The sequence below is a fragment of the Rhinichthys klamathensis genome, unplaced genomic scaffold, assembly GCF_029890125.1.
Source record: "Rhinichthys klamathensis goyatoka isolate OS25496 unplaced genomic scaffold, OSU_Roscu_1.1 h1tg000422l_1, whole genome shotgun sequence".
Classification (NCBI taxonomy): domain Eukaryota; kingdom Metazoa; phylum Chordata; class Actinopteri; order Cypriniformes; family Leuciscidae; genus Rhinichthys; species Rhinichthys klamathensis.
This window is the reverse complement of record NW_026606920.1, coordinates 504,682-762,561: the sequence shown is the minus strand read 5'-3', so window position 1 is coordinate 762,561 and position 257,880 is coordinate 504,682. Positions and strand designations below refer to the sequence as shown.

General features: G+C 37.9%; 14 protein-coding genes and 1 long non-coding RNA gene across 28 annotated transcripts; 9 read left to right on the top strand and 6 right to left on the bottom strand.

Annotated features, from left to right (window-relative positions):
• Window positions 1–6,158: 6,158 nt before the first annotated feature.
• Window positions 6,159–32,724, bottom strand: crtc1a (CREB regulated transcription coactivator 1a). 3 transcript variants are annotated; one of them, XM_056235432.1, is made up of 14 exons: window positions 32,546–32,724; window positions 27,899–28,015; window positions 26,753–26,890; window positions 26,550–26,611; window positions 22,837–22,925; window positions 22,600–22,685; window positions 22,472–22,515; window positions 21,985–22,196; window positions 20,911–21,050; window positions 20,615–20,791; window positions 18,368–18,472; window positions 15,611–15,697; window positions 11,313–11,493; window positions 6,159–6,653 (listed from the first exon to the last, which is right to left on the bottom strand). In XM_056235432.1, exons 1-14 carry the CDS (start codon window positions 32,669–32,671, stop codon window positions 6,502–6,504), a joined length of 1,716 nt encoding a protein of 571 aa, XP_056091407.1. In that variant the 5' UTR covers window positions 32,672–32,724; the 3' UTR covers window positions 6,159–6,501. The 3 variants fall into 3 exon arrangements, with proteins under 3 accessions (XP_056091407.1, XP_056091408.1, XP_056091409.1); XM_056235433.1 differs by having other exon boundaries at window positions 22,600–22,664; XM_056235434.1 differs by lacking the exon at window positions 18,368–18,472 and having other exon boundaries at window positions 32,546–32,723.
• Window positions 32,725–40,710: 7,986 nt separating this feature from the next.
• On the bottom strand, window positions 40,711–42,659 carry LOC130070879 (bone morphogenetic protein 4). The gene is made up of 2 exons (XM_056235440.1): window positions 42,325–42,659; window positions 40,711–41,787 (listed from the first exon to the last, which is right to left on the bottom strand). Exons 1-2 carry the CDS (start codon window positions 42,641–42,643, stop codon window positions 41,039–41,041), a joined length of 1,068 nt encoding a protein of 355 aa, XP_056091415.1. The 5' UTR covers window positions 42,644–42,659; the 3' UTR covers window positions 40,711–41,038.
• A 3,396-nt stretch (window positions 42,660–46,055) lies between these two features.
• On the top strand, window positions 46,056–81,026 carry mast3a (microtubule associated serine/threonine kinase 3a). 3 transcript variants are annotated; one of them, XM_056235407.1, is made up of 27 exons: window positions 46,056–46,211; window positions 52,642–52,673; window positions 57,419–57,495; window positions 57,766–57,835; window positions 59,006–59,081; window positions 61,821–61,975; window positions 62,998–63,073; window positions 63,243–63,452; window positions 65,414–65,515; window positions 65,934–66,066; window positions 67,040–67,104; window positions 68,393–68,478; window positions 71,061–71,269; window positions 71,394–71,532; window positions 71,628–71,760; window positions 72,775–72,940; window positions 73,181–73,282; window positions 73,596–73,718; window positions 73,808–73,911; window positions 74,041–74,216; window positions 75,175–75,299; window positions 75,425–75,622; window positions 75,902–76,128; window positions 78,660–78,782; window positions 78,880–79,016; window positions 79,106–79,284; window positions 79,659–81,026. In XM_056235407.1, the coding sequence occupies exons 1-27, from the start codon at window positions 46,173–46,175 to the stop codon at window positions 80,456–80,458; spliced, it is 4,062 nt and encodes a 1,353-aa protein (XP_056091382.1). In that variant the 5' UTR covers window positions 46,056–46,172; the 3' UTR covers window positions 80,459–81,026. The 3 variants fall into 3 exon arrangements, with proteins under 3 accessions (XP_056091382.1, XP_056091381.1, XP_056091380.1); XM_056235406.1 differs by lacking the exons at window positions 46,056–46,211; window positions 52,642–52,673 and adding an exon at window positions 53,368–53,869 and having other exon boundaries at window positions 75,428–75,622; XM_056235405.1 differs by lacking the exons at window positions 46,056–46,211; window positions 52,642–52,673 and adding an exon at window positions 53,369–53,869.
• Window positions 81,027–82,641: 1,615 nt separating this feature from the next.
• On the top strand, window positions 82,642–125,744 carry pik3r2 (phosphoinositide-3-kinase, regulatory subunit 2 (beta)). 4 transcript variants are annotated; one of them, XM_056235424.1, is made up of 16 exons: window positions 82,642–82,921; window positions 94,703–95,406; window positions 112,428–112,520; window positions 113,088–113,159; window positions 114,061–114,201; window positions 114,373–114,571; window positions 114,675–114,760; window positions 116,322–116,427; window positions 116,521–116,619; window positions 116,778–116,958; window positions 118,069–118,194; window positions 118,280–118,422; window positions 118,551–118,727; window positions 119,292–119,363; window positions 119,930–120,103; window positions 124,718–125,744. In XM_056235424.1, exons 2-16 carry the CDS (start codon window positions 95,088–95,090, stop codon window positions 124,905–124,907), a joined length of 2,178 nt encoding a protein of 725 aa, XP_056091399.1. In that variant the 5' UTR covers window positions 82,642–82,921; window positions 94,703–95,087; the 3' UTR covers window positions 124,908–125,744. The 4 variants fall into 4 exon arrangements, with proteins under 4 accessions (XP_056091399.1, XP_056091400.1, XP_056091401.1 ...); XM_056235425.1 differs by lacking the exon at window positions 82,642–82,921 and adding an exon at window positions 92,816–93,216; XM_056235426.1 differs by lacking the exon at window positions 82,642–82,921 and adding an exon at window positions 92,816–93,283.
• On the bottom strand, window positions 84,960–86,196 carry LOC130070889 (uncharacterized). Its single transcript, XR_008803944.1, has 2 exons — window positions 85,898–86,196; window positions 84,960–85,204 (listed from the first exon to the last, which is right to left on the bottom strand). It is a non-coding gene; the product is annotated as an uncharacterized LOC130070889 (long non-coding RNA).
• Window positions 125,745–131,151: 5,407 nt separating the features above from the next.
• Window positions 131,152–133,192, top strand: ifi30a (IFI30 lysosomal thiol reductase a). The gene is made up of 7 exons (XM_056235519.1): window positions 131,152–131,332; window positions 131,605–131,787; window positions 132,080–132,154; window positions 132,284–132,376; window positions 132,471–132,623; window positions 132,704–132,772; window positions 132,883–133,192. The coding sequence occupies exons 1-7, from the start codon at window positions 131,198–131,200 to the stop codon at window positions 132,946–132,948; spliced, it is 774 nt and encodes a 257-aa protein (XP_056091494.1). The 5' UTR covers window positions 131,152–131,197; the 3' UTR covers window positions 132,949–133,192.
• A 597-nt stretch (window positions 133,193–133,789) lies between these two features.
• mpv17l2 (MPV17 mitochondrial inner membrane protein like 2) lies at window positions 133,790–135,147 on the top strand. Its single transcript, XM_056235518.1, has 5 exons — window positions 133,790–134,091; window positions 134,295–134,456; window positions 134,568–134,644; window positions 134,734–134,860; window positions 135,063–135,147. The coding sequence occupies exons 1-5, from the start codon at window positions 133,902–133,904 to the stop codon at window positions 135,095–135,097; spliced, it is 591 nt and encodes a 196-aa protein (XP_056091493.1). The 5' UTR covers window positions 133,790–133,901; the 3' UTR covers window positions 135,098–135,147.
• Window positions 135,148–136,304: 1,157 nt separating this feature from the next.
• Window positions 136,305–182,826, top strand: pde4ca (phosphodiesterase 4C, cAMP-specific a). Of its 7 annotated transcripts, XM_056235473.1 has the most exons (17): window positions 136,305–136,475; window positions 136,647–136,717; window positions 137,058–137,278; window positions 169,413–169,604; window positions 171,491–171,527; window positions 172,553–172,626; window positions 172,712–172,761; window positions 172,869–172,981; window positions 177,433–177,526; window positions 178,183–178,355; window positions 178,484–178,582; window positions 178,667–178,831; window positions 178,917–179,016; window positions 179,102–179,256; window positions 179,371–179,493; window positions 179,586–179,768; window positions 180,386–182,826. In XM_056235473.1, the coding sequence occupies exons 2-17, from the start codon at window positions 136,676–136,678 to the stop codon at window positions 180,875–180,877; spliced, it is 2,313 nt and encodes a 770-aa protein (XP_056091448.1). In that variant the 5' UTR covers window positions 136,305–136,475; window positions 136,647–136,675; the 3' UTR covers window positions 180,878–182,826. The 7 variants fall into 7 exon arrangements, with proteins under 7 accessions (XP_056091448.1, XP_056091454.1, XP_056091449.1 ...); XM_056235479.1 differs by lacking the exons at window positions 136,305–136,475; window positions 136,647–136,717; window positions 137,058–137,278 and adding exons at window positions 139,235–139,694; window positions 170,834–170,875; XM_056235474.1 differs by lacking the exons at window positions 136,305–136,475; window positions 136,647–136,717; window positions 137,058–137,278 and adding an exon at window positions 139,239–139,694.
• Window positions 182,827–183,551: 725 nt separating this feature from the next.
• On the top strand, window positions 183,552–188,120 carry rab3aa (RAB3A, member RAS oncogene family, a). Its single transcript, XM_056235531.1, has 5 exons — window positions 183,552–183,638; window positions 185,355–185,582; window positions 185,742–185,860; window positions 186,766–186,890; window positions 187,006–188,120. Exons 2-5 carry the CDS (start codon window positions 185,355–185,357, stop codon window positions 187,194–187,196), a joined length of 663 nt encoding a protein of 220 aa, XP_056091506.1. The 5' UTR covers window positions 183,552–183,638; the 3' UTR covers window positions 187,197–188,120.
• Window positions 188,121–189,142: 1,022 nt separating this feature from the next.
• LOC130070924 (zinc finger protein ZIC 1) lies at window positions 189,143–190,611 on the top strand. The gene is made up of 3 exons (XM_056235507.1): window positions 189,143–190,037; window positions 190,147–190,310; window positions 190,537–190,611. Exons 1-3 carry the CDS (start codon window positions 189,434–189,436, stop codon window positions 190,609–190,611), a joined length of 843 nt encoding a protein of 280 aa, XP_056091482.1. The 5' UTR covers window positions 189,143–189,433.
• Window positions 190,612–203,827: 13,216 nt separating this feature from the next.
• agtr1a (angiotensin II receptor, type 1a) lies at window positions 203,828–207,050 on the top strand. The gene is made up of 2 exons (XM_056235462.1): window positions 203,828–204,339; window positions 205,906–207,050. The coding sequence occupies exon 2, from the start codon at window positions 205,955–205,957 to the stop codon at window positions 207,029–207,031; it is 1,077 nt and encodes a 358-aa protein (XP_056091437.1). The 5' UTR covers window positions 203,828–204,339; window positions 205,906–205,954; the 3' UTR covers window positions 207,032–207,050.
• Window positions 207,051–208,260: 1,210 nt separating this feature from the next.
• gyg1a (glycogenin 1a) lies at window positions 208,261–215,153 on the top strand. The gene is made up of 7 exons (XM_056235463.1): window positions 208,261–208,408; window positions 210,239–210,374; window positions 210,531–210,705; window positions 210,786–210,948; window positions 212,538–212,664; window positions 213,292–213,511; window positions 214,910–215,153. The coding sequence occupies exons 1-7, from the start codon at window positions 208,402–208,404 to the stop codon at window positions 215,075–215,077; spliced, it is 996 nt and encodes a 331-aa protein (XP_056091438.1). The 5' UTR covers window positions 208,261–208,401; the 3' UTR covers window positions 215,078–215,153.
• Window positions 215,154–215,966: 813 nt separating this feature from the next.
• On the bottom strand, window positions 215,967–226,731 carry hltf (helicase-like transcription factor). Its single transcript, XM_056235461.1, has 25 exons — window positions 226,642–226,731; window positions 226,326–226,409; window positions 226,004–226,161; window positions 225,304–225,470; window positions 225,053–225,186; window positions 224,837–224,919; window positions 223,905–223,976; window positions 223,616–223,807; window positions 223,462–223,536; window positions 223,266–223,311; window positions 223,020–223,136; window positions 222,648–222,695; window positions 222,448–222,543; window positions 222,265–222,356; window positions 222,035–222,178; window positions 220,612–220,750; window positions 220,368–220,503; window positions 220,108–220,287; window positions 219,915–220,027; window positions 219,551–219,732; window positions 219,344–219,463; window positions 218,562–218,674; window positions 218,272–218,452; window positions 218,041–218,121; window positions 215,967–216,160 (listed from the first exon to the last, which is right to left on the bottom strand). Exons 2-25 carry the CDS (start codon window positions 226,405–226,407, stop codon window positions 216,014–216,016), a joined length of 2,898 nt encoding a protein of 965 aa, XP_056091436.1. The 5' UTR covers window positions 226,408–226,409; window positions 226,642–226,731; the 3' UTR covers window positions 215,967–216,013.
• Window positions 226,732–227,813: 1,082 nt separating this feature from the next.
• nck1a (NCK adaptor protein 1a) lies at window positions 227,814–235,040 on the bottom strand. The gene is made up of 3 exons (XM_056235521.1): window positions 234,971–235,040; window positions 228,424–229,133; window positions 227,814–228,215 (listed from the first exon to the last, which is right to left on the bottom strand). Exons 1-3 carry the CDS (start codon window positions 235,002–235,004, stop codon window positions 228,021–228,023), a joined length of 939 nt encoding a protein of 312 aa, XP_056091496.1. The 5' UTR covers window positions 235,005–235,040; the 3' UTR covers window positions 227,814–228,020.
• A 12,050-nt stretch (window positions 235,041–247,090) lies between these two features.
• slc35g2a (solute carrier family 35 member G2a) lies at window positions 247,091–250,367 on the bottom strand. Its single transcript, XM_056235536.1, has 2 exons — window positions 250,122–250,367; window positions 247,091–248,647 (listed from the first exon to the last, which is right to left on the bottom strand). Exon 2 carries the CDS (start codon window positions 248,615–248,617, stop codon window positions 247,370–247,372), a length of 1,248 nt encoding a protein of 415 aa, XP_056091511.1. The 5' UTR covers window positions 248,618–248,647; window positions 250,122–250,367; the 3' UTR covers window positions 247,091–247,369.
• Window positions 250,368–257,880: the final 7,513 nt, after the last annotated feature.

Here is a 257,880-nt window from a genome sequence, read left to right as displayed (position 1 = left end):
GGGGGTTGGGGGGGAGATAACCCCCCCCCAATATTTATACCATGATCACAAGAAAAATATGGAGAACAATTTTTTTTAACTATATTAAACATTACAACCCCCCCCCAATGTTCAAACCAAATCTACGCCCTTGTATGGAGCACATTCAAATAGTTATAAGAGCAGTCCCAACTGTTCTATGGTCCCAATAGTTTTGAAAACAGAGAGAAACATAGAAATAAATATGCTTTTTTAAACATTTTTATTCAATTCAATAAACAAATATTAATGCAAAGGTACAAAGACTTAAGCTTCCACACAGAAAAATACAGTAAGGACAATGGAATTTAAGCTTGATAACATTTTGTTTTAAATAAGTAGCACACTTACAAAGCCCACAATGTTTCATATTCATTTTTTATTTTGTCTTCTATATTTCATAGAAAACTAATAGGAACATATTTTCCTTTTGTTTTAAAGGGTCAGGTAAACCAAACCACAGAGCTGCAAAGCTATGTTCCTGAAAGCTAATTTTGCATATTTAGTGAGTATAGTTATGTTTTGTTGCAAAAAAACTGGATTAACGTCTGAACTTTGCAGTCAAATGTATGTGCAACATCTGAATGATCATACACTGAAAAAATAGAAATTAGCTGCCTTTGTATAGATATGAACCACCGAGACAGTTCACATTCATTAAATGCACATACTGTAAGAGTATTTTAAAAGTTTTGTTGTGTATACGTTTCAGTTCCACTGGGTTGCATTATCATGTTGTCTCTTTAACACTCTAACAAATGTTTTTTGTACATAAAGAAAGATACAAAACCACTTTGTCAAAAATGATATTTCCAGTTGCAAAAGTTTTAGTAATGCACTAGCAAAGAGTTTCGATATACTTAGAGCTTGATAACTGCAAAAAAGCAGGACATCACATCAAGACTTTCGGGTATTTTAATACTCCGTACCATGCAGCAAAAGTTCACCCAATATAAAGGCTGAAGACATACAGAGTCTCATGTAAATGATTGGCCCTGGGAGAGATTAAACATCAAGGTACATATCTGCTTGATTTTTAAATACGGTTGTCCTAAAGTACCAAAGTACATTTTAACCATTGGTCAACAAAGACAGAGCCTAGCCAGTGAGGACAACTGACAATTACTCAAGAACATCTTCATATTGAAGACATAACAGTAGCAGGCCATAGCCAAAGCATGACTTTAATTTAAAAAGGTACAAACAACAAACTTTGGCTTTTTTTTTTTTTCAATGGCTTGTCAATTATAGAGAAAGAATGCAAGTAAAATATACAAGCAAACCTTCTGCACAATTTATTTTTCTGGCCCTATGAACTGGGCGTTTTGGCAAATGACTGATATGAAAACAAATTTCCTAGAATTAATAATAAAAATTAGGCCTTCGCTTAAAAAAAAAAGTTGCGAAACATTTTTGACTAGATTAAAAATGGCTACAAATCTATTGGCACCCTCATAAAAAGCATTTGCACAATTAAAAAGTACCCTGTAATTGTTTGGGACAAACAGAAACTCTATTTTATATTAAAAGTGTATTTACTGGAGCAAATTAAGGAGAAATCCTTCCTCAAATCATTACTCGGCATATTTCGGTTCCTTCCAAGATATGTTAAACAGGATATCTTCAGATTTCAGATAGAAATTTTGTTTAAATTGTCATTTGTTTACTTTCTTTACTTTGCTTATGATTTATAAGTTAACAAGATGCTCAATGCTGAGAAAAAGAAAAAGATTGCAGTTTTCAAATGCGTACTATGAAGCCCTGCACATGACATGCGGGGTAAAAAATGTATATAATGGCCACAAATTAACAATTCATTCCCACGCCACGACTTACTAACACGTTAGCACGTTTTACTAATTTCTTCCCTCGTTTTAGTTCAATCATACGGAGGGAACAAATTAGTTCAACATGGCAACGATTTACTTTAACTAGTTTTAATTAAAGGGTTAGATACCCCAAAATGAAATTTCTGTCCCTCCCATTGACAGCTACACAACTACCACATTCAAGGTTCAGAACAGTAGTAAAGACATAAAAGTAATCCATGTGACTCCAGTGCTTTGTTTGCACCAAAATACTTTTTTTTTTTTACAGCTTTATTTACAAAATAATATTATCTAAAGCGCGTTGACGGAACTACGTCAGCTCTCGAGTCAACACAACACACATGGTGCTCTCCCTACTGGGATACAGGTCAATATTTTTGTAAATAAAGTGGTAAATTATGATTTTTGCACAAACAAAGCACTCGTGTTGCTTCATAAAATTGAGGTTAAACCACTGCAGTCACATGGATTACTTTAATGTCGTCTTTCCTACCGTTCTGGACCTTGAATGTGGTAGTTGCGTAGCTGTCAATAGAGGGACAGAAAGCTCTCAGATTTCATTAAAAAGATCTAAAGATTTGTGTTCTGAAGACGAACGAAAGTCTTACTAAAATGAGTGAACGAATTAGTAAATCATGCCCATGATTTAGTAAAATGAGAGAATGAATTCTTAATTTGTGGCCACAATACATTTTTGTCTGCATGTTATGTGCTGGGCTCCGTAATATCCTGTAAAACAGTTATCTTATGTTTTTGCGTAAGGAGGACTCTTGTGAAAATATTTTTGATTCAAAGAAATCTGGCCTACAAATCAGATATTTGGAAATCTAGGAACTGAAGTGGATAAAGCAACCACAACAAAGAAATCACAGATCTACAACACACTGAAGCAAACAGACCTTGAGCATGTGAAGACAACTTTTACAGTACTTAAACATCAATTCCCAATGCACACACATACAAAACACAAAATAAAAGGATATCAGCCTGCAACAAATAGTTCTACTGCAAATACTACAAAACAAAGACATAAGAGAATATTATTTCACAAAGCTTCAACAATGTTCAGTGTATAGAGGCTGAAAAGCAAAACTGCGTGTACATTTGCAGCAGGGATTCTTTTATGATTTGGCTAGAAGTGTGAGCACACTTGATAATGAACACAGACCTGTGTATTTAAAACATGAGTTTGACGAAAGTGTGAAACCCCTGAACGGAGGGACAGTATAGTGTCCACTTCAAGCATTTTAAAATGTAAAAACATACAGTTCCATTTAATTCATTTCATTTATTTATATATATATATTTATTTATTTATTTTTACAGACTCCTGATATTTTGCGCTCTACTCTTACATTTTAAAATATAGAAATGTATAAGTGTAGCATTTATGTACATGAAGGCTGTGCATACATTAGATACTGAATAAGTACAATGATGAAGGACCTTTTTTTTCTGCATGCTCTCCTTTCTGGACCAGAAATGTTCTGGATTGGTTCAATTCATGGTAATGATCCACTATGATCCACAGATGAAGCTTTATAAAAGGTAAACTGGTCTACGGTATATTGACACAGAAAGGTAACCTGCCTTCATTTCTTAAATATCGGGGAACTTTCATACTTTCCTAACACTACATAAAAAAGTTGTTTTCTTTTCTTTGCGCTGACCAAGTATAAAATCATAAATAGACAACAGATACTTTTATCCTTTTCAAAAATACTTGTCTTAGAATAGAAGGCAAAATCGGCCAAACAGTGGGGGGGAAATAGACCCAGTGCACTTAACAGTCACTCAGAGGGTAGTGAGAAGAATGGGGGATGAGGGGGGGGTATCGATTAAAGTGCCAAGTAAATGTAGGAAGTGTTCTCATGTAGTACGTTCACAAATGCAGAACACATAGATAGAGATGTAAAATAAAATATCAAAAAGATAAAAGTGCACAGCTTATCAATCACCAATACTTGTGATGGTCAGACATGCAAAATAAAAATAAAACCACTCACAGCTCAATAGCTCTGAGCCTCTGTACAATGCAGCCTCTAGCAAATGAAATGGAGGGGCCACAACAATGCAGAGGGCAACTACCGGTATTAAACACATGGAAAAGTACACAAACATCACAGTAACGAAAATAATGCTAGTGTCAGTAATATGTTTGGTCCTACAAGTGTCAAAATACATTCTGGTTTAAGCAATGCTGTTCTTTTTGATGAGGCAATCAAATAAACCAATATAGCAGTAACTGATTACCTGACACATCCTTCCCGTCAATTATTTTACATCTTGAATACACGAAGCGTGATCCTCATGAAAACAGTTGTCAGAGACAAAGCACATGTAGGTCATGCTTTTTTGTACAGGAAATTTACACAGTGCAATCAGATGCCTTACAAAATGAATCCCTTACGGAGAATCCAAACGTTTTTCATGCATTAACGGCTTCTCTTTTTTACCTTTTTGCTGACAACAGACCAAAAAAAAAAAATCCATGTAGCAAGTAAAATTCAGCTGCACGGACTCAGAACCCACAGATGCTGTAAAAGCTGTACGTCTGTTTGAGCTTTTCTTTAGTATTTTTGTGATCTAGTATGTTTGATTATGCTTTGCATAGATATTAATCCAAATCCGATTATCCCCTTGTACGTAGAAGTTTTACACGGATAACAACATTTCTTAAAATATTTTATAGTATAAAATATTTTACTATATATACTGTATATATATATATATATATATATATATACACACACACACAGTATCTATACTGTAGTATATACAGTATATATATATATATATATATACATACGTTTATATATTCAGCATTTCAATAATTTAAACATTACGATGTTTTCAATTTTGTAAACAAAATTCTCACACTTACAAAAGTGGTTAGAGTATAAAAGTCTGAGGAAAATGAGATAAAGATGAATGTGACAGGATTTAAAAAGAGTAGTAAACCTCCCCTTTTGGGCATTTGACATCACAAGGCTACCAGAAGACGAATGAGAACTTTGCGCCAGAACAACCTCATGAGATACAGCAACTTTTACAGTACCAGAAAACACCTTCAGCAACGGAGAACAAAACGGAAAAAAACTGCATCTTCAGTGTAAGGCAGAATCTGGTTATCACAGTGACTAGTTCTGATACATATATGCAAACGATTGCCATGATCACATACTGTCTTCATGTGTCTTTTCGAGTAAACCGAAGGAACTTACAAGTAATGTTAAAGTTTGCAGCATCATTTTGACTATACCAGTTACCACGGCTGAGCTTATAGGCCATATTGTAACAGTACATACTGTACATTAAAGTATGTTGATTTAAAACACCACCATTTTACTGGCACGAAAAAGTTGAAAGCAGTTATTCACTAGTTACTGCCTTTTGAATCTTTTCAAATCATATGACACAGTTAATTAATCTCTTTGAATCATATATTGCACATTTTAAATGGATAGTTCAACCAAAGATGAAAGTTCTGTCATCATCACCTCATGTCGTTTAAAACCTGTACGACTTTCTTTTTTTGTGGAACACAGAATATATTTTGAATAAAGTCTCTTGAATAAAGTGTGTGAGGCCTTCTCTCTCTCACTCTCTCACTCTCTCACTCTCTCACTCTCTCACTCTCTCACTCTCTCACTCTCTCTCTCTCTCACTCTCTCACTCTCTCACTCTCTCTCTCTCTCTCTCTCTCCATACAAAGTCAATGGGGTCCAAATGTATTGTTTTGGACCTCATTGACTTTTATTGCATGGACAAAAACATTTCTTCAAAATATCATATTTTGCACAGAAAAAGTCATACAGGTTTGGAACAGCATGAGGGTGAGTCAACGATGACAGGATTTTCATTTTTGGGTGAACTATCCCTTTTAAACAGTATCAAATGTGTCCTCCTTTGATATTAGGATTTCCAGTTAGACACTTTTCAACTAGATTAGTTTGATCATCTTGAGCCACATTAGCACTGTTTAAGCTGTACAGCTATCTGAGCACGGTGAGACGAAACTAGACATCTATAAAACATTACAATCATATGTTCAGACTGCACTGAAGTACATTTGTGTTCATGTCTAAAAGCCCTTAAAATGGGGAGGATTAACACTCCTTTTTAACCATTCCTGCTCTTAAAAGCAAGAAACATTTGTGTAGGAAAATAAATCAGATCATGACAAACAATGCTTTTGGTGGTATATGCATGTATAAAAGTGCATAAAATAAATATTTTTAGTAAAAGAAAAAAGGAAAGTAACAGGCATGTACAGTGTGCATCAGGAGGAGGAGGAGGATGAGGAGGAGGAGGAGGAGGAGGGGCTTCTACAGGAAATGAAATGGAAGAACGCATGATTGAACCACGAGGGATCGTATGTAGTGTCACATTCTCTCACATAGAGCTAAAGGAATCCATGATTGCTGAGGTGTGAGTGTATTATCCTAAGAAATGATGGGCTGCTTGCTCAAAAGGTTGAGGCAGCACTGCTTTCCCATTTTTCCCTAGCATGTGGTGGCAACATTCTCAGCAATCTCTTCCCAGAGGATGGGCTTTGAGAAACAGGGTCAAGTGTCCCACAGACATGCTGCTTCTCTCCCTCTTAATCACACCGATCTCAAAGAAGGACAAATGAACATCATATACCTAAAGATTACAGCCTGTCCATCCGGAAAGCGTCTTCTGTTGCGGGGTCGGCCAGAACCATGTCTGGATCGTTGAGCATGTGCAGGCCGTCCAGTGTCAGAGGATCGATTTTCAGCTCATCCAGGGGGAACTGGGAATCTGCGTCAAAGCTCATGTCACCTGTTAGGGAGTTGGACAACTCTTTGGATAGGCTTGGAGGAAATTTTAACTAAAAGATGCTTAATATAATTCAAAGGTTCAACTTTTAGAACAGGGGTCTCCAACACACTACCAGTAGCTCGTGGCCTAATTCGAGGTAGTTAACCAAGACGTACTTTTCATCCAATCAGAGTGAGCTAAAATTGACAGTTGGCCCTCCCCCCTCCAATGCAAATCAAGTATTTATTTGACACATCGGCCGTGAGGTTATTTTTTTATTTATTTAACATGCAGATGCAATTACAACATAACAGAATAACAACCAACAATAGGAAAAAAAATACCGGGACGGCGAAGTTTCAATCAAGCATGTCATCACGCTTACACGGCTACAAGGCAGTATTAGCTACAAAACTTGGTTTGTATCAGGATGAGTAAAGACAGCATTCAAGCAAAAAAAAGTAAAATAAATAAATAAATGTTTTTAAAAAAAAAATTTTTTTTTTACAAATGTTGGCGAAATATGTTTGTGCCTAATTTGCGGCGCTAGTGTAACAGACAAAGGCCAGTGAGAGCTGTGCGTGTAAACCTCACACCCCTAATCTCAAGAGGCATTCTACAGTAGCAACTGACGCTAGAGACTGTGGTCTTTAGCCTCCTTGTTAGAGCGCCCGGGTCCGAGTCCCGCTTAGAGCGGGCAGTTCAAACTGGAGGGGCTAGACTAGCAACAATAAAGGTTTATTATACAGTAACTGGAGCCTCTTGGCTTTCGTATTAAAACCGTATTTGATTATCGTTATCTGAAAACCTTGCAGTAAAAACTGTCCAGCATTAAGCAGAGTTAGACACAGTCTTGCACAGGCACAGCATGGATCGTAGATTTAGTTTTGTGTGAAAACATGACAGAGTGCTGAGAGGAATTACAGTATATGAAAGAATGTATGAATTATATGAATGTATCTCTAAGGGGGAAACCAACTGTCTTCAGAAAAGTTTAGATACCATTTGCTTTTCATCTTCCCTCGGTGTAAAGCCTAATAAAGTAGAGTTTTTACCAGCTGCTTTGTTTACAGAGGTTACCAGGGAAACAGCTCTATTTCTGCTGTTCCATAAGCGCCACCTACTTACATTTTCATTCAGCCTGTCTGACATTTTTTGTTCAGACCACTGTGAAAATCGGACCAATTTCTTTTTACATTTTAGCCAGTAGATAGAAATTAAGCTAATGTGCGTTCTCAAAATCTCAACACTTCAGATAATAGCGCAGCCTATGTTGAATTGTTTGTTTGTGAATTGTTTATAGAGCAGATAAATGCCTATAATTTATCATTTTGACCTTTTCATTAAAATGATTTAAAGGCTGAAATGTGAGGTTTATAATTTTCTAAAAACTTTTTTTGAAACTTTATATGAACATGTAGTACAGGTTAGAACATTACATGTTATGTTGTAAGGCACCCCTATGTTATACGTTTTTATTTGAATGTTTATGCAACCAAAAAGTGTATAGTGCCGTTCATTTTTTTTTTTTGTTAGTCGGTTTTCGGCATAAAACTTGAAATGACTTTAGTGTGTCGTACTAGTACTTTTTAAACGTTTCCAGCACATTTAAAGGGATACTTCAGGATTTAGCATTAAGCTTTGTATTAGTAGAAAACCTGTAGTATTTTCGAATTACCGTGCTTTCCACCCTCATATCCCCCTGAGACGAGAGATTTATGTATTTTTTGTCTGGACAAAAAATATCGGAGGATTTTTTGGCCAGAGGCTAAAGACTACAGCCAGTAGTAGGGGCTGTCCTGCATGTTCTCAACCCGCCCATTAGAGATGCGCGGTTGGCGGTTATAGCCGCGGACTCCGCGGATAAACCGCGGATCGGGCGGATGACGTGACGAAAAAAAATATTTTAATTAAATTCGGGCGGGTGGCGGGCGGTTTCTAGTCTCGCGGCTGTCATCAGCAGCGCCTTGTATCAGCGGATGGCGGGCGGGTGCGGTTTTGAAAATTGGTCAAAAACGTTGGTGCGGATGGATGGCGGACGGATGATGAGTTTTGTGATGCGGTTGCGGATGAAATAATAGCCCATCCGCGCATCTCTACCTCATAGAGGGTGGGATCTCACTCACAGAATGTACACAGTGTCAGACATCTTTTTTTGGAAGGTAAGCTAGCAGGCTCTTGTTCTGTGGAGAAAGCTGAGTAGTAGGGGTTACCATCCTCTTTTTCCCGGACATGTCCGGCCGTCGATGTACGGGATTCAGCTTTTGCTTTCTGCAGTCGCCATTCATTGTTTACATGCACACTTTTTGTTTCAGTCTGACTGAATTCGTTCCGATTGGTGAATCTGAATGTAGTGTTTACATGAACGCTAAACAAGTGATCGGTTGATGTGCGTTTTAACATTGCTAAGAAAATCCCCGCTCCTCCGTGAGAGATACGAGACCGGTGTGTCTCACAGGTGTCGCTCATCAGTAATCACGCCACCGGCCTCGCGCCGGACTCGCGCCATCCTCCCGCGGCCCTCAGCCTTGTCCTGCTCGCCACAGTAAACATAATGAATGGCGACTGTAGAACGCAAAAGCCGAATCCCGGACATTTTGGGCGATCTCGAAACACATTTTCGGGCAGACTCATCACGGAGACTCACTAGTAGCCTAGACTTGTTGTTTAAAGGGTCACTCCACCCATTTCAACATTAATCTTTATTGAAAGTGGGTTATATATGTAGTCGAAATGTAAAAGAAATTTTGAATTTGGTGCCCTCTTGACCGAGAAAAGACAGAAAATAACTTTAGGGCACATTTGTATGTAAGACAACAACTCCCACAATGCACCACGTTGCACAGCTCCGCAAGCCACTCCCACTAATCCAGAACAGCGCAAACATCAGAGAAATCACTCTTCCGTCTACAAGAAGGCTAGCTGCTAAATGAGTTTGAAATTCATTTCACAAAAAATGTCTAGTTAGTTGGCTGTGGCGAGCAGGACGAGGGCGAGGGACGTGAGAGGACGACGCGAGTGATAATGAATGGCACCTCTGCAGCGGTCTCATATCTCTCACGGAGGAGCGGAAGCACAAAAGGAACAGGCCTGATTTTATGTTTTGTTTCTGTTGTGTGTGGCCAGCTGGCTTATACTTTTGTTTTGTATTTGTTTATTTTACTATTAAAATGTTTAAATGTTCGCCGGTTCCAGCCTCCTTCTTCCCACAACAACGAACCCCGTTACATTGGCAAACTCATTAGTGAATTACTCGTTTGTATTTCTTTCTATATGGTGAATTATTGCATGATACCTGGATTTTCAGTCAGGCGAAACTAGGATTGTTCACATCACAACACAAACGTCCGTGTGGTCGTCTGATTCAGAGATTTCGTCTAGGAGAAATTGCGATCGTTGAAATTCTCTGCAGCAGACGGACTCTATCTGTGTCCGTAGCGCACAGCGAGAGCACACGCACCAGCAGCCCGCCTCAGCTCGACCCAGTCCGGGCTCCTCGTTCGCGACAGGCAGCCGCCTCCTGATCCTCCATCAGGCTCAGCTGCTCTTCACTATATTGCGGCTCGTAAAGATAGCCACGAAGAGCGGATTCGAGCAGCAGAATTTCAAAATCCTCTACTTCCATATCATGTTTAGTTTCTTCCGTCATTGTCGTAACTTCCTATCTCCACAGCGCTTGTTAGCTTAGCTTATAAACAAGATGGCTGATATTGCTTTCAGTATCTGCAAGTGAAGTCCCACCCACTGATCTGTGAGTGATAGCTCTGTTAGCGCATTAGGCACAACCCCCTATGGGCGGGTTTGAAAGGGTGGGAATTTGTGCTTGTAGTCTATACAGAAATCCCCCCTTTTTACACTTCCTCCTACAATGACGTCAAATGACGATTTTTGCGTCATTGTAGGAGGAAGTGAAAAAGGTAAATAGTAGATTTCTCTTGTCTCAGGGGAAAATGAAAGAATGTTGCACGACCATTCAATAGTATGACTGGTTGTCTAACAATGGACCTCTTAATGCAAATGGGTGGAGTGACCCTTTAACTACTGCGCTCTGTTACCGGTAGGCGTAGCCTCCTAAGGCAGCGAAGCAAGTGCATTCTGGGAGTTGTTGTCTTTCATCCACATAAGCCAAAAATACATTTTCTGGCTTTTCTCAGTCTAGAAAGCTCCAAATTCAAAAAATAATTTCACATTTCTTCTACATAAATGACCCATTTTAAAGACACATTCATCTTTCCAGAGGTGAAGTATCCCTTTAACAATACCGTGATCACTATGATCGTGATATGGAATTTTTCATACCATTTTATCTCTAGATATGATGCACTATAAAAACCAACAATAGTTATGTGTAGACGACTACAGTATAATATGCGAAGTACTGTGTTCCATAAAGAACTGCATTCTCTGATTCTGTTCTTTTTTCTGACATCAGGTGTATACCAGTTTGGATTGTTGTTAATTTGAGAGTTATGATACATTTAAAAGATTTAAGTATTGTATAACATGAGTAGCTCTCAGCCACTTTAATTTTTAAAAAGTAGCTCTCAAATGAAATAAGGTTGGAGACCCTTGTTTTAGAGGGACCTCTGTGATGCTAGACTTCACGGCAGCATCATCAGCACATGTACAACAAAGGATTATGCAATATTATGCAATCTCTAACAGGGGCAGGTGCAATACCTGTGAGAATGATGTTGGGGATGTTCCCATGGCTGCTGTAGCTTAGCTGCTGCATATCCTGCAGGTTGCCGTGGCACCCAGTGAGGTTGAGCATCGCAGCTTGAGAGTAGTTTAGAGTGGATCCCTCACTGTACAGACTGTTTGAGCTGATGGAATTCTCAATCATGTTGAACTGCTCCAGCTAAGGAATCAAAACAAATTCAATTACTATAAAGTGAAGGTTGGAGACGACAATCAAAGGAAAAAAACATACAGTTCTTCTGTTAAAGAAACACGCCGACTTTTTGGGACTTTAGCTTATTCACCGTATCCCCCAGAGTTAGATAAGTCCATACATACCCTTTTCATCTCTGTGCGTGCTGTAACTCTGTCTGACGCACCCAACGCTAGCCTAGCTTAGCACAAAGACTGGAAGTAAATGGCTCCAGCTAGCATACTGCTCCCAATAAGTGACAAAATAACGCCAACATTTTCCTATTTATATGTTGTGATTTGTATAGTCACAGTGTGTACAAATAACAAGGTCATATGAGACACAGGCATCTTTTAAGCGTATACACATACTGGGAACTATATTCTCAGAAGGCGAAGCACTGCTACTTGGTCTCCTACTACTAAGTCATTTTTCCTCCGCCAGCCACCGGAGCATGATAATCTCCGATGGCTGCCACATGCACTTTGAGCGTGGACGGGGTTCTGCCCGCGTCCAATAGCTCTTGTAGGAAGGAGAGAACCACTGGTATCTCACATGACACAGGTTCAAAACGTTTGTCCAGACACCAGCTGGAAAACACTGACCATTTAGAAGCATACAGGCGCCTGGTAGAAGGGGCCCTGGCTTCATTGATCGTGCTCAGGACCTTCTCAGGAAGGTCCCCGGGTACCCATTGAGGGGCCACACATGGAAAGCCCATAAATCGGGTTGTGGATGCCATATCGTCCCCTCCGCCTGCGTGAGGAGGTCTTTCCTCAACGGAATCGGCCAGGGGACTTCGTCCACCATCTGAACCAGCTCCCGAAACCACGGTCTGGATTTCCAGAGGGGGGCCACCAGGAGGACCGGGCATCCGCTCTCCCTGACCCGCTCGATAACCTGGGGTATCATTGAGACGGGGGGGAAATGCATAAAGGGGACGGTTGGGCCAACGCATCCCTGCTTTTCGAGAAGAACACTGTGCAATGAGTGTTCTTCTTCGAGGCAAAGAGATCGACTTCGGCCTCGCCAAACATTTTCCATATCAGGTGCACCGTCTGAGGGTTCAGGGACCACTCGCTTAGGGGAGTGTTGCCCCGTGACAGCATATCCGCACCCGTGTCGAGGATGCCTGGGATATATGCTGCTCTCAGGGAGCTCAGACTGGTTTGTGCCCAAATATGGAGATCTCTCGCACAGGCTGCCCGACCTGACGCCGCCCTGGCGATTTATGTAAGACACCACAGATGTATTGTCCGTCTGGACTAACACCTGGTGTCCCCTGATGTTTGGCAGAAAAGCTTTGAAGGCCAGACAAACCGCTTTCATTTCCAGGCAGTTGATGTGTAAGCTCTGCTCGACCAGGCTTGCCCTCGTGTAACGCTCCCCAACCTTGGTTAGATGCATCTGTGAAAACCACCTTCCAAGTGGAAGTCACACCCAAACTCACGCCCTCGAGATACCAGTCTTGAGCCAGCCAGGGAATCAGTGTCCGAAGACAACCGTGATTCACCGTGACTAATAGGCTGCCTGACCACCATGAGCGGGCTGGCACACGGCACTTGAGCCAGTGTTGCAGCGGGCGCATGCGCAGTAGTCCCAAGCGGAGCACTGATGATGCGGCTGCCATAAGCCCCAAAAGTCTCTGAAACTTTTTTAGGCGTGAGCGTTCGCCTGCCCTGAAAGAGGCTGCGAGCTGTTGAATAGAGAGCGCGCGCTCTGTTGTGAAGCATGCTCTCATAGTCATAGAGTCGATAACTGTGCCCAGAAAGATCACACTCTGGCTGGGATTCAGTTTGCTCTTGGATAGATTAATTCTGAGACCCAGACACTGCAAATGGTTCAGAATCAAAGACCTGTGGTGTAACAGTTCGGTTCTCGACTGAGCTAGATTCAGCCAATCGTCGAGATAATTCTCCCACCGTATGGCGGAGAACCGGAGATGGCGTCGATGTAGGAGAAAACGAGGCACGCGGGGATGTGGCCGGCGTGGGCTCGTTAATCTCCATCACCTCCGGTTGACGCTGGCTGCGGCGCTTCTTTTTCCCGGGCCGCAGAAGGGCGGGGAAAGGAAGAGCAGGGGAAGCGGCGTCGCAATCTTGGGAGAGAGCGAGCCGCAGCCGCAGCATCGCGACGGGCATGCCCTCACAGTCCGAGCATCCGCCGGCGGAAAGTGCAGCTTGAGCATGGGCGGAACCCAGGCACGCGACGCACTTAGCATGCCCGTCCGCCTCGTGCAGAAGAGAGCCACACGTGGCGCATGAAAAGCGAGGCATTTTGTAACAAACGCTCGCTGTCCTGAAAGCAAAGCAAACAAAGGATATTGCGTTGGTGGCCGGATAGCGACAGGAGAGAAGCGACAGGGGAAGACGGCTTCTGAAGCGAAGGCGAAATCCGCTCAGTGGTGCACACTCTAACTGTAGAGCTGGTTTCGAAGGACTCAGAGACGTGAAGTATGTCGCTGAAGGAGATGAAATCTGCCATAATGGCTAATTTGGGGGCTTTTATGGGCTATGGCCACGCCCCTTGTGGCGGGCTCTGACGTGTATGACGTAATGATAGCTCATTGGCGCACACGTTGGAGCCATTGGATGTGCAGTTGCTGCAGCACAGCCAATGAGTGAGCCAGACACTCACTGTGCTAGCTGTGCAGCAGCAAAATGCGTTTTACATTTTAAGCTTCAGAATTTGAGGAAAAGGAGTTTCCCCACTGCGTATAGCTACGCAATACGAAGTGGATGTTCTCGAAAGGGAACCAGTATAATTTTGTATCATCATTTACGATTGCGGTCTGACAGATGGTGGTTTTCTGTGCACACACACGCAAATTTCTATCCTTATTTTCAGATCAAATTAGACCTTCATAACAGACTGCAAGGAGATCACCTTGCAGCCTGCTTGAGGGTCTCCATCAATGGGCCAAGCCCAGAAGAATTCAATGATAAAAGGGCTTTAGAACTGTTTTTCTCATGAGCGATGTTCAAATTCAGGGTGCAAAGTTTGCCGATATGAATTGTATAATAAAAAAGTAACATCTTTTGATACATATTTTTGATGGTTCAAAATGTACACTCTATATGTTTGACCATTATAAACTATAATTTACTATATGTTGTGTATGTGACTAATGTGCCCTACCATCACCATTTATATCTATGCAACCAATAAATAAATTACTAAAGCACAAAATTGTTTACAGGAGAACAAATTTCTTCATTGATCTAGTTACTTAATTTCCCTCTCAAAATGCACCAGATTTATGCATTTAGATTTCAAATTTACAAAATTTTCTTACAGGGGAGGCATGCCCCCGGAGTCTGAACATGATGCAGATTCAAACAAAAAATGATGCAGGTCGGATTCAAATCTACATCTCTTTTGTGTCTCTTATGTGCCACTACTAAAGAATAGCTCACATGTAAACCCTACACTTGTCATCCTAACCTAAAGCTTTCAGCTGCCCTCTAGTGGCCCGTATATGTAAAGAGCAAGGTACGAATTGTTCCTGGACAGGGTAGTTCTTCACATATTTCTTATATTTCAGATCTTCTCCATTTCTACTCTCCTGAGAGAATGCTTAGATCCTCCAACCAGCTATTATTGATTGTTCCAAAATCTCGACTTAAATCCAAGGGTGACCGCCTGGGCTATCTCAGTTCTTGGTCCAAAGCTCTGGAATTCCTTACCTTTTTCCATTAGATCATTCCCTACACTATCCATATTTAAATCATCTCTAAAAACATTATTTTTCTCAAGCTTATGCTTAATCCAATTACACTTTTAGTTTTAATTGTTTTATTTGCTTGATGTTTTGTATTAAATCTATTCTTTTCTGATGTTTTTCGTCTGATATATTTTATTAGTATTTAAATGTTATTGTATGATGATATTTTGTTATGTCTGTTGTGCAGCACTTTGGTCAGCATTCATGTTGTTTTAAGGTGTTATATAAATAAATTTGACCTTGACAGTGACATATTTAGATGAACAGATAGAACTGTGGTAAAACTTTATATGTACTGTCTTGTATGCGTCTTAAAAAATTCCAAATGGGCTGGAGCAGCTAAAGTACAAAACTTATTTATACTGGACATAGTGGCCTCACCTGCTGAGACAAAGCGCTGGTCTGCCGAGGAGACAGCTGCTGGTCGTAAAAGGCATCACCAAAGACACTTCCCAGAATGGACGAGTGCTAAAAAGAGAACATATTATTATTAAATCACCATCCATGAAAAGGCTAAAGATAATCAATACAGATCACTGACTATCACAAAGGCCTTAAAATAATATTCTCAGCCCATGGACAGGATCAAAATCAATTTAAAAAAAATTGACATTCTGCATCAATTCATGATGCAAGAAAACTGACAACATCAATTCTGTATCACCATGTTACTTTGACGAAGACATTTTGGCTAATTTCAAACACAAAAACATGTTGCACTGTATGGAAATGTAACACCTTGTTAAAGCAACAGATAAGCAAAAAGCTAAACCTAACCCAGTATCTACAAGAAAGAAACAAAGAAAAAAAATCCACACAATCACTACAGTCATATTCTCTATAGTGATTATATTTTTGGAACGGCTTTTAGAGACAAAGGGAAGAAGCTGCACACCATTATTACAAAGTAAAAAGTACAAAATTGAAAAAAAAAAACATGCCACACTGTGGGACCCATCAGAGCAGTCAGTGGCCTCTGGAGCAGTGTTCACTGCCAAAGGCGAAGTAACTAAAAGACTTATATAATTATGTGTGATAAATATGAACTAGCGCAGACAGAGCAGATATACCCTGTTACTACATATTGTATAAAACTCAATGATGCATTTTAGGTCTGGCTAGTAACAACATGCATATAGTACAATATTAATTTATATCAATTAGATTGCAGAGCCATTAAAAATAATAATTATTGATTTATAGAGTAATTTAGTTTTATATTACATTTTTAAATCTTAAAGCTAGTGTAGCCAATTTCAGAGAGGCTAGTAGTAGCAAGTTAGCTTTGAAAGCATAAGATCCCACCCTTCCTTTAGAGCCAAAGCCACACATGAATGCACACAGCAGATTCTGCAAAGCATCACGAGACAGCATTAAATTACCTCATGTCTCAAAGCACATATCATTACAATAATAATGAACGTAAAAAACTTACAGAGCTCCACTTGTACCACCTGACTGCTACAGATTGATTTCGGTATTGACCGTGTTGACATGGAAATGCATAAATCACAGCTCAGTGTAGAATGTCACGGGCTGCCATCTCTTAATTACATGCAATTACGACATGGCGTGAACGCAGCATAAGCTTGTTGTTTTGGTTCTGGAGGAACTGTATACGGTCTCTGCTGTTTGTTTTCGGCACTCGGTGACTGTCTGTCTACAGCTGCGTCCGAAAGCTTAGGTAGCTGACTTGTTGCATCGCTGCCCTATCAGGCAATGACTTTGCAGGCAGTGTTTGTGAATGAATGTACTTCATGAAACAGCTTTAAGCATTATGCTTCAACTCACATGACAAAGAAATTTGTATTTTAGAAGCAAATTCCCAGCCCGCATTCATCCTCTCGAATGGCACTGTTATTGCAGAGCGCAGTTGAAGCGAGAAAACGCACCAGGTTCCGAAACAAACGCTCCAAACGAGCCAGGATTGAAAACGGCCTATGTGGAGTGATCGCCGCTGCTCGCCACCAGTATTCTGGAGGGTTTGGTTATTTAATTATAATTATTTTTTTAAACACGTATTGACAGAGAAGGGGATAATAATATTTTCATAGAATTATTTAATATGTATTTGTTTTAATAACATATTGTTAAACTCCTGAAACGAATAGTGGAAAGTTGGTATTTTTTTTTTTAAAATTGGACCTTCTCAGGTCCACTCGGTAAAAGCACATTTACTAATATCAAGACCCAACCCGTGTCCAGGGCACTCATCAAAGTTTTGGACCCGATCCAGGTCGGGTCTCACCCCGGGTTTTCAGGGTTTTTGAAAAAATGTTGGTCCTGAGACTTCCACAGAAGATATATGTGCATTTAAAAAAAATATTTAGAACATTTTTTTTATTGATTGCTATCAGGATGTGAAAAGAGTTTCAACCAGTATAACAAAAAGTGTTTATGAAAAACATTGCCTACCCTCGCTTTAATGTACGGTAATATTGTATTTTTTTAAACACATTTTTGTTTTTTCACAAAAACAAGGAGAGGTTTGCACTCCATTCTAAAAAAATATTTATTTTTCTAAAAAAAGGCTTTAGGCTGAAACAGTGTTTTTTAATTCTCTTGCTCCAAAATAATAAAAGATTCTTAGAAAAGACATTTTTCCGAGTGAGGCCCTCTTCTTAGATTTTTGGCTGATTGCTCGCAGAGATGCAAAAACCTAATTCTAACAATATCTAGTGGTACGAGATACAGGGGGTTAAAGACCCCTGAATTACCAAGTAAGATACAAAGAACTATACAAAAATCTAATTTCTCATTATTACTCTCTAAATCTGCATTAATTCAAAGCATTAACATTTAAAGCAGTAGCATAAAAATACATTTTAAAGGACAATAATCTTGTGTTAAACTGACACAACCAGCAGTTATGCTCAAAATTCACAATATCAACATGATCCGGTAAAAGGATATGCAACAGCAATGGCACTTTCAATGAAACTGGCCTATATCGCTACTCAGCATGATACACAGAACGACTAAGTGGTGCTCAGACACACAGCGAAGCAGCCAGGATCAGAGAGACTGGGAGACACGACTGGACTAGGACACACAGAGCGGCTAAAGGGACAGGCTCCAGATCGCCTCCAAACAAAACAAACTACAGGGTGGAAGCAGCGGCTGCTGGGTTCGCCTTACTTGAGGCGAGCCCCCCGGTGAGAAGCCTTGATTGGAGACCGGAGAGGTCGGAGACTGATTGGCCGAAGACCCCACCCTACAGCGGTACTGCTGGAGGGAAGCAGCCTATATGGAACAACACCAAGTTAGACCAACGGAGCCCCTATAGGGGACCTGAGACTTTGGCCTGTGGCTCCCAATTTAGTCAGGAAATAATTTACTACAATGTCTCTGTCTGATTATTTGGCCATTTAAACTGTTCAGTCTTTACTTGATCGTACCAGTACTGTCAAGACTGATGATATGTTTAAAACAGAATAAGCTGAGAACTTAAATGAGAAAGAAAGAACACTGCTTGTTGAAATTTATTGTTTACACTACCAGTCAAAAGTATGGACATCTATAATTTAATTGCGTTTTTCTTTTCTTTTTTTTTAACGCCATCTAAAGGCTTATCCCTAAATTCTTTAAGCTTCAGTCCGTAGCTTTTATGGGTTAAAACTTATCCAAAATACATTTTTGAGAAAATACATAAACCAGCCAGTGTTCAAAACTATCTTGCCTTAGCTCAATTCAAAACGGTAAGCTTGTAATAATGTTTTTAGTTCCAGTGGTACTGGTGGTATTTTGCGTCATTACATCACATCTGGACAAAGAAGGAGTCTCGGCTAGTAGGCTATATTGAGTGTGAGGATGTTGGAGGTGGAGATTTATAGCCTTTTCTCACAGCACTTGATATAATTAAACTTATCAATTTGATGGCGGATCCAGAAAGGTTCAAACGACAATCACCAGTGACAACTAGAGATTCACCCGTTGTAAGACTTTGTTAGGACTTCGGAGTGGCTACAGACAAAACTGCAACCGGGCCCATGCGAAAGCAAGGATAGATATCGGAAGGACATTACATGTAGTCACGCAATGCTGACGTTGTTAACATTAACAATTTGAGAACAAAGTAGAATTTGCACGGTTTTACGTGATATGATAAGCGATTTTTAGATTTAATCAGCGCGATTTACTGCAATGTCAGAACCAGAACAAAAGTGGATTTAACAGGGACCATACAGTCAAACATAGTTACAATACAAAGCTTGTAACTGATGCACAGCATATAGAGTTTGTAGCTAATGCTAATTTTCAACTCCTGATGACATTTTGCGGTGAAAATTATTATGTTGGTCATACTTCCAAAAAGAATAATCTGTGATTCTGAATGCCAGTATCCACACCGGCGCGGTGACTGACAGCCGCACACTCTCCTCAAACATTGTGTTCATCAGCGCTGTGCGGTGTCGAGGTAAAACTCACATAAAGTTGATAATTCCACGAATAACTGCAATTGCAGATTTCGAACAGAGATGGCGACAAAGAGTAAAAACTGCGGACTGCAGCTTTAATTAGTTCTATAGATAAATACGTTTGTCTACATGCACTACTGTTCAGAAGTTTGAGGTAGGATTTTTTAAAAATGTTTTTGGGGGAAAAAAAGTCTCATGTTTTAACAAGGCTGCATTTATTTGATAGAAAAAAAAGGTAAAACCGTAATATTGTGAAATACTATTACAATTTACTATAACTGCTTTCTGTTTTATCATATTTTAAAGTGTATTTTATTCCTGTAATGGCAAAGCTGAATTTTCAGCATCATTACTCCAGTCTTCAGTGTCACATGATCCTTCAGAAATCATTCCTATATGCTGATTTGCTGCTCAAGAAACATTTCTTAATATTATCAGTTGAAAACAGCTGCTTTGAAAACTTGTTTCAGGATTATTTGATGAATAGAAAGTTGAAAAAAAAAAGCATTTATTTCAAACAGAAATCTTTTGTAAATCCTAGCTGAATAAATTTCTTTTTTTTTTAAAAACACTTCTGAATGGTAGGGTAATTGTCCTTTTTTTAATGTTATTTTTCTTCATGTTTTTAAATGGCTAAAGATGGACCAGAAGGTATGGAAGTCATATTTCGCAATTGTGACTATATCACAGTTGTGAGAATGAACAGGTTGTGCAGAGGGAAAGGGAGGTGATTTAAAAGAATCAAAAATATTTTTTATATATATATTCTCTATTATTACTGTTTTTTTTTTTTTTTTACATTTGTGTATAATGGTTAGGTATGCCCAAATATTTGACTGGTACTGTATCCATGATTATTTTGAATGTCATTTAGTGCCCTGTATGATCTTATTGACAGACCGTACATACCCAATATCTAGAAATGCACTGCAGCTCCATGGAGGTAAGTGCTGAGATGTGATCTTACCGTGTTAATATCCATGCCCACAGAGGTTTGCGTCTGGCTTCCTGAGACAGGTGGCAGCTGGGTGTTCTGCTGGAGATGAGGAAGTCCACCAGCAGTCTGCGTCTGTGAGGACGGCTGACTGAAGAAAGCATACTGAGCCAACTGCTGCTCAAGCGTCATAGCATCTATCGCCACCTCCTATTTACCATAGGTCCAGATTGAGACAGTCTATTAGCATCTGAGTAAGTAATGTTCCTCCTGTAACACCACCTTAAAGCTGTCCTTCTCAGCAGCTGGAGGTATGAGAGCAGTGTTACCTGTGCTGATAGAGAGAGCGGAGGAGAGAGGGTGGGTGACAGCTGCTGAAGACTCAGATGCTGCTGGGAGTCTGTGTTAAGGATCAGAGGAACTACATTCTCATGGCGGCGCTGAAAGCTCACTGTCGCCGTGGACTGGGCTGAGAAAACATGTCACACATCAAATGCTGAACTAATAGTATCCTAATAATTTTAAATACAAGTTAGAAAATCCATTTATGTAGGATATCATTAAATTGGAAATATTAGACACTTGCAGACACCATTTTTAGTTTTACCCAGAAATAGAGACAAAGGGGCATTAATAGATATTATTTAATGCAATATATCTTGCCCACAAATGTTCAAAAGGTCTCAAGGTTAGTCCTCGTAATCATCATTAAAGAGTATTATAACAGTAACAGCACAGGACATCTTTACACACAGAGTGCATATCCTAATTCATATCCTATTTTATCGAATAGAAATTGCGAGTAAAAACATTTGGTAACACTTTACTTAAAGCCTTAATGTATAAGGTATTCATAATGTAAGATTTAATGCATTATATCTTTTCATAAATAATTGTAACCAAAGTTAAAACGTGTTATAATATTTGCAGATTCCTTGTTACATCTGAAATTGGTTGTTTGTCATATGTTTTAATGCGTTATACTTTAATAAGGTGTATTCAATGAATAGATAAGTATTATAATGTATTATAACTGTGGTTACAATTATTCATGAGACCATAAAATGCATTACAAGGCATAATTAATGCATTAAAAAAATGATACAAAGGCTTTAAGTAAAATGTTACCAAACTTTTTTTTTAAATCCTTACCCAGTAAATTACAATTGCGTGGGAAAAATAGTAAATTCATTGGTTTAAAATGAGTGGGATCCCTGAAAACATTCAGCTACTAAAATTTCTGGAAATGTAAAACTTTTTAAAACTTTAATTAGAGATTCTTTTCAGCTTTGTCATTACAGCAGATGTACCAGAGGAAACCTATTAGCCTAAATGGTGGGGACCTCCGAATACCGGTCAATGGGGAGAACCACTGTCCTAATGCGTATGCTTGTCAGAATCACCTTGGCTGGCAGACGTGAGGCCCATGTGAGTGTTGGACAGGTTGCCAGTGCTGTTGGAGGCACTGAGAGAGGATGAGGAGTCATCAGGGTCCAGAGGTGTGGGGAGAGGAGGGGGAATCTGGATGTTGGTCAGGTCTGGCAGAGAGCCGCCCGTGTTGTGTGCCACTGGGATTAGAGATGAAGTCATTTCCTGATCTGGAGACGGAAATATGCTGGGGAAATGACACGAGGGAAATTAAAACGAACCGGGATAAATCGATACGTCAACAGAAAAAGCCCATTGTACTGATTATGATATGATAAAACAAGGCTGCTGCTATAAAGGGGTAGGTCTGTCTAGATAGCTGTTGGGTTGAATAATAAATGGATAATTGTTTGCTCAAATTAACCTTTGACTCTCCAAACTGAATGGTCCTTCAATATTCACCTATCCTCTACTTGAAACTTTATCAGCTTCAAAAAGAAAATCCAATGAAACCACACTTACTTGATTCCAGGTATTTTGTTTGACTTGTGCCTTGGTGAAGTATTCTATGAAGAAGAAAAAACGGCAAATAATTAGTTGATAAAAGATCACATGAAAATCATAGTAAATAAATCTATTTTAAAATGTACCTTTTTGTGATCCCATATCAGCTTTTGACATTCTTTGTCCATGTCACTTTCAGCTTCCCCTGTTCCTGGCATAGTGAGAAGAAAAACTAGTACATAGAGAGGGATGAAATCATACGCTGAAACAAGTGTGGGGAAAATTCTACAGGATATAGTTCACAGCAACCTTTAACCTGGCATTAGATCATTGATGAGAGCATTTAATAAGATCATAAAATAAAAATAAAATAAAATAAAAACCTTGTTTTGGCTGAAAATCTTGAGACCCTCCTGCAAATGCATCTTGTGGGTTCAAAGTGCTCTGGTGCAGGGCAGAGTCTGAGTTGGTCCTACAGAACAAAGAAATTCAAGAATCACATGATGTAAAAGCCTCCTCTAACTAAAATTACAAGATTATATTGTACCACAACATGCTGATTCAAATGCACAATAGTGGTAGGAAGGTATAAACAAACATTTGATAATTACTAACATTAAATAAGAAAACTACCTTTTAGCAAGATATCTTAGAAAATGTTACCATCACATTTTTAACTGTAAAAAATAAAAAGCAAATATTATGGATGCTCTTTCATTTTAAGAATCTATTAAGGATGATTCATATTTTTATTGCGATATTAGTATCAAAGGCCATATTCATGGTAAAAAATCATAAAACAAATACACAATTTACAATTAATGGGGCTATATGTAAGATTTTTCATGTATTAATCATTTTTTTGTTTTGCCAATGTGTAATTGACTGTATTTATTTAATTGAGGTCATTTTAATTACCTCATCTGTCAACATAATGGCAGTGAATAACTGAGCTTGTGCACTCATATCCACATCTCTATGATCAGATGCTTTCTTAACTGCCGCTTTCAAACCGGCCTTGTATCATAAATGTTTAAAAACTCTGCTCTCTTTTTTTATTTTATATCGCCTGTGCATAAATTCGCTGGCTTCCGCGGCAGATCACACTATAAATAAACGCGTAATCACTTTCTTTAATGTACTTTAATGTTCTAATGTACTTCCGTAAGGCAGCGTGCTGCATGATGCCTTTTTAATCGTTCTTTTGCGCATGCGGGTCAGTTCAGGACCAGGATCGGTTCACATTGGGATCTGATATTGGCCACATTTAAAACAACAATGTGAACAGCTAAACAAAAAAAAAATTGAGATTAAGAAATTAAGCACTAAGGATCGCAGTGTGAATGTAGCCTAAAAGTCGCTCTCAGCAGCGCGTCTGAATGTCCCTTAAAGGTTCTCTAAGCGATCCTGGGTGACGTCACTTCTTGTTGACGTTCGAACTATTGTCAAACAAAACGGAGGCTAGCTAGACCCTCCCTCCTCCTCATCCGCACACTAACCCCCCAAACCACACCCCCAAACCCTTCTTGTCGGTCATTGGCTGGAACAGTTTGTTATGTTTTGGGGAGCGGGTCGCTGCAGTTTGTTTTTGGTGCTGTTTGTGAAGCATGGGCTGTCTACAGAGATCGCGTTTCTTTACAGTGTGTTCAGGGGACAGGCAGCCAGCGAATAGTGAGGAGATGTTTGCTGTATGTGACAAAAAATGTTTTGGCCTAAAAAACACATGACATCGCTTAGAGCACCTTTAACAGTAGGCTATATCGCTGCAAAGGTACTAAGCGAAGAACGAAAAAGAATTTGGGCATGAGTATATCGGGGCCTTGAATCACATTCAATTCCTTGTACGTTATGCCTGCTACAGACTGTGCGATTAACCCATAAGATCATTACAAATCACACTGTAGTACGACATGGATCTAATAAACTTAAGACATGCATGTAGACTGTACGATGATGACACCTATTGAATCGTAGGGAATGACGCAAGTTAGTATAGAAAAATAAAACGTCATCAGCATGCGCTAGTGGTAAACAAATAGAGCAAGATTGGCGGTAAGTAGTTTTAGCGCCATGTCGCGTTGATCAATATGCTATTTCAAGGTGCTCTGATGTTGGGTGACGTCACTTCTTGTTGACGTTCGAAGTATTAATGGCTACAGAGACCGCGTTTTCTTTTACAGTGTGTTCAGGGAACAGGCAGCTAGCGGATAGTGAGGAGATGTTTCCTGTATGTGACAAAAAATGTTTTGGCCTAAAAAACGCGTGGCATCGCTTAGAGCACCTTTCATGTGCCATTTTTATTGGCTAGTCAGTAGACATAGGTCGTAGCAGCAAACACATTGTGAGATGATCATGCTAAATTTCGGACACTGTCAGAAAATTATCGCCGGCTATCTTTGTAGGACCGTGACTTTGTTCGTAAGTCCGTGACAGCGGCCGTTTTTGAACCTCTCTCACTGAACTACATAGCAGGGGCGGACTGGGACCAAAAAGTGGCCCTGGACTTTCTGGCCCACAGCAGCCCACCACATACCAAATCATAACACATTGGTCCAATATATTGCAGAATATTTTTTAACACCACTTACAGCATAAAAATATAACAATACAAAAATAAATGCTATTTAAACATTTATTTTAAGTAACACAACATATATTAGGTCATATTTGGAAAACCAAAGGGAAACAAACAGAAGAACATTAAGACACAACATTATTAATACTATCAAGACAGCATATCAGCTAGTCAGGGGAAGCTAGAGCCATCAGAGGCTGTTGAACTGCTACTCTTCGCGCCAAATGTATAATCTGTTAATTTGAAGCATTTCACAGCATCTACCTCTAATCCTTTTTTTAACCGTCGGCTGAAATTGGTCCTTGTCGGCTTTTTTTCAGCCGATTCGACATGTCGGTGAAAGAGGGAACTCTGATTGGCTGTTCAGCTTAGTGAACGAGTCAGTGCACTGCACGACAATAATAGCAAAACAGCGAGCAAAGAAGTCAAAACAGCACAGATAGAAGGCTGTTCTAATGTTACGTCATATTACCTGGGTGTTCCTTGGCGAATATTTCAATATTAACATGAGCGGAGTGGAATAAAGAAAGTGTTTAGCAGGATTGATATTCAGAACGGTAAGCACGCACTGCTTTGTTTACGCTGTGTATCTGCAGCCGCCAGCGTCGGTTTCTCTTTTTGAATGACGAATATAGACGAATTTATCTGCAGAAATAGACAGTTGTCTCATTTACACTCAGGCGCAGAACGCGCATTCTAGCTAACAGTCGGCTGTAGTTCTCTCGGTGTGTTCAAGTGCAGCTTTTTTCCCCGCGACACAGGCGACGCGGCGATGCGAGGCGACAGTCGGCTTTCATCTGATTCTGCGCTAGTTCATCGGCGTTGGCTTGGTGTGTTTCCAGGACGTGAAAGAGGGCGTGTTTCAAGATACGCAATGGAGTAGACCAAACTTAACAGGGAGGGAGGGCAATACACTCACATGCATGCACACGAAACACACTCCTTGTCGGCCGCGCCCGCGCGATCGATTCCCTCATCCATTTGCGTAGAAAAGACATGTAATAGGCTATTATGATTTCCGTCATTTTTTATATATATATATGTGTACCGGGCCGGCCCACATTGGCCAGCGGCCCACCGGGTAAAGTCCCGGTGCTCCAGATGGCCAGTCCGCCCCTGCCACATAGGACCACCGTTTAGTAGCCACGGCCACAGAAATCGCCACGATTGGTCATCTTTCGTCAGACAGTCCAAAATCCTACAATCTGTACCAGGCATTACATGTGCACGAGTGCGAGCACGGCCAATAATTTAATGGCTGCAGTTCACTTAATGGCCACCGGTGTTGCTGAAAACAAGGGTTTCTGAATTCTAGCCTACATACAGCCCCTTTAAACAACTTAAAAAAATTACAATGTTACAATAACAACTATATAAACTATATCAGAGTTTATTATTTGAGCTATCAAAGAGCGATGAAGAATAATTATTGACATGCAATTTTAACAGCTATCTAGCATATTAGTCCAGCACATACAGTATATACAATCTTTAGCAGACTGTGTGAGTATAAACTCTCACCTCCTCCAGCTGGTATCAGGTGGTGGTGACAGATACACAGAGGCATATGGACAGCTATCAATGTGAGATTCAGCATTAAGGACTTCATAATGCCAGTATAAGTAAATCACAGAAACTTTAAACAACTATGTTTTTGTATGGCACACAGAGCAAAGCAGTGCAATAATTGTGTCTGCATTCATGACTAGACACATCAAGGATATTTGACGGCCATGTTTGTCCACAGAGAGGGGTCTGCGGTGTGGCGACGTGATGCGATTCCTGTCCCGATAGACCCTGTCCACCAACCCATGGTGACGAGTCGTTCTACTTGTGTCTAATACTGAATTCTGAAAAGGAGTCTGATAAAAACCAACAAACATGAAGTAGAGCTGCACGGTTAATCGTTAAATGATCACAATTTTGATTCAAACACCCACACGATCTTATTCCTAAATGACAATGATTTGGCAATGTCTATTAAACCTTTGATAAGTATGATCACAGCGAACATTCAAATCAGAGAGAGAGAGCAGCTGTCATGTATAGGCAGGCAGGGCCTAAAACTAATTTTTTGCCACAGCTGCCAATGGCCAGTGACTAAAGAAACTTTACCTGCCATAAATATTTTTTACCAAACATGAAACATAGATTAATTAATTAGATAATTAATCCTTAAAGTTACAAAAGGTTATTCAGTCAAGAGCAATGAGTGATTGTTCTGTCTTTTGTTGTTTGACTAACATTAAAAAAGACAGACAGCAGCAGGAACATTAGAATGCTGTCACTTTATGAGCTAACACATGGGTCCAATATACCAGGGGTCTTGTCAACCACACAGTATCGTTATTTTTGTGTAATATAGAAATATTAAAATGATCACAGAAGTACTGGGATAAAAGTTTATAGTTTGGATATAAACACTGATGTCTACAGTAGCAATCAAAAAAAAGTAAATCACCTTTTAAAAGTAACTTGATGCTTCAAATAAAGATTAATTACATTGTTACACCAGTCGGTGGTGACAAGTGACTGTTAAAAAATGTATTTGTCATTGAATCATTCTCTCAAGAGATTTGTTCAAAAACACTGAAATTATTCATTCAAAAAAATAAATAAAATAAATAATTTGTTCAAAATAATTAAATAGACTGCAGTAATTAAAATTTTGTCAGGAGCTTTAGTAAATTACATGTTATTTCGTTTAGTTGTCTATTCAGAATTGTGGGAGAATCGTGATCTCTAGTTAAACAAAAAAAATGTGATTCTCAATTTATCAAGAATCATGAAGCTCTATCATGAAGATAACATTTCCGTACACAACTTGTATTCCACACATCTATTCATACTCGATATCACCTGCTCCTTACCTGAAAGGAAAGGTCAATGGTGGCATTTCCAATCTGATTGACATTTGGCAAAGAGCCGCCATAGTACTGTCCTCGGTTCTGACCAAGCTGTAAATACTGGGTCTTCTGTAACTGTAACTGCAAGACAGAAAAACAAACATCCAATCAATAAAACTGTGAGATACTAATTAAAGTAAAACTGCCCTGCTGAAAACACCATTCAAGGTTTCCGGGAGTGATATTTCTTAATTGAAAAAGAGGCTACTTCCAATTATAAGTAAGGACACAAGGAAGGAAACCTTGTAACAATAACCATAACTATATTAGCGTCCACACCAACATACATTAACGTTCTGATTATAAGCGTTTTCTGCAGTTATTTCGCCTTCCGCTTTAAATTAGGAATGCACAATATATCGGCCACCGTATCGGCCGATATATATATGCATTTTTAATGTTATCGTTATCGTCCTCAGGGCATTACAGTGCGACCTTTTCAGTCACATTTGCGACTTTACAGCGTGCGACTGTCAAAAAGTATTTAGGAGTACCAGTGCGACTGACCCAATCAGGCCCGGTGGGGGTGCTAGAGGGAGCACCATCAGGTGAAACTAATAACAGCATATTGGCCAAACAGATTTTACAAACGTGCCAGTGTGTATTTGTGTTTGCACTCTGGAGAGCGTGGAGAGAGAACATGTTTTTGCAGCATTGAGTAATGTAGCCAAATACAGACATATCTGTTGATTTCTTGAACAGAATGGCCAATCAGAGGAGTTTAAGTTAAAGTCCACTCACCGTCCAAAACGCTGGAGTATGTTCAGTACTGAGTTTTGCAAGCTCGCAAATCCTCTCATTGCAAAAAAAGTACAGACACAATGTAAATAAAAGATTCATTGTGTAGTGTAGACAACTTAAAGGGATACTCCACTTTTTTTGGAAATAGGCTCATTTTACAACTCCCCCAGAGTTAAACTGTTGAGTTTTTACCGTTTTTGAATCCATTCAGCCGATCTCCGGTTCTGGCGGTACCACTTTTAGCATAGCTTAGCATACATCATTGGAGTTGACAAGACCATTAGCATTTCTCAAAAAAAAAATGACCAAAGAGTTTTGATATTTTCCCTATTTAAAACTTGACTCTTCTGTAGTTACATCGTGCACTAAGACCGAAAAATGTAAAGTTGCGATTTTCTAGGCTGATATGGCTAGGAACTATACTCTCATTCCTGCGTAATAATCAAGAAACTTCACTGCCGTACCATGAGAGCAGCAGGCGTAATGATATGACGCAGCGCCTGAAAATAGGCCACCTTCCTTCAACACAACGGAACTATTTTTCGAAGTCTTCTGCATTTTACAGCGGGTGAATCTGTTGTCGCTGGTGATTGTCGTTTGAACCTTTCTGGATCCGCCATCAAATTGATAAGTTTAATTATATCAAGTGCTGTGAGAAAAGGCTATAAATCTCCACCTCCAACATCCTCACACGCAATATAGCCTATTAGCCGAGACTCCTTCTTTATGTGTACAGGTGTGACGTAATGACACAAAGGCTGTGTCCGAAATCTCCACTCAAACCACTACTCCCTAACCCCTATGTAGGGGGTAGGGAGTAGAGCACTATATAGTGAGCTCACCAGCATAATAGAAACACCACTTTCGGACACTACTCGATCGTCTCTCGGCGCCGTTGATTACGTCATTACTGTCGCACTATTTAAACGCGCCATCATCTGTCAGCTGGTGCCGAGCCAGCTCTGGGCTAAATAGATTTTTTTTTTAATAAATACATTACATTATATTGAGCTTATTTCTCCAAAATTGTAAAATTAAAAGTAATTTCTGGCCGTTTCTGTTATAATGCGTTACTCCACACATGATTATAACTTATAAACATAAATAAAATTAATACACATATTTCATATATTTTCATTTTCGCGCCACACCGTTTTCTCTTGCCTGTCGACATTAGGAGAAAAAAAAACCAGATCTTCGTTATCAAATATCTTGCTCATAATACTCTTAATAAAACAGCTTTTAGACTCTGTGGAGATGCCACTCAATATTTATCTTTTTTGTTTGTTTGTTCTCGTGATTCAGAAGATTTTGCGGATTAGCAAAAGAAACAGGATTTCTAGACACAGAAAACGACGTGCTGTTCTTGCTACGCTAGCGAGACGTCGTCAAATTGTAAGTTAAAGATGAAGATGATGCTGATAGGTCTTTTACGATCAGCGCAATGCATGATGGTATGTAGGGCTTGGGTTAGTGACCATCGGTTGTACACTTCTTTTCAAAATGCATTCTGGGATACATTGAGTGGACTATATAGGGTATAATAATCATCACTATACATTCGGACAGCACTACAAAATGGCGAGCTCAGCTCACTATATAGTCCACTATATAGTGAGTAGTGGGAGATTTCGGACACAGCCAAAGACATGCTCGAATTTCCCGCAGAAATCCACCAGTACCACTGGAATTAAAAACATTATTACAAGCTTACCGCTTTGAATCGAGCTAAGGCAAGCAGATAATTTTGAACACTGGCTGGTTATGTATTTTCTCAAATTTATTTTGGATAATTTTTAACCCAAAAAAGCTAGGACTGCAGCTTTATTTGATTATAAGGGAAGTTTGTGAGACGAGTGACAGCTTTTTAATGATTATATGGAGTTTCTGATGAAATTCTGATTTTATACAACAATTCAATAAACAAATTTAATATTAAGTGACTTACATTTAAGGAACAGTATTGTCAGATTTTTCTCTATTTCGTCAACGAAAATAGTTCCAAACAAAATCATAGCTGAACCACTGCGCATCGTTTATGAATTAATCTGCGTTTTAAAATGAATCTAGTGAGTCAATGATTCAATGACCCATTCATAAAGACAGTCGCTTGCTTTGTTCCTGAATGAATCAGCCGTTTGAAAGAATCGATTGAATGAATGATTCAGTGACAAAGACAGTGACTTGCCGCCCCCTACTGGCAGTTTTAGATAACTTTTTAAAGTATAATTTCCGTTTAAATCATTTAAAAATTATGTATTCAAAACCTTCTATTTAAAACCTTAATCTCATAACATTGTTATCATGAATTTGAATGCATTCATGCCACTTCTGAGCCTCATTAAATAGTCTGTAAATATACCTACTGTAAACGCCACCTTTTTGTTCTTCTATGCCACCTCTGCAGTGCAAAGATGAATTTTGTTGATACTAATTTAATTTGATTGGTAACTTATTCTTACTGATTGTGTCTTATTATTTTAACTAAATTTTTAAATAGAAATGTATGAATTTGACATAAAAGATGACACATTTAATAAGGTTAGAAAAAGTACCCTTACAAAGGTTAAAAAAAAGCCCCAGCAAGTCATTTTAAGGAGTCGAATATCGCCTCATAATGGGAAGGTTCATTTCTGTCATTGATCAGGAGGTGCTCCTAAATATTTGACCATGGCATGCTCCTAAAAAAAAGGTCAGCGTAGAACCCTGGGCCTGATAAGAAAATTTGGCCAATATATTAAAGCCGATAAATAATGGATTATTTCCTTCAGCTGAGACACTTCAGATGACGGTTTTGAATTGCTTGAAATATGAGTGGAATCACTTTTTTTTTTTTTTTAAAGAGGAAAATACAGTTAAGAGCAACATGTGCAGTGCAAGTCTGTCAAATAGGCTACATAAAATTAGAACTTGTGTGCTTGGGACATGGCTTTTAATGGTGAGACTTTTGTTTTTGTAATCAGACTCTCAAAAATTGTATAAGATTTTATTTAGATTTATTGGCTTTCAAATATAAAGAATTACCGTTTATCGGCCAAAATGTTCATATCGGTGCATCCCTACTTTAAATGCTCAAGCCGAATGGATTCTGATTAGCCGTCAATATTTGTATCGTTCATCGGATGGAAAAAGAGCTGCATTAATACTGTGGCATGCATACATATGTTACCATGCGTATGCTGCAGATTTTATATAATGTTAGAAGCACTTGAATTTAAACAGTAACAAGAGAAACAAACAACAAAAACAAAACAGAAAAACTGTGAGCATAACTTTGAAATGAGTAGTATTTAGTCTTAATCTTGGGTGGGATGTTAGTAAAGCAGTGCAGGCTATGTCTGTGTGATCACAACCCTGTCATCAGTTTGCTGGAGTCCTTATTTTAGCATAAGTGCACTGGCCAATAATGCCGAACTGAGCTAATAGCCTACATTGTTGTTTATTGCTAAATTATTCATTGAGAGCATGTAAACATAAATACAAACATTGAGATTTGAAATTAAAATTTAGATTTAGAACTCTGGATATGGCCTTGATTAAGTTACAGTCCAGCTATAATGGCGAGAGACTATAATGTGGCTGTCAAAACACATGCTCAATCCATTCACACTCATCCACTGCAGATGTGAGCATGACAACTTTTATAAGGCCTCGTCGTGACCGTCTGTTATTATCAAACATCTCAAAAGCGACCATTGGAAGGCAATCCATTAATCAACGCTAGAGACAAACGCGCACTAGAGAGGGGCGTTTGTTATTGTTTACGTCCAGACAGGCGGGTTCCGTGCGTGTCGTATCAACATAAATTCTGCCCCGCACCTCGGGCTGCAAACGAATGCTGCCATAAGAGAAAAAAACAGACACACTTACACGGGCCGCCCGAGTAATACTCAGGTCTTTCATCACCTCCTCGAACGCAGCTGTCTCTTCCGCTTGCTTCTGGTTGTGTAACGCGATCTTCTCGCTGAATTTTCGCGGATTATTCGAGGTCGCCATGTTTCTCTCCTCCTGAGCTCCGCTCTGGTTCAATGAGACGCTGCTGCGTGCGCGCGTCCGTGCGCGTGGGCGTATGAACACGCACATCTGGAGCGCGCGGGTTCTCCTCGTCTGTTCTACAGCCAATATTCGAGGATTATTATTATGTGTGCTGTGAATGAATGAAGATTAGGAATGGGAATAACAACGTGATGCTGATTCTGACTCATTCGGTTCCATAAACGATTCTTTAATACCTTTTAGGAAGAAATATTAGGGAAAAAATCCAGTTAGGCTATGCCCCTATGCACTCAGCAGTCTGACAGTCTGACAGTCTGAAATTATGACATTATTTCCGATTTAAACAGATAGGCTATAACAAATCAAAATATTGCAAATGCGTTTTAGACGTTTATGCAATACAATTATTGAACCTGCCCCAAACTATAAAATAAAACAAACAAAAATGTAGTATAGGCTACCCTATCATATTTCACTCAATTATTTTCGTAAAAATATAGCCACCGAAAATTCGAGTCTTTAATAACACAGACACCCACACATATAAACATTACCTCAAACAACTTTTGTTCATTGATGGATTCATTCCTAACTGTTTTGATTAGCTAAAATAACAGTTTTATAGCCTATGGTCTGTTCGTTCGGGAATCACGCTGGTCGTATGTTTTGATGTAGCAACTGAAACTTATTATTCTGTAAAAAGAACTGGCCCATGGGAGTCGTACGTTCGGGAATCGGACTACATATTCTGATCTGTATTTACTCAGTATAAATTAGACTCTGTTGCTGATTCACTTCAAAGAACCGACTCTTAAGAGCCATTCGTTTGACAATCAGACGGCGCATGGTGGCGTGTGTTAAATTCGTACGAACTGTAGATTCATCAGTGTTGTTGAGAATGAAATCAAATGTCATGAGATCCTTCTGTTCCCATATTTATTTTTAATTTAAATGTTTCTGAATAAGAACAATTCTCGGTTCCCAACTCTAATGAAGGAAAAAAAAACAGGTGTTGTTATGCCAGGTCCACCCAGACGTGTCATTATGCATATTATTATGCAGCCGTCACAGTCAATTTGATCAATGTGAAATGAAACTCATTTGAACTATTTTGTAAAGTAGGCTTCAATTAAACAGACCAATGCAAGCATGTGGAAGGAAGTGTTTTACAGCAGCTGGGGGATTTTTAATAGAGAAACAGAAGTATAGCTGAGATATCAGATGTTGCATAATGCAGTTACATGTCAGTTTCGGTTATGCAGTAGCCAACCAACAACGATTTACTCCATGTTTCACATCAGACAGATATTTTTTATTTTTAAGTGATATTTAAATAAAAATAGAGGCAAAGAAGAGGTCTAATTCTTGCAATCTGAAGGTGGAGTTTTTTGTTTTCTAAAACAGTGAAAACACCATTTAGCTTCTGTTTATCTGTCTAGAGCAAACCTAGCACTGGAAAATCGAGTTTCTTAGTTTATTTTATATCTAGTTTAGGACAAGTAGTTAAACAGAGCTGACTGTTTGACATACTAACACAACATATACTGTAGCCTACTTAAAAAGCAATTTCCATTGAACCCGGAATCATTTTCCATAAATTTTGTGGATTTGAATTAGGGGTTTTCCAGCTTGATAGTCAACATTACTGAGAATGGGTCTCAAAGTAAGCAAAGTGACACAATAAGTGGCTTTTTTTAATCAGTAATTATGTAGTTCTTTCCAAAATAATAATAATAATAATTACACTATTTCATCCTCACAGTTTGCCCACTAAAAAAAATAAACAATCATGCAAACATGTTAGTTTGAAGGCAAATGCATTACTTTTAACACCAGGGGGTGATATAAGCACAAGCGACCAGGACAGTGACCCCAACTTGCTTGTTTCTTTTTTACATTAAGATGGCATTGGTTTTGAAACCACACAGTGTACATGTACATTAGTCTCAGTAAAAGCAAAAAAACTGTTCTAACTGGTCATGCAATGTTAGCATAACCAAGTTCCTCTTTTTCTAGAGGATGTATCAGCGTTGTCCACAACATCTGAGCTACTTTCACATTTTCCATTTTCCATTTTTTTTCTAATGTTGAGCTTCAGTTTGAAGTCCCAGTAAAAACTGTTAGCAAAACTAGTTTTATTATACTAACTGGTCATGCAATGTTAGCATAACTAAGTTCCTCTTTTTCTAGAGGAGGTCTAAAGCATTGAAGGAGCTATTTTCACATTTTCCATTTTTTTTATAACGTTGAGCTTCAGTTTGAAGTCTTGATCTTGTTAACCAACTTTCATTTCTGTATATTCAAACTAGTCACATTCAATGATTCAGGCTAGCCTACATTTATTGGCCAGTCTATACCAGATTGTTATATACATTTGCTTTTATTGCATGATTTAAACTCTATTATTTCTGAAGGCTGTGTGATCAACATTGGATGAAAATAGGCTACAGATTTTATGAACAGTCTGGACACTGGTAAATTTTGAGAGGACATGCTCAGCTATTATTATTTGCATATCATTTATAGCTCCTATTAGCATGAACCCACAAATCTCATTTTCAGAGCAAATAACTGTTTATAGGAAGACAACAGGAAGAATGATTATGTGGGGGTGTGAATTTCCAGGTTGCATGACAACTGCACCGAAAGAGGAACTTTAAGGCTTTTTGCAAAAAGAAACCCCAAACGGCAGCTTGACCATTTCTGCCAGCTGCTGCGATACAGACATAGGATATAAAGTTTCACCTACACAATATGGTAAGGTTATTTCTATGATGAATGTTACATTTGGGTTACATTAGTACAAGGTTCATTTGATTAATTTCAGTGTACATAACTACTTAAAACATTTTCTCTTGCTGTGAAAGACATTGATGTGGATGTTTTCTGCTTTAAATGCTTGAGTGTTTTGCTGTCATTTTAGATAGGGCCTATAATAACATAATTTTTTCGATCGTTTTTTTAGACCATGAATGTAAATAGCAGTTGCCCTGGAAGCAATTCTACAGATGACTGCGGGCTTGACAACAGCCAGTCACTTGGACTTGCTGTTGGTTTGCCTATATTCTTTGTGGCTCTGCTTCTGGCGGGGATAGCAGTGCTTCTCTGGTTTCGACACAGAAAATCAGTTGATATTGAGTTATCTAATAAACTTAAGAGCCAAGATAAAAGCCACGATAGTCATTCCAGAGAGTCTCCGTACAGCAGTGGATATGCCGGAGGACTTCATCCTGCACCGCAGAGCCCAATCTATGAGAACTTTCAGAGTGGACAGTCCAATCTGCACGAATTTCAGAGGAGTGCTGTTCAAAGCGAGGACACACACAGGTAAAGTACAAAAGTCAAATTTGTATGGGCGTGGAAGACACTGTTGTAATGTAGATCATCAGAAATTGGGTGATGAGAAGGCTGCGATAAGTCTTTGAAGTAGTAATGGAATTTCCTGCTAAGTTCTATTTGTCTGTTTTGCAAGATCACAGTGACATCATGAATGTGTGGCAATAGTGGTATAACAGTCATCGAGAGTTAACTTACATTAAAGGAGTTTTTATTTTGCCGCAATATTTATTGGACTATATGTTGGTGCAAATTTTGCAATTCACCTTGTTATAATGTATTTTAATGCTTTATTTGAGGATTTAATTGAGTTTTCAAGAACTGAATTTCACTTTTGCCCCCATTTAGAGCCCATCAAGCATACCTGCAGTGTGATCCACATGATGATGCAATCTACAGCAATGATCCTGCCCTCTTCCATCCAGATCAGGCAGAAATCTTAGAGGATGTTTATATCATGCCAGATGCTTGAAAGTCTGAAGTGTTTTGCTGTCCAATATTAATCCTTAAGTAAAATAATTTGTGCTGGCATGATGTGAAACAATAACATCCTAATTTTCAGATGGTAAAATTAAGGGCTAAACATTCTGCCCAAGAAATAGACTTGACCTGAGCAATGCAAATGCCTTCACAAACATTACATGAGCCAGCCAGTGACTGAACCCAGTGAGACAGCAAAACATAATCATGACCTCATTGATCACACTTTAACAGGTGTCTCTGCCGATTGCAAACAACCCCTGCTGAAAAGACCAGCTCTGACCAGAGTAAATGTTCCATGCTGGTACAGACTGGTTTTTTCTGGTTTGGTGGACCAACATAGCTGAGTTGTTCTAGTTGAGATGCTGGTCCATATGCTGGACTTTTCAGCAAGGGCCTTTTCACATGTGCCTCTGTCATGTTTTTAATGTTTAAAAATGTTTGCTTCCCGAATTTTTTACTACTATTGTTAAAAAGTTTGGGGTCATTAAGAATGTATTACTTTTATTTAGCAAGGATCCATTAAATTGGTCAAAAGTGACAGTAAAGACATTTATAATTGTACAAAATATTTCTATTTCAAATAAATACTGTTGTTTTTTGTTTTTTTAAACTTTCAATTCACCAAAGAATCCTGATAAAAATGTATCACGGTTTCCACAAAAATTTTAAGCAGCATGTTTGATTTCTAAAGGATCGTGTGGCATGGAGCAATGACTGATGAAAATTTTGTGAATAAATTATATGTTTTCACATGAATAAATTATATTTTAGAATACATTTTATTTTACAATATATTTTAAGAGACTTTAAAACAGTAGAAAATCTTACAGAACCTAATCTTTTGAATGGCTAGTGTATGTGCCGTGCATTTCACATGCCTCATATTTCATAAGATTTATTTCTACGATACAAAACTTGTATAGTAATAACTATTCATCTTGACTGTGCCTTATGATTTTTTTGATGTCACTGTGACTCACTGAAATCTTCTCTCTCAGCGATAAGCTAGGAATTAGCTGAGTGTCTTTTCCACTTCCACAACTAAATGAAACGAGTGGAACATTAGACAAGTGGGCGGGTTTATGGCACTAAGAAGCCGTCAGAATGTCACAATCAGAGACAAACAGTTCAGTTTTTGCTTGCCCTAGTCTTGGTGTTGTTCATACACATCTCTCTGAAAAAGTATAAGGTTGCTGCATATCCTGTTGGCAAGTCACTGTTTCCGGATATATTTCTGAGACTCAGATCTCAGATGAGATTAATGTTGACTTTACATACCTTTTAATTAACAGTCAGTTAATGGCCATTGATCGGAGTTTGAACATTACATTGGAGCAGTCCCACTAAACTGCATTCTTTATAGTATAGCTTCAGGGCTCAAAACAGGGCACAAGTATGTGAGAGATTCATTTGCACTATATCTTATATATTTTTTAGATCATGAACATGCCTAAATATTTGGTTTGTGAAGTGCACTTGTCAACTTTTTAAACTTTTCAGTGAGGTAACATTATCTAACCTGTTGACAGAAAAGGTTTTGAGGAAATTGCATGAATGACTTGGTCATTGGTGAATGGTCTTGGTAGCTTTAGTAAGAATGGGTTGGAAAGTAAAAACTAATCATCAATGTCATGTACAGTATGCTATAATTTTCCAATAAAAGTGTTTGAGCTTTCTGTAATTTCCAGCTATTATTGAAAAACGCACCATATACAGTATATCTCACTGGCCACTTTATTAGGTACACATTGCTAGTACTCTTTTGCTTTCAGAACTGCCTTAATTCATAGATTCAACAAGGTGCTTGAAACATTTCTCAGAGATTTTTGTCCATATTGACATGATAGGATCACATGATTGCTGCAGATTTCCCGGCTGCTCATCCATGATGCCAATCTCCTGTTCCACCACATCCCAAAGGACCAGGAGATTCGCATCACCTTTGGCAAAGGTGCTCTATTGGATTGAAATCTGATGACTGTGGAGACCATTTGAGTATAGTGAACTCACTGTCATGTTCAAGAAACCAGTTTGAGATCATTTGAGCTTTGTGACACGGCGCGTTATCCTGCTAGAAGTAGCCATCAGAAGGGTATACTGTGGTAATAAAGAGATGGACATGTTCTGCAATAATCAGGTAGGTTGCGGCGTTTAAACAATGCTCAATTGGTACAAAAGGGCCCAAAGTGTGCCAAGAAAATCTCCCCCACACCATTACACCACCAGCAGCAGTGGATCCATGCTTTCATGTTGTTTACATCAAATTCTGACCCTAAATGTCGCAGCAGAAATCGAAACGCATCAGACCAGGCAACAGTTTTGTCCAATTTTGTCCTCAGTTCTTACAGTAGCTGACAGGAGTGGGACCGGTGGTCTTCTGCTGATGTAGCCCATCTGCTTCAAGGTTCGACGTGTTGTCCGTAAAAAGTGTTTACCGTATTTGAGTTACTGTTGCCTTTCTATCAGCTCGAAACAGTCTGGTCATTCTCCTCTGAGACTCATCAGAGGTCTGGTTTCAGGTATAATTCTTTCAAAGTGATGGTGCTTTATGTAATGTTATTTAGTGTGATATGTGATAAATCCGTTTGACTTTTTTTTTTTTTTTTTGCTATTGTATACAGGCCACCAGGGCATCGCATCCACTCTGGCATCAACAACCACAGACCTGCCTACTGTATATCTTCTCTTTTTCGGACCATTGTCTGTAAACCCTGAGATGGTTGTGCAGGAAAATCCCAGTTTTTGAAATACTCAGACCAGCCGTCTGGCACCAACAACCATGCCTTGTTCAAAATCACTTAAATCACCTTTCTTCCCCATTCTAATGGTCAGTTTGAACTTCAGCAGATTGTCTTGATCGTGTCTATGCCTAAATGCATTGAGTTGCTGCCATGTAATTGGCTGATTAGATATTTGCGTTAACGGGTAGTTTAACAGGTGTACCTAATAAAGTATACTTTATATATATATATATATATATATATATATATATATATTCATTTAAATGTAAAATGTTACAAATTATAATAAATTATATTTCTTTTTTTTAAATAAGAAAAAAAAGAAAAGAAAAGTATGCTTATAATGTATAGCTGCATATTCAATACAAAATTTCAAATAGATAAAATCCTGGATATATGCAAATAGCCTACTACAATCCTGGCAGCAAAAGCTTTGTTTAGTGACTTTCTAGGGGCTTTCAGTATAGTCGCAGAGTACTGACACACATCTTATCCAAACTATGTTTCCATGTTATTGGCACAGCCAGATATGCTAAGGTGAATTTCCTTACTATAGTTCTACTGTACCCACATACTTAATAAGTAGAGAGCAATTTATGGTTTATTTCGCCCCATTGTTTTATCCAAACCTACTAAAACAGTTTTATTGATGTATGAGCTGGTACTTTATCTTTTTTAAGCGAATAAAGTGATAGTAATAAGTACAAGGAAGTCAGTTTGTTTATTGCTTTATGCTTGATTGTGTGATGATTACAAATTATTATTATTATCATTATCAAAGAAATGATTACATTGTGTCAAAACAATTAATGTATCTCAAAAATATTTACAGTCAGCAAAATCCTGCAGAGTAAATATAGGCAACTAATTTTTTATGGACTATCGTGACAGTATTATGTAAATATTAAGTCACAAATGAACTCATGCCTCCACTGTGCTTGCTTTAGAGAGCATTCACTCTCTGGTCAAGGCCAATGAAACTTATGTGTGCTTTCAAGGCTACAGATGTAAGAACTGGGATATCTTTATAGATGTGATAAATATGGATTGGATGAAATGGATAAATATCTCTTATGCATATTTATGGCATGACCTCACCTTGGAAATTATAACTGAGAGGATATTGTACAATGTTGAGTGTAATTTAAAAGTTTACACTTTAAGTAAAACGTTTTGTAAATTCATTTTACAGTTCATTGTTATGTGATCTGAGTGAGTCATACACAAATGAGTAATTCGGATTATATATTTTCCGCAATTTAATCCAGTTTAATTTTTAGCATGAAGAGGTCATTTCAATGTGGATTCAAAGGTTTTTAACAACATCCAGAGTCTTCATAGCAGTTCAAACTTGACTTGGTTTCACAAAATATATTTGAGGATGTTTATCTTATATTCAGAGAGGATATTGAATCGTCTTTATTGAAATTTAGTGAACATTCATACAGAAAATAGATAATTTCCTTAAAGGAATACAACTACTTTCTTTCAAAAATACAAAAGGTTTCTTGATTCATTCGCAACACAAACTAAAAATGAAGGTACAAAACTTTTCAAATAAATTACAATAAATAACTTGATATTCCAGTATGTCAATCATGTGAAAATACAGTACCCATTTAACATGTCAGTGTAGGAAAGCAGGCATCTGGTTTCAGAAGAAGCCACATAAACCAGAGGAATGTAACCAAAGGTGTGTGAGAACATTTATTTGTATTTCATCGGCTAGATATTTTGCCTCCTTTTCATCTTGAGACTATAATGTTCAGTTGTTAATCAGTCTCCTTTAAAAACATGCCAATGTTGCTTATGCACAGTGGCATTTACTAACTATCAAATCGTTGAAAGGCGTGAGTTTCAGCTTTCCGCGACTGTCATAGTGCATGAGAACCATTGGCTCATAGGCAGCTGGTACGCAGCAAGGCCCGGGTGTTGTTCCTTTGGACATAAGATGCAGACGAGACTTAACCTGAGTATGCATACTGGCAGGTTTATAATTATGCGGACAAGAACCATCACAGTAGTGCATGGTATAGCCCGAAGGAGCGATAACCCAGTCTGACCAGCCGATCTCTTTGAAGGAAACATTTAATGACTTTCGCCTGCAGTGACCTTCATCCTCAACACTTTCCTCCTTAGTAGAGACAGCTCTCCTGCTTCTCCTCACTGCTTGGTCAAGTTGTAAAATAAGCCGAGGCGTGGATTGTGTACTCACTTCTTGTTTTTTGAGAAGGCAAATTTCAACAACTAAAAGCTCAGCACTTGTGTCCTTAAGCCACTTCTCAACTGTGACTGTTAAATCCAACGTGACATCCCGAGAGCTCAAGTCCCTCGTGTGAAATACAGTCTCTTTATGAAAACCAGGAGGTTTATGCATTCTAACCACAATGTCTTTTGATAGCCATGGCTGGCCAGGTGAAATTTTGTACATGTGCGGTCTCTTAATTTGCAGCTTTGCATGTTTAATGTTGACTCCAGTTTTGATGCGCGAGTTCTTGTGGAAAGCAGCTCTGAAGCACTGCTGCCTTGAATCCATGCTTGAATTCAGAGGCTGTACTGTTAGGAAAATAATAAAGAAAAACTGAAATTAGACAATGCAAAATAAATGTGTATATGCAAACATATACCAAATAAATAAATTATATATTTTAATCTTTAATCCACTACAGTGGATACATACAGTACATTCAATTTTAAACAAATGTACATGTGTAAATATGTTTTGTGTGTGTATGTATATATTGATAGACACCACACACACACACACACTCAATATTTGTTGTGTGTGTGTGTGTGTGTGTGGTGTCTATCAATATATACATACACACACAAAACATTTACACATGTACATTTGTTTAAAATTGAATGTACTGTATTCAATTAAAATACAGTTTAAAAAGTGAGTTAGTGAGTAGAAATTAGACAATGCAAACTACATACACTTTTTTTTATCCATTTGAGTCCAATAAATATATACATATGTGTGTGTGTGTGTGTGTGTGTGTGTGTGTATTTTTTAAACAAATTTACTCATGCTTTCAAATTACACAATTAAACGTTTTTATTTGACATAATTATAATAAAAACATATACCTGTCGTGGGAAAGAGCACCGTAGAGGCTCTTCTTGCGGGCTGAAGCTCCTGCCCTTCACTGGAATTCCCTTTAAGCAGCTGTCCAATTCTCCTATACTGACGGTACATCCTGACCAAGTCCTGGTGAGACGCTCTTCCACCAGGCCTGGGTGGTCCGTCCATCCCCAGGTACTCCAGAATAATGGTTTTCAGAGCCTCAAGCTGCAGGCCCATGAACATTTCCCCATGCTCCAGTTGAGCTGTAGACTCTCTCAGGCAAGAGCTAAAAATAACAGCCCCAACAGAAAGGAGAAAGCACTGTGCTACCGAGTTCTGCATCGCAAGTTCTGATGGCAAGTTGTCTTTGTGTTGGTCAGTGGAATGAATGACATTCCAGGCATGTTTTCATTTATACAGGTACAAGCCACGCCTCGCCAGAGAGGATTGCTCATCTACACCCACAATGAAACTATATGCAAAGTAGTCATTCCCTTGACAATGACATCATGTCAGTAGGATTTTACAATAATACTGTCACCCCAAAGTGAAATTCATCTTGGACTTGGGACTTGCTGCAAACAATACTGGATAATATGTATACAAATATAAAAATCTATAATGAGCCAAAATAAGACAAGAATAGTTGGAGAGTATTTTTTGATAAAATTAATTTCTGTGCTATGCTTCTCCATTATGTAATTCTACATTTGAACAGATGTGAATTATGTGTAGTATATAAAAAATGATCTTAAGTCCACACACAGTCTGCATCGAATTCATAATAACAAAGGACAATCTATAATTATGGGACCACCACGATATGTGTGGTCTTGCCTAAACTTGCTTTTGTCTATAAATAAACGACTTTCATATGATCATTTAAAGAAAAAAAATCCTCTGTTTTCAGATAGGACACATTTCTATTTACATGTGGAACGATAGATGGCAGTACAACAAAACTCACATATGGTAGTGAAATAAAGCAAGACAGATCTAAACAAACAAAAAAGAGTTGAATAATTTGGATAAATGGCTAAGCTCAACTCGTCACGTGTTGTGTGTCACATGCTCAGATGACTCTCCTAAGGTAAAAGTGTGTGAAAGGTTCTTAGGTGTCAGAATGCCAAGAGCACCACATTGAGTAATGGAGCATTTGAAGCCAAAAAAACGACAACTGTATTTAAAACACGAAGGAAGGTTGTCATACGCATTCAATACACACCCACAATGAACTCTTAAGAACACAGTATGTTACACCATAAAATTGCATTTATTGACCTACCTATATATATATATATATATATATATATATATATACTGTATATATATTTTACACACCACTGTTGATGTTAAATCTGTTGCCACTGCAACAGGTTAAAGGGCACCTTTGAGTGTTCCGGACGTGCCTCTTTGTCAAGTTCCTCCAGTTAATTTACAACTAAACAACAAAAATACACACTAACAATGAATTCCATAATTCCATAAACTACATAAGAGATCTCTCGACATTAAGATCACAGATAAACAAGCCTTTCTGTAATCTGTGATAATACATGTCAGTGAGGCTACTGTGATGACATTTTACAGCAGAATTGCATCATAAGACACCCACACATATAGGGCAGTTGTGTGTTCACAATAGTAAGGGTTAATGGGTCATTCTATATGGTGCGCAGCTATTTAAAAAGTAGTAAAAAAAATTGTCTGTGGTCCATACATTATATGAGATATGAGGAGATAAAAGTGTTTCTATAGTCGAAGATGATTGACAATTCACATACAGTTAGGATTGGCGGTATGGTTTTGTTCATGGACAAGAACTCCCTGCCCATCCATGCAGCCTAGCATGGATAAGAGCAGCAGAACAGGGGTAAAAAGAACCAAACCAACATAAATGTATTGCGGATATTATTAATGTTCAATGATTTATGTATAAAATGATTCAAGAAAATTAGTCTGATTCAAAGGGGAATATCAGAAGGCCAAGTCCTGACTGGACGAGAGGAGGGGCTGGGGATGGAGGAGGGTAATTAGCTCCTGATCAACGAGATAAAGCTGATGATAATACTGAATGGATTTTATGTATATGCTGTGATAAGCATTGTATTCCTATAGGTAGACTTGGATCAGGTGAGAGTCAGCTGATGCAAGCTTGACTGATGTGACCTGCCAGAACTAACATTACGCTTGACAAGTTTAAAAGCAAGAGTGTCACATATCTCCAGGATGATAAAAAAAGAGCATCACCCAATTTTTGGTGTCGTACATTAGCTTCCTGAAGATGAATATAGATAAATGACTCCCTCTAGTGGTTACTATGGAAAATGGGGTGGATTAAGCTAGTGGCATTGATTTTTAATCATTAACAATTAACAATTAATTGATTGTTACATATTTTACATATATATATACAAAATATACAACAACTGAACCACAGCACAAAGTCAGAGCTCCTCTCTAAATTCTGTAACAACAAATACCTATTATCAACTAGAATCTACTGAAAACTAAAACTGACATAAATTTGTCATAAACAATTTCATGAATTGGAAAGGAAGCAGGGAAAAGTTCAGCCTCAAAAGCTGGATATAATATAATCATTGTCGTGCTCTAACAACTCTAACAAGCACAAACGATCCTGCCCTTGTTCCAGGAACACAGTGCATTAGGCGCACACAGTAATAGGAAAGGACAAAAAGCAGTGGACTGTAAAGGCCACACTCCCTTTCATTTACCACAGCAAGTAACTGCACAGAAAATAAATATATAAATAAATGTGCACAAAAAATGACTACAGGAAACTAACATGGTTAATTAAAAAAAAGCACACAAAATGTGCACTCAAGCATTTGAATATTAAAACAACCAATAATTCACATTGTAAGATCATTTAAAGATTGTGTTCTATGCATAAAAGGAGAGCAGACAGCGACAAAGAGTGACTCATGCAGTGTTGTGATGTTTTTCAATCAATGTTCCATTGTTACATCAAAGCATCGTGGTGCCACTTGGAGAAAGACAATAATCAGTCAAGAGACAATATCCCACATGACTGACAGTGCCAGGCTACCTGCCCAAATTATTCCAGTATGCTTCTGAAAATTTCAATACCGGAATGTTTCATCGGCAAACAGAGCTGAATTTTTCATAAATAAAAAGTATTTTACATTTAGCGAAAGACAAAGAATCAAATACAACAAATACTTACATGACAGAGGGGGTCATGCATCAGTATCTTGGGTGCCCCCAATACTCAATATAATTACATCCTTGGTGTAAAATATGATTTTATTTGACAGCTTTCACTCAAAGCTAAACATTTACACCAGAAACTGCATTTTAAAACCATGTAGCCTTAATGTTTTAGTCCAGCATATCAACTGTGAACCTTAAGGGTACCAGATATAAACATTTCTGTAAATGACCTTTATGGATCTTCAGAACTTCTAAGCTAAATTTATCCTAAAAAAATCAATCAATTAACAGCCATGCTAATTATTCCGATATGATTCATTTGACGCAACAGTAGGCCTACTCAGTCAAATAGCTTCATATAGCTACATTTAAGTTCAGATTTTTTTTAAATGAACAACACCGTCAACATAGCAGCCTAAATTAATATGAAAGACAGCGCTTCGAGAAGCTACTCAGCACAACAACAACCTGATTCATGTCGCTACCGCCTTAATTGTACAGATTCGTGTTTTGATTGGTTCCTCGCAGACTCTCTCATCCTCTAGTCAGGTGACAGTGTGCTCGCTGTTTCAGGGATGGACTGGGTGACTAGAGATATCATGAGTAAAATACATTTATCCCTGCGGGATGGGTTAAATTAACCATAGGAAACCTACAAAACATTATATTCATAATGGATGAGCCAAATATACTGAGGCGGCGTGGTCTCCAGGTAAGAGTGCATGAGTGATACAGACAGTAGGAACGTTAGACTATTATTTTTATTTGAATGATGATATAGGCTGGCTGTATCTCTATTAACAACATAAATCCAGTGGTTTATCAGTATGTTTTATTATATTTTTGTAAAGTGAGCGATGCATCTTAGTTGCAACCACTTATTCATTTCACACGTTAGCATTCGTTTGTTTGTAACGTAAGTTATACCTACATTGAACAGCGTGTTTGAAATGGGTTAATTTGACGTGGCGAGTGTTGGAAATAAACGGTTTTTGGATAACATACTTGGTAAATATGCAACATGAATCTATGTATTAATAATCGCGACATTGACAAAAAAAAACAGCTGTTGATTGTTTGCACGTTTCGGTTTTTACAAAACCAGTGAAGTCGACACGTTTCATCAGCAGTTGCCATGGTGATTACTGGATTTGTTATGCTTCGATCTGTTTATGATGGAAAGACCTGCCTTTGCGCCCTTGTGCACGACCCTCCCAATGAAATAATGTGCATAATAATCTGTTTAAATGTTTTTTTTTTAAAGGTTGTGCTATATTTCCCTGAAAACCTGAACGACAGTATAAATGAGACCGGGGAGTGAACGAAAATATATTTTGTTTCAAAGTCTGTAACAGTTTTTTTTTATCTATGCGTCCAAAACTATATAGCCCAATGTCCCCATGTTTGAGAGCAACAAATTACATAATTTAGAATTAGAAATCTTCAATTTACCCCTAAACACAAAATGGTAAACATATGAAATATTTTAATTATATTTGGTCAATGACGTATAAGGATTTTCAACAGGCCAATTTTAAAATACAAAAAATAATAATACCTGTTGCAATTGTTCAAACATTAAGGATGTTGTGTACACATAAATTCATATAGACATTTTAATTTAAGTGATTTTAGTGTTTCTTCATCTAGATGAATCTCATTTTTTGTTCTATAATTTTATAGTTGCCGCCTTAAATCTAGTTAACAGACTTATTTTTCCTGTAAAACACATAAAACTGATAACAATTTTTTAAAATACCATTCACTTAAGCATATTTTATTAGTGATTCATATTTCAGCTCAAGATATTTTATTTTAAATTTAATACAGTGATTGCTTTTATTGGTCGCACACCACATGATGAGTGGTCGCTCCAAATGACAACGAAGACCTTATATTAAACATCTATTTAAAGAGATCAATGAACGATACATTTTATAAAAAAAAAAATGAAACTAAATTTTATACAAATTTCACAGAATTTTCCTGAACAAAAATTTAATAATTTTTTTAAAATAAAAATCACATCGTAAACATAAGTGTACCATTTCATTTAACTTGACTTAGAATTTCTTTCTAACAAATAATAATGTTATAGAGATAAATACAAGTATTGTATACAGGGGCATGTTCAAGATCACAACGGTGCGCAACGTTTTGCTACGGTTTCCGGGTTGAACGTCATGTTTCCTGGAAACGGCGTGCACCGGTGTGCAACGGGGTTTGAGATGCGTTTTCTCTTGTTTGGTGGGCGTGTCACAACTGCAGTCCAATCAGCAGCAACATGTATATAAAGCACACGGTATTAAAGAGAACTCGCACAATGGAAGTAATTTACAAATGTGTTCGATACGCAACAACTAAGGATATCAGAAGACATGTTTGTCGTAAGTATTGTTGTAAAAATATAGGATATCAACATAATGATGTAGTTGTTTATATTTTTAGCTTCATTGCAAGTATGTGACATTTGGTATAGAAATAAACAATGCATGTAAAGTGCTTTTCCTAAAAATGAGAAAGAAAATACAGGGTATTAATAAAACATTATGAACAACAAGAATGTGAGGCTAAATAGATGTGTTTTAGTCTTTATTAGGTAAGATGTGTGCTTCCATTTCAGTTTCCACAAATCCCTTCACTCGATTGGGATGTTCTCTTGTGTTCTGGGCGGCAAGTGCAGTAACTGTAACATCGGGCATATTTTGTAGTATTAAACATATTTATACCGACTTCATCAGGCTCCGAAAATTCTTCACAAAGAACACAAAAAGCCTTCTCAGTTGCCGTAGTTGCAACTCTTGCGTCATCACAACAGTGCGTTCAACGCATCACCGTTTCTGTTTAAAAAACGTTCTGCAACGTTTTGTCGGCAGCCCAGGTAACATTTGGGGTCAATAGTAAAAAAAAAAAAAAAAAATTATACTTTTATTAATCAAGGACACATTAAATTGATTAAAAAAAAAGTGATGGTAAAGATATTTAGGCTATAATGCTACAAAAGATTCTATTTTAAATAAATGCTGTTCTTTTTAACTTTCTATTCATCAAATAATCCTGACATATAAAATGTACCACAGTTTCCACAATCTCCAGTAGTAACAAAAATAGTATAACTAAAATCCTCAATCCGAAAATTGAGCGTTAGATCTAGAGCATAGATCAGCATCGATAATAATCAAGTTTCTTGAGCAGCAAATCATTATATTAGAATGATTTCTGAAGGATCATGTGACACTAAAGACTGGAGTAATGATGCTGAAAATTCAGCTTTGATCACAGAAAGAAATTATTTGACTATATATTCACACAGAAAACAGCTATTTTAAACTGTAATAATATTTCACTTTTCTACTAGCAAGTTATTCCGCTCTTGCTGCAGGGTCAGAATTTTTACTTCTCTTGGCGGTGGCATTTGGTAAAATAGCTTAAAATTGTTTAAAATAAATAAATAGGCAATAATAAATACATTACTAATAAATGCATAATTACTAAACTAAAATTAAATGCTCTTTTTTTGTGGCATTTTTCTCATATTGTACAAAGAGTAAACATAAACCACCTAAAATATATATTTTTTTAAATATCCCAAAATTGCATAAAAATCTAATCCAAATGATACTAAATTAAAGTACTTTTTGTATATAAACCATCAATTGAATATAAAAGCACAAAACCTGCCAATCTAGGACATATCATGGAAAACACTCTGCAGTGGTCACACCACATGATATTTGGTCGCACCACATGATATTTTCAAATTCAGTAAAAATTTACAGGCACAGAATTGGCCACCTAAACAAAACAAGCTAGCTTCCCACAAAAGGTCACTATAAAATGTATAATAAAAATATATATTTGTAGAAATAACTTTAATATTAATTTTTTAAGGTCATACCACATGACATCCAACTTTGGTAACTAATTACTACCATTACTAAGGTTTATTTATTTTTCCAATTTGAGAGAATTACAAGCCTGCTTGTGGCTTCCATGGGTCCTTGGTAAATTGGTATATGATGTAAGTTCCTGTGTTTGAATAGTTTTCAGCATAAAAGTCCCAAAATGGTAGTTCCTTGATGGTCGCACCACATGATATTTCATATAATGGACATCGTCGGACAAAGTTTGTTTGTATATTATGATGGAAATATAACTACAAATGCTTTGAATTTTTTTTACAGAATTACAAGACACTTTGGAAATCATACCATAGAGAGCAGAAAATATTTTTTTATAAATATAATTTCAAAGACGTTTTCTAAACAGAAGTTTGGGCCGGACGGTCCATATCACTACATGATATTTTGACACTTTAAATAACAAAAAAAGTTACAAATAACTAGAGGTTTTTGAAAAGTTAAAGTGAGTACATACATGGGAGAGGTACTACGAATATACAGTATCTTTTTATGCATTTAAACCTGTTTTTACCTGAAAAAATCCAATCGGACAGAAAATGTAGGCGTCACATCATTGACCCATATATATGAATGCAAATAACATTTGAAGCCAGACATGAAAGTTTTTTTTTTTAACCTCATTATTGTTTTTTGTCCTGTTAATCCTTTATATTTCTAACTTCTTGACCTCAGGTGGATGGTGGTCATGTACTGTATGATTGTGGTTTTTCTGTAGTTCATTTTTAAATGGTTAATTAAAGTGACAGTGTTTCAACTCACCCCAGTTACAGCACCGCCTGCAGTAAGTTTTAAGTGAAAGGCCTGTCTGATGTTCTGTCACATGTCAGGTCTAACCTGTTACTCAGAAGTAAACCTGAATTTCTGTCTCTCCCTGTTGTATCATTCACAAATGCATGCACATAGATGTGCAAAACAGAACATAGTGACACTAAGGTTATGAGTTTTGACAGATGACGCAGCAATGGAATTATGTTAGAGTTTTATTTTCGAAGAAAACACCTAACATTGTAATACAAGTAATTCTTCTACGGGGCTGTTCAATGCTTGAATCTGATTTGTTTAAGAACGTACTAAGGTGTGCTATTATTTTCAGGGAAACGCATGGCTAAAATAGTTCCAGGCAGGTTTTGACCGCATCAGTTCCATATCACTTCGTCAAATGATTTCAGTTACTGGTATTTCAAAGATCCTTACAGCCTACACCAGCGAAAGAACCAGAACCCACAACGACACTGACCAAACAAATAAATATAGTAAACAATAGGATAAAAACGAAAAATTATTTCCATGTTTTTGCAACATAATTACGTTCTATTAAGTATTTATTATGGAAAAGCACGTACTCTCTTTCTCCCACTCAAACGCACTCACATACAGTACGGACACACTCGCACAGAAACCTGTTGTCAGCGCTGCTCTGACGGTTTTATCAGTAAAATAGTTAAGCAGATAGCAATTATTAGCGATGTAATAACGGCACGGCACTGTTCTTTGAGCAGATAAACTTACAGCTTTTGACAAACACTGTTGAGAGACACACAGATTCAGGTAATTCATACACGGCACACTTGCTTAATCTCTATCTCTCTCTGTCTCTGTCTCTGTCTCTCTCTCTCTCTAATAACTGCATTAGTCTGCTATCAGTGGCTCAAGCCTCCTGTAGGCTACTAGCTCTAAAATTACGTTTTGTAATTAGCAACGGAGGCTTGGGAATGGGATGAGATGAAAAATAATGCACACCCGAGGTGTAACGGCAACTCTTCTCCACTTGGCCACATTATTTGTTATGTGCATTATTTTTCTAATAAATAAACGGCCTGGAGTCAATTATTCCTTACATATATTTGTTGACTGTGGGACAGGATGAATTTTTATTATGAAGCCCAACTTGAATTAAGTGCACTTCTGAGCTTTACTTTGGCAGAGACCATGAGTACTGTGAAATATATAAAGATATATTGTTTCTTTTTTAAGAAAGAGTAGCTTATTTCTTAGTTCATAAAAAGCGTATACATCCTTGAGGAAAGGCACAAAACTATTGGAGAATAAACAAGACAACCTTTGTTATTGGTCATTTACAAGACACTCATTCAAAGCGACAAAGTACACTGCATTGACAGTCCCCTTGGACACGACAGCCCATAAAACAATAAATGAGCTGACAGAGGGGTGACAAATTTATATCCAAGAGAGCAGAAGAGTATATAGTTGTCCATAAGGCTGAGCTTTGGAACTCAATAATGTATTTATTAATGTATAGTCATTCCACCATCACAAATGATTTTATGGAAAAGTTTTTTGCATTATTTGTAATTGAGCTGAAGAAGAAAGCAAGGGACTGGCTCCACGTAAGCACTTGAGCTTTTTAGGAGAAACTTTTGTACCATGTAAACGGAACTTTTTTATGAGTTTTAGGATTATACACTCCAACCTTGCAACTAATTAAGTATTCATTTGGCTTCATACATCCTGATTATCTTCAGATGTCCATCCAAATATTCAGTGGCATTGAGCCTACTGACAGTGATTCTCCAGCCAAAAAGGGACAATGAGACATTGAGTAGCTTCAGTTTTCAGATTTTGCCTGGAACTCGGCTATTACCAAGGAATTTTGTGAGGTCATAGCATCTTTTTATTACAATAATTATGATTTAAGACCTTGAAGTTTTATAAGCATTAAATCAAGAGTCAGTGACAATACTAAAAACACGGACAGCTTTCAACAAATCCAGAAATGCAAAAACATTTGCTCTTTTTTTTTTTTATACATTTTTTATTATTATTAACTGTGTAACATTTAGCCTATTTGGGCTGCCGTTTTTAAGGCTGTTAAACTCTGTAAACGTGAATGCATTCCTATAAGACAAATCTTGAATCTCCCTCAGTGCTGAGCTCTAGTGGACTGGAGAATTTGTTTCTGGTTTAAAAGTTGTGCTAAGAATTAAAAAAGGCAATGTCACAAAGATCTGGTTTACAGAGTTTAGTGTTTAAAATACATTATATGACTATTGTTGTGTATGATCATAATTGATTATTTTGAAATCCAAGACTTTTCTTACTCATGCTTTGTATTTTCGTTAAATCCAATACATTAAAACATATTTGGTTGGTACTTTGCTAAAAAAAAGAAAAAAGGTGGGCAGGCCATTGGTGTCTGCAACAGTGTATATATGTTGTACATGACCTATAGGCTATAACACAATATTTATTTATTTCCAGAAGGAACTAAGCCTTCCACGCAGAGGAAATATGTGAGTATAGTGAATATATCAGTCTTCTTCTTACTCTAATATAAAATGTTGTCACTGTCATAGCTTTCAGTAACGTGTTTTTTGACAGTTCTAGTAGCCTAATATAAAACAAAATCCAAAAAGTCTGCATTGAAAATGAAAATAAAATAAGTTTTTCAGCCCCATGGAGAAAAGACAGATATCAAACCTGTAACATTTTTAGTATCTATATTGTATTTTACAAAAACAAAATGTTTAGTCAAAATATATAAGGGCAGTGAGGTCAAATCATGTGGTTTTAAGCATTATTATTAATTTGTCAGAAACAAACGGAAATTAGTTAATTAGTTATCTGTCTGCAACATCTTAAAGATGCACTCAATATTTTTTTGATTTCCTATGTATTAAGATAGCCTACCGGTATTTATTAAATGTGTATTAACATTCATAGAGTTAAGAAGAAATTACATCATTGGCATGAATGAATTTACAACCTCGTGACGCTCATATGAATATTAGTCTTAAAGCCATGTCAGAGGACGGAGTTTATGAAAGTTTGGGAGTGTTTTCATTACTATCCTTAACATTAGTAGCCTACACGCGCCATTACCAGTAAGTTATGTGTGGACACTCTATGCATGTAAAGTGAAAGAAGGCGGGTTCCGTTGCCCGGCGCGGTGACGTTCAAACCCCACCATGACCCTTTCTTTCAGTCAGAGTCAGACTATGACAACTTCCTCCACTCCGCACACCCGCATTTCTTTTATTGTTTCCCTAAACTTGCAATCGCTACAGTTGTGTTGCTGTACCTTTAAACCAGCGAGCAGCATCTGTTTCGCAGTGACAGGGCTTGAGTATAACCAGACGATGGCATTTTCCAAACCCATGTGGCATTGTGTCACTTGTGAGAAAATAACGCGATGATGGTATCGTCGCTGCTGTTCCTAAGGCGCTTTCTGTGACTGTCTACTCCCCCGCATTGCATGCAATGGATTCTGTGTCGACATGAAGTTCGTCTGGGAATGATATTAGACCTCAATGCGTTTACTCGTCGCAATGCTGTGGTGCGGTGCGGTGTACCATCGATGAGGATTTGATAACTGTGGGCAGAACGAAGACGAATACACCGACATCATGTCTGATCGGAATTACTGGACTGTGTGTCCGAGTTATAAAAGTCAGTTCGTTTCAGGAGGCTTAGTCAAACGACCCAAAAGGTAACGACGAATTTAAGCATATTACTGTAACGTTATATTTCCATTGATGTATATTTCCATTACTAATCGACAAGGTTGGTCCGCAAAACTTGGTCTAACTTGAAAAAATTCCACAAGCGCTACTGCGAGCAATGTGCTTGATAAAGTAGATCGAGAAACAACTACTATAATGAAAAAATATGTCTTAACACTCTCGATCTTGTTGTGGACAGCATACACTGTTTTTCCACCCAGTCCGTTTTTGTTTCCGATAGTAAACGTGGCCCATGTACGGCTGAGCGTCTGCTGCTCATTGTCCTGTTGGCGGTGGATGGTCATATTCTGTTTTCTAGTCTTCACATAATGTTTATAACGTTACAGTTAAACCGTCTGTATGTTGGGTCTGTGATGACTGTGTCATTGTTATGTCGGTTTGACGCCTTTGTCAACAAAGTTAGTGTACGCAATAACTAGGCTAACGTTAGTCTGTCGTCAAAAGTTATACTAGAGTTGAGGTTAATTAAGGCGGTTTTTAATGTTTATTTTTAATTCTTATTATAAGTCTTACGCATTATATTAAACGTTTTGTGAGGAAAAAGTGTAAGAAGCATGTTAAAAATGTGTATGTTGAACTGCAACATTTTAGGTGCAAATTTTTACTAATTAAAAAGTTTTACACATTAAAAAATAAACAGTGCTTTAAAAATGTCTCATTAAACTGATATATGCTCATATGAGATGAATACTCCTGTCATTTCAGTCTTGGAGATAAGTGTTTTATTATGTTTATTTCTACATAGAGAGGGTCGCCCTCTCATGGGTGCTGCCATTTTGATGTCACATGACCAGTCTTGTTGTTCATTTGAGTGGGCACTAGAGAGATGCACCGATGTATCGGCTGCTGATATTTATCGGCCTATTTTTGATCAACTTAAAACCATCTTCATTTCAACTATAGCACGGAAAAGGCAGATAGATGGTTTTGATTAATTAACTGCACGAAGGCATTGAGTTGAATGTCTGTGGCATAATTCAACGTTTTTCTCTGGGTAAAATAATTAAATATTTGCCAAAACAAAATGAAATCTATACAAAATATAGCAGGGCTCAACAATACGGCCCAGTGCCAGCGTGAATGATGCTCGGGACAATTAGTGGAACTGTCACTAGCTATGTTTCCATCACCCTGTTTTTAACACGCATTTTGAAGTATTGCATCAGAAACGAGTGATGGAAACGGCAAAAAAAAACTAAATCCCTTAATTCGCAAAAAAGTTTTTACGATCGCTTGAGGTGGTTTTTGACTTGTGAGAAAAAGAGTTCATGCGAATAATGGGAGATTGAAACGCATTTCCCGAATAATTTCTGATGGTGTAACCGTACACAAAGCTGACGGTTCGGTATGTACCTCGGTTTTGACGTCACGGTTCGGTACACAAGGGAGGGAGAAAACTAAACACAAAATTGCTTTTTTCTTATTAACCATTAAAACAGTGATTGAGTGTTTACACAAGATATACGTTTCAGTAAGTTACTGAATCTTTCAAAATGCATTCAGATGTTCATTCATATTTATTAGGATGAGATGATCGCGTTCACTCGTGCTGCTACTTACACTGAGGCGCCTATTGTGATCTGTCATGCCACGTTAAATAGTGTCAAAACCTGGGAGCAAGATTTTGAAAGGGGGGCTTTCAGGTGTTCATGGTGTTCACGAGTTTACACCAAAGATTCGACATGTTATTACTTGCAAAATAATTGCCTACAACATTCTAAAATCTGCCAGTTTAATGCGACATGTAAGCTAGGCTATGTATTGTTTCTTTTGCAACGACTCTATTATTTTTCCAGTCATAGACCAGCGCTCAAGCACTGACTAGAATCAGCATTCATGTGCTCAAAAATGTGTTTCGTGCTGACAACAATCCAGTGCTGACTAGAATCACGCAGCGGAGGAATGGAAAGTTGACAAGCCATTTAAAAAGTATTGACTTAAGAACCACTTATATATTTTCAAATATTTTCAATAAATCATGTTCCCATTCACTCCAGCGATGAATTTTAAAATGAATTAAACTAAATTCTATTTATAAGGTTAAACTTTTACATTTTTAGGCATTAACTAATGCCAATGCCTAATGCCACAATGTTTTCTTTGTTCACCAAGTAATTTACTGGTCAGGCATTATTGTTAACTCTTAAGACTGTAAGGAGAAAATGACAATTTGATGGATAATTTAAATATAATCTGTAATCACATTTTGGTAATGTATTAATTCCGCCGTCACATCTGAGCACGAACCGCTGCTTGGATAGTTTCAAGATAGTTAAATATAATAATACAACAATAATATTTTAATTGTTCATATGTGTTTATTCTTGTTAGAAGATCTTTTTTTTTTACTGATTATGAACACAAATGAATCATGACAAATTAATTGTAAATAATTGTATTAATTATACCATTAATGAAAACAAGCTGATACCAAGGTATTTTAGGCCTACAATTCTAACATATTTTTTCATGAAAAATCATGATTGTATTTTCTTTTTTCGAAAGTAAGGTTAATGTAAGCAGCTTCTTGCAATACTTTCCTAAATTCGCAATAAAACCTAAGTGCAAACATTACCGTTTGAATGACCATACAGCCTACGGTCGTTTTTACTGTCCAGTGACAGCCCATCTTTTATATAGCCTACTTTGAGTGGCATGGGAGAGAGTCGGAAGTTCATTTGTTGCCCCTATGAGTTTATAATAGCATATTTTAACAAGATTGTTCTTGTTGTTATTGTTCTATTTTATTTAATATTTTTACATTTAACATGAACAATCAAACATTTAACATAAAACAAGAATTTCACAACAATTGTTGTCTACTCATTTGTCCATTTTAAAATTATTTATTCATTAACATTTTTATGTTTTAATTAAATTGATTTATGCTATTCCTTATTCTTTCGGTTTATAAGGTGTCACAACAAATCCTGCATTCATAGTCTTCCATACATAATAGCCTCTGTGACATTTAGTCACTTATCAGTTCAAAATCACAGTCCACAAACAGTGCATTTAAAAAAAAAGATTTGTCCACTTTTGCGTGGGCAAATACACTATCATAAAAACAATTGAGCAAAATGGCGCCGCCGAACAAGAAAAAGGGACATGGATAATGGATAGGGGGCGCTGGCCCAAAAAGGTTTGAGAACCACTGTTATAGAGGAATAGAACAGAAAACCTCATACATCCTGGCCAATAGGTGGCACTGTAAATTCCAAAACCACTGGTACTATTGCACTGTTGGGACGAATAAGAGCCAGCAGACCAAAACTTTACTTAGTTCACCTTTAAATTCAAAGCCTTTTTCAAAAGCAATTTATGTACTTGTCATTTACACAGGCCTGTTAACAGAAACCAAAAACACTCAGTGTTGATTAAGGTACACCAGCAAGGAAAGGTTTTAGTAAACCCAAGTTGTGTTCCAGTACCAAGGACATTAACAGAGCATCCCTCTAGATGGCTTTAATGAAAACAGAGTATTTTTGCCTTTAACAAGAGTTTTCTTTCCACAGTAACCGGAACAAGAGGAAGAGTCTGGCTCCCTCACCTACTCTATCAAGACCGCTCTCACCCCTTCCTTTCCCAACTGGTAGCTATAATTACTTTGTTTTGCTTCTCTCCCAATTAAGATAATGATAGATGTGTGATTTACACTGTGCCTGATTATAAACACCAGGTAGTGTAACATGCTTGGACATCTAGCCCACTGTTTGAATATGCCAATGGGCAATGCCAGTAACACTCTGTCAACAAAGCCTCTTAGAGGAGCGCCACTCAGTACACAACCACTTTGGCATCCAATGACAGTGTAAACCAACCATAATGTGCGTGTTGCTCATGGAATGTGCATTTTCTACAGGCAGCAGTCCACTGGACAGTCCCAGAAATGTCTCCAGCAGTCCTTCGGTCAATTTCCCGTTCATACGGAGGTAAGAGCTGAGGAGAATGAGGCTGCACACTACAAACATGTCCAAATTTATACACATTATTAATTTATGTTAAATCTTGTCCCCCCTTTCATAATGGCAGTATATAAAACCAAGACATAAGTGTGGAAAAATGTCTAGCTGGCAAACAATAAGATTGAGCGTTCACTGCAGCTGCCCTTAAGGCTGTATCGGGGATGGGAAGCTTGGCATTTGTCACAGCAATTATAATGAAGTCAGCGTGTAGCCTCATTACTTTACACTGCCATGATTATGTACTGAGGCTCCATCCACTTTTATTAATGCTTGCTTAAAATGATGTGACCCTACCAGCCTCCTTGTACAGCTCAATGAAGATTGAATGAGTTATTGTTGTTTTTTTGTGTCCTTAATGTGCCCTAAAGCATACATCTATTTGTAGATAAATTATATAACTGGCTAGAGGATGTTCAAGATCTTAAAAGTGAAATGAGCTCTAGTTTTTTTTTTTTTTTTTTTTAGTTAATTATAATTATCCTAGCATTACTGTCAAAGACACAAGCTTTATCATTTAATAGCATTTTAAATGTTTCAGACAAACATGTAAATCTGTCTGGTATAAACACTACTGTTTAAAAGTGTAGGGTCAGTAAGATTTTTAAAAAAATAAGAAACCAATACATTTATTCAGCAAGGATTAATTAATTTGATCAAAAGTAACCGTAAAGACATTTATAATTTTACAAAAGATTTCTATTTAAAATAAAGGCTGTTTTTTAAAACTTTCTATTCATCAAAGAAAGAATCCTGAAAAAATGATCACATTTTCTACAAAATATTAAGTAATTAAATGTTTCTTGAGCACAAAATCAGCATATTATAATGATTTCTGAAGGATCATGTGACACTGAAGACTGGAGTAATGATGCTGAAAATTCAGCTTTGCAATCAGAGGAATAAATTACATTTTAAAATATATTAAAATAGAAAACAGTTTTTAAAATGGTAAATAATAGTATTTCACAAAACTAAATGGTAATGTATATGTATAAAGGAGTACACTGTCATTTGTTGATGGTTGAGGATACTCTTTTGTTTTGCAGCCATTAAAATAACCAGCACTTTGATCCATACCAAATATCTGAATGGAACCTGCATATAAAAGTGTCTTCCTGTATCTCTGCCCTATTTCAGACCGGACACACGAAGGTGGTCTGTGGCGTCTGTCTCGTCTGGATATGGAACCAATCCACCCAGTTCTGCTGTTTCAGTGAGTGAGCCCTCTCAGTTATTCTGAAAAAAACCTCTTTGTTTTCCTTTTCTTTAGCCATCAATCCAGTTCATCCGCAGTGTTTTTCTGTATATGTTATAACTGCACAGAGCATGTGTTTAACCTATGATCTATTAATATAATGTATATATTAATAGATCATAGGTTAAACACATGTGATCTATTAACATTATATTAATAGATCATAGGTTAAACACACATTATCTATGATCTATTAATATAATGTATATATTTATTGTTATATATACTATACACTATTTGTTTTTGCTTTTGGAGTGGCAGTACAAGTGCAGCCAGTTGGAAAAGAGACTAACAAGTACACAGCATGCTAGATTTTCTCATTAATATTGATGAACTTTACAGTGTTAAAGTATTCATGGTCCCCACAGCCACCTTAAAATATCAGGGAATGGAAAAATAGTGATTTCCAAGCTTTAAAAAAACCCCTGTAAAAGGCTGGGGAATTTCTTTAATGAATATACTTTTTCCTCATGCTCTAAAAGGTTTTTTGGCTAGATCAGGGGTTCTTAAACTTTTGGGGGCAGAACATTTTCCAGGGACTTCACTTATGTCCCAATATCCATGTAAAACAGCATCCTTCACATGCACAAAAAGGTGTTTGGAATACCGGCACAGCCTACATATTGTACAACAGACAATTTAAATTGAGCCAAATAAATTTTGATGATTTATAGACTATAGACACATTTCCATTACTGATTTGCACAAAACTTTTGCAATATTTTCCAAATTTCGATAAAAAACTATTGCGAAATGATGGCGTTTCCTTTAATTGTTGTTACCAACAGATGTTGGTAGGTTTATGTATATCCCAGCCACTGCACTAGCCATTATTTTTAATGGAAGGAGACGAAGGCGTGTTATCAAAGCATTAATGGCAAGGAAAGCCCTTATACTTATGACCAGCGCATATGAGGTGTTTCTCCCTCATATCTGCTTCAAGGTATTGATAAATGGTGGCATTTCTTTGTTGTTTAGAATCCAGTATTCCTGTAATTCTTTTGTCTTAAGTTTAATGAAGAACTCTGTCTCGTTTTCTGTCCAAACACCGTGCCATCTTAAAAAAATTATCGACTTTTACATACGTCAGGTGACCTGTAAATGCGAAAAAAGTGTTTCCATTGCAGTTTGTCTCGGCCTCCTTGAACTTCTTTCTGGAGCACGTCACAAAAACGAACCAAAACACAGCGAAAACCTGTTGCACAGACATGAGAAATACATCTATAAAAAACCTTTAAGTGTCTACATTTTGCTTATTTGACGCTAAACTAATTATATAATTCACTTTGGAATTTAAGTCGCCGCACGTTTTAGGTGATACAAAAATTTGACTTATAGTCCGGAAATGATTTTGCGCACCCCCTGGCTATTGGTTGCGAACCTCACTTTGAGAACCCCTGTGCTAGATATTGCTTTCCATAAAATTAATTGTTGAAATCATAGTAGTAATCGGTATCTTTTTATATCCTTTGTCATTTTGGGTAATTCTCAGTATACAGTTCATATTGTAAATTAATTTGTAGATTTATTTTCAAGGAAATCATTTGAAAAACAGCCTCTTTCTCTGATTTGAATTTTTATATGGCCATTCATGGCTCATGCGATGAGGTCAGCCTTGTTCAACAATGTCCTATTGAGCTAGTGTCAGTGAAGACTTTATTCAGAGGGAAGCTGTGAAGCTTCTCTGGTTTCCTCCTTCGAGCACTAGTCCTGTCATGTGCTCCTCTGCTCATTCTTCTTTCCTGAGATTTCAGTTTACGCTTAGTCTTGAATTACTGTCTGTACCACAGACTACTGCAAACCAGAGTGGAAAGTGTCCTGTCCTATAGTTGTCTTGCATAATTGCACAGACTAATAAGCAGCTTTAGATTGTCAGATGCTCACTACTCGTGTTTCATGCAATCTGAGCATATGTGCCCCACCTTGCTATGCAGACTGTTGTATATTCATTGGTCAACAACTGTTACATTTTTACACAACCAGGGCTCGATATTAACGCTTGTCTGGGACAAGTGGATTTTTTTGAAGGGACAAGTAAAAGAGCATTTCACTTGCCCGACCGGACAAGTAGCCTGATTAGAACCCAATAAAAAATAAATAATAATAACAAAATAAATAATAATAATAATAATTTAAAAAAACTAGGGAATCACTAAAATGAGATAATGATTATGATTTTATTACATTTACTGTAAGTTGTGATCGATAGTGGATAATAAATGTTTTACTGACGCTGTTGAGGCTCGTGCAGCCTCTCGAGGAGAAATAGAAACAAATGAGCGCAGCACACACAAAGAAACTCAGTTAACAACATACTGCCGATAAAAATAACGTTTTTATTTTTTTAACATATGATACAGTTAAGCAACCTCAGTTAAGATGATCCCCTTTAAAGGTGCAGATATTACAATATGCAGATTTAAATATATCAAAGCTGATTGAAATTAGAATTCTTTGAGAATTAGAGAATATTGAGAATAAATTATATTTACAAAACACACACACACACACACAAAAATTTTTTTGGACAAGCAACTTTTTTACTTCGGACAAGTAAATGACAGATTTACTTGTCCGAAAGACAAGCACATGAAAAGGCTTAATGTCGAGCCCTGACATCCATAATGTGAGGGTGACACAACAGGCACATGTAAATGTGATTGCTGTGTTTCTGTCTCTCTCTTTCTTCTGCACCAGTCTTCCTCCTCCTCTCAGGAGCTCCTGCACCAGCTGCCCTCTCAGCCCACCCCAGATGACCTCCATCGCCTCTTCAAGCATTTCAGGAGTTCAGAGAGTGTGACAGATGAGGATGGACAGCCCTCTATCTTCCGTGCTCGCTCACGAAGTCTTAGGTCTCTGCTTGTAGAAAAAAAAACAGGATCGAGAGAGAAATTCAATATATAAATGAAATGCAACATTTTCATAGAGAGAAAGCAATTCCGTTAGCTGGTGACTTATGTTTGCTTGCATAGAAAATGTGAAATCCCATTTGTAACTTCTGAAAGCAAATAAATAAGAATAAAGTATTAGTTTGGCTTGAATGTGCTAGAGCAGGGAAAAAGTTAGCCAACACCATATTTTAATGAGCTAATCCTTAAAAATCTGCTTAGTGCAACAATCTATACAGATTTGATCTTTTATACAATTAGAATGATTTATTACTCTGACAACATTGTCCTAAACTGTAAGAAATTATGACCCAACTAAATCTCACCTTCATGTACTTCCAAACCTATATAATTTACTTTATTTTGTGGAACACAATTTTAAGGGAAATTTTGGAAGACATTTTTCATGTTCATTTCCATGTAAAATTCAAGTTTAAAAAAAGGATGCAAAAGCACCATAAAGGTGTTATAAATTGTATCTTTTGCTCACACAAAGTTAGCATAAGGTCCTCGGAGACTTCAAATATACTGTACTGCAGTGTTATTTTAGTATTATTTTTTATACTATTATAGTATTAATTAATATTTTGAATTAGCTTTCATTTTTATATTTTCTGTTTTCATATCAATTTGAGTTTGAGTTTTCCATTATATTTAGCCTTATTTTAGTCAGTTATTTTCATTTAAGTTTTTTAAGCTTTATATTTTATTGATATTTTATTTCAGTTTTATTTCCAATTGCTGAAAATGATTTTTAATAGTTTTAGTTATCAATAACAACACTAGTATGCAAGTCATACAGGGAACATTTATGATTCTTTTATGATGCTCTTGTATACGTTTTCAAGCTGAAAAACTTGTTCCGCATTCAGTGTAATTTCACAGAAAATTTTTTGGAAGGAAATGGGGAATAAATAATGATAGAATTTTCATTGTGAAGTAAACTATTGCTTTAATGTTATTTGTTTGTGCAAAATATTTTGTAGTCCTGGGCGGACATGTGGCTCCTTTGATAACGAGATTGTGATGATGAATCACGTCTACAAAGAACGGTTTCCAAAGGTAACTGAGCTCTGACATTTAAATTTTGTTTTTCATCATAGACGTGGACGCCACGTCATGTCACATGTTGTTTACTTTGTTTAAATTGTGGCTGTGGGAAAATTGACGGCCTGGTTTGTCTAAACAAAACAAATGACAATTGTCACCTACAATTTTATCACTATTCCAGGCCACGGCTCAGATGGAGGGGCGTTTGCTGTCAGTGATTGCAGACTATTCCCCAGACAGCGCTCCCCCTCTTGCTGATGGAGTGCTGGGCTTCATTCAACACCAGCTGGTCGAGCTCGTCCGAGACTGTCTGGAGAAGTCCAGAAAGGGGCTTATCACATCCGGCTACTTTGTGGAACTTCAGGAAAAATTAGAAAATTTTCTACATGAGGTAGACAAAATGCCACATTTGTTGTTATGTTGATATTTGCATCTGAAAATAAAAGTCGTTTGCATAGATCCATATTTTACAATGTCACAAAAGACCAGAATTTCAGTACTCCATATTAGGATCAATACTAGTACAATTTTTAAACAATTTTTTTGAATACTTTACGCTAAGTATTAATGTAAATAATTATATTAATAGTAATTATATTAAAACAATGCAGTACGCTACCGGTCATATCTTTGGAGTTGGTAAGATTAGTTTTATGGAAAATTAATATTTTTATTCCGCAAGGACACATTACATTGATTGAAACTGACAGTAAAGACATTTAATGTTACAGAAGATTTCTATTTCAAATAAATGCTGGGGGGGGGGGGAGGAATCACAGAAGAAAAATATACAAAGAGAGTATGCAAAAGTAATTATTTTCAATAAAACTGCTAAAATTATTGACAGTACTGAAATATATTACATACACAGTGATTTGATGGTGGTAAAGTTCATGGCAGCATCAAAGAATTTTTTAAGGTTGATTGTTACAGCTACTGAAGTTGTCAATCCAAAAGCAATGCAAGTGTTTTTTCTTTAGTCAGTGTTGTTGTTTAATCAATATTAGCTACATAATACATGCATGAGTATTAGGGTGCTTTTAAACTGCAGGGCCTAATGCATAGATTTTGAGACTATTCAAATATATATATTTTTATTTGCCCTGCCTGTTTACAATGCACTTAGCCCAAACTGACAGTGCTTATGTTAACCAAGACTGGCCTTTTGACCATGGAAGTGCTTTTCACACGCTCCCTTCACAGAGTGCGCACATATCATGCATGCGTTCAAAAGCAGCTTCCTTTCTTTACTCCATATGACTTGTTTTTAGTATCGACACACATTTGACATCCTTAGTTTGCACTAACGTGACCATTCTGTAGTTCATACTGAGAGGTTTAATGCTCTCTTTTTAACCGTCAGCTGAATCAGTTAAACTGCTGCAGCCCATCTCATTTATAAGAGCGGTATTATTACTAAATGATTACTGACCGAGAGCCTCATGGCCTTAGACATAAGACCCCTGAAGTCCTGAGTTATTCTTTTAATAAGCACTGTTCCTGTCATGTTCCTTCTGAAAATGACATTTAGTGAACTGCTGTACCGAAGCACTGTGGTCTTTTCCTTTGTGGAGATGAAACTGTGTTGCATCTACAGGCACATGTATGCGTGTGTTTGTTTTAAAATAAACTTGCTGCTTTCATTCCTCATACCAAGCTGCTGTTGTCATGTGCAGTTTTTCTGGAAAGACGTGAAAAGAGCAGCAGTATTGCAAGGCACAGTAGTCATCTGCAGTGTCTGTGTGCTCAAGCAGTAATGTCGACACTGTGGAGGGAAGGATGGTTAATTAGGGCAAGTGAGAGACTGTTTTGTCTCCCCGAGGAGCTTTTGCTTCATGCTTCTGAAGTCATGAAAAGCAAATGAAGGAAAGAGGCTGATCAAATTAAGCAAGGGGAAACAGGTCGCAGTGGAATTTCCAAGTTGCTGGCTTATGGTTGATTTTGGTTTAAATATTTTAAATGAATGAAACGTTCTATGGAAAAGAGCTGTGTGAAAATTCTTATTTTTATTTTGGGTTCCACAGAAAAAATATGGTGTCATACGGGTTTGGAATGACATGAGGGTAAATTAAGAATGACAAAAAATGTCATTTTTGGGTGAACTAACCCTTTAAATGACTTGTGTGAAATGTCATTAAGAGCTTAAGGGGTTTTTATGGTCTTTTTCCATTATTACTTCTCTCTGTCCTCTTACAGTGAATTAGGTGGCTTATTTCTGTAACTTTTACAATTTAGAGAATTTGCTTTATGTTAATGTCTACCAAATGTTATGCAAAAAATGTAGGTTGTTTCGTTTTGCACTCGTAAAGTTAATTTGCATTGGCCCTGTATGTGTTTTTTTTTTACCCATAGGCATATGATCGGTCTGAGAGTGAGGAAGTGACTGTTATTGCCAAACTCGTGAAGAAGATTCTCATCATTATTTCCAGGCCAGCAAGACTTCTGGAATGTCTGGTAAAATTATGATTAACACTGTGATTTTCTTTTTTATTTTGGGACTGATAGACCCCAAATTATACCAATTTTAATTCATGGTTTTGAACTGCCCACTACAGTGACTCACTTTATTTTTAGTGTAAAAAAAAAAAAAAAAGCATTTAAATTATGTTAAAATCCCAATGTTATTAAATAAATGGTAATTTTGCCTCTTTATGTTTTTTCTTTAATAATAATACAAATCGCTCACATCATTGGGGTCTCTAGGAGCATAATCTCAGCAGATTGAGTTTTTTCCCATCAGAGTTCCAGATCATGTTCAAAACCGCCTGTGCCCTAGTAATCTACCGTTTCTAATTAATTACTGTGTGAAATTTGGACTCATTTTGATGCCATTTATATAATGCTTACTCACCATTTTTCTATTAACCAACAGGAGTTTGATCCTGAGGAGTTTTATCAACGTCTTGAAGTTGCCGAAGGCCATGCAAAAGTTGACCAGGGGATCAAGACTGACATCCCCCGATACATCATCAGCCAACTGGGTCTCACACGAGACCCCCTGGAGGGTATAATTATGATTTATCTAGCACCCCACCCTTAAATTATATGTTTTTGTCTATGTTGTAAAATGTAATTAAATATTAGCTTTAGGCAAACAAGTGATTGATGTATTTGAAGAGTTTGGTTCCAAAACGCAATAAATCCATTTAGATTAATTTGAGTAAAAATGTGTTTTCTTTACCAAGAAAGTGGAAAGATGAAAACCACTATTTTCTGTTTCAAACGTTCACATAGCATTTGTAGGTCATAAAAAAAAATAAAAAAAAAAATCCAGGTTTTGATTTTCAAAGATTTATTATAAAAACGGATTATTTTTTTCCCCAAAATGCAATAAATCCATTAAAAAAAAAAATCAAAATGCAATTAATCCATTGAATCAATATAAAAGTTGTTTTTTTTCATATTGAAACTGTTGAAAATACACAACAACGTAAGTTTATTAGTATAATATTTTTTATTAAGAACTGTAAAGAAGATTGAAAACATGTTTCCTCCTCCCGAGTGCCTCATCTTCTTAATCTCCTCACGTAAATGATTCGATTTCGATGCCTTGCGTTTCTCACCCACCGCAGAAACAACCACAGGTTCATCAATGCCTCAAAATTATTCATTTTTTTGTTTGTTTGTTGATCGAAAAGTACAAAATCGATAAGGAAACTAGGAAGCCGGGTGTATTTAAGGCGCTGCCGTTACTGTTTACATTGCGTGGAATGGTGCGTTGTGATTGGTTGAGAGCGGATATATCACATTCTGCAGAGAAGGGAGACTGGTGTTTGTCGCGGTTTGGAAAGAAAGGGAGAAAACATGACAGAATAACACGGCGGATATCGCATTTTACTTAAAATTAAACATTGACTTTTCAATACCAACCAGATACAATACTGATTTTTGCAGTAACTAATTTTTTTTCAAAATGGCGTTTATCGCATTTTGGAACCAAACTCTTCATTTGTTTCTTCTTCTTGTCTTTGGGTTCAGAAATGGTGCAGCTTGAGCATAATAACTCAGGCGGCCCAAGCAGAGAACTGGATGACACTGCAGAGGTAAGAAAATAAACCAATAGGTTTGACATAAAATCTTAAAGTCGCTCACTGTTTCTCTACACTACTGGAGGTCTCATACCTTCCTTTCCAAGAGGTCTAGTCTCTAAATTTCATTCCTAACCATGATCCAAGCAATCATACCTATAAGTGAAACTTATGTACAGTTGTGAAATGAAATAACCAATGTACATTGCAGAACTATTGGTACAAATTCATGTAGTAATGACTATTTTTGGATAAACCTTTGATTTAAATGAGTACTTCAGGCCATTTGATTTTCTCTCATACCCCTTTTCCACCAAAAACGAACTGGTTCGGAACTGGTGCTGGTTCAAAGTTGGATCGGAGTTGGTTCAACTTGCGAACCTTCTCTGAACCTGTTTGTTTTTCCACTGACTAGAGCGCCCAGCGAACAACGTCGTTACGTCACTGTGTACGTCGCCATACATCTTAGCTAGAAACGCTTGCAAGTACAACATTACTTTGGGATTATCTCTAACTCGTGAACCAAGAAGGCTTTAAAAACAATTGAAATATGTAAGTCTTTTAATCTTTTCCTTTGATATGTAATATTTTCTGATTAGTTATGTACTCCTGTCTTGTCTATTTTTTTCTTTCCATTTATTTGTTCTATATTGTGACTGTTTTCTCCTTTGCTTACATAACGTTTTCAATAAAAAAAAAAACTAAAAAAAAAACTAGAAACGCTTGCGCCAACTTCAAGCATAACAATTACAATGGCGGACTACATCGTGTTTGTGCAAATGTTTCTCCTGGCTTTGCGATCCTATATTATGTCAGAAAATATGTTATCTAAACCCGCCCCCAGCTCCCGAGGTAAGCATGACGTGGTAAAAGAACGGTTCTAGTCCAGCAAAGAGTTGGTGCCGCTTTGGAACCAGTTTTCCTGGCCGAGAACCGGTTCTTTGGCTGTCGAAACACAAAGAACTGGTTCGCGCGCAGGCACCGGCTCCGAACCGGCTCTCAAAATGCGTTGGTGGAAAAGGGGCATCAGTTGCACTTTTTTTTTTTGCTAACATGGCATCAAATGAATAAGTCTGTGCTACCATTCAAAAGTTTGGGGTTATTTTACTTATGTTTACCAAGACTGCATTTATTTGATGCAAGGGGGGGTGGACCCAGCAGTTTAAGATACTGTCAACTTTAAGAAACAGAGAAACAATTAGTGGATCTAGACCATCGCCTGCTAACTTGTGACTTATGACTTTCAATCAAATAGATGTTGTATTGTTCTGTTCTTCAGAGGTTTCTTTGTTTTGTGCCCCAGAATCGTCTTGGAACCACAACACCTCGAAGAAAACCTCTGGAAAGAGATTTTGAGACCATAAAGCTCATCAGCAATGGGGCTTATGGGTGAGCTCACATTTATTGCTATTTTCTTTAAATAAGGAATGGTCTGTTTTATAGTCACAAGAATTAAGACCACCAGTTGACTAAAGGCTGGAATACACTACACAACCTAGATTGGTTTACCTAGATTTTCGCCCAGATTTGCAGTCTGGACGAGTGAAAACTAGTTGCCAAAAGTCAGAACAGGTCTGCAGATTTCGGGCAGTCGGAGCTGACAGATTTGGCAGATAATCGTGTAGCTTATGATGGGCAAAGACACTCGTAGATTTTTTTTTTTTTTTTTAGCTTCAGACAATGAGTCCATCAAGTTGGAGGAGATTTATGGAAAATTATTATTATTAATATTTTGGAGCTGATTTTAGATCACATTTTTTCCTTTTGTCATGGTCTCCTAGTAAACGTTAACAGTGTGTTGTGTTCAGAATGGCTTGGAAGTCTAATAGTGTGTGATCTTCAGTCATTTAGTTTATGATGCCAAGTTTTTCTCTACAACCATTTACAAAGTCAACAAGTGACTGATTTTAAAGTGCCCCTATTTTACTATCTTTAAGGCTCCTGATTTTGTTTTCGAGGTCTCCTACAACAGGTTAACATGCATCAAAGGTCAAAAAACACTTTGTTTCTTATAATATACATTGCACATCACCACATTTTTCAATGATTCTCAAATGACTCGTTGGATGAATCAGTCTCTCTAAATCCTACCTTTCCGCGAGCCTACTGTGCTCTTATTGGCCAGACGGCCCAGTCTGTTGTGAACAATCAGAATATTATCCAGTTCCATCTGGTTGATCCGTGACCTACAGATAAGCGTCTTTGCGGCAGGGATTTAATCTTTAAAAATGTCTGGGATAAGAAAATCTAAAGTGCACACCTTCATAAAGGATATTCTCAAAGGCTGGATTTAGCATCAGGAAAAACATGTTCACACTTCTGCTGGCCACCGTTAACAAGTTGGTTTTCTTCTGGACATTCTAAAACGCTTAACGTGAAAACCGCTTTTAAAACGCCTATGGGGCACTTTAACGTGGCTTAATGTATATTAAGACAGTGATGTTAAAAGACCAAACTCAGTAAACACCATACTAAGCATACTAAGCTATGTACAGAAAAGTAGATGAGTGCAGAATATGAATGCGTTTTCTTTAGAATAATGGTTTTCTATGGGAGGAAAATGCTTAACATGTAATTAAACGCATTGCATTCATATTCTGGGCTTATCTGCTTTTCTGTAGATGGTATGCTTTATTATTAAGGTGTGTACAGAATTTGATCTTTTAATATGTCTTAGGATATCAAGCTGTTAAGCGTTTTTCGCATACAATTTGAAAAGACTCAAACGGACACAGACAGAGTGAAAGACTAGATTTTTTTCGTTTCGATCAGGTAGGGTATAAGTGATTTCAAAACATTTCAGCTGGTTCTAATTTGATTTTTGGATGCTGTGAACATGTTTAGCTAAAAAGACTGCCACTCCAGTTTAGCGTTTATTGTTGTCTCTGCAGTTAAAAAGACAAAGTTGACAATTCTGGCTATACTTTCATTATTTTAATGATTTCTTTGTTTTATTCATTGATCACTCAGGGTTATCTAATTTAACTATTTGGCTTGTATTTTGAATGTATGTTCCCCTGCACTTTGCACACATTTGTTCTGCAACATGATTCTGACTTATTTCGTTTTGTATTTTTATTTATTAGAAAGGTATATTCTGTTCTAATTTAATTCTGTAAATTAATTGTTGATTATTTTTCGGTACATCGATGTTGCGCTGTATTTCGAGTGTGCTCGCACAATCAATTTAGCCGATCTAATTTGATTTGCAGACAATCGAAATGCAAATCCTGTCTGCAGTGTGGCCTTTCTGCAGTTATTTGTTATTTCTTCGTTTTATTGATTAATAAAACATGCTTTTATACATTTTCTTCTGTATCTTTATGTAATGTTCTGTACATCGTGGCTTTAAAATGTTAAATTATTCATGGTCTGCATAGCGTTTACATTTACATTTTTCTTACCAAACCTGAAGGCTTTGGGATACTTTCACAACCTGATTGGTTGGCTTTTATAATGTATTGCCTATTTTGAGAAGGAACTGCAAATGATGGTATTTTGAGAACCAGCTGAGAACTCGTGAAGAGCTTATTAAATGTGTAAAAGAGTCAAAACAGTGGTAGGAATCCCTCCGTCACACAATATATCTGCTGCAAGGAGACGCAGTTCTGATGCCTGTACCAAACTGTGATGGCAACACAGTTCGGTATCAGAGTCTCATCTTCCTGTTTTTGGTTTGTTTACATATCTTTGGTCCGTGTTGCGTTTATATCATTCGAACTGCACCAGAGTTCATTTGGAAGCGAACCGAGACCCATCTTTTCGGAGGTCTCGGTCCTCTTGTTTGGTGCGCACCAGGGTTCGGATGGCAGCGTTTACAAATGAACCTCACTAACAGAGCACTCACACCAGGGCTTGTTTAATCGAACCAAACATGTCAAGTTTGAACACACCCTAAATGTTGTGTAGTGTGTTCCAGCCTTAAGAATATCTGTCAGATCTGTGAACCTGATTTGAGCTTTGACTCGCAGGGCTGTGTACCTGGTAAGGCACCGTGGGACACGGCAGAGGTTTGCCATGAAGAAGATCAACCGGCAGAACTTGATCCTGAGGAACCAGATCCAGCAGGTGTTTGTGGAGCGGGACATTCTGACGTTTGCAGAGAATCCTTTTGTGGTCAGCATGTTCTGCTCTTTTGAGACAAGACGGCACCTCTGCATGGTCATGGAGTATGTGGAGGGTGAGTCAGAAGAGTGATGCATTGTTTTTCTTGGTCTAATCTTATGACACACATATGCATCATTTCTTATGTGTACTATCTGATTCTGCAGCTGTAATGTTTTAATATGAAATTCTCTTTGCAGGTGGAGACTGTGCAAATTTGCTGAAGAATATGGGTCCCTTGCCGGTGGACATGACCAGAATGTACTTTGCAGAGACAGTTCTGGCACTAGAGTATCTTCATAATTATGGTATCGTGCACAGGGATCTCAAACCTGACAAGTAAGAGCTGATCTGAATCTGATGCAATCCTGCAGTTACGCATGACTCCATGTCCTGAGAATATTGCATTCACAGTGTTTGTTTCCTGTCTTCAGCCTACTCATTACATCAATGGGGCACATTAAACTGACTGACTTTGGTTTGTCTAAAATCGGTTTAATGAATATGACCACAAACCTGTATGAGGAGCACATGGAGAAAGACACAAGAGAGTTCATTGATAAACAGGTCAGTCTACCTATACATGCAGTTTTTCTAGTTTTAAGTGTTCACATTAAAAGACTAGTTTTGTCTTCATTTGTTTGAGTAATTTTCTACCCCATATTTCTTTTTATTTCTTCCATAAAACAAAACTTCCATTCAGCAAAATGTCCAAGCAACTATTTTATTTTACTTAAATTGACTGCCAAGTCGATAAAGGGGAAAAACAGATGGAAAAAAGGGGAAAATTACTTTAAAAAGAGGGAATAATGGCATTTTAAATAATACATTTTATTTGGGCCCAAGCACCGATGGTGTGAGGACCCTATTGGAATTGTTCTGTTTATTATTTCATTTTATTTTGTTTTATTTATTTTATATATATTTGTTTTTACTGCCAAGTTCCAGAAAGGACAAAACAGCATTATAAAATGAGATTTGAGTTAAGGGGAATGGAAGATTTTGAACAAGTTATGTCTTAGATTAGTTACTGATTTTATTTTATTTTTCATTTTATTACTGCCATGTTCCATAAAGGACAAAACAGCAATATACATTTCTGTTTTTAAATTTCATATGATAGCTTTGTGTTGGAAACAGAATTTGTGAAATTTAAGTCATTATTCACTAATTTTGTAATCTTTCCTATTGCTGGATTTCTCTAATTTAATTTGTAGCCAAGTATATTCAAAATTGCAATGTTCTGATCGATGTAAACCTCTCATGTCAAGGTTAAATATAAAATGAGATTTTCAAGTTGTGTGATGAAGACGACAATTTTGTGTTAAATTGAGTAAGGGAATTCTAAACTTAAATTAGTGATGTTTTTTCACACCAACTATTCAATGGCTTCAGAAGACTTGACACTTTTGACTTTTATGGGGTTTTTTTTAATTATTGTTATGGTACCAGTAAAAATTACCATTCCCTTAAAGGGATGATAGAGGATTGCTTAGACATTCTCCTTTTCCAATCTCATTTTGTGTTCCATGGCAGATAGAAATGATGACAACATTTTCTTGTTTTCCTGTTGTTTTCTAGGTCTGTGGCACTCCAGAGTACATTGCACCAGAGGTGATCCTGAGGCAAGGTTATGGGAAACCTGTGGATTGGTGGGCCATGGGCATTATCCTGTATGAGTTCCTGGTGGGTTGTGTGCCATTCTTTGGAGACACACCAGAAGAGCTCTTTGGCCAGGTGGTCAGTGGTAAGGATCGATCCCTAACCCTGCGTATTAAATAATGATTAATATGATTTCTGCCTGGTGGATGATTAAACGAGTGGGGAAAAGCTCCCATTTCCCTACATTGCAGAAGGGACCTGAGTCTAATCTAGGGATCAGAATATCATAAAAACTTGGGGGTGTGTGGGCACTTTTGACTTGGGCCAGTACGTAATGTCCTTTTTTTCATGTTGTGTGTGTGTCCGTATCTCTGTCACTACATAGATGAAATCGAGTGGCCAGAGGGTGATGATTCGTTACCTGTGGAGTCTCAAGACCTAATCACAAAACTGTTGAGACAAAGTCCCTTGGAGCGCTTGGGAACAGGTTGGTGTTTTGCCCTGATAAATGCCTGTTTATCAGTGTTATTTTAATATTATTTATATATTATTATAGTATTTATTTATAATTTACATTTTCTTTTCTTTTATATTTTCTGTTTATATTTTAATTCTATTTTAATTTTGTTTTTTTGTTGTGTGCTTTTGTAATTTTTAATAGTTTTAAAAATAGTTTTTAAACAAAACACTTCTATTTAGCTTTTTTTAAATATATTTTACTTAAACAACACTGCTGTTTATAAACTTAAAAAGCTGCCATAATGTAGCCAACATTGAATCATGTGTGGTATGACCTACAGGAGGGGCAGCAGAGGTCAAACATCACGTCTTCTTCCATGGTCTGGACTGGAGTGGACTGCTAAGGCAAAAAGCTGAGTTCATTCCACAGCTTGAAACTGAAGACGACACAAGCTACTTCGACAGTAGGTGGCTCCCTTGCTCTTTTAAGACATCTGCTGAATCATAAATATAATGTAGATGCAACTTAAGTTTCTATTTATCTGCTGTCCAGCACGCTCTGACCGTTACCAACACTCTGAGGAGGACGATGAGACAAACGACGATGAATCTTATCAGGATATCAAGTTCTCTTCCTGCTCGCATCGCTTCAGCAAGGTGAAATAGCTGAATGTGCACAATATTGTCTTTTAGTGATGCCTGTCAGTCAGTTATATTATGTTCTAATGGCAGACTGAGACATTTAACACATTAAGGAGTAGATTATGACTTGTTTTTGTGAACTAGGTGTACAGTAGCTCTGAGCAGCTGGCTTCTCCCTCTAACTTGAGCCTGTCCTCCTCTGAGCGGAGCTGCAGTGAGGAGAAGGAGGACCGATGGGATGGTCATTCATTGCTGTCTCCAGTAGAAACCCCCAGACAGCTTTTAAGTAGCGACAGGAAGCAGGATGCCCACAGGTGGAGGTGAGCACAAGGCTGTTTATGGAATAGGTTACTGTCACACAACATACTATTTCTCCAGTATATATTTTTTGTATGTTGCAGACATATTGGTAGGGTTGGGTATCGTTTCAATTTTAGCGATTTCGATTCTTATCGATTCTTGTTTCAAATTCCAATATTTTTTGGAGAGAAAAAAAAAAGGGCAAATACTTGAAGAATAATTATTTCTACCTTTTATTCTTGCCAATTTTAAGGATTAACCAATGAAATGGCTAAAGTGAAAGGAGTCTCTTCAAATAAAGATTGTGTTGATTACATTATTTCTTCAGTAGGTGGAAAAAATCGACTGTGAATTGTTTTTTTTCATTTAATCATTTATTTAAGAAGACTCAAGAAATTTATTCAAAAATGTTAAATCATCCATTAATTAAACAGGTATTTATGAATGATTCCCCTTTGGGGCCATTCATATAGCGCGTCTAATAACGCGTGGAAAACGCGGCTGCGCAGTTTTCTCCTTTCCACAAGCGCTTGTGCTCCTGTGGTGCATTGCTATGCAACCATGAACTGCGCTCTCCATGATGACGAGGAAGTATCAGCAAAGAATAATTGATTCCTAGCCCTTGCATTAGCTTTACTATATTTATGGAGATGAGAAATAAAAACCCGCCCTGTACAGCTATGATCAGCTGTTCGGCCGAGCTTTCGATGTTGTTACAGAAAGGTCGGTTGGTTTTTGTCACATGACCTGCGGTGCGCTTGCGGCAAACTGAAAAGTTAAGATGTTTTCATGGTGATGGTGATGATCATTTATTATACTACTATCTGAAATGTGATCTGCATTTTTTTTACAAGCAATAAAAATGTGCCCAAAGGGAATCACTCATTAGTGAATCACTCATGATTATAAAATAAATACTTGAAAATATGTATAATGCTGTTTAGTTGCTTAAAGTTTTTAATATCTCTTCTCAATCAGTCCAAGTCCGAGGCCGAGAGCATCATCCAGTTCATCTCAGCCTGATAGGGGCAGTAGTCCTCTTATTTTAAACAGCACTCAGAGCCTGGAGGCCATGCCACACTTCGCCTTTCCTGAGGATGAGGGTAACACATTTTTGAATGCATATTTTAATCTAACATAAGGTGAAATTAAAGGGCGGCTTGTGAAGTAGTCAGTCAAATTGCTCCATCTCAATTTTGAGTTTTCTTAAATTTTTGTTTCCTTTTAGAAGGTCTTGTCTCAAATCTCCAGCGAATTCGTCTACGCAGCAATTCCACTGGAACAAGACCTACTAATCGCAGGGACCACAAGGGTCCACGTCGCCTCGGGCTCCAGCAGGAGACCCCAGAGAAGCCACGATCACCATTTACATGCAAAGTCCCCAAGTCTGCCTCCGTGTCTGGCCTTTCCCTCATCGTCACAGCAGGTAAAGGGAGCTCAGATGTGTTCATGTAGATGATGTACCACCATGTGATATCATCACATTGAAGGCAACTGAAATTCATGTGACTAAAACAATAAACAAGTGAAGCAGGTGGTTTCAAGAGAACAATGAACAGTTGAGAAAAACAAAGATCTTATTGACAAAGATGAAAGTGAAACATTACTTGACATAAATAAACTGTGTTAGATATTTAGTACAATAATGTGGATATTGCAGATATTATGAGGCGTTTCATTTATATATGATCCTTTATTGGCATAGATGACATCCCTGGTGGGCTCCAGACAAGCCCTATGTCTTCACACTCCCTCTCATCCAACCCTTCATCTCGGGACTCTTCCCCCAACCGTGACCTCTCTCTCAGCGTAAGCAGTCTTCGTCCTCCTGTGGTCATCCACAGCTCTGGGAGGAAGTACGGCTTTGCGCTCCGTGCCATTCGGGTCTACATGGGCGACACAGATGTCTACACAGTGCACCACATAGTCTGGGTGGGTATAATGAATGTAGTGTGAATCATTCCATTTTATTCCATTAACAACTAGTGATGTGCCTAAATTTTGCTAACCAAAAATATTTGACTGCAAATTATTTTTTACATTTTGTCCGAAACAATTTGGGAGGGCGTTTAATCGGTGCTTCTCCAATGACGCGTTTTGCTGTATCAGTGTCTAGTCTGTGCACACAACGTGGATAACCTACAACATTTAAACATCAGCTGCATAGACAGTAGGTCTTTGTTAACAATATCAATTTGCCTTTTTTAATCTTCATTTTGTAGTGCCTACCATGCAGTAATTAGTTTAGTTTAGTTTATTTAAGAGTTTGACAAGGCAGGATATTAAAGGACAAAACCCTGAAATGTATCAAACAGAACACATACTCAAGACAACCGTATATACCTAATTAAAAAGTAAAAAAAAATAAAAAAAATAGAAGAAACAAACAGGAGGAGTAAAACAGATGCATACAAAAACCTGAAATACATCAGGCTTCATACAAGCAGAACCTGCAAGTTATTTATAAAACAGTTTAAGAGCACGTGGAATAAAAGAAAGTTCCTGTCTTTTTGATTTACTCCTGGGCACAAAAAGTTCTCTACGCTGCTGTAGTAGGTAAGTAGGTGTTGGAGCCACAGACAGGAAACAATGCAGTGGTGATGAACTGTCCTTGAGTAGTTTTGTAAAAGTACGTATAGTGGCCTCGTCACGCCGCTCACTCAGTGATGGGAGAGAAGAAGTTGGAACACCTATTATCCGACAGCAACGTTTTTGGACCCTTTCTAACTCATCAGAGAGACCTTTTGGTAGTCCACCCCATACTGGACTAGCGTACTCAAGTTTGTTAATATCAGTAAATGTAGTTTTGATGCTCTTTAATATGATATTTAATATCAGTTTCATAAGCAGAAAGATGTCTATAATACAGCTTGTAAAAAATGTCAGATAAGGCTACATTAAACTCTGTATAGCCATTCAATATTCATAAACTTGTTGGTTAGCTAGAAATAACAATAAAGAGTTAGAAATAATAGCATTTTGCTAAATATATGCACTATATTACTACATATTCCTTATATTTTTACTTGACCTGTTGAATTTTTATTATTTAATGTATGTTTGAATGAAATACAAATTACTCAGTAATTAATTGTAACAATCTGCTGAAAATAAGGATGTGCCATTGTCCACAATTTATGCATGCTTCATTGAGTTATGAGGGAAAACGCGACATCAGTGCTCCATCTATATACAAGGCTTTATGTGCCCCTTTGGGGGTTTGTGTGTTACAACTCCATTAGGAATATCTTTAGATCTGAGGGATGGTATGAATAAATCTGTCATGAAAACAAATATTTTTTTCAGCCACAGTTTAAATGTTTATATTTCAGCAAATTAATACTGTATCATTAAAAGTTGATATAATAACTACCTTATGTGCTGTTAAAATTTGTATATTCTACTCAGTTTATTCAATTTGATTAATTGATTGATTATTATTAAGTAAACTTTGTTTTCAGATAATGCCGAGTTCACACTGAACAATTTTAGGCCCGATTTTCGCTCGCCGACAGGTTTTGTGAGATCGCCGATAAATGCCCGAAATCATAGGCAAATCGGTGCTCGTTCACGTGACTGACAATCACTGAATTATCAAAGACGCGATCTGAGAGAATTGCTGATGAGTCGCTGACGCCTGTAAGAGAATTGGCATGCTAAATATCTGGACCTGTCTGCGATTCAAAATCCTGCTGTGTGAATGTGTTCTGACTGAAAACTACATAGGCGATGACCTACAGCCAATGAGAGAGCAAGAAAAAGGACAACTGGATGTTCGGGGAGGAGTTATAGACCAGAATATCAGTATATTAATAGATATATTTACAATTATATCAAACAAACAAAGCACAAACATTTGCTTGACCAGCAGCACATTGCAAAATTATTTATTTACCTCCAACTCTCTTTGCAGAACACACAATCCTTGCTCCCCGCATCTCCCCAACCATTTCCTCCTGCAAAATCTTGTTTTTCTTTTCTCCTTTTCACTGCAAATCAGCGCACATACAATTTGGATCGCAATCTTCTTGCAGGCTATCATTTTTAATAACATTTTCAGTCTCGCACAAGTACTCCGGTCTCACGCATGTGTGATCTTGCGTTATTTCCTTATCACTTCTCGAGTGTGTTTGGTTGTGAAATGCAGGCCTAGTTTGTGGACCAAACAGAAGTTGTCGGCAATTCTTTCTTTTGTAAAGTCATGCAGTGTTAAACCTCCTGTTGCCGATCCATCGTGCAGTGTGAACACAGCAGCAACTGAATGTTACCCCAGATAGTCGTGCAGTGTGAAAAGAACAGTGAAAATTAATTTTCTAATCGGCATAAGTGAAAACTAATTTTGGTTTCGGTAAAAAAATAATTTCGGTGCATCACTGTGGTTAGACATATTGAGAACCCAGTGTATAAAGATTTTATTGGTTTGACCCATTTAAATGTGCTTAATGTGTTACCTTTTTATCTAGAGCGTTGAAGACGGCAGCCCTGCTCACGAGGCCGGACTGAGGGCTGGTGACCTCATCACTCATGTGAATGGAGAGTGTATCCAGGGTCTAGTGCACACGGAAGTGGTGGAGCTTCTGCTGAAGGTGAGACTCTCAAATAGATCTGGAATTAAAGGCGACCCATTCGCTTTTAAAAAAAGGATGGGAGTAGATACTTGATTTCTTGATTTTCTGCTTGTAGAGTGGCAGTAAAGTGACTCTGCAGACGACTCCTCTTGAGAATACATCCATTAAAACCGGGCCCGCGAGAAAGACCAGTTCAAAGGGGAAAATGGCACGACGCAGTAAAAAGAGCAAAAGGAAAGATTGTCAAGACAGGTTGGAAAGATGTTTTATAGCATCTTCTGGAACATTTTAACCCTGTTACATCAAATGTAAGCCCACCTTTTATATCATAACTTTTCCAGCAAACGGCGTAACCCTTTGAAGAAGCTGCCCAAACACAGTCCAGGGATTCAGAACAGTCGCAGTTTCTCAGCGGGGTTTCAACACTCTCCTAACGACAGCCTGTCTGACTCTCCAACTCCAAGCCTGTCTCCTGGGCCCAACACCCCATGCAGAAGCCCAGCTCCGGACCTGTCATGTGGTATGACTCAGCCTGCCTCTCTCTGTCAGATCCAGCCTTTATATGCTACGGCTTGTAATTAGTTACGCCTCAAAGAAAAACGCCTCATTCAAGGAATCAAATTCTTGATAAAATTAGTTTGGCTGATTTAAAAAAAAAAAAAAAAAAAAAAATATCATAAGAAAATAATATTTTAACAAACTGCCTCACTGCTCATTAATATTTGAAAAACTTTTGTTTATAGTGCAGGCTATATATAAAATTTCTAAGATTTTTCCACTGTGTGATTAGTTTATTGGTGGAGCATTAGAGCACCAAAATAAATTGTCCTGACTTTATCACTGATATTTTTCAAGTAGTGTGTGATTGATTGGCATTGCTTGTACTCTCCACAGATTCAAACTCTCCACAGAGTTCCTCACCCTGCTCAAGCTCTCCAAATTCACCCATCCCTCAAAGTCGACCAAGTTCCCTTCACGTTTTGGGATCCAAGATTGGCCTTCGCTATAGCAAAGCAGGCCGCTGCAAGTCCAGCAACAGTATTCCCCCCTCTCCCCTTGCCTGCAATCCCTCCTCTCAGCCTCTGTCTCCGCAGTGTTCTCCATCTTCCCTCGCTGGAGTTCCCAAAAGCCTCCACTCATTTCATACTAAGATGATGTCCCCACCGACCATCGTGAGACAGACGGTGTGTCCCCGCAGTGCAGAATCGCCCCGTTCACCACTGCTGAAAAGGGTTCAGTCATCTGAGAGGCTCTCCGGTGCCCAACATGGAGACAAAAAGGCCTTCTCCATTCGAAGACACACTGTGGAGGTTTCTCAGTGTGAGGCTGAAGGGTTTGAGTCACAAGCTAGTGACATTGCCTCAGGTTTTGTGTGTGTTGGTGACCATGCTAGACAAGGGTTGTACCTGGCTGGTCAACGAGTGAGGGACTCCGGCGGTGTGGTTATGAGGAAGCTAAACTTATCTGAAAGACGAGATTCATTTAAAAAGCAGGAAGCCGTTCAAGAGGTCAGCTTTGATGACTCTGATGACAAGGATGTCGCAACATCTACACCAGTGCCATCTCATCCACGTTTCAAAGTGGCATGGATCAGCGCAACGCAGGCCGAGGGAAGCTCAGAGAATTCAGAGAGGAAGACCAATGAGCTTGGATCCAGGCTAAAAGAACAGAAGAAACAAGAGGATGGGTGTTAGCCTTAGATATGTCCAGAAAACTGTGAGACTCTGATGTGCAGGTGCTTCCATGATCATTTGAAACATACTCAGAGAAATGACAGGGGTTCAAAGTCTTTGTTTAGTATCATTTATTCATAAGTTAGAAGTCATTCACCTGCCAAACTGTTTTAATGGGATAGTTCACCCAAAATGGAGAATTCTGTTGTTCCTCATGTTGTTCCAAGCCTGTATGGTTTTCTTTCTTTTGTGGGACATAAAAGAAGATCTTTGGGAAATTGTCTCAATGTTGTTTTGGACCCTACTGACTTCCAAAAACTGTTGAAACTTTCTTAAAACAAAATATTTCTGTTCCAACGAAGAAAGTTATACAGGTTTGGGACGCCATGAGGGTGAGTAAATGATGAATTTTTATTTTTGAGTGGACTATCCCATAAAATTAGTTTTACCAGGTAACACAGTGAACTTTTGTAGATTTTGAAAATTTGTATTTTCTTTTATACGAGACGGGAATAGAAAGGTCATACAGTAGGATCGCTTTCTGAGAATTTGCACATATGTGGTCCTGCTGAGGTTCAATTACTTTTTTTTTTTTCATAAATATCAGTATCATATCATGTCTAATTGTAGTATATGTTGTTGACTTCCATTTAGTCAAACTCTGATGTACAAAAAATGATTCTTGTGTTCTGTCAGTCATACCCAATATTATCCAAGCACCTAAATAATGAATTTTAAGAAGCCATTTAGCCAATGTTGGCGTTGTAGTGTATCATGTTTACCTGAGTGTGCTTTTTCTCATTATTTGGAAAGAACAAATTGGCTTACGAATACTAATTTGGTAATAACTTTTTATTTATAATATTTTGGATCTGGTATGGTGTAGCAGTGTTGTACAACTGAAATCATTTTACCTATGTAACCTTTAACAAATGGTGGTTTTCTGTCTCTGTGTTTTGAAGTGTGACTTGTGGAAATGTCTTTTCTCTTGAATTCACACAACACCCATATATGGCTTTGTTTTTGTGACTACCCTATATAAATGCCATAGATTTAATCTGCCTGATGGCCTTCTGCAGTCTTGTCATCTGCTTGTTTGCTTGGAAAGAAATGGCAGAAATCATTGTTACCTCACTTGTAACATGAGCTTTTTGTGCAATGTTTTGGTTAAACTGGATTGCTTCCTGATTCATCGATCAGAACTATAGAGACAGAAGTTCAGATACTTGTGAATTATAACTTGCACTCCCAGTCTGACTTGTCTGTCTTTCTCTTCTTCTGTATCTCAGATTAATGTGCCACTATTTCCTCGAGTTCACACACTACCTTCATATTTTTTGTATGGTACTGTTCTTTTTTTAAGTAGAAGTTCTCTGTAATCTTTTTTTTGTTATTTACACAACCTGATTTAAAGGACTCAAAAAGATCCTAGACTCTCAAACTAAATCCATTCACCCACAACTGCATTTGTAAAGTTTGGATTTAACAGAGATTAAATGTGTACATAATTGCTGATAATCATTTCAGTGTCAGTGCTTTTCCTGTCGTGACTGTGAATAGTGTTAATGGCCTCTGGTATATCTATTGCCTCGAGGATTGATCAAAATACACTACTGTTTAAAAGTTTGGGGTCTGTAATTTTTTTTTCATGTTTTTGAAAGAAGTTCCTTATGCTCACCAAGCTGCATTTGGTCAAAAATAAAGCAAAAAGTTATATTGTGAAATATTACAGTTTAAGTCACTTTTAAAATATTTTCTAAACTATTTTCAGGATTCTTTGATGAAGAGTTAAAAATACAAATAAATTAGAAATTGATTTTTAGAAATTAGAAATTGATTTTACACAATTTAATGCATCCTTGCTAAATAAAATTATACCAAAACAAAATTACTGACCCTAAACTTTTGAATGTTTGAATACATTTTATACATTGCTTGCTGAGTTACATATCAGAATGTTTTAATGCTGCTTTTGAAATGTCTCAGTAGTACTCTCATAAACGATAACAAACTAGTGGCCATTTCGAAGAATGGCGTAATTTGAGATTAAAAATATATATACATATATATATCACTAGTAGGCTACATCTACATTTTTGTTATGAACGGTTTTTTTTTTTTACAGTACCTTGCCTAACCACAGCAGGATGGCGCAATAGGGAGCGCAAGAATGAGGAACGCTTCATGTGTTAAACGAGATTTACTCTTTCGTACGTTTTCGGCTTATTCCGCTATTTTCCGTCGAGCTTTCATTAGTTCTCACGCAGTCCTGCCCCGTTTTGTGCTGTGCTGGAAAATGGCAGTTCGGCAAGTTGAAAAGATCCGTGCGGAATGAAAAGAAAAATGATATCAATCCTGTAACTTACTCTGCTGGGGGAGTGGATGGAAGTTAAAAACGTAAGTCCAGCCGAGTGTTAAAGATCGCACATTTAATTCGCACGCGCGAAAGAAAACCGCCAAAGCCTTTGCAACGACTTGCCACGGGTAAGTTTTCACAAGTTTTGCACATTGCGTTACTGTAGTCTACTAAACTGAAAGGCTAGCTAGCAGTTTCCAAATGTGGGAAAATGGTGGAAAAGACACGAAGTGTGCTGCTTCAATATATCATATGTAGAGTGTCTGCTTCTAACGATAAGCCAACCTTTTATTTCTTTGCTAAATTTCGGGATAGCCGTTAGCTAAAATCTCGGATTTAGTGGGCGACAGAATGCAAACCGATATGCGTTAGGTTTGCAAGATGCACATGCATGTTCGCCTTGTCTGATCAAGGCAGCATAACGTTACACAGTTAACATTAACAGCCTGCAAGAGCTTCAGCGCGTGACAATGACTGAGCCTTCATAGTGCTCGAGCAGTTTCTGAAGTATTTATTCCACAAACTGAACTTTTAAAGCAAATTTAGACGGTTCTGAATTTGAAGAGTCCATTTTTTAGACACTGCTCGACGCCTACTTTCCACAACAGCAGTTAGTTCTAGCTTATGTTGTAGTGTTTTATTTTTTATTATTATTAGCACGGGGATTTATTTTTTTCACCGTTTGTCTCAGAGCGAGTTTCTCTCAGGATTGTGCGAAATCATGAAGTGAGATGAAAACACGGAGTGGAGCTGGAACCGGGAGGGTAAAGTTCCACTGGCGTCGCGTCAGACTTTACGATTCTGGCCACGATTTGGCCGTCTGAGACAAATCCTAAGATTCCTCTGCTTTTAAGCCGGGTGCACACTGTGCGATTTATAATAGTCCTTTACGATTGTTGCTTGTCAGACTGTGAACATGATCCTCACTGTAAGCCATGTCCAGTAACGTGCGGTGAAGTCTTGTCACGGGTAGGCTCCCAGCTAACACAAATACGTAACTGCAACGTAATCTGGTGACCAAACTTTCGTCGTGGCGACGTAATTAGTTACGTAGTGGCAACCGGAAAAGTGAAATTCCCACATACGTTGTTACAACGTAACTTTGCAACGTCGTGGATCAATAGTCGTGTCGTGTGTTGGTAACCAGTTGGTCATTTTAGTTTTAATTAATATGGGCGGACAAGCAGTGGTCTAATTTAACTTGTCCTCATTTGCCCAAAACTATTTTTTAAACTTTTCAACGACATACGAAAGATACAGACTCCGTATTTGGTTAATTCAGTTCATTTACTATAGAACAAAGCACAAACAACAGCAAAAACAGTGTACAAACAGGTTTATAAGCATTTAAATGAAGAAGGTTTTATATTAATATAATTAAAATACGGTTTTTCTATTTTAATATACTTAAAAATATAATTTAATCCTGTGATGCAAAGCTGAATTTTCAGAATCATTAATCCAGTCTTCAGTGTTACATGATATAATATTATACACAGGAATAAATTACACTACTATATTTTCACATAGAAAACAGCTGTTTTACATTATGATAATAATGTTTTTTTTTTTTTTGTCAAATAAATGCAAGCTTGATAAGCAGAATAGTAATGTTTCCAAACTTTTGACCAGTACTGTATATGATTTTATACAAAATAAATAGTAGTTAATAAGATTGACACTGTATTATATCTAGTATTATTGAAGCAAAACAGAGTCCCTATAACAGTGCAATTTGTAGATTTTAAGTCTTCGAGAAAATGTTTTATGAGTTGCAAACCTCTTTTTCTTTCCTTTATCTCTCACAAACACAACACATCAGTTACACCTTTTTAAATTCTTCATTGCAGGTGCACAAATCCTATTCTACAAATTACCAAACTCATAGGGTCATATTTTTGTTGATAAACAGTAACATTTTGGCCAATTCTGCACATTTCTTGGTGTATAATTTTGTGATCATCTATACTGTTTGGCTATTCTCATGTGGTCACACTTCACTTTTTATTCACAGTCACATATGCTCAAACCCCCTGTGTGGCCGCGCCTTAAATGTCAGCATACATTTCTTACTTTGTGATTTGAAAAAAATAAAAGTATTTGTGCACCTCCAATGAAGAATTTGAAAAGCTGTTACTGCAGTGTTTTTTGTGAAAGAGAAAAAAGTTTGAAACTTCTATAAAAAAATAAAAAAACTTTCTCTCTGTGACTTTAAATGTACTGATGTCTGACTACTTTACACCTACAGATTCCACTGTCACAGGTGCTCAGTTTTGCTATAATAAAACCTATACAGAACATAGTAGTAATCAGCCATCCATGCAAAAGCAGAGGTCGGTGTGGTGTTCAGGTACATCAGTCCAGGCCAACATCTCACGCCTTGATGCCTTCCGCTGCGGATCCCAGAAAACCTGCAATACAAACATAGTACAGTTCAAAATCTATCATACATACATCTCATCTGGTATCACAAATTATCATTCCAGGTTCAATTTAAAATTAGGGTTAGGTTACATGCTCAATATTAGGGCTGCACAATATTGAAAACCTTAAATAAAATATTTTGTTTATCTGCTGCTATATATATTGCGATATAAAAACAAATTTCAAGAGATTATTTATTTAGAGGAGTGAATTGCATTGAAAATTATAAACAAATTACAAGCATGGATAAATTCAATAGAAGAAAAATACAACTGAAATAAGCAGTGCATGATGTTTTTTAGGAAAATCTAACTTATCAGGTACGGAAATTGAATTATCGAATGTAAAATAAGTCTTCACTGAGGTACAGCCTCTCCCTACTCTTACAAAATTACAAACAACCAGCCTGAAAAACACATGTTGTATGAAGACTGTTTAAAACACCCCTCCTAATCCTCACAGAATTTGCAAGACAATGTCTATAATAAATAGTGTGTGTAATTTCTTCAGTACCGTCAGCAGAACCGATAATGTCTGGGCTTATACGGTTTTCCTTAATTTGGCCCCAGGGCCCGTTTAATGTTTAATACCGGGTTTCGGAACCTATCCCTACATATGGATGAAGGCCTGTTGTGTTCTGTCTCTTGGTTTGTGATAGTGGCAGCTATTGTGAAACTCACCTTCGTCATGTACTGAGTGTTGATGGCATCAAGATCTCGTCCTGAAGAATCACAGGGTCAAAGATATCTCATCTGGTAACAAGAGCATAGCCATAACTTTAAAAACTCTAATGATATCTTTACCCCCTGATATTGTATTGCGGATATACATTCAAACATTTTAAAGGCTAAGAGTATGAGCCATGAGTAAACTGGACAGATATCTGTGAAAAATAACTTGCGTGCCTAAAGTTGTCGACTCCCTGAATTCAGCATTTAAAAGTAAAAAGAATTTCAGTATTTACCAGTAAAAAATACATAAAAAATACCTTTGAGTTGGACAGTATGGTGTCTGTCTCATTGGCCAACATAATTAAAAACACACCTAGAGAAAAAAAAAATATATATATATATATATATATATATATATATATATATATATACCAATGACCATGATATCCTGTCATCATAATAGTTAAATGAATTATCACTATGACCATTATAACATTATATTTGCCGCCTGAGGCCTATTGTTTAGCTGATTATTTAGCCTACAGGCTTCTCAAGGACAATGTCAGTGAAAAAAACTGGGGTTAATGCATTTAAAGTGTGAGACTTCATTCAAAAGCATAAATCCTACAGACCCACAACTATTGAACAGTATGTTTGAGGTTTTGCTTAATAGTCGAGTTCATAGCCGTGGAGGTTGTCTTGGACAGGGGGTGCAGCAGGCCATCAGCATGATGATCTTCTAGAAAATAACATGCAATGTGTCACAGAGCCAACAATGTTACATAGAATTTACAATAGAACAAAGGGTTTATTACAAGGAAGCAAGCTAGAGCAGAGATGAAATGCAGAAAAAATCTTAAGGTAATATATTGTGCAATAAATGCATATGAAATTATTATCATGATTAAACAATAATTCCCCCTTTCTATCTTTGTAAGTGACGTCATTAACAGTACGTTACAGTGAATTATTTCAGGTTAAATAAATTAGCTTACTTCCAATCACCCATTGACAAATTACCAGCAAAACAAAACTATCAAAAACTGTTATCAACACAAAAATGTGGTTAAAAACCCAAACTTATGTAAAACAAGAGCTCAATTGTAACGTAAACTTAACTTAGCTCTTCTGAAAACGGTTGAGATGCTAACGGACTTTTTCCGTTAGGACACAAAACCATTTCTATAAAGTAAATATTCAACAGAAGTGTATCAGTTACACGTAAGAAAGATGTCAGGAACGTTTGTATGTATTATTTGTGTGATTTTGGTAACTAAACTTACCTGAAAGCAGTGAAAACAACAGTGAGAAACGCTAGTTTTGCTGTTTGTCAGTTGATGAGGTTTCCTCGTTTCCATGGTTTCCATCTGCTCTCGCGCGCTCCTGTCTTTGAATCAGATAGCTTTGAATGCGACTCAATGTTTACGCGCACGTACGCCCATTGAAACCATAGAACACGTAAAAAAGGCACGCAGCATTTAAATAAACATCTAGAATTATAACATTTAACAATTTAAAATATCATTAATTTTAAATAATAAATTTAAAACTCATTGTGTAGTTCTATGACCCATTCACTTCACAATTATGCTTTATTTTTTTATACCATTTTGCTTTTATTTTTATTGTAAAGCAATTTCAAGACATCTGTATTATATATATATATATTACATTAAAAGAGAATATGAATTAAGCACTATCTTTATATAAATTAAAGATGGTAATGAAATTACGGGCCCGTGACGTTGCAGTTTCGTTGCCAGTAAGTCATAAAATTACCAAGTTATTACGATTAGAGTACGTATCTGCGACGTTGTTGGTTATTTTATAACCTTAGGAGGACGTACTGGCGACGTTGTGGTTTGGTCATATGATGGTAATGAAATTACGGGCATGCGACGTTGTAGTTACGTTGCCAGTAAGTCATAAAATTACCAAGTAATTACGATTAGAGTACGTATCTGCGACGTTGTTGGTTATCTTATAACCTTAGGAGACCGTACTGACGACGTTGTCAGTTGGTAATTTGATGGTAATAAAATTACAGACATGCGACGTCGAGACTACGTTGTCAGTTGGTAAGTCATGAAATTACCAAAAAGTACGAATAGATTACGTAACTGCGACGTCGTGTGTTAGCTGGGCTGTGACCTATCAATGTGGCATATTCACAGGGGCGTAATTTGCCTCTGCGATCGGTGGCGCGGTTACAGTGTATCTCGTGGCTCACGCAGTCTTCACATGCACGCGCGGAGACTTTTTGTTCGTTCCGGTGAAATCACAAAACAAAAATGTACACAAACGTGTCCCTGCTTAATATAATACAACCACTGATGAACATATTCGGTTTTGATAAAAAAAAAAAAAAAACTACGAGTGCGGATTAGAACCCCGAACCTCTGACATCCTCGGCAAAAGTTCTACCACTGGACCATTAAAGGACTCACGTCAATTTGTCGGATCTTCATTTATTCATTTATACACACATACGCGCACACACATACACCTGTCCCACCTACTTTTTAAAACAAAGTTAAGCCACTGTATATTCATTCAGGTAATTTAGTAACCCAAGTTAATATCAGGCATCATCACATCGCTGCCTGCATACAGAACAAAGTCAGAATCGCTGATTGAGTGAGAGCGAGTGGATCACGTGATATGAAGCAGTCTCGGTCTCTGCCTCAATGTTGATAATTCAAAACAGCATGAGAACTGACTGCGCATGCGCAAACCTCCGTAAACTGCGTTCTATGGACCAAAGAGGCACTGCGAACCTCTGCCTCAATGACCATGGCCTTGAATTTCCTGCATGAAACAATGGTTTTTAGGAGCAAACTATGGCAAAAGGAGTATTATATAAGTATTCCTGATTTTTTTTGTTACAAAAATTAATATTTGGAATAAAACAAATGCAATTAATAATGTGGTGAATTAATAAAGCTCTTGGGATTAATAAATGTAATGTCAGCATTTCCTTTGGTGAGGCACTGCCTACCCTGCCTACCCTGACCGCACGTCCCTGGCCATGTCACACTGCAAGATCTCAGTTGTCATTAATGTCAGACTGTACGTCAGTCAAGACGTGTTAAAAATGGTCTACGCAAGAAAAATTGTCCGGAGTTTTACATCATCAATCAATGACACGTTCGTTGATGTGAGCTGCATTTACATGCGGGATTGAAACGTTTAATTTGGTCATAAAATTGTCTTTAAAAATTAAGACAATTTGACGGTCGTCGTAGAAGTCACACTGCAGGACTGTGAGCCAGATCTTCTAACACTGCCAGAATTTCGTCAGACGTAAAATTTGATCGCAATGGTCATTAATTGGCTGTCGGTGAACACGTCAAACTAACGATCAAAGACTTCAGATTTTAGCCAAGGATCAGAGGATTCTTTGAGGATTTGGCAAAATTGTCTCAGACGGCCAAATCGTGGCCAAAATCGCACAGTGTGCACACGGCTTTAGGCTAAAATCTGTAGTCTTTGATCGCTAGTTTGACATGTTCGCCGACAGCCGATTAATGACCATTGCGATCAAATTTTACCTAATTTTGGGGCACAGTCCTGCAGTGTGGCTTCTATGAAAATCAAAAACCAATATGGCCGGTTCACACTGGCAGTGGATGGGGAAAAACCGCAAGGTCTTGAGACACGACGTGCACGTCTTTTAAAAGTTGAACTTATTTCAACTTGAGCGCCGCGTTTTTAGAACACCGTATCATACGCAAGACATGAGAACAATGGTTAAAGACGTCTGTCTAGCGCGTTTACATTGAAAAACAATGGAAAAGTGCACTGGAATGGAAAAACGTGTTCTGTGTGAATGACCCCTAAGTGGCTCTTAAAGGGGTCATATAATGCCATTTTTGTACAAGCTAATATGATTCTTTAGGGTCTAAATTAAAAGTTTGTAATATACTTTAATTAAAAATTCTCATTAGTATTGTAAGAAAACACTTATTTTACCTGGTCAAAAACAGCTCTGTTTTCAGCACGTCGTTTCAGTGCATATGACTTTAAATGATAATGAGCTTTGCTCACCCCGCCTCTCTGTTCTGCGCATACACCGTTTGTAACACAATAACACAATAACCACGCGTTGTTCATTATAAAGGTGGGATTATGAATTATATTGAGAACGTTGTACATGGAAAACATGCTGTAATGTACCCTGAGTGTAAACCGACGCATTCATCGTGAAGCGTGCAGCTGGCGATTTGCAAAGATTATATAAATATTAATATAAAGATTAATAAAACGTTACACTCACTTTAGTTCTTCTGAAGGTTCAGCAGGAAGACGAATAGGTTCCGATCCTTTATTCAGGTGCAGCTTCTCAGCAAAACCAGCTTTACACTGATCCTCGTTTATAAAGCAGTCCACTGAGAAATGATTCGGCAAACATGAGAGCATTGACGTTGCTCGTGGGGAATATTCCCTTCGAAAACAAACTCAGCCACTGCGTCTTCAGCGGTTCGGATTTAGGAACATTAAAATGACTGCTGTGTTAGTTATTACACCCAAGAACAGAACACCACAATCGCTTAGACGCCATTCTGCTCATAGACAGTGCTCCAGCATATCAACAATGACCGCGCCGATCCGCGCAGACTATGATTGACAGGACGAGCAAGGGCGGGTCTGTGTTGAATCACTGCTGTCAATCAACAATCGCGGGAGGGGCGTCCATTTTATTGACGTCACAAAAACGAACGGCTCAATTTGAGGCAGGGGAAAACATATAAGGAGATTAAAACAAAAACACTGGATGGATTTTTATCATTATATGATGGTTGTGTACAGGCACTGCCAACACACATTTCAGTACAATCAACTTGTAAAAGTGCATGTACCATTATATGACCCCTTTAAGGTGCATTCACGTGACATAGCAACAGGATCCCATTCATTTCAATGTAAAGCGGGCGATTTCCGGCGACATGAGCAACAGTGACCGGATAGGGCGTGTCCAGCGACGTGACAAAGTTGAGATATGTTTAACTTTATGCAAATGAAGAGCAACTTTCTGGAGCAACAACCAATAGGAGTGAAGTCAGTGGAGCGCACGTGATCCGTCACTCTTCAGTGCTGAGTCCGACCGAGGCAAGATGAATGAGTAGCTCTTTTTGGCAGTCAGAAACTGTCCTATAATTTATGATATGTCTCTCTGTACATACGGTGGTACTCGCCGTGCTGACTCCGAGCATGAATGGATTCATGAGGCCAGATAGACCGGCATTTGCCTGTTTGCTGCAGTTAAATAGCTGCGATGGCAAAGAGCACTCGCTGTTTCTCGTTCATCTTTAATATAAGTCATTTTATGAACTGATTCCATTTATAGTTAGACTTTTCCTTCCAAAATGTTTGTTTGTAGCGACAAGAAAACTGATTTGTTGTCTATGTCTACAACATGGAGTAACATCCGTCAATGTCATTCACAAACATTACTAGGCAACCAGTAGTGGGAACGCCTACTAGCGACCTCACCGCCAGCCACTGGCGCGCACGTTTCTCAGGCGCGTCAACGGTGCAGCGAGATGAAAAAATCAACTTTTCAGAATTCTGCAAGCGCACCACAGCTCATGTGACAAGAACCAGCTTCACACCACAAATGACAGCCAGCTCGCAATAATTGTTGAGTGCAACCAAGCCTCACCCTACCCTACTTTTTTTTTCTTGGTCAATAATCCGTTGCACTCAAATGGACGTCACAATAAGAACGAATAGATTTGTCGCTACTTTTGTTTCATTGTGATTCAGGTTACTCTTAAATAACTTGTAAAATATCCTTAAATTAGCATAAAACATTTCTAGATATTTTTCAATGCAAATTAAAATTATAGGTGCAAACATCTTAATACTTAATGATAATACAACAATAAGAAATGTGAGGTAGCAATCATTTTCCCTCTCATCCGCCATTAATGGGACGAGTGTGTAGTCCCATCCCAAACTTACACCATTGGTTGAGCCAGTGTTACTGAGTCGGGCTGGTCAGGATGCTCACACAAAGAGAGTAATGTTTTGAAAGCACCACAGTTTTTACACTTTTCGTAGGAATGAACATGCAAATGGCTTACTTCAAATTGACTGCACATTAACTTGAGAAAAGTATTGTAAAATAAAGGCACACTTCAACTTTAATTAGCAGCATTGTCCTCATCCTATCCTATCCTGTCCTATATCCGGAGGGTATGTTCTGCATGCCGTTCCTTCAGTCCTGCACACTCTAAGCTTTAAAAGGACATATTGTTTGGAGAACACTGTCTGTCACCAGACTCATGGGCATTAGTCAAGGTACTTCGGCCAATGAAATGAAAGGAAAAAAAATATTGCGTAAGCTTTCCATACCCAGATAATCGTTTTCCTTCTCGACACACATTTGCAAAATACTGTGACTGTCCTAATTTCTATATCTTACACACGTCCCATGGATAGATTAAACTCCTACCTCGGTAGCCTGAGGCTGAAGACATGCACAGCACGATAGAGAATCCTGATACTGTTTTCTCATTTGAACTCCAAACAGAATCCAGTCCTCTGCGTTTTAAAAATCCTAATGATCCTAATAATTTGCCATAGTCCTGATTAGACAACCCTCATTCAACATTTTTTGTTTAATTTTGCATTGCTTGTCTCTCATTCAAAATACTCATAAGCCTGTCATACAGGCTTAAACATATTCCTGTTAGTGGCAAAAAAGTGATCCACTGAAGAAAAGCAGGATAGTTTAGGGTTTTTGGGTTCGATCACTGCCTAGATACATTTTCTAATATTAGAACGTTTGCTTGATTTGCCCCAGCTTCTCTGGTGATTCTTGAGCACATGGCCATATGCTGCCCAATAGGAATGCAGGATTACCTTTTCCCTTCTGTAGCAACAGTGAGTTTCCTGGCTCAATTCATTAATTATTTTGTGCTCTGCCTTGGTCACAGTGTTTTGCGAACTGCTCTTCTCTAAAGGGGAGGAAAGGATGCGTACAAATCAGCCAGCCCCCGTCCTGCAGTTTAAGCCGTGTGCTTGACTGTAAAGATGAAGATTTCTCTCAGCAGAACTTTTAGTTTCAGAACTTGTACAAAGAAAGGACCTTTTCTCTTTTCCTGAATGAACTTCTTCCTACAGCAGAAGTAGCATTACACGTACTTTAGTTAAAATGATGAAAAGGCGGAAAGGGGGATGACGTATTTCGAAGGGGGTGTTTCAGTGGTGTGAGGATTGCGGGCTGTGGTTGGGTATGCCAGTGCCACGTGTCTGCGCTTGCACCTCTCTTCTCTACACAGAGGATGTCGGACTGAGACCTTAGTGCGCCTGGTCAAAGTGGGGTGAGTGCTGCCCTGTGATGCCTGCGAACACTTTGATGGTGTTTATTTGATTGCAATCCTTCCACAGGTTTGGCAAACCTTTAATGTGCCTCTTTCTTGGTATATGAGCATAAACCCCTGGTTCAAAGGTGCGCATGCGCATGAAAAAATTATATGTTTTGCTCTTCCGTCAAATAAGTGATGCATATTACAAAAAAGCTTGAACAAAATCAACTACGTACTGTATTACTTGGATTCTTAGACAAGTATGGACTTTATATTGGATGAATTTGAAACTTGAGTGACCGACACTCGTTTAGCAGTGCTATTTCCACAAACACCACCCCTCAACTGTGACGAATTTTTGGCAGACAGTTATCGTTTTTGGTAATTTGCTGAAATTAAAATATTTGGTTACTTGCTGTGCTATGAAATTAAGGGTGCTGATATTTCTAGATTTCATTGTTTCAAGGTAAGTAGAGACGCTTGTTTCTCTGTTTAGTTTGCCTTTAGATTTTGGTGTTCAAAAATTCACCTAGTCTTACATAATGACTTACTGTGTCCATCATATGACGCATGTATGAGGTGCATCATGGTTGGTGCATTTATACAGTATGCACTTTAAAAGTTTGATTGTTACAGTCAATCGTTACAACAAAATGTAAATGCTTTAGTCCAGCTAGTCTGTTATTTTTGGGAAGTCTGACTTACAGACCAAGATAATGCATTTAGAGCTCATCTTTGGTAAGCATGTATAATCGGACTACAGTAGGCCTTGGTGTTGTGCACTTTCTCTGAAAGACAAGTCTATTTAGTCTTTGTAATAATTAATTGCGCATTCAGTAGTGGTGATGTCCGGAAGGGATATTTGTTCTTAATGACCCTATCAGTTTGATTAAACCATCATAATATGAGGAAAATATTTTATATTTTAAATATGAGGGAAGAACAAAATGCTAAACTTGGTTTTTATCTGACAAAATAATTTGGCAAAAAAACTACAGCTACAAGTTTTATGCTAAAAAAAATACATAGAAAAACAAACAGATCGCAGGAATTGAGCATACATTGACTACAACATAATTAGGTATTAATATATTGCATTGATTCTCTCGTTTTTGCATGTTACAGTGTTAGCAAAAAAAATTTGTCCGCACAATTTACCATGTTTAATTGCATTATCACAAATATAACAATTGAATCTAAGCACAACTACACAATATGCTTAGAAAATCTTTAACACATTTTTTTATAGTATTTGAATATAGGGTGAAGAAGTCAATTTCCCAAGGTCGTTATTCACTTTTGGCCACTACTGTATACTTGGACTGAGATGAAAGCTGTAGCTGGACTATGCAAAAGCCTGCGGGAGCTCGTTTGTAACTGTGCATGTAAACTGACCAATTAAGTTTTGGCGTGTGTATTTTGTTATTTATTCTTTTAGAAAGAAAACCTCTGTGTGAGTTATTTTGCGCTTATTAATATACTTTTGTCTTTTTTCTTACAGTCATCACGTTACACTGGGAGGATCACATCTTGAGAGGGAATGTTGAGCAACCTGCTATAAGACGACACCAGCTGATTTGGCGAAAGAAATCTGTAAAGGACTTCATTCTTTATTTCTTTTCCGGTTCCTGAATGAGCATGCTGCATTCCCTTTGTTCCATCATTTGGCTGAACCGCGGGTTCAAGTTGAGAAAAGTGGCCTGTTCGGCTAACACCGGCCAGGTCTAAGCCTTTCCTACCGCGCATGCCAGCTTATGAGCTCCGGTCAGTAGTGCTTAGCTTTCAACTAAACGTCCTACTGTACGACATCATTCGCACCCTTGCAAAGTTTCACCCCCAGTCCGACACTCTTCTGCCAGGGGTGATTGTCATTTCATACTCTGAAAATGGCTGCTAATGGCTTCCAGTACAGATCTCTGTACGCCTACTGTAAGGACTGGGAGGATGACATTGACCTTGAGCCCGGTGATATCCTGACGGTCGACAAAGCGTCTCTGCTGTCACTGGGCATCAAAGAGGGAGATGAGCAGCACCCGGAATGCATCGGCTGGATCTTAGGGTTTAACGAGCGTACCAAACAGAGGGGAGACTTTCCGGGTACGTACGTGCAGTATGTGGGACCTGTGAAAATGTCAATGCCGTCCTGCCAGCCTCGTTCTCAGAGACCGCTTCCTGCTGTTCCCAGACCTGAGCCAACTTTGCAGGGTAAGACTGGGTGCTTTTTTTATTGGCTTTTACTGTGTTGACCAATGACTAACCTGCTTAATGTGTGCTAAAGAGAGGTCAAAACCGTTTTGTTTTGGGAACTGACTGATAAGCTTGTTAAATCAAATCTCAGATCTCTCATAATAAACATTTGTGGATTTCCCCCCCTTTTCTGTTGAAGGAAAATTAGGATTTTGCTTTTGACAGCTGGCTTCTACAGCAATATTAGTTAGGCATTGAATCATCAGAGATTTTACTCATTTTTTGTCATCTAGCACACGACCATCTAACTCTTTAAAGGGGCTATATGTAGATTTTGAAAATCCATGTTGTTAGCGACACCAGTGGCCTTTATGTCAACAGATGAGGTAATTAAAATTACACTGTTATGAGAGTTTGATTATAAATTATTTGAGACTACAGTGGTATTCAGTGGTATTCAAATGGAAGGAACATAATTACGGCGTTTTACTGTTTCTACAATTTAAAGTGAGCAGCGCGTCGAAACAATGGAGCGGTTCACACCACAAGCGCTCGGTCGTTTACGGTAATAATGGTCTTTCAGCGTATATCCTATAATATCTTTTATATATATTAATTTATTATATTAATATTAATAATATGTATTTTCTAGAGCCAAACGCACTTCATTCAAGCCCTTTCCGTTCTGTGCGCATCTGTTCTTCTTTCTCCTGCTAAAGATGTCGCGGTCGTTTTTAACAACAGTAGCAGAAACACGGTCAGCAGCAAAATAGATCTTTTTGCTAAAACACTGCAGAAAACAAAAAAGTACAGCACTCCCTGTTTTCAAATTTTTTATCATTAACATTATTCATTTTTAGCATTTAGTCATTTATTTGTTATAAACACTTTAAGTGGGTTATTAAAAAGGGTCAATTACACGTTGAATTATGTTTTTTAAAACACACGCAGAATGTTGACGTCATATTGTGACCGTTGCAGTGTGCATTAAAAGAATTTGTCCGCTTTACTCCTGAGCACTAGTCCACCTTCAGTGTTGTGTAAGCTAGGCAGGTTTTTATGTTCATTTTTATTTCCTGTCGCTGTGCAGGCTCTTCTATTGTATATGACAGTGTTAACAGCTCAATAACTTAAAATCTTAAGTTATGTCCTGTAGACCGGTACAAAACAGCACCCCCATCCGAAAACATCTTCCCGCGCCCCTGCACGTAGGTCTCTAAATGTAAAATAATAATCATAATAGCCTGATAAAACATCTGATCTAGCCTAACCTTTTGATATTAATATTCAATTGAGAGAAATATTAACTTAATTTTTTTTGGTAAATATTGGAAAAAATTCTTAGACATCACTGCTTTGGCTCTTTGGGCCCAAGATTCTCATCTTTGATGACTATTTTGTAGGGGTGTCGAAATTAATCGTTTCTACGATGCATCGCGATGCAGAAGAGGACGATTTGGTATCGGTTCAGTAATAGACCATAACCGATTATAATTTATTGACGCTTTTCTGACGTCATTTGTCGCGTATGTGCTTTGTCGCGGTAGCATACAATGGCAGAGGGAGGCGAGACGCGAGTGCGAGTAATTAAAAATGCTCCAACTACTTTAAAAGCCTACATCTGGGGCTGGGCACATTTCAGCTTTTATGAACAACCTGGTAAGCACGACCTGGAGAAGACACGCGCTGTGTACGCTCATGTCACGCACAAATAGAATATGCAGGAGGTAATACCACTAACTTGATAATTCCCGTTAGCCGTTTTCACCCCGAGCTGTTAACGCCTGGCAGAGCGGATGAGCTCCAACGTCACCCTAATCCGCAGCCAAATACAAATCATCCACCCGCCCCAATAATTTTCTCTGATTTAAAGGGACACTCCACCGATTTGCATTAAGCTTTTCATTGTTATAAACCCAGTTATACTTTTGAATGGTTGTGCAACACTCTCTCATTTTCCCTTGAGACGAGAGAAATCTGTTATTTAACTTTTTCACTTCCTCCTACAATGACGCAAAAATCGTCATTTTACGTCATTGTAGGAGGAAGTGTAAGAGGGGGGGATTTCTGTAAAGACTACAAGCACTAGATCCCTTTCAAACCCGCCCATAGGGGGTTGGACCTAATGCGCTAACAGACCTATCACAGATCAGTGCCACAGGGTTTCCGCGGGGTCTTAAAAAGTCTAAAAAAGTCTAAAATTTCACAATCACAATTTAAGGCCTTAAAAAGTCTTAAATTTGCTGAAGTATTGTGTTCTAGGTCTTAAATAATTTTAAACAGGTCTTAATTTTCCTACGTCCTGCCGCAGCGCTTTGGAATGTTTTTTTATTTTTTATTGCGTGGTGTTATAGTTCCTTATTTCGCTAGTCCAAATATAATTCACTTTAATTACGACTACAAAATAGACCAACATGCAACAGCCAATCAGCTTTGTGCATCCATCTAAGCTGTCTTCAGTACTGTTCAGTTTGAATAAATTAATTTACTTTGCAAGTAATTTTGAGACTCTGCGTTTCCTTTGTACGCTTTTTTTTTAATGTCGTGATATAGGTCTTAAATTTAATTCATAATGGTCTTAAAAAGGTCTTAAAAAGTCTTAAATTTGACTTTGTGAAACCTGCAGAAACCCTGGTGCCAGTACGTTTGATTTCACCGGCAGAAACTTTTTGAAAATATGGACGAAGTGTCTGAATGCGCAGACGGATGCATTATGGAGGATTGGGATTAAACATAGTGTCAGCCATATTTTTTTTTGGAAGCTAAGCTAGCAGCCTATTGTTCTGTGGAGAAAGCTGAGTAGTAACTTTAGGGGTTACCGTCCTCTTTTTCCCGGACATGTCCGGCTGTCAATGTCCGGGATTCAGCTTTTGCTTTCTGCAGTCGCCATGCATTGTTTACATGTACAGCTTTTGTTTCAATCTAACTAAATTCATTCTGATTGGTGAATCTGAATGTAGTCTTTACATGAACGCTAAACAAGTGATCGATTGATGTGCGTTTTAACATTGCTAAGAAAATTCCTGCTCCTCCGTGAGAGATACGAGACCGGTGCGTCTCACAGGTGTCGCTCATCAGTAATCACGCCATCGGCCTCGCGTCGTTCTCCACACGGCCCTCAATCTCGTCCTGCTCGCCACAGTAAACATAATGAATGGCGACTGTAGAACGCAAAAGCCGAATCGCGGACATTAGGCGATCTCGAAACACATTTTCGGGGCAGACACATCACGGAGACTCACTAGTAGCCTAGACTTGTTGTTTACCTACATCGCTGTTACCGGTTGGCGTGGCCTCCTAGGGCAGCGAAGTAAGTGCATTCTGGGAGTTGTTGTCTTTCATCCACATAAGCCAAAAATACATTTTCTGGCTTTTCTCAGTCTAGAAAGCTCCAAATTCAAAAATAATTTCACATTTCTTCTACATAAATTACCCATTTTAAATACACATTCATGACATAATCGTAATCGAACCGACAGTGAGACCAGTGTAGGTTCACACCCCTACTATTTGAGTGTTTAGGATTTTTTCTTTTACTAAGCACTACGGCTGCCCTGATGGAAATGTATAACTGTTCCAAAATAATATTGTTTGGACCTCCGCTGGGAAGGTAATATAGAGACCGGACCACTAATGGGAACTTTAATTTAATACCCCTGCTATAGACTATAAAGATCTGGCTATGTGAGACTATAGTTTGAATTAATCCCTTTTCTTTGCATGACACATTGACATTACAGTACAGAATGGCTCTTTCAGCATTATTCTGATCTGAACATTGCATGAGCATTCATTTCTTGTTTCATTAAATGGAAGAGAGGCTCTCGGGAGCTTGCGTAACCATCACATTCTTTTGATTTTCCCGGCAAAAATGTCCCAAGTCCTTCACATAAATATCAGTCTACAGGCTATATAACGTAGGAAGTTGGGGAAGGTCTTGTTTTTTAAGTTTCATTACAAGCTGTTCACACATTAACATTAAAAAGCGGTTAATACATGAACATTTTTACATATGATATATTCTCTTTGGACAAACTGTCTTTGCTCCTGTATTTCTCTGGTACTTTCCTCGAACCCTCTCTCCTCCTCCCTTTATGCCCTCAGGAAGCAGTAAATTATAGTATGTTTGGAGGCCTGGCAGTTCACCAGGCCAATTTGGAGAGTTATATGTATCAGGTAGGGCTTTCAGCTTCATCTGCACATTCCCACTCCATCAGGTGATTCTTGTTTCAATGTCTCCTTTGTGTCCCTTTTTTGGACTGTTAAAAGTCTGCAGTACGCACTAAAAAGTTGTCATATTCAATCTGTGATGCTCACTGACTAAAAAGAGAAAGTATGAGAAGTGTTGGTGTACTTTGAAGTGTTGAATTACAGGGGCGTCAGGAGGACCAGATATGCACCATTTTAGCTGCTGCTTCTGAGTAATATCCAGACCTTTTCACATTTTCAAGGCAAATCTGAGGAATACAAAGTTTTGAGTATTTAAACATGTAAGAGGTCACCATGATCTTGGAAAACATGGAAGAATCTGTGAATTTTTTTAAATTGTGATTTCCAGGCTTGAAAAGTTAATCTCTAATATATATATTTTTAGCTAGAAATCTTAAAATATTCTTTAGACAACTGGACAGTTTATGGAAATTCATTGGTCAAAACTTTTGGCACTAGTGTTGCTTTTCGAGTCTCCTTGCTGTAAACAGTAAGTTGGAACAAGCTAAAATCACTTGCACATTTCTTTCTGTTTTTCTAGTTATGTAGCTGTAGGAATTAACCTACACGCCTGAGACATTTGCCTGCTGCTTAAAATGGATTTGCATGAAAATGTAGCATCGAACAAAGAGGAATATAGAAATTATGCTCTATTAAGAAACTAAATATGTCATGTCAGATTAATAAAGCTAATTACATTTTCAAGTCCAGTATTTTGACATTCTGTGATGTTTTCAAAAATGTTTCACCAGTAATAATCCTAAAAAATATTTTACCAAATATTGAAGAAAAAAAACGTATAATAATGTTTGTTGTTATAATGATCAAAAGACCGCCTACTCTTCGCCTACTGACTTAGCCCAATGTGTAAACAATATGGGAAGCGCGCTAGCCAGATGAGATTTAAACTTTGTCGGCTGGAGACCCAAGTTTTGTTTGAAGGAGGAAAACGTACCGAGCACAATGTTCTTTCACCATTCCTGATTTCTAAAACCACCGCGTTCGCTGTGGTCTTGCGTCTGTCAGAGCAGAAACGAAATCTGCTGCTCTCCGTATGTTTTTCTGTCGTGTCCGGGTGCGTTAATATGTTCATTCCGTGAGTTTATTTTGTCCATTAGATCAAATCTGAAAAAACTCATACATTTACCCGCCCATAGACACTCCCCTTGAAGAAATCAGGACAGAAGTGGACAAAAGAGACGATTAAAACACCAGGTGTTAACGGGTATGTTTGTCCCTCGTCTCCTTGTGATCCGATCGACCAAAACACCCTTAATAACAGGTGTAAACAGGTCCATAGATGTTGGTATGGAAATAAAAACAAACAAAATACCAAGTTGCTTGTTTATTTTATCATAATTTTTTTGAGAAATTATCATCTATGATCTGTAATTGGTTATTTTTTAATAATGTAATGAATATTAAACTTATTTATAAAATATTAAAGTATTAATTTTATTTTTGGACTTTAAATTATTATTAGGCTATGGGCTTCATTATTTGATTGTTCAATAAATCTTCACTTCAGCTACTTATAGTATAACAACATAATATTTGTTCTCATTAAAATTTCAAAAACAATTTTTCTATTTATAGTTTTATATTGTGTAAATAAATACCCTTATAGCCAAAATGTTATGCTTTTAAAAACGAAAGCTGCCTCACTAGCAAATTGCAGTAGTGTGTGGGAATTGTGCAGGGACATTTTTTTTGTACTAACATGAATGTTGAAATATCTCACAGAAATCTTTCATGGTGAAATTATTTTATGGAAGTTGGATTTAAGGTTAAATTGGCATACTGAACACTGTTATATACTACTATTTATTAGGGGTGTAAATCGGACAGTTAATCACGATACGATACGATATCGATTCTCTCAGCCAGCGATACGATATTTGCCGATACCTCAAAAAATTCTACGATTCGATTACGATTCGATTCGATTCAGGGCTTTTATCGATCGATTAATCGATATTTAGATATTATGTGCTAAGTGTACACAACCGGTTACGTTTATTAACTCACAATACATCCAAATATATATAACATGAATGTTTAATTAAACTCTTTGAAAATTGCACACCCTCTCCCAATTGGGACATTTACAAGTTAAAAAAAAACATGATAGCCTATATGAAAATGAACAAGAACGCACTTATCTGTTTTTGCAAATGAACTCTTCTGTTATATTAAAGTTCATTGAAAGGATGTATATATATTGTGTGGCAAAAGCAGATAACTCCACATTTCATGTTTCAGAGTTAAACAAAGCCAAGTATTTGCTATGATACATAATAAAACACTTGGTTAATCTTTGTAACGCTAATCTCCTCAGCTGATATAGACGCCTGTCAAACTTTGTTGTTGTGATTAACGTACACAAAATACAGAGCTGTTCACTCACCACTAAACGTGCTGTTTTAGAAAGATTCCGTGACAAAGCTTCAGCTTTTATTTTACTTTTATGCCCCGAATATCACGGGTTCATCAAGTTCGCTGAAATCCATCCTCGATCACTTTTAGTCAGCTTGACGAAACTCCTCTCAGCTAGCGCGTATTTTCAAAGTGACAAGCAGCCTTGTCACCTGACATGAATACTGCGCACTGATTTGCTAAAACAGACTTTTCGGGGCTTGTTGTTTCTGCTGTAAAACATGAACTCGCGATGATAGTGGAAAATACCGGCTTCTGTGACAAAGGGTTCAGTCAATCTTGTCAGGCGTCTATTTCAGCGGAGAAAAGTTACGTGAGGATGTGGAGTGTGTCAAAATAAAGGTACCGTACATCGATATTTTATGTGTGGTATCGATGCATCGTATCGTTAGACGTTTGATCGATACATCGATCCATATCGATGTATTGTTACACCCCTACTATTTATAAGATGTGAAGTGCGCTACAAATAATGTTTAGTAAAGTTTTGTTCACTCAATCTTCTAACTTAAGACACACTTCATAAGACACAGTCTTTAAAAATGTAACTTGATTAAATTGCTGGAAAAGAAAAAGAAAAAAAAAGTTGTTCTCCAATCTGTCATAAAGGGATAATTCACCCAGGCCATCCAAGATGTCTTTTTTTTTTATTCAGTAGAATAAAATAAATTTTTAGATGATGTGGTCCTTAGTGATTTATTTTCAAAAATGTTTTTATTTACAAAATTAATACCTGAAGCGGGAGCTTCCTGTCGGATAATGACATATGCGCAGGAGCTCAAACGTTGGCAATCTGTGAAAAGTCAGTCTTCTCGTTTGAGATCGCGCAAGTGAAGATAATCTTAATTTTTTTATGTAGGTTGCGGCATCCAGGATAAGCACAAGTAGGGCTGCTACTAACAATTACTTTGATAATTAATTAGTTGGCCGTCTTTTTCTTCGATAATTGGATAAAAAAAGCCCAATTTTATTTTCTTTGACAAAACACACTATTCCACATCCTCACCAATGCTGTCCTTCAAACAAACATAGTGAATATATATATATATATATATATATATGCTAAATGCAAAAGAGCTATGTGCAAAAGGACAGTTTAAATCCCTACATTAAAAATAAATAACAAATAAAGATAAAAACACAGCTTCAACTCATGTGTGAGTTTGCATCCGTGCATACGTCAGTATGTGACAGGAAGCTTGCGCTCCAGACTGCCACGACTGACCGTTTTGCTTCATAAGACCTCAGTGTATCGTCAGGAGCCACGGGTATTAATATTGTTTGTCTGTATGTTTTTTTTTGACTAAAACTGATGGTAGCCATTGACTTGTATTATATGAATATAAAAAAGGACTACGGCATTTCTACTGAAGAAAAAAAGGCCCCCTACATATATTGGATGGCCTGAGGGTGAGTAAAATGTAAATTTTTGGTGTGAACTATCCCTTTAATATGGCAGAAAAGCATCTGTACAGAAAATGTAAAAAAAAAACATTTATGTGGTGTTTTCCCATGTCTTATTCAGTGTGAGAGAGATTTCATGTGATTTAGTTGAAATACACCAACACTGTCCTCACAGAAACGTTGCACAAAGTCAAACTTGGTTGTTTCGCTGCCTATGGCAGACGTTCTCCCTCTATTTTTTTCCCCTCTTTTTCTTTTCCTGGCCTCAGTTTTACTGCTTGTTGAAGTGAACCATGGCTTGGCATTTGTACAGTCTCCGCCTGTTCCTCCTCCCCTGTTTCACAGACTCTTCTGATACTGTCTCCAGGCAGCTATAAACTATCCACTCACTACAATTCTCAGAAAGAGAAGGCCCCTTGAATTTTCCCCTGGCTCCTTACCCTGAACTTTCTTTCACAGAATTAGTAGAGGGCTAGTTAAGGCCTCCATTCTGAGTCCGTATTAAAGAATCTTTCTCATGGTGCTTTGGCCTATGTTAAAATGCTAGGCATATTGTTACTTGGAGTGTACAGCATACTTTACCAGCACATTATAGTGCTGCACGATTCATTGAAATTAAACCGAAATCGCGATTTGGCTTAGTGCGATTATAGTATGTATTTTTTTCTGATTTTTAATTAAATGAATATATGCACAGCATGTTGGTGAAGCACGGCTCTGTGATCAGTAGTAAATGCTGCTCCATCTCTGCAAGCACTGTGAGTTTGAGTCGCTTATGACGTGGATTGCGTCAAATATCTTCCCAAACTTGTAATGCGAAGCGTTCATAAACCTGTTGTCCAGCAAAATACGACTCCAGACTCTCTTCATAACGTCAGTCGAGTGTTTGAAATAACTTCCTTTTGTGAGCTGATGTGGCTTATCGTAGAATGAGGCGCACACACACAAGTTATCATTTTATAGTATCTATACAGTGATACAGGCATTGCATTGTAAAATACTTTATTATAATGAAATTACCAGAGAAGGCTTGAAGAACTCAAATACACCATATATTGCGGCAGTCGTGCGTTTACCTCCACTTTTAGACAAACTTCCCTAAGCACTCCCCCATGATGGAATCCCTACTGCCAGGGACGTGCACAGGAATTTTGTGGGGCAGTTGCTCTGACCTGAAAAAAGGGCACTACCCCCAAAACTCAAGGGCTATATGAAGGAATATATTCATTTGAATTTTGCCCATACAAATTGCCTTATCTGATCGTGTTTATGTCCAAACGCAATGCCTCATATTATGGACTTATTATTATTTATAAAGATTGCAAACGTCAAAGATGAGGTTTATGATATACAACTTTGTAAACAGTATACAAAATGTATTAACAATATGTTAAATGTCACCAAAATACACATGAGAAAAAGAGTTCCTCATATTATTGTTTATTGTTTTTTAATTATTATTTGTATTTTTTTATTTTTTAAATAAATAATCTGGATTGAATTGACAGATGGGGAAAAACTCGCTTCTAATAAAAAAAAAAAAACGCTCAGATTTCGGAAAAAATACAATCCTTTTTTAACCTTTTGGCTTCCCGTACATTCAATTGTGCTTTTTGCTCATCTGGGCAACTACGCATGATTTGTAGTATGATTGCGTAAAGGGAACAGGAATTCCGGTAAGGAACAGAATCGACTGCTAAACCCAGTGCCGATCCTGACCTACCTGGGGCCCTAAGCAAAATTCTGCTAAGGGGCCTCTACCTGACCTGTGATGTCGTGAGCTATGTAAACCATTTGCCATTGCCACACAGTCACACCTGACACTTCAGTGCTCCCATACAATCCTCCCTCCTTTAAACAAAACAGTCAAATAATAAGTACAACAATATAGAACAGAATGAGGTTCAAACACACAATATTTATTGAATAGAGTATTTTCTATAGAATGTTAAGATAATAAGTGAATATTATTAAAGGAGAACTCCGGTCAATTTTAACACTGAGCTCTTTTTTTTTGAACATTTGGAGTGCTGTCAGTACAGACAAAAACGACAAAAATCGGTGTTGCCTACACCGTGTTATCCTATTTTTAAAATTCGCACCCTGTTGACTTCAATGGGGCAAGTTCTAAACCTGCTTTTAGCCTCTTAACATCCTTCCTTCATGTGTCATTACAAGTGCACAGCCATGTGAGTGGTGTTATTAAGAGTGACCACGGTCAATATGACTGCAGTAGATGTGAAAGATTGTCGAGTTCGCGCACGCGATCATTAGTTATATTAGTTACCAATGATCGCGCGCGCGAACTCGACAATCGACTACTGTGGACTTCGAACGAAACCAGGAAGTAAATACAGGTATGTGAGCTGGCTGAATTAACATCATTTTTATTAATATCTTTCACATCTACTGCAGTCATATTGACCGTGGTCACTCTTAATAACACCACTCACATGGCTGTGCACTTGTAATGACAAATCAAGGATGTTAAGAGGCTAAAAGCAAGTTTAGAACTTGCCCCATTGAAGTCAACAGGGTGCGAATTTTAAAAAGAGGATAACACGGTGTAGGCAACACCGATTTTTGTCGTTTTTGTCTGTACTGACAGCACTCCAAATGTACAAAAAAATGAGCTCAATGTTAAAATTTACCGGAGTTCTCCTTTAAGTAAGTGAATATTAACGTAAACATAAATAAGAAGAAAATAATAAATTATTTATAACCCTGAGCTTTGACTTTTGGGATTAACTTTGGTTCTTTCTACAGCCTGGGCATTTTCGGCATCAGTATGCTTTTTTAATTTTTTATTATGCATGTTGAAGCAATTCTTGATTTATGGTTATTATTTACTGAGGAATGTGCATCCATTTTGACCAGTATGTCCAGCTAATCAACATTTTAAATTCAATATAGCCTATAAATCACTAGTCAATCAATGTCAAATTGTCAATACATTGCTTTCTATCTTGCATAATTAGTGCAGTTGTTTAGAGTTTTTAACTACACTGAGACTAGATAATCAGTGTCTTGTTTTATAGTGTGTACTTTGATTGGGAGTGCCATCATTCACGTGCATCATGTATTGTACAGTATGTCTGGTCTCCACATATTTCTGCTTGAAAAATGCGAGTTTCATTTCGGCAACGCGCATATGAACGCACGATAACACACGCGACGCGGTTATGTTTTCCGAGCTGCAGTAAACAAACACAGTTGCACTTTGTCGTTTATCAAAATCAAACGTAATAAATACTTGTATTTTACTCTCACTTTTGTCAGCCACAAAGTGATGCAAGAGATGCACTGCCTGCCTAGCTAGGTTAGCAAGACCGAAAGACATCAAACTTAGAGAGGAGAGAACACAAGTTTACCTGATTGTTGTTCCCGCAATTCACTCACATGGTTTTTTTCTTCTTCCTCTTTTCGTGACCAGAAGGATAGTTTCGCTTCATTTTGTCGTGGATGTTGTAGAGCTACACATTTGACGGCGCGCTATGACTATGACACGAGATGGAGGCGTGGCCTTAATTTGCGTGGCCCTACGCCGGTCGCGTGCAGTCTATGGTCGCGTGCAGCGTTTGCCCTTCATACTGACTTTCACTTTCGGTGCCCGAATGTAAGTGAATAAGGCTTTGCGATTTTTTTTTTAAATCTAGGCCTACGTGAAATTCTGCATCCATTGTACGATTTAATTTTTTTCTCGGAAGGGCAACTTGAGTGAGAAGGGCAACTTGAGTGAGAAGGGCATATGGGCAGTTGCCCGGGCAACCTGAGCAACCCCCCTGTGCACGTCCCTGCCTACTGCCATTTTGAAGTGCGTTCAACTCTATTCTCGATTTTGACAGAGGGAGCGAGTCTACTCAACATGTACACCAGGCAGATCCATAGCACCATTTGGGACAGGGCCTAATTGTGGTCTAAGTGAGCATTTGCGGTCTTCCTACGTTACGTGACGTAACGCCGCTTTGACTGTCGGGAAGAAGTCTGTTGCAGAGCTCGCATCAGTGCGGGCTTGGCAAAAGTGCGCATCGAGGGCGCATATCGACCGCAAAGGGGGCATTTGCGCGCATCCTTCTGAAACCTAAAATGACAAATGGGACACCCTACGGTCTCATGGACTTAACGGACAAGCGCACGCGGCAGCCATTGTAAGTCCACAAGACCGAAAGTCCATATGAAGTGTGCCATTTGGGACAGGGCCATATAGGTCTGCTACCCGACCCGAGGCCGACGGGGCCCGAAGAACAATTACTGAGGGAAAACACGTTAGTAAATCAAATAGCCACGTTTCTCTCACGTCTCTCAGAAATCAGCTTTGTCAAAAGTAGGCTGCTATCGACTAAAACACTACATCATACACATTTTCTACTATTTGAAATGTGTATTTAAATGTTTTAAACCTTGTACGATATGATAAATGAATGAGTGCAAACTAGACTAAGCTATGAGTGAAATAAAGCGCGATAGCAAGTTAAATAGCCACGTTGTTATCTCTGTGCTTCTCTATGAATCATACAGTTTCTACCACTTGATGTGTCTATTTAAATGTTTTATTATAATTATTTATATAATTATTTTTTATTTTATTATTATATTGTTACATTTATTCTTAAATACTCTATTTTTTATTTTTAATAAATAATGAAAGTGTTATTACAATAATAATATTTCTTATTTTGTTTAATATTTTTATTTAGCAACAATAATAATCATCATCATAATAATAATAATTATTAGTCATATTAATATATAAGAACTAGATGTTGGACCAAATTGTGCAGCCCTACAAACAAGCACAACAAACCAGCTGTTTTCTTTTTAAATCGTGCATCGCAAATTTAACCAGAAAAATGGTAATTAGATTCCCCCCCAAATCGTGCAGCCCTAACATTATGCATTTTATTGTGGCTGACTAAATTCCAGAAAGATCCTCGGTTTAATTATTGCACTAGGTCATACTCTGATTGCAGTTTTTTATTTATTAGATTTGAAGCCCTAACTGGGAGTAAAAAGTTGCGAATGATGCCCACTTGGGATGCACAATATTACATTACTGGCTGATACCAATAAGCTGATAATAATTTTCAGAATCAATAAAAGGCCGATATTAAAATTCTATACTATTTTGTCAGAATTCAAATAAAACACTGAAAACCAAAATCAAGTGAATTTAGGCATTACAACATTATAATGTGCAGTATAAAAAGTAGATATTCATTTGGGGTTTTGCTAAAGATTACTTTTAACAATGTAATTAAATCAGTGTTTTAAAGATTAACTTTAAGTGCATTAATCTAAGATGACAAAAGGGTTCTTTCAAAAACATAAAAAAATCTTACCGACCTCAAACCTTTGAACAGTAGTGTACATGTGATATATTTTTGATATTTTAGTCTATCAAAATCTGTTCTTCCTTAGGGTTAGGGTTAGTCTGCTGCACTTTGTCTGTGCAGAGATCCTGTCAGGCCCGAAGCTGATTTTGCTCAACAAAAAGAAACTTGAGCTTTATAAGACTGTCTAATGTAGTTGCAGCTTTGGTGTGTTGTTTCTTAATACCGTTTGCACTGCATTAAGATTAAAACATGTCGAGAGGTTTAGAGCTCCAGTGAAAGGAAATGGGCAAGGCCTTTGGTTAGCTATGAATGAGGTGCCCAGATTACTGAATGCGGGTGAAAGTTGTCTTACATAATAATATTCACAGAGTACAAAGACATCATTTTCCATTAGTAGAGCATGGCCGAATCTAAGTTAATGAAGAGCACATCAGAGCACAAGTCAAGCAAAAAACCACACACACAAACAACTGCAAACTAGTCGAGCGCTTCGGCCTACCAAAATGTAGGCTGTTAAATTAAACTCAGCAAGCATAAAAATGATAAACAACAGAAGAAAGGTTGCTGACTTTTGTTAGACGGCCATTTATACACATATAAGATCATTTTGCCGTCGACAGTGCAGCCGTGAAGAAGTGACAGCTGAATAAAGTAATCATAGCATTAGTTGTTGCAGTTGTTTTTTCCCAGGGCACGTTCAGTTGCAGGCCAGCCAGATTGCAGACTACCAAGACGACTATAATTGGGTAATGATTAGTTGGTTCTCTCTCCAAAAACCAACAATGACTTCAGGGCCACAGCTGTTTTTCCTAAAAGCTGTATTTTGCACAAAAACCCCTGCTGCGGGTTTGACCATTTGTGCCAGTGAGTTTGCAGCTATAGTTTAGTTTGTTTATTAGTAAAGGAATATCAGTTTTGTGTGTTTTCTGTTATCGATGACCACACAAGCACAAGCAGACATTTTGTAAATGACAAATAAGAGTGTCCAAGATAAAAAAGGAAACTGCTTTTAAATGTTTTGTTGTTGTTTAAAGCACATCATGTGCGAAGTTCTTAGCAACATAATCTTTGTTCATGTTGGCTTTATGTGGTTTTGAGAAATATTTTTGCCATGCCATAAAAAGTTCAAATTATCTGAGACTTACTGATCTTGACACACCTTAAACAGTCGTCGGGGTCTGCATCATTTCCTGTTTTTTTTTGTTGTTGTTTTTTTCTCAGTGTGTGTGTTATGCATGAGTGTGTTACGTTTTTCAAATGGTAATAAGCAGTGGAGCGGTTTTATTAAATTCTAAGAAATAATAAACAAAGATTATATTAAACTACATTTCATGAATTTCATTCTTTTAAAGAAAAAAAAAAAATTATGAGACAAGGAAATTAGTATTACTTTGACATCTCTTGGACATTTTGGAGGTACCCCCCCCCCCCCCCCCCCCCCCCCCCAAAATGAAACTAATTTAAATTCAGAAATAAAAACTTTGTCATCAGAAGAACTGATACAGTAGGTCTGGGGGAAAAACAATGCTGTAATTTTACCTTAAGACAAAAAGTTTTGTAAGTAAAGACATTTGCTAAATTATATTTGTGCAAAATAGTTAATATTTGTAAAATAGCCATTTGTCTTCAGGAATAAATTGTCTTTGACAATGAAATCTCAGCCTAAAGTTGAAAATGAAAAAGATTAATTTAGTTGTTCTTCAGGGGCTGCATTACAGAAAAATCCCAACTTAGAACCTCATTCTATCTGTTTAGTAACCATGGTAACTTGACTTAGGAAATAGAAATCATAATTCAAAAATTAAGTTACGAAGTCTCTGTAATGCATCCCTAGGAATAGGATCTAGATATAATATGGACTAAGGATAGGACATGGATTCATGTTGAGGTAACTGTGAGATGAGGAAAGATTGAGGGCGGAAGAGGCAGGCTTCGTGTCCGTAAGAGGGAAAAGCGAGCAGACTTCCATGTTTAACGTGCAGTGGAAAAGTGGAATGTGCTGACATGGCACTTCGTCTGAACTCCAAAATTAATAATCAGACGTGGTTTAGCCTTGCACTGCCAGGAGGCGAAGGCAGCCAAGCTCTGGCCTCTTTGTGGTGGGCCTGAAAAGGAGGGTCTGGCACACGGCCAGTGGGGTTTTGCTTGTTCAGGATTTTTGATTAAATCGTTTATTGTGCTCCACTCACGCAAGGGGCCAAGCATCGCTCGCTCCAGAAGGGGTGGATAAGACAGAAGGAAACGGAGGGCTTTTTTCACCAGCTCAAAGCTTTTGTATGATAAAGACATTTTTTTTCTTTGTTTTCTTCTGTGTAGCTCCATCCATTTGGTTTTTTTAATACAATATTTTACTATATATTCAATTTTGAAATGTGTTCTAATGTCTACTTAATGTTATTCTAAATAGTTTTTGAATGAATTCAAGAGGGTTTTTTAACCAATAGAACAAGCGAGGTTGGAAGCACAATATAAAAAACATATGCAATTATACATCCCACAGTCATCACACCCTTAAGACAGAAGAGAAGGGGGAGACGTGGCCTGCGTTGAGTTTAGCACAGGCTCTGAAGTCTGAGATGCAAAAATACACAGATTTTATAGAATAGCCTTCTCATTATATCACATCAACAACAGCCTTATCCGCTGTTGCTGCTTTTGGCAGCTTTAGTATTCCACGAAGGACTGCATATTTAGCGCTATATTTAAAAAAGGTAACAGGCAAGTCAAAGTCAAATTTAAAACATTGGCCTCGGGACACTGAGTCACAACAGTAGGTAGAGAAGGCTGTAATCTTGCAAACCACAATTCAAAAATGAGAAAGAAGAGTGCCAGAGTAAATGCTGGTGTTAAGGCACATTTTACTTAAGATTTGTTTTTTACAGTATTTATGCCACTCATTTTATTTATAAAAAAGGAAACCGTCAAATGTGATCCCATGGGTCCATGATATGATGCTTTTTTTGGTCTGGATCTAACAGTAAAAAGCAATTAATTCATACAGTAAATTGAACGTACATTAAAATTCACCATGATAATTTTTCTTTTGGGGTATAAAAGCTAAATATAGAAAATATAAATAAAGAGAAAACCACTGGTTTCTTTGTCACAGAAAACCAGATTTTTGTGACAAAGCAATTATTTAAGGTTGTAAAGTGTCATGTGGTCTGGTGTGACTCCCCACAAACTTAATATATTTATGAGTTAATAATTCTTGATATTTGTAAATATATATATTTTTTTGTTACCTTGAAAAATATATTAAGAATGTGAATTATAATGAATAAGATGTGTGCTCTCACATGCATTCAAGGTGTTAATGGTAATGATAATTCAAGGTGTAAATGGTAATGGTAAAGGAAAATGGTATTAATTTTTACTTGATGGTTACACCACATGACAGTTGAGTGATTAAATGTTAACTTTTGTTGAAAATGGTATAAAGAACTTTGTGCTTGGCTTTCTTAAAAAAATTATATATATGTATATATACATATATTTGTCATTGACCCCTGTACAGAATGTTCAGTAAGTGATTGATATCATTTAGTTGTTGGTTTTGATGTTCATTGAATAAGCTGCTTCTTATTTTCAGCTGTTGTTTGGAAGCACATAAGCAGAGGTTTGATTTGAAATTCTCCTCTTTCTCTGCCGTTTCAGTTGCTCCAGTCCTGGACTTAACCAAACAGTTCACACACCTAGAAACTGCTCCCCCAAATCTTATTAAGTTGGTCGAAGCAATTGAGCAGACAGGTAATACTTTTGTGTCATTGAATGTCATGTAAAGGGCTTTATTGTTTGTGGTTTGTTCGTTAGAGAACCTGACATATGATATTTCAAATCCAGAGCGAGCAGGAGTCCCACAGAGCGCCTCCAACCACAAGAAAGAACGAAAATAAAAAGTTACCTTGGATTTCTTTTTTTAAATTGATTGTATTTTTAATAGATATTTCCACTTTGAAAATAATATTGGAAGCAGAAGTGTGAAAAATGTTTCTTATTGCGCCATATGGCAGTTATTACCATCCAGATTTCCTCTTTCGCTGTGAGCCGTCCCTCTCTTTGTCCCCTTGAGCGAGAGACTGAGTGACGCTCGGACTGTCTGGCTTGACTGAAGCTGTCTTCTCACTTCTTCACAGACTAAAACAGAGCTCAGGGATTCAGCTAGGCTGTTTTCCCAGTTCTCTCGATAGCATGACTGGATATATTTATATCTCCAGGCTTTTACATTTAATGTTTAGATGTGACTGCTTCTCTAATCCAAGCTGGCATGGAAGATCTATTTTTGAGAGATGAGCTAATGCCTCGATTTTCTGCTAGGTCTGGACTCTATGACACTTTACAGGACATCCACTGCTTCAGCCTCTGACAGTCAACGACAGAGCCTCGCTGGTAAGTTAAATCCGCTGTTCTCATCTTTTGACTGTCTTCTCTTTCGCAGAAGTGGAAAAGTTGTATTCACATACTTGGAAACATATACAGCGGCAGGGCTTAAGGATTTTGATTGCTTTAGTTTTTTTTTTTTTTTTTTTTTTCGTGTTATTCTTAGTAGCTGTAAGTCTTTCTGTTTGTCTCATTTTAGTGTTGATGTTAGCCTGTTTACATTGTTTAAATATTTTCTCTATATAACTAGGTTGTTTATTGATAACATTGTTTTTCAGCTGTAACATTGCTGAGAAATTATTAAAATGTCTTTTGCATTTTAAATGTAACTTTTTTAATTATATTATTATCACATTGGGAAAAACATTTTTACCATTGATCTCATTTTTTAAACAATTCTGAGATAATAATTTAAATAGTTCTGTGTAATTATCCATCCATCCGTCTTATCTAAAATAAATGTATTTATTCAATAAATATTATATAATGTATTGTATAATAATAATATTATATAAGTATAATATTTGCTTGTACTACTATTAATAATTACTAATAAAATGTAATAAATATGTATAGTTCATTTTACAGTTTCTTTGTTTTTATTTTTTAATCCTAAAATGTTATTTCCAAGTTTAAATTACATTTTGAAAGTCTCAGGCTTTTGAACCCCACTATATATACACCATATAAACATAATCACAAAAGTGTGATGACCAGGAGTGATCAGGCAAAATAAAATGCTGTTAAGGGTAGGATAAAATTCCCCAGCAATTAGCTTCTTGGTTACCATTAGTGAAAAAATATTTATGTAACTCTGTGTAACTCTAAAGTGCTTGAAAGGGATGTATTGGATTAGATCTAGTGGATTAGTGCATGGATCATGATGTGACCGGTCATTTGTCTTGTGCAGAGCTGCAGGAGTTGGACGTGGGACAGTGGGACATTCATGCACTCTCGGAGGCTCTTATTCGGTACCTGCAGGAACTTCCTGCCCCCATCATCCCTCCCTCTGTTTATACAGACCTTCAGGCTGCAGTGAAACTAGAATCAGGTATGTGCCACTTTTCACTTATTCGTGCAGGACGAAAGAGCACCGTGTATAGAAAGTAACAGAATTATATGAGCTCAGCGAACAAACAGCTCAAATGTGCTGAGTGTCTGCCCTGTCTTTGCCTGCGCATCTGATGGCCCATGCACTCACGGTGATGTCATTCACGAATAGACGTTCCCTCCGTGAGGCGACGAGAGCAGCTGTGGGAGGCACTGGGGAAGCCTGAAGTTCCACTGCAGAACATCCTGACGCTGCATTATTTGCTCAGACACCTGGAGAAGGTCTGCCAGTGCGCGGAGCACAACGGCCTTGACATTCACACCCTCGGCCAAATCTTTGGCCCTCTGCTGATCAGGGGCCCTGTGAGCGGGTGAGCGGGATGTTTCTATTGGCTGGAGACAACTTCTGGAAATGTGTTGCTGAAAATTTGCACATGTGCAAACTATCTCCATTTCTATGCGTTTGATTTTCAGGTCGGAGGAAGATGAGGGGTTTCCTGCGGTTGCAGTTGAGAGACTTCTTTTGGAGAGAATTTGGGAACAAGAGCCGACCCCTCCCGGTGAGTTACCTATTGTAATAGTAATGCTTTTTAGGGCGTTTTCACATCTGAAAGCCCGCACCAAGGTCCGAACCAAAGTTCATGTTTTGATACATTTTATACATTCGGTAAGTTTTGGTTTGGTTTCACATTGCAATTATGCGAGTGCACTAAAGAACTTTACATGACATACTTGCGTCCTGTCGTCATCATCTATGTGGGCTGCATCTTGACATTGATTGGTTTGTAAACGGACGTGCGTCTGACGTCAGCGTGTTGTCAATTCGGCGGGTAACTTTGACAAGAATGAATGAACAGACGCATATCGTTGCCACTATACTGTCATTATTACGGCATTACTACGTGCAGCACCATCTATACTCGAGGGTAGTTCAAATTCGCCAAATGAACGTCCTCGTTGTGCGAACATTTTATCGTCGCCGGCAGGAAAGGAGATGAAGACTGCAAGCAATCCTGCGAGAACCACCAGAACTTCCTGTAAAGTCTGAAGCATACAGAAAATGCGCTCACACTATAAACGAACCAAACCTTTGTTCAGTTTGATCCGGACTGAGACTACCTCTTTTCGCCTGACCAAATTCTGTCTGTTTGGTCCGGACCGTGGTCCAGGGGAGGTTTCACACCTGATTCGGATCAAACTGAAAAGTCAGAAAATCCGGACCAAACAAGGTTGGTGTGACCCTTATATGTGACCCAACACCCTTATTCACAGTTGTCAGGGGGATCTACCAGGGCCCTGTGGTGAGGGCAGCCCTGGATGCAGCCATGGTTACACTTCTGTAAACAATGTTATTTAAATTTTTCCCTTTTTGTTTTGCTGCATATTTTTAAACATTTATTTATTTTGTAGTACTGCTCATTTCCATTAAATATTATTATATTATATATACACACACACATGCACTAACGTTCAAAACTGTTGGGTCAGTAAGATTTTTTTCAAAGAGATTAATACTTTTATTTAGCAAGGATGCTTTAAATTGATCAAAAGTGACATTTATAATTTTACAAAAGAATTGTATTTCAAATTAATGCTGTTTTTTAAACTTCCTATTCATCAAAGAATCCTGAAAAAATAAAAATTAAGGTTTACACAAAAATTGAAAAACTGTTTTTAACATTGATGTTTAGGAAATGTTTCTTGAGCAGCATATTTTAAATGATTTCTGAAGGATCATGTGACACTGAAGACTGGAGTCATGATGCTGAAAATTCAGCTTTGCCATCACAAAAATGAAAAAAAAGAAAGAAATCAAGAGCTTTGTCTTCCCTGTAGTGTAGACATAAACCCTACTCCAGAAGAGAAAACATCATGTCATTGCTAAATATCTAAGCTGGTAACTGAAAGGTTGCAGGGCTGATCCCCGGGCGATCACCATTATGCCCTCGAGCAAGACAGGTGGCTCCAGAGACACTGTCGCTGTAATATAACATTGCACGTTTCTATGGTGACGATGCATGAAAGTCGAGAAAGCAAATGTTGCCCTCAGTCGTGTGGGGATAAACAAAGCTTATTATTTTTTTATTTTAAATATTTGTCTTATTTGCCTTGTTTAATTAGCTCTCCCTCCTAAACCGCCCAAAGCCAAAGTCATGGCCTCATCTGTGACCAATGGAAACAACAGCTTACTGAGTGACGCTGAATGGTACTGGGGAGACATTTCAAGGTAAACCGCTGATATAATTACCAGGTCAGCTGTTATTAAGATCTCACACATTTCTGTTTATGACAAATCTTTGTTTGATGCGCACGGGTTTAGAGAGGAAGTGAATGAGAAGATGAGAGACACTCCTGATGGTACGTTCCTGGTGCGGGACGCTTCAAGCAAAGTGCAGGGAGAGTACACCTTGACCCTCAGGTGAGCGCTTCCTTAGGCCAAACTGCATTTTGTTTAATATCTAATAGGAGATGAATGCATTGCATAGGTGTGCTGATGTATAATTTGTTTACTATGCATGATTACAAAGTGTCTAACAGGGACACAACATGATCAAAGCTTTGTGTTGTTTATTCCAGGAAAGGAGGCAATAACAAACTGATCAAGGTTTTTTACCGCGGGGGGAAGTACGGATTCTCAGAACCTCTTACTTTTTTCACTGTGGGGGAGCTCATCAACCACTACCGGCATGAGTCACTGACTCAGTACAACGCCAAGCTGGACACTCGCCTGCTCTTCCCCGTGTCTAAATATCAGCAGGTGCGATGCCTCCGCTCTTCACAGTGCTCAAACTGATGCCGTCTTTTCACATTAATGGTATAATTTGCCTAAAATTGACATTTCGGTCAATATTTACCTACCTTCATAATGTACATAAGAATATTCTTATAGATCTTTTCCATACAATGGCTGTTCATAGCAACCACAAATCGTCAGTTTCCCCCCAAAAAAATACAAGCACCTTAAAAGTGGTCCACATGATGTTAGATTCACATTTAAAAATTTTAGGGACCGTTTTATTTAGCTTTCTGGTATATAATAATATATAATACTAAATTTGTTATTAGAATTAATCCCCAACTTTAAGAAATGTTGTAAGACCCCTGCATGTTGTGCTTCACCTGGCTGTTTTGAACTCAATAGTAGAGATGCACCAATACTAAATTTCTCCACCGATAGCCGATTATTTAGAAAGATATCTGCCGATACAGTTTAGTTTGATTTTCTTAAGGAGAAAAAAAAACCTCCCCCAACTAATGCTGTGTAAACTATTCAGGGAACCCCTTTCATTTGGGACATTATTATAATATTAGAGGCTAAAATTAACAACAGAGCCCAAACTATTATATTCAACTAAATATTAAATTTATTTTCAGATATAATTAAACTTAAATAAAAACTGAAATGTTTGTATGCAACTCATTTGCACAAAAACACTTGCCTTCATGACACATGTATTCAACCATACATATATAATTAACAGTAAATAACTTTCTTGAGGTACATTAAGTGACTACGTTTTATTGACTACTTTCCGCTGTTGAAACACTGATTAAGCTATTTCATGAGACATGCTACATTTCGGTAATTTGTACTGTATCTTTCAACATACCTTTTGGTGTTCATGCATGTTGTTGTTTTTTAAGCTATAACTTGTATTAAAGTGAATGAAAAGGTTCGCACTCCGCGCTGCAGGAACTGAGGCTCTCTAGCGCTACAAATCATGTTTGGTGTTGGGAAAAACTGCGGACCTGTGTATATATAGTTCTACACATCTCTAGTTAAAACCAACTTGAGGTTAAGAAAATAATGAATTAATTTGGGGGGGGGGGAATAAGGCTTGTGAACACATTTTCTTGTGCTCTGCAGGATCAGGTGGTGAAAGAGGACAGTATTGAGGCGGTAGGAGAGCAGCTGAAGGTTTATCACGAGCAGTTTCAGGAGAAGAGTCGTGAATATGATGTACTGTATGAAGAATACACACGCTCATCACAAGTAGGCCACATTTCATCTCTCCTTTACATGCATTGGGATCTTATTAACAGAGTCACTAATGGAGATGGTCTGTTCAATCTCTCAGGAGCTGCAGATGAAGCGAACAGCCATAGAGGCCTTTAATGAGACCATCAAGATCTTTGAGGAGCAGTGTGAGACCCAGGAGCGCCTCAGCAGAGAGAACATTGAGAAGTTTCGCAGAGAAGGCAATGACAAGGAGATTGAGAGGTAGTCTTGTTTTTCATTACACATCAGAGCACTATATCCATACAATCCATAATTGCCTGGTGTAACTTTGAATTCAAGTCATGTTTTGGCTTCTATATCAGAGGGAAACTTTTTCACTGTCTATTCAGAATTCAGAGCAACTCTGAAAAGCTGAAGTCCAGAGTGACAGAGATTCATGACAGCAAGAGGAAATTGGAACTGGACTTAAAGCGGCAAGCCACAGACAATCGAGAGATAGACAAGAGGATGAACAGCTTGAAACCAGACCTCATACAGCTGAGGAAGCTAAGGGACCAATACCTTGTGTAAGAACAGCCCCCATATATTTCTATTTTAATTTATGTAAAAATGTCATTTATTCCTGTGATGGCAAATCTGAATGTTCAGCAGCCATTATTCAGATTATCCTTCCTAAATCTTACATGCTGATTTTTTGCTCAAGAAACATTTCTTATTATTATCAATGTTGAAAACAGTTGTGCTGGTTAATTAATTAAAAATATAATTTGTATAGTAGAAAGTTCAGAAGAATAGAATTTATTTGAAGTAGAAATCTTTTGTAACATTATAAATGCCTTACTGTCTCATTTGATCTATTTAATGTATCCTTGCTAAATAAAAGATAGTAAATTTGTTGAAAAAGTTCTTACTGAACCCAAAGTTTTGTCAGTTTTTTTTCCATTGTTGAGTGAAGCCAGTAAAGACAACACAATATAAAAACATTATTTTGCGGTACACAGGCATTACTGCAAGCTCACAATAAATAAATAAAATTCTGTGACGCTGTAGATTCAGGATACTCTGTACACTGGTTATTTATTCACAGGTAACCGCTGGTGATGTTAACAACACTGATATTCTCTTTGCAGATGGTTGACTCAGAAAGGCACCAGGCAAAGGAAGATCAACGAATGGCTGGGTTTAATGAATGAATCAGAAGAGTAAGTTCTGTTCAGTCTATCTTCAGAAGTGCAAATAGGATGTATGAAGCCAGGCCCAGGTACATTAGTCATTTTGGGATACCCATAGAACACCACTTTGACAATCTGAACATTAATTTGGACATCACAGAGAATTTGGACGTCTTAACACAGACAAATTATAAAAAGGGTAAAAATAATCATGAACTTGACTCAAGATTATATCATCATATCTGTAAGATTCCACTGTCAAGCATATGGCATGCAAGTTTTATTCAGATTTTTTTTTTTACCTCATTTTTTAAAAATTCTATCAAATATTAAATTGAAAGATTTTACCTTGTAATTCTACAGAGATATGAGTGGATTTATGTATTGTTTGCCTTTGTATGTTAAACCACAGTTTTTGCCATGAAAATTGGCTTTTTGGTGATGACATGGCATAAAGATTTAAAATAAACAACAAGTAGGAAGGTTAACTAAATTATCTTATTGCACAAAGCACATAAATTAAATAAAATCATGATATTTTGGATCGATAAATCAGATATAGAAAAACAGTCATTATTCCACTTCTGACCTTTCAGCTTCTATTCTCTGTTGGACGACGATGACGATCAAGCACATCACGACGAGTGCTCCTGGTACGTAGGGGACATCAAGCGCACACAGGCGGAGGATCTCCTGAGAGGCAAACGAGACGGCACCTTCCTCATCAGAGAGAGCCAGACCCAGAAAGGCTCCTACGCATGCTCTGTTGTGTGAGTTACTGAAGCAATGCTCTATTCACCTCATCCAGATTCACATTTGCAACAGCTAGCGTTTGCTCCTTATTCAGAACCGGTTCCATTTTTAATCTAAAACTTTCTGTTCTGTTAGTGGTTCTAAAATGTGTTTTCTTCCACTACTTATTCAGTGGCACCGCATCACCAAATCTATAGCGCAAAAAAACATTCAGTTTGACTAGAAAAACGAATGATTCTAATGAATCGGTTTTTATTTTAGTGATTCAGAAACATTCAGTTCATACAGTGTAGTCCGACTCCTGAAAAAAAGACACTTGTGATACATTTCTTTAGTGAATCAAACATACAGCTTTCAACTAGCTGAGACTTCATATGACATGACAATATGCAGTTATTTGTCCGTAGTATTTCCTAAAAAAAATATATAATTATAGCAGTGGGGATTTCTTCTTTCTGCAAGGGAAGCTCGGCTTCCCCTATTATGTCAAAAAATTAATGGTCAAATATGTACTATTGTGTTAACATTTTATTGACTAAAAATGCGTTAGAACACGTTCATCTCGAAGACGAGTTCGTTCAGAATCAGCTACATATAGCAGGTCTGCTGACTTGATTTCCTTCTCATACATTCCCGTAGCGTCACAGTGTATTTCCCTGTTGAAGCCGAGCGTCCATTGACTTCAATGGGGCTGCTTTGAACAGTTTTTTTCAGTGCTTCGAAACGAGACGGTCATTGGATAAATGCTGCGATTATGTCCCGCCCACGGACGCTCAGCGTCCTTGGGGGTGAATGGAGCAGTGGGCTGGCCTGGACTCCGGGCTTCTGCGTGATGATTGGAGGGTCTGTCGAAAGACTGCATCTCCTTTTGATTGATAGCGATTTTGTACTATAAAAAGTCGCTGACGCTGAAGCTATTCAAGCTCAGTCCCATCGCGGATTTTGCAAGTGTAGTCGAAAGACAAACTGCTGCAACCTATTTCTTGGTATTTGCTTAGCGCAATTGCTAGCCAATTTTCATCATACATTTCACACAATTATACACGACCACATTCCTTGTTTCAGTTTAACCTAATTCACACATTTCCCCTGCTGGCCATTGAGAAGACACTGGTCAAGTCACTGGAGAAGACGCCTAGTTGGTACGACAGGGTCACAGAGCATTTTCTTTAAGGAACGTTGGGCAGAATTTACGTATGAATAAATGGACAATTTTTATGATGTAGGCCGAAAATGAGCTTCCCCTCTTTGAAAGACCAGCAGGCGCCACTGAATTTTACCAAATTTTTTGTATTGCTGTTTAATATTATTGGATTAAATGTATGTAGTCTCTAAAACGACTTTAAAATGTCTCTAAAAAAGGTCCTTTAAAAAGTACTATACTTAGTTATTCAATTACATTAAAGTTATTGATAATATTAAATATCTTAGCAAAATAACAGCCTAATGGGATTTTATTAAACTTCAAAATGCTATGAATTAAATAAATGTGAGTGCTGCATGTTCAGAGTCTAAATGCAGTGCAGATTCAGAGCAGTTTGCAATTAATAAATATAGCACATTTATGCCAAGCATTTGCTTATGATCTAATGTTGATGAATTATAACAATGTTTACTTCATGATGTAGATGGTTAAAACAGTGTATATTTTATCTCCCTCATCTTTTTGAACTAGCAGCTGGAAGTAGTAAATCATAGACATTTAAAAATAAGAGTCCTGATGTATTTTGGGCTTGTTTATTATTTTCATTCACAATTTGATTGGTATTTTGGTTACACAATAAACTGTATCTAGCATTTAATTCAATGTAAATTCTTGTAGCTTCTCTCTGGGCCGCCTCGTCACAGGAACGAAAGATTAAGAATATTATTTAACACATTCAGTATATAGACATAGGTGGAGGTGGGAAAAAAAACATTTAAATAGATTTCCATGAGATAATTTCAAGTTACTTGTCGCTTAGCAACAACCTACACATCCGAAATGATTAATAATCCTAATAATCCTTTAAAAGTAGTGATTCATTTTAAGAAAGTAGCAATTCATTTTAAGAAAAGTAGCAATTCTTTTTGGAAAAGTAGCGATTCATTTAAAAAAAAAATAGCGATTCTTTTTCGAAAAGTATCGATTCATCTTAAGAAAAGTTTTGATTCACTTTTAAAAAAGTAGCGATTCATTTTAAGAAAAGTAGCTATTTTTTTTCGAAAAGTAGCGATTCATTTTAAAGGTCCCCTGACATGAAATTTTCACTTTGAGGTTTTTTAACATTAATATGAGTTCCCCTAGCCTGTATATGGTCCCCCAGTGGCTAGAAATTTAAATCGGTGTAAACCGAGCTTTGGCTATCTTTCTCTGCCTTTGAGAAAATGAAATCTGAGACGGGCTGATCTTGAATCTCCTCCGTATGACGTCATACGGAGGAAAGGTAACCTCCCCTTTCTCTGCTTTGCCCGTCCAGAGAATTTGGCTCGCCCATGAGAAAATGAGCTAGGAAGTAACGTTACGAACGCGCGAGCGGGATTTGAGTTTTTCCTCGAGAGATATCATGGCTTGCAAACGAGCAAAGCATGGCAGTTGATCAGTGTTCGGATGTACAAATGAACACAAAAGTATTTTTTAGTTCCTTCATCCGAGCCTCTGAAGACACAATGGCTTAATTTTATTTTCTCTGGAAATGCGCCGACACAACTTCCCAAAGTTTTGTATGGTCCAAACATTTCACCGACGACTGTTTCCTCAAGTTGGGCCAATACAGAGCTGGCCTCGATGAACGTCTGAAAATAAATCGACAATAAAGCAACAATTTCTGATTTGTAACGTTAGCCTAATTGTTCAAGTTCAAAATCGTTCAATACTGTTTATGCATCAGTAAGTCAAGCCAGTGACTAAAATATCAACTTCACATCGTTTCTTTTAGTAGGATGAAAATAATCGTATTTAAATTGTGAACAAATTATATACAGAAAGCGATCAAAGTACAATCTTTCCACACAGCGTGTTTATCTGGACAACTCGTTATTAATCAATGACGCACGTTACACTGCACAACGAAGCTCTTACTGTATGTACATCGTGTTTCCATTGGTTAAAGCATTAGAGAGAGCAGAAACCGAGTTGCAATGATAAGATCTTCATTCTCGCAATCAACAGACTGTCCTCTGCTTGCTCAATGCTCAACATTTTATGTGATGGGAATAGATCTAAATACTTTAAAAACTTCTCACGATTTGTTAATCTCGATAGCTGTTATAGTAAAAACGTATAATAGCTGTAGTAAAAGTATTCGAGAGAGTTTCACATGTAATACGTAGCTATTTCATATGCAAGCATGTCAGCCAATCACAGCAGTGGCCGGTTACACTGAATCTAGTGAGTCAATGATTCAATGACCCATTCATAAAGACAGTCGCTTGCTTTGTTCCTGAATGAATCAGCCGTTTGAAAGAATCGATTGAATGAATGATACAGTGATTTGCCGCCCCCTACTGCTGTTTTTTTATTTATTTTTTATTCAAGTATCTTTTCAGTTATTTAAATAATTTAATATTTCTATATTCAACTAATCTCATGACATCGTTATTATGAATTTAAATGTCACCTTTTTGTTCTTTTATGCCACCTCTGCAGTGCAAAGATGTATTTTGTTGATAGGGATTTCATTTGTTTGGTAACTTATTCTTCCTGATTGTGTCTTATTATTCTCAAATAAATAAACTCAATTTATAAATATAAATTAATAAATTTGACATTAAAGATGACACATTTAATAAATTTAGAAAAAATGCCCTTACAAAGGTTAAAAAAATGCCCGGCAAAGTAATTTTAACCGGTGAGTGGATTCTAACTCAAACACCAAGAAATCAACAGTTATGTTTGTGATTGGCTACATTGCTCAGTGCTGGAAAAACATGTTTTAAATGGAAACCTATCCGAAGCGCAAACAGAGATACGCACTGGATCGTTTGCAATATCTGTTTTTCCAATTTGCTATTATTACGGAGAAAACTGATCCTAGACCAGCAGTTATGTACAGCTCTTCTCTCTAAAAGCAGTCAGAAGCAGCTGCAGTCAGTGGTTTGAGTGAGAATGTTCCACGCTAGTCTCGAATCCGTGGCCATGGGAAGGTTAAGCCTTGCCCAGCCTTACACACGCTTCGCTTATGTATATAGATTTAGTAGTATCAGCACAATAAACTTTTTATCTTGCCTTTTCTCACATATTATTATTGTATCAGCAAAATCCAATATCGATCAACTTCTTAATTCATATATTGATATATTAGTACAAACCAATTTCAATACGTGTATATATTAAATAAAACAAGTCAGTTGCAGTTGAATGTGTGCTTTAGCCTGTTAAGTAAAATAATCTGAGATACAGGATTTAATTTGAAATGGTATATGTTTGTTTAAATGGACATATGGTATTCATTTTATTTGTGCAGGTCTCAAAAAGTCTAAAATTTTATTTTAAAAACTCGTCTGAAATGTCCTATTTAAATGTAGCCAGAAGTGTTAACGAGGAATTGGAACTGGAATCGTCAAATACTTTACGGTTCTCTTCCTCAGTTGTGAGCTACACTTCCTTAATATCTCCCTCTCGCATAACACACGTTCTTCTTTTTCAACAGAGTGGATGGAGAGATCAAGCATTGCATGGTTTACAAGACGGCCACAGGTTTTGGATTTGCTGAGCCCTACAACCTTTACGGTTCCTTGAAAGACTTGGTCCTGCACTACAAACACACCTCTCTGGTCCAGCACAACGACTCACTGAATGTAACCCTGGCCTACCCGGTCCTCGCACAGCCGCCTAGATGAGCACCCTGACACGACACTGCCGAGGACACGCATATAAAGCATGATTAAGCACATTATACAGAGCAAACTATACTAACACCGAACTTTTACGTTTATCATAGAGAACAGATAAGCACAGTATATTATCGTAAGTAAGCGTACGGCTTTTTTGTAAGCCCATAGTTTTCCGTGTCAAAGTCAGCTGCAGTAATTACGGTAAGATCACAGCTTGTGTACTCTGTATTTGTTGTCCCAATACAAGAGAGAGGCAAGTGTCACATGACTCCATGAAAGCTCGAACTAGTGCCGTAGTCCTGGATATTTTCGATTAGGACATGGGTCAGGAATGAGATGAGGAATTAACTGAAAGCTTGCAGCTGTTGATAATCAATCTTTTAGCTGTTACGCTGCGTTCAAGCCATGTCGTAATTACCGTAGTCCTGAGATGACAACATCTGATTTTCTATTCTGAGCTGTACCGTAATTACGGTAATAACAACATGGCCTGAACTCACCTTTATGTCACTGTGTATTTGTTTGGTAGTTCGCTTCTGTCAACCATATCAATAGATTCCTCTTTATGTGAGTTGTCCTGTAGAAGATGTGAAATTATTTTATATATCAGATTTTGTTGAGGGACTCTGAAGTCCTTTTAGCTTCTAATCTGCCTCTTAAAAGCTAGTCGTCATGGTGAGAATAAATAGCCATCAACACTCGTGTACTTTTATTTGAGATTTTACACCACAGCGCCGAAGTCTGGCATCTTAATGGTTTCTGTGGGCTGGTATTGGTGCTTCCTGCTATATTTTTGATTCTTGGAACATGAGAATGATGCATAGCTATAGCGAACCGTTAAGATCCAGAGCAAAACAAACGTGATCCCAAAGCAATGACGCCCACAGGAACTTTCACTCGCTTGGAACGGTTTCAAGGGGCTAAGCAGGTTATTCAACAGGCGCAAGCAAAAATGGAACTGAAAAACACCTGGATATGATTACAGATTTTTTAGGTAATTATCAGGTGCAAGTGATATATTGTGGAAGTAAATAAGTCCTAATGGTGGTTGGGCATTTTGTAACTGTACTTCCCCTAGTGTTTCATGGCATCTTGGGCTTGTGCTGTGGCTCATCTTGTCAGATGATACACTGGTCTGTACATCATACAAGTCAGCTGGTTTAGAAAGTACCATTTTTTTGTGAGTGATCATAAGCAGAACCAGATAGCAATTTTATGTTTGCTTACTAAGAATCAGTGATCAAATTACATTTTTGAAGAGGGAAGTGGTTTTAAAGTGCCTTCTGCCCATATGTCCTTGAGGAGCTTTCCTGGGATTGGGGCAGTACAGAATGCTTCACTTCCATAGATTCACTAATCAGATATTCATGCCACACACACACACACTCCTCGAACCCTAAAACCAAAAGGAGGATCATCCCATCAAAGGCATTCTGTTCAGTACTTTAAAATAAAATGCTTTCTAATTGCAGTTGCATTGGGAATAGCAAGTTAGAGAAGACCTCTTATTTGTCATTAAACATAACTCTTTATTTGTTAGCTTGTATGCTTTTAATGAGGTTTGGTCTTAACCAGTATGCACTTTCATGGAAGTTAATTTGAGGTACCTTTTTAACAACAGGAGTAATTTCATCAATTTTTAAGGCCTGTTCACACCAAGACAAAAATTGAATGTGATAAAGATTTTAATTTGATTGAATGGCTGGTTATGCTGTGAGTTAACATTGTGCAATTCTGAGAGAGAAAAAAACGAGATATAAACTCGCATCGATAAAAATTCACAATTTCCTTTCTAATTGGTTTTATTCCGTGGCAGAAATAACCTTACACATATTTAACAATAACTTATAAACTGCTAAAGACTGACCTACGAAAAGTTGCATAGTGCTTTGGTACATGGTAAGCAGAGTATTTCTTCCTTTTCCAAAAGCGCCACAACTGTCAAAGAGTGAAATTACACTTTTATTCAGCCCATTTGTGGTTTTATAAGCATTGGTCTAAACACACAAGAAAATCTGACTGTTCCGAACATGTTGGTGTGAACAGGCTTTTATTCTGGATACATTTTAATAAATAAAATAGGCTATCAAATACAGATGCAGTGCATTTCAGTTTATTTAAAGGGCAAGTTGAAATACTTTAAAACCTTGAAACTTTACATTTGCCTAAATCTCGTATATTAATTCTTCGCTTTTGACATCCTCCTTTTAGATGGATTCATTTTTGTTTCTAAATCCACAACAGACAATAAGGTTTTAGTTTTGTAAGCGTTTTTGTCTGTATATTCCGGTTTGTTTCATCCTATCGATAGGATGAAGTTGTTTTGCTATGACGGTGTGGAGTGGAGCAAGAACAGAGACACTGGTTATGATTCCTTGAATGTGCTGACTGACTGACGTCAGGTCTTTGAGAGCACAGAGAATGAGCCAGAGTGTTGGATGGGACGAGTTTGTGTGAGATAAAGCAGTGGAGTAAAATCCTCTAAATGCACTATACAAGCACATCTTGAGGTGATTATGAGTGAGAATTAATGAAGCTTGACAGTCTTTATGAGCAACAGAAATAGGTTAGGTACACATTTTAGTTACAGGCCTATAATGTCATAACGTGTTATGATCGTGCCGTAGTGGGTCTGTTCTTTGTTTTTATTTTCTTTAACTCCTTTTTAAAGAGAAACTATAATTGTATGTCAAAGTTTTGTTTTTTCATTGTAAGTAATGACCTTACGGATTCAAAGATAAGCTAGCTTGAATATCTCTCTTCCATTCAGTACAGTTACAAATGTTTACATTATCTAATTAACCAAATAGAAGATGTTTTCAAATGTGCTCTGTCTGTCAGACAGGGATTCTTGTCTTTTTTTTTTTTTTTTTTTTTGCCTCTGCTGTTTTAAACTTGAAGATTTTCTTTCCCTTCTTTGTTCACTTTAAACAGTGCTCCCTCACCTCACAACATTTTCTCTGAGTAAAAATGCAGCTATGACCCAGAGCCAGCTTTTTCTTTCCATAGCAGACATATTTTTCAAGTTTCATAGAACGTTTCATTTTTGGACTTTAATCATTCTGACAATTATATCCTGATTTCTGTCCAACTTCCCTCTGTAGTCTCAGTTAAAGCAAGAACTAAAATTAGCAGTTCTTCCCCCCCCCCCCCCCCCCCCCCCCCTTCCCTCTTTCTATGACAAGATATACACCGAAAAGTAAGATACAGCAGGGCCAAATGTTTAATAGACATGAATTTTTGTATTTAGTGGTTATGACATAACCACTGATTATCCTTCACCTCTTTAAACTAAATGATACCTTACTGTCTTGTTTCCCCTGAGTGCATGAAGTAGCCTGTTGAAGATAATGCACACCAAAGTGCCATTAGACATGGAGGATGGGGAGCACTGTTTGTTACCCAGTACATTGTGTGTGTGTGTGTGTGTGTGTGTGCGCGTGCGCGCAAACTTCATGTACATACTTTTTCTCATTTTACTACTTCTGTTCTCTCCAGTCTGTTTTTGGGTGCAGATTTTTCAGTGTTCAGTTTGCATCAGTGTTTGTCTCTCAAACAGGTACACAAGCATTACAGAGATATGGCTCTTTAATAGATAGATGGAATTATTTTTAAGACAATAAAAAGATATTGAGTCTATTGCACCTTCTGGTCTGTCGTCATCAGTTTGATCTTGTGATGTTATTCAAACAACTGTTGCTTTTACAGGGAATGTCATGCTGAAGCAGCAGAAAGTGTCATACCTCAAACTTGTTGGGTCAGTAGTCATTTGACAAACACTTTGGCATGTGTCCTTAGATTACCTGGGGGTGGAAAATCTGTCCTAATATAGGGACAACCTAGAGAATGTTTCGAATTCAAAGTGACCAACAGCTGGATCAGGATGGTTTTAAATCATTAAATATACTGACCTAATGTCAGATGTCTGAATTTTATGCAACAATACTTTTAAAGTTGTGTGAAACAGAACTTCCCCGTTATGGCGAATATCTAAGTGAAACAGCTTCTTGAATGAGGAAAAAAAAATGTAGGGCAGGACTTGGTTTGAATTATAGATTACGAGGGCATATGAATAAAACAAATTAAATATATTCCAAAAATTCCAAGTTTTGATTTCACAGTGTCTTTAAAATCTACAGTTTTATAATATGGATCAGTCAGTTCTGTATTCAAAAATGTGGCTCTGTGTGAATGCTACATGTATACATACATTACATCTGTTTATGGAGCTTTGACACGGATGTCATTGTTCAGAGGAGCAAACTGGCATAAACAGCCCATGTGATTGTTTACACCAGTCATGTATAAAGGTCACACAGAAACAAGACAGTCTGCATATTCATTATATTTGACACTTTTCTGTAAAATACAACTCATTTTAGAACCTTCAAACTCAAGAAGACATTTTTTTGTCATATATGTTGTGATGCAGTGTGATCCAGGTAGACGAGCAATGATTATGTCAGTGATCAAATTATAAACAAGAAATAAAATTGTATTTTATAATGTACAATTATAAAGACAACAAACTGATCAAGTAAATATTAAAATTGTAAGCAAATAAGTTTCATGATAATAAATGATCTTAGTCAATAGATAATAAAATCCAAAGTAGTGTATCTAACAGATGAAGATTGTGACAATCGGAATATAGAGAAAGAAAGGCCCAAAAGAAGGAAGATATTGCAGAATAAAAAGAGACCAGAAAAAAAGCCATGCGTCTTCTGAAACCAAACATTTTAAATGCTGTGTATGCGTTAAAGGAAGGGACTAGGGAAAGTACCCATTCAAATTGTTTGTACTTCCCTTCCAACCAACAAGGATGCAGTCAAGATAAAAGGCACCCTAGCAGGTCTGATTAGGTCACCGTGTCCTTGTAAGAAATTGTGGTTTTAAGACCTCGAAGAGAATATAGCAGATCTTAGATTACTCATGTCTGCAGAGATGAAAACGGATGCACTTTGATACCCTGGCACATAATGCAATCAAGTATGAAGGGATTTACAGAACAGCTTTTAACTGTAAATGGAGACCTTAATTAAAATGCTTTTGTTAGAGACAACATATATCACCCCGTCCAGTCCTTCTTGGGGTGTCCTGTGAAATGTTATGTGGGATGAGGGCTGTCCATACAACAATACATTGAACAGGGTTTGAGCCCATGTCATTATTCACTCAATCAACATCATACATGATTTGGTTTTAAATATATGATTTTCTTTGCTGTTTTTAAATGATTCCATTATCATCAAATAACTGCTTAGCCATCCTATTTCTTATTCATACAGTTTTTTTTTTTTACTTGGAAAACATTCATCCCAATCATAATCATAAAACATAACAATCACAATACAATATTTATATTATTTGGAACAGAATCAGTTCCGTTCGATGGACATGCTGCAAAAGAAACAAAAGTTAAGTGTGGGGTGCACTTTAAAAAAAATTGCATGATCAATAAGTTGTGACAACATATGTTTTTACATTGCTTTAACTCATCAAAATATTACAAGATTATACAAGAGTCAGTTTAATGTAATTGTAATTAAGTTGAAATGACTTAAACATCCAAGTTGACTGGACTGGATTAAGGCAGCACATTTTTTGTTTTTACAGTCTGGACAGGTCAAATTTGCTTGCTCTCTATTTATTCAGCATTATCCGCATTGTGAGCCCGCTTAGAAAATTTGAATTCAGCTGTTCATGGCATTTTGTCTGCCTTGGTGCACCATCATTCACACACTTTTACGCCTCTGGACAGAGTATTATCTCTTTTTTGTGTTGTACTACCTCTGCAGTGCAGGCAGTTAACTCAATGGGGAATGTATTAAGGGTGGAATATCATCGAGTCTAATCGAATAAAACTGTTTCGATGACGGAAGAAACTATTGAACGTATAGGGACTGTCACCCACTGTGGCATTACCCGTGCAACAGTGTGAGTTTGGAATAACACTGCGGTCACAAATCCCAAATTTAATTATGTTGCCATTTTGGTAGTTCAATTGGGAAACATGTACATTTCACGGTCAACTATCATAAAGTTTCACTGCAAAAAAAGAAAGAAAAAAAAGCAACTTTTCAGCGCAGTCTTCCTCGTGATAGTAATAATATTTTGTGGCCATAATAAAAGTCTCCAGCATTTGCAGTGTTGGGTTTTGCCGGATTTTACTGACGTCACGTAAATACACCAATCAAAATCTCGGCCCTTCGATATCTGTAGCAGGAAGAAAGTTTAAAATGTTGTACACTACACATTTTCATTCAGAAAACAAGGCAAGCAGGTGACCAGGAATCATGTTCGGCTTTAAACTGTCTGTGTTGTTCTTCGCTGTATTGTCACTGAGTAAATGCAGCGGTAGGTTTGTTTACTCCTGTAAGTATCCACCTTCACAGTGGTGCGACTCTGAAGACATTGCAGCCGAATGTGGGGTAAGTATCGGGGGGGGGGGAAACTTACGACTTACTCCATAAATTTCCTAATATGAAACCATTAGATAGCCTAGGTTTTTGTATTGCTTTATTGGCAATAATTTTACTTGCACGAAAAAGTAAAAGCGCGCATTTGAAGTAATAGATACATTTAGCCTATGCAAATTGCCCTGAGTATATTTAACGTAAGCTTCTCGTTTTGTTTTCCGCTATCTGGGAAATCCCGAACTTTTTGGGCACTGATCATTTCCCTTTATTCTCTTCTTTCTTAGGTGCTTGAACAATGCATGAAGTTTAACGTGACAAAGCCCAACGCTGACAAAGTGAATGTGAGCCTGTACTATGAGTCTTTGTGTCCTGGATGCAGAGGTTTTCTTGTAGAACAGCTCGTGCCAACCTACATTATGCTGTCAGACATCATGAACATTGATCTGGTTCCATATGGAAATGCACAGGTATATTTACGCTGCCCACTGCTGCTCAGACAATTTACCCTTTGTACAAACAGCACATAACTGCTATTTACACTTTGTGTGAATAGAATCTATTTCTATTTGCATTCAACATGGTGTAAACTAGAATATATTTATTGTATTTGACACAATGCAAATATAGTACCTAACACAACTTACACAGTGCAAATAGCAACCAATTTCTTTTACAGTAAAAGATTTTTTAAAAAGGCTCACATTCATGTAAGTTACATTAATGTTAAATGCTGTTGCTCACAATTTGTTTTCATAATAGGAGAAAGAAGATCAGGGGAAGTACACCTTCATCTGTCAGCACGGAGAGGGTGAATGTCAAGGTAACATGATTGAGGTGAGGTTTTGCTATTTATTTCACCACTCAAACATTTTAAAAGCAGAAGTGGATTGGTGTTGTTAACATTGAACACATCTTGTTTAGAGCTAAAAATAGAGGTATAATAAATGTAATCTTTCCTGTCAGACCTGCCTGTTGGATAGGTTAGGTCTGGATGAGGCTCTTCTGGTCATTTTTTGCATGGAATCAGGACCAGATGTGCTGAAAGCAGCCCAGCCTGTAAGTAGTCATTACTATTTTGCATGCTGTTATTCTTCCTATCCATCCATCAACCCTGTTGCAATGCAATGCTAATCTGTACCTCCCATCTCAGTGTCTCGGAGTCTACAAACCCGAAATAACATGGGATTCAGTCATGAAGTGTGTGACGGGAGACCAGGGCAATAAATTAATGCATGGAAATGCAGTGAAAACAAATGCTCTGAAGCCCCCTCATGAGTATGTGCCTTGGATAACCATCAATGGAGTAAGGAAGTTATTTGTTTATTTATAAGGATTTTTTTTTTTAAATCTGTGTAATTAAATGGCTCAATGTTGTTCCTGCAGGAACACACAGATGATCTTCAGGATAAAGCAATGAATTCTCTCTTCAGTCTTGTGTGCAGTTTGTACAAGGTTTGTTTGCAACCTGAGAGGTGCCTGTTAGTGTTTAATACCATTTCAGTGTCTTATCCTATCAACAAGGAGTCCATCACATGACCTATTTTTTCTTTGTGTTCATATAGGGTGAAAAGCCAGCTGCTTGTACTCAAGGGTTGAAGAAGAAAACCACCAGTTACTGCATGAAGTAATCATTAAATCTGATAACAACACTATTCATGTCAGGAATGGAGAGATTATGTATGAAACATACATGCTGAAATGTATTTGAATATTTTTTGTTGTTGTTTCTTTGTCCATATGTATATGAAAGTGTCATTTTGAACATGGTTTTCTGCTGCTGACTACAACTGGTGATAAGACCATATTTTTATAGTCACGTTTTAAACCACTTTGTATGCATAAACAAAATTAAAGTACATTTCCATCACTTTTGCACTTTTTAAATCTCATTTGCTTGTGTGTTAATGATTAAGAGGGAAAAATCATTGCTAAAGTGAACTTTACTCGAGAGAAATGCTTCCTCGATGGTTTTAATTTTTTTTGCTTGTCTACATTTTTGCTTATCATTAACAGTCTTTCCACATTATTTTGACCAACAAAGTGAAAATACTTTAGGGTTTTTAACTGATATTATTAACTATCGTTAATATAATAACTATTAATAAAAAAAAGCGTCCGAAGATCAAGAAATTATGTCCTAATAGCAGGTATTCAAACGGGACGAGATTATTGATTGAGGTCAAAATGATGTGGCGACATTCTGCGCACATTGACGCAATCTTGATGCTTGTGAGCGCAACGTCATTTCGCGCGTGACTCGTCACCGGCTCCTTCAGGCTGCTCTGGTTCCGGTGGTTACATGAATGAAATCTAATCTAAAGATTTAAATATGTTAGTGAGTTAAATTGCAGCTGAATTTAGGCCAACAGACACACAATTCGGGGATATCGTAGCAACTGTAAACATCTATCTGAGAGTATTAAGGAAGATGCATTCCTTTCCATTTTAAGTTAACACTTCTCAATATTTAAATATATTTGTGTATCTCGTATGCCATTTATTCTGGAGTAAAGGAACAGAAGTGGCGAATGAAGTCGTCGAGCCGTAACTTGAGAGGAATTTAAGTTAACTCGGTCTAAACATGATATCTCGTCAGAGTAAGGATTTTCTCATAAGGATCGCCGGTTACTGGAAGCCGCTTTTCAGAGGCAGATTTCTGATCGTGACGAACACGGTGAGTTGTGGGGGGATGTTGGCAGCGGGCGACCTCATCCAGCAGACTCGAGAGACGCGGAAGACCCCCGGACGAGCACGTGACTGGTGGCGTACAGGTGACGAGAAAACAAATTATCTGTATGATATCACACACAAAGTCTGGCTTGTTTAAAAATATACATCAGCTCATGTTTGTAATGTATGTGCCAGTGCGTGACACGAAAAACTTTTAACTTATTCTTTTAAAGTATCGTGTGACTGTCCTGTCGTGAAAGTAACGCGAGATTAATGAACTCTCGCGGTGTTGCGCCCTCTATAGGTTGTATGTTTGCCGTCGGATGCTCTATGGGTCCTTTCATGCATTATTGGTACCTGTGGCTCGACAAATACTTTGTTGGCAATGGCATAAGTAATGTCTGCAAGAAAGTGTTTACTGATCAGATGGTTGCTTCACCAGCACTGGGGGCCTGGTACTTCCTAGGTGAGATATTGCTGCTGATTTCCATTCATTTCTGTTTCTCACTGTAATATAATTAATAAAATTCTGATAAACATTACACCTGTTTTATTTGTTTGTTTGTTTTTAATGAAGGTATGGGTATGATGGAGGGTCAAACTTTGTCTGAGGCACAAAGTGAATTCAGAGACAAATTCTGGGAATTTTACAAGGTATGTTGCTTTGATAAGCATGTGTTCTTAGTTCAACCTCAAATTATGTATCTTCTTGGCTGAGCTTTTCATAACTTGCTTCTTTTTAGGCAGATTGGTGTGTTTGGCCAGCAGCTCAAATGGTAAACTTCTACTTCTTGCCACCCAAGTATCGTGTTCTTTATGTGAATATAATTACCCTGGGATGGGACACCTACCTCTCCTACCTCAAACACAGTAAGACATGTTTGCATCTATCTCATAACACAAGGCATAACTAAAATCCATTTGTAGTATTTACTGAACAAAGATGGTGTTATATAATTATTAATCTTGTCTTGGTGGCCAAGTTTTACTTTAGCGATTGGCAGGTTTAAAATGAAAGCATGGGTGTGAGCTTCCTTTTGACAAGTGATGCATGACATTTGTGTTTTTCAAGGAGACCACGTAGAGGCCAAACGAGAAGCTGAATGAACTGAGTGAAGATGTCCGAAGAGGAGGAATATTTCAAAACACTGCTTTGATCACACAAATAAAAATAAATCAGATTATGTAAGACTGTTAATGTACAGCTTTCTGTATTTTATTTTATATAATAGAATTAATAGAATTTTATCCAGTAATGCCAGGTACATTGCACATTTGTTTTAATGTGTTTGTATTTATTTTGAATAATATAAAAGTGTTGAATGTAATTTTAAATAAATTTAACTGTCTGAAATCAGTGTATTGTTGGCATATGAAGAACAATTTATAAAATCATACTGTTTACAAATATATTCTTATGATTTCACCAAGTACACCATGTTCCTGGATTAATATCATTGTTCCTGGAACAACTTTCCAATCAACCATTCAGATTTGAGGGACAAGTTTACAGTTTGTTTCAAGTTTAGGCTTACAACCAGGGTTAGGTGCTTCTACATCAGTGTTATTCACCTATCATTTCCCCCCGATTTTTAGGGATTAGGTTATGGGTAGGGTTAGGTTTAGGGGTAGGGATGTGGTTTGAAACATATTTTCGGACAGGAATGTTGTTCTAGGATCAACAAAATATGTCGACCCAGGAACAGGTCTTGGCAAAATCACGGTGACTGGTATAGTATACAGATTATATAGTTATCGTCCTTCACTGTAAGAAATATTTTCATTTTTGGTTAAGCATGTTTATAATCAAAATAATGTGCCAATATTACTGTCATATATACTGTATGAATGCTGAACCCTAGGCATATGCTGCATAAGCAGTAATGTGGCTGGTTGTTTGTGCTTCTAGCCAGTTTCTGTTCCAAAGTTATGTTGTTCATAATTTGCCTTAACATTTTTACCTAATTATTAATTTCATTTTTTGATGAAAATGTTTGCTAGACACTTTGATATCTACATTGCCCTTATTTGACACTGTTTTGTAATGGAAGACAATAAAATTATTTTGTGTTTTGAATATTATAATTTAGAGAATGATTTTTATACATCATAACTTGTACTTTGAGGTTAAAATCCAAATTTGAAGGAGCACGTTTACTCCTCTATCAAGGCATCCATCTTTCAGTGGTGTGTGTGACAGTCCTTGACGGCACGTGAGCTTCTCTGCAGTCAGCACAGGCAAACCTGCTGAGTGAGAGTGGCAGGACGCTGTCTTCATAGGGGCTTCCAAACTGATAAAACAGGTGTTCTGACGGTGTTCTCACAAACAATTTGGTTTGGAGCTATTTAGGTTACTTGCCACAGGATTGGTAAACAACCTTTTTTTGGAAGTGACCAGAATGTGCAACTCTTGGATTGAAGATATGCTTCAAAATTATTTGAAGAAAACCACCATACATCTTGCCATGTCTTCTCAGTTTTAGAAGTAAGTGTTATTTGTTGCACACTTTACTGTTGTTTATTTAAATGATTGTTTTGTTTATTATTGATTGGTGCTTCATGTTTCTTATTTCAGGAACCTGAAAATTTGAGTTTCTACTTTTTGAACAAATCCAGTTTTGTTGTTGTTTTTTTATTCCTGAAACTGTATTTTCAGAAGTGCCTCCAACAATTGCTTTCAACAATATGAAGAGAAGTTCTTCTTTGAAGTCTTTCTGGACATCAGAGGTAGGTCCTATCAGTACATCAGCGCTCACAGTTATCCTCTCTGGTTTGACTCTTAAAAGATAAGTGTAGATTCACTGTGACTGTGCAGATTATCACAAATTTATAATAGGCTACAAAATTAAAGCGTACCCTAATATTTCCATTATTATGCATTATATTATTCAAGTAAAAAGCAAACTGTCTGGCAAATTAACATTAGGCCTAGATAGTAGGCTATTATTAGTTTATTATTGTTACCTACCTTGATAGTAATTATGTCAATATTACAATTGTCTTTTGTGCTGTTCTGGAGAGAGATAATATGTAGGTGTATATTATTTACTTGTTCTGTTTAATTCAGAGAGAATGGGACACTGTGAACCAGCAGGTTCTGCACGGTTCCAAACCCATGCCCAGTCACCGTACAGTTAAGAGGACATTTTCAGGGGTCCTTCAGCTTCCCCGTCTGTCCCGCCGGCTCTCGGCTCAGGGAGATTCAGAGATCACACCACGCAAGGCCATCTTCTGTCTCGGCAATGGCATCGCCAATGGCCTCGACTTCGATGCTTTTCAAAGTTCCTGGTAAGCCGCTCTTTTGTTTTATAAAGACACTTTGAATCACTTAAACTTAACCTGTAATCATTTGTCGAAAGGATTTCAATTTCAATCGAGTCCTTTGTAGCCTACTGTTTGTGAAGAAGAACGAGGAAAATCTTGTTTTTTTTTATCGTATGTTGTAATCAAGTGTAAGGTTAGAGGAATTTTACACTAAAACAGATTTTAGTCGATAACTTCGTCATGTAACGTTAGGCCTACCTGTTTTCAAAATAGTGGCTTCACGTCAGCAACTTTAGACGGAGGCCAAGCACATAACCTACTGTTTCTATGTTGTTTCTTGACTATGAGGTATAATGTCTTGTAATTTAACATAATGTTCACTGAACTACATCAGTATTGTAATAATTGTTGTTAAATTACCACATATCCCTATAATCAGTTATTCGTTAATTGATTTAGTATCCGGAGCCAGAGACGTGTTGCATTAGGCTATATAGACTGCAGAGGGAGCTGTTCTCTAAAGACCAGAAATATATGCTACCTCTGACAAGAAAACAGTCAGGACAAAAAATCAGTAATAATAATAATAATCCGTCAGAGTCAGTAAATGTGCAGTTACACATTATGATTATTTTTTTTTAATTATTTGCCAGAATCACTTTTCAGGTAACTTTAGTGGCAGCTGACATCATTAAGATATAAAATAATAAAAAGTCAAAAGAAGACAAGCATATTCTTTATTCACTAGGTTAATTGTTCATTGCTTTATCATTTAAAGAAATGTTGCTATGAACTATAGGTCTCCTCTAATGACTACCCAAATACTTACCAAGGGTTAAAACTTCAATTTTCCCCCACATATACAGTGGCTGCAAAAAACTTTTTTGGACACTTACAGCAAGTCACACTTAAAAAATCTGAATGTCATTGCACAGACAAAACACCAAACCAAGTGACAACTGCAAACAACTTCTGATACAGCTCAGCGCTGGGCGATATGACCAAAAAAAAAATCATATCTCTATCACTAAGGCTGCATTTATTTGATCAAAAATACAAACAGTAATACTGTAACATGTTACTACAATTCAAAATAACTCTCTTCTAATTTAATAATGCTTATTTAAAATGTAATTTATTCCAGTGATGGCAAAGCTGAATTTTCAGCATCATTACCCACACAAACTCCTTCAGAAAGCATTATAATATGCTGATTTGGTGGAATTCCACATTTTTTGTGGAAACCATAATCATTTTTTATTTTGGGATTCTTTGATCAATAGAAAGAAAAGCATTTATTTGAATTGGAAATCTTGTGTAACATTATAAATGCCTTAACTGTCACTTTTGAGCAATTTAATTAATCCTTGCTGAATAGAATTATTAAATAAAAAAAATATTCCCGACTCCAAACTTTTAAATGGCAGTGTATGTTGTTTTGTATATTGGAAAAAAGTAGAATTTTTTAATATAAAGTTTTAATAATAGGTTCAATGTCTTGTTTTGTAATGCAGAAGACATTTTGAAGTGTATCTAAAGTATGCAAATCCTTTTTCGGGGGCCCACTGTATGCATATTGTTTTTTGCGTATACACAACTCATCTGGCAGGGAACTTCTTCCCCTCTGATAATCAAAGCCCATGGGGCCCGTGATAGAGGGCCATCGTGACATGAGCCATGCTCTCTGTCTGACTTTATCTGACTTTGCTTTTTATAGTCAGAGCTTTCATGTGACTTCTCCTGGTAAACCTAGAGCATGTGAAAGGCATACGCATTTCTCGAAGGGAATCTGTTCGCCCTGATCAGCTCTGCGTTGCGCCGCTTGTGCTTTGGCTTTTCAGCACGCCAGGGGACTGGAACAGGAAGTCATTATAGACCAGGAAACACTGGACCTCGCACACTAATAGTCTTAATGCGGAGGTGGGGCCACTTAGAGAGCTCTATCATGGAGTCCTCTCATTGTAAATCACACTGCCATATTTAGTCTGTTGGAGGGAAGTCTTCCAAGTTATGTAAACAAAGCGAGTTCACGAGGGGAGATGTTCCATTGCTATGATGGCTGGTTACGTTAATGTGCCTGTGATCTCTGAAGCAAGGCTGGATTTCTCAGCTCTAGTGAAGGGTGAGAGATGTAGACTGTGGTTTTTGTGTTGAGAAAGCAGTGTGAGTGAGCGACTCATGCCATGACTAGACAGTCGTTCTGCCAGTTGTGAAGACACAGTAACTCTGCTGTCATGAGTGACATGAGTTCGGAAGAGGAGAGAACTCAGATACCCTCGCATCTCAAGCTTAAGGGAAACTCTCCCACTGGCTCCCCCAAAATGTCTCCGCGGGACTCTCCTCGGAGTTCGCCCCGCAACTCGCCTCTGCTCTTCCGGAGGCTGATGATGAATCGCAGCATTGCTTTGCAGAGACGCTTCACTTTGGCTCACACTCCCAGGTAGGATCTGAACTCTTCTGCATCGTTTATTTAGCATCTTACCGGGAGGCTTGGCTTCACACACACACACACACACACACACACAGGAGTCTTGTGGCACAGGCATCTACGTAACAACACATCACATGGCGAATTTTGTGGCTGCTTGAGACATTGCCCCCCGTCCAAATTTTGTATTGATGCTAACACTTCTAGCTAAAATTTATAATCACTATAATCAAGGAGGTGGTTTGTCTGCTGTGTGGAAGCATAAAAAGATGTCTTTGTTTGGGAAGATGTCTTGACCTGAGGTATTTATTGTCAGCCTATCTCATCAGTGATCGAATGAAGTGCTTTTTTGCACATAGTTATTCTGGTTTTGTCTCTTATGCCTGGTAAAGTCCAACCTGGCAGTAAAATTAACTATGAGCACTTGACTTTCTGAGAGAAAAGGCTTTGTTCTGCGTTGTATAATTTTCCTATTTTTTATTTTTTAGATATAAGTGCATGTATGCAGACTGCAGTGCTGGAAGCACAAAGCGTGACCTTTTTATATTATAATATTTTTATACTATAAAATGTAGTAGTTTATTTTGGCTACTTGACAAAAAAAATGTAAAGTGTAGTTTTTGGACCTTAATAGACCCAAGTCAGCATTTGTGTCAAATAATACTTGTTAGGTTGTCAACGTGGTTTGTAAGTTCTGCAAATTATTGGCCTTTTCTGGCTTAAGTTTTTTTTTTCTCTCCACTATTGTTCAAACGATTGGGGTTGATAAATTGTTTTATGTTTTTGAAAGAAGTTACTTTATGCTCATTAAGATGTCATTTATTTGATCAAAAATATTGTTTGTATTACAATTTAAAATAACCGTTATAGTTTAAAATATAATTTATTCCTCTGATGGCAAAGGAATGATGTCAGTGTCACATGATCCTTCAGAAATCATTCTAATATGCTGATTTGGTGCTCAAGGAACATGTCTTATTATCAATGCTAAAAACAATTGTGCTGCTGCAAAGAAACTCAAGATTCTTTGATGAAATATAATAGAAAGTTCAAAAGAACAGCATTTATTTGAAAAGGAAATATTTTGTAGCATTATAATCGTCTTTACTGTCACCTTTGATCAATTTAATAGTAAAAGTTTCTTTTAAAACAATTCCTGACCCCAGGTTTTTGAACAGTAGTGTGTTGCACCTAATGCAAATTAGCAGACATTTCAACAAGATGTGAATGTTAGAAAAGATGATGCCTTTCTTTCTTTCTTTCTTTCTTTCTTTCTTTCTTTCTTTCTTTCTTTCTTTCTTTCTTTCTTTCTTTCTTTCTTTCTTTCTTTCTTTCTTTCTTTCTTTCTTTCTTTCTTTCTTTCTTTCTTTCTTTCTTTCTTTCTTTCTTTCTTTCTTTCTTTCTTTCTTTCTTTCTTTCTTTCTTTCTTTCTTATTGTCCTCAAAACACACTAAAAGTAAAGAATCACATGATTCAAACTATGTAAGTGCTATCAATAAAACCCAGTATAAACCCGTAAAACTGCCCTTTTGGAAGTCATGGCCAAAATACATATCTAACGCCTGTGCCTTTGACATGTTACAGCCTCTGTTTTGAGTTGTTTTTGCGTCTGTTAAACTTCCAAGATTTGAGGAAGTCAGAGCCTGACAACACTGTAAACATCCCCAGCCATACACGCACATGCAATAAATGTTGAGAAACCATCAGCAGAGCTCAAAGGAGGTGTTATATTTCAAAACTATGAAATAGACATTACTTCAAATATTTGTTAACTGATTACAGTTATCAAGTATTTTGCCAAGAGGTGACCACAAGTGAACTCAGAAGTTGTTTATCAGAGAATAAATCGGCCAGAGAACAGTTTCAGCTCAAATGTTTAAACACAGGTCACCGTGTTCAAGTGGAAAGAGTCAACCTGCCATCCGTCTAATGGACACTGAAGCAGTTCTCTTGGCTCTGTGAACAGTGGAAGTCCACACAGGTCAAATGTGACTCTTAAAGCTGAAAAGATCTTTTGTGTGTGTGTGTGTGTGTCAAGGATTTGGGAGAAGAAAGAAACAGGCTGTTGGAGAATTATGGCAGGATGGTGTAGGAACAGGAACGATTAAACAAGCCATATCTCTGTCAGAATACTGTCCGCAAGAGATGAAGCAAATCAGAGCAAAAGACTTTATTTAACATTTAGTGTCAGGAACTTGAAAGTGTTTTAAACAGAAACAGCAGATCTGTTTGCTCTGAGAAGTCCTTCCACTGAGTGGTTAAATGTATCTTTTCTGGTTCTTAACTCCGCTAGATTAGTGCATCTCACCGTAGCAAATATTTTGACCTGTGAATCCCTCAATATTTAGGGAGCTGCACTTACAAAGCATGTGACTTCAGTGAACTAACACAATCTGATATGTGGGTATTTTAGAGAAGAACTATAACTTCCCCTGATTCTTTACCACCTGGATTTTGACAAACATAATTCCAAGAGTTTGTCTTTGTTGTTGCTGCTTCTGCTTTAACAACTTTTCAGAGATGCTAGATGTGTTCTGGATCCAGATCTTGTGTGTAAGGCTCACACTGCTCTTGACGTTCTTGAGCGTTATGCTGTCATGTGCTGATCTGCCTCTCAAGACTGTTTGGCCTATATCAACAAACCTGAGTTCAAGCGCCTGCAGCAGCCCTCATCCTCCCTCACCCTCGCCTGACCCATAAACAGATCAACCCAAACTTTCTATCTCCTCTCCCCCTGTCACGTACAGGCTGCTGATTCATCTGCACTTCTTTTATAATGACTGTAGGCTCTTCTGTAGTAGGATAGTTGATGAATAAACTATGTTTCAAGATTGTTAATACAGTTATATATATATATATATATATATATATATATATATATATATATAATTTTTTTTTTTAAATACATAATTTTTTATTTAATTAAACAAATTAAAAGAGTAAAACAAAATGAAAGCAACAAGATCAAACGTAACGGTGTGAGCCATACACAAACAATACCCGACAATGATGAAAGGAAATGAGGAACTTAAATAGACATGCAATTAACTAATTACTGGTAATTAATGTCCATGGTAACAAATGACTGGTGGGACAAACTAGAACAAAGGGAACAGGTAACTGAAGAGAAACAACTAAAAGTCCATGAAAATGAAACTAAAGAGAGCATAACTGTGACAATGCTATACAGAAAATGTATGGAAAAATGTTGCTTAAAACTGCTTTAGACGTTAAAAAAAGCATGTCACTCTGCAGGACATTTTTAGGTATTAAACTATTTTGATTATTTAACTATTTAAAATATATATATATATTATTAATGGTAATGATTCTCTTTCTATTGTGTGGAGGCCCAACACAACAAGACAATACATTTACTTTACATTTCTGCTTTTAGGTATATGTGTATTTGAAGTTCATGATGAATTACCACATTCACCTGAATTACTAAAAAAAATTATCATTTGGGTTTATGGACAAAATATAAGAGGAAAACGAATAAAGTAAATTTACAGTAAAATGTCAACCGCTCTAAGATTATATATATTTTTGTCCACTAGAGGGTAAAGCTGAGTAGCTTTTCCTTATCTTACTCCTTGACATCGTTGTCATTTTGTAATAATCTTGTTCTATTATTACAGACCATGCAAGTTTGTAAATGTAAAGATAACACTTCAACTTTTTATATTCTACTCAACTTATATTAGAAATATTTTTCCTGTCATAATTCCGAACACAACAAAAATAAGAAAGAATAAAAGAAATTTTTAAATTGAAAGTTGAGTTCAGAATGTGGAGCTGCTGTGTGTACATACCAGCTCCCTCAATCTATTGGATTTAGTGACACAGTGTCATTATTTCGCTGCAGGCAAGGTTCAGTTAGTGTTGCATTTGGAAACAGGCCAGTGATGTGTAGGACTCAGGCTATTACTTTTAGTGCGCTTGAAGATGGTAAACCAGCAAGTTGCAGATGTTGAGGTTCAGGACACTCCATCTCTCACAAACCGACCCCTGAAAAATACCTTATATACACATGCAACAGTGCTGCAGAGTTTCTCTCTCTCTCTCTCTCTCTCTCTCTCTCTCTCTCTCTCTCTCTCTCTCTCTCTCTCGATCTCTCGATCTCTCTCTCTATCTCTCTCTGTCTCTCTCTCTCTCTCTCTCTCTCTCTCTCTCTCTGTCTCTCTCTCTCGATCTCTCTCTCTATCTCTCTCTCTCTCTCTCTGTCTCTCTCTCTCTCTCTCTCTCTCTCTCTCTCTCTCTCTTCTCTCTCTCTCTCTCTCTCTCTCTCTCTCTCTCTCTCTCTCTCTCTCTCTCTCTCTCTCTCTCTCTCTCTCTCTCTCTCTCTCTCTATCTATCAAGGCTGGTTGTTCAGGCCAGAGTTTAGTTTCAGGGCTTTGGATTCAGAGAATGGCACCAGGAGGCTGGATGGGACGGCACACTCTATGGAGCATCTGATGGGATTATGAGCCACAGATTTTCAGACTTTTATGCAACTAATGAAATATCAGCAAATACCTTTTGATGTTTAGGAACATACTTTTTTTGCTGGGCTAATTTTTTCCCCCCTTATTCTCTACCTTTAAGGACTTCGTGAATCAAGAAGGTCGAAATTAGGAGTGTTGCGATTTCCTAAGACTTCACCCGGACTGTAGAGGCTATGGTAGGCCTTTATGCAGGCGATATAGTGGCCTATTTAAGTTCATGTCAACTTTGAGTGCCCAGCTGAACTGGCATCAGTGTTACATTCAGGGAAACAACTGAAACACTTTCGCTCTGCTGAGTTTTTGTTCAGCACATGGCTTCAAGATTGTCACAGCATTATGTTTCTCAGCGGATGGAGACCCTGGGCACATAGTGGACATGAGATCAAGATAAGAAATCATCTGAGGTGTTGCTTTTAGTTGTCACGCTCTTGCTGTCTAAAATTGGAAACACTTTCCCAAGTTGTAACTTTAGTATTCAAAAGCTAACATAATCCTCTCTCACAATGAACAAAGATCTTCGTTTTCCCAGGAAGACAATGCAGATGAACTACTCAACGCGACGGCACTCATGCATTGGGTATGTATATGACAATGACGGTGTCTTCACCTTCAGTTGAGTCGGTCATATGCTAAACTCACTTTTAAGCTTCAATTTTAAAATGTCATTGATTATATAATGACCTTGGTTGAACTCTTCTAAAGTGCACATGTTGTCACATTATGTAAATATCATTTTTGCTGTGTTGATAACATTTTGAAATAACTGCAGAATGAGATTTGCTCTTTGTGTGGATATGGTGTTTTTCCAGTGCTGCAGGCCTGACAGGTTTTTCTTGTGTAAGAAAGTCTTGAAGCAAACCAGTGCTCCCATCTCCACTGGATTTCTGACACCACTAACATCAACTCTGAAATGACGAGTGCACCGTCTAGTGGAGAGAGCTGCTCTGGAGTTACTTAGATTTCCCTCTTTTTCTGCAAGCGCTGCTGTAGTATGACAGTGTAAAAGCAGGCAGAGAGCAGCGCTGGCTGTTATGTGATGTGTTGTGTTGCTGCTATATCTGTGGCCTGGACAGCCTGAGGCCAGTAGAGGTAGAGAATCGATGGCTCAGCCACTGTCTGTTGATGTTCGCCTGTGGCAGCCAGGCAGAGTCACGATGGGCAGACACATCGCAACCTTACGCACACAGTAACCTCTGTGCTATCCAGCATGCCTGACATTATCTAATGTAATGATGGGTGAATTATGCTCTTGTACTCTATATGTGGTCGAGTTTGCATTGTTTCAAACGATCACATTCAAACACGCATACATTTTGATGAATGCTGAGACATTTTCTGTTCTTTGGAGAATACTATGACAGAGGTACTTGATAGTTTCCCTGAACTGAACTTAATTTGATCATTTCAAATCAATTAGGGATGCACCGATTTGGAAATTTTGAGCGTTATCAGCAATTTTTTATGTTTTGAAGCTGATAATAGATATGTTGGCCAGTAGTAGATATCAATCTACATTGATTAAGCGTTCTTCAAACAGACTTAAGAAAGTTACCATTCAAAAGTATGGGGTCAGTAAGATTTCTTTTTTTTTTTTTGATAGAAAGAAATGAATGCTTATATTTAGCAAGGATGCATTCAATTGATCAAAAGTGTCAGTGAAGACTTTTACATTACTTTCTATTTATCAAAGGATCATGATTTATTTTATTTTTTTTCACATTTTTACCACAAAAATATTAAGCAGGACAACTGTTTTCAACATTGATAATAAGAAATGTTTGTGAGCACCAAATCTGTATATTAGAATAGTTTCTGAAGGATCATGTGATACTGAAATTAAAATTTTAAAATATTATGTGATCATGATCATTTGGCTCAATATATTGGCCTATTTTACTAATCACACTTTAATCAATAACATTAATAAGTCACGTTTATTGTCAATTTGAGATATTGTTCATCCCTAGATAAAGATTACAATCAAGACACCAGTGATCACAGCCGCTATATATTTGCAGTGATTTTATTGGTAAGTCTGAACTGAATTTATCTCTTGTAAAGTAGATTCGTTTGAGCCTCTTTGAAACATTGCCACTCTTCAATCTATGGCTATCTAAAGGACCTGTCACAACTCCGCACAGCATATCACAATGTTTCACTGTTCACAAGAGGCTTTTCACTCAGAGACAACACTCTTACTCTCCATGTGACTCAGACAAAGCTGCGATTTGTTTCCTAGATGTGTCTCACCACAATAACCATTTAAAGCAGGGCAAGCAGTGTTGTAGAGCATCAACATCAAAACAGAGCATTTACCTGATCATTTCTTAGTTGTGTACTACATGCAGTGTTGTAGACCATCAACTAAGAGCTACACACATCCACCTGGTGATAGCAGGTGGTATAATATATAGAAGGAATCTTTTTTTTTTTGTTAAACAAAACACTTGAATATGCGGTCGTTGAAAACACTACAATAATTAAATTATTTAACTTGTACAACAATTACTTCAGGACAGACTTTTCAGCGACTCTTTGTGCGGATTACATCAGTTACCTTGTTATGCCAGTTCCGAGGCAGGTGGCTGTCATTGAATCATTATTTCAACCGATTCATTTAAAACACTTAGGACTGAGTGCGATGACTGAGTGCTGCTTGACGAGAAACGGCTCTGCTGTGCTTTCATTTGGAGCTGTTTTTGTTGGCGGAGCAAAAACAGAAAATGGAGTAAGGTACTAAATATTAAAGTCCCCATGAATTCAAAATTGACCATACTTACTTTGTTTGCCTAAATTGATCGTTTTGTGGTGAACAATTCATCCATGCAAGTCAATCCACACAAAAAAAATTTTTGGCTTCGTAATCTTTAATCAAAATCTGAAATTTCCCCTCCCCTCTGCGTTGGAGGACCTTGCCTGATGACGTAGGTTTCACGGTTTGGGCATCTTCTTAACATCCGTAATCACGCCCCTCCAACTGACAGTAGACAGGCTGAATGAAAACACCTACTTTTCTAGATCCAATCAGGTGCTAGTTGGGGAAAAAGCCACGCCCACCATTTTGCCTCATTTAGTATTCCGTTTCTCTCGGAAATACGTCACAACACTGGAGAAAAGTCGTTTGCAACTTCCGGTTCACGGGGACTTTAACTTGATTACTGAGCTTTTGTATGAAAGCAAAATCGGACTGTGACTAAGTGTGAAAAGATATTTTCACGACATTTCAGACATTTTCTTTTTTTACTTAGTTTAAAGGGATAGTTCACACAGAAATGAATATTCTGTCATTAATTACTCACCCTCATGTCGTTCCAAACCTGTAAGACTTTCGCTCATCTTCAGAACACAAATGAAGATCTTTGTGGTGAAATCTGAGAGCTTTTTGGCCCTCCATTGACAGCTACGCAACTGACACTTTGATGCTTCAAAACATTCAAGAGATTGTAAAACTAATCCATTTAAATTGATCAGTTTTGTCCAAATTTTTCTGAAGAGACATGCGTGCTTTATGTGATGAACAGATGGAATTTAGGCTTTTACAAAGCTTTTAGGCTTTCACAAAATGCGAGACGCCGGACAGAATGGAACAACATCAAAGGCTAGCGATACGTTTTTTAATAATCAAACTTCTTTAAAAAAATTCTAACTAACCCACTGATGTCACATGGACTACTTTGATGATGTCTTTATTTCCTTTCTGGACAAGGACAATATATCGTACGTATACATTTTCAATGGAGGGACAGAAAGCTCTCGGAATAAATCTAAAATATCTTAAACTGTGTTCCGAAGATGAACGGAGGTCTTACGGGCTTGGAACGACATGAGAGTCATTAATGACATAATTTTCATTTTTGGGTGAACTAACCCTTTAACTTGAGCGCAGCGAAAGACGCGAGGGGCGAGTCAGTGGTCAAACATGTCCGCATGCACATGTTTACATAGGAGGGAAAAACTATAGTTGTCCCAAATGACACACTATGCACTGTGCACTGTGTGTTGTGGATGAATTTTATGTGATTATTTTGTCATTCAATCTGATAGTCCCCTCAGGACTAAAGCTGTGTTATGTTAACATAATTAAAGCTGTGACAGTTGAGTGCACGAAGTGTCCAACATTCCACACTTCATTTTTTCGGTGCATCATCCGGGCATTTAAAGTGCACTTTTTCTTTTTGGAATACTCACACTATTTATAATAATAATAATAATTAATTACATTTATATAGCGCTTTTCAACGCGCTTTTACATGGAAAGGGGAATCTCCTCATTTATACTACAAAACTGCATTGAATAGTGCACAAGTACATGAATTTCTACAGGGAATGCACAAAACACATTCTTTGTGGCCCCTAAGAAGAATGTCACTGCCTGATAATGCTAAACTGAGCTAAAATTCAGAATGACTAATAATATTGAGTTTGCATTACATTTTTTTGTGAGACTTTTTCTAAAGTAGTGGTGGTTGCAGCTTCTTAATTTTACTGGTTCAGCCCATAACTTAGACATCCCATCACATATTAGAGTAGAAACTGTCGAAAGAGAAAGTCAAGTAAGGTGAACCAATCATAGGACAACAGTGTCAGTAACCAGCAGTCCCAAAAATAAAACCTCAGAGCTCAGAATAGTCAATAGGCACTGATGCTGTGACTGGAGTCGCTGTGCGTCACTGTTCTGCTCCATATTTTCAGCATGGCTGCTTTCCCCAATGACTCCCACCACTCATTGATCTGTCAGCCTTTCTCACTAATGCCGGAAACCCTGCCAACCCGTCTGCCCTTTCTCCATTAAAAACCAGCAATCTAATAGAAGCTGTCAGGCCAGTTTTTTATACCTTGCTGTTTTTCGGTTAGTGTTACAGTGCTCTTGGATTATAGGCTAGTGACATCTACTGGTAAATTTATGTTACTGCAAAAATCACATATTAGATTGTTTGAAGAAATACTTTGCTTGTAGACCTATCAGCATTGCAGTTTATACTCTAGATTTAAAGGTGATCTGTTCTATCTTAAACTAGCCTAAGCTGGTTTGGTGGTCTTAGCTGGTCTTCAAGCCTGGTGCTCAACTGGTTTAACTGGTTAGCCGACTTACCAGACCAGAGAAAAGTGTCTAACACATCTCTAAAACTAAATAGAAGGCTTAGATGTTATTTCCCTAGTTAGGGCCCGAGCCCCGATGGTGAGAGGACCTATTGTTTTTTGTTTTGTTTTTTGATATGATACTATGGTAATAGGACATGTACCATATTAATACCATAAGATTCTTTGAAGAACCTTGGAGTACCAAATATATGCCATGGTAGGCCTATATGAATAAATAAGTAGTATGGTAAATATCAAAATATTTTATTATTATTATTAATACTATTTGACTCTCTAGGCAGTACTGTAACCCCTTTAAGAGATGGGGAGGGTGGGCTGAGCTCATGATTGAGTGGTCTGGGATCGGTTTAGTCAAAGAAACATCAACAAACATAATTCTACATTTTTCTGATGTGAATTTTGTGCGTGAAAGCTGTTGACACTTCTGTCAGACTCTGTTTAAGTAAAGAGTGCCTGAGAAAAACGCGTTGCCTAAGATTTTGATCCGTTATTCTAATGTTGTTTTCGGAACATGTTATGAAATAAAAAATCTCTCACCTCAGGACCACTCTTCAATTGCACGTGCAAATGCAGCAGCACAGGCTATATTTCACTCCATTAAATAAAGCGCAAAAGAAATTATGAGCATGCAACTCCGTAGTTATGGTCAATTAGTAAGTCATGGAATTACCAAAAACTACCAATAAATTACGTATTTCAACTGTTAGCTGGGAAGGATTTGTGCATGCAGGTATGAGCAGTTTCCCCATTTCATTAACAGGTCATGTTAGTATTGCGTATTATTTACATGGTAACTATTGTTTCTATAACCCCAAAAAGCCACTTTAGTGTTATTTTGTATATTTTTAAATGTCTGTGGTGGCTCATACCAGCTTACTAACTTTATTGTATTAACAAAAAAATGCTATTTTATAGCCTTACCCTACTGTTTATTCATCAGTATTTGTCATTTTCTTACAATTCATGTCATATTCTAACAATATTTAATAATTATATATACATTTTTAAATAAATATTTTTAGGAATTATGCCAAATTCTTAAAACTTTGCTCCTCTGGCTTAATCACCATCGGGGTCACATGCCAAACCAGTTGAAAGCCACTGGTTTAAACTAAATGTGGTCTTCCCGGATTGCTACGTGTAGTTCATGTCTCACCAGCAGGGGATGCAGTGGTCTAATGTCAATGCATCACATAATGAATGAATGAAGGTACATTTGCACATCTATCTTGTAACAAAGTCAAATCAAAGTTCAAATTAAAGTTTCAGTACTGATAACAAATCTACACTCGAAATGTATACATTTCTTAGCACAAGACCAGTTGAAATACTTGCTTATTAGAATATAGTATTTGTTTCAGAAGGCATCCTCACCGGAGAATTAGAAGCAGAGCTTTCAGAGCAGGTCTTTTCACAGACCTCTTTCATATATGTTCCATTTTGTGGAGAATTCACTTTTTTTTGCAATGCTTTTCTGATACTTAGCACAATGTTATCACAGGAATTTAGTCTCGAGTCGCGACGCTTTCAGCTGTTAGCCAAGCATTGTGACAAGCCTGTGACGTCAACACAGTGATGCTTCATGCCTGCTGTGACGTCTGGCTGGAGATTCATGCTTCCTCTGAGTCTCAGTCCTGGCAAAAAAAACATTTTGTTTTCCCACGGATAATGCTGTTAAAAGGATAGTTCACCCAAAAATGAAAATTCTGTCATAATTTACTCACCCTCATGTTGTCCCAGAGTTTCTTTCTTCTGTTGAACTCTAAAGAAGATAATTATTTTGAAGAATGTTGGTAACCAGACAGTAGCCATTGATTTCCATAGTATTTTTTTCCCTACTATGCAAGTCAATGGCTACCGTCAACTGTTTGATTACCAACATTCTTTAAAATATATTATTTTGTGTTCAACAGAAGAAAGAAACTCATACAGGTTTGGAACAACATGAGGCTGAGTAAATTATGACAGAATTTTCCTTTTTGGGTGAACTATCCCTTAAAACTGGCAAGAAGAGTTCAGTTATTTGGTTAGCTCAGGTGTGCAGAGAATGTAGAGGTGAATTTAATGAAATTATCATTTGGTTTTGCTTTGGTTTAGAGTCAGTACAAAGCAGGGCGAAGCTTGTCTCACTAGTTAATACATTTATTTGATCAAAAATACATTAAAAATAGTAATATTGTGAGATATGATTACAATTTAAAATAACCGTTTTTTATTTTTATTTTAATAGGTTTTAAAATGTAATTATTCCTGTGGCAAAGCCCAGTCTTAAGTCTTCAGTGTCACACAATCCTTCAGAAATCATTCTAATATGCTGATTTGCTGCTCAAGAAACAGTTATTATTATTATTATCAATGTTGAAAATAGTTGTGCTGCTTATATTTTTGTGGAAATCATGTGTTTTTCAGGATTCTTTGGTGATTAGAAAGTTCAAAAGAACAGCATTTATTTGAAATAATTAAATATTTTAAAAGTTAGTATTTAAAACAAAACAAAAATTGTAAGGTAATGCATGTATTTTTTTCGGTGCATACCATTAGATTAGGAGACAAAGACTGGAAAAGGATTCTGCACCAGTACCAGCAAGACATTTGCCAGGTATAAATACTGAGGTCTGTTTGCTATCTGGAGCTGATAGGTTTCCAGGACTCTGACTTAGCCTGAACACTCACATTATAACCCTGAGTAATAAAAAAATGAGCACTGAGGTGAGCACCGGAGAATTTTTCACTACGCTGCAGAGCCAAGAATAATACTTTTCTTTAGACATATCATCTTGACCTCGGGACTTTCATTCCTTGTACAGTAATTCATTAATCCGTCACAGTAATTGGTAATTCATTGCGCTGTGGAAAAATATTTCATTAATTCTTAGAAAATCCTGATACTGATGTTATCAACGCACAGCACCTGATCATTCAGTTTTGTTTAGTTATTTAACATTTCATTTAAAGAGCCAAAGCATCAATGTCATGAATCTCTGTTGGGTTTATTAAACTGGATAGTTTTGAGTTTTATCCTTGGATATCATATTTTAAAAGCAGATTCCAAACAGTCAAAAACCTCATGAAATATGTATTTTCTAAAACTTTATCTTAAATCAACACAAAACTGGCCATTGGCTGCTCTTTCTAACAAAATATCCCAGATTAACAGTTCTGTGGATGATCTACGGCCTTCTGTTGTTTTCCATATTTGAGTGCTAAAACATGCATGCTCCAGTTTGCTTGAATACTAAATCTTTCCAAATTTTAGCTTAAGTATTGCCCATCATCATTTTTTTAATCATGATTATGAAATCTTAGCAAATTGTTTTAACTTAAACATGTAGATAGTCCAAACAAGGCCATTTGTTTTAGCCAAAGATCTTTATCTGCCCTCATGCTGTCAAAATCATTAGCATAGAGAAACAAATACATCCTGGCAGTTTTAAGTGGTTTGAGTGGATTCATTGTTTTATCAGACAATATAATTTGTTTGCAAATGATATTGAAATAATTAGAGCGAGAAACTACAATTAGCATTTTAAATAATGAATATGTTTAGAAAGTAAAAGATGCTCTAAATCAGTGGTTCTTAACCCTGTCCCTTGAAGTCCACTTTCCTGCAGAGTTCAGCACCAACCCTGAACACAGTTAAACATGCTTATCGAGGTCTTCAGGATTATTATAAAGTAATAGGCAGATTAGTTTGATCAGGGTTGAAGCTATACTCTGCAGGAAAGTGGACTTCAAAGGCCGTAGTTGAGAACCCCTACTCTAAATAATTGCATACTGTTTGAAAACTACCTTTCTGAGGTGATTCTGGGAGTGTTATCATTAGTGGAAAAAGAAAAAGGGCCATGAGAGACCATGGACGGGATTTCAATACCACTTGTTTATTTCGCGGTCACTGCAAAGAAGTGTTTTACAACAGAGGAACCAGTTAAACCACTTTGTTTGAGGTAGCAATAGTAACAACATTTCAGTACTCACATGCTGGTCTCAAGTAGTTAGATGCCCCTTGAAGTCCCTTAAGATCTCAACTAAACTAATCCATCAGGAATGAATATGAAGATTAAAGGTAGGGTAGGCAATATGTTTTATAAACACTTTTTCTTATACTGGTTGAAACTTTCTTCACATCCTGATAGCAATCAATAATAGAAGTGGTCTAAATATTAAAACATGTGTACATATGTTTTCTAAAGTCACAGGAACCAAAAATGTTTGTCCGATAATCACATTCAGACTGAATGCAATGATACGATGTCCTACCTACCTGTCAACAAATGTATTTCCATACCTCCGCGCACATGCTCGCGCAGACATTATCAGCGCGTTCCGTAAGGCTATAGAGTTGTATACAATCAGCAAGCGCCACAAATGATCAGCAGCCACATTTTACAGTTCCTCCTGAACCAAAACAACGAGCTTATGCTGCGTTCACGCCATGTCACAACCGCTGTTTACGTCCTCAGACTTTGATTTATGCATTTCTATGGCGATCAATGCCAAAATGAACCTGGAGCAGTCAGGTGGTACAAGTAGAGCTCTTTAACCCTCTGGGGTCCAAGGTGTTTTTGGGGTCCTTGAGATGTTTTGACATACTCTGACATTTGTGCTTTTTTCAGTTGCTTATAAACAAATTACTGGCAAAGGTGTAATTACACTCTATTTAGCACAAACAGGGCTACCATACTATGTTATCAACATGTATGTACATGTTTGTATTTTTGAGAGAATATTGTTTATGCGTGGTTATTGAAAAATCTAAAACTTAAAGTTTCTGAAATAAGGCCACAAAACACATACTAAATATGTGTCCACAAGACTTTTGACTAATGGATGTTGTCGCCTAGAGTTTTTTCTTCAAAATGATCTGAAAATCATTCTGCCTTATCATTCACATAAAACAATAGATTGGTTTAAATTTAAAAATGACACTTTTTGTTTGGAAAGGCAATATGCGCAGGGGTGTGACCTGCTGTGATTCACACCTGAGAAGACAATGGGCCCGCATAATGAGCGCATAATGGGGCTGCATACTAATGAGCCTTTCATTCAGGTGTGTCACTGAGCCACAAGAATGCAATAACAATATATATATATATATATATATATATATAGGCCTATATAATACAAAATTGGTTCACAGTTCCAATTATTTATTTATTTTTCAAATTGTGCTTGCAAATTGTATAATATCAAATGTAAACATTTCTAGTAATTGTGCAGTTAATTCTCATACTGTATTTACAGAAAGTTTGGGAATATATCCCAAATGTGTCACTAATAAAACACAATACAAATAATTTAAAGAGGAGGCTTATATTGAGCTTTTAAGATTTACCTAAGATTTATTTATATGTAGCCTACATATATTTTTGCTATTTTAATAAAAAGGTTACAATTACAACAACAATTAAAATTTTAACTATATTTCAAATGTAATCTTTCTTTGTATATACTAAAGTATACATTTTATCATACATATTTCACAGTTGCGGATTAATTAGTTTGAATATAGCCTTCAATCGAACAAACACTATAATAACATCTTAGCAAACAAGCTTATTTGATGTGGCAGTATTTTACAGTAAAAACGACATCTTGTCTTTCATATGTAACATATCGTTTTTATGATTAGGACATATAAATGTTAATTTGCAGTTTAATACGTTGCTTATACAAAAATATTTTATTTCAACATATTTCAGTCGATTTTTACTCATCTCAGTATTGGAATATAGTTAGGTAAAAGCTGTTCATTCATTCACACACAAAAATGCGATTCATATTCAAACAGTCTTTTTGTTTACAGACACTATTTCATATCGCGATTAGAACAAAGCACTTGAAAATAAAGAATGTACCTATTCCTCAGCTGGATCTGTTGCTCCTCCAAATGAAACTACCTGCACTTCTGAGGTAATTTTTTCCAGGATTATTATTAAGATAGTATTATTCCTCACAGCGTCGTAAATATGAGTCTCTTTCGGTGGGTTATCCAGCTGATGTGGGCGTGGATCGCCTCAGAGCATTTGTGTTTGAATAAAGCGCGCGCTCCGTGGGCGTGGTCAAATTAACTTTAATGACCTGAGACGAGAACGACTATCATCTCTCTCTTTTCGTACAGATTACATAAAATGAGAAAATTTGTTTTTTATATAAATTACTTTAGAAGATAATTCAGGCTTCATGCCTGTGTGCCTGTATAACTGTTTGACTGAGTATTTGCAGAGTTACCGTTTATTTTTCGGACGCGTTTCAGAATGGACTTCACTGACAGAGAGAACGCAGAACGCGCATCATGTTTATTTTTCTTTATTAGGCGAAAAGGACAACACTTTGTTTTTATTGTGAGGTTCCACAAAAAAAATACAAACTTAACAGGATTGAATGATGTACAACACTTATATGTAAGATCAAAATCAACAGAGTAATTTGAGTCTCTTTTGCACTGATAAGGAAAAGAGTGAGCTGGTATCGCCGGCGAGACCGCCGACCCCAGAGGGTTAAGTTGTTTACGTTCATTATTATTGTAATGATATGTGCTTTGAGACATGAGGTAATTTAATGCCGTCTCGTGGCGCTTTGCAGAATCTGCTGTGTGGCTTTGGAGACGCTCTAAAGGAAGGGTGGGATCTTATGCTTTCAAAGCTAACTTGCTACTACTAGCCTCTCTGAAATTGCCTACCCTACCTTTTAAGAATGTAAATATCAGCCCAGGAAGTGATATGCATGTTTCTTTCAATTCTTGGCAGCAGTAGCAGTTTTTCTATTGTTATATTAGGCTCAGATCCTCTCTTGAGGGGAAGAAATAGACCTGACTTTTTTCTTGCCTTTAAAGTTTTTGATTCACATTTGTTTCTGGATGCAATATTCAACCTGATATTCAGGCCAGATTAAAGTCGGCTTGAAACGGATGTTGCGATAGTATTTTCTTCCCTATTGTGACGTATATCTGAGTGAAACAGCTTCTCAATCATGAAAAAAATGTTGGTCGGCTCGGGACTTGATTTTGTCCATCAGGAATTGAGGAATTGTTTGGTTCACTGTGGTTTGCTGTTGCTGTGATGAGTGACAGGTTGTGCCGCCCTCACGCCAGTAAACACGCTGTCAGAGAAGAGGAGAGATGTCAAAGGGGAAGTTATTTTGAAGAATAATAAATAAAAAAAAGATGAGCACAGACAAATCATTTATAATAAATACTTCAATATTCCATAAAGAAACAAAACAAGAATTGTCAATTGTGACTTTTAACAGCTGTGGATGATCTATCTTTCTGGATTGTTATTATTATCTTAGTGCGTGAGCACCAGTGTTAAGATGTGAACCTTTTGTTGCTGCGTCTGCAACTAATGTAGGCAAGTTTCCGAGTATAATTCGCTAATAGAAGACTTTGCAATGAAAATGTATTTAATTTTTTTTAATCTATTTTAATTTTAATTTCTATCTTTTTTGTTTATTTTTATTTTTATTACTATTATATTACTCAGCACCTTTAATCAGCTGCAAACAGAGCAAGAAAGAGTTAACGTCTCAAGGAGGCTGGAACTGCTTTCTTTGGTCCCACCCTCTTTCTTTAGCGTGATCTCAGAGTAAAGCGAGCTCCAGCCGTGGGACAGCAGTGGGCAAAGAGTCTAGCTTAAATATGGCACAGACTCTCCTACATGAGTCCAGCAGAATAGGACAGAAGCCTGAGATAGCTTCTTTTAAAGGATCATCTTAGAGGTGTCTCCATGAGAAAGTAGACTGGAGCTGATCGAGCTGAAGATCCATGTGTAAATGCTGCCAGAGCATCTCTTAAAGTTGCTGAGTGAAGCATGGGTTTTGACAAGGCTCGTCACTTAATCTCACATCCCCGTTTACTCGCAGAGGTGGCACAGAGGAGGTGAGAGCTGATGGACTGTTAGAGGAGGACAGTGGATATCATGCTTTGCTTTTTCTTGTTTTCCTCCAGAATTTCAGTCGTGTTGTAATTATTAACCAGAGGCAATGAGGAGTCATTTTGATCCACGAACAATGTTTACCTAAAAAAAGAGTGAAAAAAGTATATTTGTGTAATTTTTGTGAAGGAATTACTTGAGACAGAGACATCACTGGATGAGTGTGCCGGCAAGATGAGCGTACCGGCAAACTGTGGATTCTCTTTCTCAGCTGACCGGGCATTAAAGCCAAGGAACTGGAATTTGTATGGATCCCCATGTGCCGTCAATAGACCCATCGACATTGTGCAGAAACGCAGGCGGTAATAAACTTTGATTTATATATGTGGTTCTGGTCAACATTACTGTCAAATACAGTGGGGTCCAAAAGTAGTAGACCATTAGTGCAAATGCTTTCCTAGCAAATTCACTCATAAAAATAAAGGTTCTTTATGGGCATTGATGGTTCCATGAAGAACCTTTTAACATCCATGGAATCTTTCCATTGCACAAAAGGTTAGTGGAAAACATTTCTTTAGATTACTAGAATATATATATTTTTAAAATGGTTATTTTAAGAACTGTTCACTAAAAGGTTCTTTTATGGATCCCAAAATGGTTCTTTTATGTCATCGCTATGAAAACCCCCTTTAGGAACCTTTATTTTTAAGAGAGTTATGTTATCAGAATAACAATTTGAGTGAAATATAGATTTAAAAATTAACATTCATTTCGTAATGTCTCAGTATTTGGTATGTCTCTCTTTTGCTTAAATGACAGCATCAGTCGAGCTGCATGAACTCCACAAGTTTGTGTCAAACCTGATGATCATGTTCTTCGGAATGATTTGAGATGATCCAAAGAGCATCTTGAGCTTCGATATAGAAGCAAGAACACCTGAACGTCTGCACAATGAGTCATGATCAATGACACAAATTGAATTATTTGTTTAGTGCCCAAGAAATAGTGCAGAATCCTAAATATTTCATATTTCAAAATATAATACATTTCTAATAAATTTCAAAATCATATTAGTTTTGTGTGTTTATTGTCAGGTTTAAATTAGATCAGAATCCCAGACCCCACTGTATATTTTGAAACACTTTAATCTAAGGGTATTGAAAATCAAAATTAGGTGCGGTTGTATTGTATTCCATTGATAAAATACTTTTTTTTCTTTACACCTGGTGTAGAGACAGAGACAGACTGTCATGTGGTTTGGCTGAATAAATCAACTATGTCTATGAAATAACTTGTTGATATGCTCTGACCCATGGAAACTCTTTTCAGACTTCCTCAGACAAGATCTACTAGTTCTCTTCAGTTTGATGGCAGTAAAGCACTATGATAAATGAGCAATTATTCTGCCAGGGTTTTGCATTACTCTGTGTGCGCAATCAGTTTTCTTCTTTCGCATTTATTGTATCACAGTCTGGAAATCAGTTCATCCAAAACTGTTCCACCAAATGCCAAAGAGCCCTGCTCATGTTTCACTGAGAATATCCAGCATATTACACCTCACCTGAAATCAATAGGACTACATGATGAATGTAATTTTTTTCATTACATATTTTAGTTATTATTTTCTCTGTAAACCATTAACCAATAGCATTAAGAATTTGCAGTGAAAAAAAAAATAGTTAGTGGAAGAGGAAAAAGCTGAGGAATTCAGTTTTCTCTTCATCTGTAACAGTACTGTACGTTTGGATTGGTACAGAAGTTGAAGCTGAAATTAATTTTCTGCTGCATTATCGCTACCAAAAGGAATTGCAAAAATAACAACATGGTTTCAAACAGGTTTCCTGAATGCCCTCCCACACACCCCGTGTTTGACAAACAAAACGTCTCCAAACTCACACCACTGAGCCAGCATTGTGAAGGGATGCTGAAGCAAACAGAGCAGTTTTGGTAGTACAGTCGTATTGTTGACGCTTCTCATGGAAATCAACACACAGATGGCTTATTTTATAGTTGCTTTTTCATATTGACCCAGCAAAAGAAAAGAAAAAAACATTTAAATGTTGAAATAAAATGACACACTTTAACTTTAAGGCAGCGACAGTGAGTGTGGTGTTTGCATGTACATTTGTTCAGCTGCACACCAGTTATTATTCGGATAAAAATACTTTCAGAAAGAGCCCAACGTGAAGAAATAAAGGTTTCTGTGAACGCAGGATTTTCTTGCAAATTGGATTTAGAAAAAGGCCACCATCTAATCATCATTTTCTTCATGGCCATCTACAAAAAAATCTTTTTCATTTGAATTTCCTACAAGACACAATGTTCCATGTCCTGATAGAATAGTAATTTTGTTAGGGAAGTATGGGATTTATGAAATCAAGAGGAAATCTGCTTTAGTCAGAGAGGTTTTGATTTAAAGTGAACCACGAAGCCTCTGTCCTCCTCCCACAGTATCAGCCAGGCTGCGCAGACCAAGTCTGAGACACTCCTTTTGGACACATACACATTCGTTTCCCACTTGCAATGTCATCAATGTCAGTGTTGACAGCAGGATTACAGATAAAAAACAAACAAACATGATTTTCCATTTATTTTCTTAGGCTGTGTCTTGGTTTATCAGATAAAGTACAGGACATTTGGGAGGTAGTTTTTAATGGAAACTTAAGAGAGCATATTACTGAGGTGCTGTATTGTACCACGCAAAAGCTAGTGCTGAAATATTGTTTCCGATTTTAAGAACACAGCCTTGGTTAATCTTAAGCCATTAAATGACAAGATACATTGGCTTTATATATCACAATTGTGACTTTCTATAGCTGAATTTAACTTGTTGCGGTTTACCAGTTATACTTTAAATTGCACAATATGACTTTTAATTTCACAATTGATTGACTGTTTTTCATAATTGTGACACTTTCTCATAATTTCATTTTTATATCTGACAATCGATTTTATTTCGTCTTGAACACAATTACCTTTTTAATTTTTTACTTTGAGGTAGAAACAGGCTTTCATCCTTAGGACATTCACCCGGGACTAAACCTTTCGAGCTTTATGAAACATCAGTTTTGTAGGCTATTTTTATTACATTCCACATGTTTGTAAAACTGATCATTAGAATCATTAAAATTTCAAAGTTCAACTAAACGTGCGATGGCCAATACCAAAAACGAAAAGCCCCTAACGTGTAATCTATCGCTCATTAGGACTTTGTGTGTGCAGACATCTGCTTCTGTTCGTAAGTCCTTGGCTTGTGTAGATTGTCAGGACCTGTAAACGGTTGTAAACCATTTGTCAAGCGTTCAACATTTTCTAGAGCTTCATGTCAAGAAAAATGATTTATGGGACGCAGCGGATTATAATCACCCGAGGCTGGGAGTGCCACGTCTTCTGCCGTTAAATGTTAGCGGTGAGGTTGAGGCAACACTACTAGACGCACCGGTCCGGTTGGAGCACATTAAGGTTATTATCTAAGCACTTGGCCTTGTGCTGCTGAATTGTGTGACCTGACAGAATATTGCTCTGTAATGAATATGTTCAACTGTGTTAGTGTTTTCTTAATCTTTATTAGAGAGGTTTGCTGTATAACATTCTTTGAGTATATCCATTTGTCTCCCTCTTGGCCGGTGTCTTGGCGGAGTTAGATTGCAATCGTCTGAACATCTGCAGCTCATTCTTCTTGCTTTTTTTTTTTTTTTAAGTGAAATGTCACATGGGATTACTTTCACCCCCAAGAGATGCATCTATTTTCAGTTTAAGTCGACCAATTACAAAACGATGCTAGTGTTGTCTAAAACGCATGAGGTTCCATAGCTCTTGGTCTTTGTACGGACACAGTTCACATTACCTGTAGCCATCTCTGAAATCATCTCTGAAATCATCTCTGAAATCGTCTTTAATAATGTGATTTATTTTGAGTGTGTCTGTAAGGCTATATCAGATCTCTTTTATTCATAGTATGACTATTTTTTATTAGTTTTCCCATCACTTTAGGTTGCTTTCATAATATATGTTTTGCTGTGGGCATTTTGCACTGCTGTTCTGTTGTTTTCTTATGGTCACAAAATGATCCAAGGATAACAGACTGAGCCCCGTGCGTGCCCTCTGAGAGACCCTCTGCTGTGTTCACAGAAGTGCCCTGTCACAGACCCTGCATGGAAAATCTGATGCACTTCGTTAACTCTGTTTGTAATGATGGTCTGGCATGATGCATAGGCCAGCATGTATTTTCCTCTACATTTTTTATTTTAAGGATATTACGGTAACACTTTGCAATAAGGTTCATTAAGGTTAACTTTAGTTAACATGAACTAATAATGAACTGCACTTCTACAGCATGTATTAATCTTTGTTAATTTCAACATTTACTAATACTAATACATTATTAAAATCAAAAGTTGTATTAGTTAACAATGCACTGTGAACTAACATGAACAAACAGTAAACAGCTGTATTTTTATTAACTAATGTTAACAAAGATTAATGAATACCGTTACAAATGTATTGCTCATGGTTAGTTCATGTTAATTAATACATTAACTAATGTTAACTAATAAACCTTATTGTAAAGTGTTACTGATATAAAAATCCCTCTTCTTATGTATTTTCTTATTATTATTATTAGTAGTAGTAGTAGTAGTAGTATTTAATTATTGTATAGCTGAAAGTAAAAAAAAAAAGAAACTTTATTTTTGTTTTCAAAAAAATATTATTTTAAAATTAAACCATTTTAGTTAAGACACATTTTGGTAAGATATATGAGTGTTATTTTAATAGTGTTGATTTACAGATTTAGTGTGTTATGTAGGATCGTACACATGCTGCAAACAGTGTGCTTCATGTGGTAGCATGCAAATTAAATATTTAATATTTGTCAGAAATAGAATACCATTTACATTTTTGGTAGCACTTTATTTTAAGGTGACATAGTTACACGTTACTATACATGTACTTACTATAGTAAAAACAATAAAGTATGCATAATTACAAGTAGCTAACCTAAACCAAACCCTAATCGTAACTCTATAGTAAGTACATGTAGTTAGTTTATATTACTCAGTACTTATTTGAGTATGTACAATGTAACTTTGTCACTTTAAAATAAAGTTTAAAAAAATGATTGAAAGAAATTAATATTTTTATTCAGCACGAAATCTTTTTACTTGGCCTATAATTTACTATCAAATAAATGTAGTTCGTTTTAACTTTATATTCATCAAATAATCCTGAAAAAAGTATATGGTTCCCATTAAAATATTAAAGCAGCACAACTGTTTTCAACATTGATAATAATAAGAAATGTTCTTGAATGAATTATAACAAATTATACAGCATATTAGAATGATTTCTGAAGGATCATGTGACACTGAAGACTGGAGAGTAATGATGCTGAAAATTCAGCTTTGCCATCACAGGAATAAATGACATTTTAAAATATATAAAAATAAACAACAGTTGTTTTAAAGTGTAATATTTCACAATATTACTGTTTTAACTATTTTTGATCAAATAAATGCAGTCTTGGTGAGCATAAGAGACTGCTTTGAGAAAGAAAAATAACGTTTGAATGGTATTGCATTAATATATTATTTTATGCTGAACTAAATGAGTATACACAAAGTAAATGTTAAACTTTTAATCAAGTTGAAAAATATAGTTTAATAACAAGTGCATATGTTTACAGTGCAGACAGCTAATATTATTGCAGTAGGTAATTTACAGGGCTGAATTATATAATCAACACATTAAGTGTGTTTACACTAACTATAACAAGGGTTGGTTTATTGTGATCAGAAGCACTCTTTTCTGTAATATGAACGTATATTAAAGTCACCACCAGTTTGCTTTTGAGCAGGAAAATGTATGTGGAAATATCTGTGTAATGCGCCTTCAAATGTCTATGACTTAATTCTGGCTAACCCCCATGCATGTTTTAAAATGTCAGTCTAAATCAGAGACAAACCAAGCTTATTTTTAATCTTGACCATAAATGTTCAGTGGAAAGCTGAGATCACAGCACTGCCTCGCTCGCTCTCTCTCTCTCTCTCTCTCTCTCTCTCTGTGCACCCTATTGTGCCTCAGAAATCTTTATACAATCTCTGCGACTCTTACCGGTATGGATGTGCTCCACATTTGATGTGCACAATTAGGAAAAGGCAGCATGTACAGAAACGGTGATTAAACAATCGAGGACACATCCTCTGCCCGCAGTGTCTACGCACGAGTATGTGACCTGCTGGATGACCCTGTAATTAACCGCCTCACCAGATCGGTAACGTCTCCCGTTGTGCTTCTGTGAGACTTCAGTCTCAACGTGAAGCACCAAGAAGGGTCTCTTTTTTTTTTTTTTTTTTACTCAAATGCATGTTCACTTGTGGTTAACTGTGCTTTTAATCTCGCTGCACCTCTCAAATGTTCAACTTTTAGTGCTAACCATTTTATTTGTGAGGCAACAGCTGTCCTGCGGTATGTTCATGTATGTCTGGGCCCCTGGGTGTTCATTGACGTCATGTGACGTTGTGGCTCTCTTAAATGTCTTTTTTTTTTCTTGTTGATTAGAAACAATGGAGAGAGGAACAGGATGAACAGCCTTCTGGCTGCGTCCCGGTGGACCGGTTATTCAACTATGAGACTAAACGACTTCATGAGATTCATTTGAACTCATTGCTCCGCCTCTGTTCTTCTTTCTTTACATTAAATGCTGCATCAAAGCATATAAACAAACATGCCTCTATGACTATGTGGAGCCGGCGTTTCTTGCTTTTCGTAAGATGTTTTGACTGTAGATTAGTGATTGTGCTGCATTAGGCTAGTGTGTGGACCCGGGTGGGACATGCAGGCTGGGCTGGTAATGTGCCCAGATTAGGACTGACGTAGCACTACTGTCCCGTGACGCATGCTGGGTGTCAAGTGTTTCGATTCTGACAGTCAACATGCAGCATGTCATACGACTGTAGAGGATTTAGTAACGGCTCTTTTACTCCTCAGACTGGAGGTGCTCTTTAAACGTCTGAAAGATTCTGCTCGAAGCCTTTGTAGCGAGTTGGTATCCACTTTGAATCAATTTCAACCGGTTCCTGAAGGCAATGAAAAGCTGAGTTGAAGCCAGGGGTGTAAAATGATACTGTGTCAGACTTGTACTCAAGCCAAAAACATGTTTCAGTAAAAATTGGAAAGTTCCCACATTGTACTAAGTATTTTTAAGTCGAAAGTAAAAATGTTTTCTTAGATTTTGAAATTGACTGATTAGAGTAGCACCAATGCTTTGTTTATATGTAACGCTCTAGAACACAGCAGATGCTAAATTTAACACCCTGAAACCTTTACAGAAATGATTAAAGGGATAGTTCAACCAAAAATTCTGGCATTATTTACCCTGATGTTGTACCAAACCCATAAGACTTGCGTTCATCTTCAGAACACAAATTAAGATCTTCTTGATGAAATCTGAGATTGTAAAACGAATCCATACGAATTGAGCGGTTTAGTCCAAATTCTCTGAAGAGACTTGATCGCTTTATATGATGAACAGATTGAATTTAGACTTCTAGTATTCGTACTAGTTTTCGTATGGATTAGTTTTACGATATCTTTATGAACTTTTTGAAGCGTCAAAGGGATAGTTGTGTACATGTAACTATCAATGGAGGGACAGAAAGCTCTCAGATTTCATCAAAAAGATCTTCATTTGTGTTCCGAAGATGAACGAAAGTCTTTCTGGTTTAGAACGACATGAGGGTGAGTAATTAATGACATAATTAAAATTTGAGTGAACTATCCCTTTAAACATTAAATTCAGCTGTAATGGATTTTATAGTGACAGCTGTTTATGTTTACAGACTGAACAATGATATACTTGTATACAATTTTTCATAGCTTTTTACCTCTATAGCTTTTTACTTAATTTTTTTCTTTAATAATAATAAATGTTGTTGTTGTTCTTCTTCTTCTTATTATTATTATTATTATAATATACCATAAGAACAGAGTGGAAGTATATGCTCCTTAAAGGGATAGTTCACTTTGAAATTAATTTTTGATATGTTTTAGGTTACCTCAAGGGCATCCAAGATGTAGGTGTCTTTGTTTCCGCAGTAGTTTCAATTTTGATATTTTTAGGTCAAACCGTTCTTGTCTGTCAGTCATATAATGCAGGTCTATAGTCACCACCTCAAAGAGCATGCACAGAGAATTAAACATGATTTAGTGACTCGTAAATGTAAGTACACATTGATGGCCTAAGACACGAAACGAGTGGTTTGTGTGAGAAAACGAACCGTATTTATATCGTTTTTACCTCTTGTAACCACAGCACGTTGGTTACTCATTGTTTACACAGAGATTTCGGAAGTGTTACCTTTCACTGTGAAGATCTAAACATATTTAGATATACAGGAAATCGCAATGGAAGACGATTTCGATATATCAACAGACAACGTTGAATTTTTTTCGCAACCGCGCGAGAGATCATTTCCGGCGCTTTCCGGTGCTTGCGCAGACCGATACGGTTCTTTTCTCACACAAACGGCTCGTTTCGTGTCTTAGGCCATCAATGTGTACTTACATTTACGAGTCTTTAAATCATGTTTAATTTGGACTTCTCTGTGCATGCTCTTTGAGGTGGTGACCATAGACCTGCATTATATGACTGACAGACAAGAACGGTTTGACCTAAAAATATCAAAATTGAAACTACTGCGGAAACAAAGACACCTACATCTTGGATGCCCTTGAGGTAAGCTAAAACATACCAAAAATTTATTTCAAAGTGAACTATCCCTTTAAGACAAATGGTGACTATAACCAACTCAACTTATTATTATTACTATTATTGTCATCTTCAAGTTGAGTTGTGTTATGGTCACGATGTGCCTTAAGGCTCATACACTTGTACTCGGTACTTGCTACTGTCATCATGTCTTGACTGAAAAGGGCAGCTTCATACATGCTTATTCTTTCTTGAGCCACAGGAGGCATCCTATTCCCAGAAAAACAGCCAGGAAAATTGTGTATTTTCCACAGCACTGCAAGCACAAAGACTGGTCACAAGGAGGCTGGTTCATCTTTAACCATCTGATGATGCGGGCAATTGTCATAACAGTGCACTGAACACTGTTAAAGGGATGGTTCACTCAAAAATTAAAATGATTGTTCAGAAAACTATCTGTACTTGTCACAACAGATTCACATATTGTGGCCAACAGAACTCGAAACAATGTGAATTGCCAGTGAACTTGATTTTTTTATTTTTGCACAATTATCTGAATTTTGGAATAAACAAAACTGTGATACTAATCATATATCTTATCCCCTTAAATTTAGATAACTAAATTTAAATGTAGCTATTTAAAGCTAACAGAGAACTTGGCAAAATGAGGATCAGTGTTTCCCTTCATTTTCACTGAGAGAGGGGGCATGTCTCCTGCTCACCTGTGAGATACAGATTTTCCATCAGTATGTGGAAATGTTTATTTTAATTTAAGTTCAATGCACTGGTATAATATTGCATCAATAATAATAATAATTAGAGAAATCAAACATTTGAATTTTGGTGGTGTTTTACCACAAACTCTGATTAATGCACTGAATGAATAGGCTGATATGCCTATATGCACAATCCACTGATGCAGTTCCCACATGCAATATAAAAACCATTAAAAACAGGCTGCTTCACTGAATGATGAAATTCCCACATTCCCTTTGATAGAGGATGTCTTAAAATGGCAACATGGAAATGTGTGGGTGGATAGATGTGTGGGCCAAAAATAGCACAGTAGAAATCTCTATAAATATTCATGAATGGGGGGAAGAATCTGAGGCTACCTGCAGCTCTAAATATAGCGCTTCTGCTCGGATCCCTCGCACAGGGACGGGCTATTTATAGCAGCACTGCAGAACAGAAGTGCCTCGCTCTGAGTGTGCACAGGGACCCATAGGAGAACAGCAGTAAAGATGAGGGACGGAAGCAGAAACGAAGTGGAAGCGACAGCCTCTGCCCCAAGCACAGGTATTTTTAGAGCTGGATGCGGTGTCCCCTCACGCCAGAGCGTACAGTAGAGTGACTTAAAGAGATGTGCTATTGTGTATGTGTGTTTTGGTCCATGCAGAAGAGTGCTGCTCTCCCTCCCTCTCTCTCTCTCTCTCTCTCTCTCTCTCTGTCTATATGTTTCTCGCTCCTGTATGTGGGCATATGAATAGAGTGTACCGGGTTGATTATATAATACGTAAGAAACATCCGTCTTGTCCTCATGCAACATCTGTGAAAGGTCGATTTGGAGGTCTTTGAAAACCCCTGTTGTAGATGACAACATAAACGCTGCTTAACTTTGAAAGCGCCATCACTATAAGATATATTAAATTCGCTCACATGTTAAAGGTACAGATTGCACATATTAAAAAAAGCTGAATATACTGTATGGTGCTTTTGGTCATATTTGAACTTAATCAACATAAACTGCAGTATTAGTATTATGTGTTGGAACTAGAACAACAGAGACTCTAAATAGATCTCCAAAGTGTTGTCTCCTTTATCGTTTTATTGTTATTTATTTAGGCAATGCCTTTCCTTCTCTCTCAAATATAGAAAGAAATTGGCCATTGACTTGCGATGTTGGTTCTCTCCTTCACACTAACTTAATAACACACTGTAGAAGAATACCTTCATTAGTAACGGATCGTTAGTAAACAGACAACGCATCAGAGGCAAGGACCATTGATTAATGAAATGACCATATATGGTTCATGTCAATTTTGTGCTAGTTTGATTGGGAATTGACTTTACCTGAGGAGGTTATTTTTAGGCCTCTCATGCTTCCACGTCAATGAGCCGAGGCTATTTTTAGCTTCGCATTCCTGCATCACATTGACCTTGAAGAACACAGCCCATTTGCTGCCTCTTGTGTTTCAGGAGGTCTTACCCAATCTACAAACCCTGAATCTGTCACTGAGATGGACAGATTTACTGCACTCAGAATGTGGCTTAGAGGAGGAAGAAATCTCAAATGCATTTCTCTCATTCACTTTCACAATAACTGACGTACTAGATCTCGAGGTCGAAAGATGTAGCTGTTTTGACATTCTGCCAGTGTTGCTGTATACAGCAGTGTTTAAGAATGAGTCCACATACGAAAATATTGGATTAAAAACCTACAACTTAATAATAGAAACTTTTAGGATTTTTTAAAAAATGCTTATGATGTAAAATAATAGAAAAATAATAAAGATTCTGCATTATTTCTGGGTCACTACTCAAATGTATATTTATGACATTGATCATGTGATTCTTTACACAATTGGTCAGATGTTTTTGCTTCCATTGAAGCACAAGATGTTCTTTGGATTGTCTCAATTCATCATGTGTGCACAATATATTGCAGATAACAATATGTTATCTGCACTTTTTTGTGCAATTTTTTAAGTATTCAGTATTGAATATTTGCATGTTAGTTTTTAATATTTAAAAATGTCTACCTCTTTTTAGATTTAGATAATCGTCGAGCATTAATTTAAAGATGTAGATTATGGCAATAATTGAGCCCTTTAAGAGCATTATTTCTTCCAGAGCACTTTCCTTTAAGAGCGTATTTCGAATTGAGTGTCTGTGTAATATTTCTGTATGATTTTTGTAATATAATTATAGCTAATAATCACTATTTTTGTTCATGCACATATTTTATGTTTTATTTTTTTTAGCACAGTAATATGTTTTGTAATTTCGACCATTTATCAGTTATCGGCCATAACAAAAATATTACTTTTAGCTTATCGAAATCAGCCAAAATTTCAATATAGGTGTACTCCTATTGGATAACATGATTGGTAAGTTTTAAACAAACTTGTGATGTATTACAATTATATAATGTATAAAACTGTATTCACTAGTGGTCTCAGACTTCACTGTAGTGTCAGAGCTGCTGGCTTGATATTAGTATTAGAGGTATTGAAAAGGATCCTTGTGTTTATCATGGAGTCATGGAGATCACAGAGACTGTGATATACTTTTTATCTCTGTCATATTAACCTGCAAGGCTAGTGCTTACATCTGGATTGATGCAGGAAGTGTCTCACTTCACATCTGTGTGTAACCATTTTTATCTCAGAAGGTCTCAGTGACCTTCTATACTATTTGCCATTGGCACAGGGTATGTGTGTTGAGCTTATGGCGTCATTGGGTACAATTTATTTGAAAGGAGTGTAAAAATGGCAAATTAAAAGTTAATACATCATCCCAGGTAAATTGTTCATCTTTCTTTCTGTTTCTCTTTCCTCAGTTTTGATGTTGAGAATGGGCTGTCGGTGGGCCGCAGTCCTCTGGAGTCCCAGGCCAGTCCAGGCTCCAGCCGTGTGCTGCCGCCCAATTTCCCTCACAGTCAGCGGCGGGAGTCATTCCTGTATCGCTCGGATTCCGACTTTGACCTTTCACCCAAGGCCATGTCCCGAAACTCATCCACGGCCAGTGAGCTGTGAGTATCATTCGTCTCATTTATGATCCCCTAATATACTGAAGCTCAAGAAATGTCTGGACCCTCCGATGCATCAAGAAATCTCATACTATATGCATTTACGATGGCTTCTCTGAGTAGAAAAAGTCACATAATTTTTTTAAATAACTAACTTAAAAAAAAAAAAAAAAAAAAACTTGTTTTTAATTCATTTTAATTAATTACACTACCATTCAAAAGTTTTGTTGTAATCTTTTTTTTAAAGAAATTAATATTTGAAATTGATCAATTTTTATTTCAAATAAATGCTGTTCTTTTGAGCTTTCTATTCATCAAAGAGTCTTGACAAAAAATTTCACAATTTCAAAATTATTAGGCAGCACAACACTGATAATAATGAGAAATGTTTCTTGAGCAGCAAATCAGCATATTAGAATGATTTCTGAAGGATCATGTGACACTGAAGACTAGAGTAATAATGCTGAATATTCAGCTTTGCCATCACAGGAATAAATTATATTTTAAAATATATTAAAACAGAAAACATGTACTTGAAATTGTATTAATATTTCACAATATTACTGTTCTTACTGTATTTTTGATCGAATAAAAGCAGCCTCGGTGAGCACAAGAGACTGCTTTCAAAAACAAAAATCTTACCGACCCCAAACTTTTTAAGTTTCCAATCTCAGTTTTCATGCACATTTTGTGTGATTCACTGCAAGCTTCACGTGTTACAAACTGCACAAGTGTGTACTTCAGCTACAGTGTTTTGTGGCTGGAAGAGTTCTGTTAATTAGGACTGTAAACGTTGCCTCATAACAGATGTGGCTTACTCCAGCTGGTTGATTATGTCTGAAACACAGTTCTCCCAAGACACTCCATTTTAATAGTGTATTACATCAAATCATATTGCTCAGCCATTTTGGAAAATCCAAGGCACTCCTTATTATTACCACTTCCAGCTGTTCTTTCCATCTGAGCACGCTTGCATGTCAGCTCTGGTTTGCTGGGATTTCACAAAGTCGGAAAAAGGGCGCCACATTCTTGTTTTTTTTCTGCAGTTTATTTTTCCACTTTGCGTCAAAGCTAGTCGCCCAAATCGAAACACCTTAAGACTGGTTCACACCGCCCCAAAAAACACCAACTGGGTGAACACAACCCCCTCCAACTGCTGGTGTTTGTTAGGACGATGTGAACTAGTGTGCTTAAGTAATCGCAGGTCACCAACTCTTGTTGTCTTTTCAAAGGGAAGAGAGTTTGAAGCACTGGGAAGTCAACTGGCTCAATCGGTGAGGAGAGAAAAATATTAATTTGAAAGGGCTGTCCCTCATTTCTCCATTACAGGATCCAGGCCGGTTCTCTCTCCTAGTGTCTCACCTCAGAGCTTCCCCTCTGCCCTCTTTACCACCATGAGCGATCGGCATGCCACCAAAGAGGCTTTGGAATATACGAATAAAGGCGCAACTCCCAGTGTGTTCCCTAGTTCGACTTCTCTCCTGCTGCTCCTCAAATACACATGCATGACACACCCTGTCCAACCACGCTGAACCCATCTATGTTCTTATTACGTATTTCCATAAGCTTTTAATGTAGGATTTCTAATATCCCATTGGAGAGTCTGAGGTGCCTTCCTTATGCTGAGCTGTTTTCTTTATTTCCATTCAAACTGCATGTTAATAAAAAGCGTATTACCGCCCTCTTGCTCTCTGAATGATGGTGTGCTGTAACCTGAAGCCGACCACATCCTTAATTCTCCACAGTTAAACTCTTAGTCATTCTTTTTCACTGATCCTTAAGTAATTTTATGTGCCTCCTTTTATTATTGGGAGATTAAAGAGCTGTCTTTTCCAGTATGTCATTTTTGAGTTTGATTTGTGATTTGTTAATGTATTTTTCTTTTACAGACATGGAGAAGACATGATAGTTACACCATTTGCACAGGTTAGTAGTAGAGTGGGTCATAAAAATGAAAAGCTTGCATAGTCTGACATTAATAGGCAATTAGAGACTTTGCATCATGTGGTTTCAGATGACCACACTTTTTTAGGAACATGGCAGTTTGACTCTACACCCCCTATATTTTAAAGACAGATTAATCTCCTAATATTCAGCAGTGAGTTTTTTGTGTTAGTGGAGTGTGCTGCCTTTGGCATTGGCGGGAACAGCCCTTCCGCTCTTATGCAGCTTACTTTACGTGGGATTTGCGTCACCACTGTACTCAGTTTACAAAACAGGCAAGGAATCCAATACCGCATTTGTCGATATGGATGCTGACAGATGAGAAATCTGCATGGCTTTGGAAATCAGATACCCTTCATGTCCTTTTGAAACTCCAAATGAGCTGCAGAATTTAGGACAAACCAGGCTTTTTAAGCAAATCTTTCATTTACTAGGTCACCTCTCTATGTAACATTTATTCTCTCACTCACTCCAAAAATAATTGTATTAATCAGTGTTAATCTTGTTTGCAAGTAATATCTAAACATTGGTAAAACAAGATTAATGTACCTGTGAAGCAAAACTTTACTAAGTTAGTACTTAGTACTAAGATACTAAGACTTCCAAATTGTAATTTCCTGTTAAAGCATAATTTATAATAAAATGTATATTTATATTTATTAATAAACTGTATGTTTTATATTAATAATTTCTTTCGATATATTATAATAAAATATAAAATGGCTATATATATATATTATATATATATACACACACACACACACACACACACACATATATATATATAAAACATTCTTTAAAAAAGTATTGAAAGTATATTGCGCCGATTTGCTTATCGATTTTGCTGGACAATAATAATACAATCAAAAATACTGATAACTGATTTATTTATTTTATTTTTGCATTGCTAAAATATGAAGCTGTAAGTAAGTTGGAGTAACTAAAAAAGAAAGAAAGTACTTAGGATGTGTTTTTGGCATGGACCTACATTATTGTTCTTCTCATAGGTCCTTGCCAGCTTGAGGACAGTGCGGAGCAACTTTGCCGTTTTGACCCATCAGCAAGACCGTGTCCCGAGCAAGTAAGTCCTTTTACAGTCCTAGTAAACTGTGTAATCCTTGTTTAAATGCTTTTTAAGTCATACTTGATCTTATAAATCTATACAGGAGGTCCACTGGAAACTACCCACCATCCATGTGCAAGACAAGCCTACCAGGTTAGACAACAAACTCTTGTAGAAAAGCAAAACAGTACATTTCTTTGTATTACATATGATAATGAACTTATTTCAGTAGCCATGAATATATGAACTGTATTTTGCAGAGGAGCCGTTTCAGAAGCTGGCAGTAGAGACTCTGGATGAGCTGGACTGGTGTCTCGAACAGCTTGAGACTCTCAAGACACGCCACTCAGTCAGTGAGATGGCATCCAACAAGGTAGATCTACTAAAATAAAAGATGATTCATTACTGACAGGCCCATCCCCATTGTCACCCAGGGACACCCCACTAATAACACTCAAACACAATTCATCAGCACTTGCTGAAAACAGCAGCCAAATACTTAACATATCCTCCATATGAATTACACATCGGAACGGGAGTCATGCATGTCTTGAATCTCTCCCCTCCCCCGACCACATCTTGTGCTGAAAAATGTGAATGAGAGTGAAGTCATGGATGAATCTGATCCCCCACCCTTTCTGTCTCCCCCATTCCTGCTGGGGGTTTCATAGCCTGCGTGACGCGTGATTGGCCCACCCACACAGCAGCCACGTGCACGCGGACACATACTCTCACAGACACACATGTGCACGTATGAACACATGTTTGTGTGTTTTCACTCTCACTAACATCACTAACGTTTCTAATACCCGTTCAGCAATCACCCTGCTCTGGCTGAGGTGTAAAATATACTGTGTATATATATATATATAACTGAGCGTGCAAAAACCTTTCAAAGTATTTAGGTTTAAATAAAAGTACTGAATTTTATAGATAGTTAATTAAATAAAAGTACTGAATTTTATAGATAGTTAATTTAATACTTGTTTTTGTCATCAAAATTGGTAGTGCCATATTTTCATATTAGATCTGGTAGGAATGGCAAGTCATGGGGTGAGCTAAACTGCAACATATTTAGAGATATATTTGTTTTTATTTTTATTTTATTTTTTTATTAAGTTTTTATTCATGTAAAATAAATACTCAAATTTAAAAATTAAATTTAAAGTAAAATTAATAATCAAATATTTCGTGTACACTTATGCATTTTGTTTTGATGAGTTAATGTTCTGATAAATAATGAAGATGAATGAAATTACTGAATTGTACATTAACATTTAAAAGTTTTGGTTCAGTTAGATTTTTTTTTTTTTTTTTTTTGGAAAGTCTCTTAGTGTCTATGTCTGCATTTATTTGATAAAAAATATATATTGTGAAATATTATTACAATTTAAAATAGCTGTTTTTTATTTTAAGATCTTTTAAAATTTCCTTTAAAATGTTATTCCGGTGATGGCAAAGCTGAATTTTCAGCATCATTACTCCAGACTTCAGTGTCCCATGATCCAGAGATGCTCACAAGTCTCTGAGCTAGAGTCCAAGTCAAGTCTCAAGTCTCTGAGCTAGAGTCCAAGTCAAGTCTCAAGTCTCTGAGCTAGAGTCCAAGTCAAGTCTCAAGTCTTTGAGCTAGAGTCCAAGTCAAGTCTCAAGTCTCTTGTGGTTATAAGTGTTGCATCACGTACAGCAACCCATCCAGGTTGCTTAGAACACTGCATAACTTTATATAAGGAATTCGAAGCATGTAATATGTTAGGTTACACTTTATTTCGATAGTCCACTTTAGACATTCTACTATGTACATTTTCAACTACATGTCAACTAACTCTCATTAGAGTATTAGTAGACTGTCAGGTTATGATGTGGGTTTGGGTTTGGAGAACAAGTTGACTTGTAGTTGCCAAGTTACTTATAGTCAGTAGAATATCTGTTGGGGAACCAACAAAATAATATATTATAATACATAATTAGCAGATATTAAGCCTACTAATACTCTAATGAGAGTTAGTTGACATACAGCTGCAAAGTTACTTATAGTTAGTCGAATGTATAAAGTGGACTATCAAAATAAAGTGGTACCATATGTTATTATGACTCCTTTATCTATTAGCATACAGTATCAGCTTTGATTTTAGTATATAATCAGTGTAAACAGGCTATTGCAACATGACAAAAACACCAAGAATGCTTTACTTTTAGTTAATTTCTTTATTTTGCCTTGTAGCTTGAACATACCAAGACATAAGACCAAATATAGAAAATGATATAACTCACAACACTTTGACACACTCCTATTTAGTGCAAAACATCAGTGTAGCTAAATGCAAATAAACTATTGTGTCCAAATGAAATTAACACTACAGTGCACTTGCAAAACATTCAAATGCTCAAAATCTTTAGTGTATATGTGAAGCAACTGACCAACTTATGGCATGTAACTTGTTAAGAACAAAATGTTTAGAAATAAAAAAATCCAAAGGGTGAGATCAGACTGGTTAACCTTCTCTTCTCTTAACACACTCACTAGGTATGGGCCACAAAACATTTCTGGCTTCTTCTGGCTGCACTGCCTATGCAACTAATCATAGCTTAACGTTATACTGTAAGTCAACACATCCCAGACTCTCAAACCAGTGTAACGTTATAACTAAATGAAACTGTAACGTTACATAAACAACAATAATCCTGTAACCTGTTTGTAGACAACGGGCAGCCAGCGGCACGTAAATGATTAACGTTACGTTAATCGACCACCACAAGTTTGGCAATTAAACAATCGCTCATTCATATTTCATAAGGAAGACAATCGGAGTTAACCTCCCGTAACGTTAGGTAGCTAAAGCAATAAGCAAGCTAACGGTAGATGGTCAATGCTGAGCTAAACATGTTTACTCACCTATCAGGGTGCGTTTTCAGACGCCTAATAAAATTAGATGTAGTTGAGCCAGAATCTTTTATCGTGATACTGCATCATTTGCATTGAGCGCTTCTTTTGAGCGCGTCTTGTTTGAAGTTTTTGAACCTAAAGCTAACGATGAATGGCACAGCAGCGGCCGGTGCAGTCGAACTTTTTGTTTGTTATCCTCTCATGGTCGCGCGCGCGCTGCCAGCAATAGGACGTAGTACGTGGTTACGTAGGCAGGTTATAGGTAACGGAGGGAGGGGGATAACAGCGAGCTCATCAGACGTTTCCTAAAAATAAACATTGTTCACGAGTCCCGCAGCTCGAGTCCGAGTCGAGTCTGAAGTCTTTCGAGGACGAGTCTCAAGTCGAGTCTGAAGTCACTGTGTGTGGGACTTAAGTCGCACTCGAGTCCGAGTCTCAAACTCGAGTCCCCATCTCTGCCATGATCCTTCAGAAATCATTCTAAAATGCTGATTTATTGCTCAAGAAACCTTTATTATTAATAATATAATCAATGTTGAAATCAGATGTGCTGCTTAATATTTTTGTGGAAACCTTTTTTGCAGGATTTTTGATGAATAGGAAGTTAAAAAAAACAGCATTTATTTGAAATAGAAATCTTTTGCAACATTATCAATGTATTTACTGTCACTTTTGAACAATTTAATGCATAAATCTTATTGACCCCAAACATTTGAACATCTAAATCAATATACAATATAAATAATAACTGCATGAGTTATAAGTATTAATAAAACACCAGCAACAACATGACAATAGATGCAAAGCATGAAGAGGCTCCTAAAGCTTTTCGACTTCAAACCAAGTGCACATGGTGCAGCCCCAGCCCCCTGTATCCACCCCATCCAGCCCCTGCATGTGCTGTGGAGCCGAGAGCCAATCAGAAGCCTCCCCCTGACCCAGTCTCTGTTGCAAAACCAAACTGATTGGCTGGCGAGTGGCAGCGAGTAGGGAGAGAGGGGGCTGCTGGGAGGAGCCTGATCTCTGTGTTTACACATGAATCAGGCAGAGTAGGAGAGCAGAGCATGCGGCAGCGATGCAAACTTGCTCCAGTCAGCGGCACACGCTCTCAGCCCGCCACAGGTGCAGCCCATGGCAGCTGGAGCTCCCGGTGCTGGGCTGAGCTCTGTAGTGCCGCCACATCATGAGTTGTGGAATCGGGGAGCTCGGGCAGTCTGGACCGGAGCACAGAACGTGTCTGCAGCATGTGCACCGGCCGGAGGGAGCTTCTGTTTTGTTCAAGCTTCATTTGGTGCTGAAATGCCAGACGTCAGTTACTTGCTCTCTTTGTCGTGGATGTATGTTCAGGTAAGGCTTGTGTTGGGATTCTGCACATTCAGCTGTGCACTTTCATTTGGCAGCATCATGCTGGGAAGAAGCTCTTGCATTGTTTTTATCTGAAGTTGGAAGGGATGCTCATGTTGACACTAAATTACAGATGGTGCAGAGTGTTGGTGTGAGGATGTCATTCTGGGTGTGTTTCTGATGTCACAGTGTGTGTGTGGCTCCTACAGTACTACTGTACATTTGCTGCCTCAGTCAGAAGTGTTTCATTCTGAAACCTTGTGTATGATTACATAATAGCACTACACAGATGAAAGGCACTCCTCCTTCTTGGTCCAGCCCCTAATCTTGGATGCCTGTAGCAGCTGAATGAAGGGATGCTACCACTCTGAATGCAGCTATATTCAGATCTGAGCATCTAAGTCATGTGATTTATGATGACTTAGACCCCTTAACATTTCTTAATTAAACATGTTGCACATATTTGTAGTTTTGATCTCAAAAGATTCGATCGGGCTTTGTATGGAAATATGAAAATGAATTGTATGGATTTATTCAAATGAAATTCAAGTTGGAGATGCTGATTCTCAAAGTGTACGTGTTTTTTTGTTCTACAGTTCAAAAGGATGCTGAATCGAGAGCTAACCCAGTTGTCAGAGACTAGCAAGTCAGGAAACCAGGTCTCAGAGTTCATCTCAAGCACCTTCTTAGGTAAAATCGACTAGTGAAAATCTTTTTTCTTATTTTTTCATTTTGGATTATACTGTTGGCAAAGCACAAAAATATTAAAAAATAAGTATATAAGATTTTTTTTCCACAATTCATAATATTTTTGTTTTGCCATATATATATATATATATATATATATCTTTTTAGCTTTTATTTTTTATTTTTAGTAATTTTTGTACCTCAACTAATTTTCAAGGTTTTTTTGTTTAACTTTTCTATGTAATATCTTATTTTATTTCAGCTTTATTACAATTAACAAAGACATTTTAATAGTTTTAGTTAACAGTAACAACACTGCTTTAAAAACAACATTCACTCAAGCTGAGATGGACTCCTCAAATCCATGTTATCCAGCATGATTTAAGAATGTCGAGATTGAGAATTTGAGCATGAAGAGCATTTTGTGCATCAATGGAAGCAGAAAATGCTGACCTAAAATGGCCAATGTCACAAATTTGCTTCAGATTTGGTTAGTGACTCAAAATCATTTTACATCATAACATTTCTTTGTTTTAAATCTTAAAATTTACCGTTTATTTCCAGGTTTAAATTCTATTTTTGAAACTATCCAGGTTTTCAGTGCTAATTTAATGAGCTGTGTCATTGTGTGTAGTTATAAAAATGAATCTGTGTTGCAGAGAAGCAACATGATATGGAGATTATGTCCCCATCAACCAAGGAGAAGGAGAAGAAAAAGCGTCTCATGTCTCAGATCAGTGGAGTGAAGAAACCCACACACAGCTCCAGCGTCGCAGCTTCCAGCATCCCACGCTTTGGCATCAGCACTGACCAGGAAGATCTGCTGGCCAAGGTGAGCTCTCACGGCCAGTAAAACACCCTATCGGCAACTAAAATCACCACAGTTAACATGGAGTTTATCTGCGGTAATTATAACAACGTCCGATACTGTTTTTAATTGCATCCAACTCCCTTTTGCAGGAGTTAGAGGACTTTGACAAATGGGGTGTGGATATTTTCAAGATATCCAAGTATTCTGGCAACCGACCGCTAACAGTAGCGATGTACACAACATTTCAGGTACAAAACGGGGAATAGAAAACTTCTCATGTAGTTTTGTTCAAACCATGACAATAACAAGTGTCCTGAACCTGTAATCCACAGGAAAGAGACCTGTTGAAATCCTTTAAAATTCCTGTAGACACATTCATTACCTACATGATGGCATTGGAGGAGAACTATCACTCAGATGTTGCATACCATAACAGCATCCATGCAGCTGACGTGGTCCAGTCCACCAATGTCCTGCTGTCCACCCCTGCCCTGGAGGTTTGTCTCAATCAACTCCCTTTTCATCATCTGCTCATTAGTCTCTGAAGCGAGGCTTTTCATTTGCGGAATTCTGTTTTGCTAGGCTGTATTCACCGACCTTGAGATCTTGGCCGCAATGTTTGCTAGTGCAATACATGACGTGGACCACCCTGGAGTGTCCAACCAGTTCCTCATCAACACAAGTGAGTGGCCACGGCAGAGCAACAGCATCTTGTCATTGTGGTTGCACACTGTGTTGTTTACTAAGAGCCTAATACTTTTCTTCAGACTCAGAGTTGGCTCTTATGTACAACGATTCCTCTGTTCTGGAGAACCACCACCTGGCTGTTGGCTTCAAACTGCTGCAGGAAGAAAACTGTGACATTTTCCAGAATCTGACCAAGAAACAGAGGCAGTCTCTACGCAAAATGGTCATTGACATGGTGAGGAAATGGAGGCATTGACAAATCTGTGAGGCTATGATGAAGAGGTCCAAGCCTGAGAACCACAATCAACACTTGGTTTTATTTATTTATCGTGTATTTAACTCCTTACAGGTACTAGCCACTGATATGTCAAAGCATATGAACCTGTTAGCGGATCTCAAGACCATGGTAGAGACCAAGAAGGTGACAAGTCTGGGTGTGCTATTGTTAGACAACTATTCTGATCGCATACAGGTATACTTTCAGCTTTCGTGGCTCAAAGCCATTTTATACTGATACAAATTGAAAGTCCATAATTAAAAATGTATGGTTAATCAAATGCGTAGGTTCTTCAGAACATGGTGCATTGCGCTGACCTGAGCAACCCAACAAAGCCCCTGGAGCTGTACCGTCAGTGGACCGATCGCATCATGGTGGAGTTTTTTACTCAGGGGGACCGAGAGAGAGATAAGGGCATGGAGATCAGCCCCATGTGTGATAAACACAATGCTTCCATTGAGAAATCACAGGTGAGTGAGGGGAAAATGATAGGCCTTCAAACAGTCTTTGAAGACTTCGGGCCTCATTTTGTTATTGAGATTAATCTATAGTTTTATAATAGTTTTGTTAAATTATAATATAATATATTTAGTGTGTTGATAAAAATCATTTATGTTAATTGAAATAAAGCTAAAATAAAATATAAATATAAGAGGAAAAACGTAACATTAAAAAACTAAAACGACAATTAGAAATGTTGCTTTGGCAACTAATTAAAATAAAATAAGTTGTTATTTATCTAAACTGATGTAAAATTAATTAAAGCTGAACATAAATCTAAAACAAATGTACATAAAAAAACTAAATAAACAAAATTTTAAAAATATTAATGTAGACTATAATAATACATAAATAATACTAATATAACACTGATTCCTGCTCAGCACTCTGGAGGACCATAATAAAAATAGTATATAGTGTGTATGTATATATAAAGATCAAATATATGGATATATATAAAATTCCATATCTATTTTTCATAATATCTAATATAGGGATACTATATCTGTAAGTAACATGAGTACCAACACTTGTATACAATTATTAGTGAAAATCCACTTTTGACTGTGTACGCTTCATCCATCAGGTGGGCTTTATTGACTACATCGTGCACCCACTGTGGGAGACCTGGGCGGATCTGGTTCACCCTGATGCCCAGGAGATTCTCGACACGCTGGAGGACAATCGTGAGTGGTACCAGAGCATGATCCCTCACAGTCCCACTTCCACCCCTGAGGAAAAGGGCGGTGTGGTTGGGATGGGAGCGATGGGTGGAGGCATCGCCTCAGCGGGGGAGAAGTTCCAATTCGAACTGACCTTAGAAGAGGAAGGGGAGTCTGACGTTGAAAGTCCGGTGGACGAAGAATTCACCACCATTGCACAGGATTCCTCCTGGACAGATCCAGAAAGCAAACATCCGTCTTCGGCTCCCCGCACACATCACACCAACCTGACCGCCCGCTCCCCTGGCTGCAGGACAATGTCTTTTAAGATTGGTGAGCCGCCAGACAGTGAAGATGAAGATAGAGAACTTGACCAAGAAGGGAAAAGCGTATCGTGCCTGCGCCTGGGAACATAACACTAGTGCACTTTTTCGTTTAGTTTTCGGTTTCTTTCGTACCTCCTCTTCGCCACCTCCCTATCCCTCTCCATCCCGTTCTTAGCTTCCTCGGGCAGAGGCGACGCAGTGCAGGAGAGCAAAGGATAGGTGGGAAAGCTTCCATGGGACGTTTTTTTATACAGTAGTCACCTTGCACTGGAGAGAGCTCCTACTCTACAGACTGTCAAACCATGAAGCTTTCTTAAAACGTTCTCAACAGTTTCATGACTTCGGGATGCTGGGAACTGCCTGTGTTATATGGACAGAGGAAATGTACTCAAATGTCTTCCTGTGACATCCCAGGTTTAAAGTTAACAAACAAGTGGACCTTTGAGAGCCGTCCGAACATATTGATTGATAAACAGGACACTTTTTGTGTGAGACATATGTGCACTAAAATGTTTTTAAAAGATACACTGTTGACTTAAAGCTGGTCTATTATTAGCTGAACAAAAACAACCTAACCTTAACACAACAGAACATCTCAGGATTCAAAGAAACGATTGCTTTCATGTAGCAAACAGCTTGAGGGTACCCACATAGTGAACGCCGTCTTCCTTGGATCGCTAAAAAAATCTGTAGACTGAAGTCGAGCCATGATTGTGATCTTTTGTATTTGTATGTGACGCCACCTAGTGCTTAATAGTGGAACTGGAGCCACATTTATAGGATTTACCACTCCAGCTGAACACCATGGCTTTGTATTGTTGTTCCTTTGCACAGATGAAACTCATTTGACTATTATAATTTTAACTTAAAACCCTCCTCACATTTATTTGTAGTATTGCTGCTTTAATTTATGACATTCACATGGTTTACATATGCTTCTCGTTTATTTTTCTATTCTGCTTCATCCAAAGCATGAGCGCAAGCATTAATACGTTGTATGTCACTGTTTTAAATCGGCTTGCTTAGGTAGCACTTTAGAGATATCTTTGTCATTACCAAACGTTGCTCCATCATTAAGGGCTGGAGTCATTATTAGCGTACAGAAGACTATGATTGGCTGTGGTCAGCAGGGTAACCAGCATGTGTACGTACCCTGTAAGGTGGTCTCTGGAAGGCTGAGCTAGAACGGAAACCCAGATTAGCTGTGTAGGAAGTGATCTGTGTCCTTAAACCACATCTGTACTTTCTCTCTGTTTCTGTGCTGGTCACACTGAAAAATATGAGGTATATTACCATCTGTACAAATGTATGTCTAAACAGAAGTGAGCAATTTGTTCTAAAACAAGAGCTGAGCGCTGCAAGAGAAATTCAGTTGTCTAACACTAAAGCCAAAGTTCGTTTTCTGTGCCAAACCGTTTATGTTCTTTTGTTTTTGGCGATTGATCAGTGCTCTGCTCTTCACAGGGACATAGCCAATGACAGTACAAGTGCCAAGCAAGCATGATCCATGCTGTACTGTAATTTCCATTGTGCCACTGGCTAATTTCCATCAATGACATCTACTACTGTCAGTAACATACTGATTGGATCATTTAGTTGTCTTTCTTCTTTATTCAAAACTGTTGTTTTGTCAAGCTGAAATTTTATTTAAGATTATTCATGATAAATAACAAGTCTTTCTGACGCAATGTGCTCATTGTAAGTCAGATTTGTTTTGTGTCCTTTTTATACCATGGTATGAATTTTAATATTGGAGACAGTGAATCTTTGTATGTAAACGGGGCTTTTAATTATTGGCTATATGTTCATTTTAATGTCAGTCTGTGCTTTTAACGGCAATGTTTCGTGTGGTGAAAGAAATGCTGAGTGGCCATGCAAAGTTTCGCCTGACTGTACAACGCACACCTGTGTTTGGTCTCATTCTGTCGCAGATCTGACAATCCCAACAGTACTGTTTACCACTACAACGCTGTTACTAATGTTGCTGTGATTGTTTTCCTGTTCCCAATGCCAATAAACAAAGAAATATTAGTAAGCTGGACTCTTTGTGTTATATGGAAGGCAGCCCATTTTTGCCACATGAGAAAACCCCTTCTTTGGTAAAGAATAATTATGACATAAAAAGTCACAATTATGAAAAAACTCAATTGTAACATAAGAAGTTGAAATTTTGGAATCATAACCATAATTATGACATCGAAAAGTCAAATAATTGAGACATATTTTGACAAAAATAAATAGTCTGGATTATGACATAAAATGTTGAAACTGTTTCTCTCATAATTTCGTATTTCTCATAACTTTTGTCATAACTTCATTATTTCAACTTTATGATGTCATAATTAAGAATTTTCATTGAAATTATGAACTGTAGGCTACAAAATTATTATAAAATGGGCTTCCCTGATATTAAACAAAAACGTCTAAAAAGTCTATAAAAAATAACCTCTGGTTTCACAGACGAGGCTTCAGCTAGTCCCAGACTAAAATGCATGTTTGAACTGTTTTAACTGAAAGCAACTTGCTCTGACATATCTTAAAATATGTCAGTGCTTGCATCTCAAGATGCACACCAGTAATGTTTTTTTTTTTCTAAGGCACGTTTATAAAAGCTACTTTAATGTCCTAATTGAACTAAATCATGGCTTAATCTCTAAACCCTGTCTGTGAAACCGGGCCTACAAATCTGAATAGTCTTGTTGCTTCATGCATCCAGAAGACCGCTAAAGTGACATGTCAATCATTGTGTAGCCCCGCCCCCAGCTGACTCCCGTCGAGTGACGAAAGCACGAGCGCAGGTGCACAGGCTGGGAACTGCATCCAAACCACACCAAATAAACCTCCTCTTACGGTAAGCTGGGCTTTCTCTAGCAACATCATGACGCTTAATCTTGCTTTTATTTCGAAATGATCCAAGAAGTCGAATAGAAACTTTAGGAAATTAGTGGTTTTAATTTTAAAACAGCGTAACCTACATTTGACATCGCTAACTGGGGTGGCTCATAAACAGCCTCTGCTGTATAATAATCCATCGCTGCATGCTAAAACATGTCAACTGGCTTTTGACACTCAGCACACTGTCGCTCGCTTGCAGTTATGATGGATGCTATCTGTTTGTTTGTTTGATCGATGCTGTGTTAGTCACTCACTGACCCGAATGAAAATGGAAATCAGTCCGTGTGTTAAGCGGATAGATGCTAACCAGAGCTCTACGGACTTAACCATTATCAGCCATACAGCAGCCAGCAGACTCGCTCACACAGGCTGCCGTTTATTGTGAACGTAGCAGCACTTCTCAAACGCGACGGTTTCCTGCTCCTATCTTGTACGCCAAGCCTGAACCATATGTTTGAATTTAGCCTTGATGTGTCTGCTGACTCTGCTCAGGTGGCCTGGTTAATTACAGACTGAATAAACCAGAAATGAACATTAAGAGAGGTTGGTTTTTCCCTATATGGGAAGGAAACCCCTTGGTCTTCCACTAGAAAATGGAAATATATTTCCATAATCTTTCCCTAACAACGTCGTGTGCTCAGTTCCTGACAAGCTAAGCACAGGGTTTAGCCGGCACAAACCCTTTAAAATCCCTGGCTACACTGACCGCCTAGCTCAATCCAGAAGGATACAGGGATAGTGCCAGTTACACCCTCTATTCGCTTTGAATTTGTATTGTAATTCAGCAAACAGAAAACAAATAGGAAAACACATTTGTTTTCAACACATTGCCAAGAACCGTTTCTGATGCCTTTGTGCAATGCATATTGAATTGTACTGTATATGAATAATCAACCTTGTATTTATGTCAGTTGTCCTAATTGCTTCCATGGTAAATGTTTGGAGAATACACGAGAAGGACTTCAGTTTAGTTTATTGGGAAAGACACATTATCCAGCAGTTATTTGTTTCTACTTTTCAGTTGTGCAAAATCATTGTCTTTCTGTGTTCACTAAAATAACCTGTTCTCATAAATTGTGTGGCTTTGTTAATCTGCAATACTGAATTACCATATTTATTATTCAGAGAGAATATGAAATGGGTCAGTCCGTCTCAATTGTCCAAAAACAATGCAGTTGGTTGCTTGATCAATTTAAATTTTTTCAAATGTATTTTTTTATTGATTGATTACCTCTATGAATTAGTATTGCAAATTAAAACCAACTGTTTTTTTTATTTTACTTTAACCATAACAACTGTCTAAAATACTGCATTTGTATTATGTTTATACATCTGTTAATTTATCAATGCACATGATAAGGTCCCCCCCCCCCCCCCCCCCCCCCCCCCGAAATCTCAAACTCACATTTATTTTACATTTACATTTACTAATTTAGCAGATGATAAAAATATCATAAATGACTTAGCCCATATCTGTGAAAAATTCCGGTTCCTCTCTCTCAGAGACCCTCTAAAAAGGATTTAGGACTGAGACTCAAATTTGTCTGAAATTTGACTCAAAGGCTGTTTCATGTTGATTTGAATAGAATACTATTATTATGTATGGTTTGAAAATAAAATAGCTATTTTAAGAATGACCTTCTTGGGCAGTGAATCTGTTTTGTTGTTGCAGATGGCCTCAGCAAATGATGCTCGATATGGACAAAAAGAGTCTACGGATCAGAACTTTGATTACATGTTTAAGATCCTGATCATTGGTAACAGCAGTGTTGGAAAAACCAGTTTCCTGTTCCGCTATGCTGATGACTCCTTCACACCCGCCTTTGTCAGCACTGTCGGCATAGACTTCAAAGTGAAGACCATCTATCGGAATGATAAGAGGATAAAGCTCCAAATATGGGTAAGGAGTTTATCTCTAAAGCATCCTGTCATTTTCAGTTTTTCTTTCTGCTTGAGTCTTAAGTTTTGATTTGAGCTACATTTCATTGATTTTGGTTAAGGGGTGTTTTTATTAATAGAAACCACAAGACATTTTTATTCCAACTATTGTATATTTCAGGACACTGCTGGGCAGGAAAGGTACAGGACCATCACCACTGCATACTATCGTGGAGCTATGGGCTTCATTCTTATGTATGACATCACCAATGAGGATTCCTTTAATGCCGTTCAGGACTGGTACGATAGTGCTTTTTTTGTCTATATTTCATAAAATTGACACATTTGCAAAAATATGACATAGTTTCTGTCAAAATGCAGGCTGTCCTGAGAGCATACACTATATATTTGCATCAGCCTGGTTTGATGTGATATGGTTAAGCCACTGGTAATTTATCCACAGATTCCACACTGAACACAAAATTGCTACACATGACACGATCACAGCGAGTCCAAACATCTGTGATGTTAAAAGTTGGCATGGAATGAAAATACACCCTGCCTCTTTTCTAAATGAATGTTATTAATCTTATTGTGAACGATTCTTCCTTATATATGTTTCGTTTTTCTTTTTTAAATTTGACCTCACCTAAAGGTTTTATCAAAATTTTACAAATCAGTCTTTCAGTGGAATGAAACAACTTCTCTCTGTACACATTTAGTCTAGAACTACAATAACCATCATGTTCACACAACTCGGTTGTCAATAAATGGGAAAACAAACTAACTTGCATGACTTCTTTGAAAAAGTAACTGATATTTTGTTGTAAATTTGAAAGTAATGCGTTACTTTACTAATTACTTGAAAAAAGTAATCTGATTACGTAACTTGCGTTACTTCATGCGTTATAACCGATAATGCATGGAATGGAACCAAACAACGATAGAATTTCATGGCACTTTTCGTGGTTGCAGCTGGTTAGGATAAGAACTTTATATGATTTACATGAGAGTTTTTAATCACTTATTGTTTTACCACGTCATGACTGGTACACAAGGACACAATGTCAAAAGCTTTTATTTTATGTGCCTTTTTAAAGGGAATTTATCTGGTTTTTATTATTATTTAATTTCTTTATTATTTAATTACAGTAGTAATTAGGCGGTTAAAATGCATTTTCCTAATGACCTCTCATTGTTCTTAGGTCGACCCAGATTAAGACATATTCATGGGACAATGCTCAAGTGCTGCTGGTGGGAAATAAGTGTGACATGGAAGACGAGAGAGTGGTTGCTTCAGAGAGAGGAAGACAGCTGTCCGAACAGTTAGGTGAGTTTTCCTGAACAGAATGTTTTTTTACATTTTTGCGTCTAACAAGACTTTTTCATATGCAGGATGTTTTTCTATAGCTCTTATTTTAATTTGAGGCTTTTGACTGTCACAGGCTTTGAGTATTTTGAGGCCAGTGCCAAGGACAACATCAACGTGAAGCAGGCATTTGAGCGTCTGGTGGACATAATCTGTGACAGGATGTCAGAGAACGTGGAGTCGGCGGATCCGTCCGTCGTCGGTAACAAGCAGGGCCCTCAGCTTAATGAGCAGCCACAACGCTCCAACAAGGACTGTGCTTGCTAAGGGTCGCTTTCAACCTCTCAACCATTCCCCTGCAGATTGAACAATGGACCGCTCTACGAAGGAAGGCTTTGGTAAGAAGAGCTGATGGGATGCGGCTGAGAGCCCGTCTTCTCTCTGTCACTTTTGCGAGGTTGACATCAGCGCGTTTGTGTTTTTCTGATTATGTTGGTATCGGTAACCAATGCTCCTCTCATCTCTTAATAATTTAACTGAATCTTTACAGTACTTTTTGACTAAATTTCGGAATAATTAGAAGTATATTTTGTGTCAAATGAATTCCAACGTGAAATGTTCATGAGCATTTTTATGTACGTTTTGGGTTTCATCAAAGTCAAATTTACACAAATATCCCGAATACATTGCCAAGAGATATTTTATTATTTTGTAAACCGACCAATATACAGTTGGGACTGTATACAGACTGTTGTGTGGAAACCATCAGCATAAAGGCTCATCCCAAGATAGGAAGTTTGAATGAATCCTACGCTTGAATGTTTCGTAAAGTACTGTTTCGCTCTTTTATTTATTTTTTTAAATTAAAGAGTGAAAACTGAATGAAAACACTCATTTACTCCCTATTACTTTTAAATAACAGCAGTTGTATTTTGTAAAACATATTATATAAGAAAAAATGGTATATGTGTAATAATAGATGTAATTAGGAAGAAAAGACTGATGCGCTTAATTGCTTCTTGTTTTTGTAATGTGAAGGAATTAATGAATTTAAGTGTTTTTTCAGTTACATGTTCTGCTTTTACTCCAGTTCCTACACATAGTGGACTCAAACTCCCCATTTTACCATGAAGTAAAAAGCGTGAGTGTTTGTGTGCATGTTAGTATGTCATCCTAGTGTAGATATTTAGTTTCTACAAGCTGAAAACACAATTATACTTTAATAAAGAGAAACTCCATCAAATAATAGCAGCTAATGTGTGGACAAGATTACATTTTGAAAAGACAGTAATATTAAAACAAAATCCGTTATCATTTAGGGATCGGAAAAACTACAAATACTGCAAAGATATGAATTAGTTACCAGGTTGAATATGCACCAGTTATTGATCATGCGTGTCAGTTAAATCACTAGATTGTTAATTATGTTGTTATTAAATGTTAATTTACTGCTTTATTTATTGCTTATTTATTTACATGTGTTTTATTGGTGTACGTGTTCTGCGTTAGATCAAGGGGACTACTGCTATTCTTATAAAACAGGCCTGAATCGCTGAAATGTCTCACTTTTATAAATCAGTTTTAAACACATAAGAGGATGTGCTGATTTTTCCCTATGCAATTCAGAAGCTTTGTTATACCAAATAGTCACTGGATATGTGGTGTTTATAAGGTGCGTAATTTATACCTTACGTTTATATCCTGTTTACAGTCCGTCCTAAACAAATAGCAAACCACTGGGATTTACTTGGGTTTTTTTTTATACAGAGAAGTTTGACACTAGTACGCTTTATATGTAGAGTAATCACTGTTAAAGTACGAGTCGTAAATCTTAGTTTAGGCAGAAGTTTTGGTTTTGATTCTCGTTTTGTTGTTGGGCAGTTTGAGTTTTGTTCGTTTGTTTTGTAAATTGTACAATAGTTCTCCAATTCCCACACTATGACACAAGAAAATAAAACATTACGGATATTCGTCATATAATGCAGTTTTTCACCCTGAGAGTGAATGGGTAGAACCACTGTATTAGCAACTGATAGAAGCAGGACTCTCGATGTTATGAGTTTTATTCTGAATGAAATGGCCTCTTGCATCTGTTTGAGTTAAATAAAAAGCTATGTTTGAATCCTATTGTGACTTACTGTCATTGGTATTGACCTGTGACCTCATTTGAAATGTAATTGGGGATGCTGCTGGACAAATGGATGCCCAAAGGTGTGATGTCGGTTTTTGTATAATGATCACTTTGCTTAGTTTATATTGAATGTGTATTTGAGACATACTCTTGTGTCTTCAGATTATTTAATTATTTTTTGATGAATGACAAGGACACAGATGCTAAACGAAGAGAGTCTTGGGAATTGAAATCATCCGCGTGTTAAACGTACTGTATAAATCACCTTCTTTCCAAGCCTCGTCACATAATCTAAACATTTTCTCAGAAGGATCAAAGAGCCATTGAGATCCGCACAGATTCATGGATGAACGTCGCAGTGAACTTATAATTGGAGGCCTACAAAAAAACCTGTTACAACAAACGCTCTGCATTATATTACAACTTGTACAATATGGCTGCGTTCAGCTCTTGTTTTCAGATGTTTATGGATAATACCGCTGATGTCTATAGCATTTGTGATGGACAGATGATGATGTCATCCACCGTGGATCTTTTGCAGTGTAACGAGAGTTTTTTGGAAGTTTCTTGGGGACAGCATGATTCTTTAATCTGTACGGACGGGTATTCTTCTGTCGTGGAGGACGGTTATACACACTTGACTCCAACAGAAGAGCTTTACACCACACAGAATGGACAGATACGAGGAGAAAGTATTATGTTCAACGGCTCAAACGCAGACAGACCAGAGATCAGTTTGAACACGAACATGTCGAGGTTCACCTGCCAGTGGCTGGAGCAACAGTGCTGTAAGAAAACCTACTGCACAATGAAGGAGCTCATCTCTCATCTGACAGCGGAGCATGTGTCAGGGCAAACCAGTTACATATGTTTATGGGAAGATTGTTCCCGTCAAAGGAATCCATTCAAGGCCAAGTACAAACTGATCAATCACCTGAGAGTCCACACGGGTGAAAAGCCCTTTCAGTGCTCCTTCGGATGTGGAAGAGAGTTTGCACGGGCGGAAAACCTGAAAATTCATGAAAGGACACATACAGGTGACACTTTATTTGTTATTCCTGCTTTTTTACCATATTTTTGTTGATGTTACATGAAGGGATTTTAATTCTCATGATATCATTTCATTTTTAAAATCTTTTGTTCCAGGTGAAAAACCTTTCAGATGCCCTTTTGAGGCCTGCGAAAGGCGTTTTGCAAACAGCAGTGATAAACAAAAGCACATACGTGTCCACTCATCTGACAAACAATACATTTGCATGTACTGCTATAAATCATACTCTCATGCCAGCTCCCTCAGAAAACACACAAAGGTAAGTTATAACTTACATTTGTTATATATTTTATCTTATAAGTTTATATAAGTCGTTTTACACAATCTATTTTTCTATCCAAATTGTGCTGACATAAAATATAAAATGTACTTTGTGATTCAATAACTGAATGATATATTATGTTAATAAGTTAGAAATACTTTAACTCTCACTTTAACTTTCTATTTGCATTTCTATCTTTTCTCTCTCTTTTTCATCACTGCAGGTCCATCTGCCAGTCATGGAATACACTCAGAACAGCTATGTGACCAGCTATAGAGATCCAGCCTTTTTCAAATAATATTTAAGGTGTGCTCTTGTACAAAAAAGTACCTTTTTTTCATATCCATTTTTGTCAGAAATAAGTGTTAAAGAGAAAATGACGTTCCACACCTGATGAATAATTATATAATTAAATAATGTACACGGAGAAAAACAATTACTGTAATTTGATTGATTATCCAGCAATGAAATTTGACAAATCTGGTAGCTGTGGCTGAACAAACACCCTGTAAATTTTACAACTTAAAACTAATTTGGAGGGGAAAAACATTTAAAATGTATTTACCTCTTGTCCGCTGAAGTAGCAAGTCTATGCTGCTACTAAAATCTATTTTGTACTTTTAGTATATACTGACATGCACCATAATAACACGTGGTAAAGAGGAAAAGCCACCTGAAGAATCACAGGTCATGACAAGCAGCTGAGGTAAATATTAATTTATAGAAGACTAATATGCAGTGTCATACATACAAATACTAAACACCATCATGGTAACACAAATTACACTAAAATAATACAATAAACATTAATTTAACAAAATATCTAACATAACCTAACTGATACTGAAACATAATTCTAAAACATAATTATTTAAATGAACATCAAATGTGTGAGCTGTCACACGGTGAATTCGGGGAATGTCCGTTTACAGCTTTTTCACTGTAAATTATAAGATGATTTGATGATTATAAGACTATTTGTTCTTTTTTACTTCCAAAAACGGTCCATTTAACATTTTACTGTACAGTTACATGAAATGTTAATGAAAAGTGAAATAATATATTTAATAAGCATCAAATTTGACAACTAAAAACAGTTTGCATGTTAGAATCTTATAAGTTGCACGTTAGCATGTGATATTTGTCATGAACGAAAATGTGTTACCTGTCAGTAACTAAAACACAAATCTCAACACAAATGTAGAACATGTTTTAATGCAGAATCATCTGAACTTTGTTGTTGTCTTGTAAAGTGATCATGTTCTCTTCAAGTGTAATAAAACATGAAAAGGCACATTTCAGTTTCCTTCCGAACATTTTTGATTAGGCACACAATTAAGAGCATTGTAAATGACACAGCTATAACGAAAGGTAAATTGGAATGCTAATGTGCTGCTCATAGTCATAACATTAGATGAGGGTGATTCTGGAAAAGACAACGTGTTCTGTTCACCTAGACAGAATAAATCACCCGCGCATTGATCTGGTGTCTCTGATGTCAGCAGTAATTGTGTTGATAAGGACAGGCTAATCTCTCTGTGGATAAAAGCCTCTAATACATTAGCATCAGGCTACATTTAATTTAAACTGAACTTAAATTTCAATTCCTGTGCGATAGAATAATTATGTTTGGATTCTTTGTAGAATTCGGGAACACAATCTTGAGATTGTGAATGTGATTAGGTCCTATAAGGTCCAGTAGGTTAGCCTATACTAATGGTTCTAAACTATTCAGTGTAACTGCACACATGCAGGCTAGTTAACATGCTGTATGAATGTGTTTTATATTTACTATTTTATAAATAATTTTATATCAATTCAAAAAGGACATATTAAGTCCAGTTGCTACATCCATCCATTCTCCAAACCGCTTTATCCTCTGCAGGGTCACGGGACTATACATGATAAAAATAAAAATAAACTTTTTAAGAGTGATCCCCAGCGATTCTCATTTGAAAGGTTCTCCCACTGGACCGAACAGTTAAAGCTGCAGCTGTCATTTCAATGTGCAGCTGTCAGAAATACCTGCATGCATTTCTCATTTCCAGCAGTATATGACGGGCCTTCAGATGTCATTTGCATACTTCATTGATTGATGTTTTTCCCTTGAGTGTTTCCTGAGTACTATAGCTCTTAAAATCACACTCTACAGCATCAGTGCAGATGTTAATGTGTTCACTATATGGTTACTGTTAACAAACGTTTGTTAGAATTAAAAGTTTGTTAGAAACTTGACTTGTAAAACTGTCTACATACAGGGAGCCACATGGTGGCAGAGGTGAGACAGTTCTTGCTATGACAGGAAGGATCAAACATTATTTCAAAACTGGCTGAAATAGAGATGATCTCGGATGTAAAACTTGCACTACTGAACTCATATATGAAAATGACTGTTACATGTCAAAACAGGCATTTTACGTTTTTTTTTATCCTAATATTATAATGAGGCAATCTTGATCATGTGTAGTGTGATATATTTATTTATTTATTTATTTGCAAAATCAAAATATTAGGTAATCAGTACTTCTCATCTCAACTCTACTTTATTTATAGAGCACTTTCTAATATGAGAGTTTTAATAAAACAACTGTGATTTTACCAAGTGCAATATGTTCCTGGGTCGACATTTTGTTGATTTCTGGAACAACATTCCGGTCTGAAAATTTAGTCCTAACCCCATCCCCATCCCTAAACCTAAGCCTACCCTAATGTATCCCTAAAATCAAAGGGAAATGATAGGTTAATAACACTGATGTAGAAGCACCTAACCCTGGTTGTAACCCTAAACTTGAAACAAACTGTAAACTTGTCCCTCAAATATTGGTTGATTGGAATGGTGTTCCAGGATCAACATGTTGCAATTGGTGAAATCACGTTCACATAGACTATACAGTATACACTGTTAAAATGAGGCCATGACAGCATATGTTTTTAACATTAACTCAACTTTAAGTTATACAAGATGCAACTGAAATGACTTATACAGCCAAGGTAAGGTGATTGTACTTAAAAATGTAATGCAACTGTTTGGTGAAAAAGACAGTCAGTGTGGCATAACCAAAATTAAGGAAGTCATTATTTTGCCATGTGACAAGAAAACCATAAAATCATTAAAATAACACATCTTTAGACCCACATGACTGTGTGTCAAAAAAAAAAAAAAAATGAAAGTCTGACTTTTATGAAAAGACACTTTTATTAAGATCAAACAGAGTAACCAAAAAACATTTTGATATTCTTGACATGATATATTTTTTAATTACTTTTAATCTTGATTGTTAGACCAGTCATTAAATCTAATTGTTTGTTTTAACATGGTACATTTTTAATTCAATTTCAAACAATTACATCCATTCGTCATTGACCATAATTCAGGTTAGCCTTTGGAAAAGCAACCCACATAATATAACATTGTAACAGTGTACATTGATGAGGTCTCCAGTCAAAGGTGCTTCTGTGTGGTGACAAACCTGACAGCTGTGATAACGAACAAAAGACATAAGTAACCAGTGCAGAAGTAATTGAAAGTCTGTTTGAAGCCTCGGGCCCTCTTCTCCATACGGTTTAGACATCCATTAGTGAGCTTGATTTGGTTACAGTAACAGCAGAGCATGAAGGGCTGCTGCACTTTCCTGATGGTGACTGATGAGTGTACGTGATAAAGAGGACTGGCAGGTGGAGGCTTCATGACGTCAGATGGTCATACATCATATTGTTTGTAGTACTGTACGTTATGGCTTCCCTGAAGTAAAAGCCAGCTGTTTAACAGTAGATATTATAAACCTGACTTGACAACAGAAACAAAACTACTCTTCTATCATGGTCACATAGTAAATAGTATGATTTCAAGTGGCAGCTTCTGTTTTACAGCTGAACTGGAATAGAGCGAAAATAAATAAACATTCTGTTTGTCTTGTCGAGTCAAACACTGGTCAGCTTGTTGTGCTCTCAGTCCCTCAAACAATTCTGCGTGGCTGACTTCTGGGATTTGAGGCTTTTTTAAATTTCCTCATATGTATGGTAATTGACAATGATTGGGCCACATAAAACTGAGAAAATAAAAACATACTTGTTCTAAAATAAACCTTCCTGGTGATTCCCTTCTTTGAGTTTTCACATATATGTTAGAGGTCGTTTGAACAAGAAACCTCTAACCATATAATTTAATTACAAAAACTTTGACCTTCATCCCACCCCTTTTATTTTATTCTTTAAGGATGAAAATAAAAATGGAATGATGATAGGAATAAATTCAGAATGACTGGAAAGTAGTAAAAATAAACATGGAAAGATAATGTTACAAAGAATAATTAAGACAAATCATAACTGGTGAATATCCAGCTCAGTCCATCTCATCTGCTTTTCAGGATGTTCTTTGAAGTCTGTATATGTTCAGTCAGCGCAGCTCTCTGATTCATTTTAATGTGTAGCCTCCTCAGTCCAAATAACTAGTGTACATTTTACATAGATGATTTTCAAATGAAAATTTAGTATGTTAAAGTTGGCATAAAACGTACTCGGTTACTAACGTAACCTCAGTTCTCTCTAGAAGAGGAAACGAGTACTGCGTAATATCTTACGCCACAGGAAAACTTCTTTTCCACGAGATATTGAAGCCAAAAATTATCCTTAATTTTGAATTAATGTAAAACGCGTTGCGGCAGCATGCTGCAGACATAGGCAAGACGGCTCGCGTGTCTATTGGCTGTCCTGCGGCAACTGCAGGAGCCTATCGAGAAAGGTCCTTGGTGACGTCAGATCCAATGGGGGCGCTTCGCGCCCACTACGTCACGTCCCGCCGAGACGGGCGTGGCCTGGGGCTATAAATACACCTCGATGGGCTGATATAATCTGTTTTTTCATCGCCGAAGCGAACCAGAGCATGTTGCAGGCACGGCAAAGATACGCAGTACTTGTTCCCTCTTCTAGAGAGAACCGAGGTTACGTTAGTAACCGAGTACGTTCTCTTACGAGAGGTTCTCTCGCACTGCATAATATCTTACGCTAGGGGAACACAAAGTAAAACGCCGTGCGTGCTGGGGTCCAACACCAAAGTCATATAGTGTATAATCCCCAGGGACAGCGAGTCTGAGGAGAGGTTAGAAGCGTCATTCCCAATAAGTAGCATCCTAAGGGAATAAGTAGCATCCTAAGGGAGCTAACCACATCAACAGTGTTTCACACAGCCAGGGTGAAAATGTTCGGCCTGAACTGGGTAATGGTATGGGTCTTACTCATTGCCCATGGGGTTATTTTATCGATCAATGAGCGGTGCTCAAGCGGTTTCAGTATTCTGAGCCGAAGCAACGGGGCAGACAGTACTGATCTTTAGACTGATAGTAGTTTAGCCTGTAAGGCGGGAACCTCTTGGTTATAAAACCTTATAAATGTAGATGGCGAGGCCCAGCTAGGCCGCCATACAGATATCCTGCAAGGTAATCCCGCTAGACCAAGCCCACGACGAGGCCATGCCTCTTGTGGAGTGCGCTCTAACACCCAAAGGACACTGTAAGCCTTTAGAAGTGTAGGCCAGCGCTATGGCATCAACTATCCACCTGGATAGGCTCTGTTTCGATGCGGTTAGTCCCTTAGCATGTCCGCTGAACGAAACGTATAGCTGCTCAGTCTGTCTGAAAACAGACGAGCGAGACACATAAGCTCTTAATGCCCTGACTGGGCAAAGGAAGCTCGCATCCTTTTCCTCGTTGTAAACCGGTAGGGCAGACAGGGAAATAACCTGAGCCCTGAACGGTGTGTTGAGGGATTTAGGCACGTACCCGTGTCTTGGTTTGAGTATGACCTTCGAGTCATTTGGCCCAAATTCCATACACGTTGCGCTTACTGAGAGCGCTTGTAAATCCCCTATGCGCTTCACTGAAGCGAGAGCCATAAGAAACACTGTTTTGAACGACAAATGTTTCATGTCCGACAAGTGGATTGGCTCGAATGGGGCACCTTTCATGGCTTCCAAAACCAAAAGGTCCCACATGGGGACTGAGGGGGGTCTGGGAGGATTCAGCCTCTTAACTCCCTTAAGGAAGCAGATGACTAGATCGTTCTTCCCCAGTGACTGGGCAGTCGCGGGTTTAGTAAACGCTGCTATGGCCGCCACATAAACCTTGAGCGTGGATGGGGTTCTGCCCTTATCCAGTAGCTCTTGAAGGAAGGAGAGAACTTCCGTAACCCCGCAGTCTAGGGGTGAAAAGCCTCACACTTTGCACCAGCCAGAAAACACAGACCATTTTGAGGAATAGAGTCGTCTAGTAGACGGGGCTCTAGCCTGCGTGATCATGTTTAACACTCCCTTCGGGAGGTTAGCGGGTACCCGTTGATGGCCCATGCATGCAGGGACCACAGCTCCGGGCGAGGGTGCCAAATCGAGCCCTTGGCCTGAGAGCCAAGAACCAAGCCTGGTTTTTCTAGAGCGGAGCCACAAGTAGCACTCAGCATCCCTTTTCCCTGATTCGTTCCAATACCCGTGGCAGGAGCGAGACGGGGGGAAAAGCATAGAGTGGGCAGCGGGGCCAGACGTGGGCCAACGCATCCCTGCTCTTGGAGAAAAACTTCGGACAGTGAGCGTTTTCTTGGGACGCCTCAGCGCGTTGCCGACTGCCATCATTTCTAGACAGTTTATGTGTAGGAACTTCTCTCGTTCTGACCATCGGCCAAAGAACGGTCTGCCCTCGAGCAGCGCTCCCCATCCCGAGATGGAGACGTCCGTGGACATGACCTTCACACTCAAGGAAGTCCCCAGGTTTACACTTGACTGATACCAGTTGATCGCTCTCCAAGGTTTCAGAGCTGAGACGCATTTCTGATCGACCTTGAGGCGAAACAGACCGGAGGCCCATGCCTGAGGTGGTACTCGCGCTTTTAGCCATAACTGCAGCGGGCGCATGCAAAGCAGACCCAACTGGAGTACTGATGATGCTGAGGCCATGAGACCCAGCATTTTCTGAAACCTTTTGAGCAGGACTATAGTGCCGCAGCGGAAGGATTTCGTGATGCGCTGAATGTTCAGTCTGCGCTCTGGTGACAGTCGCGCTGTCTGAGATGGCGAGTCCAGTTCTGTGCCCAGAAAAGATATTCTCTGACTGGGAGACAGCAAACTTTTCGCCCAATTGACTTTAAGACCTAGATTCTCGAGATGTTCGAGTAATATGGTCCTGTGTTCTATGAGCTCTGAGTGTGATCGAGCTAGAATCAGCCTGTCGTCCAAGTAGTTCAAAACTCGCATGCCCCGAAGTTTCAGGGGTGCGAGAGCCACGTCCATGCACATTGTAGGGACAGGCCGAACGGTAGATCTGTGTATTCATATGCCTGGCCCTCGAAGGCGAATCTCAAGAATCGCCTGTGACGTGACGCTATTTGTATTTGGAAATACGCGTCCTTCAGATCTATTCACATAAAATAGTCCTGTTTGCAAATCTGCGCAAGGATTTTCCTGGTTGTGAGCATTCTGAACTGGCGTTTCACAAGCACTTTGTTCAGCTGTCTTAGATCTGGAATGAGTTTGAGACCCCCGTCTTTTTTCGGTACCAGAAAATATCTGCTGTATAGGCCCCCTTCGCTCTGAGCTTGATATAAAGGCTCTATGGCCCCTTTGCTCAATAGTTTCGCTATTTCAGCTCGAAGTAGATGGGCTACTTCGGTTTTTACCGTAGTTTCGACCCGCGGCGGGGACAACGAGCGAACTGCAGTGAATAGTCTCTTTTTATAGTGTTCAGCACCCATTCTGATACCCCGGGAAGCTTTGCCCACGCATTTGCATGAATAGCTAGGAGTAGAATTAGATCTGGGCTTTGGCCGCAACATAGTGGCGACCGGAGAGCTTCGGTGTGCTGTAGCATAAACGCTGTGCTTGCAGCGTTTGAGGCGGGGGGCGCGCTTTTGTGTGCAGGCAAGCGGGCTGTGGTACCGGCTTGTTTACTGCAGAATACACTGGAACAGTCGCATTTTATGGAACTGAACGAGCGAGAAGTTTCGGTGGAAGTCTGGCCGCGGCGAGACTTGAACACTGTCGTTTTCCTAGGAGGGGTAGGAAGACTTTGAGGCCTCGGGCTTTATCTCAATCTTCGGCTGGGGCCCACGCAGAGGGGGGCGGCGGCCGGCAGAGCGAGAGCGTGGTCTCTGGTCCCGGGCTTGACGGCGCTGTGAAGCGGCGGTGGCGGGCTGCGGCTGCGGCTGAGAGCTTCGAGCAGATGGCTGTTTTGGGCGGTGAGAGAAGCCATGTTCCGCCCCATGGCCTGTGCAGCAGATTTTGCGGCGCGAAGGGCCAGGTCCGTAGCACTCCTCAAATCCGGCACGCTGATAGCTTCCGGCCCTTCCTCATCAAGTTTTTGGAGAACGTCGGCTTGGAAGATTTGCATCACGGCCATCGAGTTTAATACCGATACAGCTTGCCCAGCGGCGGCATAAGCGCGACTGTGCATGGAGGAAGTAACACAGCAAGCTTTAGAAGGTAGCGCCGTCTTAGCTCGCTGTCCAGCAGAGGGCAGGCAAAGATGGGCCGCTACAGCTTCTTCCACTGGAGGAAGAGAGAGGTATCCTCTGTCTTTAGCACCGTCCACCACGGAGAATGCTGCTGAGAAAGAGGTGCGCACTCTGGCTGAGAAGGGGGCGTTCCAGGACTTCGCGACTTCTTCATGAAGCTCAGGAAGAAAAGGCGCGGGCCTAGAAGACGGCGGGGCGCGGTCCCTTTTCAGGAAACATCCATCCAGCCTGTTGTGCGCGGGCTGCGCGGGCGCCTCCCACTTGAGGCCGAGGCTCGCCACGGCCTGTGAGAGCAGACGTATCAGCTCTGACTCGATGCTGGCCCGCTTCCCTGATGACTCGCGGGCAGAGGGGAAAGATCCACAGAGCTCGCCCAATCCTCACTGTCCGACGCCAGGATAGAGCAGCTGGCCTCCTCTACAGATGCAGCTGGCTCGTCGTCATCAATGGCGGAAGCGGCGGCGGCGGACGGCAGACAGCGGGCGCTGTCTGTCGGTGAGCGACCCGAGTGAAGCTGGCGAAGCTGGCGGGCGAACCGGCGAGCTTTCGCATGCTGGAGAAGGCTCGGGGACCCACTGAGTGCGGCGTTTTTTACGGCGCGGCACTATAGCGGGTGGAGGTGCAGTCTCTGAGAAAAAAGCCAGGCGAGTCCTCAGAGTTGCCATAGGCAATAGCTCGCAATGATGGCAGCCGCCGTCAGCGAGCGCGAGAGCTGCATGATTCTCACCCAGGCAGGAAACTCAGATGACATGGTGGTCCCCGTCACTGAGTGCGGCTCGGCACGAGCCACAAGAATGAGACCTCTTTAAAAAGACGCTAGCTCTTTTAAGAGAGAGAGAGAGAGTGTGTGAGTCGCGGCAGCGAACACACATGCAGCAGAGTCAAAGGATATATGCGCCGGAAAGTGTAACAGATATGGCGACTGAAGGCGGCGAGATGAAGGCCAGCGGCTTCAGATGCAAAGGCTTGTCCAGCAGAAGGCTTTTTTTCAGACGGCACGGCTTCTTCACTCAGGATCCTGCGATGCGTGAGCTTCGCTGAAGAGATGAAAAATCTGATTATATAAGCCCATCGAGCTGTATTTATAGGCCCAGGCCACGCCCATCTCGGCGGGACATGACGTAGTGGGTGCGAAGCGCCCCCATTGGATCTGACGTCACCAAGGACCTTTCTCGATTGGCTGCTGCAGTTGCCGCAGGACAGCCAATAGACACGCGAGCGGTCTTGCCTATGTCTGCATGCTGCCGCAATGCGTTTTACATTAATTCAAAATTTTGTCTTCAATATCTCGTAGAAAAGAGGTTTTCCCCTAGCGTAAGATATTACGCAGTACGAGAGAACCTCTCGTAAGAGAACAGAAGATGCGATAGTCTTTTCATCCCTCTTGTGATGTATTTCTGAGTGAAACGGCTTCTCGAACAAGAAAAAATGTAGGATGTGACTTGATTTTGTCCATCAGAAACTGATTGTATGGTTGTGGTTTGCTGTTGCTGGGATGTCATGTGAGTGACAGGTTGTCCCGCCCTCACGCCAGTAAACAACATCAGAAAAGAGATGTCACTGCAAGAGTGAGGGGAAGTTATTTTGATTACGAGGACATGAAGTAAATAAAATGAATGATGTGCATGGATAAACAATTTTTTTTTTACAAATGCTGCAATATTCCATAAAAAACAAGAATTGTCCATTTTGATTCCATGGTGACTAGCATAATTACAATAGGACAATAACAACGATGCCCTAATGTTAGTAACAATAACATCTAGTCTGCTCCTGATAGACTGAAACTTGATTAACTTCCCCAGATAGGACCATCTTTTTAATATATGTATTTTTGTTTTTTGCAAGACACCAATGAGATAAATACAGAGCTAATGGAAACTTGTGCTTAAAGGGATAGTTCACACAAAAATGAAAATTTTGTCGTTTACTCACCCTCATGTTGTTCCAAACCTGTATGAGTATCTTTCTTCTGTTGAACTCAAAAGAAGATATTTTGAAGAATGTTGGTAACCAGACAGTTCATGGGCCCCATTGACTTCCATTGTATTTTTTTTCCTATATGGAAGTCAATGGCTACCGTCAACTTTTTGATTACCAACATTCTTTAAAATATTATATTTTGTGTTCAGTCAGTAAGTGATTGCAGAATTAAAATTTTTGGGTGAACTATCCATTTAAGTCTTCTACTTCTCCTCCCAACAAGATACTCATACATGCATCTTCTATTGAGTTTTTAGAATTTTTATTATATCTTGTGTAATGAAAAAAATGAAAAAATATTTGTGTATGTGCTTACTGTATTTCTTTTTTTTATATAATCTTTTATTTTATCTGTGGAATTGTTGGGGAAAAACTAATTGAAACAATGATCATCCACAAACATTTAAAAGGTCCCCTGAGTAACAAAAGAGCAACTTTTCAGCAATAAAACATTTCCTCTGGGCAGTTAAAAGCATGAGAAGGCCGATTTATGTGTTTGCATATCGTCATGACTCAGCTTATATATTTGCCATTCTTTGTGTGTGTAATATTCTCTCATGACTTTACTGAGGAATAGGGTGATTGGAGGAGATACTCTGGGTAGTGAGGCTCTGCTCTTCATCAGAATTCCTCAGTTGGTGTTGACAGAAGAGCAACAAGGCATATCAAAAGCTGCAGACTGCATGAGGGGAATGCATGTGAGCAGTAGCCTAAACAATAGGCCTAAGTAGATAATGCAGTGCTTGCCAAGTCTGCATTAGACTTTATATTGTGTACCTCCATGAGAACCACTATGTCCTTGCTCCACAGTGGCAGTCTAAGTGGGACATATACAGTAAGGTGGGAATGGTACAGTAGTGTCATCCAGGATGTTTTTCTCATGTATGTGACTCACATCAGCAGTGGCAGCAGAGGGTAAAGGTTAGGACCCCAAGACTGACTCGTGTTGTTATGTCAAGCATGTATGACAAATTCATAACCCGGCATTGAGGTAAACAACGGCAAATGTTTTATATATTGGCTATTGTAAATAAATAATTTATAAATATTTTAGCTAAACGTTCTTGTTTGCCTCTAGACTAGAGATTGGTTAGACTTTTACTTCTTTTCATATAGGCCTACTGCCTTACGGTAGTTTAAGTTGAGAAGAAAAAATCCAACACCTATATTATGTAAAATATTACATATTTGTTTATTAGCACCATCAGGAGGACAAATGTGTTTTTGGGAGACAACATGAAAATCTCAAATATCTATGCAAACAAACTTTAAAAGTCCCTGAGGGTTTGTTGGTGTGTTTGGTTTTTGCTTCGCCTCGGGATGGCCATGTTGATTTAGGTGTGGACAAACTGTGGTGCTCTCCAGGGTAAAGCTGCATGGGAATCAGAGATGTGAGTTTTAGACTAGGCTATTATAGATCATTTAAAAAATCTCATTTTCATCTGAGATTGCATTAAATTAGTCGTAAGGTTATACGTCTTGATGTAAAAAAAAGATTGTTTAGCATTATTACGCGGCTCTTTCCACTACTTGATTCTGATTGGTCAATCCGGGCATCCAGTTGTCTCGTCATCCATATAGTTAGTTGCTTATTCCCCCAGAAACAAGTAAAACTGACTGTAATATAGGCCTACAGAAGTTTTTTCCGAATTTGCACTAGGCTATATTCTTAGACACAACTTTCTGTTTTGTACATTGTAATAAACAATTTTTCCTTAAATATACAAGTAAGATTCAATATTTCATGCCCACCTATTTATTCATTTGGTGAGTAGTTGTTTAGTCAGCAAGATGAATGTATACAGTCAGTCTGATTGTACATTATCCCTTGTTTTATGATTAAAACTACATTTACAATAGATCCAATATTTAATATCAACATCATTTTGATTACTATATCAACAGAATTCTGATTACTATTAGATATGTGCTCTTTAACATTTACCCAAACAAACAGGTGGAATAAATATCCTTAATAGTGGCAGGGGAACTGCAGACATCAGCATCCACATTGCTCCCTGAAGGCAACATTAACTTTTGAGCACATGAGTGTATTGAATTAGCCTTCTATTGATGCAGCAATACGTAATCCACTTACCATGAGACTTATGCACCGCACTCTCTGTCTCTGGGCAGTCCTTTTGTGTCACTGTTAAACTGACCATATTTATTGTCACTTTTTTTTGCATAAAAAAACAATCAAAATTCTATTATGTTCTCAATTATATACTGTACCATTTAGAGCCACCTCTAGTTACATCTAGTAGTAGTATTTTTTTGTCCAAACATTAGAGAGAAAGTCTCCCGATGCTCTGAATGTTAAGTTTCCATTCTACAGCATTTCTGGTACAAAATAGCTGCATTAAAAGTGGAACAGATTAGCACGATGTTTCTCATTACGTTGAGAAATCATATTTTAAAGCAACTCTCTCACAATTGAATTGCTTTTAGTCATGACATCACTAAGTTTTGTTTGTTCGCTAGACCTTTAGTGCTGCATGCAAACTAGCCACTTTGACTGACTGTTTAAGGGAAGAGATGAAAGGCCTGCAGCGGAATAGTGAAAACACCAATGATGAAGCAGTTGGAATTGCCCTTGGGAGTTCTTAGTAAAACAGGCACCAGAGGCCGGAGTCCCCAGAGGCCTCAAAAAATGAGGGAAAGATTAATAGTAGACAGTCACTAAAAAAAGTACGTAGTTTTAAACTCGTACTTAAAAGAAACTATTTAAAAAATGTCCATGGCTTCATATGTGCTTTGGAAAATATAGTGTGTTATAATGTGAAAAGCGCTATTTAAAAACATTGCAATGGTATTTATTCCAGTACCTTATTTGATTCTGTCTGCAGCATGTAATGTCACTGAATCACTCTTTTCCTGCTTGGTCTCTTTCACAATAGACATCAACATAATGTCCAATATGTTTTCCTCATGCTTTATGAAAGTGGCTGAATGCATTATTATTCAGCTATGTGAGCTTGCTTTAATATTCACAGAAGGCCATTTATATATTAAGCTGTTCATTTCACAGGTTTAATACCTCGTCCTGATAAAATGCATTAATATAGAGCCCTCAGAATGAATCATGTAAATGCCCATGCTGCCTCGCTATACCAGTTTTTACCTTTTTTGTTATGTGCTTAAAGCTTGGATAATCATTTAATGTGTCATATGCTAATGTTGAGGCTTTTTGCCAAACAATCCATTGAAGAAATTTTGTTTACAAGTGTGTGGAAAGAGAACAGGACATTTCATGTTAAAGAGAAAAGGGTGCCCAAACAAATCATGGGAAAATCTGTCTCTGCCCTCAAGGGTCTCTCTCTCTCTCACCCCCACTTTTTGCTTATGACCATGGACGTATCCGGCCCCCACAGCGCAGCCCCCGCTGTGGGTCCCTGGTGTAGTTGTAGGACTATGGGAGAGGTATAAGAGGGGCGTAGAGGAAATGCACCGGGCACTCTGTCATGACCGAGAGTCAGGACGTATCTCTTAAAGCTAAACGCTACATTTTGGAACTGATGGAGCAGCTTGGATGTCACATTCACTAAAGGTAAAAATTGCCTTTCCCCCCCGTCTTTATCTACGGTTTTATGTTATTATATTTCTAATTATTACCTTCAATCACAATATTTAATCAGAACCCAAATAGATGAGTAAGCTTGTGAGTTAACAAAGAACATGCATTTCAGATTATGTTTTACCTTCAGATAACACACAGTAAATGTTTCATAGCATTTTTTTAAACTATAAAGCAGTATCTAATGTTTGTGTGTGTGTGTGTGTGTGTGTGTGTGTGTGTGTGTGTGTGCTCTGTTGTCTGTCTGGTCATATAGCCTACAGTGCCTTTGCAACTACTAACCTACCATTGATGTCAATGTTTCATGTGTTCAGCTCAGCACATTAAGATTCTCTGTCAATGTAAGTACAATTTCAGAGGACTTTAATGTTATTGTTACTCCATCACAGTTTGAATGCATAAACTTTCCTTCACTCAATTTTGTTAACAGGGCTGATCATATCCATCATTGTAGGGAGGACAAAGATTTTCTTAGACAACCAAAATACAAATAAATGAAAACAAAAACAAAGATCTCTTATCGGTATAATTAATTACAGTATTCTATTAGCCATAACTTCCTGAGCAATAGCGGATGTCTGATAAGCATATTAAAATAGATTGAGTGATATTCAAAAGACATGAACCTTGGAATGCCATGTCTTCTGTTATTGGTCGCTTACATAATATGTGGTTTGTCGCAATTTTAAATGCTAATACGGAATAAATGCAGAATTAGAATTCAGTTTTATTGGCCGAGTTACACTTACCAAGAAATTTCCTTGATGGGTTATTCCAGAAAAAAAAAGGTTTTCTTTAAACCAGTTATTTATGATACAATTATTCATGATACATTACATACAGCATACAATATGGACATAACATATTTAATATATCAACATACTGGATATGAAGCCATTTCGAATGTCTAAGTATGCTCGTAGGAAGTAAGTATGCTCGTAGGAAGAAGAGATCAAATCTGAAAATAAAAAAAATATGTTGCTCTTCCCTTTGTGATGGCGAGAATCTAGCGTTCATAAGATATAACCAGCTAGAAACACATGTTTGACCTTTCGGAGAGGTCAGAAGTTCACCCAAGAGAAGCAGCCCGTTCCCATTATAGTACAGATGTGGGTGCAGCTTTGAGAGGGTGACCAGCCTTAATTCTATCTATCTATCCATCTATCCATCTATCCATCTATCTGACATGAAATAGTTCAAAAAATCTAATTCAATTTTTCGAACATTTAGACAGAATCTAAATGACAATCTAAATCAGACAAAGAAACGTTTGCATATGTGTTTGATTTTGAATATCATATTTCATACATCAGGATTTATGGCTCATAGAGTATAATATAGGAGAATATGGAGCTTATATGGAGGAGGAAAAAACACCTCACTTTTATTCAGGGGCCCATATTAAATAATATTAGCAGAGAGACATCTGGTGTTTGTTGTATAGTATCGCACCTTCCAAATGGATATAAAAAACCTGTTGAGAAAATGCATGGAACATTTTTGTCATATTAACCATCTTTATCCACTCTGCTCTTACAGGGCTCCTTTACTGATGCAACTCTTTAGGCTGTGAAAATAAGTCTACAAAATGGACAACATTACTGCTAACCGTAATTTGGGACTCAATCTCACGTGTAACATGACCGGGAACCACAAATTCATCTTCATGTTCATCCCCATAGTCTACAGCTGCAACTTTATTATCGGAATTGTAGGCAACAGCCTGGTAGTCACTGTCATCTACTTCTGTTTGAAACTGAAGACTGTTGCCAACATATTTGTTTTGAACTTAGCCGTGTCAGACTTGACTTTCCTCCTAACCCTGCCCATTTGGGCCATATACACCGCAACAGGCTACCAGTGGCTTTTTGGAAGCTTCCTATGTAAAGCCATTGCTGGTATGGTTCTCTTTAATCTATATACTAGTGTTTTTTTCCTCACCGCTCTCAGCATTGACCGGTATCTGGCGATCGTTCATCCCGTCCGGTCCCGGCGGTGCCGTACGGTGGTCTACGCCCGTGTGACGTGCATCTTGGTTTGGATAGTTGCTTTTCTTTTAAGCCTGCCCACAGCCCTTATCCGTAAAACCCACTTGATCCAGAATATCAATGTCACTGTATGTGGCATCCTAGACAAAGGAGATATTCCCAATGTGCTGGTAACTCTCAGTCTGATGAAGAGTGTTCTTGGGTTCATTCTGCCTATCACCATCATCCTCACGTGCTACTGCCTGATCGGTCGGGCTCTGCTCAAAGCGCGGGACATTCAGAGGAATTCGAGATCGAACGGGGACGAGGTCTTGAGCATGCTGGCCGCCGCTGTGCTGTCGTTTTTCCTTTGCTGGGCACCGCATCAGATCTTCAACTTCATGGACATGCTTCTTCTGCTGAAAGTGATCACCAACTGCGATGTCATTGAGATCATTGACACCGGAATGCCGTTCACCATTTGCATTGCCTTTTTCAACAGCTGTATGAACCCAATCCTGTACGGTTTTGTTGGGAAGAACTTTCGCAAGAACTTGCTGAAGCTGTTGAGGTGTTCCTCGACTTCTGTGGCCTCTCACCCCACCCTCAGCTCCAAGATGAGCTCTCTCTCGTATCGAGCCACGGAGTCTTTCCACCTCTCCGTCATTAAAACCTCCTCGCTACCTAAAGCCACATGAGAAAACCAGGAAAACAAGAAGGGATCATTGATTCAATTCAGAAGATAACTTGTTTATTGTGTTCTGTCACTTGATACTGGAATGGGAACAAACTATAGTGATTACTCTTTCTAAAAGTCTTTTAGGGTATAGTGTGTAAGTTCAGTGTAAATACACTGCAAACTGTCATTACTGATATGCTGGTCTATGTAAATTCTGTCCTACAGCATTTTGTCAAAGCAATTTTATGACCAACTTTTCACCTTGCCTGCCAAAGGGACCATAACATGCTGAATCTATATATATATATATATATATACATTTTTTTTTTTCATCAACCAAAGCTGAAAAAGTGTCTCTTTTAAATACCTTTATGTTTCATCACGTACTCTGTTACCCTGGTTCATGCGTCTCATAGACCTATTGATCAGTCCAGGGGTTTTCAAAGTTTTTTATGATCCTTCATAATTCATGTACAGTAAAGACCCATGCATAATAATTAATCTATTTAGAATTTATACATAAATAAAAATATTAATATGTATATCTGGACACTTTACTGTCTAGTAACAGTACGTTTACGTTTCTATTAACTCTATACCCACAAGTATTTTATTCTGTAACACCAATAGTTTTATGTTTCTAATCTATTAATTCTCTATGAATCTAAACTTTTCCACAGTATCCCCTTAGCACTCCCTTGTGGCCCCCTGGGGGTCTACGGGTCCCAGTTTGAAAACCTCTGGATTAGATTGTCATGGGGTCCAACAGGATATAGTCATTTTCACATCTGCTGTGCTATCATGGTTACCATCACTGTCTTGATATAAATGATAATCTATAATAAAAAGTTTTATTTTGTTCCCATCATAATGTAGCTACTCCAAAAAAGGTCTTGGTAAAATTGAGTATTCTTTTGATAAATGGTATTTTTCAATATTTTATTCTATATAATGTACTTGAGTCTGAAAAATGTATAGGTTAAGTGGTATCTTTTAACAGGAAAACAAAAAATAAATATATGAAAGTATCCTCAATTAATGACTAATTCAAGGCTTTGTAATCATTAGATGGCTTCAAATTATTTTATTTTTTAATGTTTGTGAAGTAAATTAGACGACACTACTAAGACAATAAGGAGCTGCATTCGAACATGAACTAAAACCTTTATCACTTTAAATTACATATTTAAAAATGTGAGTTTTGAAGTGTATTTCACAGAAATGTTAAAAGCGAGTGGTAAGTGTGGGGGGCGTGTCTGTTGTCAGGGGTCATGTGACCATGTAAAGTCATGTCACTAGTATAAATCCTCTGTCAGACACGTACTGCTTCTCTCCCAGCGTTTCTAACAGTGGACTTGTATCCGGTTCGGTCTAGCTGTTACATGAGTCATGGCAGGTAGGCAACATTATGGACGTCACATATCGTCTGTGCCGGTAAAATGAAGTAAATTACAGTTGTGTTTACGCAAGTAACATGTAGTCCAAACCACGCGCTGCTTCAGAGGTCGCAGGACTCGTTGGATATTAGAGCTTACATTTCATATCATTTCAGCATTGTGTAGACTGCGTTGTCCTGTAATATTTGCCGATGTAAACAGTTTAGAGTGTGCTATATTGCGTAAATGGCCTAGTCGCCTCTTGTACGCAGTATGCGTGCAGCCGTTGGCCTGTCATGCAGGAAGAGCTGCCGTTAGTTTGTCACTTCTATCCCGGGTGATTTCAGTGTGATAGTACAGAGAGTAGGCTATCGATCACACAGCGAGTACGGTGCTAAAAGAGCGTTTTCCCTCGCTCGGATGTATTGCAATCAGTTTATCTAACGTTAACATGCGCTAGTGCATAAGTTGTTTTTAAATTAACGCCAACATTAAAGTTGTTGTTGTGCAATAGTCATTGATTGGCACACGAAATAACAGCATGAAAGTTATGTACGTTATTCTCCACGCCTGTTTAGTGTCATCTGTTCAAAATACCAAACGAGTGCTGCGACGTGACATATAATTCCACCCTTCGCTCAAACCGTTCTGTTATCGTCCGTCCAGCTCCACTCCGGGTTTTGTGGTTTCTCATTAGTGATGGAAATCATGAAAACATGTACGCTGTGATTTTCAAAATCCGTTTCACTCCGCAAATCCGCATCATCACATAAGCTGGTCTGAAAAAATTGAGCTCTTTGTCAAGAGGAGTGATCAACGACGCTTGGCCAATCAAAGGAGTTGAACTAACTGTTGTATTCACCTTTTTCAATGCAAGACTTCCGATTTATTAAGGTTGCAATTACATCAAAATGGAAATCTTTTACAATTTTGTATGGCGTACTGCGGTATTTATACATAATTTATCCACGCACCACGTCATTATTTAATTCACATACACTTGTAATCTTGAATAAAAATAACTTCCCTTAATGACTCTCTCCTTTCCTCTGGTGTTGTTTACTGGCTCGAGGGCGGGACGGCGACGACCTGTCATGAGAACACCGCATTAGCAAACCACAATGATCCAATCAATTTCAAGACCAAAATCAAAATTTAGACAAAATCAAGTCTCACCCTACAATTTTATTTTTTTCTTGTTCGAGAAACCGTTTCATTCGGACATATGAAAGCTTGTTTCTGCCACTGAATAAAAAAATAATTAAAAAGGTAATTGCGACTTTCTGACTTTTTCCCCCATAAATGCGTAATATAAATTTGCAATTCTTTTTTCCCTCAGAATTCTGATAAAAGTCAGTAAAATGAGTAAAAATAAAGTCGGAATTGTAAATTGTTGAGAGAAAAAAAGAAAGTCTATATATATATATATATATACACAATTTTTTATTTTTTTATTCCGTGGCAGAAACTAGTTTCAATACAGGTATGTCTGTCACAAATAATGAGGAAAAGAATCGCAAATTCCGTTTCATGTCAACTTTAAGTAACACAAAGAATAACAAAGTGCAGTAAATGGTAAAACTATTTAGGCTACGATGATTACGATAATAAATTGAAATATAACAAATACCAGTTTGCATTATTAAGCAGCATAACAGACCATTTTCTACAGTTAAAACAAATTAATTTGCCAGGCTTCCTTTGTCAGGCACTTCCAAATTAAAAATGGCTGCACCCACTCTTTCGTTTTAAAATAAGGTTGATAATGGCTATTTTGTATATGCAATATAAAGATATTACATATGAGAATGCATAAATGATGGTGATGATTGTGTTTTTGTTTAATCCAGACCAGGCTTTTGTCACCCTTGCTACAACTGACAGCTATGCCAAAGGAGCAATGGTACTTGGCAAGTCCTTGAGGAACCACAACACATCGAGGAAACTAGTGGCCATGATTGGCCCCCATGTCTCAGAACCCTCCAGGTAGAGTGTTTGCTGTGTGTTTTTAGCACAGCACAAGTAAATGGGGTTTCAACTGCCTTGCTTACAGTCACATAGGGTATTTGTTGTGGTCCACAGTGCAGAGTGTTATCTATAGATCAGTCAACCTCACTTTGTGCTCTGTGTGCTACATTTCAGAGCAGTGCTTCGTAAAGTCTATGATGAGGTCAGGCTGGTGGACGTGTTGGACAGTGGGGATGCTGCACACTTGGCTCTGATGAAGCGGCCTGACCTGGGCGTCACCTTCACCAAACTTCACTGCTGGACTCTTACAGAATACTCCAAATGCGTGTTTATGGATGCAGATACCCTAGTGAGTCCTGCCTCTCAGTGCTGCTAGTGATGTTTTCATGATGTCTTTGAGGGTTTAACAGTGTTCCCTCTTGTCGCCAGGTTTTGTCTAACATAGATGAGTTATTTGAGAGAGAGGAGCTCTCTGCTGCACCTGATCCCGGCTGGCCTGATTGCTTCAACTCTGGTGTGTTCGTCTTCCGCCCGTCCAATGAGACATATGGGAAGCTTCTCACCGCCTGCTCAGAGAGTGGCAGCTTTGATGGTGAGTGACACTCTTTAGTCTTGTTATATTTATTGAAGAAGCTATGGGAGGGGAGGGGAGGGGGGGTGGGGGGTGGGGTGTTTTAATATTCCTGGACTTATATTGAGGTTTGCAAAACTGCAATGCATAATGTTTTGTAAAATAAGCTTAACCATATATTTAGGAATTCGTTAGAAAAAAAATGGTCCCACTCCTCCAGGACAACTTGTAGGGTATACAATATTTAAAACTCGGTCTGTGAAAGTTGTGCAAACTTGAGCTCAACATGGCAATGACTGAGTTCTTTATCAGTCATGTAGGCTGAACACAAGGTGGCTCTGTGATATATATATATATTTTTTTTTGGGTGCACCACTCCACCTGAGGGAGTTATTCCTAAAGTCGGTGTGGGATGAAGTAAACAAAGGCCTCTTGTATGAGAGACTCCTACTAGACCTTTGTGAAATCACTTTTGGTTATACTTTTGACTCAGGAACCCTCAGAGTTTATACCTGATTACATTATCTTTCATGATATACCTCAATCCCAGTGCATTTATGTGGCTAACTATTGAAGATGCTGTATTTGTCACTTCATCAATGTTTCTGTGTTTTGATGTCTAACCCAAAATGGTTTGCTCTTTATTTAGAGACCTAATCTTGGACAAAGAAATGAGCCTCAGAAGTTATCAGCAGGCCTCTTTTGAAGGTCTTGGAGGCTATCATATTTCTGTTTTATCTCAGTCACTCAGAGAGATAAAAACATGATGCAATTGTGTGTTTTTAAAAGCAATGTATATATAGCACAACATACAGACTCAGAGGGTTCTTGTAGTGTGATTGATTAGTCCCAGTAACAATGCCTAACAGCCTATGGCTCCTCATCAGAACTCCTATTTGGGCTCACCTAAAAGAAGAAATTTGTCATCCTAATGTTGTTCCAAAACCATATAACTTTCATTTGTCTTTGAAACACAAATAAGGGTGGTTTTTAATGAACCATATAGAAAAAAGATATGAATCAAGCAGTTTAATGCAAGCTTGAGCTTCTGTTTATCATATTTTATGTGCATTGATCAATTTTTACATGCAAATAAAAACCTTAGTTAAATCTGGTCATTATATAAGTGGTCTTGTCAGTAGACTTGGATTTAAACCATTAAATTCATATTAATACTTTTTTTTTTTTTAAGGTTTCATTAAACATGTTGTCTTTTGTGTTTTGCAGAGAAATGAAAGTTATGAGTTTGGAATGACGTGAGGGTTGTGAGGGGATTGAACGATCCTTTTTTACATGTTCTCAGTCATAGTCATGAAAAGCACATGATGTCCTATACATATGTAACATGAGTCTCATGTTCACTGATAATCTGAGGTCAGCTGGACTGAGGTCACTTTTCTTTGCTGACATGCCCCTTAAAAAAACCAAGTAACAAGGTTAAGCAAACAGCAAAGCAAGTGTATCCTGAAGCAATCTTCTAATTGCTTCATCTGGTTAGGGAAGATTACAACCTTCTGTAAATATTTTTTCATATTTTTCACAGTGGAGCGCCTGAAACGTTGCCTAGACTTGAGGACCGTGCTATTTCTTATTCGTTTTGTTTTCATCAGGTGGGGATCAGGGTGTTCTCAACAGCTTCTTCGGTGATTGGGCAACAGCAGACATTTCGAAACACCTTCCTTTCATCTACAACCTCAGCAGCATCGCCATCTACACCTATCTCCCAGCATTCAAGCAGTGAGTGAGATTTTAACATGCTAGAATTCTCACAGGGTTTTGGAAGTGGGTGTTCGAGCAGATGGGTTACTTAGTTCTTCACATGTTGCCTTCATTTGTTCTCGATTTTTATTTTATGAATGTTAGGATTGCTTGCAGATGTTAAGTATTTGTAATTAGTCGTGCCAAGGTCAAATGAAAACCCAATCACACAGCAACATTGAAACAAGAGATGAAGCCAGCACCAGAAATCCTCTCTGTTCCTGGCCTTGCAGTTCAACTTCCTCCAAATACATTCTGCCCTCCAAAAATAGTGGGGCTATTTTAGGGTCTATACACAGAGCCGAAATGTCATTTTGAATAGTTTGTTACATGATCTTTTTTCCACTAGCAACACATTCTGTTATCTGGTTAGTCAGGCTACCATTAGGATCTAATTTAAATGCACAGGTTGTACCTATATGCCACAAACTGACAAAGATTTTAACATACCCATGAATAACATTTGGCTTTATTAAAATAAGTTTAGCAGGCAATTTGAATATAACTGGCAGGTCCCTCTTTAGCACTTCCGGTTGGCCAGTGTTTGGGATTTCCGAATCCTTGTCATTTTGCCGGTTGCGATCTGATCATTCCTTGTTCCCTTAGATATGGCCGTGATGCCAAAGTTGTTCATTTCCTTGGCAAAGTCAAACCGTGGGATTACAGTTATGACACCACAAGCAAGAGTATAAAGGGACAGTCCCAGGATGCTTCTGAAATGCACCCCAACTACTTGATGCAGTGGTGGGAGCTTTTCTGTTCTTCAGTATTGCCCCTCATGAAGGAGGAATATGGTGACCAGCTCTTCCTTTCCGGATGCACAGAGGTAAGCTCCGCTGCTGAGACTGGCACAATGATCATTGTATAGGCAGTTTTTGGCCAGTATTGTTGGGGGGGGGGGGGGGGTTTGTATTTTTTTTTTTTTTTTTTTGTATTTTTAAATGTGAATGGATTTTTTTGGGGGGGAAATCCATTTGGAATTGATTGGATTGTATAAGTGTCATTAATACCCGAATGCTGCTTATTAAATTTTTACAAGATTATAAAGACAAACTTTATACACTGAGACAATTTCTTTTAGACGTTGTTTTCTGTTGGTCAACACTTAAATGGTTGTAATTCAAGAATTATTTGGAAAATAGATGTAAGATTGGTATTGTTTTAAAGAAGACATTTGGCAGGTTTTTTTTAGAAGTGAAATAAATGAAAGTGAAAGAAAAAAAGTTATAGATGTTTGAGTTTATGAAAATGTACAATGTAAAAAATTGAATTATTCATATTTTATATAAAATGTGTATTTTCAAAACCTGGGCGACTCTAAAACTGCAAAAAAAAAGCAAAGCCAAAAATCTGAACAGTTGTGTTTTAAATTTTAGGTTGATAATGATATCTCAAATGAGCTTTCAGTGAGATTTTGTTTGGGCGCAGTACCAAACTTTTTCACTAGATGACAACCAGACTCCATTACTGCCCATATAAGGGTGCCTCCATTTCCATATGTGGTTTGAGTGATCTGAACCATTATTTCCACAATTTTCATACAATTTATGAAGTAGACATCCTATTCAGAAGTAATATGAGAAGTTTGGCAGATTTTAATATGAATTCAACCTCTAAGAAACAAAGAAACGCATATGTGCGTTATAGCTCGCTGCCACCTCACAAATGGATGCTATCCATTTTTTTTCTTTGTTTAAAACCTTTTCAGACTTAAAAAAAAAAAAAAAATTGAATGGATACTATCTTTTGAACTCTTGGCATGAAAACAAACTGAGGTTTCTACCCTTCTTTCATGAATTTTCATGTTCAATGCTATTTCAAAAAGGTCTGAACACGCCTTAGTAGTATGAAAATATTCTTGTAGCAAACTGATAAATTACGGCTCCTCTGTAATTGATGTTGAATCAATCACCAAATATGGAAACAAACTAGAGATTGTAAGCTTACAAATGATATATAGTTTATCAAGATTAGTTTAGGTTTAGTATAGGATATTACCGTTATAAAAATGTAATGGATTTGGGCCCGTGACACTTAAGGGGTTAATCTTCTGATTTGTTCCACTGAGTTTGTTGTTTGATCAGTAGTGCCATATGTTACTAGGAAAGTTATTAAATCCTTTATCTGTTATAATGTTACTGATAAGGTTATTTTATAGCCTTTTAGACGTTTTTACATTTTACTTTTTTTGTTTGATTTTTGCTTGCTTTTTTCCTCCCCTCAGGGTGATATTCACAGTGATGTGGCTGAGATGCACATATCCCATCATCCCCCTCCACCTCAGATGTCGTCTCAGGAGCGGAAACAGAAGTGGGAACAGGGTCAAGCTGACTACATGGGACTGGACTCTTTTGACAACATAGAGAAAAGGCTAGATTCCTTCCTAAAGTGAAAGGCGCTTAGGATCAGATCTAGTTTTGTACTTTGTACAGGACATGAAATAACATTAAAAAAACCCCCCAAAACCTATGATTTTTATACTTGTCCAGATCATCTATGCAGCTCAACTACTCAATCTCTTACACAGTGTGATTGCGACACTTGTTCGAATGACACAGTATGTCATCTTGCCTCATTTCCAGAGGAGACATGACACAATTCAGGCATGGTTTCTGATCTCACTGAACAAGACACTTGTTTGTTTTTTATTATCCAAAATCCTATAATATTAATGGTCTTACACCTTTCAGGTTTTACCTCTTTCATTTGCCCTTCATGTGTTTGTGAAGATCAGAAACATTAGTAGGAAACGAACAGCAAACAAAATTATACTAAACCTTGTAAGTGACTTCAGCATCCCAGATATACTGAACACCACTCCACATTCAATGTTAATCATCTAATGACTGCCTTTGCAATGATATCGTTTACAAAACACATTGTTTGCTGCCAACTCGCTTAAATCGTCATTACTGGCTCTGATACACCAACTCTTATTGTATGAACCAAGGTCACTCCGCTCTTGTCTACGGAGCAGTCACTCCCTGTAGCAGGGAAAAGACACAAGGGTTTTGCTGCACCTAGTTACTACTGTTAATGCTGTAGCTGTTAACTAGTTTGAAACTTTCCTGTAACTGTCCCCACCTGAAATAAAGAACTAGTAACAAAATTCCCTATTTACTGTGGTTAAAACCAGTTTATGCACAAAGAAAGGGTGCTAAGTGTTTATTGCAATGAACATTGTTCGAACAACCATACAGACATTGTGTAGATAATGTGTATTTGGGGAAAACAACCTTACTGAACAATTTGCAAGAGTAAAAAAGTGCTGTCTTTAAAGTAAATAATCTGAAATTAACAGATTGCAGTTAAGTTTAGCTTGGTAAAACTAAATCTCCATGAGGGTTCGGATCTCATCTATCCGTGCCTGTTTTAGGTTCTGTGTGTTTTTCCCTCCGAAAGCTTTCTCCACAAGCTCCTGCTTCTTCTTCTGAATCTTCACCATGTTCTCCTCCACAGAGTCTTTCACAATAAACTAAACAACAGAAGACAATGAAAGTGGTTTCATTTATCAACTTTTTTTTTTTAACTTTCTTGACCTTTCAAAGCACACTCAAACACTGATTACCTAATATGAACCTAATAGCTGGATAATCATTCTAGTTTATGTAAACTTATCAAGTTTAGTATAAATTTGTTTTAATTTGATACTGTCAGTCTAATAGTCCTATTACCGGTACTGTCCAGTTGGCAGCCCTAATGTACCAAGTAAATGTCACTCTTTATTCATGTCTGATTGAAAGAGAAATGCAGATTATTTTCAAAATATCACTCAGCTTTACAGTCAATCCAAACTTACAATTTAGCCTCAGAATTCTAGACAATACCTTTTTATTGCAACAGACCTCTGTTGTGAATGTGGATTTTACTTGCTGTCATATTACACACCAATGAATCTCAGTCAATTATTTAATGACAATTACACTAGTCTCACAAACTGGTTTATGGTTCTTGGTTCATTTTAAATCTTGTATAACTGTTCAATGTCATTAACGAAATAATCAATTGAGAGAATGGTCTGATTCAAGCAACTAACTTGCTGCAATGGTCCTCACTGCAGAACACGAAATCCAGGGGAAGGGGTTGGATCCAGATCCAACTCCTCCCACCTTACATATACCTAAACCTACCCATCTCCACCCCCTGATCCCTAACTCCACCCCTAATCCTACCCATCTCCACCCCCTGATCTCTAACCCCACCCCTAATCCTACCCATCTCCACCCCCTGATCTCTAACCCCACCCCCAATCCTACCCATCTCCACCCCCTGATCTCTAACCCCACCCCCAATCCTACCCATCACCACCCCCTGATCTCTAACCCCACCCCTAATCCTTCCCATCTCCACCCCCTGATCTCTAACCCCACCCCCAATCCTACCCATCTCCACCCCTTAGATCTGGATCCAACTCCGCCCCCTGGATCTCATGTAATGCAATGAGGTGCTACTGGACTTGCTTGAGAAAAGTTTGGGAATCTTTTAGTGATTTGTTAAGGAACCGTTTCATGAGTCTAATCAAGCTTCACTGCTCACTGTGTGTCTATTAGTATGTGCAACAAAAAAATAACATGCTTAAAGGGACAGTGGTTGCACTTTATAGACCTGTTACACATGTACATACTATGTACTTATATCAATGACAATAACTGGGTTATAACTAGGTACTAACCCTGAACCTAACCTTAACCCGTGTCGTTACCTTACATTACCAGTGCTTTCTTAGATAAGTCCACTGTAAGTACACGTACTGTTTAAAAAAAGAAAAATAATAAACTAACCGGGATTGTTCACACAAAATTGTTTACTCGCCTTCATGTCATTTCATACCTGTATGACTTACTTCAGTGGAACATAAGAGAAGAGATTTAGAGAAATGTCTCTGGTGTTTTTTCTTTCATCTATACAATGGAAGTCAATGGTCTGCAAAACTGTTTGGTTACCAACATTCTTCAAAATATCATCTTTTGTGTTCTGCAGAAGAAAGTCAGTCATATGGTTTGGAGTGGGTGAGAAATTACAATTTTCATGTTAGGGTAAACTATCCCTTTGTTCAGGAAACATCACACTCTAAAGATGTAACAATCCTCTCCAACTGTAAAACTAGTTTTTTGAATTCTTGATTTGTTTAAAAAAAAATGTTAACCAAAATTGTGACCATTGTAGTCAATCTGGGGCCCTCATTGTTAGCCTCAAAGTTATGAGCTAATAAGGAAGCCATTAACATCATGTTGTTGCATTTGTCGGCACTGTCTGTTACCACTGAGAAAAACGTCAGGCGTGCAATAATAGCCACTGGGATCAGTCGCTAACATTCCTCTGTGTGCTTGCCATGGCATAAATCAAAGACTGTACCTTAGTGATCACCACATCTCTGCTCTGGCCCAATCTGTGACATCTGTCAACACACTGATCTTCTGCTGCAGGATTCCAGGCCTGAACAAACAGTAGAATAAAGACAAACAAATGAGCTCTTTGAGTGTGTGAACCTCTATTCATTCCCTATTATAGATGCATTGACACAGAATCAAACCATGACATCACTGCCACCTAGTGGCTGACACTATCCTAGGGAATTCAACTCACAGGATCCATCAGAAAGACGTGGGAAGCAGCGGTTAGATTAAGCCCAACTCCTCCAGCTTTGAGTGACAGTAACATGATGGTGGGGCTTCCTGGAGAGGAGTCTTGAAAGTCCTGAATGGCCTTTGCTCGGGTCTTCTGATTCATTGAGCCATCCAGGCGAGTGAAAGAGAATCCATATTCTCTGCAGACAGCAGCAGCAGCGTCAGCACACTAAACCACTAATGGCTACTTATTTTTTGCAGTATGTAGTACAGTCTAGTTTTCAGTAGCCTCAGGAATGAAAGCTGTACCTCAAGGGAAGCTCTATAACATCCAGAAACCTGGTAAACTGAGAGACCACAAGACTCTTCACAGTGGGGTCTTCATTGCGAAGCTTCAAGAGGTTGCTCATCAAAGCATCAACCTGCATAAAGAAAAGCACTTTATTGAAACATGGCTGCTCATAATGACCAACACAAAAGACTCTTTAATCGCTGAAGAAACTGAAGTGTTAATGTTTGCTCATCTTACTAAGCACTGTGAAAGCCCTGAAGGATTTATTTATATTTAACCAAAAAAGCTAAATGATGTCCATTGTTTATCCACTGGATCTTTATGAAATTATTACACTACTGTTCAAAAGTTTGGGATGGGTAAGATTTTTTTTTTTTAAATGTTTTTAAAATAAGTCTTATCCTCACCAAAGCTGTTTATTAGATCAAAAATACAATTAAGAGTAATATTGTGAACTGTTTTCTATTTGAATAAAGCTGAATTTCCCATCTTCAGTGTCACATGATCCTTCAGAAATCATTCTAATATGCTGATTTGGCGCATTTATATGAATGATTTGAAACCAGTTGAGTGCGCGAGACTTTCACAGTATACTCCTTTGGCCGTGAGCATTGAAAGATGTGTAGTGGACTTTGTTTTCAAGTGCTCAAGTCACTCGCACGAGGACAGCAAAAGTATACTTAGGGCTTTAGTAGCCAGTAAACTATATATTAACCAACACAATTGTATAGTCCCCTTTGAGCTACATCCAATTTCACATTGACCAAAACAGCCTAAGATGCATAAATGTCAAGGTTACTTTGGAACTTGATTGCCAATTCTCCCCAGTTGCTGATTGAGCCTCCACTTCCTCTCCAGGATACTCCACCAGTTCTTTAGTCTTGATCTGAGCACGACACAAGGGACATTTGGCCTGCTCCTGAGAGACAGGAACAATCAATGTACAGAAACAACATCCAATAAAGGAGTCTTCAGCAAACCTCTGAGATGCTGCAGTAATGCTGACCTTCTCTGAGCGGATGACCTCACAGATGCAGGGCCTGCAGTACACATGAGCGCAGTAGGTGATGACAGGCTGACGCAGGGAGTCTAGACAGATGGCGCACTCTTCGTCCGAGCCAGAGTTCAGCACCAATGTGATCTTATTGATGAGACGCTCCCGCAGCTCACTGGGTGTCCCAAGATCACCTAACACACGTTCCCCGAAAGAAGGGGTCATCCAAACACAACTGATTAGGGTGCTGTTAAAGCTTTAAATGAACTTTAATGTAAGGTATGTTTTTAAAAATAATTTAAATTTGTATTTTTTAGTATAATTTAATCATATTTAATTGAATGTAATCAGCGACTGACTAAACTCTAATTTACACCTGCCACTGTGTATTTGCCCACAAGACTGGGGTGACAGCAGCACTGCCTCAGACGGACCAGGATGGCCAGCACGTCAGCATAGTTCGTCATGACCGTTCCTTCTTGGAAATACCTGTAAAGACAAATGGTTTCCGACTTTAAACCTTTGTGTAATATTGATGCTCTTCAAATCTGTAGCAAAAGTGTGCCCACCTGCCGACGATGTTCCTGCCCTCCCTCTTGACCTGTTCATACTCCTCCCTCTCTTCCTCAGAGAGAGTCACATGCTGCACAAACACTCTCCGTGCGGGTAACTGCACCAGCGGGTGCCCAGCCACTTTACTGTTCTTGGTGCGCCTCAGTGTGATGCCCTTCACCAGCGCTTGCAAGTTCCTGATAACAGTTATATGATAGAGAAGTTAATTCAATTCAATGCACTGAAAGTGGGATTTGGGACACAGCTATTAACATACTTTAGTCCAAATCTGTCGCCCATGGTCACAGGTCTCTGAATGATTCTGTTCCACCACTCCTTCACATCAAAGGGCTTCAGCTTCAAAAAGGACAGCAGCATGTACAGATCCTTTAGGGAGTTCTGAATGGGAGTTCCTGAAGGTAAAAATACGCATGATTGACGTCGACTTCATAGGCATTACGATGAATGATCTGTCCTTTTGATGGTATTCACAGGTGATGAGGTAACCCAGATGAACGCACCAGACAGGATCCACCTGCGCTCTGACTGGAGCCCCAGCACAGCTTTGCTCTGAAGAGCACTAGGGTTTCTGATGACGTGACCTTCATCCAGCACCACCCTCAGCCAGTTCACTTTGTGCAGAGGACTGCTGGCTTTATTCTGCAGGCAGGGTCAAAGTTCATTTTTTATTTCACCATTTGTCCAAAGTTTTTAGAGTGTCTTGTTGACAGACGCTATTTACACTAACTCCACCAACTAGTGTCTAGTTTAGCCACACAAAATTACAAGGGAAATGAAGCCAGTAACTGGGACAGTGTCGTGAAGAGTAACGCCCGTTTCACACTGAATGTGCAAGCAGAGTGGAGGCAGCCCAGAAGCTGTGCATATGCAGAGCATTGTGCTTTCACACTGGCCGCTGCTTGTGTTTGTGTACTGCAAATACAGACGAGTATCGTTCATTCTGTCACCTTTCAGGTGTTCTCTGACGACCAGTCTGTCACGTGCTTTGATTTATGACGGGCAGCATACTCTGCTGCGATGGGACCGTGTTCCCCTCCTACTGTCCCACACACATATGCATATATCATGCTGTATATAGTTTACATGATAAAAGTAATCTTAAAGTGAATATATAACTAGTTTTAATCGTTTAAACAGGCCTTTGAAGTTTGGGCACAAACTCCTGGCAATGATGTGTTTTGTGTTTTTTTTATTTCTTTCTTTCACAGCACTGAATATGGTGATTGTGAAACACCGAACACTTCACTTAAATGATTTTATGGTGAAATGTGTTATTTTTCGTGCTAATCCAGGTCTATTTTGAACAAGAACAATGCACTGTGGCTTTAATTCAGCACGAGCTGAATAAATTCCAGTCCCAATCAGCACGTCGGAGCTTGTTCTAAAAAAAATATATATATAAAAATATTCAAAAAGTGGAAATAAAGTGCCTAATTTGTATTTAATACTAGGAATAATATGTTTAACATGTATTTAATAGGCTTATAAATAAAATTGGATGTGGTGTCCTCATGTTGATTGGACAGACTGGTATATTTTGACCAGAGTGCAGCCCATATTGTTACCATGGCTCCCTTTCTAGAACTTAAAGGACACTTTTTCTGAGGAGCAGATCAAATATGGAATGATATAATGATTTTAATAAATATAAACTGAAAGTTATTACTGGATACCATTTTATAATGTCCTACAATATAATACCGAGGTGTAAATAGGATCTGCCAATATTTGCACTAGGTAGCATCCAACTCTATTTAAACTTAGTATCTAACTACTGTATCACACAATAAAAAGATTTTCTTTGCACTAATTACACAATATAAATACTATCTAACTTAGTGCCTCCAGCCTGGCTCAGCAGCGTCATGTAATGACAATGTCTATGCAAAAAAAACAGCAGGACTGTGTTTTAAATCCACCCACCCCAAAATCTGATGAAAGCACATTGTATGTTGTGAGAACCACATCTTGCCCAGACAGAAGGCTGACAGATCGGCTGCGCTCAGGACCGTAGTACAGGTACACTTTTAATGTGACATCAGCTCGAATATGTTGCTCAAACTGGTCCTGCACGCATATGAAGCACAAATGAGAGCAACGTGAGTTAAAGATTTTCTTAATTTTTCATAAAAAAACAGATTTTCAACACTCACCAGCCAGTTGCTAAGGACAGACAGGGGACATAAAATCAAAGTGGCTCTGGCCCCTGACCCCCCACCGGCTCCAGATGGGCCCTTACCAGTGCCTACAACACACACAAAGCAGATAGATTCCTGTAAAACTCTCCCATACCATAATAAACAAATGGAAGAAATGGTCATTAATGTTACACCCACCAGAACTCTTCTTTGCACTTTTTTTTGCTGGGACAGCCTGTGAGGAAGTGCACTCCAGAGCGGCAGCGAAGTCCACATCATCCAGCACAACCGCTCCTGTGTATGAGAGAGTGAGAACAAAGACAGTTGACACTGAAAATATATATTAGAAATCTGCCTTTCAGTTTACATGAAAAATAAAGGACAGGAGGTAAGCATACCTTTCTTGGTGTTGGCAGACTTTTTAGCAGTTTTCTTCGTGGTTTTTGCTATAAGAAACACAAATAAGTGTGATACAAAAACAAAATCAACAATTATTATTAACATTTACTTTTAATGACACACTGACTGACTACTGTTTAACAATTTGGGGTCAGCAAGATTTCTTTTTTTGAAAAAATTAAGCAAAGATGCATTCAATTGACAAAGACTCTTAAATTGTTACAAAAATCTTGTTGTAGTAATCTTTCACAATATTTCTAATCAAATAAATGGATCCTTGGTGAGCATAAGAGACTTCTTTCAAAAATATTTTAAAAATCTCACCAACCACAGACATTTGTACATTGCATCAGGACTTAAGAGAAACTAACCTTTCTTCTGAGGTGCATCTTCATCAATGGTGTCAGCAGTGGCACTGTTAGCATGCAGTCTTTTCAATGGAGACAACCCCACTGGTTCCCCAGACTCTCCAGGGTCTCCACTTTTCTCTGTAAATAAAATATATATAACATTTGTGTATCTGTGCGTCAGTATTCTACTACAAATGTAACTTCTTCACTTCAGAATGGATTGCAGTTTTACAAATTTGTTTTAAAAACATATGTGTCATTTTTTACCTTTTGAGGTTGCTTTTTTTCTGGTAGTAGAAGAAGATGGTCCTTCCTGAAAAGTTGTATTTTTAATATGTTCATGATTAAATTCTGGCTGCAATACATGCAAGGTCACAGTAATCAGTTAAATTCAATATATCAACAAAACTTCATTTACACACACATGCTTTATTTGTTAAAGAAATTTTCATCTGCATCTTACACATTGTTCCAGTGGCAGGGGTTTCCCATTGTGAAAATTAGAGACTATCAAGGCAATGGTGGTGAGGGTTTTGCCCTGAAACACAGCATACAAGTTCTGAGCACTAGTAGGGCTTATATTGAGCACTAAAAGAACAAGTCTAAGATCATCTCACCAGCCCCATGTCATCAGCCAAAATCCCACCAAGCACTTTCTCAGGCCTCTCCTTCACAGCAAAGTTAGTGAGAACGTTAAAGTAAAGGCCATTCTTCTCCTCCCAGAACGGGGGCAGATCGTTGCTGTTTTCACGAGAGGTCATCCATGAGAGCGCCTGCTTTTGATGTGGGAGTAGAGGAGTGAACACTGCCTGTACGGACAGACATTAACAGAGACATCAGTAAGTGACTGATGGATGAGATTGACAGTAAAAAAAAAACAGCTGTGTTCTTTCTGTCTGTGCTCACCTCTGCTGGCTCCATTTCTCTGGTTTTATCCTCCATCAAATCATCAAAGAGCTTGTCAAAGGCATTTTTCAGCTGATATGATGTAACAAAAATAAAATTATTAGCAATTTCATTGAAGTTAAACAAAAAGCATCAAACATACAGACTGGTGGTTCTCAACAGGTGTGTTGCAGGCAGCACTGTTTGGTCATAAACAGCATGCTAAATTAATAATAAATAATGCTAAATGTAACTAACCATATAAATGGGTATGGCTAAAACAGAAAAATAAATAGAATTATTGCCTATTAAAAGGAAAGACAAAAAGCTTACCATATTATGGCATTAACAGGTGTGCACCTGATAAAACTAAATTATGCATTGAAAAAAAAGTATGATACATACTACATTAAATACACTTTTTTGTAATTTATTTCTTTTTTAAATGTATTTTTTTTTTATTACTAATATTTTTTCATCTTTGATTATACAGACATTTTTGTTAGCACTGTGTTTGATGTAAAAAACAACAACAGAAAAAACACAAAACCACTGATAGTAAAGCATACTAGACAAATAACAATCACTTATTTTAACATCTTATAGCCAAAATCTGTAAAACAGACACTTGATATTCAACATTATTATTAATCTGCCTGCATTGACACCATTGTATGATAACTGAACTGAGCTGGACGATTACATCCCTGTTGTATAGATACATAGGCTGTATAGATAAATGAGCTAAATTAATAATTAATGATATTTACAACAGAAATGAGCCAACACCGAACTTACTTAAGCTGGACAATGACACTATTTTCTTCTAGAGCTGCTGTACAGCTGAAACAAACTTTGTTGGATAATTTTCCTGTTATCACTGTAAAGCTGCTTTGAAACAAACGGTATTGTAAAAAGCGCTATATTAATAAAGGTGACTTGATGAAATTTACCTCTTCAACAGTCAAAGGAATGGCAGATATTTTTGAGGACAATCCAAGCAGATCTCTACCCAAAGATGTTTTGGTAGCACCTCCTAAGAGAATAAAATAATGTCAATCATATAAGCATTATATACTCACCAAAGAACATTAAGTAGTGAATAAATAATGGCATGCATACACTGTCAGTCGGGAAACAACAACAACAACAACAACAACAACAACCACCTTTCAAGTCAGAGCCAAGTCTGAAACCATAGCGTCTCATCTGATTATGCACAGCTTCTCGCTTCTCCTCTTTGCCCCAGAACGTGAGGTTCACAGGCATTGTGAATGTATTAGTTTTCCCAAAGGGCACAACCCTATTAAGAAATCAGACACAAAAGAGATCTGTTGCAATCAATTTGCAATAAAAATCAGTTGCATACTTAATACAAATTACTTCAAAAATATTTTTAGAAAAGAAGAAACTACAGTACCCTTCCACCCTTGCCAAGTTGTTGTCCATAATGTAGGCCATTGGGGCTGCCAGCTCTTTCTTGATGTGCCCCACCTGACTGCCATACACATTGGCAACCATCACTGCATTTCGGTCATAGGGATTCTGCGGCTCTCTCACCAAAGACACCATCTCTCCTTTATTGACCTACAGCATATGTCACAATCACACATAATATTCCTGTTATTAAACGAGATTGAATGAGCCATTATAGAATTATTCTGTGTTTCGAATAATAAAACCACTAGAGGGCAATATACACAGTGTGGTGGAACAGGTGTGAGATTACCTGTTCCTGTCAGGTGATAAGGGCGTCAGAGGAATTAAACCGGTACAGATGGCGGGGAAATACAGGTCATGGCGAAGATATAAAACTATGTTGTACTGCAGTAAATTATAATACTGCATTCTTGTATGTTATGTTACTATTAAACAGCAACACGACTCAAAGAAATATAGCAGTATGGAAAATGGAAGTACACAATTAAAAGAAATATATAACACCGTGCAAGTGGTTTTTAGATATTTTGATACAAAATTCTTACATATTGTACCTTTAAATGTGGAATACGGTCATGTAACAATGCACTTAGAAACCCTATGTATGCGCACATACACACACACACATACATGCATGTATATATATGTATTTATACATACACATACATAAAGATCCCTACCATTCCAGTGTAGTAGCGCAGACCAACAACTGAGCCTTGAATTGATCCGATCTGAACACTCTCCTCTGCCTCCAGCTCCTGCCCTCCATCTTCTGTTAGATTAGCAATTTCTTGGGATATGGTCACTGTGCCACCGACATCCATGAAATCTATAAAAGCTGGTGTTGGATGACAGGAATCATAATTAATATTAGACGTGACAACAATTGATTCAACACATTCGGAGGAGATATAATAGGTTTTAGTTTAAACTATAGTTTGCTAGGGACCATTATTAATCATATTCATTTCACAAATGTATTTGACATCTGCTGTTTTTCACCGTATCGCGGCGAGGCGCTGGTCGAGGGGTTGTGAGGGTGATCAGCAGTTCGGGCACTTGTTGATTTGTTTGATGACTGCATGTCTGCGATCACAACACAAACACGAAACGTCACTGAGTCAGGTCCTAACCAGAAGAAACAAAGTGCCATTCGAATGTATAATAAACCAAATGTAAAGACGTTTAATTGCATATAATGACACTTTATAGTGATATAAAAAATAAACTGATTCATCCAACTAGAATGAAGTGTTCATAACAAGCGAACACGCTCTCGTGGATTAAGTTAAACTGTTTAGCTACAGGCCACACTCACCTCCCGATCAAGACTCCAGTACGACAAAGGAATGCTGTATGTAAACTGATGCAAATCCAAATTCTACATAAGCGATGAATATTGCAGTACTTATAGCTAGGGGTTTATTGTAATTCACTCGTCATTTACTGCCTACAAGTTAAGGCTTCAGTGACGCCTGTCCTGTCAGTGGCGCGAGTGTTTTGAAACTGTACGCTTATTTCCGGCGCCAGATTCAGACCTCACGTCACCGTCACGTGAACCAACCAGCAAAGACTACCAAAAGTCGTCACTACAAATCTTTTGAATATATTAATGCTTTAGGCGGTTTTTTAAATTAATTTGATTAATTTCATATTTGTTATTCATATTATGTTATTTGTATTTATTCGATGTATAATCTTTGTTTATGGATTGTGATGACTGTTTGTTTGTAAATTGAAAATTTTTTGTTGAAAAAAGTGCTTTAGGTGTTTTAATCAAACAAAATAAGATTTTATCATTATTTCAAAAAATAAAATAAATTTTTTTTTGATTAATTTAAAAAAGAATACATGATTCTAAATAATTTTATCTTGCATGAGCCAGAAAGAATAACACATTTTTCTTACTGTGGTTACTCTGGTTATGCAAATTTTTTTAATGAAATTACTGAATGCATTAAATAAAAAGGACGAAAATTGTATGCTTTATTTTTCAATGTTACACTTATCAAGTCAAGAAATGATAAGTAAAATTTTTTAAAGTTCACTGTGGAAGGATGCATCATTCACAGTTTACAAGTTGTTACAAATGACAAATTAGTAGTAAAAAAATTGATAGGATGGGACAATGGAAATGTAAATATAGTCTTGACCTCTGTAAAAACCCAATGTAGATTGAAGAGACAGTTTTGGCACGGGCAAAAGAACAACATATGAGAATTCATGAAATCAATGCTGCAAATACAAATGTATCAGGAAAAATGCTATCACACATGTGGTTTAAAGTTACTGTGTCCATTCTCTCACTGTCCTCTGAGGGGCTCTTGATATTAAATTAAACAAATTAAATGTAAAGGAAAAAACCTGACTGCAGTGATATTTCATTCATTCTCCACTTTTTAAGTGTCTTGAATAATCACAAGAAGCCTATGCAAGTACATACAAAGATGAAGTGAAGTGATGTTGGACTGCTGGACTGCTGACTACAAAGATAGCTTATCTGATATCAACTGGAGTTTGCATTTAAAATAGCTGAATATCCCAAATTGGAGCAATGCTAAAGCAAACACATACTGAATGTAACACTAACATTTACATTTAACCAAAGAAGTTTTCACACTTTCCCAATGCACAGTCAATATAGTTTATTGTTGTTATTGCTGATGGATGGCAGAGTTAGATGTTGCTCTTGTAGGCTCAGTTTAATGCTTTAATCAGGTACAGTTTATCTCCCTGCTCACTGGTAAAAATGGGGGCCTTTTTGTAATGTTCCACCAAATCCTCAATGGAGCTGAACTTGCGCTGACCAATGCAGTACAGTCCATCTTTTAGCTGCACCTTGAAATGTTTGTTCTTGTACACTGCCTTCAGAGAGATAGAGAAGTCGTTTGGCTGGAAAGTAAAAAATGAAATGTTTGTTCATAACAAGGCACACACTAAATAAAAAAAGTAGGCTACTTAAGTAAATAAATATGCAAAATTCCATTTCTACTACCAGAGGCTGGTAATATATAAATTAGGAAAAAAAGTACATTTATATTAATAAAAAAAAAAAATAAACATTTGATGTTTGGACACAGTTTCAATTGAATTCAATTACCGTAGACTCGCTGTCTCTGATGAGGAAGTCACCATCCGCACCCCTCTGGTTCAAGACCATCTCAGCCTGGTGCCGTGTCAGTTTCCCATAGTACCATTGTTTTCCTCCAAACTTTCCATCCATAGAGGGCTTAATGTCATAGTTTGAAGTAGGTGGTCCTGAATTCCCCAGTTCTTTGTGTGTTTTCTGTACAACTGTAACATAGTTCTTGGGCACTAAACCCACTTGCCCATTTTCTTTTTTACACTTCCACCATTCAGGGTCATTCTCAGGTTTCTCCAACACATCCATAAGTTCATCCTTGTTGAAATTCAGCTCCTCGACATTGCCGGAGCTGAAATGATAAAGTGCCTGTACAGTCTGCAGAACCTGAGAGCCGTTGTTATTGTGCCCCACTGAGGCCAGTTTATCTTTGAGAGAGCTCATGGAATCGTCCCTCATTGTCCTGTCCACATCCTCTGTGACATAATTGGAGGGAAACCACCCAGAAAGGCCATTATAGGTTCCTCGCCACCAACCGTCGCTGCACTTCTCCGTGACGATGACCCTTGTGCCCTTCACCAAAGAGAGCTCGTCCTCCCGCTCCGCGGTATAGTTGAACTTCACCAGTGCGGGCAGGTTGAGGTCATACAGTCGCTCATCGCCATCATATTTCTCTGAGCTGGAGGGCAAATCTCGCACACAGCCTTTCTGCTTCACCTTCCCAATCCCTGCAGTCACAGAAAATGTTAATATGAGCAATGCTTTTTTCACTGTTTTTTTTGATAAATGAAACTTAACTAATGATACTATTGGTATCTTACCATTGCAAACTGACATTATTTATCTTCATAATGTGCCACATAGACTTTTTTCTTGTTTCAACACCTTGAAATTAAACCCAAAGCTCATAAAAGTAATAAAAATGTTCTACCATTCAAAGGTTTGCAGTCGGTATATGTTTTAATGTTTTTAAAAAATATATCTTATGCTTAACAAGGCTTCATTAATTTGATCAGAAATACAGTAATACTGTGAAATATTATTACAATTTAAAATAACCATTTTCTATTTGAATATATGTTAAAATATAATTTATTCCTGTAATGCAAAGCTGAATTTTCATCATCATTACTCCAGTCTTCAGTGTCACATGATCCTTAAGAAATTATTCTAATATGCTGCTTAATAATTTCTTATTATTATCCATGTTGAAACAAATGTACTGCTTATTTATTTATTTTTTGGAAACGTGGTAACTTTTTTTCAGGATTCTTTGATGAATAGAAAGTTCAAAAGAACAATTTTTTTTTAAAGAAAACTTTTGTAATTATAAATGTCTTTAATGTTTATAAATTTAATGCATCCTTGCAGAATAAAAGTATTAATTTCTTTTAAAAAACAAAATCTTACTGAGCCCAAAATTTTAAATGGTAATTTAGTACATCAGAGTGACTTTAGTTACGCTTAATCCCAATTATCCATGTGAATTTTCTTAAATTGTTAAAATCATTACTAAATTCAAAACAGTTCAGCATTTGGGTTCCAAGTTTATGATCTCACACTAAGGGCCGTGACATATGGAGCTAGAAATGTGTCTTTATTATATGCGAGAAAATAAATGATCTGAGAGAAGAAAAAAAAGTTTGAGAGAAAAAGTTATCACACTGATAGCAAAAAATATATATTTAAGAATTTTTTTCAAAGTATTTTGAGAGAGATTTTCTTTCTCAGAAATAATTTTAAAAATGTTAAATTTATATTTTTTATGTTCAATGAGAAAATACTTTCTCTCAAAACTTTTTTTAGTCTCAAATATTATTTTTCTTCTTCTCTCAGATCATTTATTTTGTCGCATATAATAAAGACACATTTCTAGCTCCATAGTGACAGTCACTGGCGGGAAAACCCATAAGGAAAATTACATAGAGGTACATTTTGTTCATATAAACACATAAAAGTTTATTTACAGAAAATACAACATTTTGTATAGAATCTTTTTTTTCCCCTCTGTCCCACTTTTGGTTCACTGGTACAATAACAGTGTTACTGTTGCACAATCACAGACCAGCTGACAGCCAAGTGTTACAGACTTCATATCTGCACATCATTAGACTAATAATTGCTAATAATGTAAATATTGACAAACTGACATGTTTTTGACAAAAGACAGGTTTACCATCTCGCATAAATTGTTTTACATAACTACTAAATAAAACCTGTAATGTACATGTCAGACACAGGCTTGTGACAGGACATGTCACAAGCATTTCAGTGCACAGTTCTCCTTAGTGTTAACTATGCAAATGATAAAATGATGCCTCTTGACTCTTGAAATCAGGAAAATACACCCTGATCCCAAAAGAGAAAATTCTAATTTAGTGATTTGGTAATGAAACATCAGTTTGATCAATTTAACATACTCATTTCTGGGCCTGAATCCACGGAGCCTGTGTCTACACAAATGCTAAAATAAACACCCAGCGCTGTCAACATCTCCTCCTCCTTTCAAAAAAATGTGGATCAAAAAATGACAGAACTCTGCACTGTGCAGCAAAAAAATTTACACAACCGTACTAAAAGTCCGGAATCGCTATGTTTGTTTATGTTTTTCAAGAAACTGATACTTGTTCACCAAGGATGCATTAAATTAAATGAACATATTCAGCTGAAGTTTCATCTGCTTTCTGCAGCGCTTCCCACAGGTGTTCGTGTTCCCATAAGCTTGTTAGGGCATTTCTCACTGGCCTTGCAATCGAATTGTTCCCACAACAGCACACCTTCTTATTTATTTATTTAAGTTTCAGATTAAACTTTATCTGTGAAACTCTGCCTAAAGGCCAGCAGCTTCCCAGAGGCTTCTCTTCTTCACTGTTGCTGATGAAACTGATATTTGACATGTACTTTTCAATGAAGCTGCCAGCTGAGCACCAGTGAGGGGGGCTGTTTCTCAAACTAGAGACTCTGATGTACTACTTCTCATCTTGTTGTGCAGCAGGGCTGTCCACTTATCTGTATACTGGTTAGAACCAGTTTGCTCTCACTCTTCTTTCAAGAGAGTATAGTTCACGGAAAAGACTTCAGAAGAACAATAGGCTGATGAGTTTCTAGAGAAATGGGTTTTCTTTTTTCCCGTTGTTGAAACAAAAATTGGACTTCAAAAATGTGAGTGTCCTTAAAGGGTTAGTTCACCACAAAATGAAAATTCTGTCATTTATTACTCACCCTTATTGTTCAAAACCCATAAGACACGCGCGTTCACGCAACAAAGTCTGCTCCTGCGTCAACACAACATGCATGCGTCGTTGTGCTCTCGTGAACTGAACACGCGTTGCAGGTTAATAGCCTACCTTGAAAATAATGTGGTAAATTATGTTTGTTTGTTTTTTGCCTAGACAAAGCACTCGCGTCGCTTCTTAAATTTGAGGTTAAACCACCGGAGTCACACGGATTACTTTTATGAGGTCGTATACCTTTCTGAGGTCGTATACCTTTCTGGGGCTTGAAAGTGGTAGTTGCGTATAGTGGTCAATGGAGGGACAGAAATCTCTCAGATGATTCCATTAAAAAGATCATCATTTGTGTTCCGAAGATAAACTAAAGTCTTATGGGTTTGGAACATGAGGGGGTACTAGTAGTGACAGTGACAGAATTGTCATTTTTATGTGAACTAACTCCAGGAAATTGTAGTTTGCACATTGTAGCACAATCATTTTCAACTGTGCTAATAATAAGAAAGTTATCTTGAGTCCCAGTAAAACTATACATGTATACATTTTTAATTCTATTTGACATTTTTTAAATTACATTCAAATTTATTAATGTATAGGCTACATTTTAAATTCTTTTTTACATGTTTTAAAAATACATTTTAATTTGAAAAATCTAAAATTGTCATAATGATCCCAAACTTTTAAATAGGCTTTTAGCTGAAACATATTGGTGGTGTATGTAAATGGCATTTTGTTTTATGTAAATGGCATTTACAGTAATGTAAACAACACAAATTCTCTTCAGATACAATTCTTTACTGACTCAATCATCAACTTTTAATAAAAGATATATTATTTACTAAGAAGATCCGTTCATGGGAGTTATAAACTTATTGGAATGACCAAAAAAATGGCTAAACCAAAATATGTCCCCTCCAAATGAAAAGGAAATCTAATTTTTGCCCATCCATGAACATCAACAGGAAGAACAAAATAAATACCAGTTTCCTGTAAAATAAATACCAGAAAAAAAAAATAGGGCAGAGTGTTGAAATGTAAAACACCCTCGTGATCCAGTTACCTCGTTCACATGTGTGGAATTACAGAGCTCATCTGCTCCATCAAAATCAAACTTTCCAAACTCATCTGTAACAGTAGTTGTATTCCAAATAACCATGGAAACATAAAAGTTACAGGCATAAAATTGGAGGGAAACAAGTTGTCAGTGATTAACCACTATCATGATCAATGTGATGCAACCATTTTGAGAAGTAAAACCATCATGCGGATGTGTGGAAAAGCCAATAAAGTTGAAATTTTATTTCAATGGAAAGTCCAGGCCACAGCAATGAAAGCATTACTGTCTTTATGACGTGACTCAAGGATGGAGCTTGAGGCACTGTGTCCTGTCTGCTTTTGCTTCATTTCCTCTGACAGCCAGAATAACGGCAGCTCAGCTTTCCAGTCAATTTCCCAGTTTTCCACATGCGGGAAAACATTCAAAAGCAGAGATAAGGCAGAATTCTTCCTAAAGTAAAAACCTTGGCATCACAGGTACTGTATATATTAAAACATAATTGAGACTGTCATAAAGTCTTCAGTTCTTCAGAGTTCAACCCAAAAGCTGAACAGAGATGTAGGGTTTGTAACGAGTTTGTATACGTCTGACAAAGTTTGCATGTGGCTTTTTGTGCAATTTCATCATTTTCCCCATGAAACACAACTGAACATCTTGAATTGACCTAATTTTGCTGTCATCTGCCCTCAACATTGAATGAGATCTCTCGCTCAGCCCAGGTTTTTGAAAAAGCTGAGTGTGATTATCAATGTAACGTGACCCGTGGCAAGCTGCTTTCTCATATCCACGACAGGAACCGAGCGAACGCAGCCAAATCACCCTGCCTTTGTTTCTGTTCGGGCTGAGCTCACTCCACTAATGACATCATAAGACAGATAGCCTCTTCACAAACAGATGTAGCGTCCTAGAACTGTCAGCAAAGGTAGCGCCGTTAATTCTCAGGTGACGCAATACGCGCATCCACACAAATATAAACCCGTGATGAACTTCAGCATGTGTTTCTGTTCACTTTTGACCTCACAGCTGCTCTGTCCTTTTCTTTCTCATTTCAACCGACAATATGTTTTGCTTTGTGGCTAATTTTCCGCAACAGATTTTTGAATGCAAAATTACACAAATAACACTTGAGACATTTTCCCTTTGTGCAGGAATCGGTCACGCCTCTGTTTGGTATACAATAGCCTCTCTGAACTTCCACGGCATACTAATGCACAGAGAGAGAAAGAGAGGCAGACACAGAGAGCAAGAAAGAGAGCTGGCAGGAGGCCATCAGAGAAGCCTGCAGTTTTTTCCCTCTTCTCCTGAATTTTCCCGAAAAGTCCGGCTATTCAAAAGTGAGCAAATAAAACAAGTGCAAAAAAAGAGAAAAGCAAATAAGGAGTCTCATTTGTTGAAGTGTTCTGTCCCGTCGCTACTGTTCTTTTGTCCTGCAAGATCCGCTGCTTCACTCTGCCAAGTCACGACACCCCACTGTCTTGTCCACTGTAATGCGGGGAATAAAACACTGAAATGCTGAATGTGTTACAAAGGGGAAGAAGAACGTAATGAGAGAGAAAGAAACCCAGAGTCAAAGGCCTCAATTATTCATTGCCTCACATCCTTCTGTTTTCCTGCACTAGAAATCTGCGTTGAATTAGACAGCTTCCGGCCGCCTTCACAGAGCAGCTCAAGTTGACAGTAGAGGAGGTGGAGGGGGCCTGCATGGGTTTCTGCTTTGATTTTTGTTTTTTAAGACTGTCCAAGCTACCCCGAAGAGCCTGCTGCTATTTCCTCCCTCTCTTATGGCAAATTTTATAGAAAAAAGAAAGTATTTGAAGTACCTGAGTGTAGCCTATACTTACTGCCCTGTAAAATGTAAGTCAATGAGCTTGCAGTTGTGCATATAACATTATATGAGTGACTCATCTAGGTTTACAACCAAAGGACACACAAACCAAAATGTCATTAAGCACTAAACTCCTAATAACTTTTTTTATTCTTAATATAACATAAGAGAAACACATTCTAAATAATCACAAACTGAACAATAAACCCTTATCAGCCCACTTTCAGCTGATCTTTACCCTCAAAGAAGGCAAGACAAACACAAGGACAGTTACAAAGAGCTGACAACACAAGTATATAACTTAAAAATCACATCAAGTATGAAGAAACTCGCAGAAATTGTTCTTTCTTCAGATTAAGTTAATTTGTCAACAGTACATGCAGGGCAATGGCAACAACTTTGTTGAGCAAAAGTGATATACTTCTGTGGAAAAGATTATAAATATGTACTCACGAAAGAAGTGTTTAAAAAGGTTAGCCATATCCATTCCCAGCTCTGTGAGCAGCCCCCCTTCCTCACACACCACGGCTCTCTCCTTCTCTCTCTCTGTAACAGAGCAGCAGCTATTCCATGAGAACTTCCTGAAAGTCCAGAGTTACAGACAGAGCGACTCTCCACCCCACACACATGACTGTCCTTAACCAATGGCTGTCAAGAGGTCCTTTCTGTAGACTCTAGTGGCTGGATGGGCCTCAAACACACAGGGTCTTCAACATGACAACACTGTAAAACATTTCTACCTATTTCAACTGAAAAACTTAAGTTCAGTTGCTGGTACTGGTCTGTATAGTCATTTAATCGTAAATTATATTAAGCTGGGTTAATATAAATAACTGGGTTGAGTTAAATTGAGTTGAATCTCGTACAACTTTTTGCTTTTTAAACAATTGCTTAAATTATTTTGATGAGTTAAAGTAATTTTGTCATGAGTTTTTGATCATATAATTTTTTTTACAGCGTATAATTAGTTTACGGACAGAGTGCATGCTCTGGTGAGCCACAAAACATGCAGCAATTTTATTATATAAACACACACACACCATCAGCCGTTTCTGGCCTTGTCTGATGCTGCAGGCTATACTTTTCTTGCTACTTACCCACTTTATGTTCCTGATTACCTTGCTAGCTACTGTAGTTACCTCATCCAAGTCAATCTCCAATCATATTCCAGTCATCCCTTGTCTCAGCGTTGTTCCCTCGCGCGTGTGTGTGTGTGTGCTCCAATGATTCTGTAAGACAAAGACTCAAAGTCAACAATACAAGTCTCATCTGCTAACGATCTCAGGTATCATCTCTTGTTTATGCATTGTGTTACTGCCATATCTGCAAACAAAACTGCCTGTTTGAGTTTTACCTCAGTTTCTGGTCCTTGCTTTCAAGCCTGAGCATGACAAAATGAAACAAAATATAAATATTAGATGGAAAAACTGACTAAATGAAAATTAGAAATGTTGCATTGGCAACTAACTGAAATTGGTTTAAGTTGAAGCACTAAAATTACTAAATGGAAATAAAAGAATATTGAAATAGAAATATATAAAACTTAAATAGTAAAAATTAATAATAGTAAGAAAATTAAATTTATATCAATTTACAGTAAATTTATATTAGGGCTGTCAAATGATTAATCGTGATTAATTACATTCAAAATAAAAGTTTTTTTTTACATAATATATGTGGGTGCACTGTGTATAATTATTTTGTGTATATATATAAATACACACACATGCATGTATATTTAAGAAAAAAATATTATTTATATATAAAATATTTATATTTATATATAATATAAATTATATATAAATCTATATACAGTATATACATGAAAATATTTCTTAAATATATACAAGCATGCGTGTGTATTTATATATATAAAATAATTATACACAGTGCACCCACATATATTATGTAAAAAAAACTTTTATTTTGGATGTGATTGATCACGATTAATCATTTGACAGCCCTAATTTATATATATGCTGACTGTTGTATACCTTTGTGTAACACTTTTTACAATACACATTGTTCCAAATCAGCCTTACAGATATAGAAAAAGGGGGTTTAATGTAGGGCTATATATGTAATTTTGTTGATATTTTGTATGATAAACAGATGTATTGTGATGATATTGTGTTAGGTCAACACTGTTGTTCAAAATCTAGTTCATGAAGCAAAACCAGTTGAGTTCTACTGATCTAGATTGGTGAGTGAATCTAAGGCTTTATATGGCCTGTACGTCAGTTTATTGACCTTATGTGGGTCTTCATGGCATGGGATATTCAATATCGGTCCCCCAGTGGTTCCATATACTGTGAGTAAACTACACTGAATGAACAAGTTCTCACAGTTCTCTCAACTCTTCGGCTGTGCGAGTGCTGTCATCTGTTTACAAACCTGCAGAGCTTGTGAAAGAGAGGCTGTCAAATGCACCTCTGGAGCACCTGGTCCAGTGGACAAAGCTGTAATTTAAGGGAATGAGGTCACAGTTATGGAGCCGAATTGCTTCCTGAGGGGTGTGAGAAGGTCCAGTGACTGAAAAAAGGGACAGGCACAGCATGCTATAAGCAGCATCCATAATATGAAAAACAGACATAAAGAGGCAGAGATGCAGATAGAGAGCGAGAGAGAAAATAAAGGTTCTTTTAAAATGGGTTCTATCAAACGGGTTCTTCCAAATGTGTTCCATCAAATGGTTTCTTTCAAATGGGTTATTTCAAATGGGTTCTTTCAAATATGTTATATCAAATGGCTTCTATCAAATGGGTTCTATAATGGGTTCTTTCAAAATGGCTTCTATCAAATGGGTTCTATAATGGGTTCTTTCAAAATGGGTTCTATCAAATGGGTGCTTCCAAATGGGTTATATCTAATGGGTTCTCTTTCAAAATGGGTTCTTTCAAATGTGTTATATCAAATACTTTCTATCAAATGGGTTAATCAAATGGGTTCTATCCAATGGGTTCTTTCAAATGGGTTCTTTCACATGGAGTATTGGAAAGGCTACACATCTTGAAATGCTAAGTATACTTTAAATTAAGATAAAAAGTTGAAATTATGAAATAAAAAATTAAATGAGATAAAAATTAATTATGAGATAAATATGAGATATATTATATATGCAATATTATTTTTATGCAACAATTGTCGGAATTATGACAATTATAATATCTCATAATTTTCTCATAAATTAACGTTTATTTCTCACAAATTATTTATCTCTTAATTTCAACCTTTTGTCTTAATTTCGACTATTTGTCATAATTGTGTCTGTTTCAAATCATAATTATGACTTGTAAGTGATAATGGATGTGTATCTCAAATTTGACTATTATGCATAATAAGTCATAATTATGAGATATACGTTAAAAGAATACTATATCATGATTATGACTTTTTATGTCATAATTTTGACTTTAATAATATAATCAGGATGATCATAATTATATGACTTACCAAAGCATTTCTTTTTTCTAATGTGGTGGAAATGAGCTTTCATAACCACCAGCATTCACTCTGTCATGATTAGACAATGATGAGATATATTGAACATACAGCACCTGAAAATAAACCTCACTTTCACTTTATTTTTCATAGTAGCTTGAAAGGAAGGATAACAGAGCCCACATAAAAGCACAAACACTTCAGTGCTTGTGACCCATCCAAAACCTACAAATGCAGGGCAGCTTTACTACAGGATTCGCCTGCAGCTGCCCTGCACTGGAAACAAGAGCCAACATGCTGGGCTTCATTTCATGGATTTCATGCAACAGACAAATAAATAACGGATAACAAATAAACGATTCCAAAACATTTGTTAAATATACATCCTTTATTTAAATTTTTTAGACATTTGCATTACTATTTGCATTTCCAAAAACACAGGCTTAGTGACAAATTACAATACCTTTTCAGCTCTCTTGCCATGATACTCCCATAAGTAGCTAATACCTATTTTCTAATGTTAGACATATGATTATCGGCAAAAAACAAGGTCCAATGCTGCTTATTTTATCCAGGAACTGCATAGAGAGGATGAGACTGCCGGACCAATATTAAAAGCAACCAATCACAGTTTGTTTGTGTCAGTTTGTAGCCGAACACATCTAATCAATGTGGTTGGCCAAGTATAAACCAAACCAACTGAGGCCTCCTTCCTCACAACACTGAACTTCCATTTTCAGAAGCAGTGCTATGGGACAAAACAGACTGAAATGAGTTCAGGAACGTGAGAGTTTGGGGATATCCAAAGCTATAAAGACAAAACTGCCTGTATGAGAAATATGACATGAGACACTTCACAGCTAAACCCTCTCACTTCAGGTTTACACATCCTGTTTTAGTTCTCCCTTCCTCATGCGGATCATAAAGTTGCATATTCAGATTCTTTTCAGGAGACCCATAAATCATCTGCGTCTGGAGCCTGGAAAGACCTTGATTTGAGAAGAAGAAGAAAAAATATATTTCTAGCAAAGCTATTTACTATTTAATTTAATTTAATTTATTTATTTGATTTTATCGGGTAGTGCTAATGATTATTGTTTTACTAAGTTCAAACACATTACAGGCTCTTTTAGATATGTTCTGATGAACATGTTTTCAAGCAATGTGTGTCTGTTTTTTTTTTTTAAATCAGGCAACTCAAGTCAAGTCAAGTCATCTTCATTTATATAGCGCTTTTAATAATGGAGATTGTTTTAAAGCAGCTTTACAGAGATAAACATTCAATTTACGGTAACAGAGATTGTTTTGGCTTTATAGCGATTTTTAAATAGTGTTATTTCCAGCTAAAGTTGGTTTTGATTGATTCACTTCCAGCAAAATTATCATTTGTTATTACATTAGGGGCCACTAAGACGACGGCGTTCTCTCTAAACAGACTTTAAACGCGAACCTGTGACCTGATGGCGTTCACATGCACATTAAAAATTGATTCTATAGTTATATTCGTTTGAATATGTGTGCGCAGGTTTGTAATTTCCCAACAAACCATGCCTAAACAAACTACTTGTCTTGCCTATAAATTTGATACAGAATTTTATTTTATCACTTCGGGGTACGCGAACCAGATTTTCAACAACGCTTTATCTGTAGAGTGCAAGGGAGGTTGACACTTCAGCACTGCATTGTCATCTGGTCCAGGCGAATCTCCTTCGTCAGATCTGGATACGGCCTGGATCCGGCGTGCTGCAGGAAAACCTCGGGATAAACAAAGACACTAAAGTTAGCGTAGATGCCATTCTTCTTATGATGTAACGAGTACATCAGGATTTAAGGGAAGGGTTCCCAGTTCCGGCTGACCTAATCTTTGCAGCCTAACATTGAATTATCGAAGTCTATAGGGTATTATGTGTATGCTAGGTCAAAGAGATGTGTTTTTAGTCTAGCTTTGAACTGACAGAGTGTGTCTGCTTCCCGGACAATGGTAGGAAGACTGTTCCAAAGTTTTGGTGCTAAATAAGAAAAGGATCTCCCGCCAGCAGTCGATTTTGATATTGTATTATCAACTGGCCGGAATTTTGAGATCGCAATAGACGTGAAGGACTATAATGTTTTAAAAGTTCACTCAAGTACTGCGGAGCTAAGCCATTTAGTGCTTTGTAAGTAATCAACAATATTTTAAAATTTATACGATGTTTAATAGGCAGCCAATGCAGTGTTGACAGAACCGGGCTAATATGGTCATATTTCCTGCAGGGTTCTGGTAAGAACTCGAGCTGCTGCGTTTTGAACTAGCTGTAGTTTATTTATTAAGCGTGCAGGGCAACCACCCAGTAGAGCATTACAATAATCTAGCCTTGATGTCATGAACGCATGAACTAATTGTTCTGCAATTGTTCTCTAATTCTCTAAAGAATTAAAAGTGAGTGATGTTGTGAGAAGAAGTCCACCGAGCAAGCGACCACATCTGCAACTTATGAGGCCTCTGAGTAATCCCTTTGGACAGTCAGAGAGCTAAACTCCAGCACATGCTCAGGTTTCAGTGAGCAAGGCCCAGCAGACTCACATTCTTTGAAGCAGCAGTGAGAACATTGATTGTCATAGATCCTTGATATTTCTCAAGGGAGGCAATAAATGCTTGCACATGATGTTACGGGATGAAATTTAGCTCTGTGTTGTAGATAACAGTAAAGCTACAAATCTAAGCCTACAAATTTCAATGTGCTGACATTATTTTAATGTGTTTGCTATGACAATATGGTGCACACTGAGATGATGTAATACAGCCCACAGATAAAATGACATATATAAATGTGTATGACATACTTTGTACTGCCATTATGTATTGGCTTCAATAAATAAAACCTTTTAAACTTGAAACTTAATCAATAAAATGTAATTAAATAAAAAATATATGGTAACGTTTTAGTGTTACGGGTGTGGTGCAGGTTGAAGGAGAAGCAGCAGTCAACAGGTCCAATTCAAATATACTTTACTAAATAACAAAACAAGGATCACGGGGGACAGTAACACACCATACACAAACGAGAACCGACAAGGAGTGAGGGAGAACACAGGGTTTACATACACAGAGAATGGATCATGGGAACAAGACACAGCTGGGGCAAATTAACTAGAAACAGGTGAATGAACTGAACACAAACGAGGAGCGGGAAAACTGGGACACTGGACTGAACCAAAAATACTAAACAGGGGGAAACACAGGACATACATGTAACATTAGCTCCCCCTCCTGCAAGGCGCGTCCTCGCGCCGAGTAACATCAATAAGGGTGGGGGGGTGGGCGCCCTGGAGGCTGACGAGGGAGTGGCCTACCCGGAGCAGAAAGCCTCCAGGGCGGAGCAGGACGTGCAGGAGGCCAGGGCGGAGCAGGACGTGCAGGAGGCCAGGGCGGAGAATCCCCTTCGGGCGGCCATGGCGGAGAATCCCCTTCGGGCGGCCATGGCTGAGACGCACCTTCGGGCGGCCATGGCGGAGACGCACCTTCGGGCGGCCATGGCGGAGACGCACCTTCGGGCGGCCATGGCGGAGACGCACCTTCGGGCGGCCATGGCGGAGACGCACCTTCGGGCGGCCATGGCTGAGACGCACCTTCGGGCGGCCATGGCGGAGACGCACCTTCGGGCGGCCATGGCGGAGACGCACCTTCGGGCGGCCATGGCGGAGACGCACCTTCGGGCGGCCATGGCGGAGACGCACCTTCGGGCGGCCATGGCGGAGACGCACCTTCGGGTGGCCTATATCCCCCCCCCAAAACTTTCTTGGGGGGAATCACAGGCTCTGGGACAGTCTCTGGGTGGGCAGAAGGGACATGGAAAGTCTCTGGCTGGGCTAGCGGTGAAGGCCCGGCTATGCTGGATGGAACCAGCGGTGAAGGCTCAGAAGGGCTGGACGGGACCAGCGGAGAAGGCTCTGAAGGGCTGGACGGGACCAGCGGAGAAGGCTCTGAAGGGCTGGACGGGACCAGCGGAGAAGGCTCTGAAGGGCTGGACGGGACCAGCGGAGAAGGCTCTGAAGGGCTGGACGGGACCAGCGGAGAAGGCTCTGGCTCGGCCGGCGTGACGCGAAGCTCCGGCCCGGCAGGCGTGACGCGAAACTCTGGCTCGGCAGGCGTGCAGGGAAGCTCAGGCTCGGCAGGCGCGCAGGGAAGCTCAGGCTCGGCAGGCGTGCAGGGAAGCTCAGGCTCGGCAGGCGTGCAGGGAAGCTCAGGCTCGGCAGGCGCGCAGGGAAGCTCAGGCTCGGCAGGCGTGCAGGGAAGCTCAGGCTCGGCAGGCGTGCAGGGAAGCTCAGGCTCGGCAGGCGTGCAGGGAAGCTCAGGCTCGGCAGGCGTGCAGGGAAGCTCAGGCTCGGCAGGCGTGCAGGGAAGCTCAGGCTCGGCAGGCGTGCAGGGAAGCTCAGGCTCGGCAGGCGTGCAGGGAAGCTCAGGCTCGGCAGGGCTGCAGGGAAGCTCAGGCTCGGCAGGGCTGCAGGGAAGCTCAGGCTCGGCAGGGCTGCAGGGAAGCTCAGGCTCGGCAGGGCTGCAGGGAAGCTCAGGCTCGGCAGGGCTGCAGGGAAGCTCAGGCTCGGCAGGGCTGCAGTGGGGCGCTGGCGGGCAGGCGACGTGAAGCTGCTGTGCAGGCTTGGCTGGGCTGGACGGAACCAGCGGTGAGGGCTTGGCTGGGCTGGACAGAACCAGTGGTGCAGGCTTGGCTGGGCTGGACAGAACCAGTGGTGCAGGCTTGGCTGGGCCGGACGGAACCAGCGGTGAAGGCTTGGCTGGGCTGGACAGAACCAGTGGTGCAGGCTTGGCTGGGCTGGACGGAACCAGTGGTGAAGGGTCGGCTGGGCTGGACGGGACCAGCGGCGGAAGCTCTGGTTCGGGATCTGTGCTAGACGGGACCAGCAGTGAAGACTCGGCCATCTTGGGTGAAGTAAGGGACACGGAGTTCTTGGAGAGGTATGCAGAGGGTTCCGGATCGAGGTGAACTGGGGCGCCTACATACTTCCGGATAGGAACTGAACGATGATTTTGACTATCTTCTGCATAGTCAACGAGGAAATCAGAACCATGTAATTCTAGGACATAATTAATAAAGTCCGGGACGGATTTATAACAATTCTCCACGGAGATGGAATAAATTATCATCGTCCAGTCCCAACCGGAAGCAGCCGTTAATAGTGGAATCACCCCAGTTCACTAGATGGGAAACCTCCAGGAACTCCTCTACATACCTCTCCAACGAACGGCCATTCTGCTGCAAGTTGAAGAGTCTGTCTTCAGCCATCACGCTTGTCTTTTGGTCGGTTCTTCTGTTACGGGTGTGGTGCAGGTTGAAGGAGAAGCAGCAGTCAACAGGTCCAATTCAAATATACTTTACTAAATAACAAAACAAGGATCACGGGGGACAGTAACACACCATACACAAACGAGAACCGACAAGGAGTGAGGGAGAACACAGGGTTTAGATACACAGAGAATGGATCATGGGAACAAGACACAGCTGGGGCAAATTAACTAGAAACAGGTGAATGAACTGAACACAAACGAGGAGCGGGAAAACTGGGACACTGGACTGAACCAAAAATACTAAACAGGGGGAAACACAGGACATACATGTAACATTTAGATTACAGCCCGGAAAGTACTGGGTAATTAAAGCAATTTTACAGCGTAACCTTCGGTAATTATAGTGTACCTATAAAGTACTTACAATATAAGGGAACAATGTTTTAAGTTTGGGGAATAAAGGGGTAACAACCAGAGAATTAAAAAAGTATTAATATTGTGAGTATTATAGAACTAAGGGGTACTTATTCTACTATTATGATACAACAATCTTACATTTGTGATCAATTTAGCAAGAACATACACTGCGTACCTTTTTGAAATAATGGTGAACCAGTACATACTGTATAGGCTTTATAAATAGATATAATAGATATGTACCCTGTAATTTTTAAAATGTAATCTTTTTAACAAAAGTGCACTGAAAACGAAAACTATTGCAACTTTTGCTTAAATATTGGGGAAAGATACTCTTGTTTCATGCAGCTTGTTACCCTCTTGTTCCATGTAGTTACAGGGTAAGTGTGACATTGCGGGCTGTAAATTAAAGTGGTGCTTGTTACCCTCTTGTTCCATGTAGTTACAGGGTAAGTACAATAAAAATACACAATCTTATATCACTGACTCGGAAACCTTTATTTATTATACAAGCACCACTTACCCTGTAAACACATGAAACAAAATATATTTCCCAGTATTTAAAAAAATTGCAATAGTCTTAGCTTTTCTTGCCTTGAAACATGTTAGCCCAAACTTAAACATCTGCACTTTTGCTATAAAAAATATAGCAATCTGCAAACCCTGACATTTTTAAAAAGCCAATACAGTATGTATGCCTTGGTACACAATTATTACAAAAAGGTATGCAGTGTATGTTCTCGCTAAATTGCTCCCAAATGTAAGATTGTTGTATCATATAGTAGAATAAGTACCCCTTAGTTCTATAATACTTACAGTATAAATATATTTTTAATTCTCCTGGTTGTTACCCCTTTATTCCCCAAACTTTACATATTGTTCCCTTACATGCAAGTACTTTATAGGTACACTATAATTACCGAAAGTTACCCTGTAAATTCCTCTTAATTACTTTCCGGGCTGTAATCTAAAGCGTTACCAAATATATTTATTTATTCAATTTCTTATGTATTTATTTTATCATTTTTTGAATCTATTAAAATATAAATTCACCACTTTCATCCGGTTTTTATGGTAATTATTCGGCCACTTGTGGACACTGTGGAGAATTCCTATAAAACGTTCAAAACAAGGACAAACAGTTGTGCTTGAACTTTTGTTTTCTTTTTACAGCTTAGCAAAAAGTGTTAGATTCACATAAAACGCATGCTGAAATCAATACATGCTTTTATTAAAGAGAAAACAAATCATTGAAAATATTTCAGTTTGAAACAGTACACTGTTTGCTCTTATTTTTAAAGACACAATAGGGACATTCTCAGATTTGTCTGTACTGTTGTTTCTGGGAAAAAAAAAGTTGTAAATGACATGATTATTATATGAACAATGTTTGCATATATCATGCATTGGCTTTTTCATCCGCAGAAAATTAGTGTTTTCAACCCAGGCAAAAGTTGTTGTTTTTTGTGATGCCTTTGTGATGTTGCATGATCTGCTACAGAGACTATGCAACCATTTGGCTTTAACCTCAAATATGGGAATTCTAACTCCTTGCCAAACATATAGCCTAATAGTTTTTCCCAATGGTTTACACACCAAAATTGGAACTTAAAACGCAATCACCAAAACCTGAATGCACCAAATCCCTGAATCAAGTATGCAAAACTGCAGGCAAAGTCCCTGCTTTACCCTCAGTTTTCAATTCTATATCACACTGTTTTCAAAACACTACACACAGTTCTCTATATTTGGCACAACATTCCAAATCTAGTTCCTTTGGAAAGCAACGCCAATCACAATGCCAAGCTCTTTGCAAAACCAGTTCTTCACTGGTGTAACAGCAGTTGCTGAATTATACAATTAGAAATCAGAGCTTTGGCGCAATAAAAAGACACAGATGAGCTTTTCCTTTTTCGGAGGAAACTGGAAGTCAGTGGTGATGGAGGAGCTAGAGGTGAAGGAGTGAGAGTACGAGGATGAGGAAAGACAGTTGTCTCTGATAAGTTCAGAGGGGGTTGGACCAGAGCAGAGGTATGATGTGATCTGGGACAACATGAATTTCCGCCAGACTGCTCTGGTCTTCAACTGACCACCCACGGTTTTGTTATAACATATTCCTCATTCCTAAACCTAGAGTTGTTTTTTTTCTTTTTTCTGGCATGATGATGGAAAGTGTATGACTGCCTCATATGCATGCTTCCTCTCATGAGACTGGAGAATGCATGTGGTGAGGTTGTTGCGAAGGCTTTTGGCAGCTGGATCCATCACTCCAGAATTTTCATTCCCTAGTTTAGCCAGAAACATCACTTGAAGATAAGGTACTTTGACCAGACCAAAATGGGAGGCAGGATGCAGCCTTATTTCTTTTTTCTTACATTTACGTTTTGTGTGTGTGTTTAGAGTTTTGAGAAAAAGAGCCACTTTTATTTGTAACTTTTGTACAGAAAACCCTTTATCTTACTGAATGTTTTATACAGTTTTCTCCAGGGTATGAAAAGTGTTACAAAAAGTGTTCAAAAATACTTTAGAAATACTGTTAGAGTAAAGTTTTTGGTTCTGTATTGCATTTGTGTGTTTTTACGTATATTTGAGTAGGCATATTACTGTAACAATCCTTCCATTATGGGATTTCATAGTGTTTTCTGTTGAGCACATCAGTGTGTTGTTGGTTGGTAGACAGATCTCTTTATATGAGATGTGTGTGTGTGTGTGTGTGTGTGTGTGTGTGTGTGTGTGTGTGTGTGTGTGTGTGTGTGTGTGTGTGTGTGTGTGTGTGTGTGTGTGTGTGTGTGTGTCTGTCTGTCTGTCTGTCTGGTATTCCCATACGTTAGGGGGACCAAATGTAGTAAATTTTGACCTAAGGAAAACAGCTTATACATCATACGTGTTTTATAAATCTAAAAATGCAGAATGTTTTCTGTGATGGGTAGGTTTAGGGGATAGAATATACAGTTTGTACAGTATAATTATTATTATTATTATTAAACATTTTGGAAAGGGACAAAACTGTTGAATGCAGTTTGCTTTAGCTAGATATTTGTAGGATTTTACATTTTGTGTTTGTGGTTTTGTGTAGAGTTTTGGGAAAGATTCCGTAAACGTGTGTAAACAATTGGGAAACATTGTATTAATACATTGGTGAGAACTTTTGAGATCTAAGTACTCTATAGAGTGAATAAGTGCATGACTCCAGCAGTGTTTCAATATTCCTCCTTAAACTGGAAATGATGGCATCCTGCCATGAGAAAAGCTCTGGCAGACACCAGCCTGAATCACTGTTTCCAAAACAGATTTGATTCAATCACTTTTAGGCTTTACCAAAAAGTGTTGCTCCACTTCTCAGGGTCAAATAACCACTATATACCAACAGGGGGCACTCTTGACCAAGTCAACATGGAAAATAGTGCATATGAAAGTATCCCATGTTCTCATTGCATCTCCTCTGCACAGACATTTATTTGGATGCTCAAAACCAAACATGTTTGACATGATAATTACTTAATAATCGGCAGTAAAAATCAACAACCTCTTTGAGCTTCACATAATACAGCAGTCAAAGAAAGACAACTTCACAATGGCACTTCATCAATAGACACAAACTTCACATAGATTTTTTTCTCAAACATTCACGATAACCTCAACCACAGGTGGGTAAGGCCTAAAAATCAAACTCCACAAAAATATTTATAAACAATAACTCTGTAATTGTTTCACTTTATCGGTGAATCGAGGATCTCTTCGTACTCCTGTCTTTTGCTCTTGCCCACCCAGTAAAGCTTTACGGCCGTCAGCACGACAACACTGATGATGATGATGACGCCCCCGATGATGTCATACACTGAAGGAACCATGTGGAGCACAATCAGCTGCAGAAGCATTGCCACAACAATTTCCATATGCTGCACGGTGCTAACCAGTGCGGGATGGAACTTGTTGAGGGCGTAATATACCCCCAGGAATGCCACGGTGGAGCAGACGCAGATGCCGATTAGATACCCCCACGTCTCTCCGTCCAGTGGAATGATGGGCTCCTGCAGGATGAACATAGTTGACAGTCCCCACACCGTTCCAGTCCAGCCGAAAGTGAAAAGCGCTGTCCACATGCTCACCTTCTCTTTGATGGCTCGGTATATGATCATGGACAAGGCCGCCATTAAGCCTGCCATCACCGTCATGGTGTAGCCGAAAGCCTCCTTCCAGAAACCCAGAGATCTGTGCTCACCTAAGATGTTGGGAATCATGACCAAGCAGAGGCCGAAGACGCTACTGACAACCGTCACCACGTCTGTCATGCCTAGTCGCTCATCGATGAGTAAAAACGCCAGCATGGCGCTGAAGACCGTCGTGGTGGCCCTCCACATTATGGTGCCGTTGCTGGGCGGCACGATGGCAAATGAGGTATACGCACACGTGATGGAGATGACATTGCACACGCCATAGAAGAAAAGACGCAGTCTGTAGCCTTGGGGCCCGAAGGGAGGCTCCTGGTAGTAAAACACCACCGCAATGGACAACACCTGGATGACCGAGCGGATGAAGAGAAGCTCCAGCGACGGCACCCTAGAGCGGTCGGCAGCCAGGCGTGTGATGAGAGCCACACAGCCGTGGGCCAGAGCCGCCCCGAACAGAGCGGCCCACGTCATTCGTGAGGCGAACACGGAGGCCTCCCCGAAGCTCTGCAGCTGACCTCCGACCCCTTTGTCTTTTTGGTCCCCTGGCGGTTTGGAGCGACTGTCAAGCGCACTAAAAAAAGTCCTGGCCGACTTGCTGTCAGTAAGGTTCTTTCTGTCTGAGGTCTCTTCGACAAATGAGCCAAAGTCTTCAAAAGATGGAGCGTCATCGTAGCCCTCGTCTCCAGGCTGGGGGAAATGAGTGGCATATTTGACCGTCACTGTGTTCGGGTGGATTTTGACTCGCTTCTTCGAGCCAAGAAGATGCTTTGTTGGTGAATCCTCCATTTTCTTACAATACCAGCTGTCGTGAAGCCCCTGAATGTAAAGAGAAAGAATTGTATGCAAATTAAAACTTAAGACAAGATGTACAGCTCAGTATCTCAAACAATGTTTTTAAATCGACAGAAATTGCACAAAGACTTCTCAAGCAAAGGCATCAATGGCATATGCGTCCTGGTATTTTTGGATCTGGATCGATTATCAATCTAAATGTGTCACTCACAGCATGAAACCTAAGGAAAACTCTTTCTTTACATAAACTGAGATTAGTTCATATGATATGCTTTTTAATTTTACATGCAGGTAAAATTTGATTGTGTATAAATAAATATAAATATAAATATGAATAATATTGTAAGATATTTAAAATAACTTTTTTTCTATTTTAATATATTTTAAAATGTAATTTTTTCCTGTGATGGCAAAGCTGAATTTTCAGCATCATTACTCCAGTCTTCAGTGTCACATGATCCTTCAAAAATCATTCTAATGTGCCAATTTGGTGCCTAAGAAACATTTCTTATTATTGTGTCTCATTATCTCATTATCTTATCAGTGTTGAAAACAGTTGTGCTTATTAATACTTTTGTGGAAACTGATCACTTTTTCAGGATTCTTTGGTAATTAGGACGTTCAAAAGAACAGCATTTATTTTAAATAGAAGTATTTTGTAACATTATAAATGTCTTTTCTATCCCTTTGATCAATTTCATGGTTTTTTTTTCTAAATAAAAGTTTTACTTTTTTTAAAACATAATTTTAACAGTGGTGTTTATATCAATATATGTGCAACCTATTTCTCACAAACTAGTTCTGATGTGTTTTTCTCTAACAGTTATTTTCCATGGTGGTGTCATCTGTTCATAACCGTAAATTAGCCTATATTTTATGCTGTTCTTTGTTGGGCAAGTTTACAAATATATTCTAAATTAGGCTAATTTAGGATAGGCTAGGCTAAGTATACAGTTTATTAACAACAATATTCGTTGGTCAAAACAATTGTTAATCGTTGGCAATAATTGTAGGCTACTTTTTACATTTTTGTTGTCAATTCTTTAAGGTATCAATGCATACCAGAAATAAACCTGAGAAATATTCCCTGGAGTAAAAAGTGTGACAACTAGCCCCGTTTTGCCCTACAAGCTATTTTGAGGACATGGTCAATAATGACGCCTGCTTCGATGATGTCACATGACGCAGAAAGCAGCGGATGAAGCTGTCGATTGTGAGTGACATTTAGCAGAGAGGAACCGATAGAACTCCTGAGTCCTGATACTGATTTTATGAATGGAGCAGAAGGGACGCTGTGTCTAGTAGCCTACTACACTGTATTCACGCTCTGCCTGTAATTCATACGGCAGTAGCCTACCTAACAGGCTACATGATGACTTACCTTAATAGCCTAATATTCCTTTTATATAAATCAATGTGCCCATTTATAAGCAGGTGAGTATGATATCTCTAATCAAAACCACCTGCGCAATGACAAAGAAAAACGGCGAAATCTTACCTGTTCTCTCAGATGCTTCTCGCAATTGAAGATCCGCGAATTAACGTATTAAATCCAGCGATCATTGTTGTGTTTTTGAGGCAATATGCTTATTTCCCCCCATGTCTTTTCGTATGGAAACGTTTATAGATTTGTCTAAATGAATAACAGCAGGGCACCCCGCCTCCAGTCAGCTCGCAGTAGGTCTCACAGTGGCTTGTTTCTGGATTCTGAGATCTCAGTCGAGCTGCATGCATGGCATGGCATATGATGAGGAGCATTTGCTCTAAGCGTGCGTCATCATTCAGGAGGAGCGTGTCATTGACGCAGTATAACTTCACCTAACAGCATTTGAATCACTCTATCACTCTTGATTCGCCTGTGACATGAATACCATTTATAGGCTGCATTAACAGAAATGAATAAATGCAGAAAATGAATTAGCCTAACTTCAGAGCAAGGTGCAGAGTAAAAGTGTGACTGTAATGTAAAACTCTGGGTGGCGCTTGCCATGAGCCAATATCGGTCATATAGTCCTATCAATACCTATCAAAACTGCATATGGCTTTATAGCCAATACATTTTTTCAAGGTTTTACCTAAAAAGCTCACACAGGCATTAGCCTATATTTAAACCCGTTAAACAGGTCAAAAGCCAAATTAGTGGATTTGGTCAAAAACTCATCTCTTCCGTGAGCACTTAAGGGATAGTTCACCCCAAAATGAACATTTTGTCAGTAATTACACACCCTCATGTTGTTCCAACCCCGTAAGACTTTCGTTCATCTTCGGAACTCAAATTAAGATATTTTTGATTAAATCTGAGAGCTGTCTCACTCCTCCATAGGCTTCTAAGGGATCGAAACTTGCCGGCCCAGAAAAGTTAAAGACACCATTCAAATAGTCCAAGTGACTACAGTGGCTCAATCTTAAGTTTATCAAGCGACGAGAATACTTTTTGTGTGCAAAAAAACAAACAAAAATAACGACTTTATTCAACTATTCATTTCCTTCTCTGTGGGCCTCGAGATTTCACATAGTGTAACTGCGCAAAGCTTCTAGGTTGTACGTCACACGTAGGCTCACTATTGTATTCTCATCGCTTGATAAACTTAAGATTGAGCCACTGTAGTCACTTGGACTATTTTAACGATGTCTTTAACTTTTCTGGGCCGGCAAGTTTCGATCCCTTAGAAGCCTATGGAGGAGTGAGACAGCTCTCAGATTTAATCAAAAATATCTTAATTTGTGTTCCGAAGATAAACGAAAGTCTTACGGGGTTGGAACAACATGAGGGTGTGTAATTACTGACAGAATTTTCATTTTGGGGCGAACTATCCCTTTAACCTCATCATAAAAAAAATCTATACTTTCACTTTCCTCTAATTCCTCCCTATTCTTGCTTATAGCCTATACTCTAGATGGCTATCTGAAACTTCGTATTTTGAGCACTTCTTGTGTTTATTACTTCATGGTGAAACGCCTGCTGTAGGCCTCATTTGTAAATCGTTTGGATAAAAGTGTCTGAAATGAATAAATGTAAATGTAAACTCATCAAGCGTATAGTTTTCAATGTTTATTTCAGAAGAGTCCCATAATGGGTTAATTATTTGTGAATTTTTAATTAAATTTACAAACCTGATTTTTTAGAGGTAGCCTATAAGCAAAGATCACATTGAGTATAAAACAATGATTGACCGAAACCTCCATCCAGAATAGCTAAGAGCAGCTGTCATATAGAAATCATAAATTATCCATAACAAGCTGTAATAGTAGCCTAGAGCACACTGTCCTATGACATATCTTTAGCTACTGTATATTTAGAGCAAACAATTCTGTAGTATACATTGCTAGTAAGAATGACAGCCATGGCCACCATTCACTTATATGGAAAAAATATGCAGTGAATAGTGGCTGTGACTACCATTATTTTGCCCAACTTCTCCTTTTTTGTTCCATTGAAGAAAGAAAGACATAGAAACACCATGAAGGTGACAGGATCTTTTTAAAGCTGTATAGAAAATGAAAACCGTACTGCCCTTTTCATCATTTAAAACCTGCTTTCCAAATGTGATCAGGAGCCAAAAACCGCATCATTCATATTTCATGATATGATATGACCCCTGTGACTTGTGTAATTATAATGATGGGAAATCTCAGCATGTTTTAACCTCCCATCAGCTGGCTGACTATCTGACACAGCTATAAAAGGGTTATAAACAGATAGCCAATTATATCCAGGTTTATAACGAATAATGTTAAAACATCTTGCTGGGATTTTTGCTTTTCTTTTTAGTCTAACATTATGTCAAAGACCAATTTATATTCCTTTGCATTTTTTATCTTAATGAAGCATTTAAAAATAAAAATAGTTTGACCTTGTTATCATGTCTTGAGTGAGTTTGTATTGCTCCTCTGTTTCTAATTAGACTCAGGCAGCTTTAATATTTATATTATAACAAGGGTGTGTGAAAATAGCAAGGCCCTGTTTCCATAGTAACTTATGAGGAGGAGGAGGTTTTTTTATTCACATACATATACATGTATTCATATGCACTTAAAATGAAACCAAAGAACAAAAAAGATGATCATGTATGTGAACTGGTCCCCAAAGAAGCTATCTAAAGCTTATACTTGGGGGCCATGACAATAAAAAAAAAAAAAAAAAAAAAAAAAAAAAAAATAGAAAAATGTGTGGCCATGCAAAAAAACATTACATACAACATTCGTACAGCTAATGATAGGGGATCCCATTTCACAAGTACAGTTTTGTTTGACAGTTTACCTTGAGATTATAAGATTAATACCGACATACATGCATAATGAGAAATAGTACATACTTCAAGAAGATGAATACAGACTCAATAATTGATTCTTGAGATTTTGCTTAAAATAAAGAGAAGAGCTTGAATTTTTCAAATTTCCATCCAGCTTGTTCCAAATCCGCGGTCCCCGGCACACTACACTCATACCAGTGCTTTTTAGTCTCCGTTTTTTCCCAATAATAATGTGCTTGTTTCTAGTGAGGAAAGTGTAACTACAAAGTACAAAGTAACTACACCGGAGAGTTCACCAGAACATGCAGAGGACCAACCATTTATCTTAAAGTGTTTCTTTTTCATGTTTAAATAGGCTGACTGTGAAGCTCCCTGAATAAACAACACATGGGCAATTTTCTATCAACACTATAGTCATTGAGACTCTCCTTCTGCTGTCATGCTGGGTTAATGAGGTTTTCTTGAGTCAGACAGGAAGCTACATCACATATGCTACGCATCACAGCTTTCAATTCTTATCGATTTCACATATTTTTGGAGTGGATCAGGAAAATATTGCCTTTAGAGTCTCATTTTACATATAATGAATTATAAATGCATAAAGAAGACATGATTTTATGTGAGCCGTCTGACAGCTCTGTCTGTTAGCGACCGTTTTCCTGTCTTTGTGATTGTGACAGATCAGTGAGCGTATAATCCCCAGACACCTCTAAACTCTTTTCCTCTCTGTGCTGGTGTGGAGAATGATGGATGAAACTCATTCCACCGACACAGAAGAACAAAGCCAATAGGCATCAGGGCCATTTTCCCTGCAGGACAGTGAAGGCGCTTTGGTGTCCTTTAAAGACACATTACTGTGTCAGTATTAACTTACAAAACGTATGCATATTATTTAAACTGTTCTTTCTTTAAACTGAATGTGTGTCAGGATTATGTTTTGTTCAATGTGCGATAACTACAACACCCATGCGTTACAATGTGTTACTCTTAATTGAAAGTGATTTAATTTTTGCCAGCCCTATATTTCAAATAGTAATTTCTCTTTTATAGATTTAACAGGTTTTTCAAGTTCTTGAAGTTTCGAATTTCTTTCTTCTGCTGAACACAAAAGATGATATTTTGAAGAATGTCAGTAACCAAACAGTTGATTTTTTTTTTCTCATATGGAAGTCAATGGCCATCAACTGTTTGGTTACCGACATTCTTCAAAATATCTTCTTTTGTGTTCAGAAAGAAATTCATTCAGGTTTGGAACAACTTGATGGTGAGTAAATTACAGAATTTAAATGTACGTGTGAACTGTACCTTTAAGTGCCCCACGGGGTATGTGTCTCCCTGATGGGGAATTACTGTAGAATAATAATATAGAGTCAGTCAAAATAAATGGGAATTATTACCTATACACTTAGGGTGGTTGCTAGAGGGGAGTTAAAAAGCTGCTTATAATAAATAGACTGAATCATCTCACTGTTATTTTAAAAACATTAAATACATCAACTCATTCTACTCAAGAATGCAAAGGAAAATATTGATAGACTTATATAGGTAAGTGAAGCAGCAGAAACAATATAAACAACCATTTGACTGAAGAGAATATAGCAATATCTGTTTTTATCCATTTCTATTCGGTCCTTTCAATATTTATAAACACTGATGCAAAAGTCATTCTCTGTTTTATGTTTATTATCATAAGCTATCATAAAAAAATAATAATTGAACATCAAGCTGATGTCATCAAGTCATATCATCAATCAGTATAATCAATAAACAACTGAAAACATAAAAAACTTAAAGGAGTTTAGATATAGATACAAATATCCGTGTTATTCCCAGTATATTCAGAGAATATTTCCTACATAAATACAGATTGGCATGCTAACAAAGAGGATGAAGGTCCATTCTTCGTGCACAAAAGGAGCAGGTGTCATTATAAATCCAGAAGCTGCAGGCAGGATCCAGCTGTCTTGTTGAATGAGGATGCTGCAATACAGCTGGCATTCTATGTCATTGAAATCATTTATAGTGCTATATCTTTTCAGTGATAAGTGATGTTATTCTTGAACATAAGTTGTTATCTTAGATTTTTGCAGATGTTTTTGAATAAAATCGTAGTTGTCACGGTTGAGTTCAAGCTAAATAACACGATATTCATACACAGTTCAAATACTGAAATATGAGCTCCTATCTGAATACAGCTCTTCTGTAGTGCGCCAGCATCAAGGCTTTTCAACAAGCCTGTTGTGCAACTCTTGAAAGAAACTGCCACATATCTCAGACTTAGTTATCTTGTCAGTCACAGACTTTTCCCCAATGCTACAGGAGCCAAGAAAAACGAACTAAGACGAACTGTTGTTCAGGATGTTCTGTTATTGATATAAAGAAAATGTAAAAATAAATATGTAACAAAAGCTGATTACTTTGAGATCTGAAAATACTTCTCTTTCTGTGAGCTGAGAATGTCAGTGTAATGGATAAATGTATTCTGTCTGGGATGCATTTTATATAACTTGATGTGCGATCAAAACATTTTAATATGTCTTTCTAAACAATTCCAGTGGACAAAACAATCAGAAATTTTTTTGACATTGCAACCCATTGAACAGGCTGCATGCAAGCCTCACATCCAGCCTAGTTTTCATGAGTAATAACCTGAATACGGTTTATTAGCTTAACTGATACAGATGACAAAAGTTTTGTGTGCTATTACTGTAGAATTAGATGCTCTGGAAGCAGCTGCTGGCCTGAGACACAAATGCAGTAAACATTTAAAATTATTTGTGTTATTTTAATAATTACAAATATGAATAAGTTTAACTGACTGTATCAAAATGATGACAGTTGCCACAGTCATGTCCTGTTTAGTTTTATTGCCATGCTCTGTTGTTTTCAGTTCTCATTCGTTCATTAGTTGTCATGGTTCCTGATCACACGTTCCCTGTTCCGTTAAAGCTCCAGTAGGGAGTTTTGAGAAAACGTTGACTTAGCCTGAAAATTTGAACAAGCACAACTTACAGGTCCCACCCCCTTGCTCTCTGCATGCGCTACAGCCCTCCCTCCACAGCTCGTCCTCCACAGCGGAGCCTGTCGTGAACGCGCAGGCTAGTAAACAGGGCCACCGATAACAGTGGATAAAAAGTTATATGGCACATTCACTAATAGGGACTAAACGTCAATAATATGCTTTACATTGACTATGGCCTGCCCATACTTTGACTACAAACTTGGTCCTCAAATCATTATGTATTTTCCAATGGCCTACATGTAACTTTATAACGTTGCACTCTATCTATAAGTTATAAATAGCTAGTAAGATAACGTTAATATAACGGTAACTAACGTTACAGTATGTAAGTAATTATTCTAGCGATATATAATGCTAGATAAGGTGTGCTAGTCCATTATTTCAGCAACATGACAAGCCAGTGAATTAGCAGGTTTCAATTGTAGCTTAGCAGAGTGCGTGACATTTTATTTATTACGTTACGCGGCTAGAGTTTTGACACCGAGTCAATGGGCTCTGTGTCAATCTTTCTTTTTCGCTTGTTTATCGTCATCAGTCTTTTTCCTTTTACCTCTTTGTTTGATGAGCAGGTGTCACTCGAGAATTGGCAGTTTAGCTTGTTTCTCCGTCATAAGCACAGCTGCAGCACGCCGGCAATCTTGAGTTTGAACGACGGCTCGCGCTGTGCAAGAGAGGGGTGTGATCAGCGCGTACACGAGCATGACTGACACTGCTAAGACATTCCTCCTGGCTCTGATTGGTTGTTTCTGACCGGGAGCGTGTATTTCTTGCAAATGGCAATAGGACGACTGGGAGGAGCCAGAGGAGCTTGATTTTTACCATAGACAGTAAAAGAAATGGACAGAGCCATCTCATTGGAACTCAGTTGAGACAGTTGAAGCCCATTTCTAGCGATTTTTGAGCACTTCCGTTCCTGACGTGCAGACTCAAACCGACTCAAACTAAGCTTGATGACGTGAGCAACCTGTCTGACAGACGCAAATCTTCTAGTAGCGGTGCCAAGAGGAATCTGAATCATTCCCTTCCGAAACTTGCAGAGCCGGAGATCGTGAGTATTAGCTGTCCATGAGCTCGCAGCAGGAGCAACTTTACAACTCTCTATGGGCTTCTCCCTTGACTTTATGCCTCCACGTCCCCCCGATTGCGCGCGAGTTTCTACTTCTGTCTATACGGTATATGTTCTCTAGTGTGCGCCAGAGAGTCGCGTGTTATGACGCAATCGTTAGCCTATTTTTACAAAAACGGCTTCTACAGGGTCATAACGTAAGATACAAAGTAATGGAGCCTTTTATACATTGTCGTGTTTCTTTAGAAATAAATACTGGACAAATGGAGTCTTTAAACGCCTCAGATGTAAAGTTATTCGCTGTCAAAGTGACACCAAAATGAATGGGAGTCAATGGAAATGCTAACGCAAGTGAAGTTCTGCTACAAGATGGCGGTACCCGGCCGGCTTCAACTTCCGGTCGATGGATTACCCCCTTGATTTTTACACAGATTATCTGTCTAATATTCTACTGTCAGGACATAATGACAGTTTTAGCAAATACATTTTTTTCAAAAGTTACCTACAGCAGCTTAAATGATCTTTCCTTGTGTATTTAAAGGGTTGTAGGCTCACTATTGGCCAGCATCACAAGCATCACACACATGACCAGCGTCGGCCAATAGTGAGCCTACGTTCTGACATACAACCCAGAAGCGCTGCGTTGTTACACTACGTCAACAGCTTAGGAGAATGACATGGAAGAGAAGAGATGGTTGAATAAAGTCGTTATTTTTGTGCACAAAAAGTATTCTCGTCGCTTGATAAACTTAAGGTTGAGCCACTGTAGTCACTTGGACTATTTTAATGATATGTTTTACTAACTTTTCTGTGCTGGCAGATATCAATGACCTAGCAGCCTATGAAGGAGTGAAACAGCTCTCAGATTTCATCAAAAATATCTTAATTTGTGTTCTGAAGATGAACGAAAGTCTTA

Bases quoted from the DNA above. Each gene is read 5' to 3' on its own strand.
- LOC130070879 (XM_056235440.1), bottom strand. From the start codon at position 42,643: ATGCAGAACTCGGTAGCACAGTGCTTTCTCCTTTCTGTTGGGGCTGTT. The intron at 41,788-42,324 runs GTATATGTTTTT...TTTTCCTAACAG, and splicing joins GGTGCTCTTTCCCACGACAG to TACAGCCTCTGAATTCAAGC.
- crtc1a (XM_056235432.1), bottom strand. From the start codon at position 32,671: ATGGCGACCTCGAATAATCCGCGAAAATTCAGCGAGAAGATCGCGTTA. The intron at 18,473-20,614 runs GTAAGATCACAT...TGTTCCATATAG, and splicing joins TGGGCATGGATATTAACACG to GCTGCTTCCCTCCAGCAGTA. The intron at 6,654-11,312 runs GTATTGCACCTG...ACTCCCTAACAG, and splicing joins CCCCAACATCATTCTCACAG to GTGACATGAGCTTTGACGCA.
- agtr1a (XM_056235462.1), top strand. From the start codon at position 205,955: ATGGACAACATTACTGCTAACCGTAATTTGGGACTCAATCTCACGTGT.
- LOC130070924 (XM_056235507.1), top strand. From the start codon at position 189,434: ATGGCTGCGTTCAGCTCTTGTTTTCAGATGTTTATGGATAATACCGCT. The intron at 190,038-190,146 runs GTGACACTTTAT...CTTTTGTTCCAG, and splicing joins TCATGAAAGGACACATACAG to GTGAAAAACCTTTCAGATGC. The intron at 190,311-190,536 runs GTAAGTTATAAC...TCATCACTGCAG, and splicing joins CCCTCAGAAAACACACAAAG to GTCCATCTGCCAGTCATGGA.
- nck1a (XM_056235521.1), bottom strand. From the start codon at position 235,004: ATGGATATGGCTAACCTTTTTAAACACTTCTTTC. The intron at 229,134-234,970 runs GTGAGTACATAT...CTGTGACTGCAG, and splicing joins CCTTTTTAAACACTTCTTTC to GGATTGGGAAGGTGAAGCAG. The intron at 228,216-228,423 runs GTAATTGAATTC...TTTACTTTCCAG, and splicing joins TCAGAGACAGCGAGTCTACG to CCAAACGACTTCTCTATCTC.
- mpv17l2 (XM_056235518.1), top strand. From the start codon at position 133,902: ATGATATCTCGTCAGAGTAAGGATTTTCTCATAAGGATCGCCGGTTAC. The intron at 134,092-134,294 runs GTGACGAGAAAA...CGCCCTCTATAG, and splicing joins ACGTGACTGGTGGCGTACAG to GTTGTATGTTTGCCGTCGGA. The intron at 134,861-135,062 runs GTAAGACATGTT...GTGTTTTTCAAG, and splicing joins CCTCTCCTACCTCAAACACA to GAGACCACGTAGAGGCCAAA.
- rab3aa (XM_056235531.1), top strand. From the start codon at position 185,355: ATGGCCTCAGCAAATGATGCTCGATATGGACAAAAAGAGTCTACGGAT. The intron at 185,583-185,741 runs GTAAGGAGTTTA...TGTATATTTCAG, and splicing joins GGATAAAGCTCCAAATATGG to GACACTGCTGGGCAGGAAAG. The intron at 185,861-186,765 runs GTACGATAGTGC...CATTGTTCTTAG, and splicing joins TTTAATGCCGTTCAGGACTG to GTCGACCCAGATTAAGACAT.
- pik3r2 (XM_056235424.1), top strand. From the start codon at position 95,088: ATGGCTGCTAATGGCTTCCAGTACAGATCTCTGTACGCCTACTGTAAG. The intron at 118,195-118,279 runs GTAGGCCACATT...TCAATCTCTCAG, and splicing joins AATACACACGCTCATCACAA to GAGCTGCAGATGAAGCGAAC. The intron at 119,364-119,929 runs GTAAGTTCTGTT...CTGACCTTTCAG, and splicing joins TTAATGAATGAATCAGAAGA to CTTCTATTCTCTGTTGGACG.
- mast3a (XM_056235405.1), top strand. From the start codon at position 53,787: ATGTCTGATCGGAATTACTGGACTGTGTGTCCGAGTTATAAAAGTCAG. The intron at 73,719-73,807 runs GTAGGTGGCTCC...TCTGCTGTCCAG, and splicing joins CGACACAAGCTACTTCGACA to CACGCTCTGACCGTTACCAA. The intron at 79,285-79,658 runs GTATGACTCAGC...TACTCTCCACAG, and splicing joins AGCTCCGGACCTGTCATGTG to ATTCAAACTCTCCACAGAGT.
- ifi30a (XM_056235519.1), top strand. From the start codon at position 131,198: ATGTTCGGCTTTAAACTGTCTGTGTTGTTCTTCGCTGTATTGTCACTG. The intron at 132,155-132,283 runs GTGAGGTTTTGC...CTTTCCTGTCAG, and splicing joins GTCAAGGTAACATGATTGAG to ACCTGCCTGTTGGATAGGTT. The intron at 132,773-132,882 runs GTTTGTTTGCAA...GTGTTCATATAG, and splicing joins TTGTGTGCAGTTTGTACAAG to GGTGAAAAGCCAGCTGCTTG.
- hltf (XM_056235461.1), bottom strand. From the start codon at position 226,407: ATGCAGTCATCAAACAAATCAACAAGTGCCCGAACTGCTGATCACCCT. The intron at 225,471-226,003 runs GTAGGGATCTTT...CATATGCTGTAG, and splicing joins TGCGCTACTACACTGGAATG to GTCAATAAAGGAGAGATGGT. The intron at 220,751-222,034 runs GTGGGTGGATTT...CCCTGCCTGCAG, and splicing joins TGCTTTCATCAGATTTTGGG to AATAAAGCCAGCAGTCCTCT.
- pde4ca (XM_056235473.1), top strand. From the start codon at position 136,676: ATGAAGAGAAGTTCTTCTTTGAAGTCTTTCTGGACATCAGAG. The intron at 172,762-172,868 runs GTTAGACAACAA...TGTATTTTGCAG, and splicing joins GTGCAAGACAAGCCTACCAG to AGGAGCCGTTTCAGAAGCTG. The intron at 179,017-179,101 runs GTGAGTGGCCAC...ACTTTTCTTCAG, and splicing joins CCAGTTCCTCATCAACACAA to ACTCAGAGTTGGCTCTTATG.
- slc35g2a (XM_056235536.1), bottom strand. From the start codon at position 248,617: ATGGAGGATTCACCAACAAAGCATCTTCTTGGCTCGAAGAAGCGAGTC.
- gyg1a (XM_056235463.1), top strand. The intron at 210,706-210,785 runs GTGAGTCCTGCC...TCTTGTCGCCAG, and splicing joins TTATGGATGCAGATACCCTA to GTTTTGTCTAACATAGATGA. The intron at 213,512-214,909 runs GTAAGCTCCGCT...TCCTCCCCTCAG, and splicing joins TCCTTTCCGGATGCACAGAG to GGTGATATTCACAGTGATGT.